We start from the raw sequence: 216714 nt of genomic DNA on the forward strand, positions 1-216714 counted from the left end.
AGAGCTAAGTAAATTAAGGAATAAGTAGACAATGAAATAATATGTAGCCATTAAAATATATGTTTACAAAGCCATTACAAATTATGTCAACATGAAAAATGCTTGTGCTATAGTGTCAAATTGAAAAAAAACCTCTCTGTGCCTTATCTCTGCATCTGTAAAATGTAACTAATAATAATACCTTCTTTATTGAATTGTCATAAAGATTGAATGTTAGCAGAGAAGTACTTAGAGCAAGTAAGTACTAAAATTTAGCAATATAATACAAATATTATCATCTTTATTTTTGTAGGTGACCTCATTTTATAGATGACCTCATCTATAAAAATAAAGATGACCTCATCTATAAAAATAAAGATGATAATATTTGTATCATATGGCTATAATTGAGGCATGAGAGGGTAACACAAGTAGAAAGATGGCCCAGGAGCAAGTAGGAGACTGGATTTGAACCCAGATCTTCTGATACCAAGCCCCATGCCCTTAACCGCTGTAGAATACCACCTTCCAGAAACGAGAAAGTCACAAAGGTAAGACAAATTGGAAAATAAGTTATCGCAGTTTTACGAAAAAAAATGAGTTTGAGATGACAAGTTGTTCAAAAACTTATATCGAAAAGTCAGATCATTATTTTGAACTTCATATTATTTTGTTTCTATTTAGTGTTTTCTAAAGAAAAAATAATCATATTGCAACATTGTTCTGCAGAATTAAATGACAAGTATTTTCTTGAATGGAAGAGGGACAAGGAATCCCAGGAAAGGAATCAAACATTTGTGGAAATAAAACTCACATCTTGAGAAGAAGGATGAAAAGGACAAGAGAAGAGAGGAATTGGAAAATTATTACCTAAAAAAATAAGAGAGAAAAATGAGTGCGGTCTTGCTCTATAAATTCCTAAGGGAGCCTTACACACAAAGAATAACATGGGGGAAGGAGGGAAGCGATCAGAAGCTGGGTGAGGGAATGAATGGAAGATAAACACCCTTAGGACAGGAAGATATCAGCAAAATAACTGAATTAGTAGAATCTTCATGGTTACAGTTGAGGTTTCAAGGGTAACTGTGGCTTTGAAAAGAATGAACCTCATCAATGAAAAATTGTCAACCATCTACCAGGCATGTGACTCAGTGTCTCAGAACTGCTGTGTATATGTCTTTTATATTTCATGTGTATAAATATAAATATTATATATATAATAGAAATGGGCATAAAGTAAGTGGCCTGAGAAATAATTCCTCAGGGAATTTAGAAAGGAGATAGATCTCACTTCCCTTTATTATTTTTAAAATATTAATATCTAACTAGTTATTCATTTTAAGGATGACACTTTATCTAATTTCGCATAATGTGTAATAGGTCATCTCAGGGACTCTAAAGATTCAGGAGGTTTTTTAGTGCAGTGGTTTAGTTTAGAATATAGGCTGTAATCTGGGTTTGAATCTCAACTCCAACACTTACTAGCTATGGAATTTTCAGCAAATTATTTAACTTCTTTAGGCTTCAATTTCCTCAGCTGCAAAATGAGAATAAAATAATACCCAACAAAAGATAAAATATGCATAATAAAGTATGAAACAATGCCTGGCACAAAGAAAGCACCCAGTAAATGTTAGCTGGTATTATTTATAGTAACACATTAAAAGCCTCTAAGCTCTTTGAGGGCAGCGACTGTGTCTTTTTTCATCTTGCATACACACTGCCTCGCACAATTCCTGGGACAAAAGAATCAGGCCTGACTAGTGATAGTTGGGCAGCTGAGTTTAAAAAAAAATCAGACCTTAGCTAAATAGTTATGAAATTACAGAAAAGAAGGAAAGGAGGAAACAGAAAAGGGGAGTCAGGGAGAAGTTTACCATACAGGACAATGTAAAATGTCAGATGAACTGTAATCCCAACAAGAGATTTAAGTGGGAAGTCTTCATTCATTCTTCATTCACATCTTCAATTCATTCATTTATTCTAAAAGTATGAAGTGAAGGCTTATTATACTGTGATGGTGCTGAAGAGACAGAAACAGATTAATGGGACAGAGTCTCTAGCCTCACATTATTTACAATCCAGCAGGGGATACAGACCTTCAGATAATAATTATGGGAGGCAGTGGGGCAGAGGGGCTAAATGTAGATTGTTTTGTTTTGTTTCAATGTAGGTTCTGCAGAGTCTAGGAGCAGTGGGTAATAATTCAGATCTGAGTCTAGAAAGAAGAGATCACACAATTAGTTAATCTCAAAGCCAGTGAGAGGAAGAAATAAAGACAACTTGTGTCTCTTGTCCTCCTGCCCCTTCAGAATAGTTTGGGCATGTAACAGACTGGACTTGCACTTTCCTTTGCCTGGCTTTTGCTTGTTGTTTACTTTTATTGTATTTGTTGTATTAACAATCACTTACATAAAGGTTGTTCTCCTTGTCAAAGTATAAACTACATGTGACTGAGGACTACATCTGCCATGCTCTTCATAGAATCCCCAGCAAAAGTTTCTGAAAAAGTGTTGTCTGATACGGTAGCCACAGCCACATATGGTTACCGAACCCTTGAAATGGGACTAGTCCAAATTGAGATTTGTGCTGTATGCATAAAATAAACACCAGATTTTGAAGACAGCTGGGAAAAAAATCTTATTAATAATTTTTATATTTATTATATATAATATTTTTAATAATTTGGGTTAAATAAAATATATTATCAAAATCAATTTTACCTGCTTCTTTTTCCTTTTATAATGTGGCTACTAGGAGAATTTAAATTATATATGCAGGTTCCATTTGTGGCTAATTATGTTTTATTGGACAGAGAAGATGCTCCAGAAATTTTTGCTGGATGAATGAATGAATGAACAATCAAGGAGGCATATAGGGTGAAACCAGCCTGTTCCTTATAGAAAAATGCCTGACATCATGATGACATACACAGTCTCCTTACTAATAAGAAAGTCAACAAGGGTAATCTGGGTATTATATCCCATGTTCCTTGGTAGCTAAACCAATAATAGGGTTTTATAAGGCATAAGGGCTCAAAATACCCTATATTTTTTCCTATCAAAAAAAAAAAGGAAAGAAAAAAAGTGACAGTCAAGTGTGGAAAAGCAGAGAAGATTACAATCTTATTACAAGATTAAAACTTCATAACAGAGTACACCCAAGCAAGCCAAACCAAAAAGGGTATGGAGAACATGCATTATATTAAACCATGAGTTATTTTATGCAGGCCTGAGACTGTGAGAAGGAAATGAGAAGGAAAATTACAGAGGCAGTAGAAGAAAACGGAATTTTATAGCATTTGGAGATAATCTTTGAAGAAAAATACTAAAAGTAATGCTTTTGATGAGAAGAAAAAATGCCCAAGGAGCCAATAGTTTTCTAAACTGTCTGAAATCACCCAAAAATCTATGAGAAGAAGAAAAAAAGGAGGAAAACAAGGAAGAAAGGAAAGAAGGATGGAAGGAGGGAAGATAGAAGAAAAAAACCCACAAACTGGAAACTTATTCCAAAATGGCAACAGTCATATTCTCTAGATGGTGGGATTGCAGTGGAAGATGTTTTGATTTTTCAATGTGCTTATTCTTCCTTTTCTAAAATTTCTATAACGAAGCACTGCTTTGTAATTTAAAAATGTAATAAATTTTTTGTTTCTAATTAAAAGGATAAAAAACAGAATGAAGTTTGGCGTAGTAATGGAATGACAAGCCAGAGAGAGAATGGGGAATCTGGAACCAAAAACCATCAGGTGGCTGGGCACAGTCTGACATGTAGAAAACTGAGAAGATCAAATAGCTGCAAGAATGATGGAGTGGGTACCAGCAGGGAGTAGGCCAATGAAAGACCACATGCAAGAAATCAGGACCCAATCTTCGAAGCTTGAGGTGACAGAGCTAAGGGAACAAGACAAATGAACCAACTTTCAAAGATAAAATGATGATGGATAGACCTGGGATCAGCCGAAGCCTAAAAAGGAAAGAAATGTCCTGAAAAAAGTCCTGAGCTTTATCAGGTTCTTTTCCTGAGGTTGCCAGAGAAAGCTGGGTGTGATCTCATTAATTGGATAGTACCTGTAAAATGTTAAGCCTTTCAAACACCACAACCTGCTGAAATGCAAGGAGAGGTATGGAGACTTTGGTCTCTTTCTGGTAAGACTGCCTGTACATGAGCTCAGAGAATTATTCATTCCACACATGCTTATTGAGAACTTACTCTGTTCTAGGGGCTAGGAGGGAAAGGACTAAAAGAGGAACCCAAAAGTTCGGAAAGGATCTCTGGCTGCTCTGGTTTCCTGTACTTTTGAGCTAAACAAATGGAATGGACATTATACGACAGGATCCAAATTATCAAAGCATACAGTACTGTCTTGGTATGAATGTCTGAAGACATTTTTAAAGTTCCTGGTGCCTAGAATATATTAGATATTCAATAAAAGTCTAATCCAAAAGAGTTTGGGACCACTGAGGAAGCTGTAAATGATAGTATGGTCCCTACAGAATACGCATTTTTATCAGATTCTCTTTTTTTTTCAACTGCAAAGAAACATCAGAGCTTAAGAAGACCAGTAGAGTATGCAGTTTTCAGTCATGCTCATGTAAACTCATATAAGTCAGAAAAAAGGGGAAAAGTACACTCAAGCAGGTAAATATGGACCTAAATACCATACATTTTCTAAATAGTACTGTCAAATTTAATTGTGTTCATCGACATACATGTCTTTAATCCATATTTAAATAATGTAGCTTTTTAATAAGCATCCTTCAAATATCTAAATCCCTAAATCTCCTTCCTGTAAATTGTTCATGTGACTTCCTTGGCAAACCTTCATTTTGTTTATATGATATAAGCTGTATTAGATAAAAGTTCAACAGTAGTGTAGAGATCATCATCTTACAATCATTCACAGACTTAGTAACAAAGCACCATAAGGATGAAAATTCAGGAAAACCCAAGACACTGAGTGGATACATCTCGAGAAAGAATGAGCATCCGCTCCTGGAGAGCATGACTATCAAATCTCTTGAGGATGACCCCAAGACACACCTTTAAATAACAGAATAGCCACATCCTCCTTTTTCTATTAATTTTAAATTATTATTTATTTATTTTTGCTTAAAGAAGAGTTTTGTCCATTAAGTGGTTAAAACTTAAGGTTATCCATCCAAGGAGTAGGAAATGAAGGTTCTTAGTTTGATGGACAACAGCTCAGAGATCCCTGATGTCCCAAAATATTAGGTTTCTCTTCTAATAATGTTGGAAATATTGCCTACTGTCATGATTAATCTGAGCCACAGCACAAGCTGATTGTAGGTGACACAGTCACAGAGCAGTGCCCATGTTGGTTTCCACACACCGTCAAATCTGCTACAAATGCAGGGGTGAATGGGAGAGAACTGTGATACCAGGTTTCCTGGTGGCTAATAGATTGTGACATGAAAGAAGGAAACCTTTATTTTAATTCAAAAAACAAAAGCCAAATAGCAAAACTTATGTACGTGCTGAACTTTTTTTTTCTTCCTCAAGTGGAAAACATTGACTTGCTAACAACTCTTGGCTGGCATCAAGGGAAAGTGGAGGTATTTGCAGATGTGGAGGAAGACATACAAAACATTTTTCAAATAAAAGGCTTGAATTATTGCACTGGGTTCATGAAGTTTCACAGGCATCTAGACACACCATTGTTTTCACCCTGGAACAAGCTGCCCTTTCTTTCAAGAAAGAAAACAACCCAATGTTTCTTACAATCAGATCTGTATGTATCAGGGAGCTATCTATATTTTGAAATTCTTTGCATTGTCTGTGGAAGGGTGTGCTGTTTGGACCTGACAATGGTAACATTGATTTTAAGATTTTTGGATTTTGGTTGTACAGAGCAAACAGTGAAAGAAAACTGCCGGCTTTCAGAACTACAACAGTGTTCTTACACAAACTTGCTTCTCTCCTGGCTGTTTTACATAGCCAAAGATCAATACTGCTCATTCAGCCAATGTTATTAACCCCATTTATCAGCTTCTCTTTAAAAAAAAAAAAATTTGAAAGGATCTTGCCGCCAAAGTTATGTCATCTTCCGCTCGTTCAGTTGCAGAGTGGATAATTCACTTTGTTGTGCACCCCCAACAATCGAGCCTTGTTTATGAACCTACATTTATTAAGTGAAAGTATTTGGAAACTGATGGTACATTCAAGCTTGGTTGCCATGGGCAGTAATCATGGCAGAAAGTCATGACCTCCCTGTTATGCAGCGAGTAACTAATTGAAATGATACAAATTACTCCGATTCTCTGTCTGCCAATTTAGAGCCTGGTTCTGGTCAAGGGTCAAATGAGCTCCTATTCATGAAACTATGTTTGAAGTAGCTGCTACCATAGCAAGGGGGTTTGGTGTGGCCATTGCTGCTCCTTTAGACTTTGCCACATACTGTGGGGAGGCAGTAAAGCAGTAAGTTCCAAAGCCTACCTTAGCCAACACATCAAAAGCTTGCTGTTGTCACTCGGTTTGTGCTACTTGTCAACAGCACTGGACATGGTTTGCTAAACTTTACTGGCCAGAAATAAATGTTGTATTCAGAAGCCATTTAGGGAATTCAGCCTCTTTAGCCCGCACATTTCATCAGCTCTCTGATATGCCCTCGGCAGAGAAAACCAAATGCCATAAACTCAATATTGAATGATTTTCAACTTATCAATTCCCATCAAGTGTCATCCTTTCCAGCTTCTCTCAGCCCCAGCACACATACACATACCTGCCAAATAAATAAGATAAATTAAAAGCCTGAAAGGTACATAACATGCAAGCTCTTTCTTCAAAGCATAATTAGGATGATTATTTCTGTTTGAGAAATGACACTAAATGTTAATCTAATTGAATCTGGGAAATGTGGCAATAAAAAGTTAATAATTTACAGAGAAATTGTTCTTCAGAAAATTCTAAGTGAATGCCCACTAACTGAATTTCAGGAATTTTGCTCAAAGGCTTATAGGGTATGTGGCAAATCCAATGGCTTACTTCAAATATGGTTTTTACACTACCAAAACTATTTGCTTTAAAGAAGCATGCCAGCACATGTGTGCGCATGGAAGCACACAGACTTTGTCTGCAAAATACCTAGAAAAAACATGGAAAAATATCTCCTTAAGCCAGCTAAAAATATGGAAAGGAAGTTACCTGAGTGTTTAAACTTTAGCCTAAAGATTGCCTTCAGGGGATATACCCAACACAATTTCTAAAATCACATGTCCCTATAATATAATTAATGCATAGAGAAAATGTCTCATTAATTCCCCTTGAATTCTGTCTTCTTTTTTTTTAATAGCAGATATTTCACATATAATTTTTAAGGTGTACAAAATTTATAAAGCAAGAAGGTACAAATTTAGGCTGGACATCCACTGTAACCAATCCGTGCTAGCACCCCAGCTGATCCCACCTAACTTAAAATATCTCCCATCTCCAATCTCAGCAATCTCAGAGAAAAGCAGAACTTTGCTGAATCCACACCAACTCTGCCACTTACTATGAACTACGGGCAAATAATTCAGTCTCTCTTGACATCAGTTTTCTCATCTTGTATAGAAAACATCTTAACACAATGTTTGGCACAGAGTGACTGGACTTATCAATGATAGCTCTATTATTACAGAATGAAAAGATTCTTGCTAAAAAATACAAACTGGAATAAAATCCAGAACTTAAAAAAAATCAGTTAAACATTCCCATCAATTGGCTAGCTTACTATTATAACAGCTATAGAAATTCACAAATATTTTATTGCAAACATTCTAAATCTCAGAAACAAATTTCATTATTTATTTACTTGTTCATTAGACAAACATAGGCCCTGGAAGTACAACAATGAGCAAAACCAACATTTCCTGCCCTCATCTAGCTTATAACCTAGCAGGTGCAAAAGCCTCAAACCATGTAAATCACAAACACAGTGAATGTTGAAATAGAGAATGTTGAAATACAAGGTGTTATGGGAGTTCAGAGCACGGGAGCTAATCTGTTTAATTATGTTCTGAATAGAGTTTTTGCCACTTACTATTAACTAGAAAAAAAAAAGAAAGAATTTGCGTTTTGAGTTTTCCTCCAAAAAGCCTTTTTCAATTCTAGAGTAAATTTCCCCAGGAACTAAGCAAGGCAGGTACATTGAAGGTTCTTTCCACAGTGCCCAACCAACTCTCCAGTCTTATTTCAAGTTGGGCTATAGGCCATTCTCTGACGTTTTCTACCTCTGCTTTTCCTCAAGCCATCTCATTTCCTCTTCCAGCCTGTGGTGCTCTTCACTATTCTTCTATCCTAAAACATCCCAGTCCTCCAGACTAATTTTCTATGCCACCTCCTCCTTTCCCAATTCCCCAAGCAAGAAGTTGTCTTCCATTCCTCTGGAGTTCCCAGACTCATGAGTTGGGAACCACTGCCTATATCACTCCCTCATTATCTGACTTCTGAGTATGGTCCTTGTATAGATAGATCCCTGTGTCTAATATCTCCAGATAGATTCATAAGCTGCCTGTGGACAACAATCAGGTCTCATGCCCAAACACCTAGGATAGTGCCTTGAACATGGGGGGAATTTAATAAATGTTTGATAATTATGATGATACTCTTTCTTGTTTCAAACTTGGAGTTTTCAGATGACCACCTCAAGGAACTCAGTACTAAATCACCAGGAAGAGTTAACAGTTTTCGGTGATTCTCCTGATTCCGAAAGAAATAAACAGAAGACTAGCATTAACAGAGCTACTTCACTCCTTCTAATAAAACCATACATCAACCAAGTCAGTCATTCAGCAAATACATATTGAATCTCTATTATTTACCAGAAATTGTGGCAGAGCCTAGGGATGCAATAACTCATAAAGTCTATAGTCTTGGATGTAAGACACACATTTAAAAATGATTAAAACTACCACACCCCCAATTTTTTCTTTTTTCTTGTTTCTTTTTCTTTTCTTTTTTTTTTTTTTTTTTGACAGAGTCTTACTCTGTCACCCAAGTTGAAGTGCAGCGAAGGCTCACTGCAATCTCCACCTCCTGGGATCAAGCCATTCTCCTGCCTAGACCACCCGAGTAGCTAGAATTACAGGCACCTGCCACCACAACAAGCTAATTTTTGTATTTTTAGTAGAGATGGGGTTTCACCATGTTGGCCAGGCTGGTCTCGAACTCCTGACCTCAAGTGATCCACCTGCTTCGGCCTTCCAAAATGCTGGAATTATAGGCATGAGCCACCATGCCCAGCCCACACCCCAAATTTTTAAATAGACAAAAGACTTGAACAGATATTTCACAAAAGAAAATATACAAATGTCCAATAAGCCCAACATCATTAGACATCAGGAAAATGAAAATTAAAATTGTGATATACCACTGCACATGCATTACAATGGATAAATGATGGACAAGACCTAGTGTGGATGAGAATGTGGAAAAACTGAAACTCTTGTATACTGCTGGTGAGAATGTAAAATGGTACAACCACTTCAGAAAAGTTTGGCAGTTTCTTGTAAAGTTAACCATACTGTATGACACAGCAACTGCCCTTCTAGGTATTTACCCAAGAGAAATGAAACTATATATTTACCAAAGACTGCACTCAAATGCTTATAGAAGTTTCATTCATTTAACTAAAAACTGAAGCAAGCAATCCATATTTCCATTAGCAAATACATGGATAAACAAATTGCAGTATATCCATACAGTGGAATATTACTTATCTATAAAATGGGCAGACTACTAAAATACAACATGGATATATCTCAACGTTATGCTGAGCAAAAGCAGCAAGGCACAAAAGAATACACATAGTGGGATTTCATTTATATGAAATTCTAGAACGAGCAAACTAACCAAATAGTCCCAGAAAACACATGGAATTGCCTGTGGCCAGGTGTCAAAGGGAGGGATAAACTGCAAAGGGGTATGAAAGAACTTTGATATTTGACATAAATGTTTTGTATCTTGATTGTGGCAATGTATAAATTTTTCAAAACTCTGAATTGTATACTTAAAATGGGTGTAGTATGTTACATGTAAATTACATCATAAGACCTGATTTTTCATTTTATTTTATTTTAGTTTTGGAGACTGAGTCTCACTCTGTTGCCCAGGCTGCAGTGCAGTGGCGTGATCTCAGCTCACTGCAATCTCCGCCTCCCAGGCTCAAGCCATTCTTGTGTCTCAGCCTCCTGAGTAGCTGGGACTACAGGCGTGCACCACCATGCCCGGCTAATTTTTTGTATTTTAGTAGAGACGGGGTTTCACCATGTTGCCCAGGGTGGTCTTGAACTCCTGAGCTCAGGCAATCCACCCGCCTCAGCCTCCCAAAGTGCTGGGATTACAGGCATGAGCCACTATGCCCAGCCAAGACCTGATTTTTCAAAAACTGTCATGAACATTGTCAAGAAGAAATACAGGATGCACTGGGAGATGAACTAGATCTTCAAGTGAGTAAAAAAGTCTAACCCTATCAATTGCTTGGTTTTATCTGATATTATCTTTTAAAAAATAATTCCCAGTATGTGTTTCTTCCATAACTAAAATATCACCTCCGTGAGGGCATAAGAGGAAAGGAAATTTGTGTTTATTAAATATTTTCTATAAGGCTGGCATTGCACTAAAAAATTTATGTAGGATATCTCGCTTAATACTAACATTAATCCTGAAAGGTATTATTATCATCACTTTATAGTTAATGAAACTGGGTTTCAGAGATTAAATTACTTGCCCAGTTTGCAAATGGTGGAGCCAGAATTTGAACCCAAGTCTGTCTACCTCCCAAGGCCAAACTCTTCCCCATGAAGCTCCCTGAGTGGCCATGGTTGACATTTTTCTGTGACTGTGCTTCTTCTACTTTTCCTTCCCAGAACATTCCTCTATCTCTTCCTGTCTGATTGTTTTCTGTCTGATTTTTTTCCTCATCCTTCAAGATCCAGTGTAGGGACCCTGCCCTCTGAAAATAGAGACCTTACCTTCTTCTGAAGTTCCAGACAAACAGCCACCATAGTATGACTCATTTTGACATTTAATCCTAACATGCCTTATTTCAACATCTAATTATTTTATGGTATTGTCTCCCCAGCCAGCCTGCATTTTTTTTTTTTTTTTTGCAGGTAGGAACTATACTAGCTGTAGTTACATATAGATGCTGAAGTCACAGTAGCTTAAATTAATTTCCCACTCATGCGAAGTCCAACAAGACATGGTGGAAGGAGTTCTCTGAAATGTTGGCTTAACAGTCCCGTAGGTCTAGCTCTCTTCATTGCACATATGCTATGTACTATCCCTGAGCTAGGTGTGTCACAGATATTAGTTCTTCTTTCAATTCTTTAAAAAAATATTTTAAAACGGATTTACCAAGGTAAAATTTATATACCCAAAATTTGCCCATTTTAAGTGCATCATTCAGTAAGTTTTAGTAAGCATGCAGTTAGTTGTGCAACCATACTCCAGGATCCTGCTTTAAAACAATTTCATTATTCCAAAAAGATCTTTCATATCTATTTGCAGTCAATCCCTCTTCTCATGCTCAGCTCCAGACAACCACTAATATACTTTCTCTATATATAGATTTGTCTTTTCTGGACATTTCATATAAATGGAATAATATAATGTCTGGTCTTGTGTATCTCACTTCTTTCATTTAGCATAATGTTTTTGAGGTTCATCCATGCTGTAGCATGTATCAGTAATTTATTTATTTTCATTCCTGAATAATGTTTCACTTATTGCATGGGTATACCACAGCCTGTTTATCCAGTTACCAGTTAATGGACATGTAGACTGTTCCCAATTTTTGGCTTTTATGAATAATATTAGTTCATAATATCTCTGAGATAGGTACTCTGATCTTCACTTTACAAATGAGAAAAATCAAGGCTTGGAAAAAGTAATTATCTTGCCCATGGTCAAATAGCTGGTAAGTTATAGAAGCCAATCTTTCTAACCCCAAAGCCCTTGCTCTAAGTCAGGGTTTTCAGATTTGGGAATTTTGCTGACCTAAATATTAAAAAAAACAAAACAAAACTTTTTTTTAGAAATATGAGAATAAACCTAAATGTACCATCTTTTGTATTTGGTAAAGGGCATTTTTAAAAAACCAATTACCCAGCATAGTGCCTATAGCTAACAATGTCATATTGTATACTTGAAATTTGCTAAGAGAGTAGATCTTATGTTAAGTGCTCTTACAACTCACAAAAAAATAAGGATAATAATAATACAGGGGGTGAGAGGAAATGTTGGAAGGTGATGGATATGTTTATGGTCTTCATAGTGGTGATGGTTTCACAGACATACACTCATCCCCGAACATATTGAGTTGCATACATTAAATGTGTATAGCTTTTTACATGTCGAGCATACCTCAATAAAGTGGTTTAAAAAATAAAATAAGATAAAAATAAAAAACTACCATCTACCATTTGTGTCACTTCATAAAAGAAAGGATATTTTTAATACCTAAAGTAGAAGAATACATTTGGCTTTATAGAAAAGCTTGCTAAGTTGTATTTATTTTTCTCATTTTTCTGAAAGAGTTATTGAAAACAAGCTCTCATTTAGGAACCACCGTGCCTAGCCACTAGGCTACCTAATTAGTAGAACACAAAGAATATGTACTAAACTCAATTAGACGAAATACTTCGAGCCCCTTTAAAAAATATTAGATTACAAAGTCAAGGCCTTATTAACTTTATCTCAGTTGTGCACAACAGATCCCTCCAAAAGGACACGTTGTTTTTACAACAGTGTAGCACGGTGAGATGGTCTCTCCTCTCCAGGAACAGAAGTTTTGAAACCCATCATACATCCAGCAAAAATTCCAGTACCTTGGAGCAAAGAATTGTGTTCCAGAGATCCAAAGACCAATCGTTCGGTAACCATGCACCAGCCAGGTTAGCTTATATTTTGTTTCCCTGAGAACTAGAAAGTATGTAAAGGCCTTGGATGGCGATTCCATGGCAACGTATTTAAATCTAGATTTCATTGAAACCCAGCCTTCATGGGTACTGAAAGAAATGTGAAGTCTTGCTGACATTCATTTCGTGGTTTCCATCAAGGTCCAGTGGAACAAATGCCATAATTAGGCCTCAGAAGAGAGGCCAGAGATTGACTGTGAGGTCCCTCCAGTCATGCCTCCAGGCCTTACTAGACTGGGACGCTCACACTGTCGCTCTCTGCTTTGTAGCTGTTTGTGCAAGAACAAAAGGACTTCAGTCTCCCTTGCTATTAATCCAACTTCACAAGCATGAAATTTACAGACACACACAAGAATTCATCATTGAAACCTTTTCCCCTTGTCATGTTCAGCTGCTGAAAAGTGGGCACACTCTTGGAAATGAATGTTAATAAAAAAAGAGAAAAAAAAAGAATGGGCAAGCTTTCTGAATCAGCTCCAGACACCGTCTACCCCCGCCTAAACTACAGGTCGACATCTTGGGATGTCGTTTCGCAGGATGACCTTTTGGGGAAATATTTGAGTCTTTCCACAGCATCTAGTTTGGGAATATTTTGTTAAATTTTATTATCACTCTGAAAGTCAACTACTTTCCCTTAATAAATAAAATACATCCATAATGTAAGACCAATAATTCAATCTGTAAAGTAAATGAAAAAAAAAAAAGAATAGCTTTAAAGAGTCATAAAATGAATACTATTTGATTAGATCCAAACCAGTGGTATCAACTGGTTTTGCTCATTTAACCTGTCTCCTCATCATCATACACCCATCATTTAGCTGCAGGGTGGATGTGTTCACACTGAACTATTAATCTGTTTCAAAATGCCATAACATTTCCATGAAGAACTTCCTAATTTTTTTTCAGAAATTAAATGTCTGTTTAAAGTTCATTCCCTCCTGCTGTAACTAATTGAAATGAGATTTGGTTTATCTTTATGACATGGAAATGGGATTGAGTTTCATAATAATAACAATAATGATAACTCGATAGATTTTAGGAGTAGTAGTTAATAATTACAGTAATATGGGGGATATTAGACTGGTCTATTGCCACCTAAACAGGCCCCCATTATTTGTGGAGAAGTGTGAATGGATGTTGCATGATTTAACCACCCCGTTCCTGATTTTGTATTTGTTTTCAGCATACACTGAATTTTAGAGCAGCACCGTAATTAAGAGGGGCCTCAAACAAATATTTCCTTTACAAATCAAAGAAAGCATTAGCACAGCCCTGAGATATATGTTGAACTATATTGCACTTATAATAGAAAAGACCTGATCTGGGGAAAATACAAAGAGGAGACCCTTTCTTAGGATCTTTTTCCATCAGTATACCCAAGAGTAAGTAAACTGTAGCACTTCAGAAGTTACAATAAAATTTCCCACATATCATTTCATTTGACCCTCACATCAGCCTTTTGAGAGTGAAGAGTATTATTATTCCCATTTTACAGATAAAGTCATTGAGGTCTACAGAGGTGAAAGACTTGTGCTAGGTCACAGAGTTAGGAAGTGTCAGACTTAACACTGAAAGCCAGATCTGTCTCCAATTTCAAATTCTTTTCCTTTATCACCCTACCAGGGATTGTGTATATTGGGCTGAGAAGTCAAGAAAGAAAATATCTTTTTATCTTTCCCTTAAACACCAACCCAAGTCAGCCTGCTAGCACCACCATGAGGCTTACCTTACCCAGAAGATAAAACAATGACACCAACTTTCAATTGGTTTAAGGTTAGGAACTAATTGATTATTACTACTGTCATCATGTATATGGTTAACTGCCATCATTTATTGAGCACCTACTCAATGCAATGTGCTGTGAATCATATTTTGTCTTTATGGTGCAGATAATTTACATGGCTTCAGGCCCTGTGTGATTTAACCTCTACTTACCTCTCCAGACAACATCTACCTCATCCTCTTTGTCACATCATTAAAGGCCCCAAACTCTCCTTTGCTCAAATTGTTTCTTCTACCTGGAACACTCTTTGTCATCCTAGCTCACCCCACCTTACCTGCTATTTTTCAGGCCTCAGCTTAAATGACATTTCTCAGGTGCCACGATTTGGTTAGACATCCCTTATGATCTGCTCTCATAGCACTCTAAGCTCTCCCTCTCCAAGCATCCACTGTACCTTATGAGAGTTTCCTGTTTAAAGTCTGTCTTTCTGCTAGATTGGAAAGCACCATGAGAGCAGTGATTGCATCTGTCTTATTGATCAATATTTCCCAAAGTATAAATAAGAACATCACCATAATACAACAAATATGTGAGGCTCAGAAAACTTAAGCAATGTAGGTGGCTTAAAAGTAAGGATTCCAGGCCAAGCTGGGATCACACCTGTAATCCCAGCACTTTGGGATGCTGAGGCTGGCGAATCACTTGAGTCCAGGAGTTCAAGAGCAGCCTGGGCAATATGGTGAAACCCTGTCTCTACTAAAAATACAAAAATTAGCTGGGCACATGATATGGTTTGTCTCTGTGTCCCCACCCAAATCTCACCTTGAGTTGTAATAATCCCCACGTGTCAAGGGTGGGACAAGGTGGAGATAATTGAATCATGGGAGTGGTATCCCCCATGCTGTTTTTGTGATAGTGAGTGAGTTCTCACAAAATCTAATGGTTTTATAAGGGACTTCCCCCTTTGCTCAGCACTCATTCTCTCTCCTGCCACCCTGTGAAGAGGTGCCTTCTCCCATGATTGTAAGTTTCCTGAGGCCTCCCCAGCCATGCAGAACTGTGAGTCAATTAAACCTCTTTTCTTTATAATACCCAGTATCAGGTATTTCTTCATAGCAACATGAGAACAAACTAATACAGTGTGGTAGCACATGCCTGTGGTTCCAGCTCCTCAGGAGGCTGAGGTGGGAGAATCACCTGAGCCTAGGAAGTCAAGGCTGCAGTGAGCCATGATTGTGCCACTGCACTCCAGCCTGGGTGATGAGAATGAGGCCCTGTCTCAAAAAAAAAAAAAAAAAAAAAAGAAGAAGAAGTAAAGATTCCTTCATTCAAATGCATCTGAATGGAGCTTAAAGTAAAAATGAGGGCTGGCCGCGGTGGCTCACACCTGTAATCCCGGCACTTTGGGAGGCTGAGGTGGGCAGATCATGATGTCAGGAGTTTGAGACCAGCCTGACCAACATAGTGAAACCCCGTCTCTACTAAAAATACAAAAATTAGCCGGGTGTGGTGGCTCAAGCCCGTAGGCCCAGCTACTTGGGAGGCTGAGGCAGGAGAGTCGCTTGAACCCAGGAGGCAGAGGTTGCAGTGAGCTGAGCTTGTGCCACTGCTCTCCAGCCTGGTGACAGAGCGACACTCCCTCTTAAAAAAAAAAAAAAAAAAAAGATATCTTTTTTTTTTTTTGAGACGGAGTCTCACTCTGTCACCAAGTTGGAGTGCAGTGGCATGATCTCGGCTCACTGCAATCTCCACCTTTTGGGTTCAAGTATCCTCCTGCCTCAACCTCCCAAGCAGCTGGGGTTACGGGTGTCTGCCACCACGCCTGGCTAATTTTTATATTTTTAGTAGAGACGGGGTTTCACCATGTTGGTCAGGCTGTTCTCAAACTCCTGACATCATGATCTGCCCACCTCAGCCTCCCAAAGTGCTGGGATTACAGGTGTGAGCCACTGCGCCCAGCAAAAATGAGATCCTTTAAGAAGCATACCATGATCTCCCTATTTAAGACTGCAAACCATGCTCTGTAGACCTCCCAAACTCCTTTACTCAGCTTTATGCTTTATTTTTTCCACAAAACATATCACCTTCTAACATACTATTAGTTTATGTATGACTTCTACATGCATATAATTTTAGTTAAAATTTATTTATTATGACTATTATTTATTATTTGCTCTTCTCACTAGGATGTCAGCATCATCACTAGAGTAGGTATTTTTGTCGTTATCAATCACTCACCATGAACAATGCTCGCCATATGCCAGGTGCTTGATAAATATTAGTTGAACTGAATGGAGGGAATTCTTAGTGTCTAGATTTTCCTTAACACATATTAAACAAAATATATTTGTTTTAGATACCAAAGATGACAAGTTCATTCGTTGTTTGAGATGGGATGTTGTGTAATCCAAATTTTCTTCTGGGCTTCCCTACTTGTCAGCTAGTAAGACTTCCTCCCACCCTTAGGCTGGTTTCTCAATTATTAATATAAAAAGGGTCATGGTCCTTGTCCCTCCATCAGCAGCAAGGAGTCAAGAATTTGTCCTAGTCCTGAAGGAGACCAGCCCTTTTATAATTTTCTAATGGGAAAAAGAAATAGAAGCGGCTTATTCATCTCAGAAATTCTGCAAAAAGGACTGGAAACCTGGGGATTCAACTGGCTCGATTTGCAAAAATGTGCAGAGGTGATATTTATTAAGCACTTGACACTCCAGAGAGAACACTGCTGTACAAATATGTCATGCCGCTTTGAACACAAGCAAAGCAGGAATCAGATTCTATCTCCTTGCTGTATCCCAAGCCAAGGTGACTGTTGTAGCTTCATCTCAATGTATTTATATCTCATCACCAACACTGATCACCAAGGGAGCCAGCCCTAAGCTGAGCTGTAAAGATTGTATAGGGAGTATTGCTCAGACGCACTGTACACCATGCCTGACTTATACCAATGAGTTTCAAGGCTCATGCTTTCCAGATGAGCATCATACTCTGTGATGAATAGTAAGAACAAGAATTCAGATTGCAATGAAGACAAAAAAAAAAAAAAGTAAAGAAATGCTAAAATTATTGAATGAGACTCTCATGTGGGAAGCTGTCCTCTCTTCTCCATCTCCAATGCAAAGGCCACAATTCATTCTTATCATCTCTTACCTGAATTACTATAGCAGCCTCATCGCTGTGCTCTCTACCTATAATTGATCCTGTATATTGCAGACATAAGAACCTTTCTAAAATGCCTACCTGAACTCATGGCCCTCTTCAGTGGCTTCCCAGCTATCCCAGGAAAACTCCACAGCATGACCCATAAGTTTCTCCATGACCTGACCCCTGCCCATCTCTCCAGGCTCATCACCTTCCACTCCTCCACACACACCCTATGCTCTAGCTATACTGAAGTAGTTGCCCTAATGTACTCAGTACTTTCATGTTTCTCCGACTTTGCATGTGCTGTTCCCTCTGCCTAAATATTTTTCCTGTACTTTTGCCTACTCAACTCATTCATCATTTGAGATGTGTCTCCACTAGATAGTTTCCCTTGATATAATCCTATCCTAGTCTGAATTAGACAAATCTTTCACGCCACAAATATTATTGCATACTTACTAGAGAAATAACAATGTGGCAGTTCTTTAAAAATAATGGCTATAGATTCATTGCCAATCCTCCCATTGAGAGGCAGGGTCCATGTCTCTGAAATCTGTGTAGGCTTGAGGCATGGACATGATGCTATGTGACTTCCATGGTGAGATCTTAAAAGGTCCTGCTGCTTCCACCTAATTTCTTGACATATTCACTTTGGGATGATCCATTTAGGGACACTTTCTCTCAGAACCAACTTCCATGCTATGAGAAGCCCAAGTCACATGGAGAGGCCACACGTAGGGGCCTCTGGTCTTCAGTCCCAGTGAGCCTACCCTCTGAGTCCTCTCTGACCAGGGGCCAGAAAATTGAGTGAATATGCTCACAAACTATTCCAGCCGTCAGTCATTCAATTTTTTCCATCCGGGACCCCCAAGACATCATCTGAAGCAGGGATAAGACATTTCTTCTAGTGTAGCAAAATTCTAAGATTGTCCCCAGAATTTACCCCCCATTCATATCCTGTGTAATTCCTTCTCTTTTGAGTGGGGGGTGGGAGGATGATAACTATGATAAGATATCACTCCCATGCTTAGGTTATGCTGTATGGCAAGGTGAAGGGATTTTGCAAATATCATTAAGGCTCAAATCAGATGGTTTGGGTTGACAAATAGGAAGATTATTTTGGGTGGGCCTGGCTTAATCAGGTGAAAGTCCTTAAAAGAGGTACTGGCCCTTCCTGAGGAGAGAGATTCTTTTGCCAGCCATGGAGGCTGCCATGTTGTGCAAGGGCCACATGGCAATGAACTACTGGCAATCTCTGGAAGCTGAGAGGGGCCCCTGCTTACAGCTGGCAAGAAATTACGGACCTCAGTCCTACAACCTAAAGGGCCTGAATTCCGCCAACAACGATGTGAGCTTGAAAAAGGTCCTCAGCTCCAGCAAGAAATGCAGCTTGGCTAACACCCTGATTGCAACATTGTGAGACCCTGAGCAGAGAAGTCAGTTAAACTGTGCCCAGACCCTTGACCAACTGAGATATTAGATATATGATATTTTACACTGCTAAATGTGTGGCAATTTATTACATAGCAATAGAAAAGTGATATACCTATTGGGCCCTGTCTGAATTCCTAATCCACAAAATCTGTGTGCATAATGAAATAGTTATTTTATGCCACAAAATTTAGGGTTGTTTATGTGGCAACTCAATAGATAACTGAAATAAGCAGTTATTGAAAAAGACAAAAGTCCCGTCCTCATTGCATTATTACCCCTTGTGAGGGGGAGAAAGACAATAAAATAATAAGTAAAATATGGAGCATGTAAAATAGGGACAAGTGCTAGGAGATGAATGAAGCAGAAAAGAGGGGTGATGATTTCTGGGGGTGGTTTCACTTTTCGACTGAAATGTTCAGTCTAGATATTCAAAATACTTAACTACAGGTGGCAAAGAACCCCAACCAGGCAGAACAGATGCTGACCATGGTACTAAAACAGGCCCCAGAGGTCCCCCACTATGCTAGGCATTCATTGCTTAGTGTGAGGATCATGTATTTATATGTATGTCCCTCAATGCAATAGGAATAAAAAGTCCTGGTATGTAGCATCACACCTCATTCATTAATTAATTTAACTATGGGCTAATCCAATGTTAATTGAATGCCTGTTGCATTAGGCCAGGCAGAGATGTGGAACTCCATGAGCACATCCTACTGAGCTCTAAGGTTTTATTGTGCAGCTGAGGAAGTGATACATACATGAAGAGTACTAACCTGCAGCAGTGCTAAGTTTCATGTATACTATTCTATTTCTCTGTCTCACCTACTATACAGTGGCTCCAGGAATAGGAAAGAGAGAGAAGCTGAGATATCAGAAATGCTTCTGGAGGTGTTGGAAATGGAGCTGAATCTTGAAGGATGGATATTTCCATTGGGGACCTTATTCGTCTTTGATTGCCCCCTAGTGCCCAGCACAGGGAATGTAAATGTGAGGAATGTGTGCCACTACTAGCCCCAGCAGCAGACACAACTAACTGATGATGGCTCTGTTGCCAGCTTAGCCCAGACTCAGCCTGAGAGTCCTTCTCAATACATGTAGCCACTACTAAAGGATCAGAGATGACACAGGAAATAAAACCTGAAAGTCGTTTCTGGGAGCTCCCTGCCTTGGGTGGGGTAGTTGCTAGTATTAATCAACAGTACACCTGGGGGGAAAAAATCTCTAGAAGCAAAAGCTACTCTGGTGAGAAAGAGGATAGTCTAGGAGGAAAGTTTTGTACCGTGTGGAAGCTCAGGTTTATCCCTTCACCCATAAGCCTCCTTCATTCACAGAAAGGCAGTCTTGGTTTGTGGTTTGAAGTCAGACTGAATGAGGTCCAAATCCTGATTTTTTTTCGTTTATAATACATATGATCTGAAGTAAGTTAATTCATCTTTTTAAATCTCAGTTTTCTCATTTATAAAATGGGAATAATAATACCTATCTTGTATGGTTGTCCTAAGAATGTTTAAATCAAATAATGTATAACATATATAAATGTTTTTCTACAAATTTAGGCATACAATAAATGGCATAATATTTTATTAAAATAAATCCAGCTTCAGGCTGGAAAGAAATTCAACTTTGTCATTATAGGGACTCCACTTCACACCCCCATCTCCATAAGGGCACAGAATCGCAGTAACTTGCCCTTCACAAGGACGAACCCCACAATCACAGTAACTTTCCCTTCACAAGGACAAGCAGAGAACTTTTCTTCTGTCACTTTTCAGCCCTATCTCACAGCTTGAGGACAGCGAAAGCCCAATAGCCACCAACTTAGAAGCAGGACCAGAAAAAATACAGTGGAAATTAAAACTAAACTAATATCTCAACGAACTGTCTTGCTACACTAAAAAGCCTCTAACATACTCCTTGACACATGGCATATGCCAATTATTTTTTCAGTTATTAAAATATACTTACAAGTCTCTATCATTTGCCAGGCACTATTTTTGAACAGAGGGTTTCTCAACATCAGAACTGTTGACATTTTGAACTCCATTCTTTATTGCTGGGGATGGGGAGGGATCCTGTCCTGTGGACTGTCAGATGTTTAGCAGCATCCTCGGCCTCTACCTACTAACGGCCAGTAGCAAGTCCCACCCCAGTCTTAGCAACCAAAAATGTCTCCAGACCTTACCAAATGTTGCCTAGGGAAAAACTGCCCCTGGTTTAGAACCCCTGAATGAAATAAATGAAAGAAAATTCCTACCTTTATGGACTTTACATTCTAGTGGGGGAGATAGACTATAAATAAATGTAACAATTTCAGTATGGAGGGATGGAGGGGACTGATAGTTCCTTTCCCCTCTGCTTCTCTGGGTAAATAAGAGCCAAGAACCATTCTGAAGACAGAAGCACAGGCATCAGTCCCTGATGAGAAGGAATTTCACTGGTAAGCAAAAATCAGACAAATGGAAATTGAATTATCTGAAATAACATTAGAAAGAAAAAGGATAATCATTTACATAACCATATTGAAGTATCAGTATTCTTCTCTTTTGGACATATTTCTGTGCATGAAAAGATAACCTCAGGATATCCACACACTAAAGGGATAAATTTCTCCTCCCTTCTCTCCAGCTTTGGGCTATTATTTTGAACACTTAGGGAAGAATTTAAAGAGTGCCCCCATTCAATGAAGCTTTACATTATGAAATAAGGCAGGAGCACATAAGAATAAAGAGTTATTTGGAAAATCGCTGAAATTATTTTTATCACAATGTCACTTAAATGCAATAAAATTTAGTTTTAAACAACTAGATTTAAAAATCCCTTTATGTACATAGCTTTTGTACAATTTATAAAACCAGAGCAAATTTATAAATTAAATATAAGCAAACCACATAGCTAATGAAGTTCAAGTTATATAGTGGCAGTAGTTTTGCTAAAACTAGCTTGCCATTTGAAACATGTCCAGGTTTTGTGTAGCATACCAGTAGCCCTCAATGCTATGAGATGACTCGGCTCTCCCACCTGTTTTTCTCTTAGAATTGCAATGAAACCTTTGCCCTTAGATGTGCGGTAATATAATTTGACCTTCCTATAGTGTCAACACATCATTTTCTTATTAGGTCTGCTTCTTCCATTCCTTCCTCATTAGCCCACTAAAGTCATCTAATTTAAACACAAATGCCTTCACAGAGAGGTACCACAGAGCAATATTAGGTTATAAGGTGGTAATTTGAGTGTTCAGAATATGCTTCTACTGCCGTTTTTCTCTTCCTTTGTAGGATTATCATTAAAATGGAAGCCCTAAATTTAAAAGCTCTTCTAGAAAACTCTAGGACCCCTATTAATACATCCATGAAACCCTAGACCCTAATTTGAAAGGTACTGGTATAATGGCTAAAGGCATCAGAATCAGAATATCTATGACTCAAAATTCTGGCTCCATCACTTATAAGCCATGTGATTTTGAGTGATAAATATACAATATCTCCTATGATTGCTGCATAAAACACTTTAAACAGTGCCCAGCACTTACCACATGCTCAATAAGTGTTAGCTATTTTGACTAGTGGCTATTACTAAGGAACCACGTGTCACCCCAGATTGGCTCCCACTGAAATTTACAACTGAACAAAACAGTCCTGGAGCAAAACTGTGAAGTTGTTTGTCTCTGCTTCCCTTCCCCTGCCTTCTCAATGCCCCTCTCACCCCTTAGATTTCTAAACATACCACCACCTGAGACACCAGTCTAACTCCCAGTTAACCATCAGCTCATCCTTCTGCCTCTCTTCATCCCACCTCTATTTCCTTCCAAAATAGGGTAGAATGGTTATTGGTAGACTTTCAAAAATCATTTATTGAGCAACTACTATGTGCTAGGCACTTTGAATACTAACTTTATTTAATCCTCTCAATAAGTCAGCAAAGTAGGCATTGCTGATCCTCAACTGCAGAAACCACTGCATCTCTAATGTCAGGCACAATCTCTTGGAAACAAGAAAATCTCAATCAGTGTTCATTGAATGAAAGAATGTCACCTTGCCTGAGGTAATAGAGCTAGTAACTAGAAAAGATGGGCTTCAACCCCAAAATGGATTCCATGGTTTTTAATGCTCTTTCCTCTGCACCAGAGGTCAATACACTTTCCGTAAAGAGCTAGATAGTAAACATGTAGGCTTTGGGTGCCATATGGACTCTGTTACAACTGCTCAACTCTGCTACCTTAGCACAAAGCAGCCACAGACAATACGTAAACTAATGAATGTGACTGTGTTCCCATACAACCTTACGTATGAATACTAAAATCTGAATTTCACATGATGTTCACATCATGAAATATTACTCCTTTTGATTTTTTCCCAACTATTTAAAAGTGTAAAAACCATTCTTACCTCATGAGCTGTACAAACACAGTTGACTGGATTTGCCCTCGGGTCATAGTTTGTCAACCCCAGCTCTATATCAGGTTGCCTTCCAAGCTCCCAACTCTCATAAGTCCTCCCCTTGACCAGGTGGAATGAATGGAACTCGCAGTTAAATGGGATCAAATCTTTCAACTGTTTCTGGAGCTGTGCCATGCAGGCAATGGGTCACCTCCCAGAAAGCCTTCCCCACATATGGGAACCCGTGAATTCTCCTCAGTGCCCAGTATACACAGTGTCTTTTCTTTAACCAGACCTCTGCAAACCAAATAAGTTCTGGCTTATTGCAGGATTAAATAAGGTGCAAAATAATAAAGTTGGTCTGTTCCAAGAGGGCAATTATCTAATCTGTTAATGAAAGAGCAGTCACATATCATAGCAAAATTTCATCTGGAATATTCATTACAGGCAAAATTAAGATAAGTGAAACTTGCTTTATCCCCTTATTAAGTCAGACAAATGACTACATATATTTTCCAGATAAGAGACTGTTTAGAAGAAAGAACCTCTATATTTTACTAATGTAGTTTCCATTTTCTTTTGACCAAGGAAATTCAGAACTTGCCTTGCTGTAAATCACAGTAGCTCTAGTTGTTTTTTCGCTCTCCAAATGAGACATTGCCTGACATCTAACATGTGGCAACATCTGAGAAAAGTTTCCACAAATTGGTAAAATTCTTTCTACATGAATATGTAATGTAATCATCTTGTTAAATAAGAATAGATAATTTCCCCCAAAATGAATGCAATAAAGGGGCATAGAAAGAATAAATAATTCTAATACTGTTCTTTAATTCTGCTTGCAATTTTCCAAATTCCAGACTGATGGCAACATAGTGGGCCTATTCTACTAGACACTCTTTCAAATGTTCATGCTCGTTAGGGAAATCTACAGGGACAGTAGTTCTAAAAAGCCCCAAAATGCAGTAAATTTGCATCATCTTATAGCAAAAGAAAAGGTCATTATTTTGTCATACTTTTCTATATTTGTCTCTATTATCTATGCTTGTATTCAACAAACATTTATTGAGCACCAACTATGGGGCCAGGCATTGTGCTAGATGCAATAAGGGGTCCTATAAAAATATCATCATTGTCCTTCAGGAATCACAGTTTAATTGGAGAAGAGATGATAATAATGATGAGATTGATTATGTTAAGCACATAATTATTGATTATGTGTCTGGCGTTGTGCTAAACGATCTTACATAATCTGATTTAATGTCCCCCATCCCAAGAACATATAAGATAGATGTTATTATTATCCCCATTTTACAGAGAAAGAAACTGAGGTTTAGATAGGCTTACTCACTAGCCCATGATTGTATAGTTGATAAAGAGGTGGATCTGAGATATGAACCCAAGAAGACTGGCTCTAGAACTTGCTGTACTGGAAGTTGTACGTAAGTAACCATAATGCAATGCTGAAAGTGATAGATGCTCTAGGAGGGGGACAGATAAAATACCACAAAAGTTAAAGAGAGGGAGAGGCAACTTTTGACTAAAACACTCGAGGGAAATTCCACAGAGCTGAGATAGAGAAAATTTGGAAATGGAGAGATGATTGGAAGGAGATTCCAGGCAGAGGTAACATCATGAGCAATGGCACAAAGGTGGAAAAACATAGGACACATTCAGGAAAAAGCAGGAAGTCCAGTTTGGTGCCAGCTGTCCATTATTGAGTGAAGCAGGAGATTAGGGAGAAAGACAAGTGAGAGAATACTCACAGGAGGTCATTAAAAGTGAATATTTATGTGATATTTTAAGTGTACAAGATTCATGAGACAACTATTATTTTCATTTGACAAATGAAAAACCTGAGGTTCAGAGAGGCAAAGTTACCCACTCAGAATCATGCAGTCAGAAGGTTTCACATCTCATTAATTGATTCAAAGAATACTTGTGGCAGGGCACAGTGCCTCACGCCTGAAATCCTAGCACTTTGGGAAGCCAAGATGGGAGGATTGCTTGAACCCAGGAGTTTGAGACCAGTCTGAGCAACATAGGGAGACACCGTGTCTACAAAAAACATTTAAAAACTAACCAGGTGTGATGGCGCTTGCCTGTAGTCCTAGCTACTTGGGAGGCTGAAGCAGGAGGATTGCTTGAGCCCAGGAGGCTGGTGCTGCAGTGAGCCGTGTTTGTGCCACTGCACTCCAGCCTGAGTGACAGAGGGAGACCTTGTCTCAAAATAAAAGAAAAGGAAACGGAAAAAAAAAAAGAAGATACTTATTAGGTCAGGTGCTGTGCTAGGCACCAAAGATAACCACGAACCAGGCAGACATAGTCATAGTCTTCACAACACCACCACTAGGTAAGAAAAGCACCATTATAAAGAAATCATTACAATCAAGTATGGTGTATGCTACACGGAAGAAGTACAAGGTGTTTTGAGAGCCCAACAGCCCAGGGAGACCGGGAAGATTTCAAGAATTAAGTGGCATTGAAGCCCTAAAGATTCAGAGGAGTTAGCTTGATAATGGGGGGTAGGATGGGGATAAAATATGGTAGGGAATATTTCAAACAGAGCATTCCAAGTAAATGCAAAGGCCCAGAGGAGAGAGAAAAACGGGGCATCTTCCAGGCAGTGAGGAGCTTAAAGGACACAGACAAGAAAGCAAAAGCTGGAGAGGTTGGCGGATGCCAGGTTCTGAGAACAGAGGGTAGAATGGAGGTTGGAGGGTGCAGCAGGGGTGACATAGCTAGGTTTAGGTAGCAAAAGAACAGTAAAGCTATGAAAAAGAGATAGGATTAGATAGAATAGAAATGGGGCCAGATCGGAAGTGTTTGGAAGCCAAACCCAAGACTATTTGACTTGAAGATAATGGGCTCATCACTTTCCACTCTTTCTGGGGCAGCAGCAGGGAATCCCTGAGGCTTTGGAGGAGGTGAATGATAGCAACAGAGCTATGTATTGGGAAGATTAGCCTTGGGGCTGCATGGAGGAGCAATGATGACTCATCCACTCTTTTATTTTTTTCATTCAATAAATACTTGCTGAGTACCTAGTATGTGCTAGGCACCATGCAATACTTTTAGGCTTGGAGATTGGAAGGATGGTGTGTCATTAGCAGAGCTACAAACATATTTAAAAAGTCGTTCTCTAATGATCCTTTAAGACCCAATTTGGAAGCCCTCATCCATAAAGCTTTCCCTTCCAATATCACTTAAAACTTTCCTTCCCATAGCCACTTACTCTGTTCCATGACATCACGCAGCCTTGTTGCTGCTATCTCAGACTCATTCACTAATTGACACTACACATCTTATCTCAAGTGTTCCTCAGGACTCTTAACTTGCATTATTTTTAAGTTCTGGAGTGCCTCATGTAGTTCTGGACACACAACAAATAATTAGCTAAGAGGGCTGAATGATTGGACAAATGAATGAATGGACAAGATTTGCATGAGGACGATCTTTGAATGTTTGCTGTGATGTTATGTTTTATCATGTTGGATTCCATTCATTTCATCCCATGAAGACACTAATAACAAACACTTCTGTTTTAACTTATAAAAGTTTAAACATCAGTCCTTAACATATCATAATATCATCCCCTAGTCATTATAATTTTTGCCTTATACAAGGTGTATTGAAAGCCTTGTGGCCTGGTTTATAAACAACAGCATATTCAGTGTTGTAAAAGTGCAAGGTAATTCAAGCAAGAAATATATATCCCCAATATTTACAAAACACCTACTTTGCATCTCCTGATGACCAGCTATGACCAGCTACTTTCTACAGGGAATTGGGAGCATGCATTGAACACTTTTTATGTGCCAGTAAATGTCCTAGGAGTTGTATTTGCATGATTTCATTTGTAGGCTTCGTAGTAAAACAGGATATACGCAGAGATTTCTTCTGCTCTAGTTTGTACTTGACTACTGGATATAACTTGATTGATTAAGCAAGGAATATGTTTTTGCATCATGTGGACTTCAAATGGTCACGACACAATTGTAACAGGGAATTGGCACCTCACCCTCTAAAAAGCTGGTATTCCAGTAGACCAACATCTGGCAGCTTTGTTTGGGAAGCTGGTTGACTTCTGTTTTGTTGTTAACCGTTTGTAGTTATGAACTCTGACACTGTTTATTTTAAAGGCCCAGGAACCCGCTGCTTTTGATCTGGTTTTATATTTTGTTCATAATTTGGGGCTTTTAGGTTTGTTTCTGCTCAGTTTTGATCCCTTAATTTATGATTTTTAGCCTACGATAACAAAATATACTTGTTATTCATTTCCTAGGGTTGCCATAACAGATTACCAAGAATTTGGTGACTTAAAACAACAGAAATTTATTCTATCATAGTTCTGGGGACTCAAGGTTCAAAATTAAGGCATTGGCAGGATTGGTTCCACGTGGAGGCTCTGAGGGAGAGCCCATGTCATACCCCTCTCCAGCTGCTGGAGGCTGGCTGCGAGCCTTGGCTTCCTTGGCTTGTAGCTACATCAATCTAACCTCTGTCTCTGTCTTCACATGGCCTTCTCCCCTGCGTCTGCACGTCTTTACTCTTCCGTCTTTTATAGAAATGTGTGTCACTGGATTTAAGGCCCGCCCTGTTAATACAGGATGACATCATCTCCAGATCCTTAACTTAATGACATCTGCATAAAACCCTTTTTTCCAAATAAGGTCATATTCACAGGTTCCTGGTGTGCATATCTGTTGTGGGAAGGGGGAGGTACCATTCAACCCACTACAATACTTACAGCTATATTTTCCAAAGCAAACTTTAATATTGAAAATCCCACAGGAAAAATTAAAATGGTTGTTATGACAAGTCTGAAACTTTCTAGCTTCTAACCCTTTTTTCTCCATTGCAAAAATTGCTTTGTAATGAAACTTTCATTATAAATGAATATATAATTAATATAAATGAATAAATAAACCACACTTTCTTAGGATTGTAACTGTAAGTGAATTAGTATCTGTAAAGCACTCAAAATAATATCTAACACAGAATGCATTATGTGTTAGATAAATAATAAAATAAAAGTTATGTTCTAGAAGAGTAGACTGTATTATCATTCCATTTTACAGATGAGGGACTAGGAAGTTCAGTGAGGTTCAGTTACCAGCCCAAAGAGTGAAAGGCCATGATTCAAACTCGCATTGTCTGACTCCAAAGCCAGGTTCTTTCACTGCACCACAGTGCCCAGTGGGAAGTTGGGAGGAAACAGCCTGAAATTGCCATGGCTCTGTTCCAAACGGTCCTGAACCTTGGTCAGAGTTGGCCCACTGGAGAGGGGATGTTCATCAGAGAAAGTTCTGGGGGCCAAGTCAGAGGTCAGTTACTATGAGATTCGTCTGAAATTTGCTGAGTTATAGGAGAGATGATGGTCCATGAGAAGAACGTAAACAAACAGGGCTGGTGGAATAAAAGAGGGATTCGATGCAAAAGAGAGAACCCGGTGAGGTGCTAGTAGTTGTGGGGAAATGGGATTCCATGAAAATTGAGAATGTGCAGTAGCTGAAGCTTTTGGGGGGCCAGGGCTGCCTGCAGGACATACCTGATAACATATCCTTTATAAAGGCTGAGTGAGGAGACCCCTACCATGTTTGAGGGATAGAGAATGTGCTGTTTCTCATCACCCTAACAGTACAACACACAAGAATAAAAGTAAAGAAGAGAGGGAAATCAGAGAGGTTAGGTTTCAGAAAGAAATGCAAATGAAGGCCCCTTAAACACACCATCTACGCAGAAGAGGATCATAAGTGCTTTTTTATAAACACGCGCTCTCTTCTACTTTTCTAAATTTTCCAAATTTTCTAGGCACAATATACTCTCATTTTATAGTAGAAAAACTAACAATAACTTTTTTAGAAAATTTTATTTTGTGTATATTTTTTGAGACAGTGTCTCTCTGTCACCCAGGCTGGAGTGCAGTGGTGTGATCATGCTCACTGCAGCCTGGACTTCCCAGGCTCAAGCAATCCTCCCACCTCAGCCTCCTGAGTAGCTGGGAATACAGATGCACCACTATGCCTGGCTAATTTTTGTATTTTTTGTAGACACAGGGTTTTACCATGTTGCCCAGGCTGGTCTCAAACTCCAGGGCTCAAGCGATCCTCCTGCCTTGGCCTCCCAAAGTGCTGGGATTACATGCGTGAGCCACCGCGCCTGGCAACAATAACTATTTTAAAGCCACTCTACTGAAAAGCACACATTCTTTATAGGCCACACACTCTGATGGGAGCTCAAGCTGTATCAGCTGAGAACTGTTAGAGGTCAAAGAGATAATATGAAAAACATGTAGAAACATCAAGATAAATAATAATAGTAATAAAGCATCCCTGGCATTTTAGTAAGGTGACTATGTCTGTTATGTTCGGGACTTTCATTAGGAGAAAGAGAATGTTAAATGGAATGATGAAGGAGAGGAACAGCTAAATGAATACTTTGAATCAGTATTTATTGAAGAAGACAATGGGGAAATTCTTGTTCCAAGGACACATTTTATGGCAAAGCAGAGAACGGCCTTGACAGAGATTCTTCAGTCTCTCAGGAGAAAGGTATGGAGCAACTTGAGGGACTCTGTGCAGTAAATCACCAGGACCAGATGGTATTCATCCATGGGTTCTGAATGAGATAAAGTGGGAAATCACAAGTTCAGTGACAAGGATATGTAAGAGATGCTTAAAAACAGCCAATATCCCTGAAGATTGCAAAGTCATTAATATGGTATCAAATATGTGTGTGGAATGCGTGTGTGCACACATGATCCTTGAGTATTCTGGAGCCTTTGGAGGGGCTGGGGTGGGGAGCAGGGCTGATTTTCTTCCTTTTTTTTAAAAAAACAAAAACAAGAAAGACTCCTTAATGAAACAAAGGACAGAGGAATTTTAGGTAGCAGAAAGAGCATCAAAAGATATGAGGCCAAATTTAAGGGCTGTTTAATAACATTGAGCAGTTATTTTCCAGGCACTCAGGGAAACACTAGGATATAAAGACGAATAAACATGCCCTCTGTCTAATGCGAAAGTTTATAAGCTAATGACTGGTTATTTTCATGGTCCTGCTACTGGCTTTGATGGTAATTGGCAACGTAGCACCTCTGGCACCACCAGTGGATGTAGGAAACATCTGGTAATTTTTTCTCACTAACAAAATCATAAAGAAAGTTTCAGTTTGTTTGGCAGAATCTGGGGACTTGGAAAGCAGAGATAGACTTTCACCTCTATCCCATAGGAGTCAATCTCTGGATCCTAAGAGTTATCCATTTGGTAATAATGCTAATAACAGAGTAGCTAACGTTTATTGAGTGCTTACTAAGTACCAGGCTCTTGCTCGATTCTTTGCCTGTATCTCTCATTTCATTCTCTAAACAGTTAATAAATAGAAGACCTAGAATTTGAACTGTAGTAGTACAATTCCAAAGTTCATGCCTTTAAACATGACTCTATACTACCTCTCCATATGTGTGTTTTATTCATAAAATGGAATTAAAAGTTTCACAAAACAATTCTTACCCTTATTGCAGATGATTCTCTTCTGTTTTATTAAAAGAATGATGCTCTCAAACCCCCAAATTGATTTCATGGCCCACCAACAGGTCACAATCCACAGAGTGTCTAGAGAAATAAGAGTAAGTAAGTAACCACATCCTCTTCGACACAGAGGAACGGAAAGCTAAATGAAAGCCCTGGTATTTAAATCTCAATGCATTAGTAAAGGTAATCAGACAACTTTTTTTAAATTGCCTTGGATCATTTCGAGGTGCTTTTAACATGGGGGCAGCTGCTATGTTCCTTCCACTCTCCTTGTTTTAGAAGAAACTTAGAAAAGTGTTCATTTCTTCACATTGAATCGTTGGGAAAGAACCCTAAGAGTTAAAAAGCTGTTTCTTACTTTGACCTGAAATCTGACCACCTGAAACTTCTACCCACTAATTCTGGTTCTACCAATTGGGACACACAGAATATTCTAATATTTTTTCTACCTAATATCCTTGAAATATTTGGAATGCATTAGTGTTTCTCTTGGCTGTTTTCCCCTTCAGCATAAACATTTCTAGATCTATTAACCACGGGTGAGTAAAAACTCAAAAGCCAATCCAAACTGGCCTAAGCAAAAAGGGGCTTCATCAGCTTATATAGTAGAAAAAGCCAAGGATTGTCCTAGCTGCTGGCACAGCTTGATCTGGGGCCAAATTAATGACACCAGGAAAGACCAATCTCTCTTAGCATTATTGCCCACCATGTTTGTCCTGATCTCCCTTGGAATATGGCTGAAGCATATTCCCATGAATAAAGTCCAGCAGGAAAGTTAATTTCTTTCCCAGAAGTTTCAGCAAAAAATTCTCTTCCATCTCTGTGGCTCTGAAGAGGCCATGTGCTCAGTCTTCCAGCTCTTACTGTGGTCAAAGGCACTGGATGCTTTGATTAGCCAAGCTTTAGTCACATGCCTAGCTCTGGGTTGAGAGGGCAGAGAGGCGGTCTCTAAGAGGGAGATTGCAGGGGAGGAGTCTGGGATAAAGAGAGGCTGGATAAGGAAAAGGCAATAGATGTCCATTAGAAACTGTTGCTTACATTTCTGTCATAAACTACATCATCAAAGCAGCCTACCAAACATCAAAATAAAACACACTGGTTAGCCTTCAAAGTTCCCACAGGTTGTGGGGAGACAGATTGGGGCTGGGCAATAATGCCACAGGTATGCCCACGCATACACTGAAATGATGCCCCAGTAGAATAGTAACTCCTTATTCCTCACCTGCCATCTCCTCTATGTAGCCTTTCCTGTTTCACGCCCTTCATAGAGCTCCTATTGGCACTTCTACTATATTGCAATTATTTGTGTTGCAGGCTCTGTTCTTCCTGACTGTGAGTTCCTTGAAGATGGGGATTATTTTATGAATCTCTATATTCCTCACACCTAGAAAATGCCAGACAAAGAGGCATATAATTATTGCTATGTGAATGAATTGCCCTGAGACCGTCAAAGAGGATACTCCATAGCAGTTCTTTGAGCATGGGATCAACCTGCATCTTTCTCAAGCTGCATAGATTTCAGTATCCACACCCATAAAATCAACAGAAAAAAACTGCTTTCAGATTCCCTGGCATCCTGGGGCATGGGTGGGTAACACAGCAAAGCTGAGCAGGAGAAATAGGAGGAAGACAGGGACTATCAGACAGATGGGATTGAAATTGTAGACCATGATTACAAATTAGAAAGCTGAGCCCAAAATGTCACAAATGTTAGAATTAGCAGTCCATAGGAACTGGGTTTAGGACTGACTCTCTTTACTCTGCTCCTTTTTGAACTACCAGAGGTGCTGGGAAAGGGAAGAAGGGTAGGGATGAATCTGGAGAAAACGAGCCTTGGCTATGGCCAACATGAGATCTGATTTCCTACCCTCAGTTAAAGTGGGAAGAAAAGGCTCTACATATGTATACATGTGCCATGTTGGTATACATATGTAACAAACCTGCATGTTGTGCACATGTACCCTAAAACTTAAAGTATAATAATAATAATAATAAAGGCTCAACTATAGGTATTTACCAAGCACCCTGTATGGAAGGACACAAACACAGTTCCCCATCACTGGGTTCACGTGCTATTGGCAAGAGCTGCAAGAAGGACAAAAAACCAAACACCGCATGTTCTCACTCATAGGTGGGAATTGAACAATGAGAACACATGGACACAGGAAGGGGAACATCACACCGGGGCCTGTTGTGGGGTGGGGGGAGGGGGGAGGGATAGCATTAGGAGATATACCTAATGCTAAATGATGAGTTACTGGGTGCAGCACACCAACATGGCACATGTATACATATGTAACTAACCTGCACATTGTGCACATGTACCCTAAAACTTAAAGTATAATAAAATAAAAGAATTACTTACCTTGTCTCACATATTAAGACTGAGGCAATACTTAATGCCTCTACAAAATGGCTTAAGCTCCTCAGATAAAAGAAGGTATAGAAATGAAGAAACATTTAAAACTGATAAAACTCTTCTGTTCAAAGCATGAAGTAGGCTGAAAAAAATGAAAAAAACTGTTATGTTGATTAATCCTTCAATGCACAATGTTATGCCAACAGGATGCAGATGATGCAGATGACATGAATGTTTTTCCTTCGCCTCAAACAGGGAGTCAAGTCGGAGAAGCAAGCATGAAAACAGAAACTAACCTTAAGCCAAAGCACAGGCCCTTAGCAATATTACTATATGCCCACCAGTCACCTGCCTGTGGAAATGAAATCATAACCATTCCCCTTTGCCCCGCTTCCTCTGTCACCCATCACAGACTGTGAGTACTGTCACAGGGGTATGAAACAGCAAATAATGACGCTGATACTTTTCTTACTGCCTCTTAAAGACAACCACTATTCATGGAACAACAGTTTGTAAGCTCAAAGTAATGATGGACAAATTGATTAAGAGATGCTTAATCTAAGGATTAGCATTCAGCCAAATGCTGCTTAACATAGCCAACAAGGATTCAAAAGCGGAAACAGCTGTGTTGTTCAGGAATTTGTTTGTAATAAAAGAGTAATTTTTTGCCAGTAAAATTCGGCATTAGTAAATCCTTTAGCATCATCTCTTTCTTGTTGGAATTCCCAAGCTGGAAACTTCCTGCGATCAATATTCTAAAGACATGGTTCCTGGGTCTGAGAGGGAGGCAACAGCACTATAGACATCAGAGAATTCTGGGCTCCATCCCTTCCTAACAAAGAAGCTGTCTGAATTCTCTTAGCCTTGGACATTCTATCCACAAAATAGGGCTGATAAGCAATACCTTACAGGGGTTGTTGTGAACAATAAATAAGCAATCATACATAAAGTTTCTAGCACTCTACGTAGGAGCTAAGAGGTTTTCAATCAATGTTTGTTCCTTGCCCTCCTTCCCTCATCTTCTAGGACTTCCAATATACTGTTTTAAACCTACATTTTTGGCAAGAAGAGCAAAACTCCGTCTCAAAAAAAAAAAAAAAAAAGCTACATTTGTTAGCCACTAAATTGTTTAAGGTAAATAAATGAAGCATTTGCTTTTTTTCAGAAAAGGAATTTTTTTTCTTTCGTTGTGTTTCACATCATATAAGCACCTTTACCAAAAAGCCTAAGAATGATGATGAGAAAAACAAAAAGCAGTGTGAGTATTTGTGTGGGCTCTTCCTGTAAATTAAAGTCATTCTTTTAGTAAGTTGAGGAGGGGACAAGAAGGAAGATGGAGGAGACAAAAATTAAAAAATTTAGGGATATCTATTATGTGATAGGCACTTAGTAGACATGTTATATAACATTATCTTTTTGTTGTTGTTTTTGTTGAGACGGAGTCTTGCTCTGTCACCCAGGCTGGAGTGCAGTGGTGTGATCTCAGCGCACTGGAACCTCCGCCTCCCAGGTTCAAGCGATTCTCCCACCTCAGCCTCCCGAATAGCTGGGATTACAGACACCCGCCACCGCACCCAACTAATTTTTGTATTTTTAGTAAAGATGGAGTTTCACCATGTTGGCCAGGCTGATCTCAAACTCCTGACCTCAGGTGATCAGTGCTGGGATTACCAGTATAAGCCACCGTGCCCGGCCAACCTTACCTGTTTAATAAATATGACTGTATCTTGACCCCTCTGTGACATCAAACCTCAGCTCTGCTCCTTGATAGTTGTGTGACTTTGGGCAAGTTACTTGACCTCTCTGTACCTTAGTCTCAACATTTGAAAACAAGGAAAATAAAGTGCATACCTCATAAGATTGTTAAAATTAGATGAGTTAAAACATATGAAACTCTTAGAACAGATCCTGGCACATAGTAAATATTGAATAAACATTAGTTGCTAATAATCATAATTATAGTGACAATAATATTTTAAAGCCCTTAACATCAATGGTGGCACATAGTAGATGCTCAAAAAATACTACCTGTTATTACTTAGACAATAAAAGTAAAAGATGATTTCTTTTACAAAAAAGCATTCTTTTTCATTAAGTTTATTCTCTATAGGAGCTGTCTCTATACCAAGCAGAAATATATGAACATCCACTCTTATTTTATTTTATAGATAATCAAATCAGAAGATAAATTTCTTGTCTCTTTATACAAAATCTCTTTTGGAGCCCATAGTGAGTTGGATAAATGTTTTGATTATCAGGCCATTAGGCAGAATTTCCAAGGATAGCAGTTCCTTAAGTCTCTCTCTTCCCTTATGCCCACTTACCCCCCAAAAATACCCACTCAGTGTCTAAGGGCCTCCAGGGAGGCATCTTCTCCATTTCTCACAGCCCCATCATCTCTGTCTCTTTCCTACCTCTCCAGCTCTTTACCTGTCACTCAGTGCACACTAAAATTCAGCAAAAGCAAACAACATGTGGAGCCCCACCCTCGCTATGCCTTCTCTCAGGTTCACTAACGTTGCTTTGTCTCTCTGTACCTGAATTGATCTGTCCTAGACCACAGGAGGCATTCAGTACAAGTTTACTGACTGAAGGATACTGAACTGCAAAAGAATCTGCATACCAAAGAAACTGTACGCCATTCAGACCTGGGCTCACCGCAAATATTTACTCTTTAATCATTTCTGCTTGTGCCTTCAATTAGAGGAAAATAATGCATGTGTCTTAAACAATTTTCAATATATGAGAGCAGAAATAGTTCCAGATCACCATATAAACAGATACAAAAGCAGCAAATCTCATGACATTGATGTGGAAGGCATAGAATTGTCTAGATACTTAGAATAATATTGAACATGGAGTCTTGATTGAAAATGGACTTTTTCAAACTATTTTATTTAATTAATTAATTTATTTATTTTTGAGATGGAGTCTCGCTCTGTTGCCCAGGCTAGAGTGCAGTGGCACAATCTTGGCTCATTGCGACCTCTGTCTCCTGGGTTCAAGTGATTCTCCTGTCACAGCCTCCTGAGTAGCTAGGATTACAGGCATGCACCACCATGCCTGGCTAAGTTTTGTATTTTTAGTAGAGCTGGGGTTTCGCCATATTGGCCAGGCTGGTCTCGAACTCCTGACCTCAGGTGATCTGCCCAGCTCAGCCTCCCAAAGTGCTGGGATTACAGGCATGAGCCAATGTGCCCAGCCTTTCAAACTATTTTACAAGTAATTCATCTACCAACTGAAGTGCCCACAATCCCAGGTGCTGTGACAAATGCAAAATATATGACAGATCTCTTTGTCCTCAAAGAACTTATGATACAGTTGTGGAAGGAAAAGATACATGGGAGGGCTCAGAATATTTTAATGCTAAACTGATGGTACTGAGAAAGCATCTCTTTAATTCTGAGAAAATGATTAGTTGGAGCTAAAATGAAAAAAGAATATAATAAAAAGTTCGGGTTCTCAAAGTACAAAAATACTGTAAAATTCACTTTAACCAGATTAATAACTTTCCCCCAAAATTTATAATTTTATACATTTTTCATGCAGGCTATAGAATACTTAAGCTGTGCTATACTATATCCTATATTCTTATGAATACTATTAAAAACATACATATTCACATGAGCTACAAAGCTGTAATTCAGCATTTCAACACCTATGACTTTCAAAAAATTCTAGAATTTTAGACCCGATTGTAATCATTTCCAAACTCAAACAGAGTCAAACTCTTCTATTTCTTTTTCCAGAAAGTTAAAAATACTTAATACATTAAAAACATGATGAATTTTTAGTTATTTGGGTTATCTACTTAGTCTGTGGATTATTCGGATTTCTTTCCTTTTTTTTTGTTTTTTGTTTTTTTTCTTTGAGACAGGGTCTCACTCTGTTGCTCAGACTGCAGTGCAGTGGCATGAACTTGGCTCACCGCAAACTGCGCCTCCCGGGTTCAAGCGATTCTCCTGCCTCAGCCTCCCAAATAGCTGGGATTACAGGTGTACACCACGACACCCAGCTAACTTTTGTATTTTTAGTAGAGATGGGGTTTCACCATATTGGCCAGGATGGTCTCAAACTACTGACCTCAAATGATCCACCCATCTCGGCCTCCCAAAGTGCTGGGATTACAGGCGTGAGCCACTGCACCCGGCCCTTCTTTCCTCTTTATAGAGAGCTTGCCTCACTTCTGCCCTTTATTTGTAAAGCACTTAGAAGAGTTCTTGGCAGGTAGTAAGTACTCAGTACCTATTACTACCATCACTACTGCTGCTATGACTATGAATATGACTACTACTACTACTGTGGCGTCTGCTACTTCTTTTACTGTTTCTACTCTTATTACTACTATTACTATTACTGCTGCTGCTACTATTCTATCTTTGTTCACTAGCACTTCCTTTACCAGAGGATTGGCAACATAAATAAAAGAACATGAGCCTTACCCTAAACCTAAGGGTTCTTAACTTGGCATCCAAAGACCCTTGAATATGTGAACTTGAATGGGGCAAGTTTACTTCTTTAGTTTTACTATCTGCTAATGTAATCACTGTAACATGAACAGTATCTATGACTCTGTCACTCTTAGAAATCACAGATATTTTCATCTCACTTTATAATTAATTGTTACAGAAATAGCACTTATGTTCATCAATACTTCTCACCACTAGATCTTGTTATTTAATGCATTAATAATGAAGGATATATATTACTATATCATATCTTTGAGATTTTTATCTTTTGATAGCCATATATAGAATATATAACTGGTTCCCTTCATAGTCTTATGTATTTCATTTTATTCATTTAAAAACATTATTTTGAGAAAGGTTCAGTGGGCTTCACTAGATGGCCGAAGGGGTTCTGGCACAAAAAAGGTTAGGAACCCCTGACCTAACCATTCACTCACAAAGCTTTGATTCATGCTATCCCTCTGCCCCAAATGCCCTACCCTCCTTTTCCTATTGATTCCCGCTTCACAGCTTGTACAATTTTGCCTTCTTTGTGAAATATTTTTCTCCCTCTCTATCATTCCAAAGAAATTGTTGATTACACTTACTTCCTGAGTTTGTAGCTCTCTTTTACTAGTTATATGATCTTGGACAAGTTTTTAACTTTCTCAAACTCATTTTCCTCAATTGTAAAATAAAAATAATAGTAGTAGATATAATACTTAGAGTGGTTGTGGGGATGAAGCAAGATTATACACATCAAATGATTACTAGGACATCTAGAATAGCAAATCTCAAACTTTTTTAGTTTCAGAACCCTTTTATTCTCTTAAAAATTTTAAGAACTCCAAAGAGATTTTACATGGGTTATAGCTATAGATATTTACAATATTCACATTTTAATATTTCTTTACTAATTTATTTTAAAATAACAATAATAAATATTGTTATATGTTACACAAATTATGTATTAACATTAATAATATTTTTATGAAAAAACTATATCTTTTAAAAAAGGCAAGAGGACTGACTTTGTTTTCCATATTTGTATGTCTCCTTAGTGTCTGTCTGGCTTTAATATCTATTGCAGTATGTTGTTTTTATTTAAGAATCAGAAGAAAATTGAGCCTCACATAGACATGTAGTTGAAAAAGAGAGGAGTATTTTAAGTCTTTTCAGATAACTGTGGATATCTTTCTTGAATACTCTATCAATCTGACAAGTAATATCTGGTTAGTTAGATAAGTTGAGATGTGGAATCTGAAACAATATCAATCAACTTTTCATATTCTGTTGTATTAAAATACAGTGGCTATCTTGCACTTTGAGTGGGTCTTTCATTCACATACAATTTTACACCATCATGCATTGGTCATTTCGAATAGTGTTGGTTCACTGGGTTATGCAGATCTACAAAACATTGACATGTTTCATTATGCAACATGGAAAAAAATCGCAGTCATTAATAGCATCGCATCTCATCAGAAAAGTCTTCAGATTTAGGGAAGCTGACAATTTCACGGTGATGTATAAAAGTCCTCCAGAATTCTAATTTTCATATGAAAGTTCAAATTTTATCATTGGTAACAAATATTGTCAGTCATTTTTCCTCAAAGTGACAGGCTCCCTTCATTCATTTTTGAGAAAACATCAGCCAAAAATACCCATGTCTAAATAAATGTAGTTTGCCTGTCAGTTTTTCTTTTCAAGTGAAAATGTGTTCCATGAAAAAAAGTGGCTACTCACTCATGCGAGTGTTTTTCCTCAAGACAAGCCTCATGCTTTGGTGTGTATCAGAGTGCTTTATGCATATTTCCATGGTGTCATATAGAAGATTCAATGAGTGTGGACTCAAGGGTCTATATTTATTAAAATTAATAATTTTTACTGCTTCATCAAAGCATTCTTAAGTGAAACTGGCTTTTTCCCCCTGTGTGTGCACAGCAGTGATAAATACAACAATGCATTAGTGGCAGATTCTGCTGCCATGCTTCAATTCATGTTAAGGCAACAACAGTTTTGCTCACCATTGCTTTTACACTATTGGAGCAAATGCTAACACAGTAAAAATGCAAATAGTGTCTTAGTATTATTGTGAAAATTGTTTTGACATTGTGGACTTACCGAAAAAGTCTTGGGGAACCCAGGGGACACATGAACTTCAATTTGAGAACGGCTTGTCTACAGCATAGTATGTGCTTAATCAATGATGGACTGATCGCATATAAAACAGGGGTCCCATGAGATTTTAATGGAGCTGAAAAATTCCTATCACCTAGTGACATGGTAGCTGTGATCTGTCATCATGTCATAACACAATACGTTACATTTTCTTTCTACGTTAAGATATGTTTAAATACACAAACACCTACCACTGTGTTACAACTGCATACAGTATTCAGTACAGTAGCATGCTATACAGGTTTGTAGCCTAGGAGCAATAGACTATACCATGTAGCCTAGGTGCGTAGTTGGCTACACCATCTAGATTTGTGTAAGTACACACTATGATGTTCACACAACAAAATTGCCTAACATATTCCCGTTGCTATGCAACATGTGACTGCAACTAGCTATGAGGACTATGCTTTCCTAATAAAAATAGGAATTATAATACCCAAGATGATCTACATATAAATAGGTAATAGGAAATGGAGACCATCCCCCCTCAAATCATTTTTGCTCTTTTTTTCATTTTCCCTCGTTTTATAGTTAGATGTATACATAGTATCCAAACATTACGGCCCAGGAGTCAGGCCTAAGTCAGAATCCCATTACTATCACACTTACATAAGCCAGTATTCCAATACCAGCACAGTGCTTTCTACAGAGCAAGTGCTTAATAAATACTTGTTAAATAAATGAATGAATGAACAACTAAGCAAATTCAAATCAGTCCATTCTGGGCTGATCAGCAACTCTGGTGAAAGGACAGAGACTGAAGTGGAAGATGGTTAGTTTATTTATTTGTGTTCGTTTGCTTTTAAGGTAGGCAGTTTACCTGTCGTACTCTTGTTTAGAAAATTAAATTTGTTTAATAACCAAACAACATTACTTTTTCAGGGAAATAACATTGACTTTTCTTCTTAGTAAGAAGCTAACATATGATTATGGTAGAAAGTGCAGACAAAAAAAAAGGAAGAAAATAAATTACTGGTCATTCCAGCATCTGGAGATAATCTTTTTATTGGCAGGGCGTGGTGGCTCACGTCTGTAATCCCAGCACTTTGGGAGGCCGAGGCGGGTGGATTACTTGATCCCAGGAGTTCCAGACCAGCCTGGATGACATGGGGAAACACCATCTCTACAAATGTGTGCCTGTAGTACCAGCTACTCGGGAGGCTGAGGCAGGAGAATTACTTGAACCTGGGAGGCAGAGGTTGCAGAGAGCCAAGATCGCACCACTGTACTCCAGCCTGGGCGACAAAGTGAGACTCTGTTTCAAAAAGAAAAAAGAGAGATAATATTTATTGAAATTTTATTATCTTTTTTCTAGGCATATAGGTGAATTTTTTTTTACCTCCTGTTTGTTGCCTCCTGTTTTCATCTCATATCATATAATGAATGTCCTTCTAAATTATTATACGTCTTTCTCTAACATATTTCTTTTCTTTTTTATCTTTCTTTTTTTTTTTTTTTTTTTTTTTTTTGAGACAGAATCTTGCTCTGTCGCCCAGTCTGGAGTCCAGTGGTAGGATCTCGGTTCACTGCAACCTCTGCCTCCTGGGTTCAAGCAATTCTTCGGCTGCAGCCTCCTGAGTAGCTGGGGCTACAGGTGCATGCCACCACGTTCAGCTAATTTTTTGTATTTTGGTAGAGATGGGGTTTCACCATGTTGCCCAGGCTGGTCTCAAACTCCTGAGCTCAGGCGATCCGCCCGCTTTGGCCTCCCAAAGTGCTAGGATTACAGCCATGAGCCACCACGCCCAGCCTCTAACATATTTCTTAATATGTACATATTCTATATTATTTGAATGTACACAGAAATAAAGTGAGTTTTTAAATAAATATTATTTTTTATCCACATTATTCCTGTCCCATCTCATCATCAGCCAGAAAAACTATGAATCAGAAATAATATAGAAGGAAACACTAAGTAAATTCAAAGGATCTACCAAAGCACTTTTACCTTTCCTTCACTGTCATAAGCACCATGGCAATGAGTAACACGCATGGCAGAAACAGTCCTGAAAACAAGAAAGACATAGAAACTTAGAATGTGGCCGGGAGCGGTGGCTCACGCCTGTAATCCCAGCACTTTGGGATGCTGAGGTGGGGGGATCATCTGAGGTCAGGAGTTTGAGACTAGCCTGGCCAAGATGGCAAAACCCCATCTCCACTAGAAATACAAAAACTAGCCAGGGATGGTGGCAGGCACATGTAATCCCAGCTACTCGGGAGGCTGAAGCAAGAGAATCCCTTGAGCCCGGGAGGCAGAGGTTGCATTAAGCCGAGATGGCACCACTGCACTCCAGCCTGGACGACAGAGCGAGACTCTGTCTCAAAATAAATAAATAAATAAACCTAGAATGCCCACAAATAAGATATTTTAAGATGTATCTAGAAAGAAATAAACCTGGATCATGTAGCCAGGGAGAAAAAATTTCCCCCTTGGGAAGCTGCACAGGAAAAGTGCTCGAGGATGGGATGTATGTAAACAGTTCAGATGGTCCATAGAAAGTTAACTCAGAAGCTGCAGGAAATGAATGGGCAGAGACATAAAGCAAAAAATAAGTAAGGCTTGAAGAATAAAGAACTCTGCTACTGCCTAGCTAAAAGGGACTTTTAGGTGGAGGTTAAGGACACTTCATTCTAAATTCCCTGCTTCAGTTCTTCGAAATTCATGTCTCTATTTTGAACTTTCTTCTTAACTTCAAAGATAGTACAGTCTGTTGAATATAAAGGAAACATCCAATTGAGAAGAACACTACCAAAGAGAGAGAAGAAGTCAACAGGCAACAGAGCAAGATTACAAATAAGAGGGAGATGAAGTGGAACTGGATGGTCCCGAAGATGTAGTCTCTCACTCTCCCCTGCCTCTCAGAATATCTCCTATAACCTAATGTATGTACTAAATCAGGAGTCTGGGAACAGCAAGTAATTTCTGAATTTTAGTAAGATTGGAAAGGTGATTTTTACTCAACATGGTTCAGTGGCTTAACTAAGATTCAGAGAGTTCCAAGTTCTAGTCTCAGCTCTTTCAATAACGTATTGAAAAAAACCTAAGCCCCTCAGACCAGCATTCCACATCCTTAATTTACACTTAATTTAAACTTCTCAACTTCGTTATTCCTTCAATGTCATTCATCCAGTGAAATATGTCCACTCCATCCAAGCCAATCTCACTTCAAATCTTTGAATATATCTTGCTAAAAAAGCCTGCCTCCAAGTACTTACTTATGTAATTCCTTCTTTCTCCCATTTGTTCCTTCAATCAGATCAAAATGCACCTGCCACCTCTGCAATGTTCCTTAAATAATCCCCCTCTGTTTTGATCATCCAGTTATTCCACTCGTTTTAAAGAACATTGTAAGTGTGTGGACAAAAAAATAATTAGAAAAGTTTATTCAAACTATCATTGGCATATTGCTCTCAAATTGTTTAATTTGGGCCTTTTTTATTCCTTGATTGGATTGTAAATTTCCTGAGAGGCACTATGGCATCTAATTTTTTTTTCAAGACAATGGAAAATAGAAAAAAGAAAAAAGGAAGAAAGGGAAAAGAAAGAAAAAAGGAAAATGGAGAAGGGACAAGAAAAGAAAGTAGAGAAACAAAAGATAAATCTGAGAAGTTCTATTTTCTAACATATAAAATGAAAATAATGACATGGAGCTGCTTTGTGAAAGTCATATTGACATAAATAGATCTAATTCTAATGACCAGTCAATTTAAGATTGAAATCAAACTCCCCCAACCCCCGCAGGCTGCTTACTTTTTCTTTTATACACTTATCACCTTTTAACACAGTATATAATTCATTTACTTATTGTTTATATTTTATTATTATCTCTGTACCCCTACCAACTTGAAGCAAGCTCTATGGTGGCAGGGATCATCAACTGTTTTCCTCACTGATGTTTCCCTCCAACCCCTGGTAAACTCTCACTGAATGAAGAAAGCTCTCTGAAAACGTCATATATAAGCTCTGGAATTTTCACAAATGCCCACAACAGAGTCACAATGATCAATGGAAAAATACTCCCTCATTAATGCCACATACCAGCATTATCAACCACCTAAAAGATGAATGATTTAGACCCCAATTAAACACCATGAAAAGCATATGTTACAGAGAATCAAGCAGAACTCTACAGAGAATGTGGTAAGTGTGGACTTCAACACAGGCCCCCTAAGGGGGTAGGTGTTAACCAAATGAAATGGTGATAAGGGTAACCGGAGTCCAGTCTGACTTAGGAACCTTAAATGCTCCCTCCTCACTCTTAGTGAAAGCCACAAAGTGCCTATAAAAGGGCCTGGCTGTCTCCAGAAATCTCTCCAGGCAAGTCTCATATTTCCCCCTCCAGAATCTCACTCCAGGTGGTTGACTTGATATAGGCTCTCTGCTTCCAGCTTAGTTGTCATCCCCTGCCCTGTCTCTTTGGATGAAGTCCTGGATTCAGTAGGCCTATTTTATTCTAAACTAATTGATTATAGTTTCCCCTGGCTCAACTCCAGTCCCTTGTTTGTTGAGGGGAGAAGTTTATAAAACCTTTAAAAGAGATTTCAGGAAGAAAGAATATGAAAAACACAGCCTTGCCTCAACCTCAGTAATTGTTTTCAGGGTAGCCAGAACAGTCAAGTCAGCAGGTAGGGATTCAAATACTGGTTCTACCACCTCCTATTTGATTGATCTATGAAAAATGCATGACTTTCTCACACTAGGTTTCCTAATCTTCAAAACAGGTGATGGCGTTCAGGACACACCACCCCAAATATGGCACTTTGGTATTTGAGAAAACAGCAGAAGCAGGAGGGTCACTCTCCTCTTCTCCCACCTTTCTCCCATGAAACAGGCCATGAAAGAATTATGTGACTTTCCTTTAAAGTAAGACACAAGGGCCAGGCACAGTGGCTCATGCGTGTAATCCCAGCACTTTGGGAGGCCAAGGCGGACAGATCATTTGGGGTCAGGAGTTCTCGACCAGCCTAGCCAACGTGGTGAAACCCCGCCTCTACTAAAAACACAAAAATCAGCAGGGCGTGGTGGCGTGCATCTGTAACCCCAGCTACTTAGGAGACTGAGGCAGGAGAATAGCTTGAACCTGGGAGGCAGAGGTTGCAGTGAGCCAAGATAGTGCCACTGCACTCCAGCCTGGGTGACAGAGCGAGACTCCATTTCCAAAAAAAAAAAAAAAAAGAAAAAAAAGTAGGACACAAGGACCTCACTCCAAAGGTATCCTCGCTATACCCAGAGGAAAGGAATGCTCTTATCGCTGAAGATATGGAGACACAGAGAAGAATCTGAACAAATGAGCCTTGCTAAGTTCCCCCAGTTTATTACAATTATATCATAGTCTTTGTCCTCCAATCATACTGCATGGCTGTCCATAAAAATACAGTTTTCCCAGTTTCTTTGGGTCTTCATTTCTGAAAGCAGCCATGTCACATAAAACTTATACAGGCATGCCTCGGAGATAGTGTGGGTTTGGTTCCAGATCCCTGCAACAAAGCAAGTGTCACTATAGAGAGTCACAAGATTTTTTGGTTTCCCAGTGCATATAAAAGTTATGTTTACACTATACTGTAATCTATTAAGTATGCTATAACATTATGTCTAAAAAAATGTACAACATACCTTCATTTGAAAATACTTTATTGCTAAAAAATACTAATGATCATATAAGCCTTCAGCAAGTCATCGTCTTTCTGCTGTGGAGGGTCTTGTCTTGATGTTGATGGCTGCTAACTGATCAGGGTAGTGGTTGCTGAAGGCTGAGGTGGTTGTGGCAATTTCTTAAAATAAGACTACAGTGAAGTTTGCCTCATCATTCAACTCTTCTTTCAGGAAAGATTTCTCTGTAGCATGTGATACTGTTGATAGCATTTTATCTGCAGTAGAACTTCTTTTAAAATTGGAGTTAATCCTCTCAAGACCTGTTGCTGCTCTATCAACTAAGTTTATGGAATATTCTAAATCCTTTGTTGCCCTTTCAACAATTTTCACAGCATCTTCACAAGAAATAGACTCCATTCCATCTCAGAAACCACTTTCTTTGCTCATCCATAAGAAGCAACTCGTAGTTCATTCAAATTTTATCATGAGATTGCAGCAATTCAGTCATACCTTCAGGCTCCACTTCTAATTCTACTTCTCTTGCTATTTCTACATCTTCAGTTCCTTCCTCCACCAAAGTCTTGAACCCCTCTAAGTCATCCATGAGGGTTAGAATCAACTTCTTCCAAACTCTTATTAATGTTGATATTTTGACCTCCTTTCATGAATCACAAATGTTCTCATGGCATCTAGAATGGTGAATTATTTCCTGAAGGTTTTCAGTTTACTTTGCCCAGATCATCACATGATTCACTATCCATGGTAGCTATAACCTTATGAAATGTGTTTCTGAAATCACAAGACTTGAAGGTTGGAAATCACTACATGATTGATAGGCTGCAGAATGGATGTTGTGTTAGCAGGCATGAACACATTTATCTCCTAGTACATCTCCATCCAAGCTCTTGGGTGACCAGGTGCATTGTCAATGAGCAGTAATCTTTTGAAAGGAATCTTTGTTTCTGAGCAGTAGGTCTCAACAGGGGGCTTAAAATATTCAGTAAACCACACCATAAACTGATGTGCTGTTATCCAGGATTTATTGTTCCATTTCTAAGAGCACAGGCAGAGTAGATTTAGCATAATTCTTAAGGGCCTTAGGATCTTTGGAATGGTAAATGAGCATTGGCTTCAACTTAAGGTCACCAGCTACATTAGCCCCTAACAAGAGAGTCAGCCTGTCCTTTGAAACTCTGAAGCCAGGTATTGATTTTTCTCTATGAAAGTCCTAGATGACATCTTCTAATAGAAGGCTGTTTCATCTACGTTGAAAATCTGTTGTTTAGTGTAGCCACCTTCATCGATTATCTTAGCTAGATCTCCTGGATAACTTGCTGCAGCTTCTACATCATCATTTGCTGCTTCATCTTGCATTTTTATATTATGGATATGGCTTCTTTCCTTAAGCCTCATTAACCAATCTCTGCTAACTTCCAACTTTCCTTCTGTAGCTTCTTCACCTCTCTCAGCCTTCATAGAATGGAAAAGAATCAGGGCTTTGCTTTGGATTAGGCTTTGGCTCAAGGGAAGGTTGTGGCTGGTTTGATCTTCTATCCAAACCACTCAATTTTTCTGCATATCAACAATAAGCCTGCTTTGGCTGTTTTGCTTTCTTACCATTCTTGTGTTCACTGGAATAGCACTTTTAATTTCTTTGAAGAACTTTTCCTTTAAATTCACAACTTGGCTAACTGTTTGACTCAAAAGACCTAGCTTTTGGCCTATTTTGGCTTTTGACATGCCTTCGTCACTAAGCTTAACCATTTCTAACTTTTGACTTAACTTGACTTATCTTGAATGCTTAGAAGCCGCTGTAGGGTTATTAATTGGCCTAATTTCAATATTGTTGTGTGTCAGGAAATAAGGAGACCCAAGGAGACAGAGAGATGGGAGAATAGCTAGTTAGTGGAGCAGTCAGAACACACACAATATTTCTTGAATAACTTCACTGTCTTATATGGGTGCTGTTCATGGACACCAAAATAATTATGATAGTAACATCAAAGACTACTGATCACAGATCACTATAATAGATATAATCATGATGAAAATGTTTGAAATACTGTGAGAATTACCAAAATGTGATATAGAGACATGAAGTGAACACATGCTATTGGAAAAAAAAAATAGGGTTGACACAAACTAATTTTTTTAAAACGCAGTATCTGTGAAGTGCAATATAATAAAGTATGCCTGTATTAAATAAGTCTGTACGTTTGCTTTTTTTTCTTGTTAATCTGTCTTTTGCTATAGGGGTCTCCACCATGAACCTAGCAATGGGTAAGGAAAGAAATCTTTTCTCCACTACACAGGCAAACTTTCTTCTCCGTGTTAGTATGCACACAGGCTCTTTTCTCTCATCTCTAGAGCTAGACTAATTTAACTTGAACTTAAAAATGTTGACTCTGTGTGCTACATAACGTATAGTCTCAAAAAGCTGACAATATTCATAAAATATGTTTATAAGTCCCAAAGAAAATGTTTTGGCAAGGTGCAGTGGTTCATGCCTGTAATCCCAGGACTTTAGGAGGCCAAGGTGAGAGGGTCATTTGAGATCAGGAGTTCAAGACAGCCTGGGTGACATAGCAAGACTCCAAGAAGAAAGAAAGAAAGAAAGAAAGAAAGAAAGAAAGAAAGAAAGAAAGAAAGAAAGAAAGAAAGAAAGAAAGAAAGAAAGAAAGAAAGAAAGAAAGAGAAAGAAAAAGAAAAAGAAAGAAAGAAAGGAAGGAAGGAAGGGAGAGAGGAAGGAAGGAAGGAGAAAGAGAGAAAGAAAGAAACAAAAAGAAAGAAAGAAAGAATTTCCATTACACCTGGAAACACCTGGGCATTGCAGTCAGGTCTGAATTAGTCAGCACAGCTAATTTCTAAGATGATCTTTGTTAAGCTACTTTTCCTCATCTATAAAACAAGTATATAATTAATATTCACAAACTTGCCGTAAGGATCAAAACCGATAACGTACATGGAGTGCTTGGCACAGCTTGGTATATTTTGGGGGCTTAAGGACTAATCACTATTATTATTAATATTAAGACTAGGGCACGGCACCATGGCTCACACTTGTAATCCCAGTGCTTTTGGGAGGCTGAGGCGGGCGGATCACCTGAGGTCGGGGTTCAAGACCAGCCTCACCAACATGGAGAAACCCCATCTCTACTAAAAATACAAAATTAGCCAGGCGTGGTGGCGCATGCCTGTAATCCCAGCTACTCGGGAGGCTGAGGCAGGAGAATCTCTTGAACCCGGGAGGCGGGGTTGTGGTGAGCCAAGATCACGCCATTGCGCTCCACCCTGGGCAACAAGAGCGAAACTCTGTCTCAAAACAAAACAAACAAACATATATATATATATGTATGTATATACTAGATATGGCCTAATATATTTTCTAATGAGACTAGTGCTGGGATAGAAGAGACCTGGGATACTTTCCTTGAAAGCTAGATCTGAGTCTTCCTTTCCCTGAGAATACAGTACATGGTAGGTGCTCAATTTTTATAGAGTAAGTCAATGAATGAATGAACAACATAATAGAAAGAATACTACAAAGGAATTCAAGAGTCCTAGCTACTTGACTTACTTCAACCACTAATTAAATAACTGAGGACCTGTGGATTTTAGATGCCCACTGTGGTCCCTTTTGTCTTTCACACTGCTTGATTCTGATGTGAAATGAAAAGGTCCAAAATAAACATGAGAAAAGAAAATAAAACTCTTATTCTGTCCCTGAAAATTGTTCCTGTGGACAGAATTTTGCCCCCTCGATATCCATATATTGAAGCCCCAACCTCCAATGTGGCTAATTGGGAAATTGGGCCCTGATGGAAATTATTAAGGTTAAATTCATAAGGATATGTCTCTGATGCAATAAAATTAGTTACTTAAACAATTGCAAAAATATGGAACCAGCCCAAATGCCCATCAATGGAGTGGATAAAGAAAATGTGAGATATATCTATATCTATATCTATATCTATATCTATATCTATATCTATACACACACACAATGGAATATTACTCAGTCATAAAAAGAAACAAAATAATGGCATTTGCAGCAACATGTATGGAATTGGAGACTATCATTCTAAGTGAAGTAACTCAGGAATAGGAAACCAAACATCATATACTCTTACACATAAGTGGGAGCTAAGCTATGAGGATGCAAAGGCATAGGAATGATACAATGGAGTTTGGGGACTTAGGGGAAAAGGTGGGAGGGCTGAGGGATAAAAGACTGCACACTGGGTACAGTGTACTCCGTTAGGTACACATTGGGTACAGTGTACACAACCTCTTTAAAAAAAAAAAAAGAAGGAGAAGAAGAGACACTAGCACCTATAGCCTCAGCTACGCAGGAGCATGAGGCAGGAAGGATCCCTTGAGCCCAGGAGTTCAAGGCTGCAGTGAGCTATGATCATGTCACTTCATTCCCGCTTGGGAGACAAAGCAAGACCCCATCTCTAAGAAAAAAAAAAAAAGAGAGAGAGAGAGAGACCAAAGAGCTTACTCTCTCTCCACCATGCGAGGACACAATAAAGAGGTGGCCAACTGCAAGCCAGGAAACGAGCCCCTAGCCAGACGCCAAATCTGCTGGTACCTTGATCTTGGATTTCCCAGACTCCACAACTGTGAGAAAATAAATTTCTGTTGTTTAAGCTGCCCAGTCTGTGATGTTTTGTTATGGTGGCCCAAGCTAAGACACCTGTTATATACCATATCCATTAGAAATATCCAACTCTATATTTGGAGTTCTCTAAGAATATCATTTTTAATCTCCACATTGCACCGCATTCGAAACCCCTGTAAGTTTTATATCCAGCTGTTCCTTAAATGAAATTACTGCATCACAGCAACAGATAGGAAATTCTAATAAACTACTCATTGAGTTGAATTTACAAACACTTAGGTACTACACTTCAGAACATTAATCATCATTTTTGTAAAGCTGACATTCTTTACTCTTTTGTTTACTTGACATTTATCGAACAAATTCATGTTTGTTAAAGAAGTTTAAAGAAGTATTCGATGCAAAGTCTCTAAGATACTAAAGTAAATTTAATCATCAATTTATCCTAACAAACTGAATTCTGTCATAGCTAAAAGAATGGGAAATTCCCGGCCGGTAGCGGTGGTTCACGCCTGTATTCCCAGCACTTTGGGAGGCCGAGGCGGGTGGATCACGAGGTCAGGAGATCGAGACCATCCTGGCTAACATGATGAAACCCCGTCTCTACTAAAAATACAACAACAACAACAACAACAAAAATAGCCGGGTGTGGTGGCGGGCGCCTGTAGTCCCAGCTACTCGGGAGGCTGAGGCAGGAGAATGATGTGAACCCAGGAGGCGGAGCTTGCAGTGAGCCGAGATCACACCACTGCAGTCCAGCCTGGGCAAAAGAGCGAGACTCCGTCTCAGAAAAAAAAAAAAGAATGGGAAATTCCTTTCATTTACCTAAGGAAAAATGAGGCTTTTGACAAATTCTAAGACCAACTAGAGTAGGGCATGGTTTCCTGGTGAAGATGAAATTTCTGAATAAACAGGTTCCACCTGGGAGATATTTACAGCTTCCAAACCTATGCTGCTCCATATGGTAGCTACCAGCCAAATGTGACTATGGAGCACTAGAAATATTGCTAGGAAAAATTGAGATGTTCTGTAAGTGATATATCTCATTAATAATCTTTATATTTATTGTATGTTAAAATAATAACATTTTGGATATATTGGGATAAATACAACATATTATTAAAATTAATTTTACCCTTTTTTAAACTTTTTAATGTGGCTACTAGAAAATTTAAAATTATATATGTGGATGGCATTACATTTCTATTGAATAGTACTGTTCTAATTAATTCCTTGTCATATCTGAAAGTCTGTAGTTAGTTGAAGTATAAGGCAAGGACTAAATACAACCAACAAATATATTTTATTTGGCCCACACAATTAAAACAATTTGTAATTGATTGGCAGCATTTAAACATTGACAGATTTCACATCAAAATGCAGGCTCTCACCTTCCTTTGAAAAGTCAGATCAAGAAACACTGGACCTGCATTTCTGAATGGCAACAGAAGGAGCAATGGCTGAAACTGATTAGTAGCTCTCCTCTTTGAGCAAGACATGAGCTTTGCAGTTCACCCTGGCCTATTTCCCCTTTTCTGTCAGGTTCTTGTGGAATTTTGATGTTTGGCTATAGAGAGAGGGGCTTTAAACATGAGTGGAGTGAAGGGGAAGTGCATTTTTCAGCCATGTACGGATCTCTGATTGAATTCCAGTTCAAGCATGTAAATGGCCCTGTGACTTTGGGGTACAGGGTACTCAATTGATTTCCTCATCAGTAAAATGGGAATGATAATAGCTACATTGTAGAAACTACTAACAATTAAATAAGGTAAAATATATTTGGGAGTTGCCTCACAGTAGTTGTTTAATGAATTATTATTTCTCTCCTTTGGCTGACTCAATATTTTTGGGGGAACTGGGGGTGTTGATGCAGTCAGATATAGCAAGATGCTAAGTGGTTTTTACAATGCCCAGTATTAACAAAAGTGTAGATGCTATTTCCCTAGAGTGCAAGGCAAAGATCTTGGGAGAAAGGAAATCTTTCAACATTTTTCTTAGGAGCCACACATAATTAAAACGCTCTTATTAACTGAAGATGATTTTTTATTTCTCAATTAGAAATGAAGACTTTGGATGTTTGACATCTATGCAGGTTTATCAAGTCACACCGAACCCCAATAAGGGCAGGTTTGGGGTGCCATGGTTCAGCTTTGTTTCACATCCCCAGTAGCACACATAATTGCACAAGCCAAACTTTTCATACCTATAGATACTATGATTTACTGTGACCAAAAGACAAGGAGAAAAAAACGGAATGAAAAGGATGCAAAAGATTAGAGAGCCAGGCATCTGATAAGGGTTTAATATCTAAAATATATAAGAAACTCAAACAACTCAATAGTAAGAGAACAGATAATCCAATTTTAAAATGGGCCGAGGATCTGAACAGACATTTCTGTAAAAAAGACATGCAATGGACAAGAGGTATATTAAAAAATGCTCCACATCATTAATCATCAGAGAAATGCAAAATAAAACCACAATGAGATATCACCACACACCTGTTACAGCAGCAATTATCAAAAAGGCAAAAGACAAGGGTTGGAGAGGATGTGGAAAAGAAGGAATCCTTGCACATTGCTGGTGGAAATAGAAACTAGTACAGCCATTATGAAAAACAATATGGAGGTTGCTCCAAAAATTTAAAAAAGAACTAGCATGATTTAGAAATCCCACTACTGGGTATACATCCAAAGAATATGAAATCAGTATGTCAAAGAGATAACTGCACTCTCATGTTCATTGCGGCATTATTCACAATAGCTAAGAGGTAAAATCGACCTACATACATACATACTATGTATGTATATATACATACTGGATGCTTCTTTGGCCTTGTATGTATATGTATATGTCATATATGTATACGTATATGCATACGTATACGTATATGTATATACATATACATATAGGTAGAATCAACCTAAGCGTCCAGTATGTATATACACATATATACACATATGTGTGTATACCCATATATGTACACATGTGTATATACCCATATATGTATACATATGTGGGTACCCATATATATGTACATATGTGGGTACCCATATATATGTACATATATACATATATGGGTACCCATATATACCCATATACCCATATACCCATATGTACCCATATATATGTATACATATATGGGTATATACACATATATATAGAGAGAGAGGGAGAGGAAGAGGAAGAGAGAGAGTGAGAGAGAAGCATATTGGAATGGAATACAATAGTATATACACACACAATGGAATACTATCCACCCTTTAAAAAGAAGAAACTCCTGTCATTTGGAATAAGTGGATGAACCTGGGGGACATTATGGTAAGTGAAATAAACTAGGCATGGAAAGATGAACACTGCATGATCTCATTTATAAGTGGAGTATAAAAAAGTTGAATTCATAAAAATAGAGAGTAAAATGGTGGTTAGAGGGGCTCAGGGCATGAAGGACTGGGGAGATGTGGGCAAAGGATACAAAGGATACAAAATTTCAATTAGATGGGAGAAATAAAGAGATCTATTGTGCAACATGGTGACTATAGTTAATAACAATGTATTATATTCTTGAGAATTGCTAAAATAATAGACTTTTGTAATGTTCTCATTACAAAAAGGATAAATGTGAAGTAATGCACATTAATTAGTTCAACTTAGACATTTCACATATAGTATACATATTTCAAAACAACATGTATACAATAAATATACACAATTTTTGTCAATTTAAAAATAAATTTAAAAAATTAAAGAAACGCTAATGAACTATGGACTATAGTTAATTTTTTTAAATGAGAGAGCAAAAATTGATGAAAAAATTTCCTATTTTACAGAAGCTGGGGCACAAACCAGAATGATTTGTTCTGTAGACTTGCCCCTCTTGGCATAAAATTTGTATCTCATTTGAGTACCATCCTGTTCAATAATAGCCGCTGACTGGACTCAAATACCTGCCCTTCACAGTTCTTACATCATGATTCATATACTCTCCCAGCTCTTTTTGACTGCCCGCAATTACTTGTGACAAATGATTCTTCAGTGTATTGTCTGCTTTACCTTTTCCAAACGTTTCCATGGTTCACAAATAAGTCATCTGGTGTATACTGTACTGTCTCTCCAACAGTAAAGCCAGGCATCGAGGGGCTCCTCCCAAAATTCTATTGTATTCTGCAAGTTGGCTACTCAAAGTAAGAATCCTTGTAGAACACACAAATAAATTTCGTTTGAATACTTTAGTTAACTATAACAAAAACAAACAGATAAAAACTAGAAGAAAATATAAGTTATTAGTTATCTGTCTCAGATTGGGAAGGACTATCCAAAGTAATGGTAAAAATTCCAAATAATAGATCAAAATATTTGATGACACAAACATGTTGTAATTTAATTTTTTATGGCTTAAAAAGGAATCTGGAAAAAATAAATGAATAAACTGGAAAAATATGTTACAAATATGAGAAAGAATAATTATCTTTCATATGTGATGAATGCATAGATATTGATAATGGAAAAAACTAAAGATCTATTAGAAAAATAAATAGGCCGGGCACGGTGGCTCACGCCTGTAATCCCAGCACTTTGGGAGGCCAAGGTGGGCAGATCACGAGGTCAGGAGTTCGAGACCAGCCTGTCCAATATGGTGAAACCCTGTCTCTACTAAAAAATACAATAATTGGCTGGGCATGGTGGCGTGCACTTGTAGTCCCAGCTGCTCAGGAGGCTGAGACAGAAGAATCACTTGAACCCGGGAGGCGGAGGTTGCAGTGAGCTGAGATTGCGTCACTACACTCCAGCCTGGGTGACACAGTGAGACTCCATCTCAAAAAAAAAAAAAAAAAAAAACAAACAAAAAAAGAAAAATGAATAAAGAAAATGAAAAATTAATAGAATCAAAGGTAAGAAATAGCTAATAAAGTACTAGAAGTACTCTCAACCTTGCCAGTAACCAAATAATTTTGAATTAAGAAATCTTTTTTTTTTTAACCCATCAGATAGATCAAGTTTTGTCTAAATGTTAATACTCACTTTGGGACAGGATATGGTAAAATGAGCAAACTCATTCACTGATACATTAGTACCTTTCTAGAAAGCAAAGCCTTTAAAAATTTCCAACATCTTTCAACTTTCCTGTAAAACTGAAATTTTTCAAAATAAAAAATTGAAATATAAAAAGAGGAAAGAATCCTCATAGCAAAACCAATACATATTTTCTTTTCTTTTTTTTTTTTTGAGACGGAGTCTTACTCTGTCACCAGGCTGGAGTGCAGTGGCATGATCTCAGCTCACTGTAACCTCCACCTCCCGAGTTCAAGCGATTCTCCTGCCTCAGCCTCCCAAGTAGTTGGGAATACATACAGGTGTGCCACCACACCCAGCTAATTTTTGTATTTTTAGTAGAGATGGGGTTTCACTATGTTGGCCAGGATGATCTCGATCTCTTGACCTCGTGCTCTGCCTGCTTTGGCCTCTTAAAATGCTGGGATTACAGGCATCAGCCACCACGCCCGGCCCATATTTTCTTAAGAAAATACTTCAAACATATTGTATGGGAGAAAAGATATCTTACACCTCGCTGGTTATGGCTGAGTCACCCGTAACAAATGACAGATTAACAACAGAACAGCATACATATATAAGTTTTACATGATGCAGAAGCCTTCAAAAATGAAGACCCAAAGAAACAAGGAAACCTGTGCCATTTTGTGCTAAGTTTGATGAAGAAGTGTATAGCTGTGGAGAAGTATGATTGCACAAAGCGGGTATGACCTAATGGTGATAAACTAGGGGGAACTTAGAAAGGCCTATCTATTCAGATTCTTCTCTGTGTCCTTGTGTCTTCAGAGATAAAGATGCCCCTCTCCTCCAGGTATAGGGAGAGTACTTCTCCAATGAGAGTTTTACAACCTGCTTCAGAGGAGAAGGACGGCATAAGGTCAGAGTGACCTTCCTGTTTCTGATGTTTCCTTAAATGCCAGGATGCCTTATTTGGGGGCAGCATGCTTTGAATCCCATCTTATATGTCATATATATGTAATTTTAAAAATTATAAATCTAACCATTCTTTTAAAGGGATCTAATTTTTTCTCTAAAGTGGTAATTCTTAAAGTGTGGTCTTTGGACCGTTTGCAAAAGCATCACCTGGAAATATGTTAGAAATGCAAATTCTCGCACTCACCCAGCTTTACTGATCCAGAAATTCTGGGGGTGTGGCCCAGCAATACGTGTTTTCACAAGCCTTCCAGGTGATTCTGATGCACACTGAGGTCTGAGAACCACTGCTGTAAAGTTACAAAAAATACAATGGATAGGATAATGTATTAAATAATTCTATGAGAACACAACCAAACAAAACTAGAGTGTGGGAAATTCTATGCAATCAATTCTCCATTTTTTTCAACAAATAAATGACTTGAGAGAGAAAAAAAGAAAAGGAAAGTACTAAAGGTTAAAGGAAGCTTAAGAGTTATAACAACGAAATAAATGTGTGGGTCTTATTTAATCCTGTTTCAACTTTTTTAAAAAGATGTTTTGAGACAATTAGGAAAAATTAGACATGATTTTAAAGAATTATTATTTGTTTTACTGTGTGTGAACATTATAATATGATTATGACTTTTAAACAGTCCTTTTAAAGTCCTTACCACTTCGAGATTTTAAGACTAGTTTTCTTAAACTGATTTTTTAAATTTTAAAACTAGTATTAAAAATAAATGAAGTAAATATAGCAAAATATTAAAAACTATAAAACTTAGGTTATTAAAAATTGGAAGTTGAGTTCTTTCTACTTTTCTGTTCTTTTAAAATTTTCATAGTAAAAAATAGAAGCAAACAAAAACTTCAGATTGTTTAGCCAATAATTTCAATTTTAGAAATTTACCTTAAGAAAATATTCAGTCTCAGAAAATATTTTATTTTATTTTTATTTTATTTTATTTTATTTTATATATTTTAAAGCCTGTAGCACCTGAAATTCCCAGATGTTCTCCCATTCAAGTACTAACCAGGCTTAACTCTGCCTCATCTCCAAGATCAGATGAGATCAAGAGAAAAGATTTACTTATAAAGACCTTTATGGGCCTGACGTGGTGGCTCATGCCTGTAATCCCAGCACTTTGGGAGGCTGAGGAGGGCAGATCACTTGAGGTCAGGTGTTCAAGACCAGCCTGGCCAACATGGTGAAACCCCGTCTCTACTAAAAATACAAAAATTAGCTGGGCGGGATGCGCTCCTGTAATCCCAGCTACTCGGGAGGCTGAAGCAGGAAAATCGCTTGAACCCAGGAGGTGGAGGTTGCAGTGAGCCGAGATTGCGCCACCGCACTCCAGCCTGGGCAATAGAGTGAGATTCAGTCTCAAAAAAAGAAAGAAAGAAAGAAAGAAAGAAAGAAAGAAAGAAAGAAAGAAAGAAAGAAAGAAAGAAAGACCTTTATGACAGCATTATTTATACTAGCTAATAATTGTTAGAATGAACCCAAACATCCAAAAACAGTAGAAAGGTATAATAAATTATGAGACTTTCATGTAATATAAATATAATACAGTATATTCAGTAACATACTAAAGATGTTATTATTTTTTTAAAAAGTGAGATACAACAAAACACATACAGTATGATTCTTGTTTTGTTAAAGTAAAAAACACATCCAAGAAAAAAAGAGGAGATGGATTTTCAGGGGCCAATTTAAAAAAAAAAATTTTTTTTTTAAAGACTAGAAGGAACTATATCAAAATGTTAAGTGGAGTTTTCTCTAAACATTGGAGTTATAGATCATGTATATCTTCTTCTCTGAAACTTTCCACATTTTCCAAATGAACTATAAAGTGTATGCACTCTTCAGTAATATAAAAACATTTTTAATAAAAGCAAAAGAGCTGGGTGCAGTGACTCATTTCTGTAATCCCAGCACTTTGGAAGACTGAGGTGGGAGGATTGCTTGAGCCTAGGAGCTCAAGACCAGCCTGAGCCAACATAGTGATACCCCTCATCTCTACAAAAATCTTTAAAAAATCAGGGCCGGGCGTGGTAGCTCACACCTTTAATCCCAGCACTTTGGGAGGCCGAAGCGGGTGGATCATGAGGTCAGGAGTTCCAAGACTAGCCTTACCAACATGGTGAAACCCTGTCTCTACTAAAAATACCAAAAAAAAAAAAAAAAAAAAAAAAAAAAAAGAAAAAGAAAAAAATTAACCCGTTTCTTTATAAAGAAGAACTTTTTAACATTAGATCTGTTCAAAGTTGCATTTGCCTCAGGAGGCAAAGATGCTTCCTTCTCTGGAAATATTCAAACACAATGAACTACCAGAGGGTAAGGATGCTCCAAAGGGAGTACAAGTGTCAGACGGTGAGTGAGGTAGATGACCTGTTATAGTCTCTTACATCATTTAATATTCAACAAATATTATTGAGTAATGAACAAGACCAAAATCCCTGCTCTTCTGAATTCATAATCTTGTCAGCACCTGAATAGCTACTACAAACCTACTAGATTGCCAAATAGTCGATGCTAATTAAAAAACAAGGAACCCCCCTTCTTTAGAAGTGAGCAATTTATAAAGTCATTCATGTGTTCCTCTACTTCTTAGGAGACTTTCTTATTCATATTTAATCTCCATTATCTGGTATAAAGATCTTTACTAATTGTTGACAAAAACATTCTCTTGAATACACTCCATATTCTCTGGTATTTCTTCAGCCCCTAACCTGGCATTTAGTAGTTAATTATGTTGTTAATGGAAAAGTGAGTAAGGCATAACCACAAACAACAATCACAAACTGAAAACGTATTTACAATTAATTTGGTTCTTTTTTTTTACATTAAACATGATCCTGAGGCAATGGCATTGATTTCAAGTTGAATATTGCCTGTATTGAAATTGCCGAAAGGAATATCAACCTTTATTTGCTCATATATTCCTTTTTTTAAGGTTAATCATGTGTTCTTAATAGGAGTCTCCATAGGTTAAACTGGAGATCTTTTAAGTAATAGTATCTACAAACAATAGCATAGAGTTAACCAATTGAATATTAATATTCAAAGAGTAAACAGACCACATACCCATGGGGAAAAAAAATTAATGTTCACCATGGATGTATTTGCTAGAATGAGGGGACTTTTTAAAGAAAGTTTATCCTTTCTCACGTAACAGTCCAGTGAAGGGATTCAGGTCAGGGGTAGCTCTGCTCTACATGGTCATTCAACTACTCAGCTGATAACAGCTTTGCCATCTTCAACACACAGCTTCCAAGGTTACCCTGGGCATCACTATTCCAGTCAGTCAGAAAGAGGAAAGGGTATGAGGATCATAACTAGAAGGTTTTAAGGGCCAGACTTGAAAGTGTTACAGAGCACCTCCACTCACATTCCACATCACAAAACCACGTCTAACTTCAAAAGAAGCCAGAAAACATAGTCAAGCTCTGATCCAGGAAGAGAAGACTGTATTTTATAGACTATAGGTTATCTCTGACATAATAGAATTGTAAATGAAACCTTAATTCTCTAAAATATTCTTCTCCCTAGAATATTTGCCAGTGGTTAGCCTCCAGTTAAATGTGCATGCTAGAGAAGACCCTTACAGAACATGGCCTCACAGTTCACAATTTATGAAGGGATTGTGTTGCGCAAGTTCACTTGTGAGTTTTCTAAAATATATTTTCTGATAGAAGAATAATAATAGACCAACTCACTTCATAAGATAAATTATTTATACTAAGTAATTTATCTTATGTAGACAAACACTATGAAACCTGCTGAGTTTTGGACACAGTATAGAAGAATGAAATTTCCTCCCCTACTCATGGGGAAACAAAAAGGTTGACCTTAAAAAGCAAGTATTTTAATTCAACACCTTATTACTTTGTTACTCTGCTTTCCTGAGGTGCCTATCCCCTTCATACTATGCCAAACGTCTCACGCAAGCTTATCCTAGTTTCCATTTCCCAATCATTACTCTCATCAATGTTGCCATCCTTTTTGTTAGTTTTTTTTTTAAGGCTAGTCAAGTGAAGCAGTCGGAGTGGAGAAGAAAATGCTGCCATTCTTATCTGAATGCTAAAGTAGAGGATTTGTATTTTTAAAAGTACTTTCACAGATAAGCTTATAATAGTTAACATTTATTGAATATTTATCCTATACCAAAACTATGTTCTCCAAACTTCATTTTGCTCATTTACAAAATGGAGATAATAATGTTAACACTGATCTCATGAAGTTATTGTAAGGATGAAATGAGATAATGCCTGTAAAGTGCCTTGCACCTTGCCTGACATTAATAAATTTACAAAATAAATGTTAGCTATTATTTTCCTAATTAGTTTATTATTACTCAGTGAGAGGGTGAAAGTGTGAAGAGCTCATTATCATTCAGCTGTGCTCCCTTCTCCCCCAGCAATCTCCTATCCTTCCAACTTACAAAGGAAATGACAGTCACACTTTTTTCAATGTTGACATTGGTTCTCGATGCTAATGTACCTGAAGTGCTTGCTAAAAATGTAAATTCCCAGGCCTCACAGTCAGAATTCCCCATTCAGTCAGAGGTAAGCACTGCTGCCACATTGAACAACACCAGGGGGCATCATTCACATGGTATTGCATATAAATGGTGCTTCCTGAAGTTTTGCAAATTTGTAGTTCTGAAGTTGAAGGCCAGGAAATTATATTTTTAACAAACACACTGGTGATATAGACAATTCTCCTCGGGTTGAGACTTTGAGAAAGACTGTTCTAGAGTGACTGTTTAAAGTTCAGGGACCTCAGAAAGAACTTGTTCCACTGGCTAGTTCAGTGTCTAAAAGTAGCTGTAACCAAATATCAACAAAATAACGTTTTAAAAGCCTGATCACAGCTTTGTTATTCAGTACTCTTATCAGTAGCCTAATTCACTGGAACTAGACTTTTATCTGTAATCTCCTTCCAAAGGCTTCACATGGCTCTCCAGACATTATCTCATTAATCCTCAGGACAGATCTACCAGACAGGTGGCAGACAATGGACTTTTCATCACAGGTAGCTTGAGGCATGAGTAGGGTTCCTGGTCCCAGAAGACCGCATCAGTACCTGGATGGGTCTTTTGCAATCTCCCCAGTCTTCATCTATGAAACACTGAGCTTCTACTTTTTGCTGGGGAAATCTTCACCAGTTCCTACATAAGAAAGATTGTTAAGAAGGTAAATTTCATACATCTGTTGATTCCATTAATTCACACATATTTAATAGCTACTACTCAACAGACCTAATACTTTCTGGACATAGATGGATGTTGAATCATAAATGCACAAGTAAGCAACTATATACTGAGCAAATCTCTGTGGGACCCTAATGGATAAAGAAAACACATTAATTGAGCATTAATTAATGAAGAAACCCACTACTGTCACAAGAAGAGGGTCTTGGCTTGTTTTACAAGACCCCAAGAAGTATATATTTGAGACCAATTGTCAGAAGCTTCAGAGAGACAGATTTTGGTTGGAAATAAAGAAGATCTTAAGAACAGAGTGATCCAAGTGTTGCCTCTGGAGGAAGAGAATTTTCCTTCTTAGGAGATGTGTAAACATAGGCTAATTGCCACTTTAAAGAGACATTATAGATATTATTCCCTTATGCCAAGAATGTTCTCTTGTTCTTTGCTAAACATCCCATTTCTGCTTTGACCTCACATTTCAACCTAAATATCACTTCCTCAGAGACATCCTTTCAGATGCTCCACACTAAGAACCCCCCATTACATATTGCCTTAGCTCCTGTATACTCTTTCATAGTGCTTATAACTTTAATTAAATAACTAACTATGAAATTAATAATGGAATGTAAGTTTTTAAGGGGCAGAGACCATGTGAGTTTTTTTTTTTATCCCACCTGGTGCCTACCAGCGTCTGGAATGTGTTAGATGCTCAATAAATATTTGTTGAGTGAGTGAATGAATGTTGATGGATGATTGGACCAGATGTGGATTCTCAGAACAAATCCAGCTGAAGATATAAACTTCACCTGCTAAACTGACTTGAAAATTTTAGAGCTAACGCGTGTTCTTGGGGCCTTTCACCCACCTGTTAAAGCATCCACTTCGTTGCAAACTCATTTTTACTTTACCTATTCCTTTGTTACCAAGCAGCTCAGTGTCAAAACTTCAACCATGCTGGTCCATCCTTATGCTGGAAACTGCACAGCAAGGACTAGCATTCATTTCCAACACCCTTGGCTTCTCTGCACCAATTCATTTCACGTTCATCCATGGGCTTTGGCCTGCCTATCTCCCTTGTCCATCTGTTTGGACAGCAATGTGTCTGCTTGTGAGTGGTTAGATCCTTGGCAAGGGATAGAGACTCCAAACAATGCAAGAGGTTTACATGGGCAAGCTCCACTGCATAGTCAGAGACATCTGTCTTATGGGGAGGGTCTTCTATCAGAAAGCCCGGGTGACACATGCCCCCTCTATACTTGCTTATACCTATAGACATGTAGATGCCCAAACCAGAAGGAAATCAAAACTCAAAAGGAAAATAAAAAATAAACACAAAACATTCATTTGACAAACATGACTGACAGCCTATTCTGGGCTGGGCAGTGTGGGTAGATGCTAGGGGTATATGACTTACCAACCAAGAAAAAGCAATGTGTTAAGTGTGGCATAGAGGAAGTCATGAGAGCATAGAGAAGAGATGAGGATGCTTGATATACCTAAATAGTCACTGGAAAAACTTAATACATATAAACAGGAAACTGAGTTTTCTGCATGTTGTATTCTATTAGGGAGAAAAATGAACCATGACAGAGAGAAAACAGCTGAACCCAGAACCCAAGATGTAGCCATGCCAATCAGTGGTAAGCAGGCAAATCGGCAGGACTTAGTGAGAGCTATGCCAAGGAGATGCAGCCTCTTTCATTTAAGATAAAAATAAACATTTTCATTCTAGTTATTTGGGATAAAAGAAATGTGGCAATGTGGGTATGAGGAGAGGTGAAGTGCTCTGAGTAGGCATGTCTGCTTCCAAGAATACCGTCAATACCTACACACATTCCCAAATGAGTGCACACACACAACCCCTACATGGCAAAGCAGCACTGTCTGCCATGGGCAGTGTTCGTAGAATTCTAAGATAGGAATGAGCCAATTAGTATGGCATGTATAATTTTGGCCAAAAAAAAATTGTTATTTCAATGGGGTTTTTGAATGAGCCAGGGGCCTTCAGAATGTGAAATCCTGTGTATAAAATCACACAGCCCTTTTAGAATGACCAAGACCTCAGGGCCCTATGAACTCCACAACAAATTAAACCATAAGGTGGTAAATGAAAATGGGAATGAAGAAAGTGTAAAGTAAAAATCATAAAGGAGCAAGAAAAGGGAGAACATTACGATGAAGACTAGAAAAACAGAAGCTGAGATAAAGAGAAAATAATGCCCTGACTTTCATATGCTTTTATTCATCAAAGGGAGACAAGCAACAATTACAATAAATAAGTAAATTAACAAACAAATTGTATAATTTTCAGAAGGTGGTCAAATTGGACTATGGGGAGGCAATCTTAGGCAGATGGCCAGGGAGTCCCTATCTGTGGAGGCGACGTTTGAGCTGAGATCTAAATGTTGAGAGAGTCATGCAAGTACGTAGGGAAAGAGCAGAACAGGCAGAAAGAAGCTAAAGTGCAAAGGCCCTGAGGCAGGAAAATACTTGGTCTGTTCAGAGAACAGCAAGGCCAAGGTAGCTGGAGCACAGTGAACAAGGAGGATGTGGCAAAAGGCAAAGCTGAAGCGAGGTAGGCAGGAGCCAGGTCACAGAGGGCTGGGCGGGCCATAGAGAGAAGCTTGGATTTTATTGCCAGTAAAATGGAAAGCCATTGGAGGATTTTAAGTAAGGGAGTAACGTGATAGGATGTGCATTTTTGAGAGATTATGCTGTCTGTGAAGTGAAAAATAAACTGTAGGAAGGCAAGAGTGGAATCAAAGAGACCTATTAGAAACGTATTGCAATAGTCCAGGCAAAGTCTGGTGGATGGTGGTGAGAGATGGTCAGATTGGAATATATTATGTTTGAAGAAATATATTTTGTATTCTTAACCACCATGCCACATTTTTTACTTATTACATATTATTTTATACTCTCTATCATGCTTTTTGGCCTGATCTCCTTAGATTGTGATAATCATAACTTATTTATAAAATTCTATGTATTATGATTAATTCATTTAGTTAGCATTTATGTGTACCCCAAGTGCTACAGTAGTTCTTAGGTAGACAAAAATTACAAAGCATTTTTTCACAAAATGCATCATTTAATACAACAATCTTATAAGATAGCTAATGAGGATAATATTAATGCTTTTTGTTTTTTTTTTTTTTAGACAGAGTCTTGCTCTGACACCCAGGCTGGAGTGCAGTGGCACAATCTCGGCTTACGGCAACCTCCGCCTCCTGGGTTCAAGCAATTCTTCTGCCTCAGCCTCCCCAGTAGCTGGGACTATAGGCGTGCGCCACCACACCCAGCTATTTTTTGTGTTTTTAGTTGAGATGAGGTTTCACCATGTTAGCCAGGCTGGTCTTGAACTCCTGACTTCAGGCAATCCGCCCGCCTCGGCCTCCCAAAGTGCTGGGATTACAGGCGTGAGCCACCAGGCCCAGCCTATTAATGTTTTTTTACAGATAAGCAAAGTGAGGCTCAGAGAGGTTAAACAATTTGCCCAAAGCTGTAAGGGTAGTCAGAGGACAAAGCTAGAGCAGAGCCAAGGTTCCCTGACCCCTAAATCAATGTCTTTCTACCATACTACCATGTATCCTATGTCTTCCCTGCTTTGAGTCCACAGCATTGTACCATAGATAAGAAGTGCTTATGCAAAGTAGATGATCAATAACTGTGAAGATGGGGATGACGATGCTATCTTTCTGCCTTCGATGTGTTGATTTGTCTATTTGTGTAGCTAATGTATTTCTCACCATGCCAAAATTTACCTTAGATTTATCCTATGTAGATTTTACCAAGAAATTAAAAGTTAGAAAAGACTAGGGCTCAATTTTTTGCATTTGGACAGATTAGTCAAGATTTAATTAAAAGCTATCTTACTGAGTACCTACCATGTGCCATAAATATTTACTGGAAGAATGAATAATCTTATGTAGAATTATATAAAATAATAATCTTGTATAGAATAATCCTGATAATAATCCTATTTAGAATTATATAAAAGTAAGCTGCTGGCCAGGCACGGTGGCTCACACCTGTAATCCCAGCACTTTGGGAGGCTGAGGCGGGCGGATCACTAGGTCAGGAGATCAAGACCATCCTGGCCAACATGGTGAAACCCTGTCTCTACTAGAATACAAAAAATTAGCCAGGCGTGGTGGTGCACACCTGTAGTCCCAGCTACTCTGGAGGCTGAGGCAGGGGAATTGCCTGAACCTGGGAGGCAGAGGTTGCAATGAGCCAAGATCACGCCATTGCACTCCAGCCTGGGGACAGAGCAAGACTCTGTCTCAAAAAAAAAAAAAAAAAAAGTAAGTTGCTATTATCACAATCCAGTTGGAGAAAAAACATCTTATTTTATAAGACCATAAAATAATATGTAATAAGTGCAGCCCTCTGGCATAGTGGTTAAGAGCACAATATGCATTCACCTTTTTAAGGTTCTGGGGATAGAAGTGAAGAAGACAAAATGATTCCTGCTGTCATGAAGCTTCTACTCTGGCCTTCTCTCATAACTGCTACTCTTACCTTAAAAGCCCTGGACACTTCCTAAGGCTCTACATAATTAATAATAACTGCTATCACTTAGAGTATGCTTACTAAGATTAGTGTGTTTGATCCTCTCAACAACCCTATGAAGAAGGTAGCATTACTGTCAACCCTATTTTCCAGCTAAGAAAACTAAGGCACAGAGAAGATCACACAGCTAATAACTAGTAGAACTGGCTTTGTACCCAGGCAGTCTGTCTACAAAGCTCATATGCTTAGCCAACATGTGGGAGGATATCAAGGTCTTGTGGGACATGAAGCTTATATAATTCTAGGAGCTCTCTTTGAGAAAAAAGAATACAACACTACAAACACAAAACTAGGTACAGGGCCTTGGAAGGGGCCCATGAAAGAGTTACATTTTATAAGATTCACAGTAAATCTGCCTTTAGCTTCATGGTAAACCCATCTGTGCCTCTATGCAATACCCTAAGCATGAGCTCTGTTGTTATAATAAAGACTGCCCTAACCCAAATACCTAGAAGGTGGTTGAGTGAAGACAGCATGAAAATAAGCATTATCATTTTCCAAATGTGCAACTGTAGATAGGACTTTCTGGTGCTCCACGCCAAGTCAGTGAGCATTCATAAAGCACCAGCTATATGCTGAGCATTATGCTAATATGCTAACCTGCAGAAAATACAAAAGCCTATAATCCCAGCACCTTGGCAGGCCGAGGCCGGTGGATCACCTGACGTCAGGAGCTCGAGACCAGCCCGACTAATATGGTGAAACCTCATCTCCACTAAAAATAGAAGAAAAAAAAAAAAATTAGCCAAGCGTGCTGGCGTGCACCTGTAGTTCCGGCTACTCAGGAGGCTGAGACAGGAGAATCGCTTGAACCCAGGAGGCAGAGGTTGCAGTGAGCCAAGATCGCACCACTGCACTCCAGCCTGGGTGACAGAGCGAGACTCCATTTCAAAAAAAAAAAAAAATGTATACATATCTGTAGATATACTCTCAATGAGCTAGTTTATGTGTCCAGCACTATATAAATGCAAAATGAGACTGATACAACAGTAGCTGCCCTTGAGAAATTGAAATAACAAATAAGCACTTAATGTTTATTATGTAAATGGTATTCCTATAAACGGATTATAATTTGTGAGTTAGATACTAACATTACTGTCATCCTTATTTTACAGAGGGAGAAACAGATCAAGGAGTGGCAAAGCTTGGATCTGAATTCAGATGCGCTCATTCTCAAGCCGTATTCTTAACCACTCTACTACTCTTCTCCAATTGTTTTGGAAATATGAAACAATTGGAGATCTGAAGCTTCAAAACTCCTACCAACCACCATCTCCTTCGTGAAGCCTTCCCTGCCCACCCCAGATAGGTCAGGTTTCTCTCCACATAGCTTTCCACATTCTCCTCTCTCATAGCTGTATTAATAAGTCCCTGTTGCCTCCTTTCTTAGACCATAGGCTTCTTGAAGGCTATGTCCCAAGAACCTGGTAGGTAATCAACAAATATTTGAGAAATCAATGAATAAATGAGCAACACATGTTAGGGTATGGTCAAGTGGTCTGTTGGTGCTATGGTAAATAATTTACCTGCTGTAGGTTTTAAGTGAGACTTGAGCATGAAAGTAAGATTAGAAAAGTGGAAGGGAAAGGAAAATATTTCAGGGGATGGAAACAGCCTGAGCACAAGAGCAGCACTGGGAACGATCATGTCATGAAAAATGCATTTGTTTCCCACTGCTTCTGTAATGAACTACCACCAAATGAGTGGTTTAAAACAACACACATATATTCTCTGATAGTTCTGGAAGTTAGAAGCCTAAAATCAAAGTATCAGCAGGGCTGTGTTCATTCTGCAGGCTTCAGTGGATAATCTGTTTCCTCACCTCTTTCAGCTTCTGAGGCCACTCACATCCCCAGACTTGTGGCCCCTTCCTCCCATCACTCCAACTCCTTGCTTCCATAGTCTCATCTTCTGCGACTGCCTCTGACTCTCCAGCCTCCCTCTTAAAAGGACCCTTGTTATTATTACTATTGGGCCCACTCAGACAACCTAGGATAAACTTACCATCTCAGGATCCTTAACCACATCCTCAAAGTTCCTTTTCCTATGTTAGGTGATGTATTCACAGGTTCCCTAGGTTCTGGGGATTAAGATGTAGACATCTTTGGAAGGCCAATATTCAGCCAACCACGAAAGGGAACAGTAAAAGCACAGTGCAGGCTCTGCAAAGGTTCTGTCTCTGTAAGGCCACAGGGTAAATGGATAGAACGTGGGCCAGGCTTCTTTCCAGGCTCAGGCGTCTGGACCTTTTCTGATAGACAACAGAGAGCCACCATAGAGTGTTAAGAAGGATCAAGTCACTAAGAAAATGATGTTTTTAAAAGATTTATTTGGCAACTGTGTTTACTTGCTTCAATTGAAACCATCTTTTTTCAACATGGTAATAATAACTGGTTGTATATAGGGTTTTATTTTTATAAAAGTTTCACATATAAACCTATCTAGGAGGTATTATTATCTCTATTTTAAAGATGAGGAAACTGAGCTCAGAGCAGTTGAGTGACTTTTTACAGAAGATTTTATATACATACCCTACACGTGACAGAACAGAGCTAGATACTTTGAGGAGGCAGTGCTGTGCCTGCGGTAAGTTTCTGCTTACCCCCGTAAGTACAAAAGGCTTTGGAAGCTGACCAGAGTCCAAATATTAATTCTGCCCTTTACTCACTATGTGACTTTGACCAAGTTATATCACTTCTCTAAATTTCATTTCCCTTATCTATAAAATGTGACTAATAATAGTGCCTGCCTCACAGGTTTTATGAGGATTAAATAAGATAATGCTAGTAAAGAAAGTACTTGGCATAGAGCAATCGATAAACAGTAGCTACTATTATTATAAATACCACCTCCTTTCTATAACATTTCTCTCAGATGAGACCATCTAAGATTACACTTTAGATCAGCTTACATTTCAACACAGGAAGATTCAAAACTGAATTTAAAAGAAGCTACTGAAGATAGGTTTCACAGTACCTTCTAATACATGAGCTTTCTAGTTCCTCTCAATTAAAAAAAAGTAAATGTCTTCATAATATGTATTAGACAATGCCCTAAAAGTATGTTAATAATTTAAATTCCAACCCTCTGCTGTTTTCAATGTAATATTCTGTAAACCATAGTTATTCTTCAATCAAGGTCTGATTTTGTTTGGATGGGTTACATTGTGAAAGACCAAATAAGGTACATGGAGTTTTGCGGTCAACCTGCATGAATTGGTTTGTAAACTTCACTGGACAAGCAAGCACTTGCCAAGTGGTCTGAATTAACCTTTACTTTGTGCCCATCTCTAGGAGGAATGAATGAACACCAGTAGTCTGCTGGCCTGCCTGGTCTGCCTGGTGTCTGGCATCCAGAGACTTTTCCTGGCTGACCTTTTGGAGAATGTCCAACATTGAGAAAATGGAATCCAAAAGAAGACACAGAACCGGGCTCCATGTTTTCAGAGACTGCACCACATTGGTCATTGGAGTTAAATGTGTTCATATCCATCGGCTCTGTGCTCTGTCACGCAAAATATTAAAATGAAATGCTAGGAGAACAGTTTGAAGCAATCCTTCCTGTTCTTGAAACTCACCTTTAGCTGCTGAGAACGCTGGTAATCCCTTTGTAGCTTACTGGGGGCACATTTATCAGTGAGGCAGCTAAGCCAATTGTAGCTGCATTCACAGGTGACCGTGCTGTCTGCCTGCCTTCCCAGAGATACAAGAAACAAAACCAAACTGATAGAGAGGATCTGGCATTGCAAATTCACCCAAGAGAGGAGCCCAGGCCAGACTTCTGTTTTTATGGACAGGAACATTCGGTCCTCAGCAGACTTGCCTCTGAATTCACAGGCTCCTCTTACAATGCAAGCCACAATTCTGAAAAATAAAAGGGGATCTCAAGCAGAAAAAGAGATTACAAATAAGGATCATTCAACAACAATAACCAAAACATAAACCCTGGCAACCACTGTGCTAAGCAGCCCTGGCGGATGCCAGTCTTGCCTTCTCAGTTCCTGCTCTGATCGGTAGCACAACAAATTATCTAGTTTCCTAAATCCAGTGGGCTCTGACCGCAGACACAGGAGAGCAAGCCGCATTTAAATGTGAAAAGCTGTTACTGATAGAGCCCTCCTGGCATTTACAAAAAGTACTTTTTACATATAAAAAGCATGTTTGGCAAATTCCGCTGTTTTTGCTGCTAAGTTATACAACGTTGTAACAGACAACAAAAAGCAACAAATTAACACCCATCTTCCCATTAACAAATGACCCCACCCATCCCTTCATAGGTTTTAGATTTCCTTTAGAAATCAGAGAATTTGAAATGAAAAAAAAATCCCATTACTGTTCTGTTGCTCCTAAAACACCTCTTTTTTTAAAAAGCAATAACTAAAAGCATTTTTTAAAAGTCAAAATCACAATAAACTGTTAGGCTCAGATCACGTCTATAGTAATGTAAGTTATTTCCCTTCTCTTAAGACGTTTACCTTTTTCCCCCCATTTAGCCTGTTTTTTTTACAGTTCAATACATATTTTTCCAAGCTCCACTTGCCAAACAAAAGAGTTTAGCCTCAGTGTTACTCCTCTGACAAATATCCTTATGGTCTTGCACATGTGAGAGCCATTGATAAACAAATTAAAATTCTGTCCCAGCTCAGAGCTCAGCTGGCCCATTTTATCTTGCAGTATGGGTTTGTAAAGGTCTGGGTGTCTGTCATCCTCCCCTAACCTTGTCTTTGTCAAAGGGATACAAAAGCCTGCCCGCTCGGGGCCCTTACGATACTGATTAGTGTGAGTGACAAAGTGGTGCTGCAAGTCCACTCAGCCTTTCATAATAAATCTATCAAAGAGTAATAGAATTCCATCAATCCTGCATCATCCCCGAGGGTCGCTGGGCTGGGATGGAAAGTGTGTTCCGTTGGGATTGTACAACTGTTATTATTCAATTACACTCTTTTCTTCCTAGTTAAAGACCATGATATCATTATCACTTAATGAATACATATAATTGGATCTGGACTCTATGTTTGGCTGATGAATACCACTCACTATTCATTCAGTCTCAGCTCATCTTCTGACCATTTATTATAGACTTTTGGCTGAAAACCATGATGACAAAGGGAATTTGAAATTAGCTGCGATTTTATTCAATGCTCAGTTAGACACAAAGACAAAATAAAATTTTGATGGCTAAATGAGTTGAGAATGAATTAATAAGTTTTGCCTAACTCAACAGTCTGTGATTTACTCATACTTAATACACACACAACATCCACAATCTCTGTCACACACATATATACACACAGAGTTAGCAACAAAACTGTTTAAAATGTTCAATAACTTCTAAAAATGAGTTTTATTTTTGAAAATCCTGAAGTGTTTTAATGTAATGAAGGGAAGATTTACTATTTTAATCTCATTAAAAAAATGTATTAGCTGTGAAAGTGTCAACACACATACACTTACACTCACACACACATGAAAATCTTCAGTTCAACCCTAGCCACCAAAGACAATTTTATGATTAAATAATATTTAAATTTGACAAAGCAAAAGTGCTTCCAATACAGTATATTTATTACACCTAATATCAAGTCCATCATTAAGTTTCATCATACAGTGTGCCCCCAAAGGAAACTAGCCCTCCTATTCATATTGTTGGGAGTAAATGTAGCATACCTCCTTTGGATCACTGGTGAACAGGCTACCTCATTAATCCTAGTTAGTAGATGCTGCCGGGCATGTGGAGCCGCCAAATCCAGATGCTACCCACAGAGGCTCTCCAGGCAGTTAGGGAATCACGGAGTACCACCTCAAGCCTTCCATACATCACTTCAAATTAAATTTACATTAAGTGCTACTCCATCAGAGCTGAGAGAAGCTGACATCTTTGGAAAATGCAGATGATAATCCATTAAATCCTATTATATACATGTCTTCTAATTTTACTTAAGCCCATGCATACCAAAGTATGAGTTTGTGTTAAAAATTAAAGACCCTTTTACTAGAACAAAAGACTTTATGAACTGTTGACTTTGGGAGGTTTTATTACAGGGGCAGGCTAGTCTATCAAGACGAGTAGACTTTTTCTGTACAAATTCTAGTTAAATATTTCTTCTGAGGATTTGTGTCGGTTTTTGTTTTAAAACACATCCTCTTTCCCCCTTCTCTGTCATCCCCCAGGCTCTCCAAATAACATGGTCCTTTTCAACCTCCATACAGTGTCCTAATAGTGTCTGCGTTAACTGTTATGAATGAGACGGTGGAACACATATTGTCTCCTTTTGCAATTAAGAAAATAGTTGCTGGCAGCTTCCAAACTGGCAACAACAAGAAGATGCTATAAAATCATCACAGTGAAAAGCTAAGGTTTAATTAGCCTATTATCACATATGTTAATCCCTTTATATTTTCATAGTCCTTAGTCACAGCTACTTTTACTTTGATTAGTCTCTTCTAATTTCATAACAGTGATCTTATTATTTTTGATCCTAAGCTCTTAAATTTTTACACTTAGCCGCAGTCTTTTATGTTGACATTTTTGTTTAATTTGTTTTTCTATAGCTAAAACCTGAAATAATTTGAAATTGGAAAATATTCAGAAGACCATGAAAATCGATGACTATTTGGACAAAAGATTCTACAGCAAGCCAGAAAACTTCTACCCAGAAATAACACACACACACACACACACACACACAATTAATTTAAAAGCTATTTATCAAACCTCTTAAATTTTAATCACAGTTTGGTTTCCCTACACTGGATTTTTACACATTAAAGCCATTTATTTAAGAATGTGCCACTGTGTATGTCTATATTTCAATAAAAGTGCTCTTTATCCATAAGAATTAGAGCCCTTCACTCAAGCCTGAAGTTTTTTACATCTATCACTTTTCTCAGACAATATTCAATTCATGTCTTTGTTGGCTTCTATTTATGGCATTAAAAGATTCCACAGGTATCAGTTTAATCAAAGTTTACTTATAGCAAAAATCTTTCACATATATACTATTATAATTCTTGTTTTTAAGCAAAAAGTGAGTCCCCAAAAGGTTAAATAATACAGAATAATAAAAGTATCTACCTCATAAAAGGTTTGCACAGATTAATATTAATGTATGTAAAGTGTATGGTATATACCAGGCTATTAATGGTTGCATTTGTTTTTATGTATTGAAAAAAAACTGCTAACATATTTGGGATGAATTTAGTGAAATTTTTACTTTAACATATGTAAATAATTATTCACAACTTTTACCACAATATTTATTAAATACTAGACTCTGCTCCCTTGGATTTAGGAAGGATACAAGCTAAGGCCAACATTAGGCACAACAGAATGAATATTAAGCTGATACCCTTTCCTACACACTTCCAAGGTTAAAAGCCCAGATCCTTGACCAAATGACCAAAAATGCATGAAATTCATATTAATAATCACTGATTATTAAACCCTGCACTATTATCTTGTGCTCACTTCCAAGGAGCCACTTGAAAACAAGTATGGGAGGTTTCACAGAGAATTATCCCAACTCTGTCACTTTCCTTTTTGCAAGTTCTAAATCCCTATCAAAGAAGGTCAAAGGGAAAATAATAAACAAGACTCCACAGGGATACATAGAGGAAAAACCAATCTGATTCCATATTCTGGAAGTCCTTGAAGAAGTCCTAGCTTCACAATCTCCTATATCAAGTTGCCTGCTTGACATTTCCACTTAGACATGTTGATCTCAACTGTCCAAAATCAAACTCTTGATTGCCACCCTGCCTAAGCTGGCTCCTCCCTCAGCCATCCACCTCTCAATGGTACCCCATCTACCCAGTTGCTCATACCAAAAATGCAGGAGTCATCCTTGATTTTCCTCCTTCTCTCACAACTCCCATACAATTTATTATGAAATCCTGTAGGCTCTACTCCCCAGTCTATTAAAAATACGTTCTTTCCTGCTCTAACGCAAGCCATCATCGTCTCTCACCTGCATTGCTACGAGAACCTCCAACTTCCGTATCTTCACTCTTTCTCCACACAGCAGCCAGATCTTTTTAAAAATGAAATAATTCACACATATAAAAAAGCAAAAAAGTGTAAATACCCATGGGTCCATCACCTAACTTTTAAAAATATTATCATATTTGCTTCAGGTCTTTTTCTTTAAGAAATAAAATATAACTGAAGGATCTATGTATCCATTCCCAGTTCCATTGACATTATTCTCACTTTAGAAATAATAATTGTCCTAAATTTAGTGAATTTAGTAATTTTTCTTTCTTTTTCTTTTTTTTTGGTGAGCTGGGGATTTATTCTTGTTGCCCAGGCTGGAGTGCAATGGCACGTTCTCGGCTCACTGCATCCTCCACCTCCCAAGTTCAAGCGATTCTCCTGCCTCAGCCTCCCAAGTAGCTGGGATTACAGGCATGTGCCACCACGCCCGGCTAATTTTGTATTTTTAGTAGAGACAGGGTTTCACTATGTTGCCCAGGCTGATCTCGAACTCCTGACCTCAGGTGATCTGCCCACCTCGGCCTCCCAAAGTGCTGGGATTACTGGTGTGAGCCACTGCACCCGGCCAGTAATTTTTATTTCTATAGATGGGATTTTACTTTTATTACAAATTCATGAATATCATTTGGGATTGAGTTAATCTGCATGTAACAGAAAACCCAAACAATAGGGGTTTATAAAGAAATGGGAGTTTAACATTTTTACATAATTGAGAGGCTTGGGGTAGGCAGTTGAAGCAATAAGGTTGGCTTCATGTCTCAAAGACTAAGGCTAAATCATTTGGGATTTTCTTGGTTTTCCCTTAATGGTTGTTCTAGCTTCAATCATTTGTGACCCATTTCTGGGCAAGAGAAAGAAAGAAGGGCTGATAGCAAAAAATTACATTAGCTGAGTATCTCCTACCTAACAACAACTTCTTATTTATTTATTTATTTATTTATTTATTTATTTTCTGAGACAAGCTCTCACTCTATTTCCCAGGCTGGAGTGCAGTGGTGCAATCTCAGCTGACTGCGACCTCCATCTCCCCAGCTCAGGTGACCCTCCCACTTCAGCCTCCCGAGTAGCTGGGACTACAGGCACACACCACCATGGCTGGCTAATTTTTGTATTTTTTGTGGGGATGGGGTTTCACCATGGTGCCCAGGCTGGTCTCAAACTCCTAGGCTCAAGTGATCTGCCTGCCTCAGTCTTCCAAAGTGCTGAGATTACAGGCATGAGCCAACATGCCCAGGCTTCTAGCCTCTGCTTACATTCTTTTTTCAGAACCATGACATGGCCTATATCTGCAAGAGAAGCCGAAAAATAGTTTTCCACTTGGACATATTCCTACCACAATAAAAGTAAAGTTATGCCATTATGGAAGAAGAGGAGACTAGATATTTGGTAGGCAACTCGCAGTCTTTTCTACAGTATGTACCCTTAAGTAAGATATTGATTTGAATGACTTTAAACTTTATATAAGTAAAATCATGCATAAATTATACTGTATGTTAGTGTTAAAATTTTCTCCTTTCGATCAACGTATTTTTGAGATTTAGCTATATTGATATATATAAAACTAATTTATTCATTTCACTACTTCAAAATATGCCCCTTATGAATGTACCACAACTTATCAATTTATTAATCCATTCTGTTTATGTACAGTGGGTTGTTTTAAATTTCCCAGTGAACACTCTCTTATATGTCTCCTTCAGAGTAAAAATAAATCAAATTTCATTTTTTTCTTCTTAAAGTTCTCCAGAGGTTTTCCATTACATTAAAATAAAATCTAACTTTTCATGCAACATTCTATATGAGCCATTCCCTACTTACCTGCCCAATTTTACTTAGTTCTGCTCTGTCATGTGCTCATTCTGCTCCATACATAGTGATCTCCTTTCACGCCTACCACTTTCCTTCCTCAGAGCCAGGGTCTGATAAAGGTTTTGTAGGGCTTGAAGCTTATTCAGTTTAGGTACAATTATATAAAATTAAGTGCAGGGTGTTGGATGGTGCCAATGCCAGTGAGATGCCCTGGTACTTAAGCTTCATTTATCTTCATGGAAAACCCACCTCTGCTCAGGGTCATTGAAATTCTATTCTTTCTGCTTGGAATGCTATTGCCCAAGTTGCTCTTCCCCTGGCTCCATGTCATTATTCAGGTCTTAGCAGAGACTTCTAGTCCTCCAATATCTATTCTCCCCTTCTGCCATACTAATAGAATATTTAGCTGAGTACATGATTACTCAAGTAAAAATTACATTTCCTAGCAGGCAACTGGATATAGCCCTATTATTATGTCCTGGCCAATGGGATGAGAGGAAAATGATGTGTCTAGTTTGAGGGTTATTCCCTGAAAGGGAGAACATTTTTATAAAGGGATACCTTCTTTTTCCCCTTTGTCTTTCCCATTGGCTGGAGTGTAACCCTGGTGGTTAACCATGTTGAACCATGTGTGTGACACTCAAAGGACAGTAGAGCAACAGACAGAAGGACTCTAGGCCCTGGATAACTTGGTGAAGCAGAACTTGGTGAAAAACTTTGTGAGAAAAAAAATTAATGTCTATCTGGTTTTAAGCCTCTATTATTTTTAAGTCTGTCACATTCAGTCAATCTATATCCAATCCATGGCCTCGGTTCAAATATCATTTCTTCACCAAGCCTTCCCTGGCTACCCCTTTTAAAGTAGCTCCATCCTCACATGTACTATGTCACTCTCTAGCACAGGGGTCCCCAACCCATGGGCCATAAACCAGTACCAGTCTGTGGCCTGTTAAGAACCAGTCTGCACAGCAGGTGGTGAGCAGTGGGAGAGTGAGCAAAGCTTCATCTGTATTTATAGCCGCTCCCCATTACTCACATTATCACCTGAGCTCTGCCTCCCATCAGATCAGTGGCAGAATCAGATTCTCATAGGAGTGCGAACTCTGTTGTGAACTGTGCACGCAAGGAATCTAGGTTGCATGCTCCTTATAAAAATCTAATGCTTGATGATCTGTCACTGTCTCCTGTCACCTCCAGATGGGACCATCCACTTGTGGAAAAACAAGCTCAGGGCTTCCACTGATTCTACATTATGGTGAGTTGTATAATTATTTCATTACATATTACAACATACTAATAGAAATAAAGTGAACAATAAATGTAATGCACTTGAATCATCCCAAAACCATCTCCCCGACTCCGGTCTGTGGAAATACTGTCTTCCTCAAAACTGGTCTCTGGTGCCAAAAAGGTTGGGGATCACTGCTCTAGCACATAAGTCTATTTTATTTCCTTCACTGAATTTATCCTCACTTGAAAATATTGTGTTTATTTGTTTGCTTCTTTGTTTACTGTCTCTCGCCACTAAAAAATGAATTTTATGGAGAAACTTTGTCTGCCTCGATAACTGCTGTATCCCCATTGCCATTATATACTAGAACAGTATCTAGTATATAATAAGTACTCAATAATTATTTGCTGAATAAATGAAAGAATGAATCAACAGAAAAAAAAAATAATTTGTGTCCACTAGACTATAAGCTGTAAGAAGGTAGGGACAATGTCTGTTTATCTATTGTTAGGTCAACAGAAACTAGCAATTGCCCAATACACTTTGGTAAAATGAATGAAGTGATAAACAAATGAATAAGAGTGAGTACATTTCAGAGGGCTTTTCTAAAATAAAAGTCAATAATAAAGGTTCAATCATAAGTATTGTTTTATTTTTAAGGTCACTTTAGCTTCCTGGGAAAGTCATTTGTTCATTAGGGAATAAGAAAAATAGCAATACTCCTATACATACTAAACATAAAATGTTCAAAGAAAGAAACTTAACTTTCACAAAAAGCCTAATGTGATTAATTTAAAATATAAGTACCAATAACATTAGCTGATATTTATTAAGGAGTTTTTTTAGTCTTTATTTTAATTTTTGTGGGTACATAGTAGGCATATGTATTTACAGAGTACGTAAGACACTTTGATACAGGCATGCAATACATAATAATCACACCATGTAAAATGGGTATCCATCCCCTCAAGCATTAATCCTTTGTGTTACAAACAATCCAATTATACTCTTTTAGTTATTTTGAAATGTACAATTAAATTATTATTGACTATAGTCCCCCTGTTGTACTATCACCTACTAGGTCTTATTCATTCTTTTTTTTGAGACAGAGTTTCCCTCTTGTTGCCCAGGCTGGAATGCAATGGCACAATCTCGACTCACCGCAACCTCTGCCTCCCGGGTTCAAATGATTCTTCTGCCTCAGCCTCCTGAGTAGCTGGGATTAAAGGCACTTGCCACCACGCCCGGCTAATTTTCGTAGTATTAGTAGAGACAGGGTTTCTCCATGTTGCTCAGGTTGGTCTTGAACTCCCGACCTCAGGTGATCCACCCACCTTGGCCTCCCAAAGTGCTGGGATTACAGGTGTGAGCCACCGTGCCCGGCCTTATTCATTCTTTCCAACTATTTTTTTGTACCCATTTACCATCCCCACCTCCCTCCCATCCCCTACTACCCTTCCCAACCTCTAGTAACCCTCCTGCTCTCTATCTCCAAGAGTTCGACTGTTTTGATTTTTAGATCCCACAAATAAGTAAAAACATGCGATGTTTGTCTTTCTGTGCTCGGCTTATTTCACTTAGCATAATGACTTCCAGTTGCATCCATGTTGTTGCAAATGACAAGATCTTCTTTTTCATGGCTGAATAGTACCCCACTGTGTATAAATACCACATTTTCTTTATCCATTCCTCTGTCGATGGACGCTTAGGTTGCTACCAAAGTTTGGCTATTGTGAACAGTGCTGCAACAAAAATGGGAGTGCAGATATCTCTTCAATACACTGATTTCCTTTTTGGGGAATAGGGAAATATACCCAGCAATGGGATTGCTGGATTATACAGTAGCTCTATTTGCAGTTTTTTGAGGTACCTCCAAACTGTTCTTCATAGTGGTTGTAGTAATTTACATTCCCACCAACAGAGGGTTTCCTTTTCTCCACTTTCTCATCAGCATTTGTTATTGCCTGTCTTTTGGATATAAACCATTTTAACTGGGGTGAGATGATATCTGATTGTAGTTATTAAGGACTTATTATATTCCAGGCCCTGTGCTAAATGGTTCCCATCTATTATCTCATTTAATCTTCATAACAATGCTACAAATAGGTAATAGACATCCATGACCTCTTATCTGAACCACTTGGAAGCCAGATATATTTTGGTATTCAAACTCTTCAGAAAATTAATAGAGCACATATACTATACGTAACACCTCTAGCAGGATCTGGGGCAATGCCCCATAGTCAAATACATTAATATTTTTACAGAGAAGCATATTCACCAGTGGGTACATAAAGACTATAAATAACCTCATATCCATTTAAGTTAGATTTATGAGTTCAGACCAGGGCAGGTTTTTCCTGACAAATAAGTTACAAAAACTTTTGGTTTTCAGAGATTTTGGATTTTAGAATTGCATATAATAAATTGAGAGTTTGTTTGATAATTTCAGTTTAACAGTGAAGAAACTTAAGAGCTCGTCCAAGATTAGAGAGATATTAGGAAAGAATAGATTTAAACCCAGATAATCTGGTTGAAAATTTATCATGCTTATCCGTTTTACTATAGTACTTGAAAATTCCATGTTACTTAGGTGTTCATTCTGAATCATGGGAGATGTTCAGTCTGAGGGGCTCAACTCTGCCCTGCAGAGGAAATGTACACATCAGGGTGCTGGATAAACTAGGTAGCCCTTAAAGTGTCTTCTCATCCCGAGACTCTATTATCCTTTGAAAACATATATCTTATGCTAATTCTAGTTCACAGACCACATTTGTAAATGGCCTTTTGTGGTGGTTCATGAAACTGACACTTGTTTCATTCATTCACTTAATAAATAAGGTACTAAGCATTCACCCTATGCTAAGCAATGTAAAGCGATGTGAAGACTTGCTGTACATGGTCCATGATCTCATAGAGTCTGCAATCCAGGTGAAGAGATGTGACATAGAAACAGAAAAAAATTAAATAACCTTGTAAACTGTACTGGTTACAAGCCAAAGTGAGAAAAACCGAAGGGATGAGGCAGACAGTAAATGTTCCCAGAGATGAGAGATACAGAAATCACTATGGTCTAATGGAATTAAGCAAAGTTTCATGGAGAAGAAGCAGCTGGCCCTTAATGAATGGGAAGGATTGACATGGATACAGAAAAGGGAGGTGGCATTTCAGGGACAGGCCGTGACCCACAACTTTGTATCACCTAGTAAAAGGTTGTATTTACAGTCAACATATGCACATGACTTGGGAGACATTCATTTTAAATGAATGCACATAGGACAAATAGTAGGCACTCTCCAATGTGTCTTTCAGTTTGCATACATTATAAAGGATCCTCGCATAAGCAGTTTTATAAACCTTGAGAAAGTTGCTTTGTCCATTTTCGAGCAGGTAGTATTCCAAGTGATTTTGCAGTGAAAGAATCAGCCTTAAAATCAATCAGGTACCTAAGAAACAAAAGCTGCCTCTGGGACAGAATATTCAAGTGAACTCTAGGACAGCCTACCTTCTCCACTATTCAGCAACATATCTTGAAGCACTGAATTGATTTACACTTCCAGTGTCCTTCAAGATTCCATAACTTTAGGGCATCTACATAAATATGTCTTATGACAAATACATACTACTGTATAAGTATAATATAACCGGTAACATCATATGCATTTATAAATATGTTGATAAAGCTAATATTTATGCATGAAGAGAAAAGATACAGAAATTTTACTCTAAATTTAAAAGTGAATTGTCACTTTTCAGTATATTCTCTAAAACAAGCTTCCAAATCTCTGACATTATTTCTTTTTCAATGGAATGTCACTAAATTGAATTTAAGCCCAGAAGTTATTTCTTCTTGCCTACAAAAAAATGTATAAATAGAATGGCACATATTTTTAAAATTAATGTGATGTTGAGTTGCACCACTTGGGTACATACTAAAAGGACCAGCAGAACCAAGTGGCAATTACCAAGCTTCCCTTGGAATATCAGAAAGGTGATGACACTGCTTTCTCTGTCTGCTTTAGGAGAGCAAAAATAGGACATGGTTTCAAAGGAACCCAGTACCTTTCTTGATGAATTCATGCCATTTCAAGTCATTCCTTTCATATTTTCCACTCCATGGACCAATAGTGATTGAATATCAGTAATGTGCACAAAGACAGATCACGTTCCCTTCCACCTTAAATTTCAGTCTGCATTCTTTTTGGAATCTTTCTTTTTCCATTCTCATTCATTCCCTGGGACACTCTGAAATGCTTCTTTTGGTCTTTTAAAAATAAATACTCACTACTGTGATTAATACACCAACGACAGAGAATAATCGTAGGGAAATATATATTTTAAAAATACATCTGCAGGAAAACATTTTAAATATTACTGAATAATTTTTGTTCTCAAGAAGTCCTTTATTCTTCTACCATTAAAATGAAAGCTTGGTGCTAAAGCTTATGTACTCAAGGGAAGGTAAAATCCAGACAACAGATTTTCTCTTTGTTTGAAAAACAAAAAAATGTTATTAAATTCCTGACAAAAATAATCTTAAAAGCCTACAAGTGCTTGGCTTTGTTTTGTTGCTAAGGTTGGGTGCTTGTTTTTTGAGAGAGAGAAAAGATTTTCTTTTAAAAGAGAGGAGGGTAAACTTCTCAGAACATAAAGTCTGTAGCTAAAAAAACAAAATTGGAAATAAGGCATTATGATAGAATATCCATGTTTGAAAGTTAGGCTGAAGAAAGATGTGAGAATGGAAATGAGAGGAATGAAATTTGCCACTGATGTGAGTCTCAAAGAAGGAAGCCTGTGCTCTAGTTTCTCCAGGGCCAAGCCTGGGTGGAATGACAATAGAAATCTCAGAAAGAGGCAGCCAGGCACGGTGGCTCATGCCTGTAATCCCAGCACTTTGGGAGGCCAAGGCGAGTGGATCGCTTGTGGCCATGAGTTCAAGACCAGCCTGGCCAATATGGCGAAACACCATCTCTACTAAAAATACAAAAATTAGCTGGGTGTGGTGGCAGGTGCCTGTAGTCCCAGCTACTGGGGAGGCTGAGGCATCAGAATTGCTGGAACCCAGGAGGCAGAGGTTGCAGTGAGTCGAGATTGCGCCACTGCACTCCAGCCCGGGTGACAGAGCAAGGCTGTCTCAAAAACAGAAAAAAAGAAATCTCAGATAGGTTTGGGAGATTCCAAGAAGACATTTGTGCTTTGCTTCCTGGCTAAAGTCCAGAAATACAGCAAGATTCATAAAGAAAACCCCTGTACCAGAAGTATCCTGAAGGATAAGGAGACACCTTGGCATAAGGCATGGACTATATGAACTGGAAGTCATGGTAGGAAAACAGACACTGAAGCAGATATGAGAGTGACTAATGATTAGTGGAGATTATAGACCAGATTTTTCCTTCTCCTGAGACCATGGCAAATTAAGTCCCAAGGAACTTAAATGCCACTGTAGGGAGAAAAAGAGGGAAGACTGGAATCCTAAATTGGGCTGAGTTTACTTGAAATAATCAGTAATTATATTGGCAAATAGAAAGAACAAGAAAAGAATTCCAAAAGCCCTCCCCACTGTAGACACCACCCTACCTGCATTCATATCCATACAATCTGCTTCCATCCAACTACTATGGAAAATGTCTATGATTCTATCTAAATTCTAGCTCTCCAGTTGTGCACTGGATCCTATCCTCTCTCATCTACTCAAGAGCTATGCTCCAGCAATTGTCTCTTCTCTCTCCTATACCATCAATTTTTCCTTCTTTTCTAGATTGTTCCCATCAGCAAATAAACATGCTATACTTACTTCCATCTTTAAAAAATAAAAAGCCGTTCCTTGATGAATAAGATATTTACACAGCACTAGAATATTGCCCCATAGTTTTTTTACTTAATTACAAAATGGAAAAGGTACTTTATAATGGAGAAATCTGGCAATCGCTATTTTAACTAAGAGATCATATTTAGCATCAATAACAGCGGACAACCAAATGTTACATGCCTCCTAATGGGATGTAATATAAAGTACACAACATAACTTAAAGGAATATTCTTGCCAAAAATGTTTAACCTGAATTTAATTAAACCCCTAGAGTTAATTTCCAGTTTATAGGCTGTTTAGATGAAAAAAAGTTAATACAATGAACAAATAATTAGAAACAGGACAAATAATTAGAAACAAATAATTAGAAACAGTTGTTCATAGGACAACTAGCATAAATGCTTTACAAAATAAACATTAAGAAAAAAGTCACTAAGAAAAAAAGCCAGAGAACTTTTTTATATTAATAAATATTAATGAGGCATAGTAATATACAATGTGTAAACTTTGGTTTCTGGGTTTTAAAATATATAAAAGATTTTTGGGCCAGGTGCAGTGGCTCACACCTGTAATCCCAGCACTTTGGGAGACCAAGGCATGAGAATCGCTTGGGCCCAGCAGTTCAAGACCAGTCTCGGCAACATAGGAAGACCCCATCTCTACAAAAAATTTTAAAAATTATCTGGGCATGATGGTGCACAGCTGTGGTTCCAGCTATTCAGGAGGCTGAAATGGAAGGATCACTTGAGCCCAGGAGGTTGAGGCTGCAGTGAGCCATGATCATGCCACTACACTCCAACCTGGGTGACAGAGTGAGACCCCATCTCAAAAAAAATATTTTTTTAGCTAATTGGGAGAAAGTGAATATGACTGGATATTAGGTGATATGGAATTATCATTAATTTTCTCAGATGTGATAGTGGTATTGTGGATATATAGAAGAATGTCTTTATTCTTGTGATATGCAAATTGAAGTATTTATGGGTAAAGTGTCACAATATCTGTAACTTACTTTTAAAGCTCAGCAAACGACCTGAAGAGAAAGAGAGCAAGCAAATATGGCAAAACATTAAAAATTGTTAAATCCAGGTGAAGGATATATGGGTGTACATTATATTATTCTTTCCAATTTTCTGTAGGTTTGAAATTTTCCAAAGTAAAAAGATTTTTTCTAACGCCCCTGTTGACAGCATATCTCTCTCAAGGCAATTAATGCTTCATTTCTCTGCTCCATTGGGAAATTTTTTTTGAAAGACTTGTCTATGCTCTTTTACTTCCTCTCTTCCCATTCTCTTTTAAATCTACTTGAAATAGCCTAACTCCCTACCTCTCCACAAAAACAGATTTTGGCAACGTCAGTGATGACCTTCATACAGTCAAATCCAATGATCAGTTCTCAGTCCTCATCTTACTCAACCTATCAGCAGTGTTTGGCACACTTGATTGGTCCTGCCTCTTGAAACACTTGCTTTACTTGACTCTAAGACAGCATGTTCTCTTGATTTTCCTCCTACTACAATGACAGCTCCTTCTATTGTCTTTTGCTGGACTATCTCATATACCTAAGCTCCAACACTGAGGTCTCCCAAAGTTCAGACCTGAGACCTCATCTCTATCTAGACTCCTTTTCTAGATAATCACATACAGTCTCTGGACTTTAAATACCATCTACAGGCCGGGTGCGGTGGCTCACGCCGGTAATCCCAGCACTTTGGGAGGCCGAGGCGGGCGGATCACGAGGTCAGGAGATCGAGACCATCCTGGCTAACACGGTGAAACCCTGTCTCTACTAAAAATGCAAAAAAATTAGCCAGGCATCGTGGCAGGCACCTGTAGTCCCAGCTACTCGGGAGGCTGAGGCAGGAGAATGGCATGAACCCAGGAGGTGGAGCTTGCAGTGAGCCGAGATCGTGCCCCTGCACTCCAGCCTGGGCAACAGAGCGAGACTCCATCTCAAAATAAATAAATAAATAAAATAAATACCACCTATATACACTACTTGGACTTCTATCCTGAATTCCTACATTCGAATACCAAATGCTTATTCAATAGCACTTACTTATTCAATAAACGATGCTTGGAAAACATCAATGCTTGGAAAACATATCCTTTCCTGTTGAATTATCTTTCCCATTAAATTCTTTTCAACAGGTTATTCACATGCAAAAGAATTAAGTTGGACTCCTACCTCACACCATATACAAAAATTAACTCAAAATGGATTATAGAAATAATTGTAAAAACAAGCAATATAAAACTCTTAGACAAAAACATAAGCATGAATTTTATGACCTCAGTTTAGGCAGTAGGTTCCTAGATATAATGCCAAAAACGCTAGTGACAAAAGAAAAAAAAGATAATTTTGGACTTCTTCAAAATGAAAAACTTTTGTTCTTTAATGGTTGCCATTAAGAAGAGACAACCTACAGAGATTATCCTGGGTAACATAAAATAAAATAAAGACAACCCACAGAATGGGAAAAAATATTTATAAATTACATATGATAAAAGACTTGTAACCAATATATATAAGGGATTTGTATGACTCAACCATAAAACTTCAATAACTCAATTTTAAAATGGGCAAAGAATTTGAATAGATTTTTTTTAAAATGAAAACAAATAGCCAACAGGCGCATTAAAAAGATGCTCAACATTCTTAGTTATTAGGGAAATGTCAATCAAAATCACAATGAAACACCACTTCACCACCACTAGGATGGCTATAATTAAAAAGACACATAATAACAAGTATTGGTGAGGATATGGAGAAACTGGAACACTCATATATTGTTGGCGGAAATGCAAAATGGTGCAGCCACTTTAGAAAATAGGCTGGGGTCTACAGAATGGGAGAAAATTTTTGCAATATATCCATCTGACAAAGGGCTAATATCCAGAATTTACAAATTTACAAGAAAAATCAAACAACTCAATCAAAAAATGGGCAAAAGATATGAACAGACACTTCCCAAAAGAAGACATTTATGCAGCCAACAGACATATGAAAAAATGCTCATCATCACTGGTCATTAGAGAAATGCAAATCAAAACCACAATGAGACACCATCTCGTGCCAGTTAGAATGGTGATCATTAAAAAGTCAGGAAACAACAGATGCTGGAGAGGATGTGGAGAAATAGGAATGCTTTTATACTATTGGTGGGAGTGTAAGTTAGTTCAACCATTGTGGAAGATAGTGTGGCGATTCCTCAAGGATCTAGAACTGGAAATACTATTTGACCCAGCAATCCCATTACTGGGCATATACCCAAAGGATTAGAAATGATACTATGATAAAGACACATGCACACGTATGTTTATTGTGGCACTAGTCACAATAGCAAAGATTTGGAACCAACCCAAATGTCCATCAATGATAGACTGGATTAGGACAATGTGGCACATATATACCATGGAATACTATGCAGCCATATAAAAGGATGAGTTCGTGTCCTTTGCAGGGACATGGATGAAGCCGGAAACCATCATTCTCAGCAAATTATCAGAACACTGCATGTTCTCACTTGTAAGTGGGAGTTGAACAATGAGAACACATGGACATAGGGAGGGGAACATCACACACTGGGGCCTGTCAGTGGGTGGGGGGTGGGTAGGGGAGGGATAATATTACAAGAAATACCTAATGTAAGTGACAGGTTGATGGGTGCAGCAAAGCACCAGGGCACGTGTATACCTGCGTAACAAAACTGCATGTTCTGCACATGTAACTCAGAACTTAAATTATAATTTAAAAAAAAAAAGAAAGAAAATAGGCTGGGTGTTCCTCAGAAGATTAAACATAGAGTTATTATATAAACCATTAATTCTATCACAAAGTATATATTCAAGAGAAACACAAACATATGTTACACACAAAAATTTGAACAAAAATGTTTATAGCAACATTGTTCATAATGGCCAAAAAATAGAAACAACTTAAATGTTCACCAACCAATGAAGAGATATAAAAATGTCCTATATATCCATATAATGTAATTGTATTTGGACATAAAGGAATGAAATTCTGATACATGTTGCAACATGGATGAACCTCAAAAACATTATTGCTAAGTGAAAGAAGGCAGACAGAAAAGACCATGCATTATTCCATTTATATGAAATGTCCAGAATAGGCAAATCCTTAGAGACAGAAAGTAGATGAGTGGTTGCCAGAGGCTGGAGGGAGGAGGTAATGGGGAATGACTGTTAATAGGTATGGGGTTTCATTATGAGGTGTTAAAATGTTCTGGAATTTGGGCCAGGTGCAGTGGTTCACGCCTGTAATCCCAGCACTTTGGGAGGCTGAGACAGGAGAAGTGCTTGAGCCCAGGAGTTCGAGACCAGCCTGGGCAACATAGTGAGACCCCCCATCTCTAAAAATAAAAATATATATAAGTATTAAAATGTTCTGGAATTAGACAGTGGTGAAGGTTGCATAACTCTGGTATTTTTTTTTTTTTTTTCTGGAGACTGTGTCTTGTTCTGTCACCAGGCTGGAGTGCAGTGACACAATCTTGGCTCACTGCAACCTCTGCCTCCCGGGTTCAAGCAATTCTCCTGGCTCAGCCTCCAGAGTAGCTGGGACTACAGGTGCACACCACCATGCCCAGCTAAGTTTTGTGTTTTTAGTAGAGACAGGGTTTCACCATGTTGGCCAGGATGGTCTCAATCTCTTGACTTCGTGATCCGCCTGCCTCGGCCTCCCAAAGTGCTGGGATTACAGGCTTGAGTCACCGTGCCCCGTCACTCTGGTAATTTTAAAAATCACTATAAAACATAATATAAAATACACTGATTTTAAAAATCACCGACTTGTACACTTTAAAAGGATGTATTTTATAGTATGTTAAAGTCATGTGCCACATTATGACATTTCAGTCAATGAGAGACCACATAGGACATTGGTCCCATGAAATTACAATGGAGCTGAGAAATTCCTGTTGATGTCATAGTCCATATAATATCATAGTGCATCACATTACTCGTTTATCTGTGGCCATGCTGGTGTAAAGAAATCTGCTCTCCCATTTGTATAAAAGTATAGCACATACAATTAAGTACAGTACATACTACTGGATAACAATAATAAACGACTATGTTATTGGTTTATGTATTTACAAAGGGACACAAGAAAACTGTTGAGGATGATGAATATATTCATAATATTGGTAGTGATTGTAGTGATGGTTTCACAGGTATATATATATATGTGTCAAGATTTATTGGATTGTATTAATACACCTTAAATAGGCTGAGTACAGTGGCTCACACCTGTAATCCCAACATTTTAAGAGGCTGAGGTTGGCAGATCACTTGAGGCCAGGAGTTCGAGACCAGCCCAGCCAATACGGGGAAACCCCATCTCTACTAAAAATACAAAAATTGGCCGGGCATGGTGGTGCACACCTGTAATCCCAGCTACTTGGGAGGCTGAGGCACAAGAATCGCTTGAACCCAGGAGGCAGAGATTGCAGTGCTACTCAGGAGGCTGAGGCACAAGAATTGCTTGAACCCAGGAGGCAGAGATTGCAGTGAGCTGGGATTGCACCACTGCACTCCAGTCTGGGCAACAGAGTGAGACTGTCTCAAACAAACAAACCAACAGACCCAAATTGTACACCTTAAATATATGCCACTTATTTTATGTCAATTTTACCTAAAGAAAACTGTAAATATTTCTATCTATTCCAAAGAACAAATCATTCTGATATTGATTTAATGGCCTCCCAATTACTTCAGCTAAATCACCTCTTCCCAGGCCAGTTCAGTCTTCACTCTGTCCCTAGGATTAACTTTTTAAAACATTTGGCATTCCCATAACTCCTTTTCTTAAAAACTTCCATTGTTCCCCCACTGAATATAGTTCTAAAGGACACTTTTCTTAATATAATCTCATCCCACCTTCTAGGCTCATCTCTTTCTGGTACCCTTCAGGTTCTTTCATACTCCTGCTACAATACATTTCTCACTTAATCTTTAGACATTCAGTTTCTTCTGTTTAAAATGCCTTTATCCTTCCATGACCTGCCCCAACTTCAAAGTCTGGAGAATTACTACCCAACTTTCAAGATTCTGTTCAAATAGTACATTCTATGTGAAGGCTTTTAAATTTCTTCCAGCCATTCTTTCTCTCCTCATTGTTCTCATGATTCTTGCACTTTCTTTTTTACCACTTTGCAGTGTAAAGTTTGTTTGTTTTTATATCTGTCCTCATCAAAAAAAATTGTGTCTCCTAGTACCCCCAGAGCTTAGTACAGTACCTGCCATACAGCAGCAATTCCATAATGCTAAATGAATAAATGAAAGCACATTCAGTGACGGCTATTAACAGTTTTAATATATTCTATGATGTTTCAAAAAAAATTTTAATAATACAGCAATCAGCATTAATAGGGTATTTGGAGAATCTCTTAAAATAAGCACATAGTCTTTGCATATACCAAAAACCGTGTTTATAAAACTGGTAAAATAAAATGATTTTGTGCCATATTTAGGGCTTCCCCACAATCTAACTATCAGATGTTTTAAAAATTGCCAAAGAAATTCTGAAGATCACCTAGTAACAAGAGCTGGAAAGAGAGATGTGGCTCATTCATCCTTGAGACTAAAGGGTATATTCTCATTTTGACGTTCAACGATTTATATATTCAACTCCCATTAATGCTAATGGGAATTGTGCACATAAATTTTCACAAACTGAGATGAGAACACATCCCTAAACGTGCAAGCCAAGAATACATGCAGATGCTATAATTCCAAAGCCTAAGAAACTAAGCCCATAATTAAAATGTGTGGCTCTCTCAGTGTCAGCAGATTGAGTTGCTAACACACTTACAGGCCCAATTCATCACAATATATCTATAGCCTTCCAGCCTCTAACAGTCCTGGAAGGCAACAGATGCCAGTGAACTGCAGACTGGCTTGTCTGGGAGAAAGGTCGGCTATGGAAACCTTGTTGGGAGAAAGGGAAAAGGCAGTAGGGTAGAAAGGTAGAAAACTCTCTGGGGAAGTAGAAAACTTGCCAAAGGTCCTTTTGTCTCCTGCTCTACCACCTTGGTCCTTTCACTTAACAGTTACATCTACTTAGAAGAGGGTTCATGAATCTAAAAACTTTGAATGAAAGCCAAATAATCTGCTCTGTAAGAGGCTATTTGGGAAGCTGATTTACCCACAATATTCCATAGAAATGCTATGCTTGAGAAAGTCAACTAGTATTTCTGAAAATCCGAATCTCCTCTAAAGGGAATATGAATACATGACTTGGCATAATATATGATCATAATCACTAGGTCTTTACAGACTCATTCCAATTTCAACAAGTTATTCCTGTCACATATTTACTTCCAAGTTTAATCCCACCAAAAGCAGAAAGATATTATATTGAATGTAGCCTGGTGAAAATCACATTGAATTTGGAATTCAAAGGTAAAGATTCAAGTTTCACTGGACACAAAATCTCTCTGAGCCACAATTTTCTCTACTGGAAAATGAGAGGTGATAATCCTTGCCCTACTTATCTCTTAGGGTTATTAGAAATTTACATGAAAGCATTTGAAAATACCAATATCAGCTCCTGTGCTCAATAATTTTTTTAAGAAATATATATATATAGTTACCCCCCAAAAAAATCTTTGAAAATGGCCTCTTTTACAGAAAAACAACCAAATCCCCAAGTCTTTTTCATAATCCTGTCTTCTCTATCCTCCCCTCCCTCAACTCCCCTTCCCCCTTTTTTTGGAGACAGAGTCTGTGTCACCCAGGCTAGAGTGCAGTGGCATACTCACAGCTCACTGCAGCCTCAACCTTCTGGGCTCAAGTGATCCTCACACCTCAGCCTCTCTAGTAGCTGGGACTACAGGCATGTGCCACCACACCCAGCTAATTTGTGTATTTTTGGTAGAGACATGGTTTTGCCATGTTGCCCAGGCAGGTCTCAAACTCCTGGGCTCAAGCAATCCACCCATCTTGGCCTCCCAAAGTGTTGGGATTACAGGCGTGAGTGACCAAGCCCAGCCCTCTCAATCACCTTGATTAGGAGAGTCCTCTAAAGTCCTAAACACAACCACTTCCTTGCTGGGTGATATTGGGAAGTTACATAATCTCTGAGAGTCTATAAATCTGAAAATTCTGAGATTCTGGTATTGTTTCCTCATGCCAAAAGTGAAGATAATATCTGTCTTGGTTTCCTCATTGGATTAGTATGACAACAAAACATCTCAACAGCAAGAAAAAAAAATCCAATCAAAAAATGGGCAAATGATCTGAACAGATATTTATCAAAAGAAGATATACAAATGTCCAACAAATATATGAAAAAACAGTCAATATCACTAATCATCAGAGAAATGTAAATCAAAACCACAGTGAGATATTTAGAGACTCATTCCAATTTCAACCACAATGAGATATCATCTTACCAAATTAGATAGCTACTATCAAAAAGACAAAAAAAGTAAAAAACAACAACAACAAAACAAGTGCTGGCAAGGATGTAGAGAAAAGGAAACTCTTATACACTGTTGGTGGGAATGTAAATTAGTATAGCCACTATAGAGAACAGTATGGAGATTTCTAAAAAAAAAAAAAAAAAAAAGCTACAAATAAAACTACCATATGATCCAGCAATCCCACTACTGAGCATTTATCAAAAGGAAAGGAAATCAGTATATTGAAGAGATACCTGCACTCCCGTGTTTATTGCAGCACTATTCACAATAGCCAAGATGTGGAATCAACCTAGGTGTCCAACAACAGATGAATAAAGAAAATACAGTATATATACACAATGGAATATTATTCAGCTATAAAAAAGAATGAGGCCGGGCATTATGGCTCACACCTGTAATCCTAGTACTTTGGGAGGCTGAGGCAGGCAGATCGCTTGAGGCCAAAAGTTCAAGACCGGCCTGGCCAACATAGCAAAACCCCATCTCTACTAAAAATAAAAAAAGTAGCTAGGCGTGGGGGTGCATGCATGTAATCCCAGCTACTCGGGAGGCTGAGGCATGAGAATCGCTTGATCTGGGAGGCAGAGGTTGTAGTGAGCCAAGATTGTGTCACTGCACTCCAGCCTAGGTGACAGAGGGATTCTGTCTCTAAATAAATAAATAAGAATGGAATCCTGCCATTCTCAGCAATATGGATGGAAGTGGAGGACATTATGTTAAGTGAAATACACCAGGCACAGGTTTAAACACTTCATGTTCCCTCTTATATGAGGAAGCTGGAGAAAGTTGATTTCATAGATGTAAAATGTACCGTAGATGTTACTAGAGGCTAGGAAAGGTAGGGGAAAGGAGACGATTGGGAGAAACTTGTTAAAAGATACAAAATTATACCTAGATGAGAGGAAAAAGTTATAGTGTTCTATACCACTGTAGGATGACTATGGCTGACAATAATATATATTTTCAAATAGCTAAAAGAGACGATATTGAATGTTCCCAACACAAAGAAATGATAAACATTTGAGAATATGGATATGCTAATTACCCTTATCTGATCACTCTACATTGTATGTATCAAAACATCACTATATACCCCATAAATATGTACAATCATCATGTGTCAGTTAAAAAAAATCAAAAGAGATCATGTAAGCTATAAAGGACCCCATAGTTGAGTAGACTCAACACTCAAGCTGGTATTTTTGAACACCTACTGTATGCTAGGCACTAGGCTAAGTATCGTGCTTAAAAAGAGAGGTTAGTAAGTCCCTCTGTGACAGTCACCACAGAAATCCCTAGAAGTTTATGCTTTTTCCACTTCATCCCTATCCCACTTCTCTGTTTGTGATCATTAATTATGATTACTTATATGCTGTCTTGTACTTTGAAATATAGGAATACTGGGAACTACACAGCGCAGAAAGAAGTGGCCACAGCAGGATAAAGTAGAACTTAGACTCTGAACAAGAGATTTGGCAAAAGTCTAAACATAGAGGAAAGCTGTGCGATGGGGTATCTGAGACTATTCCCAGGCTAAATGACTGAGGGCAAAAACGGTTGAGGGCAAAAATGGTTGAGGAGGGGTGCCACTGGATGTCTGGGGTCAAAAATAAGTATTGTGGCCGGGTGCGGTGGCTCACGCCTGTAATCCCAGCACTTTGGGAGGCCAAGGTGGGTGGATCACCTGAGGTCAGGAGTTCAAGACCAGCCTCAACACGGAGAAACCCCGTCTCTACTAAAAATACAAAATTAGCTGGGCATGGTGGTGCATGCCTGTAATCCCAGTTACTCGGGAGGCTGAGGCAGGAGAATTGCTTGAACCTGGGAGGCGGAGGTTGCGGTGAGCCGATATCGCACCATTGCACTCCAGCCTGGGCAACAAGAGCAAAACTCCATCTCAGTAAATAAATAAATAAATAAATAAATAAATAAATAAATAATAAGTATTGTAAATTTGATAAACAGCATTTTTTCCTGAATAAAATTACCTAGGAGATATGAATTGGTTGGCAGAAAAGAACATGGGAAAGGTAGGGGATGGTAGTATTATAGCTACAAAACATTTTGGGATCATGATAGGGGTATGTCCAGCATGCTGAAAGCAATCATATTTCATGCTTGGCTAGAAAAATAGAAGTCCTGTTCTTGCCCTCTTCATCACAATCCACATGTAACTATCCATCATCCCTTTTCCCTCTCTATTCATAATTACACTCCTCTTTGGGGTCCAAAGCAAAGTCCTCCAGATAGCCTGTTGATACAAGGAACTATGTATTCAATATTTTCCATGTAGAGGTAGTCTATTTGCTGGGATGCCCTTATATGATGTCATAAGACAGGCATAGGGGACCAGGTATGCTCTCATTTTCATAATTCTGGATTTCATAATGTTATTCACTATTGAAGAGAGTATGTGTTATTCACACACATTCAATTATGCATTACTCTTGAAAGGTTCTTGTTCACTTGGGTTTATTGATTAACCTCTTAAAAGGAAAGCATAAAAATTTCTCCCTTTTAAAAATAGTTTTACTCAGTAGGTTCCCTTGACTTTGATAAGAAGAGCTCAAGATTTAATACTTTAAGGAGCCTCCAAAACCATGGCAAACTTTTCCCCAAAAAAACTAGAACTAAAATAAAGTCTCTATCAGATCTCTGAATATACTGATTTTTTAAAAAGATTTCTGAGAAGAATCTTCCATCATTTTCAAAAGAAATGGAGCCTTTCTCTTCCTCTGTTGATGTGTGTTTTTCTGAAGTACAGCTTGCTTTCTATAATGTAATTTCTTGCATTCCTATAAAACCAACGTAAAACAGTAGTATGAAAACAACCTAAAAACAATGGTGTAAATGAGAAATAAAAGAGGGTTTAATCAGCTACAGAGTTTCAGGTTTCTAGCAACAAGGAAGAATAAGGGGAGTTATAATGCATAAATATATTTTACTCTTGAAAGTTAAAAATATACTAGTCAAATCCCCTTTAAGCAAATTCTAAACAGCATATAAGATTATATCAAAATCAGTGAGACTTTAGATTCATTGTTATCAAATGAGAAACAAAACAAAAAAAGTTAATAACTTGGTATTTTAAAAAGCACAGAATCCAAATAAACAGTAGCACAGTTCATATTTGCAAGGAAGAATCGGAAGAATACGTTGCCAAATCAACAGCCAGCCACTCAAAACAAACATGCATGTGTTCCCAATGCTGCATGAATAATAACCTTTCTCCTGTAACGGATGTATAACCAACAGCTGCATGTAATACAAATCATGTTCTCTAATTACTCTATCTCCATATATCCTATTTATATTGAGAAAATTCTCACCGTAAGAGAAATGTCTATTCATTACACCTGCTGTTCTCTATACAGAATTCAACTGGGAAACTCCATCACACCAAAACTATCATTTATCTTTGCCCTTCAAGAAACTTTAAATATAAGGAATAGGTGTAGTGGTCATTAGAAATCTGGCTTTATCAATCATTTACTGGCTATATGACCATGAGAAATACACTGAATCTCCCTGAGTCTTGGTTTCCTCATCTATTCTATGAGGATAGTGATACTCCCTTAGGGTAGTTGTAAGAATTAATTAACATGCAGTTAAACCTCTAAAAACAAATACTATGAGTTCAACGAATGGTAGCTATTAGACAAGTGATTTCATAAATTAAAAGCTAGGTCATCCAAAGTAAAAAAGAGAGAAAACACAAATAAAAAACTAAAATCAGAAGTTAAAGTGGAGCCACTATTGACCTTACAGAAATAAAAAGAATTATAAAAGAATACTGTGAACAAGTAACTATACACCAACAAATTAGATAACCAAGATGAAATGGGCAAATTCCTAGAAACACACAAATGACCTAAACTGACTTAAAAAGAAACAGAAAATCTCAACACACTTATAACGAATAAAGAGATTGAATCAGTAATCAAAAAACCTTGGCTGGATGCCATAGCTCATGCCTGTAATCCCAGCACTTTGGGAGGCCAAGGTGGGAGGATCACTTGAGCTCAGGATTCGAGACCAGCCTGGGCAACACAGTAAGACCCTGTCGCTACAAAAAAAGGAAAAAAGAAAAGAAAAGAGAAAGAAAGGAAGGGAAAAAAGGAAATGAAGAAAGAAAAGAGAAAGAGAATAATTAAGGAGGGCTGGGTGTGGTGGCTCACAGCTGTAATTCCAGCACTTTGGAAGGCTGAGGCGAGTGGATCAACTAAGGTCAGGAGTTTGAGACCAGCCTGGCCAACATGGTGAAATCTTGTCTCTACTAAAAACACAAAAATTAGCCAGGTGTGGTGGTGGGCGCCTGTAATCTCAGCTACTCGGGAGGCTGAGCCAGGAGAATCGCTTGAACCCGGGAGGCAGAGGTTGCGGTGAGCTGAGATTGCACCACTGCACTCCCACCTGGGTGACACAGTGAGACTTTGTCTCAATAGAAATAAAAATAAAGAATAATTAAGGAAAAAAAAAAAGACCTCCCAACAAAAATACACTCCAGGACCAGTTGGCTTCACTGGTGAATTCTACCAAACATTTAAAGAATTAACAACAATCAATCATTGTCAAGCTGCTCCAATAAATAGAAGAGGAATGAACATTTCCCAAATCATTCTATGAAAACAGAATTACCCTGATATCAAAGCCAGATAAAGACATCACAAGAGGCCAGGCGCAGTGGCTCATGCCAGTAATCCCAGCAATTTGAGAGGCTGAGGCGGGTGGATCACCTGAGGTCAGGAGTTCGAGACCAGCCTGGCCAACAGGGCAAAACCCCATCTCTACTAAAAATACAAAACTTATCCAGACCTGGTGGCTCAAGCCTGTAATCCCATCTACTCGGGAGGCTGAGGCAGGAGAATCGCTTGAACCCAGGAGGCGGAGGTTGCAATGAGCCAAGAGTGTGCCATTGCACTTCACCCTGGGTGACAGAGCAAGACTCTGTCTAAATAAATAAATAGACATCACAAGAAAAGAAAATCTTAAACGAATATCCAAAATCCTCAGCAAAATACTAGAAAAATCAAATGATGTAATATATCACATCTATAGAATGAAGGGGAGACAACACAAAGATCATATTGATTGATGCAGAAAAGGCATTTGACAAAATCCGACACTCTTTCCTGAGAAAGACACAAAGAAAACTAGGAATAAAAGAGAAATTCTTCAACAAGTTAGTGATTTATAAAAAACCCAACAGCTAACATACTCAGTGCCAAAAAACTGTAATATTTTCCCCAATATTAGGAACAAGACAAGAATGCCAGGTTTCACTACAGCTATTCAACACTGAACTGGAAGTTCTAGCCAGAGCAATTAGACCAGAAAAGAAAAAAAAATGGGGAAAATTGCAAATTTTATGCTATATGTATTTTTCTCTAATAAAAAAATTTATTTTATTTTATTTATTTATTTATTTATTTTTGAGACACAATCTTGCTCTGTGCCCAGGCTGGGGTGCAGTGGCATGACCTCAGCTCACCACAACCTCTGCCTCCCAGATTCAAGTGATTCTCCTGCCTTAGCCTCCCGAGTAGCTGGGACTACAGGCGCGTGCCATCACGCCCAGTTAATTTTTTGTATTTTTAGTAGAGATGGGGTTTCACCGTGGTACCCAGGATGGTCTCGATCTCCTAACCACCTGCCTCGGCCTCCCAAAGTGCTGGAATTACAGGCGTGAGCCACGGTGCCCAGCCAAATTTTAATTATTTTTATTAACATCTCATATCCTCCGTGCCCTACCCCAGCCAAAAAAAAAGCTGGGCCATCTACAATACAGGCTGTCATAGCGTTATTTGCTTACTCTTTAACATTTATCTGAGCTCATAAAGGCTGAGGTAGAATTTGAAAAGGGTATAAGCAACAGTGGAAGAGAAATTAACCTTATTTACAAACTGAATGTTTGTGTACCCCCAAAATGTATATGTTGAAATCCTAACTCCCAATGTGATAGTATTAGGAAGTGGGGGCCTTTGGGAGGTGATTAGATCATGAGGGCAGAGCCCTGGTGAATAGGATTAGTGACATTTTGAAAGAAACAGAGCTTCCTCACCCCTTCTGCCATGTGATGTCACAAGAAGTTGATGGTCTGCAACCTGGAAGTGGGCTCTCACCAGAATTTGACTATGCTGGCATTCATTCTCAGACTTTCAGTCTTGAAGTTGCATTTCCAGAGCAAGCACATTGTTTTTAATTAGAATGCATTTATTGGGGGTGGGGGCCAGGGGTTGTCTTGTAGAAGTTATAAAGAAAGGGCTTTAATGTCACTACAGGCAACTCTTTTGGTATTGCCACTGAAATTGCTCAAAATATTGTCAAATGGCTTATTTTAAAACTGTTATCATTCTCGCAGAAATCCTGGCATTTTCACTGCCAGTACCCTGTAAAGTCACTTGCTTTATATGGAAAACACAATTCAATTCAGAATTCATTATGTACTTACTATGTACAAAGTACAAGGTGAGATTTGGGGGACAGAGAAATCTAAAAGTCCAATAATTCATGAAGATGTCAATTTTGCATCAGTGACTGTTATCTAGATTCTGGATTCTGTCATGGAGGGCTGTAATAGAAACTAATTTTCTAGGTTAAAATAACAAACAATCTTTTCACTCCCCAAAGGCGAAGTTAGACAGGAATGTCACTAAAACTTAGGTATTTGTTCCATAATAATATAAAAGTTTTTTTTTTTCAAGAAAGCCTGGCCTTGTTCAGCACCAGCTTTATGATTTGGGTTTATTTGTGAGAAATGTATTCATTATCTATTGCTGCATAACAAATTATCCCAAAACTTGGTGACTTAAAACAATAATAATAATCATGTATTATCTCTTCTTATCCCTCATAGTTTCTTTTCTTTTCTTTTTTTTTTTTTTTTGAGACAGAGTTTCGTGCTTGTTGCCCAGGCTGGAGTGGAATGGCGTAATGGCGTGATCTCAGCTCACCGCAACCTCCACCTCCCGGGTTCAAGCAATTCTCCTGCCTCAGCCTCCCGAGTAGCTGGGATTACAGGCTCGAGTAGCTGGGATTACAGGAATGCACCACCATGCCCGGCTAGTTTTGTATTTTTAGTAGAGACGGGGTTTCTCCATGTTGGTCAGGCTGGTCTCGAACTCCCGACCTCAGGTGATCCACCCACCTCGGCCTCCCAAAGTGCTGGGATTACAGGCGTGAGCCACTGCGCCCAGCCATCTCTCATAGTTTCTACAGGTCAGAAATATAGACAGAGCACAGTGGAGACAGCATGTGCTATGTGATTCCTGCAGCCTTAGCTAGAAGACTTGAAATTTGGAATTGTCTAAAAGTTCACTTACTCTCATTTGGTGCTAGCTGTTGGCTGGGGGTCCAGCTGAGGCTGTCAGCCAAAACACCCATACATGCCATTTCTTTGTGGTCTGGGCTTCCTCATTACATGGTAGTTGGGCTCCAACTGCAAGCATCCCCAGAGAGAGAGCCTTGTAAAAGCTGTCTTTTATGACTGGCCTCAGAAGTAATGCAACATCTCTGAAATGCAGCTTTTATTGACCAAGGCAGTTAAAAAATTCTGCACGGGTTTGGCTGGGCATGGTGGCTCACGCCTGTAATCCCAGCACTTTGGGAGGCCAAGGCGGGTGGATCATGAGGTCAAGAGATCGAGAACATCCTGGCTAACATGGTGAAACCCCGTCTCTACTAAAAATACAAAAATTAGCCGGGCGTGGTGGTGCGCACCTGTAGTCCCAGCTACTCGGGAGACTGAGGCAGGAGAATTGCTTGAATTCGTGAGGTGGAGGTTGCAGTGAACTGAGATCGTGCCACTGTACTCCAGCCTGGCAATAGAGTAAGACTCCGTCTCAAAAAAAAAAAAAATTCTGCAGTAAGGGGAATATAGATATCACCTCTCAATGAAAACATGTCAGCATCATATAGTAGAAGAACATGTGGAATAGGGAATGTATTGCTGCCACCACCTTTGGAAACTATAATATGCCACAGCAAGGAGAAAGATATCGAGTGTTTCCTGCTGCCAAAAGCTTTAATTTACTCTATCCGCCTCTTCTAAACTTGTTGTTAATTGGGGCTGACATTCACTTGCAGTCTTGTGTAAGGCACTTTCTTTAAAGAATTTTATTTAACTATTTTTAAGTAAAAGGGAAAGACTGATTTGGTAAGAAGACAGGTGACATGGCAAGATTTAGTTAGATCCATCTTGGCTAAAGTTACCCCTGAGATTGATAGGTGAATTAGTTAGTTGGTCTGTTGGTTAATTCATACTTCACTTTCCTTCTACCATTAACTTGTGGTGGCCTATTCCTGCAATTTTAACTTTCATTGATGTTAGGTACCGCTCTCATCATGATTTCTCCCTGGTTCAATTGGATTTAAATTCCCATGCCTATGGCCTTATCATGTCATTCTCAAGGCCTAAGATATTACTATCATAATTGTCAAGCTGTTTTGTTGCAAAGAATAGATATTTATTATAAGATTTGAAAAGGGCAATTTTCCCGATCCACATATTGATAGAGCTAGAATTCACGGAAGCAAGATTTAGAAATGAAGCTTTAAAAATAATTGAAACTTTGTTCTCTCTCTTAGATCCCCCATGGTGTTTCTCACCTCTGCTGCTTCTATTTTCCTGTCTCTGTTTGTCCTCTTGGTTCCCCTCTGCCCCTCTCTTGTCCTTCCCTACCCTCCGTTTTTCCCCTCTTCTTTCCATCCCTCCCCCATCCACTCTTCTTACTAATTTTCTCTTAAGAAGCTTCTTCTAGATGCACGAATCCTGCATGACTACCAGCCTCAGGTCTTTATCACAAAAGTCCAGCACACCAATGGAATATGATCTCTGTCTCTCTCCTAGGACAAATTCTTGAGAGAGAATCTGAGTGGTCACCTTACCCCCACTAATCAGCAGTGGCCAGAAAAAGTAGTGTCATGTGATTAAAATATGGCCACTAAGGGCAGGTCCCCCAACCATTATGCTACACCAGTTTCTTTCCTTCTTTCACACAGGTTGCTGGAAACTATTGGAAAATCCCTCAACCGTGAATAGGAGTGCTATGACTCCCCCCTCTGGTTAGTATGCTTTCTCCCTTGTTCTCTTACTCTCCCACACTCTCTCCTTTCCTTCACAATAGTTTCACTAAAAAATTTTCTACACTTGGCCGGGCATGGTGGTTCATGCCTGTACCCGAGCACTTTGGTAGTCCGAGGCTGATGGATCACTTGAGGTCAGGAGTTCAAGACCAGCCTGACCAACATGGTGAAACCCCATCTCTACTAAAAATACAAAAATTAGCTGGGTGTGGTGGCATAGACATGTAATCCCAGCTACTCAGGAGGCTGAGGCAGGAGAATTGCTTAAACCTGGGAGGAAGCTGCAGTGAGAGGAGATCATGCCACTGTACTCCAGCCTGGGCGACAGAGCGAGACTCTGTCTCAAAATAAATAAATAAATAAATAAATAAATAAATAAAAATTAGCTACGCTCAATGTTTTCAATTCTTCCTCACCTATTCATTAAACAAAAACAGCAACTGAAGCATCTGACCTTAGCATTTTGCTGAGATTGCCCTTGCCACTCCATACTTGTTGCCGATTCAAAAGGACATGTCATGGTCCTTATCTTACTAGATGTCACTGAGGCAATGGACTCAATAAGCCACTCCCTTCTTTGTCATTTCTACTGTTTTTTTTCTCTTAACAAATCTATTTAGAGGTTTTCCTAACCATCTTTTAGTTTGTGGGATTTGTCTCTATTTTTCTTTTCTATTTAATTAAATTATCTTCTTACCTTTATCATTTCTTCCTTTTCCTTTTGAGGGTTTATTTTGATTCTAATTTCTTGAGCTAATCTTTATTTCAATAAATTTTTTACAAAAATTTTTCTATCATGGTAAAATTACCATTTTAACTATTTTAAGGATACAGTTTGTGGCATTAAGTACATTTACATTATATAACCATCACCACCATCCATCTCCAGAATTTTTTGCATCTTCCCAAACTGAAACTCTGTACCCACTAAACAATAACTCTTCATTCCCCCCCACCTCTAGCCCCTAGCAACCACCATACTACTTTCTGTCTCTAGTTCACTAATTTTTAATATTTCTTATTTACTAATACATGAATTTAAGCTACACTGCATTTTCCTCTAAGTATGCTTCTGCTGCTCTGTGTTTTGATATGTAGTGTTTTCACTGGTATTCAGTTCTAAATATTCCATAGTTCCCATTGCACTTTCTTCTTAGATCTATGAATTTGAAAGTACAAGTATGTTTTTTAGATTCTAAAATGTAAGGGCTTTTAAACTCTCTTTTGATATTCACTTTTTATTATCTTATAACTGGAATGCATGTTCTGTCTGGGTTTGGTTCTTAAGAATACGTTAAACTTCCTTCTGGCCCAGTATGAGTCAATTTTTTAAAATATTACATGGATGACTGGAAACAATGTGAAATGTATCAGAACACTCTATTAATAGTGACTTAAGCAATAATGACCTTCATCTTACATAACTAGAAGCTGGAGGTTGGGTGCTCCAGAGTCGAAAGCTTAGAGCAGTAGCTCAATTATGTCATCGAGGACACAGGTTCTTTCTGTTCTTCTGCTCCTCACTCTCCTTGGTCCTATGGTTGTTGTCTCATGAATAAATGGAGATGCCACAGTTCCCAACATAATGTCCCTACACCACTGTACCAAGCAGAGAAGAAGGGCATAAAAAGCTTTCTACTCAGGAAGCTCTTCTATTTTATCTGAGAAGAAAAACATTCCCAAAAGCCCTATATCAGGCATTACTTTATGTCTCATTGGTCAAAATGAGGCCCATGGCCATCCCAAGCTGCAAGGCAGCTAGAAAGCAAGTATTATATGGAAAGCAGAACAAGATAGTCATGATGCATCCCCTCTGGTGGAGGAAACTCCACTATTTTAAATGAGTGGCTCCCTGTGTCAACAAAACAAGAAATATGCACTGACATTCCTCATATCTGCAATTAAATACTTTGACCCCAAAATGACCTCTTCTTAGGGCTGATTGGCCAGAACTAGCTATGGGGCTGTTCTGCCAAAATCCAAAGCAATGATGACACTAGATGCTGGCAAAGATATGGAGCAACAGGAACTCTATTTCATTGCTGGTGAGAACACAGAATGGTACAGCCACTTTGGAAGATAGTCTGGAAGTTGCTTATAAAGCTAAACATACTTTTATCATATGATCCAAAATCCAAAAGCATTTTGTATGCTTTTTGCCATCTGTAGACCTTCTTTGGTGAGGTATTTTTTCACATCTTTGGCCTATTTTTTAATTGGGTTGTTTTCTTATTGTTGACTTGTAAGAGTTATCTGTATATTTTGGATAACAGTCCTGTATCAGATATGCCTTTTGCAAATATTTTCCTCCTGTCTGTGGCCTCTCTTCTCATTCTCTTGACAGTGTCTTTTGCACAGAGCAGGAATTTTAATTTTAATAACTCTAGCTGATCAATTAATTCTTTCATGGACTATGTCTTCGGTGTTTTATTTAAAAAGTCATTGCCATGCCCAAAGTCATCTAGATTTTCTGCTATGTTATTTTCTAGGAGTTTTATAGTTTTGTGTTCTACATTTTGATCTATAATCCACTTTGAGTTAATTTTTGTGACGGGGTAAAATCTGTGTCTAGATTCATTTTTTTGCATGTGGATGTCCTCTTGTTCCAACACCATTTGTTGAAAAGATGGTTTTTTCTCCATTGTACTACCTGTGCCCCTTTGTCAAAGATCAGTTGACTGTAGTTATGGGGGTCTATTTCTAGGCCCTCTATTCTGTCATTGATCTATTTGTCGATTCTTTCACCAATACCACACTGTCCTGGTTACTGTAGCTTTATAGTAAGTCTTAAAGGCAAGAAGTGTCAGTCCTCTGACTTTGTTCTTCTAATTCATTATTGTGTTATATATCCTAGGTCTTTTGCCTCTCTATATGAACTTTAAAATCAGTTGGTCAATATCTACAAAATAACTTGCAGGCATTTTAGATTGCATTGAATCTATAAATCAAGCTGGAAGGAACAGACATCTTGACAATATTGAGACTCCTGTCCATGAACATGGAGAATCCCTTCCAGTATTTAGTTGTACTTTTATTTCTTTCATCAGAATTTTTAAGAGCAATAAATTACTTTTATTATAAAATATTTCTAATGTATGTAAAAGTAACAGAATAATGTAACAAACATTCATGTACACTTAATATTGTCATTGAGGCATGTTTATGTAATTTTTAATTGATTCACATATTTCTTCCCCTTTTCTTTTACCATTTTAACTATTTCTAATTATACAGTTCAATAGTGTTAAATACATTCATGTTGTTGTGAAACAGTTCTCCAGAACTTTTTTATCCTGCATATCTGAAACTATACACATTAAACAAATGCCCTTTCCTCTCTCCCACTAGTCCCTTGTAATCACCATTCTTTTTTTAACTTTTATTTTAAGTTCAGGGGTACATTTACAAGATGTGCAGGTTTGTTACATAGGTAAATGTGTGTAATCACCATTTTACTTTCTGTTTCTATAAATTTAATAACGTTACATACCTCATATAAATACAATCATGCAGTATTTGTCTGTGGACAATTTGTTTCATTTAACATAATTTCCTCTAGGTTTATTCATGTTAGCATGTGACAAGATTCCCTTCCTTTTTAAGGTTGAATAATATTCTATTGCATGTCCATACTACATTTTGTTTATTCATTTGGCCATTGATGGACATTTGGGTTGTTTCCTACTGTTAACTACTGTGACTAATGCTGCTTAAACCCATTTATGCCTGAAGTTGCAAGCTTTTGAATTTTATGACATATGTGAAAAATCAGACCTTGGCACTGACCTTGAGCAGTAGGATATAACTCCCACATGCTTAGTGTTCTGCTAATGGAACACTAGGCATAAATGGATGCTGCTATGAACATGGGTATACAAATGTCTCTCTGAAACTTTACTTTCTGTTCTGCTGGATATTATAATAGTCAATTTTTACCCTCCAATAAAGACATATCTGAAACTGGGTAATTTATAAAGAAAAGAAGTTTAGGCCAGGCATGGTGGCTCACGCCTGTAATCCTAGCACTTTGGGAGGCCGAGGCAGGCAGGTCAGGAGTCTGAGACCAGCCTGGCCAACTTGGTGAAACACCGTCTCTACAAGAATACAAAAATTAGCCAGGCATGGTGGCGCATTCCTGTAATCCCAACTACTCGGGAGGCTGAGGCAGGAGAATCGCTTGAACCCAGGAGGCGGAGGTTGCAATGAGCTGAGACCGCGCCATTGCACTCCAGCTGGGGCAACAGAGTGAGACTGTCTCAAAAAAAAAAAAAAAAGAAGAAGTTTAATTGACTCACAGTCCCACGTGGCTTGGGAGGCCTCAGGAAACATAATCATGGAGGAAGGAGAAGAGGCACATCTTACATGGCAGCAGGTGAGAGAGTGAGTGTGTGAAGGAGGAGCTATCGAGGCTTATAAAACCATCAGCTCTCATAAGAACTCACTCTCTATCACAAGAACAGCATGGGGTACACCACCCCCATGATCCAATCACCTCCCACCAGGTCTCTAGCTCAACACATGGGGATTATGGGAATTACAATTCAAGATGAGATTTGGGTGGGGACAAAAAGCCTAACCATATCAGATATATATATCCAGAAGTGAGAGTGCTAGATTATATGGTAGTTCTATTTTTAATTTTTTAATGAAACTCCATACTGTTTTCCATAGCAGTTGCACCATTTTACAATCCTATAAGGGTTCCAATTTCTCTACATTCTCACCAACACTTGTTATTGTTTTTTTAAAGTAGCCATTCTAATGAGTATCAGGTATATCTCACTGTTGTTTTGATTTGCTCTTCCCTAATGATTAGTAATGTTGAGCATCTTTTCATATGCTTGTTGGCAATTTGTACATCCTCTTTGGAGAAACATCTATTTAAGTCTTTTTCCATTTTTTAATCAGCTTATTTGCTTTTTTGTTGTTGAGTCATAGGAATTCTTTAAATATTGTGAATTTAATCCTTATTAGGTTTACGATTTGCAAATATTTTCTCCCTATTCTGTAGGGTGCCTTTGACTCTGTTGATTGTGTCCTCTTATGCACAAAAGTATTTAAGTTTGATGAAGTCTCATTTGCCTATTTTTGCTTTTAGTTACTGTGCATTCACTGTCATAGCCAAGAGATCGTTGCAAAGTCCAATGTCATAAAACTTTTCCCCTGTTTTCTTCAAGGGATTTTTTTTTTTTAAGACAGAGTTTTGCTCTTGTTGCCCAGGCTGGAGTGCAATGGTGCAATCTTGGCTCACCGCAACCTCCACCTCCCGGGTTCAAATGATTCTTCTGCCTCAGCCTCCTGAGTAGCTGGGATTACAGGCATGTGCCAACATACCCGGCTAATTTTGTATTTTTAGTACAGACGGGGTTTCTCCATGTTGGTCAGGCTGGTCTTGAACTCCTGACCTCAGGTGATCTGCCCACCTCAGCCTCCCAAAGTGCTGGGATTACAGGCATGAGCCACTGTGCCCGGCCTTCTTCAAGGGATTTTATAGTATTGAGTCTCATGTTTAGGTCTTTAATCTATTTTGAGTTAATTTTTGAATATGATGTAAGATAAGGGTCTAATTTCACTCTTTAGCATTTGAATATCTCCTTTTATCAACATCATTTGTTGAAGACGCTGTCCTTTCCCCCATTGAGTGGTCTTGACATTCTTGTCAAAGATCATTTGACCTTATGTGGAGGGTTTATTTCTAGGCTGTTTATGCCATTTTATTGTTCCATCTGTCTTTATGTCAATACCACATTGTTTTGATTACCATGGCTTTGTAATATACTTTGAAATCAGGAAGTGTGAATCTTCCAACTTTGTTCTTTTTAAAAAATTTTTAGCTTTTGGGGTCCCTTGAGATTCCGTAAATTTTAGGATAAATTTTTCTATTTCTGCAATAAATGTCATTGGGATTTTGAAAGGATTATAGTGAATTGTAGATTGATTTGGGTAGTATGGACATCTTAACAATATTAAGACTTCTGATCCATGAATATGGGATGTCTTTCCATTTGTTTGTCTTTTTAAACTTCTTTCAGCAATGTTTTGTAGTTTTCAGTGTACATGTCTTTCATCTCTTTGGTTAGGTTATTCTTAAAGTGTTTTATTCTTTTTGATACTATTATAAATAGAATTGTTTACTGAATTTCCTTTTTGAATTTTTCATGTTAGTGTATAGAAATGCGACTGATTTATCCTGCAACTTTGCTACATTCATTTATCAGTTATGCTTTTTTAAAGTTTTGTGATTTTCCTCATATAGATTTTGTACCACATTTTTGTTACTTGCACATTTTTTATACAATTGCACTTTCTTCAGTATGGCTTCTATTCTTCCTTTAATTTTTATATCATTATAAACATTTATTTTACAAGCTCTTTCAAATTATTCTATTATTTCTGGTTCTTAGTGTGCAAATACTATTAGTTACATCTGCTAACTCTTCCTCATGGAGGGTTTTTTCTTGTAAGGTTTGTAATTTTTTTCTATTTCATTTTTAGAGGATTTTATATACTCTATGGCAGAGATAGGTGCCTCTGCGTTTTAAAGGTATGGACAATGACACAATATTTTCAGTTGTTTCTGCAGACATGTTTCTTCCAATGGTATCAATAGTCCTGGATTATTTCTTGAATTATGAATCCTACATCACGCACGTAGAATAAATTTAAGCCCCACACATACATACAGCATAAACCTGAGATTTCAGTTCCCTGGACAGATGGCAATGCCCCCAGACAGATGGCAAACTTCTTTACCACATATCTGGGACAGAGGAAGAGGAAGAGTTTTTCTAACCTGTGAGTGTAAGAACCTCTAAGTTCTAGGCTGTATACAGGGGCAACAATTTCAGGTTCTGTACCTTGCATAGGCTTATTAGCCAAATCTCTTATCTCTGTGTGGGCATTAAGAAACCAACATCCAACCAGATGTGGTGACTCACACCTGTAATACCAGCACTTTGGGAGGCCAAGGCGGGTGGATCACCTGAAGTCAGGAGTCGAAGACCAGCCTGGCCAACATGGCGAAACCCCATCTCTACTAAAAATGCAAAAATTAGCCAGGCATGGTCGCCTGCACCTGTAATCGTAGCTACCGAGGAGGCTGAGGCAGAAGAATCGCTGGAACCCAGGGGGCAGAGGCTACAGTGAGACGAGATTGTGCCACTGCACTCCAGCCTGGGCGACAGAGCAACACTCCGTCTCAAACAAAAAAAAAGAAAGAAAGATACCAACATCCTTCTCCTAGGTCCTGTAATTCTCCCCAAGTCAACTTTCCTCCATACAGGCAAGGGGTCCAGCAGTGCAGCTGGTGCACAGTTACTGAAACCTCATTCACTGCCTTTTCATCTACACAATCACCTATATGATTTTATTTGAAAGCTTCAGAGCAGCAACTTACCCCAAAGCATCTTCCCCAATCAGGGGTCTTAAATCCTATCGCAAAAGATTAATTTCTATGGGATAATCATCGCTTTCTTCTCTTTACATAGACAAAATTCTAAACAGACTTGTCTTAGTGACAGTACCTCTGGGAACATTTTTCAGAATGATGTTGGCACATATCTACTCAAATATATTGTCCCCATCTGGACTTATTTGTTTGGAGAGATCAATAAATTCACATATCAGTGTAAATGACAAGTGGGGGAAGTCAGCAGGAAGAAGAATGAAAATGAGGTGTTTTATAAATTATCAAGACATGATCACTGAAAAACATTTTTTAATTAAAATAAGCATTGTCTGGCCAGGTGCAGTGGCTCAAGCCTGTAATCCTAGCACTTTGGGAGGCTGAGGCAGGGGAATCACATGAGGTCAGGTTAGTGTATAGAAATGCGACTGATTTTTATGTGTTGATTTTGTATCCTGCAACTTTGCTGAATTCATTTATCAGTTATACTTTTTTAAAGTTTTGTTGTCCAGACTAGCCTGGACAACATGGCAAAACCCATCTCTACTAAAAATACAAAAATTAGTCGGGCATGGTGGCACATGCCTGTAGTCCCAGGTACTCAGGAGGCTAAGGCAGGAGAATCGCTTTAACCTGGGAGGTGGAGTTTATAGTGAGCCAAGATCGTGCCACTGCACTCCAGCCTGGGCACAGAGCAAGACTGTGTCTCAAAAAAAAAAAAAAAAAGAAAAAAAAAATCGCGTCATTGGACCAGGACAGGCAGACCCACCCTCAGTCTGGGTGGGCACCATCTAATCAGCTGCCAGTGCAGCCAGAATAAAGCAGGCAGGATAAAATGGAGGAGCAGACTTGCTGAGTCTTCAGGCCTTTATCTTTCTCCTGTGCTGCATGCTTCCTGCCCTCAAACATCAGCTTTTGGATTCTTGGACTTACACCAGTGGTTTGCCAGAGGCCTTTGAGACTTTGGCTACAGACTGAAGGCTGCACTGGGCTTCCCTACTTTTGAGGTTTTGGGACTCAGACTGATCCATCACTGGCTTCCTTCCTCCTCAGCTTGCAAACGGCCTACTGTGGGGCTTTACCGTGTGATCGTGTGAGTCAGTTCTCCTTAATAAACTCTCTTTTGGCCGGGTGCGGTGGCTCACACCTGTAATCTCAGCATTTGGGAGGCCGAGGCGAGTGGATCTCCTGAGGTCAGGAGTTCGAGACTAGCCTGGCCAACATGGTGAAACCCCATCTCTACTAAAAATACAAAAATTAGTCAGGCATGGTGGCACAAGCCTGTAATCCCAGATACTGGGGAGGCTGATGCAGGAAAATTGCTTGAACCCGGGAGGCGGAGGTTGCAGTGAGCCGAGATCGTGCCATTGCACTCCAGCCTGGGCAACAAGAGTGAAACTCTGTCTCAAATAAATAAATAAATAAATAAATAGAAAATAAAAAATAAACTCTCTTTCATATATGCATATATCCTATTAGTTCTAACCCTCTAGAGAACCCTGACTAATACACATTGAAACTAGAAGTAAAGGGTGGATGTGAACACAGATTAGCTTGTTAGGGGTCTGAGAAAGTTGCATTTGCCATAAATATTGTAGTGTATTGATTTATCAAACTGTCTGATCTCCACGAAGGCAAGGACTTTATAAATATGGTGTGTGGTCTCTCAAAAGGGAGAAGGCATCAGGGGGCCAGGGAGTGAGGGTCGCAGAAAGAATCCCAGAGTTGTGGACAATGAACTTTTTCAACTTCACAGTTTAGCTGGGGCCCACTCTCAATAAGAAGAAATCTAGGAAGGAAAGCCAGGCCAAGAAAACTTTAAAACTATTCAAACTGACAGACTGACCCAGCACATGAGAATGAAGTTTGTCAAGTAAATGAACCCTTGGGATGCAATGGCGAGGGTGCCATAAACAAAGACAAGCCCTACCAACAGCCAGACAGCTGGTAACAAAGGCTGGGCTGTAAAAAGGTCTTTCTGGCTGCCCTTTTACACAGAAGTAGGAAAATCACACATTTCTTCTGGGTGTGAGAGTGATCTGGCTACAACATCTGTCACCCCATTGATTGCCAGGCTGGCTTCATTAGTTCTGGCTGGCTAGGCTGGGGTCTCCTTCATCCTAACCTTCCCATGTACATCTTTTCTTCAGCTGCATGCTGTCAAGAATAATATAGTTCTTAGCAGGGAATAACCCCACTTGACTCAAGAACCCCCTAAATAATCTCTTAGTTCTGACATATTGTTCACCCTAAAGAATTATCTCTAATGTCAATGGCACCCAGAGTGGCTGAAGCCTCACAGGAAAAGAGGTTCTATCTCTGGAATTAAGGATTCAACAAGGGGGGTCCAAAGACTTTCAGGCGTTCGTTGAAGATTAAAAAGTCCAAAATATTAAGAGGAACATGGTCCAAACCACTGCTATGAGGACGTAGTGGGATGTCACAAACGTTTGTCCTTCCTTTTCGTGTTTGTTGAGGAGGCAGTGCAGCTTTGTGGGCTTTAAAATCATTACTGTCTGCCCCAGGGCCTCTTGTCTTCATATTTTTGTGACTTAGTTACCATCTATGCACTGCTGATTCCCTGTCCAGAACTCATTCTAGTACTCCTGACCCTCCTATCAATCTGCCTACAAGACTCTTCTACTTTAGTATTCCATAGACGAAAAATATTTATTTGACATCTACTATGTACCAAGTAGCGTCCCAATCTGAACTTATAATCTTCATTCTCCACAAAAGAAAACTGGATGAAATCTTGAGCCTACACCAAGGTTTTCTTTTTATTTATTTATTTATTTATTTATTTATTTATTTATTTATTTTTATTATACTCTAAGTTTTAGGGTACATGTGCACATTGTGCAGGTTAGTTACATATGTATACATGTGCCATGCTGGTGCGCTGCACCCACTAACGTGTCATCTAGCATTAGGTATATCTCCCAATGCTATCCCTCCCCCTTCCCCCGACCCCACCACAGTCCCCAGAGTGTGATATTCCCCTTCCTGTGTCCATGTGATCTCATTGTTCAATTCCCACCTATGAGTGAGAATATGCGGTGTTTGGTTTTTTGTTCTTGCGATAGTTTACTGAGAATGATGGTTTCCAATTTCATCCATGTCCCTACAAAGGACATGAACTCATCATTTTTTATGGCTGCATAGTATTCCATGGTGTATATGTGCCACATTTTCTTAATCCAGTCTATCATTGTTGGACATTTGGGTTGGTTCCAAGTCTTTGCTATTGTGAATAGTGCCGCAATAAACATACGTGTGCATGTGTCTTTATAGCAGCATGATTTATAGTCATTTGGGTATATACCCAGTAATGGGATGGCTGGGTCAAATGGTATTTCTAGTTCTAGATCCCTGAGGAATCGCCACACTGACTTCCACAATGGTTGAACTAGTTTACAGTCCCACCAACAGTGTAAAAGTGTTCCTATTTCTCCACATCCTCTCCAGCACCTGTTGTTTCCTGACTTTTTAATGATTGCCATTCTAACTGGTGTGAGATGATATCTCATAGTGGTTTTGATTTGCATTTCTCTGATGGCCAGTGATGATGAGCATTTCTTCATGTGTTTTTTGGCTGCATAAATGTCTTCTTTTGAGAAGTGTCTGTTCATGTCCTTCGCCCAAGACTAAACCAGGAAGAAGTTGAATCTCTGAATAGACCAATAACAGGCTCTGAAATTGTGGCAATAATCAATAGTTTACCAACCAAAAAGAGTCCAGGACCAGATGGATTCACAGCCGAATTCTACCAGAGGTACAAGGAGGAACTGGTACCATTCCTTCTGAAACTATTCCAATCAATAGAAAAAGAGGGAATCCTCCCTAACTCATTTTATGAGGCCAGCATCATTCTGATACCAAAGCCGGGCAGAGACACAACCAAAAAAGAGAATTTTAGACCAATATCCTTGATGAACATTGATGCAAAAATCCTCAATAAAATACTGGCAAACTGAATCCAGCAGCACATCAAAAAGCTTATCCACCATGATCAAGTGGGCTTCATCCCTGGGATGCAAGGCTGGTTCAATATACGCAAATCAATAAATGTAATCCAGCATATAAACAGAGCCAAAGACAAAAACCACATGATTATCTCAATAGATGCAGAAAAAGCCTTTGACAAAATTCAACAACCCTTCATGCTAAAAACTCTCAATAAATTAGGTATTGATGGGACGTATTTCAAAATAATAAGAGCTATCTATGACAAAACCACAGCCAATATCATACTGAATGGGCAAAAACTGGAAGCATTCCCTTTGAAAACTGGCACAAGACAGGGATGCCCTCTCTCACCGCTCCTATTCAACATAGTGTTGGAAGTTCTGGCCAGGGCAATCAGGCAGGAGAAGGAAATAAAGGGTATTCAATTAGGAAAAGAGGAAGTCAGATTGTCCCTGTTTGCAGATGACATGATTGTTTATCTAGAAAACCCCATCGTCTCAGCCCAAAATCTCCTTAAGCTGATAAGCAACTTCAGCAAAGTCTCAGGATACAAAATCAATGTACAAAAATCACAAGCATTCTTATACACCAACAACAGACAACCAGAGAGCCAAATCATGAGTGAACTCCCATTCACAATTGCTTCAAAGAGAATAAAATACCTAGGAATCCAACTTACAAGGGAGGTGAAGGACCTCTTCAAGGAGAACTACAAACCACTGCTCAAGGAAATAAAAGAGGACACAAACAAATGGAAGAACATTCCATGCTCATGGGTAGGAAGAATCAATATCGTGAAAATGGCCATACTGCCCAAGGTAATTTACAGATTCAATGCCATCCCCATCAAGCTACCAATGACTTTCTTCACAGAATTGGAAAAAACTACTTTAAAGTTCATATGGAACCAAAAAAGAGCCCGCATCGCCAAGTCAATCCTAAGCCAAAAGAACAAAGCTGGAGGCATCACACTACCTGACTTCAAACTATACTACAAGGCTACAGTAACCAAAACAGCATGGTACTGGTACCAAAACAGAGATATAGATCAATGGAACAGAACAGAGCCCTCAGAAATAATGCCGCATATCTACAACTATCTGATCTTTGACAAACCTGAGAAAAACAAGCAATGGGGAAAGGATTCCCTATTTAATAAATGGTGCTGGGAAAACTGGCTAGCCATATGTAGAAAGCTGAAACTGGATCCCTTCCTTACACCTTATACAAAAATCAGTTCAAGATGGATTAAAGATTTAAACGTTAGACCTAAAACCATAAAAACCCTAGAAGAAAACCTAGGCATTACCATTGAGGACATAGGCGTGGGCAAGGACTTCATGTCCAAAACACCAAAAGCAATGGCAACAAAAGCCAAAATTGACAAATGGGATCTAATTAAACTAAAGAGCTTCTGCACAGCAAAAGAAACTACCATCAGAGTGAACAGGCAACCTACAACATGGGAGAAAATTTTCGCAACCTACTCATCTGACAAAGGGCTAATATCCAGAATCTACAATGAACTCAAACAAATTTACAAGAAAAAAACAAACAACCCCATCAAAAAGTGGGCGAAGGACATGAACAAGGTTTTCAATTGAACTAATGTTGGGAGTATGTATAAAGTGCCAGGTACTGTCCCAGCCACTTCCACCTACAGATCTCATATAACCTTCACGCTGATCCAATGGAATAAGAATGAATACCCTCCATCTAACAGGTGAGAAAACAGATATATAAAAGTAATAGGTGCTTCCAAGAGTTTAGGATTTCAAGGATATTTCAAAAGAGATTTGGGGACATCACATGGGATTGCTGTTTATCTTAGCAAATAGAAACAGTTAAAAAAAATTAGTATAATTTCATAAAAGATAGGCTGTATTAAAAACAAAAAGTAAAAAGGAGAAAAAATATAAACATTCATTTAAGTTTAATAAATTTTGGTTTATGGAAAATTTATATTGTCCTTAGTTTTTTCATTTTGCTGTTAACCCGTGAAGGCCTAGGCATAGGTCTTAAATTTGGGGACTACTAATTTGAGTTACTTGTTTAGGGCTCCTAGATTGACTGACTGATAAATAGCTAGCTATCAGGGTTTCCTGATATTTGCATAAAGAACCAGGTTACATCTCTCTTTTTCAGCCATATTTCTTGGCAAATGCTAGGCAAATTAAATTATGTTGACTTGCCTTAAAAGATGTGAAACAGAGAACAGCTCGAGATCTACCTTAGGGGAGCTGTAGCTCATTCAGTGGGGTTGCTTTATATTTAGAAAATAAAAGAATTATAATCTTTGGCCTTTCTGGAAAAAAAAAACTTTGGGGATGTTACATTTTCTTCAGAGATAGAATAATAAACTTCTGGAGAAAACATTTTGTCATAACTGTATTTTGCAAAGATTATAAGATTATTCCAGAGTAGTATCAGAATAAATCAGAAATGAGTGTAACAGGGCTTGAAATTCTAGTTTTCAGGGTAAACACAGTAATAATTTCCAAATTATAAACTAATGAAGACTTCCAAATTGTCAGAAACAATGAAAATTAGTTTTAGGTATACTTTCTAATAGTGAAATAAATTGATTTTTTTAAACTGTAACTAAATTTGGAAATTAAATACTACTCACTATACCCTGATGCTTAAAAGTCCTTAAAGAAGTCAAATAATACTGCTTGCTAGACCTAGCCTATTGGACTCTCGGCTCATTAACACTAAAAAATATATAATTTAGTATTTAGAGTGACAGGTATATTACTCAATTAATTTTTTGGTAATAAAATACCATTCAGTGAAGAAAGCAAGGCAAATATCAGCAATCAAGGTGAAATAGAAAGAAAGGTAGAAAGAAAACTATCAACAGTAATGTAATTAACATATTTGCAGTTGTGATTATTTTGGTAACTTTATCACATTTTTGGTCAAGTTAAAACACCTCAGCAAAAATTATTAGTTTGAATTGTCTAAAATTTTTGTTTTTCTGTAGGTCAAAAAAATGATCAAATGTCAGCTATTTCAAATAGTTCGAACTGCTGACCACAGTGGCTCACATCTTTAGTCCTAGCTACTCAGGAAACTAAAGTGGGAGGATCACTTGAGCACAGGAAGGTACCACTCCAGCCTGGGTGACAGAGAAAGACCCTGTCTGTAAAAAATAATAATAATAAATAAAAAATAAGCTTTCTTTCGGCCTTAGCACCATCCTCTTGGAAACCTCTGCTCCATGAGAGCCAAGTGGAGGAAGAAGCAAATGTGCAGGCTGAAGCTCAAAAGATGAGGCACGGGTGTCCAAGTAAACCGCTAGCTTGTGCACCCATGGAGGCCCCAGGAGCAGAAACATGGAGTGCCAGAGGCTGGGGATGCCAGTATAAGTTGTTGGACAACATGCTACTGTCTAGAACTTGTCTCTCAAAGGACCTAGAAGTTCCATCACCATCTGATCACCAAGACCACCTCTGAGAGACCTACCTTGCTCATACCAAAACAGTCCCTGTTGGTCATTTACCCTGGACCTGTAACATTCTGGGCTCATTTCTGTGTTCACTTGTGGCCAAGTGTAACAAGCATACAGTAAATCACCTCTTCTGCTGTCTTGGTTGAAGAATCAAAAAAATCAAAAAATAAGAAATAAAAATAAATTGTTAAGGAATAAATAGTTCAAACGAATATCTTATAATCCTCAATACATTTTAACTAGGTAAATTAAAACATTGTATTCATTTTTATACAGGAAAATGGGTAGATCCTGTGACTGCTTTATGCCAGATTATCATGGGAGAATCAACAACAGAACTAGAAGTATGGACCATTAGAATAACAGATTATTAGTTACATTAATTCATCAAGTGCCTGACCCATGGGTCAGGCAAAATTGGAGTGAGGGAGCAGTGTGACATACTTTACAGAGAGTTGGACATTTAAAGTTTGCTGAGGAGAGTTTAACCTCGGAAAGGCACAAAGAAAAGAAATAAAGCTACTTTTTTTTTTTTTTTTTTGCTTTTACTTCTATTGTCAAAGTGAAGTATTTGTTTTCTATTAAACAGAAACTGTTTTAATAAAGATGTGTTGACTTAATAAATTATATATGAATTCCCCAGCAAAGTCAGGCTTAGGCAGTAGTTTCATATGCTAATATCAACAACCAAAGCACTTTCCGTCAGGGACTTAGACTGAGTGAAGTTTAATGAATTGACATTGCAGCAAAGTATCCACTTTAATAACAAGTCTGATCATTCTTCTTCCTTGCCTGTCTTGTTCAACACTACAACCCAGTCTTAGTCCATTCATGCTGCTATAACAAAATATCTTAGATTGGGTAATTAGTAAACAACAGAAATGTATTCCTCAAATTTCTGGAGGCTAGGAAATCGAAATCCAAGATCAAGGCTCCAGCAGATATGATGTCTGGTGAAGGCTTGTTCTCTGCTTCATAACAGAGCCTTGTTGCTGCATCCTCGCAGAGCAGAAAGCAGAGGGCACAAGAAGTGAACACTGTGTCCTCACATGGCTGATGAGATGGAAGTGCCTAGCAGCCTGAAGCCTTTTTCATAAGGGCATTAATCTCATTCACAAGGGAGGAGCCCTCGTGACTTAATCACTTCCCAAAGGCCTCACCTCTTAATACCATCATCTTGGGGTTTAAGTTCCAACATATGAATTTTGGAGGGACACATATATTCAAACCTTAGCCATCCCTATTCTGGCAAATAATAAGCCCTCAATAAATATTTGTTGTATGAACAAATTAGCTGGTGCTTGGTCCTCAAATATAGTATAATAATTTCTGCCAAAAAAAAAAGTTCACAATGTTTATTACTACTTATAAACTTTTCAACAAACAGTAAAAATGACCATAAATTCATTAATTCTGACATCTTCCCCTGCCAAATAGTACTATTATCTCTCAATTGGATTTTTAAATTTAATTTTTTTCTTTTGTTATTTTATTTTTTTTAATTTATTTATTTTGAGACAGAGTCTCACTGTATCACCCAGGCTGGAGTCAGTGGCATGATCTTGGCTCACTGCAACCTCTGCCTCACAGCTTCAAGCGATTCTCCTGCCTCAGCCTCCCAAGTAGCTGGGATTACAGGCATGCACCACCACACCTGGCTAATTTTTGTACTTTTAGTAGAGATGGGGTTTCACCATGTTGTCCACACTGGTCTCGAACTCCTGGCCTCAAGTGATCTATTTGCCTCAGTCTCCCAAAGTGCTGGGATTACAGGCATGAGCCACCATGCCCAGCCTTTTTTTCTTTTTTTAAAGATGGGGTTTCACCATGTTGCCCAGGCTAGTCAAGAACTCCTGGCCTCCACCTTGGCCTCCCAAAGTGCTACCACAAGCCAAACAAAATCTATATAAAGTGTTAACTAAAGAAATATTTTAAGCATTTAAATATTTGTTGAAACATTCTAATTCTTATGTAATTTATATGTACATCTTTTATACTAGAAATGTAATCAGAACTGCATGTATACAAAAACTGTGCTTCTTTTTTTGCCTATAATATAGTACTGTATCGCTAGTTCAAAAAGTTGCTATAAGAATTAATGAATTATGTAAGAAAGAAATTTTAAGTATAAAAGAGCCTATTCTAAGTGAAAACATTATTATAACAATCCTACCTCCTTATCTAATTATAATGCGAAGAACCATTTTACAAGGCAACTTGTAAGCTTCAAAATAGTCTGATTAAAAAAATGTTTTAGACTATATATTAGGCAAAAGAGAAAATCTAATTTTAGTGTTATTAAATGATTGAAAATAAAAGCACTGTCAATACAAGTATTCCAACTGCCAGAGTTCTATAGGCCAGATAATAATTTTAAATAATAGTTACATTGTTAATTGTTGAAATAATATGTAATAGTCTTTTTTCTCCTCAATCATTAAAATCTTATATAATATGCTAATAATAATTTGTCACTAAGACAGGTATTTTTCTAAGTAATGTATCACCAAACCACATTTTGTTTCTAGTGTCATCTGCTGAAATCAATCCATGTTATAAAATGACACATTGGCTAAAAACTTGATAAACTTTGGAATGAAGTTCACTGACTGCTACTAAAAATAGACCCATTTTAATTTTTTCAACAAATTTAATAGGAGCATGGTGATAGAAGTACATTAGGATAATAGAAATTCACCCTACATCAGTTTTTAATGAATCTTAGATATCACAATTCTTTCATATTCCAAAATTTAATTAGTCTTCAAAAATAATAACTACCATTTCTTGAGCTCTTACAACATGCAAGATACTGTGCTAATAACTTTACATACTTCACAGAGTCTTCCAAACAATCTTATGCAATGCTGTACATAATAATTAGTGTCCCCATTGTACAGAAATGGAAACTGAGACTCAGAAGACTAAGAAATTTGTTGTAAATATTAGATAAATAATAGAAGAGCTGGGATTTGAATACATCAGGTGTATCTGATTCCAAAACCTGTGCTGTTAACCAATATGACGTATTACCCATGTAATTTTAAGAAAACAAAGTCCCGGTCTGGTGCAGTGGCTCATGCCTGTAATCCCAGCACTTTGGAAGGCCTAGGTGGGAGAATTACTTGAGGTAGGAGTTTGAAACCAGCCTGGACAACATGGGGAAACCCCATCTCTACTAAAAATACAAAAAAAATTAGCCAGGCGTGGTGGTGCGCACCTGTAGTCCCAGCTAGTAGGGAGACTAAGGCAGGAAGATCACTTGAACCCGGGAGACAGAGGTTGCAGTGAGCCAAGATCGTGCCACTACATGCCAGCCTGGGCGACAGTGTGAGACGCTGTCTCAAAAAAAAAAACAGACAAAAGATAGGAAAACGAAAACAAAGTCCTAAATATAGGGGAATGGAAAGTCAACAAAGTAGAAATATAAAATTAGGTAAGGTATGGAAAAAAAAGAAAAAGATGTTGTTAATTGTTAAAGAGAGAAGGAAATGTAAACCATGGTAAGATTCTCAAAGGTATATTTACAAAATAAGATAAATGAATTTTCATTTTTAATAAATCATTTTCTTTTGGTAATATTTGAAGATGATTGCAGAGAATGATTCTTTTCAGAGTTTCTTGATAAACACATTTTTCATTCTAGATTAAAAATTCAAGGTTTTTTAATCATCTTGTTTATTTACACCTGTGTAGTGGTTTCACTAAATTATGTACATACTTTTTAATAAGCATTTGATAACAAGAATCAAATATTTGTGAGGAAATGAAGTATACTTATTTAAGCTTCGCATCATCATTTCTCCTCCATGGGAAATTAAGTTATTTTCACATGACCGAAAAAATTCATGACACACAATTAAAAAACAACAAACAAGGGTCACATTTTATAAGGCAGCAATTATGTTCATGTGGTATCAGTATAATTGAAAGACAGAAGACATTTCATTCGTTAGTAACACAGAGTTTCTTCTAGTGGGTTTCCTGGAGCTCATTAGATATTCCCTGGCTGATTCTCCTAAGTAATTAGATTTTAACAGGATTTTCAACAGATCAGAGCAATCTCTGTGGGTGCCAATAGAAGAGTCCCCCTCTGGCCTTACCAGCAGGGCAGAGCAGATAATATCCAGACTGGGAGTTAATAGGACAATTACTGGCCTCTTTTAAATGAGTTACATTAATGCACTTAAGCTAAATGGCTCTGCATATGATTAAATATTAACATTTGCAAAATATGAAATCACAATATGCAATCAAGTTTTGTTGTTTTAATTTCCCCCAAGAAAGATTTCAATTGTTTACATAAATACCTTTAAATATTGTATATTAAACATTTTTAGGATATACTAATAGAAAGTTGGAAATCATTCCTCTCACTTAGGAGCCCTAAAATATACTGACCTTCAGGACGCCATTTCTGGCTGAGATGGAGTAACTAAAAAAATCAGATAAATATATGAAATAATATTTATCAGACATTAGATAACAGCCAATACAGGACAATGATCTCTGAGAGGAAAGGAAAGAAATGAGATGGTTTTCCTGAGTTGAGAGACAAAGTGGAGAAGTTAGGCAAGCCAAGGTGGCTGGAATTCACCAGACAAATAGAAGACAATAGTATCAAAACACCAAAGGAAAAGAACCCAAAGATCTGTGGAGGGTCCCCCTTAAGTCTTAAGCTTAGTGTTGATCAGCACATGCATGTGAGGCAACCACTCAAATTTGGAAAAAGAACCACTTTTCCAGGAGCAGGTCAAATAATTTTCAGAGCTCACAGAGGCCTGGGAATAGTTCACATTCTCAACAGCCAGAGTTAAAAATGAACACCTCAGAATATATAAGGCAACAGGCAGATATTGTCTCAGTAGTTGGGGCAAAGTAGCCCTAAACTAAAAGTTGCTCTGGTCCTACCTAACAAAACCTAAGACAAATGTCAAAAGGATGAATCTATTTTTAAATTATTTGAAAACTCTAAAACAAAGCTCAATAATATTTAGGAATACAAAAGAATCCACCACCAAACAATGTAAATTTCACAATGTCTAGCCCCAAATTCACAAAATCATGAAAGTAGCCAGAAAATATGACTTAAAATCATAAGAAAAAAATCAATCAGTAGAAGCAGACCAAGAAATTATCAAGATTAGAAATTAGGAAAAAGGAACATTAAAACAATGATTAGAAATATATTTCATATTATAAAAAAGAGAGGAAAGCATAAGCATGGTAAAAAGAGACATGGTAGATATAAAAATAACCTAAGTCAAACTTCTGAAGATGAAAAATACAATGTCTTAGGTAAAGAAAAAAAAAAAACATGTAGAATTAAAAATAGTTTAATACTGCAGACAAAAAAAAATGTACAGAACATCATTGAGCTGTGCGACAATTTTAAGCAGCCTAATATATGAGTAATTGAAGTCCCAAAAGGAGAAGAGAGAGTGGAAGGGAAGAGAAAAGCAGTTTGAAGAAACAATGACCCCAAAATTTTTAATTTTGATTAAAACAACACAACCATGAAACATGAAAAAAGCTATACAAAGGCATATCAGTAATTAAATAGCCTAAAATACACTGAATTTAAGTGAATTTTGAAAATATTTTAAATGTCTCCCGCAAAAAACAAAATACAGTTGGTCCTCAAACAATGTGAGTTTGAACTGAGTGGGTCCACTTAACACAATAATTTTTTGCAATAAGTATAGTCAGCCCTCCATACCAGCCAGTTCCAAATTCACAACCAAACACAGATTGAAAATTCAGTATTGGAGGGATGCAAATCCCACGTGTAAAGAGGGCCGACTTTGCATATCCACGATTTCTGCAGTACCGATGGCGGGACTGGAGTATGAGCAGATTTTGGTATCCACAAGTGGTTCTGGAACAAATTCCCCACAGATACTGAGGAACGACTAAACGGCCTAGACCTGATCCAAAGTCAGTTTTGTGCTTTGTTCCTATGACGTTGGCCCATAATATTTTCTTTTCTTTTCTTTTCTTTTCTTTTTTTTGAGACAGTTTCACTCTCGTTACCAAGGCTGAAGTGCAATGGCACCAACTCAGCTCACCGCAACCTCCGCCTCCTGGGTTCAAGCGATTCTCCTGCCTCAGCCTCCCGAGTAGCTGGGATTACAGGCATGCACCACCATGTCTGGCTAATTTTTTGTATTTTTAGTAGAAACGGGGCTTCTCCATGTTGGTCAGGCTGGTCTCGAACTCCCGACCTCAGGTGATCCACCTCCTCAGCCTCCCAAAGGCATGAGCCACCACGCCCGGCCAGCCCATAATATTTTCTAGAAAGAATTTTCAACCTAATACACTTAATTTTGCCACTGAGTATAAGAGATTTCAGAAATTTTTAATGAATTATACTCTTTATTTATAGACCTTATAAAATGATGTTTCCTGTTCTTCTTATAATAGTAGTACTTAGCCTCAGACGTCGAAACATTACTATAAAATATCAAATTAGGCCCCTGTCAGTGCAGAGGCAGAAGCCTGAACCAGACAAATAAGTACTGTGAGCATTACCTCTATGCCTTAATTGGCTCTTATTCACTTGGACATAGGGAATAAGATGAGTAAGAGAATCTTCCCACTTATTAGGCCCTCATAAAATCATTATAACTAGTTCAGGTATTCATGATCCAGAAAGAAATGGAATCTGTGCATATAGGGTCTTACAAAGAGGTGGTGACCAGCTGCAACTTTTCTTTCATGAGACTCAAAACTAGAGGCTTAGATTTGATCATAAGAAAAAGCTTCCTGACATTGGAATGGATTAAAAACAAAAATAGTGGAATTTTCTGAAAATTTCAAATTCTGTTTCTGGTTGGTTGGTTTGTGAGACAGGGTCTCACTCTGTCGCCCAGACTGAAATGCAGTGGCACAATACAGGGCTCATGCAGCCTCGACCTCCTGGGCTCAAGTGATCCTCCCGCCTCAGTCTCCTGTGTTGCTAGGACTACAGGCACCTGCCACCGTGGCTGGTTAATTTTTTTTTTTAATTTTTTATAGAGATAAGGTCTCTCTATAAAAGAGACCTTTTATGTGTTGCCTAGGTGGGTCTCAAACTGCTGGACTCATGTAGTTCTCCTACCTCGGCCTCCCAAAGTGCTGGGTTCACAGGTATGAGTCACCACGCCCAGCCCAGTTTCTGTTTTGACTAGATGGTTTGGATATAATCCTAGTAAAATCTGATGTACACCCAACTTGCCTTTTCTACAAGTCTGTGAACATTTGATTGGTTGAAATGATACCTAAATGTCTTAGGTTGAGCCACAACAAGCTCCACTAACTTTCAATAGTAAAGCTTAGAGCATGTCTGTAGCCCTAAAAAATGTGAGAATATTCAGATCAACTTTCTGTGTTGAATTTCATCTCCTCATTTCTATTTGTTCATCTACAAGTTTATTTCTGTAATTCTATTTTTACTTATGGAGATTTCAAATGTCTATATCTTGCTTTATTTAATTGAAGTATTCCAGACACCTTAGGTTGGAACAGAACTTTTTCTATCTATTTATACTTCAGGGGCATTTAGGGAACTTGTTGTTTAAAAGAAATCATTTTCTGATTTTTTTTTTTTTTTTGGAAACAGGGTTTTACTTCTGTTTCCCAGGCCGGAGAACAGTGGGGCGGGTCTGCATGCCACAGTTCACTGTGGCCTTAACTTACGGGGCTCAGGTGATTTTCCCATCTCAGCCTCCTGAATAGCTGTGACTACAGGCGTATGCCACCAAGCCTCACTAATTTTTTGTTTTCTTTGTAGAGGTGTTGCCCAGGCTGGTCTCGAACTCCTGGGCTCAAGCAATCCACCCACTTTGGCCTCCCAAAGGGCTGAAATGACAGGCGTGAGCCACCCTGCCTGGCCCATTTTCTGAATTTTTTGGTCTAAATCTGATTTTTAGATATCAAATTTGCTTAATACAAGGTACACGGCCAGGCACAGTGGCTCACGCCTGTAATCCCAGCACTTTAAGAGGCCAATGCAGGCAAATCACTTGAGGTCAGCAGTTTGAGACCAGCCTGACCAACATGGTAAAACCCCATTTCTACTAAAAATACAAAAATTAGCCAGGCGTGGTGGCACACCCTTGTAATCCCAGCTACTTGGGAGGCTGAGGTGCGAGGATCACTTGAACCCCGGGAGGTAGAAGTTGCAGTGAGCTGAGATCGTGCCACTGCACTCCAGCCTGGGCAACAGAGTGAAACTCCATCTCAAAACAAAACAAAACAAAACAAAATAAACAAGGTACACAAAACTAAATTGTTAAAGTATATTTGCAGACCTGGATGAAAGATGGTACCTTTATATAATTTGCTGAGTACTATCCATGGACAATGGAAATTGTAGTATCACAAAATACATAGAGATAACGAAGCAAACAATGAGTTTTAGAAAATGGGTTGAGATAACCTGGCCAAGTAGATTATATTAATCACACTGAGACCCACATGAAATCAGCATTTGCAAAGGACCTCAAGGATGTCAAACAGCTGGCCTGAATTAGACTCTAATTCCCCTTTCATTATCCCTCTTTGAGAGTTTTCAGGCCTATTTTACACAATGAACTTGAAAGACATTGGTAAGAGGCGTATTTATAGATTTGATTGGTCCAGTGGGCATTTGAGTATGTCCTACTAAAACATAAAGCATTGAAAGAAAGGAAAGACAAGACTAATACACATGAAAGAGGGTAAAGGATAATATACTCCCATGGCTAATTGTGTGCTTTTTGAATTACCAGAAAGTAGAATTAAAACCTAAGAGTTGTAGCCACAGGAGGACAAAGTTAGGCCCAATATAAGACTAAACTTTCTAATAGTCTAAGCCAAATGAAAATCAAAGGCCAAGTTTCTCATCACTCTAAGTGTGTAAACATAGACTGACCATTTGGCAGGGATTTTGTAGATTAGATTCAAGTGTTGTATTGGTGATTGAATTAGAAAACATTTAAAAACCTAATCTTGGCCGGGCACGGTGGCTCATGCCTGTAATCCCAGTGCTTTGGGAGGCCGAGGCAGGCAGATAACTTGAGCTCAGGAGTTCAAGGCCAGCCTGGCCAAGATGGTGAAACCCATCTCTACTAAAAATACAAAAATTAGCCGGGCATGGTGGTGCGTGCCTGTAGTCCAAGCTACTCGGGAGGCTGAGGCAAGAGAATTGCTTAAACCCAGGAGGTGGAAGTTGCAGTGAGCCGAGATGCGCCACTGCACTCCAGTCTGGGAGACAGGGCAAGACTCCATCTCAAAAAAACAAAAACAAAAACATAATCTTAAAGCAGGCACAGTGGTGCATTCCTGTAGTCCCGGTTGCTCAGGAGGTTGAGGAAGAAAGATTGCTTGAGCCAGGAGCTTGAAGGTGCAGTACACTATAATCGAACCTGTGAATAGCCACCACACTCCAGCCTGGGCAACATAATGAGACCTCATCTCTGAAAAAAACAAAACAAAAACCTTAATCTGTAAGTCTTTCTAAACATTCAGATAATCCGACTCTATGATCCTAAATGCTCTGGTGGTCAGACAAGGGGCTTCCTTTGCCTCAACTTTTTCCACAGGAAAAATATCTCCCCCTTTCTTGCATATAGAAAATATTGGACTGGAAGGAGGAAATCTAGGGTAGTTCTGGCTCCATCACTAATTTGTTGGGTGACTGAACAAGTCACTTAATATTTCTTGGTTTTGTTACCTGCAAGTGTGGCCTGGGGGCTCTAAAGACATGTCACAAGAGTTATGCTACTTTATAGACTTTGCTTCTTCAAGTCTCCAACTCTTAGCTGAATGTCCACCCAACACCTTGCTAGAGCAACCAACCAAGATTCTGTTTGTGACATTCAGAAAAATGCAAAATCTCTAGCGTTATAACTCCATGTTGCTGATGTGGGAAATCTTATGGTCATAACTGACTTCTATCTGTTAGCTCCACCCATATTTATTCATGGTGGCCAATCACAGAGAAAGGTCCTAGACACTACTCCATTTATCAATGACCTTCACAGACCAGCTCAAACATTTCATTTTCAGATTGTGTTACCAAACAGTTTCACATTCCTGATTAAGAGTCATATTGCCCCTGCTTCTGAAGCAAAGCTTCATGCTATAATCATTTAAAAAGAGCAAGCAAATAGATAAGCTCCAAGTTCTTCAAGTTTTTAGAACTTACTTGCTATTACAATATTCTAAAATATTAGTTGTATCATTTACTGTTGCTTCCAAAATAAATATAGAGAGAATATTACCAAGAGACATGTTAACTGAATCACTCTGAAGAAAATGCTAAATATGGCACAGAAAAATGAGTAAAACTAATTCTTTTCTTGCAGCAACTCATCAAAATTGACTGTCTAGTCATTTGTGTATACCTAACGCTAAGTTGCTAAGTTCAGAAGCAATCTCACTAAAATGAGAAAACACTCCCACTGGCTTAATTTTCTCTGTCTAATGTTCACATTATGATATTCCTTTGCAGTACAATTGGAGATGGACTATTGCAGATTTCTTCTCTTAAACTTTCATGCATTTGATTTAAAAAAAAAAAAAAATTGGCCAGGTGCGGTGGCTTACACCTGTAATCCCAGCACTTTGGGAGACCAAGACAGGAGGAACCCTTGAGCCCAGGAGTTCAAGACCAGCCTGGGCAACATAGTGAGAACTTGTTCTCTACAAAAAAATTTTAAAATTTGTAAAATTAGCTGGGAGTGGTGTTGTGTGCCTGTAGTCTCAGCTACTTGGGAGGCTGAGGTGGAAGGATTGCCTGAGCCCAGGAGGTTGAGGCTGCAATGAGCCAAGATCATGTCACTGCACTCCAGCCTGGGTGACAGAGTTAGACCCTGTCTCAAAAAACAAAAACAAAAAACTCTACTACAAAAAAAATTATCAAAATAAACTAAACTCTAACTTCTTACTAGAGGATCAGATCAGTCTTTTGCGAAATCTAGTTGCTAAATGTTTTAAGTCATTTTGGGAAAATCAGCATTCCTTGTTGTGCAATGTCTACTTCATGCTGTCCTCTGCCTCTAGAAAATTTTTCTTAAGGGAGTGAGACCACAATCAAGCATTACCCAACTTCCTGTCTGTCACTGAGAAATACTCAGGTAAGAGAAAAAGAACTAAGGGTGGCTAAATAGTAAGAAAAGCCTGCCCTCAGTAACTATTAGATTCAAAAGTGAATAAAAATAATGCCATAGGTATGGCACTTTAAACATTTCAATGTGTTAATGTCCATGATTTCACTCGATACACTAGTAACCTTATCAGGTGGCATAAAGTATGGGCCCTCATTTATAGAAAGGGAAAATAAGACAAAGCGCTTGCCTTGTCACACAATGAGCTTGCCATGGACTGAATTATGTTCCCCAACTCCATACCCAAATTCATATTTCGAAGGCTTAACCTCCAGTGTGACTGTATTTGGAGATAGGGCCTTCAAGGAGGTAATTCAGGTTAAATGAGGTCATAAAGCTGGGGTCCTGATACCATACAATTAGTGTCCTTATAAGAAGAGATGCCCTCTCTGTCTCTCTGCATACACACACACAGAAGAGGTCATGTGAGCATACAGTGAGATGGTGGCCACCTAGAAGGCAGGAAGGGAGGCCTCACAAGAAACTCACCATGCTGGCACCTTGATCTTGGACTTCCAGCCTCCAGATCTTTGAGGAAATAAATGTCTGTTGTTTAAAGCTACCCAGGCTATAGTATTTCGTTATAGCAGCCTAAGTTGAGTGAAACAGAGCTAATGATCATAAAATTTCTAAAACCCAAGCCTCTTGACTCTGTCTTCGTTTATATCAGTGTAGTGTAATGGCCAGCACTGAACTACTGAGAATGATCACATAAACTTCATGTAATTTTTTCTGAACCTATAATTGTGGCTGCCCCAAAAGCTGCCGTTTTTTCATCTTCCCTCAAGTAACAGAAGGACTGCTGTCATAAAGATACACTTCCGAGGGGAGAAATGGAAGCAACATCATAAATGTGTAACATATCTGGTGGATTTCTCTGTAGTGATGAACTTTTGAATGAATTCCTTTCTTAAAATATTCCACTTGTTATTGGGAAATGATTTTTTAACTTGTGTCTAATATTTTCTTCATATGAGGAGATAGGTCTCTCTCTACCCACTTAACTCATTTAAACCTAACTAGTAACTTTTGTAAAGAATAACTGAGAATGCTCCACTTGGCTCAACTGTTCTTTCTCCTGAGATGAACTTGTCCACAGAAAGCACAAATTCTTTGCTTTTCCATGTTGTAAATCCTACTGGGCTGGCCTCTCATGTATGCAAGTTGGGACCTTGTAGGTTAGTGTATCTAATGCCAGGTTTCTGTTAGAAAGCCCATTTAGCTCCCACACAAAGCCAACTCAGCCTGTATCCATAACAAAGGTGGTATTTTGGCCTCAGTATTTACTTTTTAAAAAAAAAAATTATTGAATCATTCAGAAAGAAGAAAAGCAGGGAATTATTTAATGCAGGTCCCTTTAGAGACCACCAGCGTAACTGCAGGACAAACTTCTCTATTCCATTATCTCTACCATTTGAGAGGCCAGGAGAAAACATGAACCTTAATGGAGATGGAATTATCCTTGCAATGACTGCAGTAAATGTTTGTTGAAGGGGAAAAAAATGGAAAGAGAAAATATACCATATATACCTAGTTTTAATGGAAAGCCGATTTCTGCCATATACATTAGAGAAATTGTTTAAGAACAGTTCATCCATGTGAAAATATTAGCACTGTAATTCTGCCAAGGTCAGTAAGACCTAGTGATTTGCTGAGATATCACCTTCATTTCACCAGGTAAATAAAGGCTCCTTTTTTCAATGTGTCCTATCCAAGAAGGCAATCCACAGCAACAGTTAAATTATGAATACAGCACATATGTTCCATACCATATCATTTACAGCACAATTTAGCATGGACATAATGCTTTGTAACAAACTACAATACCATTCACAAAATGCATTTAAATAGCATAATTTAGTTCATTAAATTCAGTCATTTACAGTAAATCAAAATCATCATCGGAATTGAAGAGAGTACACAGTTGTTTGTTTGAATAGTTAAGCTAGGTAAGTCAATTTCTTTTTGAAGGTCAAGGACAGAGTTGTTTCCATTTTCTGTTATAAAAAAGATACAGCTGGTGTCAAAAGATAATTTACTGTCATTTCAAAACGATCAACCCTCTTTTTTTCCCTCCCCAGTCTCTCTCTCCTGGTTGCATATCAGATCACTGTCACTCCTAAAATAGATTCAACTCCCTGAAAATATCTTATATGCCACCTAACTAGAATGTATGTACAAATTTTACAAAATCTCAACTGTACAATTCCTTCACATTTTTAATCAAGATGTGTACATTTGGTCCCAGGAAAGCTTCAAACACTAGATCGCAGTGTCTGTAATCATCTGCATATCTGTCTATTTTTCATACCATATGGGAAGCCCCTTGTGGGTAGGAGCCTTGTCAACCATATTTAGATTCCTACAACCCAGCACAGTGTCTGTTGACTAAATTCCTTGAAATCAATGAATGGTTTTTTTTCAGTTATTTTTATTCCTCATGGCCCCAACCATATGCCTCACACATACTCAGTAAACGTTTGTTGGTTTAAAAATCTTGTTGGAGGGGCTTACCTTGGGATATATTTCATAAGCACACAAAATGAATGTGTGTTTTGAATTGTCTCAGTAAACCAGTGCCTGCAATAACATAGACAAAGTAAGAAAAGAGAAAACAGACTTTGGTATTGAGCACAAAGCATTCAACCTGATCTCATAGTTTCACAGTCCAGTGTACGCTGCGCAGGACCATACTCCATGTGGACTAAACTACATTTTACACAGTTCTTTCTCTTAGCCTTTGCCTGGAGTGCTTTCACAACCAACCCAGCAATAATCAACAGTACGAGGCTTTACGTGCTAGTTCAGCTGCTTTAAAGCCAACATAATCTAGGCAGCATTCTACACTCAGCCTTTATCCAGACATTTGATAACCTAATGTGTGCCTGGTACTGGGCACTGAGTAAACCAAAGAGGAGATAGACTCTAGTAAGATCTGAACTGTGTCCTCAAGCCGCTTAGAATCTAGAGTAACACACTGTCAATAATGCACTGTCGTGTGGTAAGCACAGTGTCTGAGGAAAGAAAGCACAAGGTGCCCAAAGAGAGAGAACAGTATTTTGATTAAAAAAAGGTACCAGGCCAGACGCAGTGGCTCACACCTGTAATCCCAGCACTTTGGGAGGCCGAGGCGGGTGGATCACTTGAGGTCAGGAGTTCTAGACCAGCCTGGCCAATATGGTGAAACCCCATCTCTGCTAAAAATACAAAAATTAGCCTGGCGTGATGGCACATGCCTGTAGTCCTAGCTACTCAGGAGGCTGAGGCAGGAGAATTGCTTGAACCCGGGAGGCGTAGGTTGCTATGAGCTAAGAGGCATCACTGCACTCCAGCCTGGGCGACAGAGTGAGATTTTGTCTCAAAAAAAAAAAAAAAAGGTACCACTTCTGTCTACTTGGCACAATCCCCAACCCTGCATATGAAGAACTAGTTCCATTATCAGAATTTTTTTTTTTTTTTTTAGAGTCAGGGTTTCACTCTGTCTTCCAACTAGAGCGCAGTGGTGCAATCATAGTTTACTGCAGACTCAGACTCCTGGACAGCTCATTTTAGAGGACCGTTGATACACTGGACATGGTCTAAAGGAGAGCTGCCAGGAGAAAGGGTTATCTTTTCCCTTCCTCAAAGAGAAAGGAAAATTGAGAAGAATGTAAGAATATTAGGGAAAACAAATTTTTTGAAAAAATTGAAAATAACTGTTCTTGAAAGTTTCTCAGTATTCCTGGGGTGGGTATTGATGGTTTAAAGAACCGTGTCAAGTCTATTACCATGAACAGACTCTAATTGTGTTAAATCCCACACTGAGAGTGTCAATAACTCCACAGAGCCCAAGAAAGAAAATACAAACTCTTTCTTAGGCTGTGTTAAAGACCTCTGTAATCTGGCTTCAGTCTTGTGTCTCTTTGTTACAGAGACTATATCCATTTCCCCTTCTTCTATTTGTAATAAAAATTTTAGCTAGAAACATGGGTCTCCCAGAAAAAAGACTATGCTGTCCAGTTCCCCTGAAGCTAGGTGAGGCCATATGACCACGCTGAGGCTAATGGGATGCAAGTGAAAATGTCACGTGGCAGCTTCTGGGAGCCTTGAGGTCATGGGTCATGGGACATGACATGACTGAAGTTCCATGCTGGACTATGATGACAAGGGCCACACCCTAGGGATGGCAAAGCAGAAAATGAGAAGGAACTGGGTCCCTGAGGACTTCATGGAGCACAGCCACCATACCAGTCATGGATGGACTATCCCCAAATTTTGAACTGGAAGGCAAATTATTTTCTATCTTATTTCAGCCACTACATTTGGAGACTCTTCACAAATTGAGACCACTCTCAAGCAATAGCCTCAGTATAACTACCTCCCTTTCCTCCAGATCCTCCCCTAGTGGCCTGCTATGACAGGCACTGTGCTAAACCCCTCAACAGCACATCTCATTTAATCCTCACAAATACCCGGTTAGGTAGCAACTATTATTAGCACCATTTCACAGATGAAGAAATTGAGATTTAGTAAGATGAATTTACTTGCTAACTAGAGGCAAAGCCAGTTTTTTTAGTCCAGGCAGTTTGTCCCCAGAGGCTATATCTGAATCTCTGTGCTCTGAATCTCTGTGCTATATTATCTGCCTCACAGAGCTACTTTCCCTATTCCATGTCTTTACTCATATTATTTCCTCAGCACCTAAAATGACTTTCTACCTTCCCCATGTCCTTTCCTTCCTAGATGCACCACCTTCTGCATGAAGGCCCTGATGCAGAATAGAAAGAAATCCCTCCTCAATGAGTCCATTGTACCTTAACTATGCCTCAGTTACATCACTTTGCATATCCTGCCTTCCAATCTCGTTAGCTATCTTATGTGTCAGTTTTCCTCAATATATTTTAAGTTCCTTGAGGGCAAGAAACATATTTTACCTGTCCTTGTGTTTTCCATAGTGCCTAACAGTAAAATTCAATAAATCTCACTTGACTTGCTAAAAACTAAGTTCTTGGCCTGGTGTGGTGGCTCACACCTGTAATCCCAGCACTTTGGGAGGCTGAGGTGAGCAGATTGCTTGAGCCCAGGAGTTCAAGACCAGACTGGGCAACATGACAAAATCCTGTTTCTACAAAAAAATACAAAAATTAGCCAGGTGTGGTGGCGCTCACCTGTAGTTCCAGCTACTCAGGAGGCTGAGGTGGGAGGATCACTGAGCCTGGGTACTTCAAGGCTGCAGTGAGCCGTGATTACACCACTGCACTCCACCCTGGGCAGCAGAATGAGACCCTGTTTCAAAAAAAGAAAAAAAAGTTCTGATTGGAAGATAGGAGTTTTTGACTATTTTATAAATGAAAGACAGGTAGTGAGTTGTAGTTCTAAATAACTGATGCACTATAATAGCACTGTCCAGTAGAACTTTCCACAGTGATGGAAACTTTCTATACCCACACTAGCTAATACAGTAGCCACTAGTCACATGTGGCTACTGAGCATTTGAAATAAGGCTAGTACAGAAAAGGAACTGAAATTTTAATTTAATTTAATTTTAATTAATTTACATTTAAATAGCCATATACAGATAATAGCTACCATATTGGATGTTACAACTCTAAAATCATGTTGAAGCTTTGGAAAACAGCACCAGCATGATTTGTGTAGAGTAAATGGTCAGTAAATGTTTGCTATAGGACTTTGAATTGGATTGAAAGGAATCAGTAGACATCATCTAAGTAGATTTAAAAGGAAAAGAAAACTAATTGAAAAAGATACAAACTTCAAAAAATTCAGGAAAAACACAGAAAAAGATAAAGTTGAAGCAACAAAAACAACAACAAAAACACCAAGGATCATTATTTACAGCAGAAAAGAATCCTTAACAAACCCTTCCAGCAAAGCCTGGAAGAGGTATGTCAAGACAGGCAATTATATGACATACAAGCCCAGTTTAATAAAGACTGGGCTGGCATCCATTTACAAAACCCTCCAGAGGACACTGAGGTTTCTCATGCTATATTTAAAGAAACTGTCTGTAAAAGGTTGGGATGGGTCTCACTAGGCTGGAAAGAATAAGTCCAGATCACTCTATTTAACAACTATTCATCATAAATTCAATATTTTATTCGGTAGGGGAATGACAGAAACTCACTCACTCCTACTTATGGTAATTCAAAGCAAAAAAACCTTCTAGTTATACTATCAGGCCAAAATCTAAATTTTAGTCCCCTTTGGAATTTTTCACTTTTGCTTATATGCCATTAAGATGGCGCTTGAAGAAATGCAGTTAAGGACTTACACTGTTAAGTGAGCTCTTCCCAGCCTGTCCATTCTGGGGGTGACCTTTCCACCAGGTCCCTGGCATAAGGCAGTGTGTCTCCTGGAGCAAAGCCAGAATGTAAGATGAAAAGCCACATGCAGAGGATGATGCAAGGGAAACAATCATGACTTTCATAATGAGAGCCAGAAAGAAATTTGAGGTCTTATGCTCACTAGTTCCTAAGCCTGGGTGTTGTAGTCAGCATAATAACTTGCTTAACGTTTTATTCTTCAGGACTTCTAGCCACAGAAGAGTGAGCTATACTAGCAATCAAACTTTGAGTGTACTTGTCCATGTTCCCCAGTCAGAGATCCATACAGCATGTCGTAATTTAAAGAGAAACTTTCACAATGTTTGGAGCCCTTTATGCCCTGAAGATGAAGGAGGAGAATGTCCTCACATTCCTTCCAGCAGGAATCCACTTAGGTGGCACCCACCTTGACTTCCAAATGATACACTACAAAAGGAAAAGTGATGGCATCTACATGATAAATCTGAAGAGGACCTGCAAGAAGCTTTGGCTGGCAGCTTGTGCCATTGTTGCCATTTGGAAACTCAGCTGCTGTCAGTGTCACATCCTCCAGGAATGTCAGCCAGCAGGCTATGCTGAAGTTTGCTGCTGCCACTGGAGCCACTCTTATTTCTGGTTCCTTTGCTAACCAGATCCAGGTAGCCTTCTGGGAGCCATGTCTTCTGATGGTTACTGATCCCAGGGCTGACCACACACCTTTCACAGGGCTATCGTATGTTAAACTGACTACCATTGCTCTGTGTCACACATACTCTCCTCTACGCTATGTGATCATCACCATCTCATGCAATGACAAGGGGGCTCACTCAGTGGGTCCAATGTGGTGGATCTTGGCCTGGGAAGTTCTGCACATGCACGGCACCATCTTCTGTGAGCACCCATGGGAGGTCATGCCTGATGACTACTTCTGCAGAGGAAGAACAGTAAAGAAAATAGGCTGGGCACAGTGGCTCAAGCCTGCAGTCCCAGCAGTTTGGGAAACCAAGGCAGGAGGATCACTTGAGGCCAGGAGCTCGAGACCAGCCTGGCCAACATGGTGAAACCCTGACTCTACTAAAAATACAAAAATTAGCTGAGTATTGTGTCATATGCCTGTAGTCACAGCTACTTGGGAGGCTGAGGCATGAGAATCTCTTGAACCTGGGAGGTAGAGGTTGCAGTGAGCCGAGATGGTGCCACTGCACTCTAGACTCTAGCCTGGGTGACAGAGTGAGACTCTGTCTCAAACAAAAAAAAAAAAAGAAAGAAAGAAAAGAAAAAGAAGTAATTACTCACAAACTGAAGTAATTACGACTAATAATAGCAATGATTTACTAGATGTCTACTACACTCAAGCATTTAGCATATTTTATCTATAATTTCCCAGTTACAATGTAAGGCAAATATTATTAATATGATTACCCCCACTTGAAAAACAAAGAAACTGAGGGTCAGGGAAATTAATTGAATTCACCAAAGCCATACAGCTACTAACATAACAGGTGCTCAATGAAAGGGAATTCCCTTTTTTTTTTTTTTCCTTTTTAGACAGGGTCTCACTCTGTCACCCAGGCTGGAGTGCAGTGGCATGCTCACAGTTCACTGCAGACTTGATCTCCCAGCCTCAAGTAATCCTCCCACTTCCGCCTCCTGAGTAGCTGGGACCACAGGCACACACCACTATACTGGCTGATTTTTTTTTTTTTTCATTTTTTGTAGAGATGGAGTCTATGTTGCCCAGACTGGTCTCAAACTCCTGGGCTCAAGTGATCCTCCTGCCTTGGCCTCTCAAAGTGCTGGGATTATAGGAATGAGCCATCATGCCCGGCTAGACTGACTTTTTAAAGTAATGAAATTAACAAGTACTCAGGTAAACAAATTAAAGCCCCACAGGACATAAAGTGAAAAGCAAATGTCTTCTTCCTGCCACTCCTAACTCCCTAGAATTTCTTCCCTAGCAATAAGCAGCGTTAAACACTTTTGGATATTCTTCCAGGTATTTTTCATGCATTTATACAAGCAAGGCCATATTTGCCTATTTTCTTGCAATTTGCTTTTTTTCTCTTAAATTATCATAGACTTCTTTCCATATTAGAACATATAGATCTACCTCATTAAAAATAATTGTGCAATATTCTCCTCTATAAATGTATCATAATTTAACAACTTCCATGTCAATGGACAGTGTTTTGCTGTTACAGTCAATGCTTCAGTGATCATCCTTTAAATAACATCTTTGTACCCTGGTATGATTTATCTGTAGGATAAATTTCTTGATGTGAAATTGTGTAAGACAATGGGCACTTGAATTTTTGGTAGATATTCCCAAATAGCCCACTTGAAATAATATATAAGAATGTCTGTTTTCTTATCTGGCATTTTGATATTAGTTTGTTTAAAAAGAATTTTATTTTCCCTTCTAATAGATATTTGTCTGCTCCTTATTATTTCTGGGAGCTACTCAAATGTCCTTTGGAAAATCATCACTTTCCCATGTAGTTGCTAGGGCTTCACCAGGAAGAGACCATGTGCCTTAGTCCTTGCCAATCAGAGTATCAAATCCTCCTACTAACATTGTTGACTCAGGGGTTGACCTGTGACCTAAGTTGTTCCAATGCCCAAGACTCACATGGTAGTTGCCAAGAATCACTCTACTTTTTGCTGGGCTGAATCCTGGGAAGATATAGGCATGGGGTTGCTAAATGGCACGTTGCCTCCTTGTGGCATACCATTATGGGGGAGAGGTAAGCTAACAGATGGAGGCAGACGTTGCCCCCTAGATCAAGTGTAAATGAAAGTCAGAAAAATTTACCTCTGAATTTTTCAGTTGTTTGACCTAGTAGATTTCACCTCTTGCTCAATCTGGTTTGAGTTGGGTTTTTGGTTACTCACAACCTGAAGAGTCCTGTTGGATATATACCTATTTTCCAGTGCTCCAATATACTACAAATTTTAAGTAATATTACTAATTATTGACCGGATATGGTGGCTCATACCTGTAACTCCAACACTTTGGGAGGCCAAGGTGGGAGGATCGCCTGAGCCCAGGAATTCGAGACAAGCCTGGGCAACATAGCGAGACCCTGTCTCTACAAAAAAATTTTTAAAATATTGCCAGGTATGGTAGTGTGTGCCTATAGTACCAGCTACTCAGGAAGCTGAGGCAGGCGGATTGCTTGAGCCCCAGAGGTCAAGACTTCAGTGAGCCATGATTGCACACTGCACTCCAGCCTGGGTGATAGAGTGAGACACTGTCTTAAAAAAATAAAAAGCAATATAATGTTTTTATGCTAATCTCACAAATTATCTGGGCTACTGAATCAACTTGGTTCATTTATTTACTTTGTTTATTGGTCAGACCAGCCCATCACAGGATTTTAACACTATAAATTGGCCCCTGGACTAACTCATGCAGGCGAGCAGCAACTCCATCAAACCCAATAATTAATCAGGCAGTCCTCCTCCGTATGTCACGGTGACTATTCATTAAAGCAATGCATATGGCTTGTATCTACCTGTGCTAGCTTTTTGCTTTTATTCATGGTTCAACAAATTTATTAACTTTAGATCCAGTGGAACAAAGAAAAATTAGTACAGAAGATATTATAATTAGGCTGATAGCTTAAAATTAGAAAAGAAAAACTAAAATTGAGAAGAGATATTGCCACTAACAATAGAATCTGTGACATAAATACATAGGAAACATCTCAAGTTACAGGCCTGGACTCTAGAAACATGAAGAGACACATATGATGATGTCCATGTCCAAGGTCTTACTTTTTGTTTGAGGATATACCATATGTATTGAAAGAATAAGCAATGGCCTAAGGATATCACTTGTGAATGTCACATATTTCTGATCATCAAGATTCCCATTCAAGAAGTACAAAGCATCTTAAGAGTCATGAGTGAGCCAGGCATGGTGGCTCACACCTGTGATCCCAACACTTTGGGAGGCCAAGGCAGGATGATCGCTTGAGCCCAGAAGCTTGAGACCGGCTGAGAAACACAGCAACATCCCAAGTACAAAAATTTTTTTAAAGTTAGCCAGGTATGGTGGCACACACCTGTAGTCCCAGCCACTGAGGAGGCTGAAGTGGGAGGATCACTTTAGCTCAGGAGTTTGAGGCTGCAATGAGCTACAATCGCACTACTGCACTTTAGCCTGGGTGGCAGAACAAGAGTCTGTCTTTAAAAAAACAACAACAAAAAAGATTTATAAGGCCAGGTGCGGTGGCTCACGCCTATAATCCCAGCGCTTTGGGAAGCTGAGGCAGGCAGATCACTTAAGTCCAGGAGTTTAAGGCCAGGAGTTCAAGACCAGTCTGGTCAACATAGCGAAACCCTATCTTTACTAAAAATACAAAAAATTAGCTGGGCATGGTGGTGCACACCTGTGATCCCAGCTACCCGGGAGGCTGAGGCATGAGAATTGCTTGAACCCAAGAGGCAGAGGTTGCAATGAGCAGAGATCACGCCACTGCACTCCAGCCTGGGTGACAGAGTGAGACTCCGTCTCAAAAAAAAAAATTTATGAGCTAGTGAAGTATATCATACTGTATATATTATATATACTGTATAGGTGTTAACCATTTGCTAAAATAAGATTACCAAATTGAATTGACAATGCTTTAGTAACTTAGGTATGCAAAATGTAATTCCATATGATTTGTTGAACAATACACATAAGAAGCCAAAATACTGATTTAGAGGAGACTCTCAAATTGTCCTGGTGAGTGACATAAGACATAATAATAGCAGCTAAGATTTATTCTAATATATCAAAAATGTACATTTATATAATAAATGAATGCATATATTCATTTAATTCTCACAAATATTCTATGATGTTGTAACATTATTATTCCTACTTTACAGATGAGAAATCTGAGGCATGAGAGATTAAGCAATTTCACTGGGCATAGTGGCTCACACCTGTAATCCCAGCACTTTGGGAGGCCGAGACAGGAGGATCACTTGACCCCAGGAGTTCAAGACCAGTCTGGGCAATATAGCAAGACCTCATCTCTACAAATTAAAAAAAAAAAATAAGCTGAGCATAGTGGGGTGCACCAGTATTCCCAGCTACTTGGGAGGCTGAGATGAGAGGATCGCTTGAGCCTGGGAGGCAGAGGTTGCAATAAGCCATGACTGCACCACTGCACTCCAGTTTGGGCGACAGAGCAAGACCCTGTCTCAAAAGAAGAAGGAGGAGTAGGAGAAAGAGAAGGAGGAGGAGGAGGAAGAGGAGGAGGGGGAAGAGGAGGAGGAGAAGGAGAAGGAAAAGGAGAAGGAGGAGGAAGAGGAGGAGAAGGGGAAGAAGGAGAAGAAGGAGGAGGAGGAGAAGGAGGAGGAGGTGGGAGTGGGAGTTGGGGAGGGGGACGGGGAGAAGTAGTTAAGTGATTTGCCCAAGATAACTTCAGAGCCAGACTTCAAAACTAGATAGTCTGACTCCAGAGTCTATACCCAAAAAAAACACTATAGTGAGTGTATGATTCATATTCTATAAATTATTGCTTTGTTCATATTTTTAAGGAGAAAATATAGGACAAAGAATAGTAAAGACATGACTTCTTCTATTCTGGAATTCTGTACTTTCTCTGGAGCCTCAAGCTGTGCCTTGCACATAATAGATGATCAATAAACTCCTGTTTTATGAATGTATTAAGGAATAATATTTGTGACCATATGCCCCACTTGTCTTTGCAACTCCTGACTACATTACTTTTTCCTAGAATTCTTGTAGAGAAGGTTGCTCTCTAACCAAAATTCCCTGCAAGAAGCAGAGAGTGTTTGAAGTAGAAAGTATATAACAGAGCAGAGCACTGGTCTGAGACTAAGCCCTGACACCATTTAGTTATACACCCTTGAACAAGTCAATTTACTCCTCTTGGAAATAAATGCTCATATATGTCAAATGAAAGAGTTGAAGTAGATAACTGATTTTCAGACTATGCTAATAATGATGGAAAAAGGGGGAAGCATTATGAACAGGTTCAAGCTCTTTGGCTTCAAGGAGAATAGCTCCCCTCAAATCTGTTTTACATATTAAGTATATAAGAGTTTGTAGGCCAGGCGCAGTGGCTCACGCCTGTAATCCCAGCACTTTGGGAGGCCGAGGCAGGCAGATACTTGAGATCGGGAGTTCGAGACCAGCCTCACCAACATGGAGAAAACCCATCTCTACTAAAAATATAAAATTAGCCGGGCGTGGTGGCGCATGCCTGTAATCCCAGTTACTTGGGAGGCTGAGGCAGGAGAATCGCTCGAACCCGGGAGGCAGAGGTTGCGGTGAGCTGAGATGGCGCCATTGCACTCCAGCCTGGGCAACAAGAGTGAAACTCCGTCTCAAAAAAAAAAAAAAAAAAGTTTGTTTGCATAAAGTAACTCAAGGAGTTACAAAGTTTGAAGACAACTCAATTTGACCAAATTCTTAAGTACTGTCTCATTTCTAATATTCTATCCCTGGACTACCCAGACACACTCCAATATGTCAGACCCTTTGCCTGTTTTGACCTGTTCAAGAGATATTTTAACTGAATCTTAGAATTCTTTCCATCATTACAATTCTAGATCTGTCCTTTCAAAAGAAAGAAATTGATTTTTTTCCTCCACTCATATTTATCCGTTCACTTTTTGGAGGCTCTCCTTGCCACATCCTTAAATAAGTAACTAGGATAACTGTGGTAATTGCCTGACCTGCAAAGTGTTTAGAACTTCAAGGTTAATGCTCCTGGCACAAGATTTTCGCTACAAACAGCAGAATTCCTCTAACCCTTTGCTGAGGCATTGGTTCAATAGTAAGAGAAGATCATGCCATGTATTGAATTACTCAAAAGAGAATTATCAGAGTTCCCTGATAATCCCTGGTCTACCTATGGCTAAACCGTATTCCAAAAAGAACTGTCTTAAATAACTCAGGAAAGACCTTCACCAGAGATACAGTAGAAGAGCCAAATATTTAACAAAACTAAAAACCAAAACCTATATATTCAAGAACTGGTACAGCCCTACCCCAAATATTGTGCTAATTCCTTATGTTTCATTTTATAATACTGAACTTCCTTTCACATGAATGAAAAGAACTGTTACTATTAAGCCTATCCATTCTCTGGAATTTCTTTAATCAGTTTTCATTAAGGACTGTCAAACACATACATCATTTAGGGACTTTTAAATCTAAATTTTATTGAAGATATATTACATATGGTTTAATATTTCAGCTCAGCAATGGCCATTAGCAATAAGCATTACTCCAAGAGTGGGATTAATTAAATATTCTAGCAAACACAGTGATCCAAATAGCAAAGAAAAATCCTGGGCACTGAGCCCAGATTTCCCACCCTCTCTTCTGGTGTGGCTCATCGCTCTCTCTCAGATAAACTAGACAACCAACAAATCTTTCATCATTACTAGTAAATGTATAGATGGGTAATAAATGATCAAATCTCTCCATCAGGTCTCCTATTAGATTTTTTAAGCGTAAAACATTGCACAAAATCAAATTGCCCCATAAAAGGGTATTTTTTAAACCAAAGAGAAATACAGTTTTCAGAAATAAAAGGTAATTCCCCACAGTAATCAGCAGTTCTACTCTAATTTGACTTTACCATTCCTCCAGTGACAAGTTGGGAGATGGTCCTATTCTACAATTATAATCCTGTCTTTGCTATGTTATGAAGTTTTAAAGTATTTCAACTTTGTATATTATAGTGAATATAAATCTCAGCTCCACAGAAACCAAGAGATTCAGAGCAAACTCATGATCTTGATCCTACCAAGATTCCTGGGTTTGCACTCATAAGTTAAGACTGATACTCCAACCTTAAATCTTAGCTTTAGATCTGAATTCCTTGGCTTTTGTGATTTTAATCTAGACACTAATCTACTTTAATAGTGAGGGAATGGGAGGAGCTCCAAGCAGAATATTTACAAAGGGTCTTATTCATCAAACAGTCATAGTTCCTCTTCATTCCTTCTCTCAGCTAACAGCAGAGCTATTTGGTGACACGACAGATAAATCTAGCCGATTCAAAAACGACCTGGCAACAACCATTTCTTGTCATTGCCAAATCTGCACTTCTGGGACACAATGTACCATAAACCTTTAGCAAATCACCTTCTTCTTTCAATGGGAAGGCTGTTAATAAAGTAAAATCTTTGAAGCTGGATCATCTGACAAAAGGAACAAAAAGTGAAAGAGGAGCAGCAGCAGCATTACATTTATGTAGCCTAAACAGTTTTCAAAGCATGATCAAGTACATTACACAATTTTATCTTTCCAATAAATTTATAAGGTGGTTATAGCCTTAAGTAAGTCACTTATCTTCTGTGAACCTCAGAATCCTAACCTTTATTATTTTATTTTTATTTATTTATTTATTTATTTTGAGACAGTCTCACTGTCACCCAGGTTGGAGTGCAATGGCTGGATCTTGGCTCACTGCAACCTCTGCCTCCCGGGTTCAAGCGATTCTCCTGCCTCAGCCTCCCGAGTAGCTGGGACTACAGGCACCCGCCACCACACTCAGTTAATTTTTGTATATTTAGTAGAGCCGGGGTTTCACCATGTTGGCCAGGGTGATCTTGAACTCCGGGCCTCAAGTGATCCACCCACCTCGCCTCCCAAAGTGTGGGGATTACAGGCATTAGCCACCACATCCACCAACCAGAATCCTAGCCTTTATTTTATTTTTATTTATTTATTTATTTTTGAGATGGAGTCCCACTCTGTCGCCCAGGCTGGAGTGCAGTGGTGCAATTTCAGCTCACTGCAACCTCCATCTGCTGGGTTCAAGTGATTCTCCTGCCTCAGTTCCCCAAGTAGCTGGGATTACAGGCGTGTGCCACAACGCCTGGCTAATTTTTGTATTTTTAGTAGAGATGGGGTTTTGCCATGTTGGCCAAGCTGGTCTTGAACTCCTGACCTTAGGTGATCCACCTGCCTTGGCCTCCCAAAATGCTGGGATTACAGGCGTGAGCCACTGCGCTTGGCCAGAATCCTAGCCTTTAAAATGAGAATAATATTTCACACGGTTGTTATTAGGCTGGGACAAAATAACATAGGTAAAGTACTTGGTGCAGCGTACTTCAATGGTAGCCAGGGTTTTATTATTGTTATTATTATTAGTCCTACAAATAGTGAAAACATTGCTCAGAGGAAGTAAGTAACCAGCCCAAGGGCATTCAATGTATACATTTTACTGAGTCCTGGCATAGGGCTATGGATATTAAAACGTATACAATCTGGCAGGGTGTGTTGGCTCACGCTTGTAATCCCAGCACTTTGGGAGGCCCAAGGCAGGCAGATCACTTGAGCTCAGGAGTTTGAGACCAGCCTGGGCAACACAAAAAATTAGCCAGGTGTGGTGGCATGTGCCTATAGTCCCAGCTACTCGGGAGGCTGAGGCAGAAGAATTGCTTGAACCCAGGAGGCAGAGGTTGCAGTGAGCCGAGATCACGCCACTGCACTCCAGCCTGGGCAACAGAGCGAGACTCTATCTCAAAAAAAAAAAAAAGAAAGAAAAAAAGTGTAAGATCTATCTAGGAACTCAGAGTCACCCTTAGTAAGAAAGAGAACAACTTCTGGAACAAAATATTCTTTTCACTCTATTCTGATTCAAATCTAGAAAGGAAAAGATAAATTATTTCTTAGATGAAAAACATTATCTCTATGCAGTAGATTTTGTTCACTGTGGTTAAGAGTACTCTAGCCCCCAATCTCCCCAGAAACCTTGCCCCAGACCAATAAGGAAATCCTTAATAGTGGGATTTCATGCTTTGAATAGAGAATGCCTTGTTTTTGTGTAACACTGTACAGTTAACTAAGAACACTTTCAACTACACTAACCTAATCTTCACCTACCCGCCTCTGAGCTTTGAATTAGAGAAGACGAAATTGAGGCCCAGCTACCATTGTCATAATCCAGAGTAGAACTAGATCAGTAGCCTCATACTGATTAATAGTTAATGTTAAATTAATAGTTTAATGTTGCCCAACAAACTACTGTGTACCTATATTAAAATATTTTTGCGGCCGGGCGCAGTGGCTCACGCCTGTAATCCCAGCACTTCGGGAGGCCGAGGTGGGCAGATCACGAGGTCAAGAGATTGAGATCATCCTGGCCAAAATGGTGAAACCCCATCTCTACTAAAAATACAAAAATTAGCTGGGTGTAGTGGCGTGTGCCTGTAGTTCCAGCTACTCGGGAGGCTGAGGCAGGAGAATCACTTGAACCCGGGAGGCAGAGGGTGCAGTGAGCCAAGATCATGCCACTGCACTCCAGCCTGGCAACAGAGCGAGACACCATCTCAAAAAAAAAAATGTTTGCACTCTCACCTAGATTTATTTTCTATTTTCTCTGAGTCTCTATGGCACACTCTAATTCTCCTAGGGGGTTTAATACTGAACCTTGCATTTGAGGAATTCCCTCAGGCAATATGTTTATTCAATAACCCATGCAACATAATATAATATCAGTATTCCAAGTATGGCTATGACTTTTACATAGAGTAGATCCATAAAGAGAGATGGAGAATGATACTTTGCATTTGTTTAGCACTCTTTCAAAGTGCTTTTATATCTATTATTCAGAGACGGAGAATGGAATTTGAATTTAAGAGTAGAAAGGATGTTAGAGATTCTCTAATTCAGCATTTCTTAACCTTCTTTGGATCACTTGCCTATTTGAGAATCTGACAAAAGCTATGGACCTCATACCCAGAAAGATGAACAGATGTGTATATATATATATGTATATATATATATACACATATAAAACTGCATTGTTTCAAGGGGATTCGTGAATTACTCTCACTTTAAGAACTGCTCTAATTTGAAAACTTTCACTTTACAAATGAGGAAGCTACTATTTATCATGATAGCATCCCCACGAAGAGGCAGAGCAAGGACTATGATCCACATTTTCCAGATCTGGAACTAAGGTTCAGAGAGGTTTCAAGATGCCCAAAGTCTTATAGCTAGGTAGGAGCAGTAGCAGAACCCAGGACTCTGGATAGTCTAGTTCTTATTCTTCCAGATCACATCATCCTCCCAACACACCATGCTAAAATTCTTTCACTATAAGAATAACTCCTATAGTCGATAGTTTGTTTTGCCTTCTGTAACACTCGTAATACTTACTCTCCAGTAAAAAAGTTCCAAATACAAAAATTGTCCTATTCACAATAGTAACTCATTTCTTACAGAGTTCCAGTAGGCTTCAGTTATTGCTGACACATTAAATACTGAAATCCAGAAATTATCTTTGTAAACAACTCCATAACTTCTAAATTGGTAGTTAAGTATCAAGCTGGCCAATCTCTCTGTCCTTCTCTCTCTCTCTCTCTTTTTATTTCCTTTGGTAGGACAGATTCTTGCTGTGTCCCCCAAGCTGGTCTCAAACTCCTGGGATCAAGCAATTCTCCTGCCTCAGCCTCCCAAAGTGCTAGGATTACAGGCTTGCACTGCTGTGTCTGGCCAATTTCTCCTTTTAGCAGCAAATGAACATACGTGAATCCAAGCAAAGAAGGCAAAAATGCTAATGTTTCTCTTGAACGGGTGTGGAAAACTAGTTTTAGCACATTAGACTTATACCTAACACATAGAGGTGCTCAGTAAATATTTGCTAAATGAATACACAAATTTACCAATTAATACCAGTGAGTTTTTCATGTATTTTATTTCCACTTTCAAAAGTTAAACTAAGCAGCCTGGACAACATAGCAAGACCCTGTCTGTATTTTTTAAAAATTAGCCAGGCATGGTGGCACCTGTTTGTAGTCTTAGTTACTTAGGAGGCTGAGGTGGGAGGATCACCTAAGCCCAGGAGTTCCAGGCTGCAATGAGCTGTGATCACACCACTGCACTCCAACCTGGGCAGCAGAGTGAGACCTTGTGTCTTAAAAAAACAAAACAAAACAAACAAACAACAACAACAAAAAATACACACAAAAGCAAACAAGAAGTTAAAGTAAGAATACTGTACTTCTCACTTAAGGTCTAAGTCAGACCAGCAACAGCAGCATATTCAATACTAAAATATATATAATGACAAATAAGTTTTTTAATATGTTCACTCACACTTTATCAAAACAGTCTAGGTCATTAAGATAGTGGTTCTGATGAATTTTATTACAATTTATACATTCTTCCCATAGCAATAAATATATGTAAAATATTTATGGGAAGAAAATATCTTAGATATGTATAAAATATATAGATATGCCAAGATTATTATAACGTTTATGATGAATGTTAGATTTTTCCAAGAAAATGGCTATTATTAACATTTAATTTAGCTTCACTTAATAACAGGCTATCTTACTATAGTGAAGATTTCCATACCTCACAAAGTCTTTATTTGTAAGCCAAAAGCTTCCAGAATATATTCCAGGGTGCTGAGCATTTTGGTATTGAGAAAGAATCAAAGATGCTGTGTTTCAGCTTTGATTATTCATGCTGGCTTTAGTAGACTTCAAGCCTGAATTTTAATGTTTCATTATCACAGTTTTTCTGTGATAATCTGGATAGATTAAGAATATTCTACAAAACAAATGCTTAATAAGGCAATAAACCTGTTGAAGGAATAAATTAGCAGGCAGGTTATGCTTTTAGGATAACTACACTACAGAAAAGGTATTTACCCACTTTACCTAGTGATTATGTTTATATTGCAATGTGACTCATAAGACTCACTGTACTGAATAAAATTTAGGCAATTAATGATCTTATTTCATAGGAAGAACTACTTGCTATTGAATATTAACACAGATCTTGCTCAATTAAAATTGCTCACAGTCAGCAAAAATAATTTCTGCACTGTAATGAAATAATGAAATAATTATATGCAAGGGAGGACTTGTGATCTTTTTAATTATTCTATTCTTCATTTTTAAAAGGGCTATTTGAAAATGTACTCTTATAATTGATTGCTATAAATCAGTCAGACTCATTCTAAGGATCATAAATATTCTAACTTTTAAAAGACAAAGAAATGCTAAATATTCAATGGGATACTTCAATATTCAGAAAATTTAATCTTGGGGGAAAGGATAGACTGCTCTTTGGAAAATAAAAAAGTAAATTTGTTGTCCCGTGAAAAATGAAATATCTTGAATGTCAGTAACAGAGATGGAATTAACAAGAGATCTTTTTATTGTTTTTTAAGGTCATTAGGCTGTGAATTCTATAATTATGGAAATTGTCAGTCCAGTTCTGTAAGAATGTTTGCTCCCATCCATAAGGTAGTGGAATGTTCAATCAGTCTCTCTCGTGGGAAAGTTAGGTCATAACTGTAAGTGTAACAGCAAAATTGAATTAAGCAAAGAGATTTCATTAGTATTTATAGCCAGAAGGCATCTGTAAAAGTACAGGGCAAAGAAGTTATGTGGAAGTCAAAGGAGAAAAAAAAAATGGGTTTCTAGTGACAAAGCCGAATCTGAAAGAGATATAAGTGTATAATGAATAAGAGCTATTGAATGCTACTGCAAAGAGGGAGTTGCAAAGATGTCAAATATTGATTTTCTTGTGTATGCCTTTGGACTACATATGTAATTGTTTAGATTTGCTGTCTTCATGGTACAACAATATTTGTTGTCAAAGGTTAAAAAGCATGATGTGAAATAAACTAAAACCTGAGAAACATGTTGGAGAATCATAATTCTCCACTCAGAATCTCATTAAGAGGTTTCTGTATTTTCTTGCAAAAGAACATTTTTAATGAAGAAAAATGGCATATATATATATATGTATTTCAAATAGAACACAAGATCCAAATACTAGTTAATTATGTTACTGAAAATTATTTAATTAACTTTCAGCATCATTTTAAATTAAACTAGTTTCTCTACTTTCTACTTTATTGAATATTCTTAAACCATATATCTAATTTTGAAAGTACAGTTAAACTATACTTTATTTTTCCAGTATGATTACAAGGAATTCTATTAACACTAAACTGATAATAAAAATCTGATGTTACCCCTTTACAATAAATATTTCCTGTCATATTTTCCTCTTCACTACTAAAACTTCAGAAGGAAAACTTCTCTGCTTTAAGGTCTATGTAAGCATATATATTGAATAACAAACTGCAAACTCAAGTAATCAAATTAATAATCTGGAACAGTAAGTAAACAAAATACTTTTTTCTAATGTTTTTAGGGGTTAGTTTCCCTTTAAATATTCAAGTCTTAACAGAATGTTAACTATCATAATGTTCTTTTTAAATAACAGACTCATTTGTTTCGTTGATCTTTTTTTATTATTTATTATAAACTTGAATCATACCTGTTAATATTACTGTATTCTCTTTCCTACCTCAGGACATTTAAAAATAACAGCCAAACTGTTAAATTCTCCAGATGGAATTTACTACACTTAAAGTCATAATGACCACAAACTAAAAAAAGAACGTTTAAAAAAAAGTATGAACTGTTTTAAGTACCAGCAGGAGACAGGGGTACAAATAAGAAACAGCATAATATATGGCAGAAGCAAATCATTTTACCAGTACAGAAAACACTAGATGGGAAAACTGCAGAGAAGACAACGTCTCCAGCACAAATAAGTTTCAAATTTTATTTTCCATGTCTCACTTTTAATGTTATTAAATATTTAATAGCAATGTAAAACAGAGTGACAACATTTTGAGTGTATGTGCAAACCAAGGCATTTCTTTCCCCGGGGTTTTGAAAGCATGTGGGACACGAAGGAGATAGTCCAGTAGAAACGGCAGCTTCTCTCCGAGGTAAATACTCGTCAAGAACAAAACATAATTCAATTGCACTCTTGTTTTCTGAAAAGGCTGCTTGTGGAATATCCATCATAAAGTCATTTCTATTTCTTAAGAGCTATTAGTGCCTGGCCCCTTGGCTTCATTAAGGCCCTTTTTTTCAGTATGTTATTTTATTTTAGACTGCATCCCACTTCTCAGCTACACAGTGCACACTGCAATTTATTGGCTCCCGAGGGAGACGTCCACAATGCCCCTCAGTGACTGACATACAAGGACAACGTAGGAATGGAGAGAAAGGCGGATTTGTTGGCACTAAGTCGGAAACATTTTTTAAACCCTAGAGGTTAAAAGAGAGTTTGGCCAAGCCTCTGAGACAGAGTGCTGTATCATTTAACTGACACTAACATCACCATGCTCCCCACTAGGAGGGGATCAGTCTCCCAGCCCGTTAATCGCACCCGATGTTCTGGTGGAGCTAAAGAAGCTAGAAGTTTTGAGAGTCCCTGCTGCCAGACTTCAGTGTTGCCTAAGCAAGCATTGAGAGACTATGGTAATAATAGGTGTGCTTACACCAAATAAAAGGTTTCATTAATCAAGCCATATTGAGATAAACCTGTCACTGGACAGAGGGGACCAGAAATCAAATGCTGTGAAAATTCTGACAGATTGTTAAATAGAAACCCTTTAAAATAGAATTTAATTTACTGTGATATTATAGATATTTATGCATCAATAGGCAAGTGCAGATTGAGTTCAGAGGTCGGCTCTGGTATTTGAAAAATAAAAGCACAGGATGAAACAAAAGGTGACAGTTACCTTTGTCTGAAATTAGGGTTCATTAGACTAAATGGGAAGGTTTTAACTGATTCATGTAGGGAACTGAAGCACAGCATGTGATGTGGTGTGCAATACTGGATAACAGGCAAATCCAATTAAGGGATCTTTATCCTGTTAAAGACTTGTCTACAAACTTAAAAAAAATCCAGGGGCCAGCCACAGAAGAGCCCACTCAGTCATCGTCAGTGGTAGGTATCTCTCAGATCCTAATAGGTGAACATGTTTCCTCTGTGGCATTGTAGTGAGGAGTGCTAGATTTTGAAGGCAGACAGACCTGGGTTCAAAGTTCAGCTTTGCTACTTATTAGCTGTATGACTTTTGACAAATTATCTTCTTTTAGCTTCAATATCCTAATCAGTAAAACAAAAGTACTGCCAGTACTACCTCATACGGCTGCTGTGAGGACTGAGATCAAGTTTGCAAAGTACTTAGCATGGTGGCTGGTGGTGCTCAACAAACAATAGTTATTAGTGCTTCCTTTTTCTTCTCCTTTCCTTCTCTCCCTCTTTTCTTTTTCCAGTTCCCTCTTTTTGCCTTTTGCCTCCTCTTCCTTGTTTCTTTTTTCCCTCTGCCTACCACACAGGAGCAACAACTGGCACAGCAGCACCTCCAGGCATTTTGCAGCCTCTTTGAATTGAAGGGCCTGCTGACCTTTGATTTGTGGGCAGAGTTCAAAATGAAGTTATAAAAGGCCTCTTCATTCAGATTGCCTCATTCATGGAAGACTGTTGGAAGTTCCTTGGCTCTATAATGTCTGAAACTTGCTTGTTCAAACTGATAGAATTAAGTTCTAGATTCTACCAAATTGATCCATGGGTATAATCTTTCCTTAAAGCCAAACCAGCACATTGCCACAAATTTCTTATTGACTACTAGCTAGAAATATGTGATGAAGCATTAAGAAGAATTGTTTAATACTTTTTTTAAAGAATCCCACACCCCAAATGTTTTATTCTTACAGTTTGGCCTTATGTATTTCAGCCTCCTAACTCGTTTCCAAAACTTCTATACTTCCTGGGTTTTGTTTTGTATTTTAATGTTTCTGTTTCTTAGTCTTTCCGTCCCCTTCTACTTATCCTGGTTGACAGAGCAAGTCATTTAAAAAAAAAAAAGTTTGAGCCAGGTGCAGTGGCTCACACCTTTCTCATCCCAGCACTTTGGGAGGCCAAGGTGGGAGAATTGCTTGAGCCCAGTAGTTCAAGACCAGCCTGGGCAACATAAGGAGACACCATCTCTATAAAGAAAAAAGAAAAAATAGCTTGGATAATATCTCAGTGAATAGTGAGGTCACAGAATGGAGTCTTAAAGAAACATAGACAGTACCTTACCCATACGTGAAAAGGAACAGGAAGGCAACATACAATCCTGTTACTATCACTCCCAGGTCTCTAGAAAACAGCCAAGACAGATTCAAGATGCCACACACAGCTGTGTGTCTTTGAGAAAGTAATTTGTCCTCCCTGAGCTCCCTCTCTCGGTTAGATGTACCTCCTCTATACTCTACCTGTACCCTATAAATACCTGTATCATTATTGAAATTATTGGCCCCACCACCAACCTATAAACATTTTAGCACAGATGTTATTATCTTATTTATTTTTGTATCCCCTGGCCAGTGGTGGTGCTCTTTACAAGTGTCTGTTGAATTGATCAAAAATATTCATATCTAGGCCTATCTTAAATGATCCCTTGAACCCCCTCCACATTTATTAACTGAAAGTGGCATAACTGACCTGTGTGTAAGGATAAAATGACTCAGACCACTTGAAATGATTTAATACTAAAACAGTAGCTCTCAGAAAACTTACCCTTAAACAAAATTTGCACAAACCATAACTCTCTTTTGAATTTGCTGGTGTCATTTTGGATTTCATCTTTACTTCTATCTGTTTGAATAGAGCCATACTTTAAAAAGAAGTGGAAAAAGAATAGAAGTGTATTTCAATTCTCAGCAACTACCAGCTCCTCCAAAAACTAAACCACTTAACTTTCCTGTTCTTCAATTTTCTTTTTAATCAAATGAAAATACTGAATACAGGCCAAATAAATATAGTGTGATTGCTTATAAGGGTCAAATCTCACAATTAAAATCTCCATTTATTATTATTATTTCTTTTAAATTAAGAATGCTAGAGACTGGGCACAGTGGCTCACGTCTGTAATCCCAGCACTTTGGGAGGCTGAGGCGGGTGGATCACGAGGTCAGGAGTTCGAGACCAGCCTGACCAATATGGTGAAACCCCATTTCTACCAAAAATAAAATTAGCCGGACATGGTGGCGGATGCCTGTAATCCCAGCTACTTGGGAGGCTGAGGCAGGAGAATTGCTTGAACCCAGGAGGAAGAAGCTGCAGTGAGCTGAGATCATGCCATTGTACTCCAGCCTGGGCAACAGAGCAAGACTCTATCTCAAAAAAAAAAAAAAAAAAATGCTAGTGAGACAGGCACAGTGGTGTGCATCTGTAATCCCAGCTACTAGGGAGGCTGAGATGAGAAGATTGCTTGAGCCCAGGAGTTCAAGACCAGCCTGGGCAACATAGCAAAACCCCATCTCATAAAATCAATTAATTAACTAAGGATATTTAACTTTTATCTTCTCAACTGTATTAATTACCTATTGCTGCATAGCAAATTATCCTCAAAATGTAACAGTTTAAAACAACAAGCATTTATTATCTCATGCAGTTTCTGGGGTCAAGCATCTGAGAGTGGCTAAGCTGATGGTTCTGGCTCAGGGTCTCTCATGAGGTTACATTCAAGCAACCTCAGGTGCTGCAGTCACTTGAAGGTTTGACCAGAGTCGGCAGATCTATTTCCAAGATGGTTCACTCACATGGCTATTGACAGAAGACTACAAATTCTCATTGGTCATTGGTAGAAGGCCTCAGTTCCTTGCTACGTGGAGAGCTGTCTCAGTACCTTCATAACCTGGCAGCTTGCTTTCCCCAGAGTAAAGGATCTGAGAAAGTACAAGGCCGAAGCCACAATGTGTTCCACGAGCTAGCCTCAGAAGTGACATACCATTATTTTGCCATATTCTATTGGTCACACAGAAAAAAACCCACTATAATGTGGGAAAAGACCCTACAAGCCATGATTACTAGGAGGCAAGGAATCATTGGGGACCATTTTGGGGCCTGGCTGCCACACCAATGAAAATAAATATCCACACCAATGGAGCAGAGAAGTAATAATTTTTTTGGCTTTTCAGGGGGTAGAAAGCCAGAGATCAAATGATTTCCCAAGAAGAGAGATTAAACTCTGTACTAAGCCACCTCATATAATACGTTAATTAAATAAGTAGATAAACTTAAATTTCTGACTCCTTATTCAAGTTCTTTTTTTTTTCAAGTTTAAACTCCTCTGTCCTGTGGTTTTTATATCCAGAACTCTTCAATGTATTACTTATCCCCTGAATTCACCAAAAACAAATTCACCTTCCCCAACTTTACCTATAACTGCAGCACTTGGGGTTAGGGGAAAAACATTTTCCCCCTAAGCAATAACTAACATCAATAACCAAGATATAAAATAAACTCACACCTATGGATATACTAACAATGCAGACCATATATTCAGTAGGTAGCAGTTAATTTTATCATACCAGTTCTTTTCAACACCTTAGCTGGTTGCACAAGGATCATATGAAACTAGATTCTTTAATTCCAAGGTGAAGAGCATAAAAGTCTGAATCTCTGAGGTTTTAACAAATCAATCTGTAACAAAAGATAATTACTCCTATATCCTACCTTCTGTATCCTGCCTGGTGAAAAAGGAAACTGGCAACTGAGACCTGGGTTCTAGCCCCAGCTCTGTCATTAACTTGCTGGGTGATATCTGGCAAGTAACTTGACATCTCTGATCCTCAACTTTAAAGATCCAAGGTTAGATCAAAATAACTCTTCCAGGACTAAAATAAATTTGACAATTCTGATTAATCTGTGCTTTCAGGTGAACCCAGCTTGCTTATCCCTACCTACTTTTGGTTGTGACTCTACACCAATTTTCTTTCTTTTTTTTTTTTTTTACTACACTGCATCAGAAAACAATAGGACAATGGCCATTTCTGAATTTATATCAGGCTTTCCTCCCTAACCTTTCCCTATCTCACCAAATAGTGCTGGAAAAATACTCGGCACTATTCATGGTGGGAAGCTCAACAGAAATGAAAATAATCAGCCAGTAATGTGATCAATGAAACCAAATTGGAAATAAATTTAGGTACACGAATATAAAACCAATGCTTAAAAAATGGTTTCAACCAAAAAATGATTGCTCATAGACATAGACAGGAAGATGTCTTTCCCCAAAGGATCCACTCTTCACAGAGTTTGGCAGCATGATGAAAGGCAGAGGAGTGTGACTCCATGGCAGTAGAAGAAATGGTACTCTCATCAGCTGGCAACCAATTTCCCTCAGAGGAGGTACAGACATAGCTAAGTCAAGCCAAAAGTTATGAATGTCCCTGAATTCCCATGGGAAAAGAGTGTAGTGCAAAGAAAGAAGTCTCATCTATTGGGCCTAGACGAGCTTGAAGAAGACAGGGAAGTCCCTTAGCAATTTTCTGACAAAGAGAGAAAGCAAGAGAAATAAGGAAATGAGGGAAAGAAAGAAAGGTAAAGAAGAGAAAGTTTAGAGAAAGAAAGTGGCAGAGAAGCGTAAGAATGAAAGAGGAGGGGAAAAATTATCCAGCACTAGAGACTCATCAAGAGAGCCCTGATTGTCTTACTCAATAAAGTATCCCAACCACCTACCACAATGCCTGTACAGAACAGGAGTTCAGCATATGTTGAATGGATGAAAGAATGCAGATAAAGAAACAAAAATCAGTTTGGAAAAAGGCAGGATATTCATTGTCTTACAGCTATGCACTAACTCTAGCTAAAAATTTCACGACCTAAAAAATGTATACGAGGAAGGTTAGAAAAGGTAGCTGAATCAGTACAAATCTATAACCCCTTTGGGGGGAAAAAAAGAATAACAATACATGTGCTGCTGTTAAATATTTTGTCACTTTCTTATTTCCTTTTGTATATTAATAATCTCTCAATTAAGCACCTCATAAATATTTTAGGATATCATGTTAAGAAAGAAATAACATCTTTATTTTTACGCCAGTTCAAAAGAAATTGATGGTTCTAAAAAAAAAAAACCCACTTTATTTGGCATAGAAACCACATAGTCATCTATGTCATTTCTTAGAGCTCTGTCAATATTTCAGTATTAAAATAAAATTGTTAAGAAAAAGCAACTGAGTAAAGAAGCATTTCAAAGTTTTCTAGGACTTTTATCCTTCCAAGAATAAGTTGCCTGCATATTTGTTTCTTTTGGTTAAATACTGATACAAGCTCAAACTATTACAGTTTGAAACTGCAGTTCATTCGCCTTTTACAGATTGTTTTAGATCTTGGTCTAACACAACTATCCCTTTAGGACCAGTCAGATTGCCATAGTAATTGCTCAGTGACCACAGTTGTTGCAACTCTGACACAGGAATGACCACAGTTCTAGGTCAGCTTTCATTTTACCCAGAAATGAAGACACATTAACAAAAGTAGGACTGCACACACATAGACAGAATTACAAATATGATATCTGTTATAGAGAGGAAATAGAATAGTATCCATTTTGATATCACATAAAGACTGATTTTCAATCAGATTGAAAATACTATTTTTTTCCCTCCATCATTCTTCTAAGAACATGAAAAACATTACTTCTACACAGCATTTTAATCAGATATGCTTTGTTTAAATTAATTATATTCTTCACCTGGGCGCGGTGGCTCACGCCTGTAATCCCAGCACTTTGGGATGCCGAGGCGGGCAGATCACGAGGTCAGAAGATGGAGACCATTCTGGCTAACATGGTGAAACCCCGTCTCTACTAAAAATACAAAAAATTAGCCGGGCGTGATGGTGGGTGCCTGTAGTCCCAGCTACTCGGGAGGCTGAGGCAGGAGAATGGCATGAACCTGGAGGCGGAGCTTGCAGTGAGCCGAGATGGCGCCACTGCACTCCAGCCTGGGCGACAAAGCAAGACTCCGTCTCAAAAAACAAACAAATAAACAAACAAACAAACCAAAAACAAATAAGCTCAATAAATATCACAAATATAAAGTATAATGTAGAGGAAGGAAAAAGCAAGTTGCTGCTGGGCGCAGTGGCTCACGCCTGTAATCCCAACATTTTGGGAGGCTGAGGCAGGCAGAACATGAGGTCAGGAGTTCCAGACCAGCCTGGCCAACATGGTGAAACCCTGTCTCTACTAAAAATACAAAAATTAGCTGGGCGTAGTGGTGCATGCCTGTAATCCCAGCTACTCAGGAGGCTGAGGCAGTAGAATTGCTTGAACCTGGGAGGCGGAGGTTGCAGTGAGCCGAGATCACCCCAAAACACTCCAAAAAAAAAAAAAAAAAGAAAAAAAAAAGCAAGGAAAAAGCAAGTTGCAAAAGAAGACATACAGTATGACTTCACTTAAGTTCAAAAATCTGTAAAGTATATGTATTCGTGAGTGTGTGTGTGTGCAGGAGACATACATAATAAAAGTATAAAGAAAATCAAAGAAAATAGGTCGGGCACAGTGGCTCATGCCTGTAATCCCAACACTTTGGGAAGCCAAGGTGGGTGGATCACCTGAGGTCAGGAGTTTGAGACCAGCCTGGCCAAAATGGTGAAAACCCGCCTCTACTAAAATAAAAAAAAATTAGCTGGGTGTGGTGGCAGGTCCTGTAATCCCAGCTACTAAACCCGGGAAGCGGAGGTTGCAGTGAGCCAAGATCACGCCACTGCACTCCAGCCTGGATGACAGAGAGAGACTCTATCTCAAAAAAAAAAAAAAAAAAAAAAGAACAAAAATTTCAGAATTATAATTATCTCTAGCAAGAATGGTTAAATGGCAAATTGAAGGTTTCAGTCAAATTATTAAAGTTCTATTTTTTAAGCTATAGGTTGGTTACACGGCTGTTCATTTTATTATTCTTTTTTTTTTTTTTTTTTTTTTTTTGAGACGGAGTCTCACTTTGTCGCCCAGGCTGGAATGCAGTAGCGTGATCTCGGCTCACTGCAAGCTCCGCCTCCCGGGTTCATGCCATTTTCCTGCCTCAGCCTCCCAAGTAGCTGGGACTACAGGCGCCCACCACCATGCCCGGCTAATTTTTTAAATATTTTTTAGTAGAGACGGGGTTTCACCGTGTTAGCCAGTATGGTCTCGATCTCCTGACCTTGTGATCTGCCTGCCTCAGCCTCCCAAAGTGCTGGGATTACAGGCATGAGCCACTGCGCCCGGCCTCATTTTATTTTTCTTAATAACTTACATGTACATAATACGTATCATTTTGTATGTATAAAATATTTTATAGTAAAAATTTCAGTAACATATATAGGTATAGGTAATCACTAAAAGAATAGAATAGAGGCTGGGTGTGAAGGCTCACATCTGTAATCCCAGCACTTTGGGAGGCCAAGGTGGGCAGATCACTTGAGGCCAGGAGTTCAAGACCAGCCTGGCCAACATGGTGAAACCTCGTCTCTACTAAAAATACAAAAATTAGCCCGGCGTGGTGGCACACACCTGTAATCCCAACTACTTGGGAGGCTGAAAGGAGAATTGCTGGAACCCGGAAGGCAGGGGTTGCAGTAAGCTGAGATCACACCACTGCACTCCACCTTCAGTGACGGAGTGAAACTGTCTTAAAAAAGAATTGTAAATTAAGGTGACAGTAATAAAACCTGCAAGATCAATCATAAAAAAATAATAGAATAAAATGTATAACTTCTTTTTTTTGAGACAGAGTCTCACTCTGTCGCCCAGGCTAGAGTACAGTGGCGCAATCTCGGCTCACTGCAAGCTCTGCCTCCTGGATTCCTTCCATTCTCCTGCCTCAGCCTCCCGAGTAGCTGGGACTACAAGCACCTGCCACCATGCCCAGCTAGTTTTTTGTATTTTTAGTAGAGACAAGGTTTCACCGTATTAGCTAGGATGGTCTCGATCTCCTGACCTCGTGATCCACCCGCCTCGGCCTCCTAAAGTGCTGGGATTATAGGCGTGAGCCACCACTCCCGGCCATAAATGTATAACTGCTAAAGCAAGAAAGAGGAGTGACATTAGCGAGATGTCAGAATAGAACTTTTTAGAGCTCATCCCATTCATGAAGCCTGGGGAAACATTAATTAGTATCTGTACACCAAAGTAGCATCACAAAAATCAGGTGAGACATTATATCACATAAGTATATCACAGAACTCAGACACACTGAAGACAGCATAGGGAGGACAGTTTCACATTACCCACGTTACCTCACCCCCAACCACAAGCAGCACAGCATGGAGAGAGATACTATTAGGAGAAGGAAGTGAGCACTGGACATTGCCTCAGACCGCAATACCAGGCCCACTTAAGTAAAACCCAGCACCAGGCAGGCCTCCAAAGCCCCACACTTCAGGCCCACCCCAGCACTAAGCCAGTCCTCCCAACTCCAGACCTTAGGCCTACCCCCCAGATTCAGACACCAGCTGGAGACTGTAGGCATGCCCCACTACTAGGCTTATCCCATAGGTCCCAGCTTCCAGACCACTCCCAGCACTAGGCTAGCCCCCATGGCCCCAGCCTCCAGGCCAGCCTCTGTAGACCCATCCTCCAGGGCAGTACCTACAGATTGCAACATCAGGTTGACTGTGTAGTCCCAGAACCCAGGCCTGCCTCCACAGACTCAGCCTCTGACCCATCTTCCAGGCCCATCCCAGTGCCAGGCTAGCCCCTGCTGGCCTGGCCTCCAGGCCTATCCCCGCACCAAGCCAGCCCTCACAGCCCTAGACTCCAGGCCAGTACCCACAGACCCAGCCTCTAGCCCCACTGCTACACCAGGTTGGCAACCACAGACCCTGGATCAGGACTAGTCCCTGTGGATACAAGCTCCAGACCTGCCAAGTGCCAGGCCAGGCCCCATGAGCTAAGGATCAAGACCTTCCCCAGGCCCCAGACTGGCCCAGCACCATGCCAGCCTACACGGCCCCAGGCTTCAGGCCCACCCCAGCACCAGGTTGGTATTTGCAGACCCAGTAGATCAAAGCCCACCCCTATGGCCTCAAGAACCAGGCCAGTACCCTCAGACTCCACCTCCAGGCCTGCCCCAGAGGATACAGGTTCCAAATTCACCCTACCATGCCAGCCCTTGGGTCCCAGCTCCATGCCAGTCCCCAAGGACTCAAGCTTCGGGCCCGCCCTAGACTCCAGATCAGCCCAATGCCAGGCTGACCCCCATGGACACAGGCTCCAGGCCATTCCTTGTGGGCCCACACTTCAGCAGACCCAGAGCCCAGACCCAGTAGACAATAGCACTAGGAAGGTACCTATAGACCCATCCTCCAGGATCATTTCTGAGTCCCAGTTTCCAGGCTGGCCCCAGTGGCCCCAGGTAGACTCTCACAGACCCAGCCTCCAAGCCAACCTAGAGCTAAGCCATCCCTCAAAACACCAGGCACCAGCCCAGACATCATGGACCTAGCCTTCCAGCCAGTACCTACACAGCCAGCCTCCAGTCTGTTCCCCATGGACCCAGGGAACAGGACCATCCCCATGAATCCAGGCTCTGGGCCAGTCCCCAGGCCCTCAGGTTCTAATGAACCCAGGGTCCAGGCCCACCATATTAGACACTAAAAACAGCTTGGCCCCTGTTAATTGAGGCTCCAGGGCTATACCTGCAAACCAGGCTGGTCCAGGCCAGCTCCTGCAGACCCAGGATCCAGGTCCACCCCTGTAGACCCAGGCTCCAGGCCTATGCCTATGGACAGATGCCAGGCCTGTCCCAGTTTCTGGCCAGCCCCTGCAGACTCAGGCTCAAGACCTGCCTTGGTGGCAGATTGGCCCCAGTGGGCTCAGGATTCAGGAAAGCCCCCATGGACACAGGCTCTGCATCTGCCCTCACAGACACAATATCTAAGCCTGTTGCAACAGACTCAGTCAACAGATCTACCCCAGTGGACCCTGGTGCCAGACCAGCCCCCACAGACCCAGAATCCAGGATCATTCCATCAGACCCAAGCTCTAGGCCTGCCCCAGTGGACTGAGACACAAGGCCCAACTCTGTGGACCCAGATGTGAGGTCCTCCACCTGCTGATCCAGGCACCAGACAATACTACCCAAGGGCTCCAGCAGTAAGCCCTCTTACAAGCAACACCAGCTAGCCTGCCCAGAATCTCTGGGCAGGCTGACTGGTAAAGGGTTTTCCCTGCCAAAGCCAGTCTGCAAAAACTGGAATAAATCCCTACCTCTTTAAATGCACAGGCATCAACACATGGCTACAAGTATCACAAACAATCAGGAAAAACATGACACCACCAAAGAAAGAAAATAAAACACCAGTAACCAGATCTAACAGAAAAGGAGATTTATAAACTGACTAAAAAATAATTCAAACAATTGTCTTTAAAATGCTCGGTGAGCTACAAGAGAATACAAATAGACAACTAAATGAAATTATAAAAACAATACATGAACAAAATGAGAAGTTCAACAAAGATAAAGAAATTACGAAAAAAAAAAAAAGATGACTGAACTCTGAACTGATGGTTTCCATAAAGAGTCTTCAACAGTAGGCTCAATCAATAAAAAGAAAGAATCAGGTAGCTTGAAGACAAGTCATTTGAAATTATGCAGTTAGAGGAACAAAAGAAGCAAAGAAAAATAATAAAGAAAGCCTACAGAAATTATACAACATTATCAAGTAAACCAATGTAGACACATTCTGGGTGTCCTAAAGGAGCAAAGAAAGAGAAAGGGGCAGAGAAAGAGAAAGGGGTATTGCTATAAAGAACTACCTGAGACTGGGTAATTTGTAATGAAGAGGTTTAATTGACTCACAGTTCCACAGGCTGTACAGGAAGCATGGCTTGAGGGGCCTCAGGAAACTTACAATAATGGTGGAAGGCGAAGGGAAAGCAGACATGTCTTACATGGCCAGAGAAGGAGGAAGAGAGAGAGAATGGGGAGGTGCTACACACTTAAACAACTAGATCTCATGAGAACTCACTCACTAATCATGAGAACAGCAAGGGGGATGTAAATCCCTATGGTCTAATAACCTCCCACCAGGCCTCTCCTCCAACACTGGGGATTACAATTCAACATGAGATTTGAGTGGAGACACAAATCCAAACCATATCAGGGCAAAAAAGCTTATTTAAAAAAATAATGATAGAAAATTTTTCAAATTTGGAAAGAGAAATAAACAACCAGATTCATAAAGCCCAAAGAGTCTGGGTGCGGTGGCTCATGCCTATAATCTTAGCACTTTGGGAGGCCAAGGTGGGAGGAACACTTGAGGTCAGGAGTTCAAGACCAGCCTGACCAACATAGTGAAACCCTGTCTTTACTAAAAATACAAAAATTAGTTGGGCATGATGGTGCACACCTGTAATCCCAGCTACTCGGGAAGCTGAGGCAGGAGAATTGCTTGAACCTGGGAGATGGAGTTTGCAGTGAACCGAGATTGTGCCACTGAACTCCAGCTTGGGTGACAGAGCAAGACTCCATCTCAAAAAAAGAATAGAAAAGAAAAGAAAAAATTAGCTGGGTGTGGTGGCACATACCTGCAGTCCCAGCTACTCCGGAGGCTGGGGCAGGAGAATTACTTGAACCCAGGAGGCAGAGGTTGCAGTGAACTGAGATCTCGTCACTGTACTCCAGCCTGGACAACAGAGCGAGACTTCGTCTCAAAAAACACACAAAAAAACAAAAAATATAAAGCCCAAAGAACCCCAAATAGATTAAATATAAAAAGATCTTAATGTGTCAGCAAGACACATTATCATCAAACTCTCCAAAGTAAAAGAGAGAATTTTGAAAGAAACAAGAGAAAAGCAACTTATCATATACAATGGAACCTCCAGATTTCTCAACAGAAACCTTGCAGGCCAGAAGACAGTGGGATGATATAGTCATAGTAATGAAAGAATAAAACTGCCAACCAAGCATACTATGCCCAGCAAGGCTGTCCTTCAGAACTAAAGTACAGGTAAGGACTTTCCCAGATAGACAAGTTGTAGGAGTTCATCACCACTAGACCTGCCTTCCAAAAAATTCTAAAGATAGCTCTTCAAATTACAAAAAAAAGACACTAATAACAAGAAAACATACAAAAGTATAAAACTCCTTAGTAAAAGTAAGTATATAATCAAATCCAGAAAATTTTAATACTGCAATGGTGGTGTGTAAATCATGTATACTTTTAGTATGAAGGTTAAAAGACAAAACTATTAAAAATAATAATAGCTGTAATAATTTGTTAAGGGATGCCCAACATAAAAAGATGTAAATTAGAGCATCAAAAAAATGTGGGGGAGGGGTATAAATGTGTAGAGACTTTTATGCAACTGATATTAAGTTGTTCTCAGCTTACAATAGCTGTTATAATTATAAAATGGTTCATGTAAGCTTCATAGTAACTGTAGTAACTACAAAGCAAAAATCTATAGTAGACACACAAAAAATGAAAAGTAAGGAATCAAAGCATACCACTAAGGAAAATCATCTAATCGCAAAGAAAGACAGCAAGAGAGTAAGAAAAGAACAAAGGATCTAAAACAACCAGGAAACAATTACCAAAATGGCAGTAATAACTTCCTACCTATTAATAAAATTCCCCAATCAAAAGACATAGAGTGGCTTAAAAACAAAACAAACAAAGATACCAAACTATATGCTGCCTACAAGAGACTTATTTCACCTTCAATGACACAAATACACTGAAAGTAAAGCATTGGAAAAAGACATTCCACACAAATGGAAACCAAGAGAGCAAGTATAGCTATACTTACATCAGAAAACATAGACTTAAAGTAGAAAACTGTAACAAGAGGCCGGGTGCAGTGGCTCATGCCTGTAATCCTAGCACTTTGGGAGGCCAAGGCAGGCGAATCACCTGAGGTCAGGAGTTCAAGACCAGTCTGGCCAACATGGTGAAACCCATCTCTACTAAAATACAAAAAATTAGCCAGGCATAGTGGCATGCACCTGTAGTCCCAGCTACTCGGGAGGCTGAGGCAGGAGAATTGCTTGAACCTGGGAGATGGAGGTTGCAGTGAGCCAAAATCACGCCACTGCACTCTAGCCTGGGTGACACAGCAAGACTCTGTCTCAAAAATAAATAAATAAATAAATATTTTCAGCAAATTAAGTATCGAGGGAATGTGCCTCAACACAATAAAGGCCACATATGACAAACCCACAGCTAGCAATAAACTCAACAGTGAGAAGTTGAAGGCATTTCCTCTAAGATCAGGTACAAAAAGGATGCCCGTTTTTACCACTTCTATTCAGCATAGTACTGGAAGTCTTAGCCAGAGCAACTAGGCAAGAAAAAGAAACAAAAGATATCCACAATGGAAAGGAAGAGTTAAATTGTCTGTTTGCAAATGACATGATCTTATGTATAGAAAACTCTAAAGCCTCCCCCCCAAAAAAACTGTTAGAACTAATAAACAAATTCAGTAAAGTTGCAGGACACAAAATGAACATATAAAAATCAGTAGCATTTGTATACACTAACAACAAACTATCCCAAAAAGAAATTGAGAAAATAATTTCATTTACAAAAGCTACAAAAAATAAAATACTTAGGAATTAATTTAACCAGGTGAAATATCTATATGCTGAAAACTGAAAAAAAAAATTGACAAAAGAAATTGAAAACACAAATAAATGGAAAGATATCTCATGTTCATGGATTGAAAGAATTAATATTGTTAAAATGTCCACACTACCCAAAGCAATCTATAGATTTAATGCAATCCCTACCAAAATTCCAAGACACTTTTCATAGAAATAGAAAAATAATCTTAAAATTCATATCAAACTATGAAAGACCTCAAATAGCCAAAACAATCTTGAGCAAAAAGAACAAAGTGGGAGACATCATATTATCTGATTTGAAAATATACTACAGACCTAATCAAAAGAGCAGAGTACTGGCATAAAAACAGACACAATTAGTGAGTACAAGGTTAACTCCAAGATGTCTAATAACCACTACATTATACCATCTCTATTAAAATTTTAATTAAAATTTTTAAATTTGTATGCCTCATAATATAGTACAGTTATTCCTTCTATGTTATCTCTGACATCGACTTTCTGTGTAGAAATTTCTAGTAATAGAGCATTCTACTTTTCTAGGAAGCTGTAATTTGAAATGTAGGTAATTTTAATGGACTATGTAAGCATCTAGACAGAGGAGACCACATAGATTTTAAAAAAGGTGGGGTGGGCAGAGAAGGAGGATGATGGATAGGTAGGCTGAGGCCACATCAGTAACACCTTATTCATTTAACAGAGGTGGAATATTGAAGGTTATTGGGAAAGTAACAATCCAAGGTATGTTTTAGAAAGACAAATTGAATTGCTATAAGGAATATGGATCCTTTCAAAGTACTGCTCAAGATTGACATCACTGTATCTAAATTATCTTTCATTTGTTTTTAAGATGTTCATCTCAAGAACCAGCATGCTAGTACTCACTTTGTTATATATCACATATTACATTGATCAAAGTATTTCTTTTGGCTGGATCCTAGATTTAGCCTCAGAATTTTCCTCAACACAAGCCAGTCACAGTGGCTCATGCCTGTAATCCCATCACTTTGGGAGGCTGGATCACTTGAGATCAGAAGTTTGATACCAACCTGGCCAACATGGTGAAACCCCATCTCTACTAAAAATACAAAAATTAGCTAAATTAGCTGAGCATGGTGGTGCACACCTGTAGTCCCAGCTACTTGGGAGGCTGAAGTGGGAGAATCGCTTGAACCCACAGGCAGAGGTTGCAGTGAGCCAATATTGCATCACTGCACTCCAGCCAGGGTGACAGAGTGAGACTCCATCTCAAAAAAAAAAAAAAAAAAAAAAAAGAATTTTCCTCAGCGCGATTCTCCTATTCTTCTAGCAGCAATGATCAATTGAAGAAACTTCTTTGCAGGCCCGGGCACTGTAAAAAAGAACAGGATTTGGCCGGGCGCGGTGGCTCACGCCCATAATCCCAGCACTTTGGGAGGCCGAGGCAGGTGGATCACGAGGTCAGGAAACAGAGATGACCAACATGGTGAAACCCCATCTCTACTAAAAATTCAAAAATTAGCCGGGCGTGTTGGCGTGTGCCTCTAGTCCCAGCTACTCAGGAGGCTGAAGCAGGAGAATCGCTTGAACGCAGGAGGCGGAGGTTGCCGTGAGCCGAGACCGTGCCACTGCACTCCAGCCTGGGCCACACAGCGAGACACTGTCTCAAAAAAAAAAAAAAAGGCCGGGTGCGGTGGCTCACGCCTGTAATCCCAGCACTTTGGGAGGCCAAAGTGGGCAGATCATGAGGTCAGGAGATCATCCTGGCTAACACAGTGAAACCCTGTCTCTACTAAAAAAATACAAAAAATTAGCTGGGCGTGGTGGCGGGCGCCTGTAGTCCCAGCTACTCGGGAGGCTGAGAGGCAGGAGAATGGCGTGAACCCAGGAGGCAGAGTTTGCAGTGATCTGAGATCGTGCCATGCACTCCACCCTGGGCAACAAAGCGAGACTCCACCTTAAAAAAAAAAAAAAAAACAGGATTTGGAATTAGATGTCCAGCATCAGCTCTACTTCCTACATATCTGTGTGACCTTAAACAAGGTACTGTGCACCCATAAGCCTTGGTTATAAAATGGATTGATAATACTTATCTTACAGAATTATACAACAGAATGTATGTAAAAACCCTAATGAGTACCTGCCCCATAATGGCTATTTAATAAATATTAGTCTACCTTTCCTCTATATAGCTATTCAAACTAGTACATAATATGGACCCAGCACTTTCATAATACTATTTTCAATAACTATAAATCCCAATTTAAAGATACACATTTATCTTAGGATGATAGTATACCAAATATACACTTCCCTTAAAATCTTTGCTCAAATGTCACCTTTAAGGCCTACCTTAACAACCATATTTAAAAATTGTGGCCGCGCCTGTAGTCCCAGCACTTTGGGAGGCTGAGGCAGGCAAATCACTTGGGTCCAGGAGTTTGAGACCAGCCTGGGCAACATAGTGAGACTCCATCTCTAAAAAAACCACAAAACTTAGCTGGACATGGTGGCACACGCCTGTAGTACCAGCTACTCAGGAGGCTGAGGTAGGAGATTGCTTGATCCCAGGAGTTTGAGGCTGAAGTGAGCCATAATGTTTGCAATTCACTCCAGCCTGGGTGGCAGCAGGAGACCCTGTCTCAATAAATAAATAAATAATAAATAAATAAATAAAATTACAACAGTACCATTCCTAGTACTCTTAACCCTTTTATCCTCTTCTTTTTTCCTTAGCACTTAACCACCTTCTAAGATAACGTATAAATGTTGTTATCTCTTATTATCTTGGTAGAAAGTGAGCTCCACTAGAGTAGGAATCCCATTTCACTGATGCACCCCAAGCACCTAGAACTGTGCCTGACCTACAACAAGTGCTCTATAAGGATTTGTTGGCCAGGCACGGTGGCTCATGCCTGTAATCCCAGCATTTTGGGAGGCCAAAGCGGGTGGATCACGAGGTCAGGAGTTCAAGACCAGACTGGCCAACATGGTGAAACCCTGTCTCTACTAAAAATACAAAAATTAGCTGGGTGTGGTGGCGGGCTCCTGTAATCCCAGCTATTCAGGAGGCTGAGGGAGGAGAATTGCTTGAAGCCGGGAGGCAGAGGTTGCAGTGAGCCAAGATCCTGCCACTGTACTCCAGCCTGGATAACAGAGCAAGTCTCCATCTCAAAAAAAACAAAAAAGTGTTGAATTAATTATCTGAAAGTATAATATACTTAGGATTAAGTTTATCAATAATGGTGAAGATAAATCCGTATTTCAAAACTTCTTGATAATTTTGAGTTTTTGTCCAATTTCTTGACAGATCTAATGATATCACCATTGCATTGTCTTTATTTTGTAATATGTTAGAGAAGAGCTCTAATGAGATCACCGTTATTTTCATCTGGTAATTGTGGCTGAGGAAGAACTCTATTAAAAGGAAAAAGAGTTGGCTTTGCCATTTTATCATTAGTACCATCTGCAAAACAAAATTTCTTTGCAAGAATCTTTTCAAGCTTAAATTATAGGTACAATTTTAAGGGTTATTTTAACTACATATTATAATCTATAAATTTACTTAACCCAAAAAATGCTAACTGCAACTACTGCTCAGTAAGCTGGAAGCAAGCAAAAGAATGAAAGATCCCTGAAAGCCTCTCTGTGTTGTGCAATTCCTACTCTTCTCTCAAAACACTGCATTTATCTGATTTATACTTACCACTACTTAGGAGATTACTACTTTAAGTAACCAATGCAAAATAAAACACAAATTATATAATTTGTCCTTAGCGTTAAGGAAAATGGCAAATCCGGGTACCTTCCCAATTCATGTCACAGACTATTATTAGGTTTTTCTGCCAGAGTAAAGGCTAATTGCATGAATATCCTGTTTAGTCCTGGTAAGGGAGGGGGTGGGTTGCATTCCTGAAATAGGTGTGCAAACTAAATCTGTATATGTGTAGTTGTTTAGCATAGCCCCTGTGGAGATGCTTTTGTAAGTCAGCATTGTTCCCTTCAAATCCCCTGAAGTCACTGCATCCCTTAGGTAACAGTCACCTCGTGCTACCATTCCTACAATTATCGGTCAATCCTCCAAGACTTCAGTAATGTTTATTATGCCCTTCATAATGTCAAAGAGCTCTACCAGTGTTGAAAGGGCTTCTGGCTGTTCCTGACTCCTTTTCCTCTACCCTTCGCTTGAAGACACCTCAAGCTGCCTTGAAAATGCATTTTAACACCCAGTATGATGCCCTTCCTTTGTTACTTTGTAACGAAGTGCTATTCATGTATGTCTTTTGTCAGCTATTACAGGTTTGCTACAGCACAGGATAAATGGCAGGGAGAGGCTACAGTAGAGTAGATCCATTGCCTAACACACTCAACTCAGGAGTGCAAGATAAAGAGCTCTGAGGATTGAGAGTGGATGGCCAGAGTTCAGATGTCCTGAAAGTTCAAAGACCAAGAGTATACAACAGCTCAGAGAACATGATGGGTGTGGTATGTGTGTGTCAGTGGGGGCGTGGTGTGGGGATGGATACACATACATGCACACACACACACACACACCCATGTACACACACACATCAGTAACATACATTATGTTTATATGGGAAATATTTCAGATACAGAGATATAGAAAAATCGGTGTTGTTTAAAGCTGTTTTTCTTGTCCTGATGAGTGTTGTCTTTCTGAAACAACATTTTGGAAGGTTATAAACTTATTTTCAAATCCTCAAAGCATTTTTAGAATTCTGTGTGGAAAGGCCTTTGCAGACTAAAGCACATTCTATTGGTCATCCTTAAGGATGAGAAATTGTCATTATTTGATGCTGGCTCTAATTCTAGACAAAAGCCTCTAAAAGTGAGTTGTAGAAAAGTGGATAATTGGCCGGGCGCAGTGGCTTATGCCTGTAATTCCAGCACTTTGGGAGGCCAAGGCGGGGCGGATCAGGAGGTCAGGAGATCGAGACCATACTGTCTCTACTAAAAATACAAAAAGTTAGCTGGGTGTGGTGGCACATGCCTGTAGTCCCAGCTACTCGGGAGCCTGAGGCAGGAGAATCGCTTGAACCCGGGAGGCAGAGGTTGCAGTGAGCCGAGATTGCACTATTGTACTCCAGCCTTGGCCACAAGACCGAAACACTGTCTCAAACAACAACAAAAACAAGTGGATAATTGAGCTAGTACTATTTAGGGAATCAAAAGTTGCATGTCACTATAAAGTAATTAGACAGATTTTCTTATGATTATTTATAACATCTCATGAATTTTATAGTACTTCATAATAATTTTGGAGTACTTTAGAAAAGAGAACTCAGAAATGACACATGGTACCACAAAGAAAAGATAGTGGAGAAGGAAAAAACGCATTTAAATTATAATATTCATTATTTATGATGATCAAAAACCATTAGTAATAGCTCATTATTTTCAGCTATTGAACCAGTTTTATGGACCTATTCGTTTGGTCCAAAATAATGCAAGATTTAAAACATGTTATATACACATGTTTATATATACATGTATATATAGGATAATGAAAGTTTTGTTATATCTTAGAAAAATATGAAGTTGAGAAAACATTTATATAATTAGTATCATTAATGTTCTGTCTTTTTTTTTTTTTTTTTTCGGAGATGGAATCTCGCCTGTCGCTCAGGCTGGAGTGCAGTGGGGCAATCTTGGCTCACTGCAAGCTCCACCTCCCAGGTTCATGCCATTCTCCTGCCTCAGCCTCCCAAGTAGCTGGGACTACAGGCGCCCGCCACCACGCCCGGCTAATTTTTTTTTTTTTTTTGTATTTTTAGTAGAGACGGGGTTTCACCGTGTTAACCAGGATGGTCTTGATCTCCTGACCTCGTGATCCGCCCACCTCAGCCTCCCAAAGTGCTGGGATTACAGGCGTGAGCCACCGCGCCTGGCCAATGTTCTGTCTTATAGTTGGCCTTAAGTACTCACATCTATAATTTTGTTATGTATAAAACTAACCCTCTTCTTAGGATGCCATCTCCAAGAAAGCTTACTTTCCCATTCCCATGAGACCATCTGTACCCAAACTTGTTTGATATTGGTAAATGCTAAAATTTTGAAATAAAAGACAAAAGTGTTTTCAATATACATTTTTAAAACCTTAAAACCTTTTTAAAAATATCGTGTGCATTAGAACGTAACTGCTAGGAACCCTGGTTTGGTATTAGGGTTTACTAACATTATTATTTTTTTTCTCTTGTTACTTGCCCATAGGGCTTACTAACATTTTAAGCGTCTTAACTCTGCTAGTAGTCGGCAAGTTCATTAGGTTAGGCTCCGTTTTTAAGCCACTTAGTGTAAGACTTCAGTAAATTATTTCTGAATGCCAACCAATGTATTATAGAGACAGTGTGGGAATAAAACACTGGACATTTTCTTTTTTTTTTTAATAAAAACTGTATATATTTAAAATGTACATGGCTATACACATAAGAGATCAAAATAAAATAAAATGTACAATATGTTTTGATATACATTAGCTTGACTACAGTCAAGCTCATTAATATGTCTATCTCCTCATATAGTTACTGTGTGGTGGGTGGTGGGGGCGGCGAGCTGGATATTTTCAAAAGAGAAATTACCAAAGAAAATGCACGCACTCTTGAAAAGGTGTTAGAATGCTAGATAATAGTAAAGGGAAACAGAGTAGTTTGATTAGAATATTGACATTTCATTTGATACAATAGGTTTACCAAGTAAGAAATTAAGAATTTCTCTGTCCGGGCTCATGCCTGTAATCCCAGCACTTTGGAAGGCCAAGGTGGGCAGATCACGAGGTCAGGAGATCGAGACCATCCTGGCTAACACAGTGAAACCCCATCTCTACTAAAAATACAAAAAATTAGCCAGGTGTGGTGGCGGGTGCCTGTCATCCCAGCTACTCGAGAGGCTGAGGCAGGAGAATGGCATGAACCCAGGAGGTGGAGTTTGCAGTGAGCCGAGATCATGCCACTGCACTCCAGCCTGGGTGACAGAGTGAGATTCTGTCTCCCAAAAAGAAAAAAAAAAAAGAATTTCTCAGGCGGGGCTCCGTGGCTCATGCCTGTAATCCCAACACTTTGGGAGGCCAAGGCAGGCGGATCACCTGAAGTCAGGAGTATAAGAACAGCCTGGTCAACATGGTGAAACCCCATCTCTAAAAAAAAACATAAAAATTAGCCAGGAGTGTTGGTGCATGCCTGTAATCCAGCTACTTGGGAGGCTGAGGCACAAGAATCACTTGAACCCGAGAGGTGGAGATTGCGGTGAGCCAAGATCGCGCCACTGCACTCCAGCCTGGGCGACAGAGTGAGACTCTGTCTCAAAAACTATATATAATTAAATTTAAATATATATATATACACACACACACATGCATGTATAAAATCTATACTGAATATGTATAGATTTTCTCTTGTCATTGTTCCCTAAACAATATACAATATAGTATAATAACTATTTACATAACATTTACATTCTATTATGTATTATAAGTAATCCAGAGATGATTTAAAGTGTATGGGAGAATGTGTGTAGGTTATATGCAAATACCACACCATTTTATATAAGGGACTTCAGTATTCATGGATTTCGTTATGGTGAGGGGGCTGTGAAACTAATCCACTATGGATACTATATTTTCTATCATAACACTTTTCCTTGTTTATCATGTTTTTTTTGGAGGTGGTGTTTTTTGGAGACGGAGTCTCGCTCTGTCACCCAAGCTGGAGTGCAGTGGTGCAATCTCTGCTTACTGCAACCTCCACCTCCCAGATTTAAGCAATTCTCCTGCCTCAGCCTCCCAAGTAGCTGGGATTACAGACATGAGCCACCACGCCCTGCTAATTTTTGTATTTTTAGTAGAGGCAGGACTTCACCATGTTGGCCAGGCTAGTCTCAAACTCCTGACCTCAGGTGATCCACCCACCTCAGCCTTCCAAAGTGCTGGGATTATAGGTATGAGCCACCATGCCCGGCCTCTTTATCACATTTTGTACTTTGTTGTTTCTTGTCTTTTATCTGTCTGCTCCATCAGACCCTATGGTGGAGAGAGCGTGACCATGTCTGTTTGGTTACCACTACATATCTAATACCTGGTGTTTTATAGGTTCTCTATTCATTTGCCTAAATGAATGAAAAAAAAAAAAGCCAAATACATGGATTTCAAACTGTAATGTATAAGGTGACTTCAGGATCTTTTTCTGCTTGTTTTTGTTTTTTTGTGTTTTTTTTTGTATTTTTAGTAGAAATGGGGTTTCTCCATGTTGGCCAGTCTGGTCTTAAACTCCTGACCTCAGGTGATCCGCCCGCCTTGGCCTCCCAAAGTGCTGGGATTACAGGCGTGAGCCACTGCGTCCGGTCTGACTCCAGGATCTTAATGAGCTTCAACCTCAAGTACTATTATGTTTAAAACATTGGACCTGGGTTCAAATTCCAGTTTAATTACTTACTAGCTATGTAACTTTGAGCTATTTACTTAAGTCCTCCAAATCTCAAATTCTTCCAAAAGGAGCTAAAAATAGTATCTGCTTCTCAGAGTTGTGAGAACTGAATGATAATATTCCTCCCTCCCTGTGAAGCTATTAAGCACTCAATAAATGGTTGATATTATTATTCATATTAGAATTTCTTTTGTCTCCCACTGGTTATTTGTTCTTCTTTTCTCTGCATCAATTGCTTCACTTAAAGCACCAATTCTAATTTAATGAGGTTATTTTAAATGTGATCTTGGCTCAAAGGTCTTCTAGACAATATGATAAGGAATGCTGACCTTATCACAGCAACACTGTATAACCTTCCATTCCATATGAATATAGCAGCGTCCCTGTTTGGGAAACTTTTAGGAAACTCTATGTATAGATTCACTGAACACATATTTAATGAGTACCAGGTATGTGTCAGGTAGTATTCTAGGAGTCAGGGATATACCAGTGAACGAAATACACAAAGATCACTGCCTTTCTGGAGTTGACATTCTAGTATTATTTGCTATAATGCAAAAGAATTTGTGAATTTTAGAAATTTGGTGAATTTTTTAAAAGGGGATTCCTTTAAATAGCTATAAACTATACTTAAAATGTAGCCGGGTTGGCTGGGCATGGTGGCTCATGCCTGTAATTCCAGCACTTTGGGAGGCCGAGGTGGGTAGATCATGAGGTCAGGAGTTCAAGACCAGCCTGGCCAATATGGTGAAATCCCGCCTCTACTAAAAATACAAAAATTAGCCGGGCATGGTGGCACGCACCTGTAATCCCAGCTAATTGGGAGGCTGAGACAGGAGAATTGCTTGAACCCGTGAGGCGGAGGTTGCAGTGAGCCGAGATCACGCCACTGCATTCCAGCCTGGGTGACAGAGCAAGACTCCATCTCAAAAAAATAAAATAAACTAAAAGTAGCCGGGCATAGTGGCTCATGCCTGTAATCCCAGCACTTTGGGGGGCCAAGGCGGGCAGATCACTTGAGGTCGGGAGTTCGAGACCAGCCTGACCAACATGGAGAAACCCCATCTCTACTAAAAATACAAAATTAGCCAGGCGTGGTGGCACATGCCTGTAATCCCAGCTACTTGGGAGGCTGAGGCAGGAGAATCGCTTGAACCCGGGAGGCGGAGGTTGCAGTAAGCCGAGATCACCAGTGAGCCGAGATTGCACCAATTGTACTGCAGCCTGGGCAACAGGAATGAAACTCTGTCTCAAAACAAAACAAAAAGTAAGGCCATTCAGAAACATTAAATGTATCCTAATAAACATTTAATAAATACATTCTCATTAATGTATTTAGATAAGCATTCTAAAGACTCATCTATCACATAAAATAAGTATAGCTACAATAAAAGACTACCTCTACAGCCAGGTGCAGTGGCTCATGCCTGTAATCCCAGCACTTTGGGAGGCCAGGGCGGGCGGATCACAAGGTCGGGAGATTGAGACCATCCTAGCTAACACTGCAAAACCCCGTCTCTACTAAAAATACAAAAAATTAGCCGGGCATGGTGGCACACGCCTGTAGTCCTAGCTACTCGGAAGGCTGAGGCAGGAGAATCTCTTGAACCCGGGAGGCGGAGGTTGCAGTGAGTGGAGATCACGCCACTGCACTCCAGCCTGAGTGACAGAGCGAGACTCTGTCTCAAAAAATAAAAAATAAAACAATAAAATAAAAGACTACCTCTACAATCGGTTTTTTGTTTGTTTGTTTGTTTGTTTGTTTGTTTTTGAGATGGAGTTTCACTCTAGTTGCCCAGGCTGGAGTGCAATGGCACGATCTCGACTCACTGCAACCTCTGCCTCCCAGGTTCAAGAGATTCTCCTGCCTCAGCCTCCCTAGTAGCTGGGATTACAGGCATGCACCACCATGCCCGTCTAATTTTGTATTTTTAGTAGAGGCGGAGTTTCTCCATGTTGGTCAGGCTGGTCTCAAACTCCCAACAGCAGGTGATCTGCCCGCCTCGGCCTCCCAGAGTGCTGGGATTACAGGCATGAGCCACTGCGCCCGGCCTCTACAATAGGTTTAAAGCGCATCCGAGGCAGAGGTTGCAGTGAGCTGAGATTGTGCCACTGCACTCCAGCCTGGGCGACAGAACAAGACTCTGTCTCAGAAAAAATAAAAAATTAATAAAAAAAGAAAGTGTATCCAGCAAGAATCTGATAATCATACTCATGTTATGGCTGTTTCATTCATTAACAGATCATTTATTCTATAAGACACTTCCTGGCTTCAACTTCCTCCCCTCCTGAAGCTAGCCCTAATAAAAATTTCCTTTCTAGGCAACTATGGAGACAGCAAAAAGATCAGTGGTTACTAGGTTTTAGGGAGAGGATGAATATAGGTGGGGTACAGAGAATTGTTAGGGCAATGAAAATACCTTGTATGACACTATAATGATGGAGATATGTCATTATGCATTTACGCAAACCCATAGAATGTACAACACCAAAAGTGAACCCTAAAGTAAGCTATGGAGTTTGGGTGGTAAGGATTTGTCAATGTACAGTAGCTCCCCCTTATCAGAGGAAGATACATTCCAAGATCCCCAGTGGATGCCTGAAACCACAGATAGTATCAAGCCCTCTTTATATTCTTCACAATTTCACAGATAGAAGAGTTGTTCTTACCATAGATCCTAGCAACATCAGCATGCAATTTTTTTTCTTTTTTATTAATTAGAGAACTTTCTCCTTTTCACTGAAAGGTAGTACTTTATGGCTTCTCTTTGGCATATCCAAATTGCCAGCATCACTACCCTTGCACTTTGGGGCCTTTTTACTTTTTTTTTTTTTTTGAAATAGGGTTTTTCTCTGTTGCCCAGGCCGGAGTGCAGTGGCACCATCATAGCTCACTGCTGCCTCAAACTCCCGGGCTCAAAGGATCCTCATGTCTTGGCCTCCCAAAGTGCTGGATTGCCTGTGTGAGCCACCACACCCAGCCTGGGGCCATTATTAAGTAAAATAAGTGTTATTTGAGCACAAGCCCTGATATACTGTCACAGTATCTCAGCATAATCTGGTAACCGAGACCAATATGTGGGGAGTGTATACAGCAGGGATACACTGGACAAATGGATGATTCACATCCCAGTCAGGATGGAACAGGACAGCACAAGGTTTCAACATGCTACTCAGAATGGCACACAGTTTAAACTTATCAATTGTTTATTTCGGGAATATTCCATTTAATATTTTCAAACAGCAATTGACCATGGATAACTGAAACTGAGGATAAGATGGGATTTCTGTAGGTTCATCAGTTGTAACAAATGCCCCACTCTGATGTGACATGGTGATAATGGGAGAGGCTATGCATGTGTGCAGGCAGCGGGTATATGGGAAATCTCTGTATCTTCCTCTCAGTTTTGCTGTAAACCTAAAACTGCTCTAAAAAATAAAGTCGTTTTTTTAAATTGTCTTTCCATCTTTCTTTCTTTTCTTTTCTTTTTTTTTTTTTAAGACAGAGTCTTGCTCTGTCGCCCAGGCTGGAGGGCAGTTGTATGACCTTGGCTCACTTCAGCCTCCGCCTCCCAGGTTCAAGCAATTCTCCTGCCTCAGCCTCCCAAGTAGCTGGGACTGCAGGCACATACCACCATGTCCAGGTAATTTTTGTATTTTAGTAGAGACGGGGGTTTCACCATGTTGGCCAGGCTGGTCTCGAACTCCTGACCTCAGGTGATCCACCCACTATGGCCTCCCAAAATGCTGGGATTACAGACATGAGCCACCTCACCTGGCCGCCTTTCCATCTTTCAGTCTGTAAAATCCCAGATCTGAGTATAACATGTGAAGAAAATAAGTAGTTAGGTAAAAATGTGGAGGGCAACATAAAGGAAGGGAGGTTTTATTTCGCTTTGGCATTCCCCAGAGTGAATAAGAATATGCTTCTTTAATTCTATTACTTCTTAAAATCTTTTTTTTTTTTTTTTTTTTTAGACAGAGTCTTGCTCTGTTGCCCAGACTGGAGTGCAGTGGCGCCATCTTGGCTCACTGCAAGCTCTGCCTCCCAGGTTCACGCCATTCTCCTGCCTCAGCCTCCCATGTAGCTACAGGTGCGCACCCAGCGATTTTTTTGTATTTTTAGTAGAGTCGTGGTTTCACTGTGCTATCCAGGATGGTCTCGATCTCCTGACCTCGTGATCCACCCGCCTCAGCCTCCCAAAGTGCTGGGATTACAGGCGTGAGCCACCGCGCCCGGCCTTAAAATCTTGATAGTGTTTTATCACACTGTTAGTCCCAATTCATTAGTGGGCCATGAAATCAATTTTGTGGGTCTGACTAGCATTCTTTTTTTTACTAGAATAGAAAACAATGTGGTATTACACGATGTGAATTTTGTCCTGTGAAACTTGTGTTTCATGTATGTATATACGTAGTTACATGTATTTTATATATACTGGGTCATGATATAAAATGTATTTCTCATCATGAGTCATGGTCAAAGTTCGAAATATCACAGAAGCTTCATGTGTTGGGGAGGAGGAAGAAGGGGTCACTCCTAGATGCAAGAATGAGAGAATAAGCTGAGTTTTATGAATCAAAGTTCAATATTAAAACTTCTCCAAAATGGTAGTTTATAGATTTCTGTTTTAACTTTCTTTTTCTTTCTTTTTTTTTTTTTTTTTTTGAGATGGAGTTTTGCTCTTGTTGCCCAGGCTGGAGTGCAATGGCGCGATCTCAACTCACTGCAACTTCCACCTCCCGGGTTCAAGCGATTCTCCTGCCTCAGCCTCCTGAGTAGCTGGGATTACAGGTATGCACCACAACACCCGGCTAATTTTGTATTTTTTTTTCAGTAGAGACAGGGTTTCTCCATGTTGGTTAGGTTGGTCTCGAACTCCCAACCTCAGGTGATCCACCCACCTCAGCCTCCCAAAGTGCTAGGATTACAGGTGTGAGCCACCGCACCCAGTCATGTTTTAACTATTTGAGAGGAGAGCAGGAAACATTATGATCAGATGCATTCACTTTTAATTCAGAAAATCGATGCTAATTTAAAACAAACTTTTTTTTAACCTCTTTATATAAGGCAGAAAACGTTTTGTTCAGAAATAAAAGAAATATGGTTATGTTGAGTTCATTTTCAAAGTGCTGTGATTGCCACTAAGATCTAGCAATCCAAGATTCTCTGGGGTTCTCCTTAAGCCTGTCCTCTCCCTGGAAGAGTTGATCCTTCCTTCCTTTGTAAAATAACATGTGAATACCTAGGGCAAGGATAAGCCTCTTGGAAAAACAAAACAAGACAAAGATGTTCCTACCTTAATAGGTGGTAAATTCATGCTTCCCAACTGCAGGTTTCTTCATTCTAGGCTGAAAATTATAAGCAGTACCTTATAAATATTACTTGAAATAGGAGCCCTTAGATCAGGAAAGTCATTTTCTTAGGATATTAATTTACATCCTTTGAATGTTATTTATTTACAGGGCTTTAAAAGCAATTAAGACATTTAGGGAACACATTAAACCACAGATGAATGTGAATTTTTCTGTTGGACTATCTATCATTCAAAGGCTTACCCCTACCCTTTTCCACCCAGGGAGATAAATGTTTCAGAACCAAAGAGGCATATTTCCTTTCTGTCTGGTTTCTTAGAATTCATTTAAACATGCTTATTGAAATCTCCTGTCATGCAATATTTTAGCAAGATTCCCTAAATATATACTGCTTGCAGACTGTAAATATTGCATGACAAGATTGTTACCATGTTTTCTTCCTTAGGCAAACAATACCACAGTCAAAATCCTCTATATAAACAATTCCAGTCAGTATGTACATTAATTTACATAACAAAAAGTAGGTATAGCTGTTTTCCTCTAAGGCTTTTAAATAAGTAGAAGTGAATATTCAAAAACTGTAAATGCCTTGGGACAAGAGGACTGCCTACCTCCAAACTAAATTTCACTTTCTCTAAACAACACCCAAATCAGATCACAAAGAAAACATTTTCCTCTTTAAGGCACTGTCTTCAAAAAAACTTGAATTCCTAAGAAGTCCCAATGGGTTATAGACTGATAAGATCACCAGAAACAGAAGACTCCATAAGCATTTTTGAGACCAATTTCCTATTTCTAAAAAGGAAAGATACTTGTCAAAACTAAATATGACTCCTATTAAACAACTGCATAATCAGGACACTAGTAAACAAAGATTCATCCCCTTAGGTCTCTTGGCCATGGCATGGTGTAAAGTATTCTAGGAAAAAAGAGAAATGTCAGAGGTGGTTGCCACCCTTTTAACAGTTCATTATAGGTGGGGGTGGGTGAGAGGATCTGGGACTGAAATTTTACTCATCTAGCTACCTAAACTGTGGCAAAATAATCGGGTCTGTACGGAGGCAAACAACCAGTTAGAGAAATTAGAATCTTGATCCTGTTTTAAACTTTTGGGTTTCCATTTCCTTCATTTTAAAGGAAAATAACCATTTAAAATTTGATTTTTTTAAAGCTACAATGTTGACTCCCACAAGAATTACAGCTTTGACCCTAGTTTTCTGTTTATATCCACCAGTTAGGTATATGAACTTAACCAGTTTAACACGGACAGCTAGCAAATTGTCCTTCTTGTGGAAGAGTTCCTTTCACTCCTGCATAGTGGTTAAAGCACAGACTTTGGAATCATATAGGCTTGAGCTAGATGCCTAGTGGCCACTTTTTAGGTGCATAATTATGACCAAGTTGCTTAATCTCTCAACTAAATACTGAGAATATTATCTGTACCTATTAGACAGGGTCTTTATGAGAACTGAATAAGGCAATGCATACAAACAAATGGTAGCTCCGAGACTGAGAATAAGGAGGAGAAGGAGGAAGGGGAAGGGAATATTGAATGAGGAAAACTGAAAGGGAAGAAGACAGGAGAGAGGAGTAGGGACACAGGGAAGAGGTGGGGATAGTGGAAAGGGGTGAGGGGGGAAAGGAAAGAGAAAAGAAATACCACAATTATAGTCCCCTCTTTGTGAAGGACACCCACTGTACTTGGCAAACACTTAATCACATAACCTTGCTTGTACCTCATTATCCACTTTCTCCATCTTCACCTGAGCAGTTGGCTCACATTCCCCCCAAAAAACAACCATACAGCCATACTGACTAGGTTTCACTTGAAATTCATGTCCACAATTAGCAACTGATTTTTTGTTTGTTTGTTTGTTTGTTTTTGAGATGGAGTTTCGCTCTTGTTGCCCAGGCTGGAGTGCAATGGCGCCATCTCAGCTCACCGCAACCTCCGCCTCCTGGGTTCAAGTGATTCTCCTGCCTCAGCCTCCCGCAACCGATTTTAAAATAAAGAAAATTTCGTTTTCCAGCATTGATTAATTCAGTCGCACAATTATATAATGAAGAACCTAAGTGCTTTCCATCTTTTTCTTCTGCCAGACTCAAAACCATGAAATGACAACTATGTTATGCAGGCATACCAATGTCTAGTAGAAGAGAGATGCTTTCTTCCCTGGAGATCCTTTTGTCAGAAAAGAAAACCTTTCACAGTAACCCCTAAACAATCTTCCCCTTCTGTCTCACTGGCCAGATGGCATCACTTGACCAAGTCTTAATCCTTGGCAAGGTGAATGAAACTATTATGTTTGGATTAAATCAGCAAATTTCAACCTCTGGAACTGGAATGGGGCTCATTTCCAACAATATACATGGCCATGAGGAAGACAGGAGATATCTGGAGAATTATATTAGCAGAAGAGAATTACAGTGGCAGAAACACTTACCAGCTTGGACTGAAAGTGACATAGACAGTACAAAATGAAAAGAGACCTCTGGATCCCCCACCTTGAAACTTCTACCAGCAGAAAGCAGATTAAAAAAAAGCTACTTGGTTGCAAAAACATGTTATCTTTCGTGAAAAAAGAAAGATGACTCAGAGGGTGGAAATAAGAGCCAAGAAGGTAGAACATTATTCTCAGGCTTTGAGACCTAATCATGGAAAAGCCAATCAGTGCTTAACTGAATTTCAGAATTGCTAAGGACCAGTTACTCTTGTGTTACTTCCCTATTCCCCTTTTCTGAATAGGAGTGTCTGTGTAGCAGTTAACTTATGCCTGTCCTACCATTTTATGTTGAGTATGCATGGAGGAAGCTAACTTGTTTCTTTAGTTCAAAGGTCTTCAGATCAAGAGAAACAGTACTCAGGGAGCTGTGCTTATGAAACTAAACCTGAGAAGTCTCATTTACAGCTGAACCTGATTTATACAATGAAATTCTAAACTTTGAAGTGATGCTGCAATTAAATGGGACTTTTGAGAATCTTGGGGGAAAGTGAGTACATTTTGCATGTGAGAGCAATGTTAATATAGGGTAGATTGTGGAAGCTAGCCTCCAAGATGGCCCCCAGTGATCCTTCTGGTATCCTTATCTTCTGGTATTCACATCCTTATATAGTGCACTCCCACATTGCATCAGGGTTGGCTTGTGTGACCAACAGATGCTACAGAAGTGATAGTACATGATGAAACTAGGTCATAAAAAACTTTGTGATTGCCGGGCGCGGTGGCTCACATCTGTAATCCCAGCACTTTGGGAGGCTGAGGCAGGGGGATCACCTGAGGTCAAGAGTTCAATACCAGCCTGGCCAACATGGAGAAACCCTGTTTCTACTGAAAATACAAAAATTAGCCAGGCATGGTGGCATATGCCCAAGGCTGAGACAGGAGAATCGCTTGACCTCGAGAGGCAGAGGTCGCAGTGAGCTGAGATCTTGCCATTGCATTCTAGCCTGGGCAACAAGAGTAAAACTCCATCTCAAAAAAAAAAATGCGATTTCTTTTTTCTTTTTTTTGAGACGGAGTCTCGCTCTGTCTCCCAGGCTGGAGTGCAGTGGCGCAATCTCGGCTCACTGCAACCTCCGCCTCCCAGGTTCAAGCAATTCTCCTGCCTCAGCCTCCCGTGTAGCTGGGACTACAGGTACTGGTCACCACGCAAGGCTAATTTTTGTATTTTTAGTAGAGACAGGGTTTCACCATATTAGTCAGGCTGGTCTCAAACTCCCGACCTCAGGTGATCTGCCTGCCTCAGCCTCCCAAAGTGCTGGGATTACAGGCGTGAGCCACCATGCCTGGCTAAAAAACTTTGTGATTTCTTTCTTGCGCTTCCTCTTCTATCACTTGCTCTGGCAAGTCAGCTTCCATGTCATAAGGGCTCTTAAGCAGTCTTATGGAAAGATCTATGTGACAATAAACTCAGGCCACCTCCAAAAAGCCAAGTAAGTGAGCCCCAGTCAAGGCTTCAGATGACCACAGCCCCAATCAACAGCTTGCCTGTAACGTCATGAAAGATGCTGAGCAAGAACTGCCAAGATATGCCCCTTCTGAATTCCCGATCCACAGAAACTATGGGAAAATAAGTGTTTGTTATTTTAAGCTGCTATATTTTGGGGAATGTAGTAATAGATCATAATTATAAGTAGTTACTAAAAATTCTGTATTCATTTTTTCCCCCAAAAACTGTCCGTTCTGAGAAGGCTCTCAAAATGAGTTATCAAAAAATTACTATGAGGCTGGGTGCAGTGGCTCACGCATGTAATCCCAGCACTTTGGGAGGCCGAGGAAGGCAGATCATGAGGTCAGGAGTTTGAGACCAGCTGACCAACATGGTGAACCCCCGTCTCTACTAAAAATACAAAAATTAGCCAGGCGTGGTGGCACTCACCTGTAATCCCAGCTACTCGGGAGGCTGAGGCAGGAGAATCACTTGAACCTGGGAAGCAGAGGTTGCAGTGAGCCAAGATCATGCCACTGCACTCCTGCCTGGGTGACAGAATGAGACTCTGTCTCAAAAAAAAAAAAAAAAACTATGGCCCCTTTAAAAGAAAAACACAAAATCATTGACACATCTTCATCTCATAAAAAAGCGAAATATCAAATTCTGCAATAATGACTAGATAATAAAGATCTCTTGTCGTTCTTTGTATATCATCTTCCATAATTCAAATAATTAATACTGCAATTATAAAAACAAACAATATTCCCCCATTGAAAGGTTTAATTCAGTTGTAGGTGCCAGTGAGAAAGCTACTGGAGATGAGAAAGGGAAGGAAGGGGCATGTGAAAAGCAAGATGATATTACAAGGCAGTACAAAGTCGTGGTGAAGAGCATAGGCTCTGAAGGCAAGCTGCATTGGTCCAGATCCTGTCTGATGACCTTCCTCATTTGTAAAATGAGAATAATTAGCACTCCTCCTTCGTAAGATTGTCGTAAGTAGTAAATAAATACATGTAAGTTGCATAGGAGATCATCTGGCACATAACAAGTGCATCATAAATCACTTTCATCATCTTCATCATCCTCGTGGTGTGGATAGGGTGGGGATATGTAGATGTATTTGGGGTCACAAAGAAGATTCAGTCACAGTCTTATTTGGCAGATCTTGCTGATTTAATTTCCCTTCAGAAAACATCAAGAGAGTGAAAAGAGAAGCCCTGACCTAGCTGGGAGGCAGTTAAAACTATAGTAAGTGGTACCTACATTTGTTTCAAGCACTTCCCTAGCCATTAGTATATCCCGATGGGCAGCTTCACAGTTGGGCTCTAAGTGTTGAAAGTTACATCAACGGCTGGTCACGGCGGCTCATGCCTCTAATCCCAGCACTTTGGAAGGCTGAGGCGGGTGGATCACCTGAGGTCGGGAGTTCGAAACCAGCCTGGCCAACGTGGTGAAACCTTGTCTCTACTAAAAATACAAAAAATTAGCCAGGTGTGGTGGTGCATGCCTATAATCCCAGCTACTTGGGAGGCTGAGGCAGGAGAATCGCTTGAAGCCGGGAGGCGGAGGTTGCACTAAGCCGAGATTGTGCCATTGCACTCCAGCCTGGGCAACAAGAGCGAAACTCCATCTCAAAGAAGAAAGAAAGTTACATCGACTCATATGGGGTAGCCAAATAATTTCTTATCCAAACTGGGACACTTCTGAGAATTAAAAAGGCCATAGAAAAGATTATATTTGAAAAGCAGGCTTAAACTGGAATTGTTCCAGGCCAGTCGGGATAAATGATTGGTCACTGTGACTGTGGGATAAGTTCATAGAAAAGCAATACACATAGTTTGTAATGAAATTGAACAATAATATTTTACATCTATGCACAGAATGAGGAAATGGTATCTACTCCCAATAACTACCTCACCAGAAGCAATCCACTTATATTTAAATAATTCCTATCATAATAATTATTAAATAGGCAATTTACTTTACTTAAATAATTCCTATCAGAGGTGGCCAAACCCTTATCATAATATCTATATAAACATCACGTATAGCTGGGCAAGGTGGTGTGTGTCTGTAGTCCCAGCTACTTAGGAGGCTGAAGCAGGATTGCTTGTGCCCAGGAGTTTGAGTCCAGCCTAGACAACAGAATGAGACCCTGTCTCTGGAAAAACAAATTCATATAATAAATATATATCTCAGAGCACCTGACCTTGTTGACTACTCTATCTTCTCAAAACTCCTTCTTCCTTGGTTTCCGTGATAATACTTGCTCCCAATTTATGCTCTATTTATTTTCAAACTTTCTTTTACGGGCCTTTCTTCTTTCTTTTTTTGAGACGGAGTCTCGTTCTGTCACCCAGGCTGGAGAGCGGTGGCACGATCTCAGCTCACTGCAACCTCCGCTTCCCGGGTTCAAGAGATTCTCCTGCCTCAACCTCCTGAGTAGCTGGGATTACAGGCGTGTGCTACCATGCCCGGCTAATTTTTTGTATTTTTAGTAGAAGCAGGGTTTCTCCATGTTGCGCAGGCTGGTCTCGAACTCCTGACCTTGTGATCTGCCTGCCTCGGCCTCCCAAAGTGCTGGGATTACAGACGTGAGCAACCACGCCCAGCCATCTTCTTCTTCTTTCTACCATCTCTGATATTTCCTTATCCTTTTCCTTTATTCCACACCCTCTAATTTGCTGAGCTAACACACTCTCATTGCAAGACATATCACACTTGAACACTGATGACTCCCATATGTTTATTTGTAGTCCTGACCTCTCTTTTAAGGTCTGTATCTGAACTGTCCAATGTGATAACAATTAGTTACATGTGATTATGAAAAAATTGACATGTGGATAGCTCAAATTGAGATACACACCATATTTCAAAGACTTAGTATGAAAAAAAAAAATAGGGCCGGGCGCAGTGGCTCACGCCTGCAATCCCAGCACTTTGGGAGGCCGAGGCGGGCAGATCATGAGGTCAGGAGATCGAGACCATCCTGGCTTACAAGGTGAAACCCCATCTCTACTAAAAATACAAAAAAATTAGCTGGGCGTGGTGGCGGGCACCTGTAGTCCCAGCTACTCGGGAGGCTGAGGCAGGAGAATGGCGTGAACCTGGGAGGCAGAGTTTGCAGTGAGCTGAGATCGTGCCACTGGACTTCAGCCTGGGCGACAGACAGAGCGAGACTCCGTCTCAAAAAAAAAAAAAAAAGAAAAAAAGAAAAAATCTTAAATTTTATATGGATTACATGCTGAAATATTAATATTTTTAGGTATAATAAAAATAAATATTTTTGGGTTAAATAAAATGTATCATTAAAATCAATTTTACTTAGGTTAATGGCATAACATTAGAAAAAATCAACTTTATGTGTTTCTGTTTAGTTTTTTAAAAAAACTTTTGTGGGTACATAGTAGTTGTATATATTTATGGGGTATATGAGATACTTTGATACAGGCATGCGATACACAACAATCACATCATGGTAAATGGGGTATCCTTCCCGTCAAGCATTTATCCTTTGTGTTACAAACAATCCAATTGTACTCTTTTAGTTTTGTTTTTTTGTTTTGTTTTGTTTTGAGACAGAGTCTGGCTCTGTCACCTAGGCTGGCATGCAGTGGCATGATCTTGGTTCACTGCAACCTCCACCTCCGGGGTCCCGGTGATTCTCCCGCCTCAGCCTCCTGAGTAGCTGGGGCTACAGACACGCACCACCACACCTGACTAATTTTTGTATTTTTAGTAGAGAAGGGGTTTCACCATGTTGGCCAGGCTGGTCTCAAACTCCTGACCTCAGATGATCTGCCCACCTTGGCTTCCCAAAGTGCTGGGATTACAGGCGTGAGCCACCGCACCCAGCCTCTTTTAGTTATTTCTAAATGTACAATTAAGTTATTATTGACTATGGTCACCCTGTTGTGCTGTCAAATACTGTCTTACTCATTCTTTCTAAATATATTTTGTACCCATCTGTTTACTTTTTAAAATGTGGGTATTAGAAATTTAAAAGTACATACATGGCTCCTTACCTCCTACTAATTATCTCTACTTAGAAATTCCACTAGCACCTCAAATTCAGTATGTGTAAAACTAAACTCATCTTCCCCCTTTCAGCCCATTGTCCACACTGATGATACAGTGATATTGCTAAAACACATATCCAGTTACATCACTTCCCTGCTCAAAATTCTGTAATAGTCACTTTCAGGAAAAAAAAAAAGAAAAAAGAAAAAATCTAAGCCTCTCAGTCTCTACCTTCAAGGGCTTACAACATCTGCCTCTCTTACTCTTCACAAGTAAACTGAAAATTCCTAGAAGGCTGGGACTATGTCTCTTAATAAAATTAAAATAAAAATAAATAAAAAATAAAAAAACAGGGAAAAGCATTACAATCAATTAAGAAAATTTTTTGAGTGATCCTTAACTATGTGCCAACTCTATTCTAAGTGATTTGGATGTCCTTAATCCTTACAAAAACCCCATAAGGAAGATGCCATTATCTCCATTTTACAAGTAAGGATATGAGGCACAGAGAGTTTAAGGAACTTACCCAAGGTCATATAACTGGTAAAGGACGGAGGCCACAGTGTGTCCTGGAAATGCATTATAGTCCCATAGGTCAGGGGCATGGAGTGCAAAGGAAACTAGAAGGTATATTGGAGCCAGATTATGGCACACCTGAAGTATCTTACTAAAGGGTTTGGGTTTTCTTCTACAAGCAATGAGGTAGCATTAAACAGTTTTGCTTTTGTTTTGTTTTGTATGAGACAAGGTCTCTATCTCTCAGGCTAAAGTGCAGTGGCAGGATCATAGATCACTACAGCCTCAACCTCCTGGGCTCAATCAAGCCTCTTGCCTCAGCCTCCCAAGTAGCTGGGACCATGAGCATGCACCACCATGCCCAGCTAACTTTTTACTTTTTTGTAGAGACAGGGTCTTGTTATGTTTTCCAGATTGGTCTCAAACTGCTGGCTCAAGCGATCCTCCTGCCTCAGCCTCCCAAAGTGCTGGAATTACAGGCATGAGCCATCATGCTCAATGTGCATTAAATGTTTTTGATCAGAGGAGTGACTGGCGTGCTCCAACTGACATTTAAGGAAATAATTTGAGTAGTCATGTCTATGACTGAGGAACAAGGGACTAGAGAGTGTTTCTCCATCTGTAGTCTCCTCAATTGATGATAACACCATTTCTTCTAGACATGCAAATTTCATATCTGGGAGTTACTGTGAAATCTTTCTCCCTTAGCAATCAGACACTTAGTTCCATCCATTTTACTTCTTCAGTCCTCTCAAAGTCATCATCATCTCCTCTTCTCCAGTCTCACTGCCAATAATTTAAATCATACCTTCTTCATCTCTTACTAAGATAACGAAATAGCCTCCTTGCTATCTCCAGTCTTTTACTCCCTCAGTTTATCCTTCACATTCCCGCAAAGAATAGTTCCAAAATTTTATTTCAATCATGCCAATCAGTTAAAGACTTTACTGGCTTCTTAATAACTTTGGGCTCTTCAGCCCAGTATTCAAGAGTCTTTATTATTTTACTCTGGCCATTCCCTTATCTCATTTCAGTTAAACCAAACTATATGCTGCTCCTCGTGTCTTGCATAAATCTGTGTCTTTACTCGTGCTGTGTTCTCTTTCTTTTCCCAGAACTCTGTTCCTCTTTTTCTTTACCTAACTGCTGCTTATCATTCACAACAGCTCAAATATTATTTCCTTTTTTTTTTTTGAGACGGAGTCTCGCTCTGTAGCCCAGGCTGGAGTGCATTGGGGCAATCTCTGCTCACTGCAAGCTCCGCCCCCCGGGTTCACGCCATTCTCCTGCCTCAGCCTCCCGAATAGCTGGGACTACAGGCGCCGGCCACCACGCCCGGCTAATTTTTTGTATTTTCAGTAGAGACGGGGTTTCACTGTGGTCTCGATCTCCTGACCTCGTGACCCGCCCGCCTCGGCCTCCTAAAGTGCTGGGATTACAAGCGTGAGCCACCGCGCCGGACAGTTCAAGTATTATTTCTTAGGGAAACCTTCCTACCCACCTATTCTCTTTCCCAGGCAGAGTTAGTTATGTTTCTTTTGCGCTCCTGTAACATTCTATCATATATTTATAACTCATCACACTACATTTTAGCTATGGACTTCCCTGAATAAGTCCCCCATTAGAGTGAGAATGTGTCTTACTGATCGGGTTATTCAAGCAATATTTATTGAGCCACACCTCCACCCCTACACCACTAGTACTTGGCTGGAGGCTAGGGATACAACAGTGAACAGATAAAAATTCCTGCCCTTCTGGAATTAACATTCTAAAGGTGGAATCTATCTTCTTACTCACCTTTGTGGTTCCAGTGTCTGGCCCTTGATGAATACGATAAGGTTAGAAAAACAGCTGGGTCTAACAACTAGCCTTTTGAATATTTTCTTTTCAAAGGATCTTTTCCTTTATCTACGTTCCCTTTTAAATTTCTTCCATGTGTTTGTTAGTCAAATACTTCCATGTAGTCTAAATGTACTATACCTAGACAAAATGTCTAAGCAAATTTCAATTTTTACATTTCCCTTCTCTCTTCTTCCATCCCTTTCTGTTTCCTTATCATACATCTATTGTCCATTTCCCTTGAGACCAAGTACTTTCTGGCTGTCCAGAAGTACCATTAGGCATCCAACTTAGCACTTTCTTTTCCCAAAGTATCCCGGGTTCTAACTTACTTCTCCCCAATCTCCCCTGAAAACCCCTAAAGTCAGAGGTAGCTGGTCAGTAGCATCTTCCGTATTGAAGGCTTCACACTTTCTCTATCCCTACCCAGTGAGAAAGGCCCTCCTCTGCGCTGTTTCCCCTTGCCATGGCACCTATCAACCTGCATGACAAACACTGATTCTCTTGCCTGGTTCTTCCTTAAGGAACCTTGGGTTTAATTCTTCTTTTCATTCCTGGTACTTTCCAGGTCTACAACAGTTCAATAAATTACTAATAAGGAATAAATGAGTAAATAAATATATATTGTATACTTATATATCCTCTCCCCCTGAATTCAGCTGTGGGTATGACTTAAATCCAAGAAATTTTGGATTAAAATGAGAGTTACCAAAAAAGGCAGCTTTGACCCAAGGAAAACTTGTTTCTTTAAAAATGTTAGAAGAATTTAAATTTTTAAAATGTGTTTTGGCCTGGCAGGATGGTTCACACCTTTAATCCCAGCACTTTGAGAGGCTGAGGTGGGAGGATCGTTTGAGGCCAAGAGCTTGAGACTAGCCTGGGCAACAGAGCGAGATCCCATCTCTACAAAAAATAAAAATAAAAAATTACCTGGGTGTGGTGGTGTGCATCTGTACTCCCAGCTACTCGAGAGGCTAAGGCAGGAGGATCACTTGAGCCCAGGAGGTCGAGGGCTGCAGCCATCTACAATTGCACCACTGTACTCCAGCCTGAGACACAGAGTGAGACCCTGTCTCAAAGAAAAACAAAAAAATGTGTTTCGATATCCGCGATCCATGTCACATCTGTTAGTGTACCTTTAGTACATGACTTCTGCATTGTTTGCTAACTGACATTCTGTGTGAATAAAGCGTGTATCACAATGGTGTTTCCGTATGTTATCCAAGTGGGTCCTTTCCCCAGGATGTGAGTGAGCCTTTGGCATGGTCTTTTTAAGATTTTGCCAAGGGAAGACTGGGCTGGAACTAAGGAGCTAACATACCATTGAAATCAAATATCCCGTTGGGTGCACTGGAGGGTAGAGAAGAGGGGATTCCTGCACTCACGCTAAATGATAAACTTTTCCAAGGGCAGGGTCGTGAGAGGTCTTCCAGGTCACCTAGTGTTCTGAGTCATGCAGAAGTAGGAAATGGACACAATACTCCCCGCAGAGAATCCTTCCCACAGGACTGATCCTGTCCCTTCCTCCCCTCCCCCGCCCCACACAAGGCGGAATCCCCACGCAGTGCACTGCAGGCGCGGTGGCCACTGCCCCTAGAACCAGATCTCTCCCCCAGTCCCGTCCTCTCCAAGCTCCAGATATGTCAAGGATTCTTAAGCAGGGGTTTTCCAATCTGTCCCTTGAGGAACTACCCCTGAGGCAAGGCGGGCAGGCCCAAGCTGCGATGTGGAGAATTCGATGTCCGAGCGACCTCCTCGGAGGAGTGGGTCGAGTTAAATATAACCGCGCGAATGGAATGGCGCTAAAAATAAGGCAGCAGCTGGCCTGTCCACAGCCCTGTCCCGGGAGGGGCGGGGGCCCCAGTGGTCTTGGGCAGGAAGGCCGCGTCCGGCCCAGGGGCGAGAAGGCTGCGGCGTCCGCAGCCAGGGCTGGAAGGCCTGGGAGGCCGCGCTCTGTGGGCCCCGGGGCCTCCATTCGGGCTGGGTCGCGGGCCTGGACGGGGACTGTCCAGAGGCATCCGAAAGCCAGGCCAACTTGCCTGGACGTAACAAGACGGAAGGGCTGGGCGCTGAGGTCCTGCCAGCCCGGCCGCCAGAGGGAGCTGAGCGCCAGAGGAGGACAAGCCGAACCCTTCAGGAGGCCGGGCGTCTCCGGAGACCGAAGCGCCGGAGGACCCGAGGAGGTCTGCCCCGCGCGCTGCTCTGGAGACTCCCGGGGCGGGTGGCGCTCGGCCTTTCCGCTCCCTTCCTTCCCACAAGTCCCTTCCCGCGCGCGCCCCACGGCCCTGCCCGCCCTCCCGCGTCAGCGCCCCAACCGTCAAGCCAGCAATTGAAACGTTTCCAAAACGGTCTATTTATTTGCTCCCAATAAATCGATCGGCGGTGATTAAAGAATCGATGTGGCCTGGGTGGGCGAGTCGCTTGAGGGGAGGGATTGGGGGCTTTCGCCCGGCGCCTGCAGGGAGGCCGAGGGCGGGCGCGGGCCTGAGGGAGGCGTGTCCCGCCCGGGCCACACCCGAGGACCCGACACCTGGGCTGGCAGGCCCCGGCAGGCAGCGTTCCCTCCGGCGGAGAGGGGCGCGCGCCCGCCGCCTGCTTTCCTCGGCCCCTCTCGCCTTTCTCGCGCGCCGGGGAGGCTGTGGCCGCCAGTGGCTGCGGAGCTGCTCAGAGGCTTTTGTTGCTCCTCGGCCGGCTGAATGGGGATTTTGTAAAGCGGGACAGATAAAAATGAGCAGCATCATATTGTTTGACAGAATGATCTCGCATGATGAAGTGTCGGCTCCGAAGGGGGTGAAAATGGTGAATTCCTAAAAACCCAGCCCTGGGCTCCTCCTCGAGCTGCCGGTAGCCTGGAGGGACCCAGCGGACAGCCGGGCCTGGCCGCATCGCTCCAAACGGTGTCAGAAAGACTCCGGCTTTCAATGCCAAGTCATTTTTAAGCCCCGATCCTGTCCAGGACCTTTCTCCTCGTGGATGAAAAGAACAATTTTCGAGAGAAAGGCTCGTTTTTATTAAATCCGACATGCTGCTGATAACTCCATGCTAATGTGAAATAATTAACATAATAGCCATAATTAAAAGCACGCTAACAATGCCATAAATTTATCACACAATTTTACTAGCTTTCTGCCCCTAACTGCTCTCTCATCGTTAATTAAACGTGTTGCCTTTTACAGAATGGATGTTTATATATTTCCAATATAAATAAATTCGAAACCATCCTCTCTCTCTTCCTCTTTCTCTCCTCCTTTCCTTTTGGTCTCTCGCCATTTACAGGCACGCCTTGGCGTGGACCCTGAGTGGCAGACATCTTGAAAATAAATGAAGTTTTGAGATGCAAATCCAAACAAGAACATTAAAATAGCCTCTTTTTTTCCACCCCGAAAAGATCCGGAGAGGTATACAAGGGGGTAGTGGTGGGTAAGAGAGTTGAAAATCCCCCGCTTTGGGAAATGGAAGTAATCTGGGTGGGTTGGGGCCTTGGGTACCACCTCTGCCCTTTCCCACCTTCCTTGGTGGCGGCCATCCAGACAAAGAGGCCGGTAATAGTTTAACAAATCTATGAAGATTTTCAAGAAGCAGCAGACTTTGATTGTTGCGGGCGCGGGGGTGTTGGGGAGAAAGGAGGGGAATTTTTCTAATAGTCCCACCCACGTTTTGCTCCCTCTTGGACAAAGAGTAACTACTCTTGGTGGGGGACGCGCCCTTCACTCCGCGGAACCTGGTCCCAACTCCCCGTATTGTAAGAAAAGTGCACCCGCGCGCGGGCATGATGATTCTATCTCACATCGCGCCAACGACTTATTCAAGCCACTGGCACTGTCTCTGACTTAAAAGAGGAGAAAAGAGGCATATGGGTTCACTTGGGCCTGGTGAGGGGTAGGTGGGCAATTCCCGCCTTCCGCACTCTAACCGTGCCCCTCCTCCAGTGTTGACCACCTAAGAACCCAAAATGAGCTGTAATTAATTTCCCTTTCTCCATCATAAATTTTTCTATCCATTTCTTCCCCCCCATCCCCCCACTGGACGCACACACTAAATCTCCCCTCCCCTGGAGACGTCTCAATTTCCTTCCTATCGATCCGGACTCCATTCTTCTTGCCTCCTGTTGCTAGAACCTAGATCCCCACTCCCCGCACCCCTCATTCCCACCGCGTCCAGGTGGCTTTCCCAGCGGGGTACCATGTACTCTGCCCGCTCCAGAGGAACCGAAGGGGTTTCATTCCATTCTCCTTTGGTTGAAACATTTCAAACATTTGAGCAGGTGAGGCAGCTGGCTGCCATCTTCCTTTTTAAATCTCTCCTGGGAAGTTCGCTTGTTGAGACTCAAAGAGTCACTCAAACTCATAATTGCGTGTGTGTGTCTACTCATTCTCCCTCTATCTCTCCAATAACCCTTTGAGACTCAGAAACTTTTTATCCACATACACCCTTTATCACATTTTCTTCCCCCCACTACATGTGTCTCACTTTCTCTCTGTATCTGTCTCGCTTCTTCCGTCTCTGTCCTACAGCTTGGCGGTAACTGACGACCTGTGAGCTTTTAGCTGCAAACTGCAACTACGCGGCAAACAATTTATTTAGCCCGACATCTAGCCGGTCTCCGGCAGGACCCTGCACCGCGTCGGGATCGGACCCTTCCGCTGGGGCGGCCTCCTGCGTCAAGGCCAGCAGGAACCTTCCTGTCGCCCTCCCCGGCCGCCGCTTCGCCTCCTTCCCGCCCCCGGAGGTTGTGCAGGCGCTATGGTCCGCCTGGAGGGAGAAAGCCGGCGGCCGGTTCCTGAGCCGAGAGCGGCCGCGGAAAAATCCTCTGCCTCCGCTGGAAATCGATATTAGGCCGGCGCGGGCGCGGGACGTCGGGGCCGCAGCCAGTAGGTTGTGCACGTCTCATCATTTAGCTAATCGAGTCGAAAAGTTTCTGTAAGGGCCGGACCCAGCATCAGATGGTAACACTGATTGAACAAGAGATTAGCACAATAGATCTCTAACCGAGGGGAAGCGTTGCTTTTCACGCTACGCGCCGTAATTAATGGTATGAATCAATTAATTTGACTTTTATTGTGTCGAAGGAAAAAAGCGCAACAAATGGAACCGGCAGCTGGGAGTTGTTCGTCCTCCACCCCCTTCCCCAGGGAGGTTCCAAGGAGACACCGGGGAATGGACGGATCAGGCTGGGCCGTGGCAGAGGGAGGGTAGGAGGCAGCGACCAGCAGCGTGGAGGGAGTCCAGAGAGCTAGCCTCTGCGGACGGCGGAATCGAAATTAGGCTCATTTGGAGACTACTTCGAGACCGGTGAGGGGAGCCCTGTAGCCACCATCCTCCGGCGCGCATCCACACATACTAGTCCACGCGGGCCCAGCCACCAAGGCCGCGGCAGGGCCAGCGCTGCGCCCCGGGCCCCTGCCTTTAGGGCTGGGCAACCCAAGCAGAGCAAAGGAGGTTCCTGAATGTGTAAATTTCCGCTTTTTAGCTTTTTTTTTTTTTTTTTTTGGACCTTCCGACACTTCGGTTGCTGAGGCAGTTGCAGACGCGACCTCTGCAGTCCTGGGCGATGGCCAGCCAGCTCAGCTCGGGTCGGTTTCGCGGAAAGCTGTCTAGACGGCATTGTAAACGGTTCGGAGCCTGCGGGCCACAAAGCTGTGGAGCTACGGAAATCAACTCTGAGATGCGTTTTAGGGCCGTGTGCAACCTCGGGATCATTTAGATAAAGAAAAACTGTGGAGGTTGGCGGGCGTCTCAGGATAGTGTCACCACCCCCTACCCTGCTCCCAGCCTCAGATGAGTAGTGTTATATCCTGGGAAACTGTCTAATGGGGATGAAAGTCAATCTGTGTGTCTCAATGCCTGTAATGAAGCAAGTTTACAGATTTTTAAATTTTTATTTTTATTTTATTGAATTATTTTTGGTGTGTCTAGGCCAAGGAAAGAGGAGATCGTGGGTGGGGAAACAGACTGAGGGAATCAGAAGCACCACTGTCCATCCGGAATTAAATCCACATCCCAGCATCTTCTGCAAATATTTCACTAATTATTTCCTCTCGGAACTCCTCCCCTCGTGCTCCTTCCTCTGGTGAGGCCGGCGCTCCCCTCCCAGGCCGCAGCGGACAGACAGGGATTGGGTTCCGTGTGCCTGCCACACCAGGCAGGCTCTTGCGGCTCCCAACTAGGCGGCCTAAATGAGGGAGGAAAGAGGAGGCGCATCGCTGATTCACCGCGTCAAGAGCACTGACTTTCCTTGGAGGTGTGAGGTCCACGCACCCCAGCCACGCACTTGGGGGTCGGTTTGCGGTGCCTCCCCCTCCAGTCCCAGTGAAATCCCCACAGTTTTTCCTACTATCACTGACTTGCCTTGCACTCCGCGTGCATTGGCCACACATCCTCGCCTCCTCCACCCGCTCCGCCGCCGGTTTTCTTGGAAGTTAAATCTTGGAGGATTTGTCCACACCTTAAGAGAAGAAAATCCACGTTAGCTGGCAGCAACGGAGATCCCAGCATGCTGGCATGCCCAAGTCTGCCCAGGTTCCCCCAAGGCCATGCCCGCCGCCCGGGAAGTCACTGCCCGCACCCCTCACGTTTCTTCAGCCGCCCCTGGGCGCTGCGTCTAACCTGAAGACACCAGGCCTCTTCCCGGATCCACTCGACTTACCCAGGCCGCTGCCAATCCCAGCTCCTTCCCCAGCGCCTCATTTCCGATTTTTTCATATGCTAAGTCGTTTAACAACTCCAAGTAGCCAGTTATGGCTTCTTTATTTATAGGTTCCCTGCTATTTTACGTCGTTTTTATTTCTCTCGGCAACTATTCTAGTAGATTAATCAATAGCCATTTTCTGACCTTCGGGAACCCCAGCTGATGCTTTTTGTGGCCGCACGAAAAAATACATACAGGAAAACACGCCCGCATCAAGCCGGGAAAGAGCAGGTAGGACCTGAGTGGTTTGGTTGGGGGAGGGGGAAAAAGACATCTCAGCAGGTGTCTTCCCCGGAATGAGCACTGAGGCCAGAGGGGAATCTGAAATCTAATTAGCAGGAGGGAGCCGGGTGCGCTGCTCTTACTCTTTAAAGCTAAAAACAATGAAACAAAAAGCAAAACAGAGACTAAGTTTTGCTTTTTAAAACACGATATGGGAACCTCGTTCTAGGTCGCCCAGTCCCTGTCTAAGGAGTGTGACAAAGTGGGGGGGAGAAGGGCGGAAGGGAGAGGGGGCGGGGAAGGCAGGGCAGCGACAGTCGCACAGTCCCGCGGACGCTCCCAGGCCCACGCCCTGACTCGCTCACACCCACCCACACTCACACCCACCCGCTCCCTGGGCCCCAGGGCCCGGATCCAGCCTGGGTGGGGGGGTCTCCGGGCGGGCCGCAGCGCCCTCCGTGCCCCGGGGATGCTGGCGCACAGTGCGGAGCGGAGTTGCGCGTCTCTCGTCCCTTTGTTGACAATTCCCTGAACCAACTTGAGTTTGGCCGGCTCGGCCGCGGCCCTGACGTCACGCACGGTCACGTGGCCCCGCCTCCCGCTGGATCTTTAAGTAGAAAGTAATCTATCAGGCCAGTCCTTAAAACGGGACTTTCGACTACCGGGGCTTCGGCGTCCCTGACACCCAGCCCCCTGCCCCCCCGCTACTGTCCCTGCCCGCGCCCTCCCGAGCTGCTCGGCGCCCGGCGTCCCGCGCCCGCCTGGACCGCTCCTGCGCCCCACGCCAGGGCCAGAGGCCGAGGAAGGCGGGCTAAGTGAGGGGGCGCGGCGTGGAGAACCGCCGGGGCCGGGAGCGGTAGCGAGCGCCTAGTACCGAGCGCCAGGGACGGCAGGAGTTCGCGGAGCGCGGCCGCTGGGGGCGGACGGCAGAGCCCGCGCCACGCGATGCGGGGCCGCCGAGTGTGAGCTGAGCCCAGCGGGCCCCAAGCCACCTGCGGCCCCCTCCCCTCTCCCTGCCCCCCATCTTTCGGGGGCACTCAAACCCTCTTCCCCTGAGCTCCGTGGCAGCCCCCGAACACCCTCATCGCCCGCTGCCCCCTCCCCGCCGCCGCTACCAACCCCGAGGAGGGATGACCCTCTCCGGCGGCGGCAGCGCCAGCGACATGTCCGGCCAGACGGTGCTGACGGCCGAGGACGTGGACATCGATGTGGTGGGCGAGGGCGACGACGGGCTGGAAGAGAAGGACAGCGACGCAGGTTGCGATAGCCCCGCGGGGCCGCCGGAGCTGCGCCTGGACGAGGCGGACGAGGTGCCCCCGGCGGCACCCCATCACGGACAGCCTCAGCCGCCCCACCAGCAGCCCCTGACATTGCCCAAGGAGGCGGCCGGAGCCGGGGCCGGACCGGGGGGCGACGTGGGCGCGCCGGAGGCGGACGGCTGCAAGGGCGGTGTTGGCGGCGAGGAGGGCGGCGCGAGCGGCGGCGGGCCTGGCGCGGGCAGCGGTTCGGCGGGAGGCCTGGCCCCGAGCAAGCCCAAGAACAGCCTAGTGAAGCCGCCTTACTCGTACATCGCGCTCATCACCATGGCCATCCTGCAGAGCCCGCAGAAGAAGCTGACCCTGAGCGGCATCTGCGAGTTCATCAGCAACCGCTTCCCCTACTACAGGGAGAAGTTCCCCGCCTGGCAGAACAGCATCCGCCACAACCTCTCACTCAACGACTGCTTCGTCAAGATCCCCCGCGAGCCGGGCAACCCGGGCAAGGGCAACTACTGGACCCTGGACCCGCAGTCCGAGGACATGTTCGACAACGGCAGCTTCCTGCGGCGCCGGAAACGCTTCAAGCGCCACCAGCAGGAGCACCTGCGCGAGCAGACGGCGCTCATGATGCAGAGCTTCGGCGCTTACAGCCTGGCGGCGGCGGCCGGCGCCGCGGGACCCTACGGCCGCCCCTACGGCCTGCACCCTGCGGCGGCGGCCGGTGCCTATTCGCACCCGGCAGCGGCGGCGGCCGCGGCTGCTGCGGCGGCGCTCCAGTACCCGTACGCGCTGCCGCCGGTGGCACCGGTGCTGCCTCCCGCTGTGCCGCTGCTGCCCTCGGGCGAGCTGGGCCGCAAAGCGGCCGCCTTCGGCTCACAGCTCGGCCCGGGCCTGCAGCTGCAGCTCAATAGCCTGGGCGCCGCCGCGGCCGCTGCGGGCACAGCGGGCGCCGCGGGCACCACCGCGTCGCTCATCAAGTCCGAGCCAAGCGCGCGGCCGTCGTTCAGCATCGAGAACATCATAGGTGGGGGCCCCGCGGCTCCTGGGGGCTCGGCGGTGGGCGCTGGGGTCGCCGGCGGCACTGGGGGTTCAGGGGGCGGCAGCACGGCGCAGTCGTTTCTGCGGCCACCCGGGACCGTGCAGTCGGCAGCGCTCATGGCCACCCACCAACCGCTGTCGCTGAGCCGGACGACTGCCACCATCGCGCCCATTCTTAGCGTGCCACTCTCCGGACAGTTTCTGCAGCCCGCAGCCTCGGCCGCCGCCGCTGCTGCGGCCGCCGCTCAAGCCAAATGGCCGGCGCAATAGGGACGCGCCAATGGCCGGGACCCAGGGTCCGGCGGCGGCCTCGAGCAACAAATGCACCTCCAGGCTGCGCGCCCTGTCCCAAGCCCGGTCCCGGTCCCGCTGCCCAATCCTGGACTCTGCCTCTCCCCAATTTCCTTTCCCCTGAGCCCCCAACGCCTACCTTCCGCGGCCTCCATCCCCTCGCGCACACCTAAGCTGGTCGAGCAAACTCACCGCGCGCCCGCCGGGGATAGCTTTCCATACAGGTAAAACCGAAAACCGAATTTTCCAAAAATGCACCCCGACGGCGCCTGCTCTTAGTACCGTGGGGATGGGAGGGAAATTCTTTGTATATATTTGTAAAAAAATTATTGACTTTCCTTTTGGGGTTTTTATTTTTTTAAGAAAAAACAAATTCCGTAGATTTAGAGCTCTGAACTTTCATTTTTTTTGAAGGTTCACTCTCCGAAGTTTTATCTGAGAAAAGAATGTATAGAGACGTTGGGAGATTTTAAATATAAAAAATTTTCAAAAAGGCAAAAAGTGTCATTCTATTATAAAAGTCTGTTTATATATGAATGAATATATATGGTATTCTAAATGTTATTCCATCGTGTTGTACACAACTTTGTAAATAAATTTTTAAAATGCCCAGCCTAGTGTTTTATTTAGTTGTCTGAAGTAAATGGCAAGATTTTTAAATGGTATTTATTTGCCTTTTCTCCTCCCCAGAAAATCAAGGAATTTCAAGTAATGGCCTTTTCAAACTTTTTAAATTCATAATTTGAGTGTAAGAAAATTTTAATTGGAGAAAGGAAATAGTATGCCTAATTTAAATTGTGTTACTATTTTTCTTTTAGTTTTCACATAAAATCAGGATGTGAGTGATATCATTCATATCAACCCATTAAATCTAAATGACCAGACATTTCTGTAGATAAAGTAAGCTGTCATTTAAAAAAAGAAACCGAAACAACAGCAGTCTTTAAATTTTTTTAAAAAATGACTAGACTTGTATCTTCCACAATGAAAACTTCCCAAATGAGAGAGTTCTTGGTCATTTCAATTATCCTTTGAAAAGTAAGTAAATTCCAAACATCCCTCTTTTTAACATTTAAATCTTAGATTTTTGAAATTATTTCTTTTCATTCCTTAAGTGGAAGTGGTAAATAGACCCAGCTGGTTTTAAAATTTATGTTAAGGCACTTTACATTTTGCAGTGGGATTTTATTTATGTTCATCTGATAGATAATACATAGTTTTGTTTTCATAATATTTTCAAATAAGATATCTCATTTATATGGCAATAATCAATCCACAACATAATTGGATTTCTGAAGGGGTCCTATAGATGCTTCCTCTCCCTCCAACCCAAAGCCTTTCTGAAGGCCAAGGAATGGTGGCCTTAATACCCTTTTAAAAACAGCTGAACATCACCTCTCTCCCCTTTTTTTTCTTTACCTTAGGCTAGGTTAGTGTGAAATGCGACATCATAGGGCAGGAATGGGGAAGGTCCTTGTAGATTATTTTTAATTTGCATTTCAGCTGTTAAAAACTTTTAAAAGAAAGTATGAAGGTAGAAATGAAACATCTTGATGTGGAAGGCTGGTTCTCACCACCATCAGCATATCCTCAAAAGGCATCAATTCTAATTATTTTGTAATTAATTTAGCTGTTACAATTACTTGTGCGAAATCGCTTTTAAAAACTGGAGCGAGTAGCAGTGCTGTCGGCTCGGCCCTGCGCGCGTCCTTTTGGTTAATCCCGGCCAGTCCCCGGTGTTGTCGTCCACTTTGCCTCCCTGGTGGTGGAGATGCCTCCCCGTCTCGGATCCCACCTCATTTCTCCGCTGTCGACGTGGGCTGGGGGTCGCTTTGAAAGACACTTCCTTGCAAATACCCAATCTGTTTTCCTGGTAAACGGTAAACATTATTGTGTCTTGAGTAAACATTCCTTCGGGATCAGGGTCCTAAAATAAAACAAGCTGCCGGGGGTGAGATAGTTTAACTTGATAAACAAGAACCTGATAACCACCGCCGAGAGAGGAGCAATGGTAACCTTCACCGAGAGGAGATTATGGACCACACGGTCTCCGGGCGGGTCCCTTCTAATCTCCTTTTACAAGGAAAACTAAACGGATCTAATTTTGTTTGTGTGTTGCAGCTATAAAAGTAACAAGTTGTTTCACAGTTGTGTCTGGCTAATCGGTTTTTACACAAACAGCAAATGGTACATGATTTGTGCAAACACATAGAGAGGTTATTTCTAAATTTAGCTGACAGCCCCTGGGAAAAGGGAAAGGCAGGGCTTCTTGAATTCACTTTTAGCCTCAAGAAGCTGCTGATCCAAGGCTTCTAAATGACATTGGATAACAGGGGCCTCATTCCATCCCTGATCCTTTGTTACTTATAAAATTACTCGCTCATATTTCCGCGCATAGCAGCAATACCGGCCGAGCCTGCGCCAGCAGCGTGACACTCAGCCACAAGCCACCGCCGGAGACTCGCAGGGCTTTTTCCAGCGCTACATTCATTAGGCGGCGGGGTGAACGGGAGAGACCTGCCGGCAACTTTCCTTCCAGCCAGTTCTTACCCTTGAACGACGGCCTAAAGATGGTCCCCTTCCTTTATGTCGTGGAAGGCAGGAAACTCTCGGACCCAGACCCTCAAGCTGCCAGCGGTTGTTTAAAGTCCTGGCAGATGTCAGGAAGATGGGCCCGGCCGTCGCACCCTCAAAAGCTCTTTTTCGTTTAAGCTTTTTAAACCTCGAAGATTTAGCACAAAATGGGAAATGCAAATATCATAGACAATGATCGCAAGCACTTAGTGGTGGGGCTGGGGGAAGCCTGAAACCCTTGTTTGATGTTATGGAACGCAGGCACCTGCGACAAACGGCACTGGAAACAGCTCTCTCGTTGAGATTTAAAGTCAACACTACTGATATCCACTTTTTATTCCACTTAAGAAAAAAAAACTAAAGGAAGGGGGGCAGATTTATTTGCAATAAAAGAAGAAAGCGGGTTGATTTTTATGGGGAAGATTTTAGCTTTCGGCTACACACGCATTTAGACGTTTCTACTTTCTCTAGCACTCATTCCTAGAAAAATCAATCCAGCCCTGAGGCCTGTGGCCCCTAGAGCGTTCTCAGGACCAAGGTCTGAGTTGGGACCGCCCGTATCTAGTTCCTCGGAGGGGTGGATCTGGATGTCCGGGGAAAGGCGAATGAAGAGTAGAGCAAAACATGTGCCGGCTGTTGAGGGCTGTCGATGCGATGGCAGATGTGGCCTGTAGGGGGCGACGAGCAGACGGAAAACTTCGCGGTTTGTCTGGAATGGTCCAGCCCCAGCCCCGGACGCCTCTCCTTCCCTCCCAGGCTCTGAGCCTCCTGACATCCTTGCTTATTCTCAGGCCCCGGAAGCCTAGGTCGAATCTCGAGAAGCTGATTTCCTCCTTTCCCCCGCCTGTGTCCTGGGAGGAACAGAGTCCCGAGGGGAGTTTGTCCTAAAGATTGGGAGGCAATAAAGTTTAGTGATGAGGAAACATTGACTTGGAAGCAATTAAGAGTTATATTTGAGGTTATTTATTTCACATGGTTTATAGGGTGAGTCTTGGTAGTGAGAACATGAAAGGCTGACATGAGTGTGTGAGAGGTGGGTATTTTTAACGTGAGTCCCTTGAGAAACTGTCCTGAGGGGTATGTGATCTGAAAGAAAGTGGGTTCCAGAGCCTTGTGTCCCCGGACTCCACCTGTGTCCCCGGTGGTACAAGCTGCAGAATAAAGTAGTGAAGGGAGGAGGTTGGAAGGGCATTCTGAAAGTGCCAGGCTGAACCTTGTGGGGAGCCGTCTGTTTCAAGGGAGGAGGCGACAGGAAGAAGCGGGATGAGAAAGGCCTTGCAGAAGGCGTTCCAACAGGGATTAGGCATTTCCTAACTGTGACTTTGGACAAGCTGCTTGGTTTCTTTCAATGACTGCATTTCCTCGACCCTACAGTGAGAATGAGTCTGCCTGTCACCTGGGCTTACAGAATTAGGTGAGTTGGTGTCAGTGAAAAATGTCTTATAAACTGTAAAGTGCTGGGGGCGTGTACAGTGTGTTTTTTAATGGCTTCTGCACGAAGAAACAACTCTGTTCTAAGCACTGGTACACGGCCAAATACATTGGCTCGGTTCTGAACCATTTGATTTTAGGTATGAAAGGTGGATTTTTCTAAGAGGGGTTGCAGAACCCATCCCAGGAAACTCCCACCCCAGAAGAGGCTTTTAAAAGGTGGAGCTTCCTCCTGGTCTGTAGGCCTTTCACTATGCCTGCGGAGAAGCTCTCGGTGCCCACCCATCCTTCAGCCTGCACCCCCAGCTCCAGGGGCAGGGCATACGTCTCTCTTCTCTCTGGCAGAGCGGCCTACTCTGCTGTTTGCCCCTATGCTTCCACTATCCGAGGCAAGTGGGGAAATCTGAGTCCACCGCTGACAGACTCCCATTAGTGCAAGATGCGGCCTGGGAGGCGAATTAAAGGTAACCAGATCCCAAACTCACTTAAAAGACCACCCTCCCCTTGCTGCCCTCCAACAGTTGGCAGAGTTACACCCAGAGCCAACTTCTCTCTTCGCCACTCCCCCTCCTTGCCCTCTGAGGAATGTACAAGCCATTCTTTGCTCCCTGGGGTACACAAAACAAAATTTGAAAAGAAATGTAAAACTAGCCAGGGTGTCTGTAAGAAAGCATAACCATCTCATTTTTATTTCCCGAAGTGCCGTCATATATTAGAATTTTCCTAAATGCAGAATTAAATTGGTCCCCTCCCCCATTTTAACATAAAACTGCTACCTAAGGCTCTTCTCCAGATCATTTGTGCTTTTGCACACAGCTCCATCCCATCAGGGGTGAGGCGGGGAAGAAGAGGGACACCTTCACTCTCTTGCCTGAGTCCTCTGGTGCTGAATTCCGAACCCGTCTTCAGAAAAACAGTCCTAGAATATCGGCATTAGAAGTGGCCTCCGGGGTCACCCTGGAGGCCCTCTTTTCACACAGGCCCACCCAGAAGGTTCTGGGACTTACCCAGGGTCACTCAGCAGCCCAAGTGCAAGCTATGGAAGTACTCGGAGGAGGAAAAAGTGTGCTTTACCCAGCAAGAAGGCGCCACTTGAGGAAACAAAAACAGCAGACTCTGGGGCAAGGAAGATTGGGGAGGGTTGAGAGGAGAAGGGAAAGACAGACACAGACGCGCCGGGCCGGTGGAACTCAGCTCCGGGAAGGCTGTGGACCTGGACCCTGGGGCTCCCCGCTGCCTGGGCGCCTCTAGCCCGGCGATGAGTGGTTCTGCGGGGACCGACGGCCCCATTTCCTTCTTGCCTCGTGATGTGGGAGGGAAGAAAGAAGGCGGCAACTGCAGGCCCGAAGCTCCCCTCGCCCAGCGGCCCAACCACAGTGCTGTCGTGTCGGGGATCGGTCCCCAAGGGAGCCCCCAACCCCCTGCCCACGCCGAGATCACCCCCGTGCCAACCTCGAGGGCTCGGCCTGCGGGACTCCAGCTGCCCCTGCCTGGAGGGAGGGAAGGGAGAAGAGAATACGAATTAATTACGAAGGAAACCCAGGTGTGAAAGGCACCCGCCGCGGAGCTGGGCGTGCAGCGGGGCGCGCGGTGGGACCTCTGCTCCCGTCCCCGTCCCGCGGCTACTCAGTTGCCCGCTCATGGGAGGCTCGCGACGGAAAATAAATCCCCTCAGAGTGAACCTGGGAGGCCGAGAGGACCCAGCCTGGGATCTCTGGGGGAAATAGGGGCAAGTTTACCACGGTTTAATTAAGCCACAGCCCTAGCACGAGGACCCCGGCGACCCATCCGGGCTGGGGGATGGACTGGAGTGCCCCCCACCCCAGGCCGCGAACCGGCAGCGAGAAGCACACTCTCCGCCATCCCCGGCCCCGCCGCTTCCGCCTCTGCGGACTCCGCGTTTGCCATGCTCCTTCCCGGGGTCCAGGGACCGGAGCTGCGGTGCACGTCTTATTGAAGGGGAGAGCTTTGGTTCTTTTCCTCCCTGCATCCCTCCCACTTTCCTCTCAACAGATAGTAAGCAAGACTCAATTTTCTCCAAAAAAGCCCGTTACCCCTTTCTGCAAGGGGCGCATGCCTAGGTTCACAGGGAGCTCTCTTGTCAGCCCCAGAACAACCCTAAACTCCAAATGTTCTGTTTGCTCTCGAGGTACCCCTGGGATGCAGCGTCTCCTCCGCGAAGCCTTCCTGAGCCTCCCTGCCCAGACCAGTTGCTCCTTCTTGAAGCTCACCGTGCCAATTAATGAGCCATTGTCATTAGTGTTGCCCTCTGAGTTCCTGGTGAGTTCCTGACCGTCTAGCATTGCTGAGCACAAAGGGGACGATCTAAATTATTTGTCTGATGAATAACAGCTTCGCACCACGGGAGCGGGGATAGGGGATCTTGAAGGCTGTTAACTTATCAAATCAAGTCTTTCTCAAGAGTTTGGGGAACTGTTTTCTTCCCATTTCTTTCCTTCTTTATAATGAATGCTTTTTATAAACACTTAATTTTTTTAAGTGAATGAATTTTAAGTCTTTATTAGAGGTCTAAAAAGCGTAAGACCCGTCAACTATGTATTTTTCTGGCATGTTTTCTCAGTCATTGTGAAATTAGTTGAAAACTTCTCCCAGCCTGAAATACCAGTAGCTGGTTCCACCTCCCACCCTAATGTAGAAACCTCTTCAGAACACCTCGGTTTTCAGCCAGCATCTGTTTCAATTTTTCCAGTGGAAGAGGAAGAGGAACCACTACCTCACAAAACAATCCATTCCACTTAGGGGCATCGTTATTTGTTCAAGGGTCTTTCTTTTCTAGAACTCCTTTATTTCCTTAGTAAAGGATAGTGGATTTGAGAGTCATTTGCTCAGATTTTCATATGAAAGATGGTCGTATTTCCATGTGTTGGGTTTCTTTATCTAGAAACACAAATAATTCACTGTGCTTTAGCTCCCACATTAAAACTACTATTTGTTGGGGGGAAACTGAGCAAAAGCTAAAGTTTTGAGAAAGCCTCTGGATTCTGTATTCATTACACACAATCCAGGATGGTCCACAGGCCTCCTTTTGAGACCCACTTGGAGAGCCTTGGGTTCAGACTACACTGGTGGTAAAACTCTTGTGGAATGGTTGTAAGAGTTTTGTGTTCCTGGTTTTTTTAACCAGATAAAAAGCTTTTTTTTTTTTTTATTCTTTTTACCATTTTGTTTTTATAAGCTAAGATAAAAAGTATTTTTTAAAAAGTTAAATCATTTAATTCATCTTTCATTGCTGTATTCCTTGGCATAAAAGTTATGTCTTACCTATATTAGTCATCTAAACCACTCATCATATAAAACTAGGAACTTAGATGTCTTCTCTGGAAAATATTCATGTAGATTCCACTGTTTAATTAGAGAAGCAGAAAGAAGGAAAATCCCAGATATTTGGCCATTGCCTTCCAATTGGAATCAAGATAATGTGTTCTTTTGCATTACCCATCTAATGCATTTTCTGGCAAATTTATATCGCAGTTTGTGTGGTTCCCATTTGATTTAGTCTTTATATAGCTCTGTTAGCTTCCTTCTTTGCCATTGTTACAGATTATACTGGTAAACCTTCTTTCAAATTCTACCAGCTTGCAAATGTAAATGTTGGTTACAAGAGCAAGGTAGTTTCAAGATCAGCACAAATTAATCACAACCACTGTGAAACATCTGCTTTATTGATGGTACTTCAACAGCATCACTTTCCACATATATCAGGAATTATGACTTTATGATAAAGTTGCTCTTGTTCCTAGAGGGAATCAAGTGCAAGAGTTAATAGACTGGATTAAAAGACAAGACTAATTGCTAGTCCTAGTCCTGACATTGAATTTAGAAGCCCACATACAGTAAAGATTACTAGTGAAAATTTAGCTGAGAGAAGGAAAGGAATTATAGTATAATAACTATCATTTCAAAGTTTTAGCTTTTTGAGTAACTGTTTTAAAAATTTAGTTTTTTTACCTTGATTTTACTTTTATCTTGATTTAAGATATCTGTCATTCAAACCTCCAGCAGTTTGAGAACTTATTTACTCTAATACTGATACTATATACTACAGGTCAGGGTAAGGGATTGAATTATTCTCTGCTACCACCACCTATGAGGTCCAGTGAATAATTTGAAAAAGGCTTACAGGAGATTGTGAGCAGGAATCCGGGCTCAACTTTGGGAACTGGTATTCTAGTGCAGTATATTCAAAATACATACTTAATGGGTCACTTTTTTTTGTTACTTTAAAATAAAATATTCTTACACTAAATAAGATGAAGTTTGAGAAGCATATTATTAGTTGTGAGAGCTAAACACTTATGATGTGAGAGATATCTATATTGTATTTTTCAAACTGATTCCCTTACTTCTTATTTGAGACACAAAATGATATTCTAGAAGGAGCATAGGCTTTGGAATTGATAATCTTAGGGTCAAATCCTGGTTCTGCCATTTCTTAACTATGTGATCTTGATTAAAGTTACTCAGCCTCTCTGAATCTATGTTTCCTTACCTACAAAATGGGGATCAGAATATGAAGATTTACTATCACGTATTTGGAGTGCTCAAATGTGGGGGCTATTAGTACTACACAGTTTTGCTGTTACATAGTGGTCATATTTTCATGAGGCTACCTTAATTTTTACTCTGATATCATATACCAAATAGTTGCCACATTTCATATTTAAAAATGAAGTCATTGAGACCACTGTCCCTTCCATCTGTTTGAGCTAGGCATCATTTTTGTGTTCTCACAACTTAACGAATGTGAGACAATTTGCTCTGTAGTGTTGCTTGGTAAATCACTTTTTCACTTTCAGGGTATTTTTCAGTCTTGTGGATGAGAGGTCTTGACAATAGTCATTAAAGATATGATAGCATTTTCACAAGAACAAGGACATGTGCCTTATGTCTCTTTGCTGAGATCCAGTCTGGGTGGACTAATTTTAACATTTTTCTAGATCTACACTAATATTTCACTAGGAGAAGTCACTATCTGCCTAGGTCAGATCTGATTAAGAGCTAGTAAAGACCACCTCAGTTATACTCTCTGGTAATGGAAGGATGTGATGTTGTGTAGTTCAAGGAGGATGGGATAGAAGTCAACCGGTTTGGGTTTGCTGGATGGTGACTTTGGTTAAGTCACTTGAAACTCCAAACTGCAGATTATTATTATCTAGTGGAGACATATTACATATCTGTTTAGCTTACTCCCATTAAACCAAACATCATTTAAAAAGCAGTGTTACAGCTCTTTTAGAATTAGTCTAGCAGGTTTTCCAGCTCTCACCAGAAAACTAAAGAAAAAATAAATAAAAAAAATAAGAGAGAGAGAGAATGAAAATCCACTTAAATGTGAAGCTACCCTGAATTCTACTTAATGGGCATGAGATGCAGGGAAGTGAGGCAAGGGTGGCACAAATTGCTGTTTCCATAGTTAGTGTCAGTTCTCTTATCCTTTTCTTTCTTTCTTTCTTTCTTTTTTTTTTTTTTTGAGATGGAGTTTCGCTCTTGTGGCCCAGGCTGGAGTGCAATGGCGCGATCTCGGCTCACTGCAACCTCCGCCTCCCAGGTTCAAGCACTTCTCCTGCCTCAGCCTCCCAATTAGCTGGGATTACAGGCACCCACCACCAAGCCTGGCCAGTTTTTTGAATTTTTTAGTAGAGATGGGGTTTCACCATATTGGCTAGGCTGGTCTCGAACTCCTGACCTCAGGTGATCCACCTGCCTCAGCCTCCCAAAGTGCTGGGGTTACAGGTGTGAACCACTGCACTTGGCTCTCTTATACTTTTTACAATGTGGGTATCTTGCTGCCAAAAGTGTTGGTGTTTAAATATACTACCCTCAATTTTTGTGCAATATAGCCTCTAAATGCAAGTCAGCTATTTCTTTTTTTCTTTTTCCTTCCTTCCCTTCCCTTCCCTCTTTCTTTCTTTCTTTCTTCTTTCTTTTCTTTTCTTTCTTTCTTTCTTTCTTTCTTTCTTTCTTTCTTTCTTTCTTTCTTTCTTTACTTTCTTTCTTTCATTCATTTCTTTTGACAGAGTCTCACTCTGTCACCCAAGCTAGAGTGCAGTGGCATGATCATGGCTCACTGCAGCCTCAACCTCCCAGACAAACAATCCTCCCAAGTAGCTGGGACAATACATGTGCACTGCCACACCGGGCTAATTTTTGTAGAGACAGAATCTCGCTATGTTGCCCAGGTTGCAAATTAGCTATTACATCTATAGCTCAACCAAAGGAAAAGCTAGCTATTTAGATTAATGGAGATATGGTATGCTTGTATACTGTACAGGCAAATTTAAAAAATTTTGTGGCTAATTTTTATTATATTTGAGTTTTACCTTACATGTTTCTTTAGAGTCTAACTCCTGCACAAGATGCAATTTCCATTGTAATATCTGCCTTACCAGGTTTGTTCTGAGAATCAAGTGATATATGTTTAATTGCTTTGGAAAACTTAACAGTGCTATGAAATGTAAATTGTTTCTGTCCTCTGGACAAGACTTGGCCAGGAATTCATTCTAATAGATTTGCTCTTATTTGTTTTGTGTTTTCATACAGAAAGGGAATTATAGATAAGTATAGAACAACAGCCATGATGATGATGATAGGAGCTTAGAAGACGAATTGACCACTTACCACATGCCAGAAAATGTGCTTAGTCCTGTAAGAAGATTATCTCAGTTAGATACTTCTTTGTGGGGAGTTCCTCCTCTAGATTTTCTATCATCTAGGCCCTCCTAGAATTACCTCACTTCGGATTGGGAAATCTCCAAATGTGTGTGTGTGTGTGTGTGTGTGTGTGTGTGTGTGTGTGTTTGTATGTGTGTGTCTAGTGCTTTTTTATTCTTATAGAGCTGAACTAGTAAGTGCTAGGCAGGGAAATATTTATTTCCTACTCAACATGTTTCCATGGTGAGGAATTTTTATTAGAAGAAGATGTGAGCTTCTTCCTTTCCCCCCACCCCCTCCACTGAGGGCAGGAGAGTGACTTATCTGATTGAAGAGTTTGGAAGAGGGAATTGGGCATTTGTGGATTAGCCACTCTTGTACATTTTGGGCATGACTGCTTGCAGAGAGGATACATTCTGGTTTGCAGTCTCCACCATGCTACGACTTAGCAAAATATGCTCTATACCTGTGGGTGAGATATGCACCTGTTTAGTGCTGCCTATGGCTGGGTAGGTAAATCTGACTAGCTCAGCAACTATTAGCAAGTCCACTTGGTTGTATGTCTTTAATTCAACTTTCACCAGAAATAAAGCTAATATTTTCAATCTCTCACTTCTGTGTCTACTTTTAATTGGTTTCAAACTTAGATGGGAAAGAGAAGTGTTATGAATTAACTACTTAAACACCTGATAAGGGGCAGTATAAGGGAGTGGTGAAGAGCACTGGTGTGGAAATGAAATTGCCGATTTCAAATTCTGGCTCCATGACTTATTAGCTGTGTTACATTGTGCAAGTTACTTAACCTCCTGTGCCTTAGTTACCTTATCTTTAATTTAAAAAAAATTTTTTTTTGAGACATCTCACTCTTTTACCCAGTCTGGAGTGCAGTGGTGCAATCATGGCCCACTGCAGCCTCAACCTGCCAGGCTCAAGTGTTCTTTCCATCTCAACTTCCCGAGTGGCTGGGACCACAGGCACACACCACCATGCCTAGCTAATAAGACGAGGTCTCATTATGTTTCCCAGGCTGGTCTCAAACTCCTGAGCTCAAGCAATCCTCCCTCCTCAGCCTCCCAAAGTGCTAGAATTATAGGCATGAACCACCATGTGCAGCTTAATTACTGTATCTGTAAAACAGGGACAATAATAGTCCCTATTTTACCTTCACTGAGTTGGTGAGAGGATTAAATAATTTAAAGCATGTAGAATGTTTCCAACAGTCCTGGGCACATAATAAGCATTAAAAAAAACTGTTAGCTATTCTTATTATTATATCAATATTGACAGCCCAAGGATATAATCTAAATATTTGCAAATAATTTGCACTCAGCTTCTTTTTTTGAGACAGGGTCTCACTTTGTCACCCAAACTGGAGTGCAGTGTTGCAATTTTGGCTCACTGCAACCTCTGCCTCCTGGGCTCAAGCAATCCTCCCACCTCAGCCTCCTGAGTAGCTGGGACCACAGGCTTTCACCACCACACCCAGCTAATTTTTTGTATTTTTGGTAGAGACAGGGTTTCACCATGTTGCCCAGGCTGGTCTCAAATTCTTGGACTCAAGCGATCCACCCACGTCAGCCTCCCAAAGTGCTGGGATTACAGGTGTGAGCCACCATACACAGCTGCACTCAGCTTCTAACTTTCTTCCTGCAGTGACTGAATGTTTATGTCTCTCCAAAATTCATATGTTGAAATCCTAACCTAGGGCCGGGCGCGGTGGCTCACGCCTGTAATCCCAGCACTTAGGGAGGCCAAGGCGGGCGGATCACAAGGTCAGGAAATCGAGACCATCCTGGCTAATACAGTGAAACCCCGTCTCTACTAAAAATACAAAAAATTAGCCGGGTGTGGTGGTGGGTGCCTGTAGTCCCAGCTACTCGGGAGGCTGAGGCAGGAGAATGGCGTGAACCCGGGAGGCGGAGCTTGCAGTGAACCAAGATTGCGCCATGCACTCCAGCCTGGGTGACAGAGCAAGACTCCATCTCAAAAAAAAAAAAAAAAAATCCTAACCCAATTCTGAAGTGATGGTATTAGGAGGTGGGGCCTTTGGGGGTGATTAGGTCATGAGGATAGAGGCCTCATAAATGGGATTAATGCCCATAATTTGCTTGACTATAGTAACCACTATATATATCACTATATATTGGCTTGACTATAGTAACCACTACATATATATTTTGGCTTCCCCGGGCCACACTGGAAGAAAAAGAATTGTCTTTGACCACACATAAAATACACTAACACTAATGATAGCTGTTGAGCTAACAAACAAACAAAAAAAAAAATCGCAAAAAAATCTCATAATGTTTTCGGAAAGTTTACAAATTTCTGTTGGGCTATATTCAAAGCTGTCCTGGGCCACATGCAACTCACAGGCCACAGGTTGGACAGGCTTGATGTATTTCAAAACATCACGTTGTATACCTTAAATATAATAAAAATAAAATATGGCTGGTCAAGCTGGGCATGGTGGCTCACGCCTGTAATCCCTACACTTTGGGAGAGCAAGGTGGGTGGATCACCTGAGGTCAGGTGTTCGAGACCAGCCTGGCCAACATGACGAAACCCTGTCTTTACTAAAAATACAAAAAACAAAACTAGCCGGGCTTGGTGGCGGGCGCCTGTAATCCCAGATACTCCGGAGGCTGAGGTGGGAGAATCACTTGAATCCAGAAGGCGGATATTGCTATGAGCCGAGATTGTGCCATTGCACTCCAGCCTGGGCAGCAAGAGCTAGACTCTGCACCAAAAAAAAAAAAAAAAAAGGCTGGTCTCAGTGCAGTGGAATTAATTGACACAACCAGTTATTTCTTTTTCTTTTTTTTTTTTTTTTTTTTGAGGCAGGGTCTCACTCTGTCCCCCAGGCTGGAGTGCAGTGGCATGATCTTGGCTCACTGCAACCTCTGCCTCCTAGCTTCAAGTGATTCTCCAGCCTCAGCCTCCCAAGTAGCTGGGATTACAGGTATAGGCCACCACAGCCAGCTAATTTTTGTATTTTTTTGTAGAGACAAGGTTTCTCCATGTTGCTCAGGCTGATCTCAAACTCCTGAGCTCAAAGCCATCCACCTGCTTTGGCCTCCCAAAGTGCTGGGATTACAGGTGTGAGCCATCACACCCGGCCCAGTTATAGATTTATTTGTTCTGTCTTCACTCCCAGTGATTCACTTGACTAGACTTAAAATATAAATAGGCCAAGGGCAGTGGCTCACGCCTGTAAACCCAGCACTTTGGGAGGTTGAGGTGGGAGGAGTACTTGAGCCCAGGAGGTCAAGACCAGCCTGGGCAACATGGTGAGATTCCATCTCTACAAAAAATGTAAAAATTAACCAGTGTGGTGGTGCATGCCTGTAGTCCCAGCTACTCAGGAGGCAGAGGCAGGAGAATTGCTTGAACCCAGGAGGCAGAGGTTATGGTGAGCCGAGATCGCACCACTGCACTTCAGCCTGGGCAACAGAGCGAGACTCCTTAAAAAAAAAAAAAAAAAAAGGCCAGGTGCAGTGGCTTACACCTGTAATCCCAGCACTTTGGGAGGCCAAGGCTGGCGGATCACCTGAGGTCAGGAGTTCGAGACCGGCCTGACCAACATGGTAAAACCCTGTCTCTACTAAAAAATACAAAAATTAGCTGGGTGTGGTGGTACGTTCCTGTAATCCCAGCTACTCAGGAGGCTGAGGCAGGAGAATCACTTGAACCCAGGAGGTGGAGGTTGCAGTGAGCTGACATCACACCATTGCACTCCAGCCTGGGCAACAGAGCGAGACTCCATTTCAAAAAAAAAAGCCAGGCACAGTGGCTCACACTTGTAATCCCAGCACTTTGGGAGGCCGAGGTGGGCAGATCACGAGGTCAGGAGATCAAGACTATCCTGGCTAACATGGTGAAACCCCATCTCTACTAAAAATGCAAAAAATTAGCCCGGTGTGGTGGTGGGTGCCTGTAGTCCCAGCTACTCAGGAGGCTAAGGCAGGAGAATGGCGTGAACTTGGGAGGTGGAGTTTGCAGTGAGCCGAGATCGCGCCAGTGCACTCCAGCCTGGGTGACGGAGCAAGACTCCATCTCAAAAAAAAAAAAAAATGTTGATTCACTGGTTATTACAATAGGGGGATTCTGTGAGCTAAATATGCTTTAATTATATAATTAAATATAGTTTAATTTTTTTCTCCCATTTCTCTACTTGCCACAATCTGCAAAAATGAGACTCACAGTGACATTCCTAGGGGGCACTTATCAGGCTAGTCCATAGTGATCACCCTTATTGCAGAGTTGCATGGCATTTTGTCTGTCCTACACAATTTAGTAGTTAAACGTGTGCTGTCATATGTAGTAGGATGCTGGATAAGGTAGACTTTTCATAAAAGAATTATCTGAGTGGCTCGTAGGGTGCAAATATGTTGCAGTAATATTTGGGGAATGGTGCTCAATATTTTATTATGAAAAATTTCAGACACAGAAAACATGAATTTTGTTACAAATACCTGTATAGTTACCATTCTGCCATGAACACTCTAATACACATGCTTTTATTTATTTATTTATTTTTATTTTTTATTTTTTGAGATAGAGTCTTGCTCTGTCACCCAGGCTGGAGTGCAGTGCCCGCAATCTCAGCTGACAGCTGACTGCAACCTCTGCCTGCCAGATTCAAGCAATTCTCCTGCCTCAGCCTCCTAAGTAGCTGGGATTACAGGTGCATGCCACCATGTCGACTAATTTTTGTATTCTTAATAGAGATGGGGTTTCACCATGTTGGCCAGGCTGGTCTCCAACTCCTGACCTCAAGTGATGTGCCCACCTCGGCCTCCCAAAGTGCTGGGATTATAGGTGTGAGCCACTGCGCCTGGCCTAATACATATGCTTTATTACATAACCGATCTATCCATTTATCATTTGATCCATCCATCAGTCCATCTTACTTTTCTGATGCATTTCAAAGTAGAGTGTTGCAGTAAAATTTTGAAATGCTAACATTCTTCTGGGTGTAGTGGCACATGCCTATAATCCCAGTGCTGTGAGAGGCCAAGGCAGGATGGTCCCTTTAGCTCAGGAGTTTGAGTCCAGTCTGGGCAACATAGAGAGACCTCGTCTCTACAAAAGTTAAACAAAATTAGTTGGGTGTGGTAGCAGGCACCTGTGGTCCCAGCTACTTGGTGGGGCTGAGGTGGGAGGATTGCTTGAGCCCTGGGGGTTTGAGGCTGCAGTGAGCTGTAATCACACCACTGCACTCCAGCCTGGGTGACATAGCAAGACCCTCCAGCCTGGGTGACAGCAAGACCCTGTCTCAAAATAAAAGAAAGAAAAAGGCCGGGCGTGGTGGCTCACGCCTGTAATCCCAGCACTTTGGGAGGCTGAGGCGGGTGGATCACAAGGTCATGAGATCGAGACCATCCTGGGTAACATGGTGAAACCTCAGCTCTACTAAAAATACGAAAAAATTAGCCAAGCGTAGTGGTGGGCACCTGTAGTCCCAGCTGCTCGGGAGGCTGAGGTAGGAGAATGGCATGAACCCGGGAGGCGGAGCTTGCAGTGAGCCGAGATCCCACCACTGTACTCCAGCCTTGGTGACAGAGCAAGCCTACGTCTCAAAAAAAAAAAAAAAAAAAAAGAAAAGAAAAAAAGAAAGAAAGAAAGAAAAAAATGCTAACATTTGATTCCTTTCTTGGAATTTCTTGTGACTCCTTGATTTCCTCTTGAAAGGCAGAAACCATATGGTAGAGCAGACAAAGTCTGGAGCCTGACTGCCTGGGCTTGAAATCCAGCCCTGCCACCTACTAGCTGTGTGACTTGAGCAACCTTACTGTGACTTAGTGTTCTCATCTGAAATGAGAGGATTATAACAGTTCCTACTTGTTGTGGGACTAAATGAGGTAGTTACAGGCAAGGCATCTGCAACAGTGCTTGGTGAACAAACACTTGCAGAATGCTAAGTGGCACTAGGCACTTTATACGTATTAACTCATTTAATTGTCACCAAAACCTTATGAGGTAGTACTATTGTTATAAAATATAATGAATATTAAGCTATTATTGTTTGTTTTAGCAGAAATTCATAGAGGAAAAAGTATCTACTTAGTTTACAGTGGCACAATTGTCACTCGTTGTAACCTCAAACTCCTGGGTGTAAGCAATCCTCCTGACTTAGCCTCCTGAGTAGCTAGGACTACAGATGTGCACCACCACACCTAGCTAATTTTTAAATTCTTTTGTAGAGACAGGGTCTTACCCAGGCTGGTCTTGAACTCCTGGCCTCAAACCATTCTCCCACCTCAGCTTCCCAAAGCACTGGGATTACAGACATGCACCACTGCACCAAGCCTAGTTTTTTAGTTTTAAAATGGGCATTTTGAAGTTCATGACAAAGAGAATACTTTGGAAAGGAAGGCTTTTTGAAAGAAACGGCTCTTTGCCTGTCAAAAACCAGAGTACCCAGAGTCAAAGTTTATGTCATTAACAATTGATTTGGAACAACAGGTGAAGAGTTTCGCCCGATCAAATTATATAACGATGCCTGACCTTGGGGAGGAGAGAGAGAAAGAACCAGGGAGAGGCTGATGACAGTATCTGGAACTTGCCCTAATCCAGGCTGATTTCCACAGTTGGGATAAAAGTACCTCTGGATTTGACAGCGAAGGAGAATTGTGCTTTCCTGTGACTATTTGGACTGGGGCTTGGGGGTGGAGTAAGGTGAGGTAGCTCTTGATGTGCAATGCTTTTTTTTTTTTTTTTTTTTTTTTTTTACCTCATCCCTCTCTCCAGTTCAAACTGAAACTTGTCATCCACTGCCTCAGGAAAGGGAGGCCATAAGAAACAAAATAAGTTAATTTTTTGGCTTTTGAGCACTAAAAACTTTTGACCTGGCCAAAAAGTAAAAATAAAAACACCTAAAATCCCAGCACTTGGGGAGGCCCAGGCTGGTGGATCACCTGAGGTCAGGAGTTCAAGACCAGCCTGGCCAACATGGCAAAACCCCTTCTCTACTAAAAATATAAAAAAATTATCCGGGCATGTTGGCACGTGCTTATAGTCCCAGCTACTCGGGAGATAGAGGCAGGAGAATTGCTTTAACCCAGGAGGCAGAGGTTGCAGTGTGCCGAGATCATGCCACTCGACTCCAGCCTGGGCGACAGAGAAAGACTGTCTCAAGAACAAACAAAAACAAATGAAAAACATGTTTGATAGAGTTATTTCTGGTTCCAGAGAAGACAGAAATTCTCTGGACTGAAAAAGTCCCAGGCAAACAGTTGGTCACCCTACTTGGGAGGGTTCTTCTGTTTCCAATTATACTTGATATTTGTAAAATAAATGCAGTATTGTTATGTTATATTAAGAATTCAGCATTCTACTAATAAATGCAAGGCTTGGCAATCTTTTAGTGTCCCTACTACATATGACATAAATAGCTGGAACTTCCAAAATTTTTAGGAGCTGCACTTGCTGACTTCAGTTGACTGTAATTTTCAATAGTTCCCTTTTTATTTTCGAGACAGAGTCTTGCTCTGTTGCCTAGGCTGGAGTGCAGTGATGCAATCATAGCTCACTGCAGCCTCGACCTCCAGGACTCAAGCAATCCTCCCATTTCAGCCACCTGAGTAGCTGGGACTACAGGCATGTGCCATCACATCCAATTAATTTTTTATTTTATTTTTTTGTAGAGACAGGGTCTCATTATTTTGCTAAGGCTGGTGTCAAACTCCCAGGCTCAAGCGATCCTCCCACTTGGCCTCCTGAGTAGCTAGGTCTACAGGTGGGCACCACCACGACTGGCTAATTGTTAAATTTTTTGTAGAGGTGAGGTCTCACTATGTTGCCCAAGGTATTTGTTCCTATTTTTTGCTTTTTAACTTAAAATTATTATTCTAAGCACTTTATATGAGCAAACTATGTAAAGGATAATTCATACATACCACTTTCCATTTGTTTTGTATAACCATGTTTATTTGCCCCAGGAAACTGGAAGTGATTATAATAAATATAAGCAACATGGAGTTATAGTTAAGAGCATAGGATCAGGAGCCAGACTGTTTGGGTTTAAATCCTAGTCTTGCCCCTTATTAGCTGTGTGATGTTGGACTAGTTCCATTTCTTCATCTGCAAAATGGGAGCTAAATCTTATTATGGTATCTACATAATAAGATGGTTGTGAGGATGAAATTAGTTAATATATGTAAGGTGCTTATAATGAATGATGCCAGAGACATAGTAGGCACTCAAGGATTGTTAGGTGATTTGCAAGTTTTGTTTCATTTTGTTTGAGATCGAGTCTCGCTTTGTCACCCAGGCTAAAGTGCAGTGGCATGATCTCAGCTCACTATAACCTCCACCTCCCGGTTCTGGGGATTGTCCTGCCTCAGCCTTACGAGTAGCTGGGATTACAGGTATGCACCACCACGCCCAGCTAATTTTTGTATTTTTGGTAGCGATGGGGTTTCACCATGTTGGCCAGGCTGGTCTCCAACTCCTGACCCCAAGTGATCTGCCCACCTCGGCCCCCCAAAGTGCTGGGATTACAGGCATGAGCCACTGCGCCCAGCCAATTTGCAAGTTCTTTTGCCTTACTAAGAAACCTAAAAATTTATCCATAGTTCTTTATTTCCCTAATTAAAACTTCACTAAGAATTGAGAAGGTGAGAATATTTTCTGACATGACACATTGTTTTCCCCTTTAACTTTTAATAGGACTGTCCTACGGACTGAATTGTTTCTTCCCAGTTCCAGCCCCCAAAGTGACTGTATTTGAAGACTACATCTTTAGGAGATAATTAAAGATCATAAGAGTGAGGCCTTAATATGATTAGACTGGTGGCCTTATAAGAAGAGGAGGAAATCTCTCTCTCTCTCTCTCTTTCTCTCTCCCCGCCCCCTGCTGCCCTTCTCCCCCTCTCCCCCTCCCTCCCTTCCTCCCTCTCTGCATCCAGCAAGGAAAGGCTATGTGAGGAAACAATGAGAAGACAGCCTTCTACAAGCCAGGAAGAGAGCTCTCACTGAGGCCCAACCTTGCTGAATGTTGATCTGGGACTTTTGGCCTCCAGGAGAGTGAGAAAAGTAATTTCTGTTGTTTAAGCCATCCAGTCTATGGTATTTTGTTATGGCAGCCAAAGCTGACTAAAATAGATTATTAATTAATAAGTAGTAAAGACCTGGGGAAAACTCTTAGAGTTGCATTTATTGGCCAAAGAATGGCCAAGTTTCTTCCCCTCCCTGAGCTATACAAATGTACCTGATGACTGGGAAGAATGATGAAGTGGAAAGAAGACCTGACTTCTTGGCCCAGCCCTGCCCCTCACCAGCTGAGTCATCTTGGGCATGTCTTGTAACCTCCACTCCTCAATTTTCTCCACAGTATAAAATGAGGCATGAGAGATTAATATATTGATCTCCGTATAAAAGGGTTGAGCTACATGTTTGAATTGATGACAAGGCTGAGATGAAAGAGGAGCAGCAATATAGACTAAAGACCAAGAACTTAGAAGACAAAGTAGTTGGAGCCAGAAGCAACCGCCATGAGAAGCCCCTAGGTCTTTCCAGAGAGGTTGAGAAGGGTACTGGGTTTTCCACAGGAGGTGGAATGGGGGATTGAGTCAATCCCACCAGGTCTTAAGAGGCAGGGAGACCTTGGCTGTCATTTGGATTACCAAGAGGTTTTGGCTATATGCTTCCTAAATCATCTTCTATCTCTTGGGTTCTGTAATTTAATGATTAAGGGGAAGAAGAAGGGATGAGGAAAGGGGGAAAGAGGGAGGCTGAGGACTCATTTGTGCTAGAAATGAAATATATAGCTGGTCTCCAAATTCTTCTTTACTGCTGCAAAATACAGGGGTCTGTCTTCCTTCTTTCACATATGTATTTCTCTACCTGTCCATGGTATTCATTTTAACTTGATTGGGGTGCCCTGTCTGGGTCTTCAGCACTCCCTTGGATAGCATTGGTCCTGTAGGTCACGGGAAAATGCTGTCCCTCTCACCTGTCTCATCTATACCTGCAAGGTATGTGTTAAATGAGGCTAACCTCTCAGATAAATGTCGGGTTCTAGATCTGCTACCCACTACCATGTGCCTTTGAGCAAGTCACTTAAGCACTCTATGCTACATGTCATTTGTTTTTAAAGTCTATTAGGCAGTGATAAACAAAACACATACCTCATATGGTTTTGAAGGATAGTTAGAAATTCTCTTTAAATTTTGCATCCTGTGGGAACAGGGACCACGTCTTTCTTGTTCTCATGCTTAGCCTGTAGTAGGTTCTCAGTAATTGTTTTTTGAATGAATAAAAATGGCTTAGCCTGGTGCCTGAAGCATAGTAAGTACCCAAGAAAAGGTGTCTATATATATCTCCTTCTCTAGTGGTCGTCAGTTGTTTTGCCTACCCAAAAGCTAGTATAAGTTTATTCTATTTTTTTGAGACAAAGTCTCTATCTGTTACCCAGTCTACAGTGCAGTAGGGTAATCACAGCTCATTGCAGCCTCGAACTCTTAGGCTCAAGCAATCCTCCAGCCTCAGCCTTCCAAGTAGCTGGGACTAGATGCAAGCACCACCATGTCAAGCTAATTTTTAAAACTTTTTTTTTTTAGGGACAGGATCTCACTATGTTGCCCAG

At 40.4% G+C, this 216714-nt stretch overlaps 1 protein-coding gene, 3 long non-coding RNA genes, 2 other non-coding genes and 2 pseudogenes across 9 annotated transcripts, besides 15 other annotated features; 4 read left to right on the top strand and 4 right to left on the bottom strand.

The window, feature by feature from the left end:
• Positions 1–30012: 30012 nt before the first annotated feature.
• On the bottom strand, positions 30013–188187 carry LINC00466 (long intergenic non-protein coding RNA 466). The gene is made up of 12 exons (NR_038252.3): positions 187988–188187; positions 186879–187017; positions 175625–175676; positions 128915–128980; positions 69646–69950; positions 61370–61454; positions 41082–41354; positions 35174–35285; positions 33477–33612; positions 32334–32495; positions 31091–31192; positions 30013–30200 (listed from the first exon to the last, which is right to left on the bottom strand). It is a non-coding gene; the product is annotated as a long intergenic non-protein coding RNA 466 (long non-coding RNA).
• LOC105378770 (uncharacterized) lies at positions 44136–69639 on the top strand. The gene is made up of 3 exons (XR_947454.3): positions 44136–44240; positions 67184–67377; positions 69362–69639. It is a non-coding gene; the product is annotated as an uncharacterized LOC105378770 (long non-coding RNA).
• On the bottom strand, positions 57266–57380 carry RNA5SP49 (RNA, 5S ribosomal pseudogene 49; annotated as a pseudogene).
• Positions 68976–69731: an enhancer, noted in NCBI's record as "NANOG-H3K4me1 hESC enhancer chr1:63663717-63664472 (GRCh37/hg19 assembly coordinates)". NCBI's record gives its function as "activates a minimal SCP1, AML or CMV promoter by ChIP-STARR-seq in naive and primed H9 embryonic stem cells {active_cell/tissue: H9 hESC(naive and primed)}" and the evidence as "EXISTENCE:reporter gene assay evidence [ECO:0000049][PMID:30033119]".
• Positions 69732–70486: an enhancer, noted in NCBI's record as "NANOG-H3K4me1 hESC enhancer chr1:63664473-63665227 (GRCh37/hg19 assembly coordinates)". NCBI's record gives its function as "activates a minimal SCP1, AML or CMV promoter by ChIP-STARR-seq in naive and primed H9 embryonic stem cells {active_cell/tissue: H9 hESC(naive and primed)}" and the evidence as "EXISTENCE:reporter gene assay evidence [ECO:0000049][PMID:30033119]".
• Positions 70478–71381: an enhancer, noted in NCBI's record as "VISTA enhancer hs764". NCBI's record gives its function as "enhancer in: neural tube[5/8] | hindbrain (rhombencephalon)[5/8]" and the evidence as "EXISTENCE:transgenic organism evidence [ECO:0001131][PMID:17130149]".
• Positions 70560–71061: an enhancer, noted in NCBI's record as "NANOG hESC enhancer chr1:63665301-63665802 (GRCh37/hg19 assembly coordinates)". NCBI's record gives its function as "activates a minimal SCP1, AML or CMV promoter by ChIP-STARR-seq in naive H9 embryonic stem cells {active_cell/tissue: H9 hESC(naive)}" and the evidence as "EXISTENCE:reporter gene assay evidence [ECO:0000049][PMID:30033119]".
• Positions 132729–132873: an enhancer, noted in NCBI's record as "145 bp 1:63727542 sequence used in MPRA reporter constructs". NCBI's record gives its function as "activates a minimal TATA-containing promoter with rs670318 allelic activity by MPRAs in C283T melanocytes and UACC903 melanoma cells {active_cell/tissue: C283T | UACC903}" and the evidence as "EXISTENCE:reporter gene assay evidence [ECO:0000049][PMID:36423637]".
• Position 132801: a transcriptional cis regulatory region, noted in NCBI's record as "rs670318 or 1:63727542 MPRA-significant variant associated with a GWAS melanoma risk locus at 1p31.3". NCBI's record gives its function as "allelic transcriptional activity by MPRAs in C283T melanocytes and UACC903 melanoma cells {active_cell/tissue: C283T | UACC903}" and the evidence as "EXISTENCE:reporter gene assay evidence [ECO:0000049][PMID:36423637]".
• Positions 132979–133679, top strand: RPSAP65 (ribosomal protein SA pseudogene 65; annotated as a pseudogene).
• Positions 157003–157531: an enhancer, noted in NCBI's record as "H3K27ac-H3K4me1 hESC enhancer chr1:63751744-63752272 (GRCh37/hg19 assembly coordinates)". NCBI's record gives its function as "activates a minimal SCP1, AML or CMV promoter by ChIP-STARR-seq in naive H9 embryonic stem cells {active_cell/tissue: H9 hESC(naive)}" and the evidence as "EXISTENCE:reporter gene assay evidence [ECO:0000049][PMID:30033119]".
• Positions 157532–158061: an enhancer, noted in NCBI's record as "H3K27ac-H3K4me1 hESC enhancer chr1:63752273-63752802 (GRCh37/hg19 assembly coordinates)". NCBI's record gives its function as "activates a minimal SCP1, AML or CMV promoter by ChIP-STARR-seq in naive H9 embryonic stem cells {active_cell/tissue: H9 hESC(naive)}" and the evidence as "EXISTENCE:reporter gene assay evidence [ECO:0000049][PMID:30033119]".
• Positions 170164–170980: an enhancer, noted in NCBI's record as "OCT4-NANOG-H3K27ac-H3K4me1 hESC enhancer chr1:63764905-63765721 (GRCh37/hg19 assembly coordinates)". NCBI's record gives its function as "activates a minimal SCP1, AML or CMV promoter by ChIP-STARR-seq in naive H9 embryonic stem cells {active_cell/tissue: H9 hESC(naive)}" and the evidence as "EXISTENCE:reporter gene assay evidence [ECO:0000049][PMID:30033119]".
• Positions 188333–188512: a silencer, noted in NCBI's record as "silent region_947". NCBI's record gives its function as "represses an Ori minimal core promoter by ATAC-STARR-seq in GM12878 lymphoblastoid cells {active_cell/tissue: GM12878}" and the evidence as "EXISTENCE:reporter gene assay evidence [ECO:0000049][PMID:35858748]".
• Positions 191814–195371, bottom strand: FOXD3-AS1 (FOXD3 antisense RNA 1). 4 transcript variants are annotated; one of them, NR_121634.1, is made up of 4 exons: positions 193246–193388; positions 192595–193010; positions 192297–192393; positions 191814–192120 (listed from the first exon to the last, which is right to left on the bottom strand). It is a non-coding gene; the product is annotated as an FOXD3 antisense RNA 1 (long non-coding RNA). The 4 variants fall into 4 exon arrangements; NR_121637.1 differs by lacking the exons at positions 192595–193010; positions 193246–193388 and adding an exon at positions 195285–195371; NR_121636.1 differs by lacking the exons at positions 192595–193010; positions 193246–193388 and adding an exon at positions 194421–194605.
• Positions 193105–193414: a silencer, noted in NCBI's record as "silent region_948". NCBI's record gives its function as "represses an Ori minimal core promoter by ATAC-STARR-seq in GM12878 lymphoblastoid cells {active_cell/tissue: GM12878}" and the evidence as "EXISTENCE:reporter gene assay evidence [ECO:0000049][PMID:35858748]".
• On the top strand, positions 193497–196058 carry FOXD3 (forkhead box D3). The gene has a single exon (NM_012183.3). It carries the CDS (start codon positions 193989–193991, stop codon positions 195423–195425), a length of 1437 nt encoding a protein of 478 aa, NP_036315.1. The 5' UTR covers positions 193497–193988; the 3' UTR covers positions 195426–196058.
• Positions 193535–193614: a silencer, noted in NCBI's record as "silent region_949". NCBI's record gives its function as "represses an Ori minimal core promoter by ATAC-STARR-seq in GM12878 lymphoblastoid cells {active_cell/tissue: GM12878}" and the evidence as "EXISTENCE:reporter gene assay evidence [ECO:0000049][PMID:35858748]".
• Positions 193938–194627: an enhancer, noted in NCBI's record as "H3K27ac-H3K4me1 hESC enhancer chr1:63788679-63789368 (GRCh37/hg19 assembly coordinates)". NCBI's record gives its function as "activates a minimal SCP1, AML or CMV promoter by ChIP-STARR-seq in naive and primed H9 embryonic stem cells {active_cell/tissue: H9 hESC(naive and primed)}" and the evidence as "EXISTENCE:reporter gene assay evidence [ECO:0000049][PMID:30033119]".
• Positions 197544–198412: an enhancer, noted in NCBI's record as "H3K4me1 hESC enhancer chr1:63792285-63793153 (GRCh37/hg19 assembly coordinates)". NCBI's record gives its function as "activates a minimal SCP1, AML or CMV promoter by ChIP-STARR-seq in naive H9 embryonic stem cells {active_cell/tissue: H9 hESC(naive)}" and the evidence as "EXISTENCE:reporter gene assay evidence [ECO:0000049][PMID:30033119]".
• MIR6068 (microRNA 6068) lies at positions 197855–197914 on the bottom strand. Its single transcript, NR_106716.1, has one exon. It is a non-coding gene; the product is annotated as a microRNA 6068 (primary transcript).
• Positions 201114–202042: an enhancer, noted in NCBI's record as "OCT4-NANOG-H3K27ac-H3K4me1 hESC enhancer chr1:63795855-63796783 (GRCh37/hg19 assembly coordinates)". NCBI's record gives its function as "activates a minimal SCP1, AML or CMV promoter by ChIP-STARR-seq in naive H9 embryonic stem cells {active_cell/tissue: H9 hESC(naive)}" and the evidence as "EXISTENCE:reporter gene assay evidence [ECO:0000049][PMID:30033119]".
• Positions 204689–204750, top strand: LOC124904741 (U7 small nuclear RNA). The gene has a single exon (XR_007067296.1). It is a non-coding gene; the product is annotated as a U7 small nuclear RNA (small nuclear RNA).
• Positions 204751–216714: the final 11964 nt, after the last annotated feature.

This window comes from Homo sapiens, chromosome 1 (assembly GCF_000001405.40).
Source record: "Homo sapiens chromosome 1, GRCh38.p14 Primary Assembly".
NCBI classification, from domain to species: domain Eukaryota; kingdom Metazoa; phylum Chordata; class Mammalia; order Primates; family Hominidae; genus Homo; species Homo sapiens.

Excerpts from the sequence above, each read along its gene's own strand:
- FOXD3 (NM_012183.3), top strand. The coding sequence starts at position 193,989 with ATGACCCTCTCCGGCGGCGGCAGCGCCAGCGACATGTCCGGCCAGACG.